This window comes from Oryctolagus cuniculus, chromosome 2 (assembly GCF_051225735.1).
Source record: "Oryctolagus cuniculus isolate XC-2025 breed Fujian yellow rabbit chromosome 2, ASM5122573v1, whole genome shotgun sequence".
In the NCBI taxonomy this organism is placed as follows: Eukaryota; Metazoa; Chordata; class Mammalia; order Lagomorpha; family Leporidae; genus Oryctolagus; species Oryctolagus cuniculus.
In genome coordinates, this window is record NC_142868.1 from 95,721,041 (window position 1) to 96,009,398 (window position 288,358).

The 288,358-nt window shown below is 41.4% G+C and overlaps 1 protein-coding gene, 3 long non-coding RNA genes and 1 pseudogene across 11 annotated transcripts; 2 read left to right on the forward strand and 3 right to left on the reverse strand.

Moving 5' to 3' along the window:
- Positions 1 to 4,236: 4,236 nt before the first annotated feature.
- LOC103352155 (uncharacterized) lies at positions 4,237 to 30,792 on the reverse strand. Of its 3 annotated transcripts, none has more exons than XR_007913965.3 (4): positions 30,654 to 30,792; positions 27,307 to 27,454; positions 16,939 to 17,124; positions 4,237 to 14,900 (listed from the first exon to the last, which is right to left on the reverse strand). It is a non-coding gene; the product is annotated as an uncharacterized LOC103352155 (long non-coding RNA). The 3 variants fall into 3 exon arrangements; XR_016229154.1 differs by having other exon boundaries at positions 27,307 to 27,634; XR_016229155.1 differs by lacking the exon at positions 27,307 to 27,454 and having other exon boundaries at positions 30,654 to 30,789.
- On the forward strand, positions 30,665 to 177,676 carry LOC100354896 (uncharacterized). Of its 6 annotated transcripts, none has more exons than XM_089325971.1 (7): positions 30,665 to 31,361; positions 37,582 to 37,652; positions 39,941 to 40,054; positions 71,360 to 71,486; positions 71,734 to 71,823; positions 99,934 to 99,994; positions 102,018 to 105,327. In XM_089325971.1, exons 1-7 carry the CDS (start codon positions 30,665 to 30,667, stop codon positions 102,094 to 102,096), a joined length of 1,239 nt encoding a protein of 412 aa, XP_089182097.1. In that variant the 3' UTR covers positions 102,097 to 105,327. The 6 variants fall into 6 exon arrangements, with proteins under 6 accessions (XP_089182097.1, XP_089182099.1, XP_089182098.1 ...); XM_089325970.1 differs by lacking the exons at positions 37,582 to 37,652; positions 99,934 to 99,994; positions 102,018 to 105,327 and adding exons at positions 46,406 to 46,463; positions 47,004 to 47,055; positions 74,282 to 81,825 and having other exon boundaries at positions 31,095 to 31,331; XM_089325973.1 differs by lacking the exons at positions 99,934 to 99,994; positions 102,018 to 105,327 and adding an exon at positions 177,559 to 177,676.
- Positions 143,270 to 145,230, reverse strand: LOC103352151 (CCR4-NOT transcription complex subunit 6 pseudogene; annotated as a pseudogene).
- Positions 177,677 to 208,128: 30,452 nt separating the features above from the next.
- LOC149127912 (uncharacterized) lies at positions 208,129 to 212,855 on the reverse strand. Its single transcript, XR_016229152.1, has 2 exons — positions 211,592 to 212,855; positions 208,129 to 209,794 (listed from the first exon to the last, which is right to left on the reverse strand). It is a non-coding gene; the product is annotated as an uncharacterized LOC149127912 (long non-coding RNA).
- On the forward strand, positions 210,344 to 211,778 carry LOC149127913 (uncharacterized). The gene is made up of 2 exons (XR_016229156.1): positions 210,344 to 210,426; positions 210,919 to 211,778. It is a non-coding gene; the product is annotated as an uncharacterized LOC149127913 (long non-coding RNA).
- Positions 212,856 to 288,358: the final 75,503 nt, after the last annotated feature.

A 288,358-nucleotide genomic window follows, 5' to 3' on the forward strand; every position in this document is an offset into this window, starting at 1 on the left:
TGACTTATGTGACATAAATAAATCTTTGCTAAATAGGTTTTTTAAAACTTGTTGCTGGCTGGTGCTGCGGCTCACTAGGATAATCCTCCGCCTGCGGCGCTGGCACCCCGGGTTCTAGTCCCGCTTGGGGCGCCGAATTCTGTCCCTGTTGCTCCTCTTCCAGTCCAGCTCTCTGCTGTGGCCCAGGAAGGCGGTGGAGGATGGCCCAAGTGCTTGGGACCTGCACCTTCATGGGAGACCAGGAGGAAGCATCTGGCTCCTGGCTTCGGATCAGCACAGTGTGCCGGCCGTGGCAGCCATTTGGGGGGTGAAGCAACGGAAGACCTTTCCCTCTGTCTCTCTCTCTCTCTCACTGTCTAACTCTGCCTGCCAAACAAAACAAAACAAAACAAAACAAAACCTTGTTGCTAAAAAGAAAAAAAACTAAAATTTTTAAAAGTCATTGGTATGTTTGTGCTTTGGTTTGAAATATCACAAGAAAGGCCGTGGAAGCCGTGGGGTTCTTGTCTTCACCAAGAAAGAATTCAGGTGTAAGAAAAAGAGCAGAGTGACAGGGCTTTTTTGGGGATAGGGCATCAGTCAGAACGGAAGGGACAGAGAGAAGGAGCGCCTAGTCACTCGGAGGTTCCATGAGTGAGGTTACACGGTTGAATGGAGAGAATACACCTGGGCAGGCCAGGCTGGCGACTCAGCTGAGAGGCAGAGGGCTGAGCATCCAGTCTGTCTGGATTCCCTAGGTTTTTAAGGGAGTCTGTTTACTCACTTCCCCTTCTCCTGCAGGAAAAAGGGTTGAGAGTCCTAGCAGAAAGGTTGGGTGAAAAGTAGCAAATTCCTCCCCAGATTTTCTGGTGCCAGCAGAGTACAAGGGCTTCCCTTAGGGCATCTGAGAAGGTTTTATTGTCTCATGTTATCAGGTCAGGTAATCCATTTGGTCCTGAGAAGGGAGAATTCTTCTGGGAGTTTTCCCTGGGGGAAGGGCTGGGACCACCTGGGAGGTTATCAGGGTCTGGGCAGGACTTTGAAGTGCAAGATGCTGGGCTTCTGCAGTAGGTGCTGGTCTTCAGGCCTGTCTCTACACACACATATAGGCTCAATTTCTGACTTCCTGCCTAACATACCCAGCTTCCAAAGTAACCACTGCTATTAAGGGGATGGCCTATGGTCTTTAACATTACAGGCAGGACTGTTAAGTTTCCTGCTAGAGATGCTTCCTGCTCTATACTAATCTCCTGTTGAGGCCAGCTTTCCTCTCAGGCCAGCCTAGAGATTCACACTCTGTCCTCACTTACACTAGGTTTCTGCTGTGCTGCTATAATCTGTGGTCAATGACCTCAGTGTAAGGTCTGATTATTGACTATTTTGTTTAAAGAAGTAAAAAGGGAGGCCCAGGTTGTAAATTTTCACACCAGTCACATCTGTTCCTAGGCTTTGGCTGTTACTTCTAAATTTCCAGGTACCTGGTTACCTGCAAACCCCCTGGAACTATGGGATTGCATCAGAGTTAGAGTTCTCGGCTCTAAAGATACAAAAGAGCTGTGTTTACTCTGATCTGACAACACTGCACAAGCTGAACATCCAGGACAAAGGAGCCATACCCCAGGAGGCCTCCCAGGGTGAGGCTTCCAAAAGAATTCCAGAGGATGACACTCCTGCTTTGACCACACTGGAGGCTGCTTGATTTATGCACTGCTGAAGCTTGGGAAACCTGCAGCCCTGCTCCAGTCACAAACCTGGGAGCCAACTGATCAATGCACGGCAGAAGCCTGGATCTCAACAAGCGACACTTGAGACCTAGGGTTATGATGCTGCCCTATCCCGTTGGGGCTATGATAATATTGACCTTGCTGCTTTCCATAGGTTTAGCTGAGGTGGCCTCAAAAAATGGGAACCGGTCACAAAGGGTTGCTCTAGCCATGTTTTATATAATAGTAATGGGTGTGTCCAGAGGAGCTTTTCTGTTTCTTATAGTAGTCTGTGTTTTATCCAGAATGCTTCTGAGTGCATTACCAATAAAGTAGGGACAAAAGCCAATAAGTGAGTTAGCAAACGGCCAGTGCAAACTTTGGCTTTTCTCATTCACCAAATATACGTTGTCCCCTGTAACCAAACTCTTCCTATACTGGTAGCCAAGCAAGTCTGAGTAAAAAAGAGCCTTCCAGGTCATACCCTTAATAGTTGGCCTGGTAAGAACAGCTAGAGTATGATACAGAACAAGTTGCTAAGTCATTAATGGTCCTCCAAGATCAATTACACGCCTTAGCAGCAGTGGTCCTGCAAAACAGGGGGAGGAGACTTGACCTACTAACTGCAGAAAGGGCGGAGTTTGCCTTTTTCTGAAACAAACAGTGCTGTTTTTATGTCAACAGATCAGGAGTGGTCAGAGATATGGTCCAACAGCTTAATGAAAAGATCACACACACACACACAAATAGCTAATTTTTAGAGCTTTGGGGGCAATATATGGAGCTGGGCATCCTGGCTCCTCTTGCTGTCCAGACCTCTCCTCATGATTTTTCTAGCACTTCTTTTTTGTCCCTGCCTCATTAACGTGTTACCCCAATTTGTCTCTGCCATAAAGTTCCAGATGCTCTTCCAAAGCTACCAACCAATTAATTAAAAATAAATAAATAAAATAAAAATCGTGCCTCCTAGAATGATTAAGAGGGCACCAAAGGGGGAAATGAAGAGGAAATTAGGCTGGGTCCAGAGACAAGGGAGAAAAATCAGACTCCTAAGGAGGGCAGATATCCTAATCTCTGTTTTCTGAAATCCCTATTCCAGTTCCCCATAGGTGTTGATGTGTCTGGGCAGATGCCACAATCTCTGTTCCTCATAGGTGTCTGTGTGTCTGGGCAGGTGTCCTGATTTCAGTTCTCTGTAAACCCCCTGTTCAAGTTCCCCATAAATGTGGTCTCAAGTTCCTCATGGGTGGTCCTGAATCAGGCAGGCTGCAACCCAACCCACCAATGCTGTGAAGGGTGAGGCTTGGTGCTGATGAACCTGTAAATATTCTAAGAACCCTAGATTGGATGCTCAGTCTTGGGAAGCAATTTTACCGAGCCCTTCGATGTTAATAAACTTCTGATCCTCCACTCAACCTCTGGTGCCCATGTGAACTAAGGGAACTTCCCCATCCAGCTTTCTGTAAGAGTTTTTTTTTTTTATTAAAATTTACCTTATTTATTTGAAAGACAGAATTACAGAGAGAGGTAGAGACAGAGAGAGAGGTCTTCTATCCACTTGTTCACTCCCTAGATGTCCACAAGGGCCAGAGCTGCGCCAATCTGAAGCCAGGAGCCAGGAGCGTCCTCCAGGTCCTCATGTGGGTACAGGGGCTCAAAGGCCTGGGCCATCTTCCACTGCCTTCCAAAGCCATAGCAGAAAGCTGGATCTGAAGAGGAACAGCCTGGACTAGAACCGGTGCCCATATGGGATGCCTGTGCTTTAGGCCAGAGCTTTAATCTGCTGTGCCACAGCGCTCACCCCAACAGTTTTAAGAAACCCACCTGTGCCAGGTCAAAGCTGCATACCAGAGGTCCTTGTCCACTGGCCAGGAGGACATCACCTCATTGCTGGGACCCAACTGGAGTCCCCGGGATGTCTGACCTGAGGTCCAGGTATTCTGTAGTCACCAGGCCAGGCCGCTGGCACTCACCTGGTCAGAAGGTCTGGGCCCTGGGGTCTGTGCCTTTTCTGGCTCCTTCCAAGTCCCCCAGGTCAGGGCTCCTAGGCTGCCTCCACAGCTGCTCTAGGAATTTGACTTGAAACTCCACAACAGTTTCCGTGGTGTGGTTGGGACCAATGTCCCAAATGGCGTGAACACTAAGGACTTAGGACTTCTAATTGCACAAGACCTGAAATAGAGACCAAGCAGGAGTCATCCAGGAATATAATAATGGACCCATGTGTACAGATCCACCCAGCTATTAGTTCTCCATTGTAAAACAATGCAAGGGGAGCACCTGTCAGGAGATGCTGGAATTAGCCTTTGCCACAGTTCATCCCCTGCTCATGACAAAGACCCCCAGTGAATGGAGAATAGGTGTGAACATACACTCATCCTAGGCAAGGGGATCTGTGAACCCACCACTGCTTCTTTGTGCTGAGACTGAACGCTTTCTCCTAAATCTGGAGTGAAAGGTGAATGTTCCCTCCCCACATTGTACTACAAGTTCCACCTAGGGAACAAGAACAGAGAAAGATAAAATGTGGACAGTTCTGAAAGGAAGAACAAAACTGTCTTTATTCACAGATGACATGATTGCAAAAATCTCAGAGTTTCCAAAAAACAAAACCTAAATTACCTTATGTAAAACTAATTTTTAAATTTTATTATTATTATTTTGTTTTTATTTTTTTGACAGGCAGAGTCAGACAGTGAGAGAGACAGAGAGAAAGGTCTTCCTTCCGTTGCTTCACCCCCCAAATGGCCACTACAGCTGGCAAACTGCACTGATCCAAAACCAGGAGCCAGGTGCCTCTCCCTGGTCTCCCATGCGGGTACGGGCCACAGCAGAGAGCTGGACTGGAAGAGGAACAACCGGGACAGAATCCAGCACCCCAACTGGGTAGAACCCGGGGTGCCGGCGCTGCAGGTGGAGGATTAGCCAAGTGAGCTGCGGCGCCGGCCCCTGTAAAACTAATTTAATTTACAAATCTAACAGTAACTCTGAATTCATAAACCTAGAAGAAAACAGATTATCTGCTTTGATTTGGTGACGAGCTTTTAGAGGAAGACCAAAAGCACAGTCCATGAGTAAAATAAACAATTGGTCAGAGGAATTTAATTGAAATCAAACACATTTACTCTATAAAAGACATTGTGAAGAGTATGAAATCAAAAGCTACAGAATGGAAGACAGTATTTGCAAAATTCACATCTAACAAAAGGATTCACATCCAGAATATACAAAGAATTCTTAAGCCTCAAGAACATCTTTGACTGTCCACCACATAACTGGACACCATATCTGAAGGGACTTCATCAAAGAACATACACTTTGGGGCTAGTGCTGTGGTGTTGTGAGTAAAGTCACCTGCAGTGCTGGCATCCCACATGGGACTGGTTTGTGTTCCTGGCTGCTCCACTTCCAATCCAGCTCCTTGTTAATGGCCTGGGAAAAGCAGCAGAAGATGGCCCAAGTCCTTGGGCCCCTACACCCCTGTGGGGGACCTGGGTGAAGCTCCTGGCTTCAGCTTGATGTAGCCTTGGAGAGTGAAACAGCAGATGGAAGATCTCTCTCTCTCTCTCATATATTTTTTTAAAAGAATAGATGCTTCATCAAATACACACTTGAAAAGTGGTAGGATCACCTTTCTGAGTGGCTAAACCCAAAACACTGACAACTCTATGGCTAACAATGAGGGGCTGTGGTAATTCTCACTCACGGCTACGCAGGAACACAGAATGGGACGGCCACTTTGCAAGACAGTGTGGCTGTTTCTTCTCCACCCACCATCTGACCCCAAACTGTGTACATAGCTATTCACCCAACCAGCTTTAACTCCACAAAAATCCTGCAGGCAAGGTTCCTGTTTTATCCATAGTCAGTACAAACTTGAAGTGACCTCAATGAGTTCAGCAGGAGAATTGAAACAGGAGTGGGTGAGAAGGAGGAAGACGCCACTGAAGTACACCGTGGAAGAAGCCAGACCCGAAAGCCGCCATGCTGGGACTTCAGTCATAGGGCATTCTGGGAAAAGCCAGACCCGAAAGCCGCCATGCTGGGACTCCAGTCATAGGGCATTCTGGGAAAAGCCAAGCCATGGGGACAGAAGAGAAAGCAATGGTTACCAGGGGCTCTGGGGGAGTGGGAGAGTGTGACTCCTGAGGGGACACAAGGAGGAAGGAGCTGCTCCTGGAGCTGCTGGGCTGGGGCTGGGAGACTCCACATGGGCCAAAGGCCTGGACTGAGCCTCCCACAGAGCACATGTCCCTGTGCGCAAACCTCAAAAACACCCACTGGACTGAAAACGGGAAGGCATGAGCTACCCCCAGGTGACCCTTGTCATCAGAGGCAGATTTGACCAGAAAACTGTAGGAACACCCAGCTGCTCCGAGACCCAACTGCTCTTGACAGAGAACTTGAGTCAGTGCTCAGTGTTGCCGGCAGGATCGGTCAGACAAAACCAAGCAGGCTCGGCGGGCAGCAAGGGAGCAGAACAGTCCTCTCTCTCCTCTTTCGCAGGCCGCAGGCACTGTTTCACATGCTCCTGGCATTCTCTGCATCTGACAACGTGAGTAATCCACGGTGCTGTTCCAGGCCCTGTTCCCAGGAGGGCCAGCTGACCAGGTCACAGAGATCCAAGTCCACGGTGAGGCCTGACTGATGTGGACGGAACCACAGAGGGGTGGGGCCCGGCACAAGGCTCTCCTTAGAGCTGACCACACATTGTGAGAACAGGAAGTGATGCCTCCCAAGTGAGGTCAGCGCTCGCAGGTGGGGTCAGCATCCCAGGGAGAGCAGCTCTGCCAGGTGATGCCCTTCCATGACGTCACTGGCTCTTGCAGGAGGTGGGCTACAGGCAGGGCATGAACTGGGTGTTGGCTAGCTCCTCACGTTCCTGAATGTGGAAGTGGTATTCTGGGCCCCGGTTCAGCTGATGACAAACCACAGGCATGTGACATGATGCTAGGTAGGTGGCCTCACACAGTCAGGCTGAGAGTGGGGCGGGTGGACACACTGCCCAGGTGAATATGCCTCCACTACCACCTCAGTGTCCAGGAGAGGGCCCATTTGGAGGATCCTACAGGAGTCAGGGCTGGCAGAGGGCACCTGCACACCAAGTCAGACCCTTTGTTTTCCCATCTGTAGCCTTCCCTGTGCTGTGTGTCCAGCCCTCAGTCCCTTCTCTGTCCAGGTGATACTTATGCCCCTGGTGGCCCTTCTGGATCTCCCATCTGTCCTCTCCAAAGCCATAGGATGGCCCATCCTGGTTCACTGAGCCTCACTCTTGAACCCAAGCAATGACTATGTTCTCTGCAGCTCCCACTGGAGTTCCCCCAGTCAGCCCCGATTAAGCTCCAAGGGCCTACTACCTCCACCCACCTTCCTCCCCTACTCCTCTGCCCTTAGCTGACCCTGCCAGAACCGCCCCTGTCCCTGAGTGCTCAGGAGCCCCCTATACCAGGTGTTTGATGGCCCCACCTCCCTACGGTCAGGCTCTGATTTGATGGGGGAAGGACTGGGGGCTTTTCAGGATTCTATAAGCCTGGTTTCCCCCAGCTGAAGTCACTGCAAAACCACAACAACAATATCACTAGCCATGCAAAGCCCAAATTAAAGGAGCACCTGGTATGTAAAAGTATCCCTCTGCGCACTCCCCATGGGCTCTGGGTCCCCTGAGTTGGGGGTGGGGGGTGGGGACCAAGCCTTTTCTGGGTTGATGAGAAACCAAGTGGCCTGGCCGGGGACTTTCTTGGGCTGTATGCTTTGCAGAAGACTCAGGGGTTTGGTTTCCTTTTCCTTCCCTGGATGAGGCCACAGGTACCAGGACACAATCTTCCAGGTGGTGTTCAGGTGTAAAGCACATGGACGCTATATCCCAGCCACTGGGCATTCTGCTATTGACGGGAGGCTCTGTAGAGGGGTCCAGAATAGGGAGGTTGGCCAACCATGAGTCTTGAGCCCCTCTGACATTCCGGTAGATGGAGAGTGTCTGCCAAGACCTTCACTCAGAAACGGTTTGACCACAGTTGCATTGACAGGGTAAGGGTACACAAGGAGACCCTGTGACCTGGGAAGCTCTTGGCCACTAGCATGTGCTCTGCTGGCTCAGTGTCACATTTCCCTCCTGAAGGGCTTGCGGGTACCCCCCACACCTAGCAGCCACACAAGGGTCCCTGCTGGGCAGACTAGCAAGGCCCTGACACAGAGGCGACATCCCCACGCCAGAGGGCAAGTCTCAGGTTCAGCATCACAGGAGGACCTGATCAAGCCCCACTCTGGGTGGAAGAAGGGACTCCACAAGCCCCTGAGGTGGCCACAGCAGCCTGGAGCTGAGCCGCTCTGCCTTGCTCCTGGATACCAGGCCACTGTCAGCCCCAGGCTGAGGACTGACCCCTGGCCATGCTGCAGCTGGTGCCTTGGTGCTTCTCGCAGAGCACAGAGCAGCCTCTGAGGCTCCCAGGCTAGTGGCTGTGCTAGGCAGGCCTCCTTGTCACCTTCTCTCTGGGCCCTAAGGGCCCCGAAACGGCCAGAGACGAGAGCCCCCTCAGAAGTGGCACCACGTGCTCACTATGGCAGCACATACTAAAACTGGAAGTGGCTCTGCATGCTGAGATGAGTCCCTTGCCACCAGGAGCTGCAGGGCCATGTCGGATGCAGCCTCACTGGGGTCTCTCCCTGTACCAGGGGCCCTGGAACTCTGGAACTCTGCTCAGGCCTGGTCCTCCCACTCTGCTCTCCTCTCCGGACCCCTTCCTTTCTGAGACTGTGGGATATGTACATCTTGGAAGGACAGCCTCTGCACAGTCACATCCTACATAGTCCTCAAAATTCACAGAAGTCCTCTGGGGCCACCCCGGGGTGGTAGGGATGGAGTGGGGTGGGGGTGGGGGGAGAAGTCACCACTTGGCCTGAAAGAGCAGGGCATGGAGGAAACAGGCAGGGGCAGGCCCAGTGTGCTGGACTGAGCAAGGCAGTGGGGGCCTCTTGGAACCCTCCCAACTTACCATCAATCTTGGACAGGAGTGGGTGGGGCCCTTTCCTGGTCCAGCCTCCCCTGGGCCATGGCTTCCTATGTAGGCCTTAACCCAAGAGTGGCCCTGGCAGCATCCAGCAGGAGAGGTAGGGTGGAGCAGGCTGTGGGTGCCACCCCTTCTGCCTGGGCCTCCCTGGCCTGAGGCTCCCCACTGTGTCTAGAGCTCCTCCTGCCGCTGCCCTGGGGACAGGCTCTCCCAATACCTACAGGAGAGGCTGCGTCAGGCCTGAGCCTCGGATGATGACACCAGTACTACGGCCATTCCAGGGATCCAAGACAGCTGCAGAAGTGCCTTCTGCCTCCTGGATGCGTCAGGGGTGGAAGTGCTCAGGCAGCAGCAGCCCTGCCCTGCCTTTTGCCTTCTTCCTCCACTTCTGCTCTAAGCTTTGGAAAACCTGGCCTGGGGGCCTCAGGACACACTGGATTCCTGGACAGCCCCCTTGAAGGTTTTCCCATCAGCGCCCTGGTCTCAGGGCTGGGAGCTGGGTTCTGGTCAGGAGGTCAGGCCTGAATCCTTGGCTCTCTTGAGCTCTGGAGGCTTGGCCCTCCCTGGAGGGCTTCACTGGGCCCAGGGTCCCGGTGCACACTTGGAGCCTCCCTGGGGTGAGGGGAGGCCACAGAGGCAGGGTGGGGCAGTGGTGAGAGCTCACTGAGCCCCTCAGCTATGCCTTCCTGTCTGTCTCCTAAAGGTCACCTGGGAAGCACAGGTGCCTGAGCGCACCTGTAGGTGGGAGAGCAGAGCGTGGCCCCGCAGGCTCAGGGGCAGAGCTCCAGAGCTGAGCTGAGCCTGGAAAGGGTACAATCCTGGCCGGGGGTTGGGTGGCCTGAAGGCAGAGGGGCCCTTGAGTTGGGGGCCCCTCCCTCACTGGACTCTGTCAGAGTCCATTCCCGAGGTGATCACAGACTATTCAACACTGTTCATAAAGAACAGAAATTGATTGCTGACAATCCTGGAGGCTGCAAATGTAGGATGAAGACAGCAGCACATTGGGTGCCTGATGAGGGTCTGAGGCCCGGGGCCTCCACATGGCAGAAGGTACAGGGGCGAAAAGGTCCCAGGGTGCTCCCTGCCCACCTCTTCATCTCTACCCCAAGATCCTACCTCTGAATTCCACCCGTGTTAAACTTCAAGTTTCACATATTGACTTGGATGTACATGGACATTCAGACCTCAGCAACCCGTGTATTAGGTTACAGTTGGATAGGAAATGGGTAGTGAAATCCTCTAGCCTCTGACATGAGAGAGAAAGACCTGGAGCCAACGCAGCCCACAAGGTGCCACCCAGGAGCAGCTCCTACTGCTGAGGATGCACACATCCCTCCCTCTGGATCACAGGCTGGGGACCAGGCACGAACCTGGAGGACCCCAGGGATCCACATCCAAGGGGCCTGCCCTGTGGGCCACATGAGATATGTGGAGAGGCAAATCAAGTCTGCTTTCCTCCCAGCGAGACCAGAGGAACTGTGCAGCAGGCTCCTAGGCCTGGAGCTCATCTCCCTGCAGCCTAGGCCTTCCCCAAACCTCAGAGGTAGCAAGATGACCTTCCGAGAGGACAGGGTGGGCCTCCCAGTTCTGACTTACAAGCGTATCCCCTGACATTAGCACCCCACCCACCAGTGACTGGAAATCCAAAAACGGCCTTCATTGAGACTCTGTGGGAGGAAGAAGAGTAGGGGGACTCATGGTCTCTGGGTCCAGCCCACTGCAGGGCTTACCCCAGTGGGCCTTCATGTCTATCCCCGTGTTGCTTCTGGAAGCTGAAGACTGTTGGCTCCCAGATGGTGAAAGCCAACAGGGGGCTCTTCTGAACCTGGCCCCGTGGTCCCACTAAAGCACTTCTCCCTCAAGTGACAGGTCCTGTGGAGCTCACTCACCACTGTGGCACCTGTCATAGAAGAGGATGAAGTAGAGTCATCAGGGGCCTCCCCCAGAGCTCCCCCACGCTGGACTCTCTGGGACCTCACCTCAGGCTTTCCCAGTCCCATCTTCCTCTCTCCCAGCGAGGACAGCTCAGGGGATGGGTGATGCTACTCAAGATGGACTTCCCACTACAATCTTGTGGTGCACCTGGTGCCTACAGACTGCTGGCTTCCAGAGGGCAAAATCCATCAGGGACTCTGTTCCCATTCCAGGTTGTCCCAGCACCCCTGGACCTGGGCCCCATGCAGTCTGCTGTAGCCCCAGTGCCCGGGCTCAAGAGCAACTCCCTGGGCTGTAATTCCTACGGTCCCTCAGGGGATAATGACCGCAGAGGCCTGCAGGAGCCAGGAAAGGGCCGAGTGACCTTTCCAGAAGCCGCCCACGTCCTCCATAGGCAACTGCATGTGGAGAGGCTGGGGAGGGAAGGCTGAACCTCCACAAGGCAGCCTCCCTGCTGGAATGGGCTCTTCTTAGGCATACAGCTCCTTGTGCCCGAGGTGCCCAAACCGGCCTCTGTGTGGGTGAGGAATGAGCACACCAAGTGATCCTGGCTTGCCCAGGGCTTAGACCTGGTCCCAGGCTCCCATCTGGAAGCACAGCCTGGCTCCCTGGGGCCTGGACATGAACCAAAAGACCAGATCAGTGGCCTGAGAATGCTTCTAGGGCTTTAGGATGCCATGACTGATCCCCCCAACCCCAACCCCAACCCCAGCAAGAGAACTGGGGGGATTTCAGCTCTTCTTGCTGGTTAAAGTCTAATAGAATATTTGGTTTAGAACACGTGTGGTTCCTGATGTCCCTCCTGCAAGATCATAGGCATTGTGGTGTCCAACCTCAGCCAGAGGCCAGGGCCAAAACTAACCAAGAAATTCCCAAGATACACCCGTGCCCTCCCCCTCTCCAGGAGCCAGGACAGGGCAGTGATATTGGGATAGCTCAGGACAGTCTGCAAAGTGTTCATGAGAGGGTTTGTGGTCCCCTCTGTCCAGTCTTGGTCAGGCTGGGTGCTATCACTCTCCCTCTGTTGCTCCTTCCCAAAGCCAGCACCTCTATGCCCTGAGCCTGGGACAGGGCACAAAGGATGTGCGAGCAGGGTTGGGAGAGCCCAGGACATCAGAGGCATCTCTATGGTCCCTCTAGGTAGCCAAGCACCCACCTCCTTTGGTGATCAGGACGGCTCACCCTTATGGCTCGGGCAATGGGCAATGTTGTGGGTGTGTTCAGCTCCCCCCAGCTGATCCTGCTCTATTTGAACCACAAGTGCTCCCTTGCCCTGGGAAAGGAGGTGCTGGCTCAGGGGAACATGGCCTGGAAGCTCCAACAGGGAAGAAGTCCAAGGACCCCTCAACCCTCGTTGAGGAGTCCCTGGCTTGGGCTCCAGCAGCATCCCAGGCCTGGGAGCTCCCAGACTCCCCCAGCTCCTTCCCCCATACCCCCAGTACCACACAGAAGAGAGTCGGGCCCCACTGCTCATCTAAAGTACCCAGGGCCAACACCCACAGGGGTGGGCTTGCTCCTCAGCAGCTCCCCTATGGGTCTGGAAGGCCCAAGACCCTTCAGAGGTTCACCCCTGGCTCAGTTTTGGACTATCCTATGCCTGGCTCCTGTCTGAGCTGCATCTCTTATCTCTGGGGCCCCAGGGTGCTCTCTGGGGGAGGAATGCTGAGGTCAGCCTTTGGTGAGTGTGAGGCAGGAGCCTCCAACGTGCCGAAAAGAGAGGTGGGGACGTGAGGCCCCACAATCACACATCTCTGAGAATGGAACTCCTTGGTAAGCCGATTCGGGAACTAAACGGTGGGAGGATCAGGCCGAGTAGGAAGGCACGGAGCAACCCCATCCACAGGGGCTCCCAGTGTCCTGGAGCCTGGGTGGGGAGAGGGCCCTGTCCCCCATGCTCCTCAGGGGGACAGTGGGGCTGCTCTGCAGGAGGTGCAGCCTCACCTCTCCTGAACCCCGGGATGGGGAGAGCCAGTTGACTCTGGGGAGCCTGGAGCCTGCTTATCCCTTCCAGCCTCCAGAGGGCGCTGCGTGGAAGGGACCAGCTCCCAGGTGATGACCCTGGTGAGATCTGAGCTGGACCCTATAGCCTCCTGGGCACTGAGGCTGCTCTACCCCTACAATGCAGAGCCAACCTCAGACAGGCCAGGAGATGGAGCTCCATCCATAAACTCCCCTGAAGCTCACAGGGCCAGACCGGAAGCTAGAGCTTGGGGAGGGGCAGAAGGGGCCAGTGGGGCCGCAGCTGCCAGCAGTCCCATCTATGGCCCCATAAAGGCCTTGGATGGTCCCCTCCTGGGCTGCCTGGGAGGTGTTTTTATGTTACTGTTATTTTTCCCTGTTAACTCACTCACAGAGAAAAACAACTGCAAACATAAGGAGCAGGAGGGAGACAGATGGCATGGGGGTGGAGCCTAGGAGGCAGAGCAGGGGACGGAGAATAACAGCAGGGGGTCACGGCCCTGGCTGCCACCCACCCCCAGGAAGGAAACGTGGCCAGCAGAAGGGAGCCCCTTTCCCAGGATGGGAGCAGGGCTGGCATGAGGGGAAGGGGAGATGCCTCTCCATCTCTGCCCTTGTTTCCTAGGCATAGGGATGGCTCTGCTTGGACCAGAGGACACAGTGGCAGTGATGGCCCTGGAGCCCCGCTTCCCTGCTCTTACACCCTGGTCCTCACAGTGGCTTGGACAGATATTGGGCACAGGAGCCACCTCCTGGGTGTCCTGGCCACAGGGCTGCACCATGCCAGCTCAGAGATGTCTTCCTGCCCTGTCTGGGGCACATAGGCTGGGATGGAGCCCTGTGGGAACTGATTCCTACCCAACAGATTCCTAGAAGTCAGCAAAGGCAACACCCTGCTGAGAAATCAGCTGAGACCCCCAGAGGAGCTCCTATTTCATGCAGCAGAGCCACAGGTCACACCTAGCTCTGGGCCAGGCTGTCCCCTGAGGCACTGGAGTCCTGAGGGGGGTGGGCAGCTCAGGACCACCATCCTATCATGGGACCCATCCCCAGCAGCTGGGCCCATAACCCACCACCCCTGGCTCCTAGAAGAGGTGGCTGAAAGTCACAGCTCAATGGCAGGGGGTCCCTAAGTCCCCTCCCAGGCTGTCCCCTGGGGCACTGGAGTCCTGAGGGGGGTGGGCAGCTCAGGACCACCATCCTATCATGGGACCCATCCCCAGCAGCTGGGCCCATAACCCACCACCCCTGGCTCCTAGAAGAGGTGGCTGAAAGTCACAGCTCAATGGCAGGGGGTCCCCAAGTCCTCTCCCAGGCTGTCCCCTGGGGCACTGGAGTCCTGAGGGGGGTGGGCAGCTCAGACCACCATCCTATCATGGGACCCATCCCCAGCAGCTGGGCCCATAACCCACCACCCCTGGCTCCTAGAAGAGGTGGCTGAAAGTCACAGCTCAATGGCAGGGGGTCCCCAAGTCCTCTCCGCAGGCTCCAGAGTCCATAGGCTGTGGAGCCTCAGTGTCCTCACCGTGAAATGGGACAACAAAGCCTCGCAGGGCCCTGGCAGGGCTATTAGGAGGACAAGTGAGCTGGCAATGGGACAGTGCTGCAGCACAGGGCAGCACTCTGTGTGCTCCCTTTGGTGGCTGCTGCTGGTACCTGCCTTCTCCAGGTGAGATGAGGGGAGGCAGCTTCCAGACCTCCCTCCCCTTGGTACCCCAGGGCCCAAGGCTAACAGATGCTTGGCGTGTCAGTTGCTTTCACATCCCCTGGTGGGAAGATCAATGGTGCCCTGGTAGGCGGGTGCAAACTTTCCTCCACACCACCAGGGAGACCCTGATTTGTGAGCTATGCCTGAAGCTGCTCTACAGAACCAAGACCCTTCAGCCAGGGGGGCTCCACAGACTTCCCTGACTGCTTTGTGCTGTGGGGCCCACCCTCAGCAGCCCAGAAGTGGGCCAGGCCCACCAGGGAGGGGGAGGAAGCCTGGAAGCCTGAGGGGCTCCGTGGCTTGAATGCAGGCGGCAGGGCAGGACCCACGGGAGCCTGGCGAGGCAGGATGAGCTTCCCACCAAACCCTGGCCACAGAGAGAGCAGAAACAAGGAAAAATGAGACAGGAGGTGCAGGGCACATCTCCCTGACCCCAGGCACGTGCTCAGTCCCTTGGCGGTGTAAGGAGAGGGAGACTCCCAGGGGGCTTGCACATCAGGTGCCCGGCTTCCTCTTCTGAGAGCAGAGAGTGCAGGTCCCTCCTCAGAGAGCGAGGTGTTGAGCAAGGTGGGGCCGAAGAGCCAGGCCCGGCAGATGGCCACTGAGGAGCTGTGGGAGGGGAGGAGCTGGGGTCAGCCTTGGACGTGCAAGGCGAGCCCCAGTGCCAGGACTGAGTGTCCTCATGCATGCGGTGGCCCAGCTAGCTATACATGTGCTGGGCAGCAACAGGCCAAATGCCTGCAACAGCGTGGCTGGACGAGGCTGAAGCCAGGAGCCAGCAAGGACAGAGGGCAGAGGGGAAGCCCCAGCTTCCTGGCCTCGGGTCCACAAGGAGGGGTGATTCAGCTCTGCCTAGGCCGGGGGCTTAGGCTCAGGGTCCCGAGCACCAGAGCAGCAGAGGGCAAACAGAGGCTGGACTGTGACTCCCCAGGCAGCCCTGCCCCTGGCCTCTCTCCATCGCGGGTGGCCAGAGTCTGCAGGAGGCTCAAGCTCCCTTTTGTGGCTCGCTTTATTTACCTCCCTCTGAGCCCCAGTTTGCCCAACTATAAACAACTCCCTCTCAGGAGGGGTGAAGACAGAAAGAGGGAGTCCAGCTGAGGTTGGAGCCCAGTGCCAGGCATACAGTGCATGCTCCGTCAGTCACAGCCCTTCCCTAGCCCAGACATCCTCCTCCCAAAGCCCAGGAGCTGGAGGAGGGGGCCTCACAGAGTGGTCGGTACTCCTGACCCCTACTCTCAGGGCCTCCCCAGGGCACCTCTGTAAATGCATGGCTCCATGGGCACACCTTCACAAGGGCAAATTTCTTATAAGAGAGTTCCCCCGGAGGTAGCTGATCAGAGCTGATTTGGATTTTGCCACTTAGAGTCCTGTGACATTGCTCGAGTCACTTTACCTCTCTGAGGTGGGAGCTGAAAGAGTGTTCCCAACCCCCACGGCTGTGAGGAATGACTCAGATGGTATTTGTCAGGCCTTGTCCTCAGCACGGGATAAGGGGCTTAGTGGGCAACAGGGGAGAAGCTGATGTCATTCATTGCTGCTGAGCAGGTGAGGGCCACCTGGATCCCCTCGGGTGTGGCCCTAAAACACAGCCCAGGGAATGGAGGGTAGAGGTCCTGCCCAGCAGGGGGCAGAGATCCCAGCCAGCATGGGCTTGTCCTGGTGAGGAGAAGCAGCTGTCGGGGTAGAAGGCAGAGGGAGATGTTCCGGGTCCTTGGACCCAGGAGGGCATGGGGGTGCAATGGTGCTGACTGAGAAGGCCGAGTGCAGGGTGGCTGAATGGCAGGGCAGTGTTCCGGGGCCTCAGGCAGTGGGCACAGGCAAGGGGTCTAAGGCCGTCCTGCAGGCAGTGAGACTCCAGGATGGGAGCACAGACTCAGAGGCTGACCGTGTGCATGGTCCCCAAACCCTTCATGTCTCAGTCCCCCCCCCCCCGCCCCCCGGGGCTCACCACTGCAACCCACAGCCCATGGAATGTGGAGGTGGGGGCAGGCCCTGCTGTCACTGCCTCCAGGAAGCTGCATGGAGAAAGCCACAGCCCTGCAGCTGGCTCTGTGGTGCGTGTGCATCAGCCCTGGCAGCTGCACTCGTTACCACCAGCAAGCTGGGATTCTGTGAGTAAGGGGCTGGCATTAGCTAATGTCACCAGGGCAGATCTTTGATTGAGGGCGCATAGGGCTTTGTGGCCTGTGCTCCGGCCTCCTCCTCATTAGAGGCCCTGGAGTCCACCTGCCTCAGAGGGAGCCCTGGGTGGCCAACCTGTACCAGTCAAGTAGCGGGGTGGGGTCTGAATGCTGAGCTTGGGATACTATGCCTGTGACACCTTGTATAAGCGAGGCAAGTACCTGAGCTTCTGAGCCCTGCTAAGGGAGAAGCAGGCATAGATGAGAACAAATGGAAAATTGCAGGACCTGAGCCCTTTCACTGTCTTGCCACTGCCTGGCCTGGGACACCTGAGGCTTCTGTCTCATGGTCACATGACCATGTTATGTCATCCAAGTTATAGTGGCATGCCTGAGGACCCAGGACCCACTCTTCCCATGAGGCTCAGCACAGTGCTGGACACAGGTGAGGCCCTTAATCAGCACCTCAAGGTCATGAGCCAGAAGTCTCTCCCTGGCTCCTGGCCAATCTCAGAACAAGGACTGACCTGTAACCAGCCTGGGCTCTGGCATACTGGGCCCCATGGCGTCTCTGTGATGTAGCAGAGCAACAGGTACTGGGCAGGAAGGGGCTGCTGTCTTGTGTCTCTCAGGGGACTTCTCTCTGGGTGCCCACGTTCTGCATCGAACCACTGGAGTTGAGACGTGGGAGGGACTTGAGCCAACTTCAAGGTCTGCAACAGAAAGGGAAGGAGTGAGTCTGTGTCTCCCTGCTCTGAAGCCTTGCTGTATGTGGAGCCCCTCAGAGTGCGCGGGACCTGAACCCCTCATGCAACTGCCACACTGGCCCGGCCCCACACTCTTCTCCCAGGCCAGCCCTGTGTGGAGATGTGCGCTCCTAGATGAGCCGTCCTCAGCTCCTGAGCCACCAGCCCCAGGGCTCGGCTGCAGGCCAGGCTCAGTGGTGCCACCCCAGGCTGGCCAAGCAGTCACACGATCAGGGTGGGGCTGGGGTTCTGGAAGTTACCTTGAGGAGCACTGGACGTGCACCCGTCCCTGCTAAGCCTCCAGGGGCTGCCACTGTGCCTTGCCCTTCTTGATTCTCAAGTCCCTCTCCACTCCTGCAGACCCAGGAATGAGGTCTTCTTATCCTGCTTGAAGGAGTCTCAAAGAATGACTTCAATCTCTACACCATCCAGCTTTCGCTGCCCTGATTCCAGTGCCTGATCCCCAGTGTACCCCCACTCCCCTGGGTGCCCCTCACTGTGGCTTAAGCCCCCTGGTGCAAGCTGGACCTTTCCTTTCAGGGCAATGTGCTGTGATGCTCCACATCTTAAAACACAGATTCCTGGCACCCCATGCCTCTGACTTATTTCTCTGCTCCCTCAACAGAAAAATGCCTGGGTAGCTTTGTCTTCATGAGCTGTTTCTCTCCTGGCCCATGTGGCTCCTGTCACACATGTCCCCAGCAGAACCCCTGGCAGGAGCCTTGTACTGACTGAATGCCCCAGGCCTTCCCTGGCACCACGTAGGCCCTGGCCTCACTGGACCTGCCTTCTCCATGGCTCTCTCCTGCCTCACCTGGGTACCTGCTCTGCTCCACTTCCCAGTGCTGAGGTGGCCCCAGGGACTCCCTGCTGCACGTTCAGCTCAGCCTCCTAGCTCCTTACCCCCTCCTGCTACTGGCTTTCCACACTCTCACAGGAACCCAGCAGTTCTTGGGTTTAAACACACCCCTTGTCTATACTCTTCCTGTCCTCAAATCCTGCTTCTCCTAACTTCTTTCCCAGCTTGGTAAAAGGTTCCATACACATTCTTTCTTAAGGACAAATACCCGGAGGCCACCCTGACTCCTTTCTCAAAAATCCCAGCCTGATCCAGGAGCACAATTTGGTGATGACACTCAAGGGAGTATGTCTAAAATATACTTGGACCTGAGGCTGGCATTGTGGCGTAGCAGGTAAAGCTGCCCTCCGTAGTGCCGGTATCCCATATGGGCGCCGGTTCGAATCCTGACTGTTCCACTTCTGATCCTGCTCTCTGCTATGGGCTACGAAAGCAGCGGAAGATGGCCCATGTCCTTGGACCCCTGCACTTGCATGGGAGACCCAGAAGAAACTCCTGGCTCCTGGCTTTGGACCAGTGCAGCTCCGGCTGTTGCGGCCAATTGGGGAGTGAACCAGTGGATGGAAGACCCCTTTCTCTCTCTCTCTCTCTCTCTCTCTCTCCCTCCCTCCCTCCCTCCCTCCCTCCTTCTCTGCATAGCACTTTCAAATAAATAAATAAATCTTTTAAAAATATGTATACACATACACACACACACACACACACTTGGACCCACACATGTTTTCAGGGAAAGGTCCACCCACATAAATGCAGTAATGAATAAAATCTCTGATCCATCTTTCAAAGGCCCAGCTTGGAAGAAAAATGCCCAAACTTCCTGGCTGATGCCATATTGAAGTCTCTTGGTTTGAGTCTTGGCTTCACATCCACCCCACAGGCTTCAGGCAAAGCTGCTCACCAGGCCCACCAGGAGTAGCCAGACAATCCACAACAAGGCTATCAGTAGAGCAACTGACACAAAACCATGAAAAATCTTGCCAAAGGTAAGCAAGCCACTCACTAACAGGATCTTTTGGATAATAAGCTGAGAAAAGAGCACGCTCCCACTTTGACAGGGCAGAAAAAGAGCTATCTTAGGACATGAGCCTGGGCTCTGCTTCTGAATTCTGTGAAATCAGCCCTGGACTCCACCGATGTATTACTTGTCCCTGAATGTCTGGGGCTTCAGAGTCTCATCTGAAACTTGGAAGCCATGCTGACTGCATACCTGCTTCGGAGGATGTTTACCCACAGTGAAACAAAGGCCACTGGAGCTTCTAAAAGCAGAAAATCTCATGAGTGTAAGACGTCATTATTACAAGAAATTTCTGCTGAGTAACACTCTATTCAAAACATCAATCAGCAGAAAAAACTATCATTAATTACCACTTATGCCCAAACAGAGCAGAAAGACAAGCTCCAACTTCTGTTTTTCTAGCTCATTGTGTCCATAACCTCTCCCATATCACTGAAGATTTAAACTGTACCACTAATGTATAATTTCATAAACCCAGTTTTCCTTATCCTTAAATATAAAACAGTAACTAGCTTATCAGTACTTTTATGTGCCAGCCCCTTTATGTCCATTACTTTATTTCATCCTCACACTAATCTAAACAAGTACATTTTACATCCATCACCTTTTAGGCAATGGAGGCTCAGAGAAGCAAAGTATCTTGCCTCAGGACACACAGCCGAGAAATAGAAGAACCAATATTTGAGAATCAGGTTTGTGAAATTTTAAAAGCTATTCTTGTACTCCTTACATGGGGGCCCATGACTTCTTACTTTGGATCCTTTAATTTTTAAATCACCAATATGAATTGCTAAAGAAAACAGTGGGGAATGGGGCAGGTGCTGTGGTGAGTAAATCCCCTGCCAGCAGTGCCGGCATCCCATACAGGCGCTAGTTCAGGCCCCCGGCCATCTCCACTTCCGATCCTGCTTCCTGCTAGTGTGCCTGAAAAGCAATGGAAGGGTCCTTGGGCCCCTGTACCTATATGGCAGACCCAGAAGCAGCTCCAGGTTCCTGGCTTTGGATTGGCGTAGCTCCAGCTGTTGTAGCCATTTGGGGGAGTGAACCAGCAGACTTTGGGACTAGTTGTGCAATTCTGTAAATACATCAAAAAACCACTGAAGTATATTCTTTGAATGGGCAAGATGGGTTTTGTGGTTTTTTTTTTTTTTTGAAAGATTTATTTATTTTATTTGAAAGGCAGAGCATAGAAAGGGAAAGACAGAGTGATCCTACATCCTCTGACTCACTGCCTAAATGGCCACAATACAAGGACCAAGGCTGGGCCACGCTGAAGTCAGGAGCTTGGAACTCCACCTGGGTCTCCCAAGTGGGTGGCAGGGCCTAGGCAGCTGGGCCATATTTGACTGCTTTCCCAGGTGCACCAGCAAGGAGCTGGATTGGAAGAGGAGCATCTGGGATTCGAACCAACGCTCATATGGGATGCTGGCACCTCAGGTGGCAGCCCAACCTGCCACACCACAATGCCAGCCCTGAATGGGAAAGTTTTATGGCATCTAAATTTTGCACCAGTAAGGCTATATAGAATGGCAATATTCCTCCTAGGAAAATCTACTGCCAGCTGTTTTCCCAGACAGAGAACAAAAGCAGAAAATATGGGTTATGCAGCCTGGGGTTACTAAGGAAAGAACCACAGAAGGGGCACTGCCATTCCCAGCAGCACAGTGCCTTCCCCGGGCACCTCTGCCTGAGGGGGCTCCTCTACCAATCCTCAGCATACCAGTTCCCAACTCTACACTCTGCAAAATAAAATCCTGGACTGTGGCGGCTGTTTTGCTGAAAACATGAGCTCTGGGGCTGGGACCAAGGTATCCAACTTGGGGTAAGTAAATCAGGAGACTATGCCTATCTTCCTTTCTGTGGTTTTCTTCCCAAAGGAAATTTCACTCAGCAAAGGAAACAGCAAATGTTTACATTGAAGCGCCCATGGTACCAATGCATGATTTAAATGGTGAGCACAGTTGCCTAGCAGCCTTGTCCATGTATGCATCGGACAGGACAGCTCCTCCACGGGCACAACAGAGGATGGGTATGGTGCCCAGGTGGTTAGGATTGGGCTCATCAACAGCACACCCTACTTGTCAGCTATAGATTGGAAGCCACCTGCATGGGGTCTGTGGCCAATGTCAGATCTTAACAAGTTCAGAATATCTCTGGGCCTCCTGGTCACAACGCAAGCACGCCCATTTTTCCTTCCCAAGAAAGAATCCTTTCGACACATCTCCTAAGTGTCCTCTCTTTGTGATCTGGCAACCAGCTGCAGGAAATCCCATGTTCTACACGAGGGGTCTACCGAAAGTTCAAGGAAAACATGTCTTACAAAAAAAAAAAACCAACCTGATTTCAAAAACATTCTCACCAAACTAAGTGTATCTTTTCATTCCATTTTCCATGAACTTTCTAAAATCAACATCGAGAAAACAGTAACGATGAAACTACATAAGCGCGGCTACAGTACAGAATAATCATTCGCCAAAACGTGTCCTGTGTGCCAAGCACTCACAGAGTTAGGCGCCAACTGCACCCTGAGCGTCTCAGCTGCCCAGAGCCGGGCTGCACCCAGGGGAGCCTCAGGGCTACAGGGACCCACGGCGGTGGACACGGGTTGCCCATGGGTCCGTCCTCTTTCAGCTGCCCGCCCGCCTGGGGCAGCTACAGCTCTGACGGCCCCGGGGCCAGCGCAATGGCGCGGAGCTACCAATGCCCTGGGTGGCCACACGCTCCCGCGAGGCGGGGCTTCCGCGGGCCTCTCAGTCCCAACCGCAGCCCGGGCAGGTGCCTCCCCCAGGACGGCAGGCGACCTGGCAGCCGCTCAGACCGAAGGCCCCTGGCCCATAACAAAGCACCCACCACCCATGCATTTCCCCGGTTCAATTGTTCTGTTGCTGGCAAGGTCTTTGTGCCCTTGTTTTGTTGAACCCAAGGGCAATTTACACAAGTGAAGTTTTGCTTGAAAACTGTGGCAATTACCTACACTAAATCACTGTTAAGTCTCTGCCTGCAATGCCAGCATCCCAGTGGATGCTGGTTCGTGTCCCTGCTGCTCCACTTCCCATCCAGCTCCCTGTTAAGGCACCTGGGAAAGCAGTGGAAGATGGCTCCAGTGCTTGGACCCTTGCACCCACGTGGGGGACCTAGAGGAGGTTCCTGGCTCCTGGCTTCAGCCGGGTCCAGCCCTGGCTCTTGGTCATTTGGGCAGTGAACCAGCAGAAGATCTCTCCCTTTCTTTTCGCTCTCTCCCCTCCTTGCTCTGTAACTCTTTCAAATAAATAAATCAAAAAAAAAAAAAAAAAAGAGTAAATCACACACCGGGGTCCCAAGCAAACAAAAGAAACCTGATAAGTAGAATGAGTAATATCACATCTGGCAAATCAACATTCAACATGTGAGGCCAAGGAAATGGCTAAGAGCCTGCAGGTCATCTGGGGCATTTTATTTTATTTATTTTTTTCTTTTCTGTCTGACTCAGGCAGGGGAGCCAAGGCTGCTGACTTTCTGAAAGTCCTTATTGCCTGGATTTCGGCCCCTGTTGTGGCACAGTAAGTTAATCCTCTACCTGTCGTGCTGGCATCCCGGAAATGTTAGGTAGGAAATAACAAATCAGCCTATTTGTGTGAAAGGGGCCTGAAGAAACCAACATTGCTTTGGAAGCCCTAGAAGCCCACCATTTTGCACTTCAAAGTCTTGTTCAGACCCTGATAGCCTTCCAGAGGTCCCAGCCCTTCCCTCAAGGAAAGCTCCCTGGAGAATTCTCTCTTCTCAGGACTAAATGGGTTACCTGATAAAACATTCACAGACATCCTAGGGGAAGCCCCTTTGCTCCAGCAAACCTGGGGACAAATTTGCTAATTTACTCTCCACAAAACCTTTTATCCTAAAGGAGAAGGGGGAGGGGGTAAAGAGACTCCCTTAAAAACCAGGAGTCTAAATAGCACACTGCACTCTCTGCTCTCTGCTGAGCCACCTGCCTGGCCTGCCCGGATATATTCTCCATTCAACCATGTAACCTTGCTTTCCCCCAGTCCAAGTGACTGGGCACTCTCTCTATGCCTTCCACACTGATGGATGCCTTCAAGCTTTCTTTTTCTTTTTTAAGGATTAATTATTTATTTGAAAGGCAGATTTACAGAGGGAGAGACAGAAAGAGGGAGATCTTCCATCTATTGTTCTACTCCTCAAATGCTGTAAGGACAGCTCTTTAGGATGGGGAGGCTTGTGTCCAGGCTCAGCTCTAGTAAGCAACTTGTTGTTGAGTAACCTCTGTTCCCTGGAACCTGGCCAGTTCCTGAGAGGAGAACAAGGCAGAGCATGGCATGTCTTTGGGCAGAAGTCTGAGGAACATCTTGAAACGTGCCTGCTGCCTCGGCCCTCTGGCCAAGGTCCAGGATGGGATGCACTGCTTGCCATGAATCTCAGCAATGAGCCACCTTTGTTCTTGGGGCTTTAAAAGGGAGCTGGAGCGAGCCTCTGCTGCTTCTGTTTCATCCCGGGAGAACATGCAGTCAAGCTGAATGTTGAACGTGCCTGTGATAATTACTGATGCTATTTGATTCTCAGTATTGATCCTCTTCCGGTGCTGTGTGAAGATTGCCTAGTGGTAAATTCCTGGGTTGAGTCCCCTACTCTTAGGGACCCCCCTCCCCGTTCTTTCTCTCTCTCTCTCTTTTGCTTATTAAAATTTGCTACTTAAATAAACTACTTGTTTCTTTATACTACAAGGCTTGCAGCGTAACCAAGTCTGTGCACAGAAGATGGCTGAAAAAAAAAATGGCTGTCACAAATCCTGCAGTGGATAAGGCTGGGTCAAGCTGAAGCCAGGAGCCAGGAGCTTCTTTTGGGTCTCCCACATGGCTGGTAGGGGCCCAAGCACTTGAGTCATCTTCTGCTGCTTTCCCAGGCCATTAGCAGGGAGCTGTATTAGAAGTGAAGCAACTGGGACTGGAACCAGTGCCCCATGGGGTACTGCCTCTGTGGGCCATAATGACCAGGGTTGGGTCAGGCTGAAATCAATGATGGAACCAGGAGCAGATGTGCCACAATTCCAACCCTTCAAGCTTTTTTTTTTTTTTTTTGGTTAAATAATTATTTTATTTATTTGAAAGACAAAGTTATAGAGAGAGGTAGAGGTAGAGCCAGAGAGAGGTCTTCCATTCCATTGGTTCACTCCCCAAATGACCACAACAGACAGAGCTGAGCTGATCTGAAGCCAGCAGCCAGGAGCCAGAAGCTTCTTCCAGGTCTCCCACATGGGTGCAGGGGCCCAAGGACTTGGGCTATCTTCTACTGCTTTCCCAGGCCATAGCAGAGAACTGGATCAGAAGTGGGGCAGCAGGGACTTGAACCAGCACCCATATGGGATGCTGGCACTGCAGTCTGGGGCTTTAATCTGCTGTGCCACAGCACTGGCTCCCCTTCAAGCGTTTTTTTGTTTGTTTGTTTTTGTTTTTTAACTTAATGCCATTGCCAAGGTTCTGGGGGATGGGAAGAGTAGATTTCTGCTGCTACTAATGAAAGCTGAAAGCATCAGAGTAAGATCCAATGGCAGTCATTTCCCTAGATTTCATGGCTGAGTGGTTCCTTTACTGGCTTTGCATATACAATTGCCATCAAAGTCCTCAGAAGGTTAGAGAGGCACATGGGGCCTGCCCACATTCAGACTAGCACACTGAGTCATGAGCAGCTAAGTCTGTTTTCCACTCTGACAAGGATATGTTCAGGAATAAGTATTCTGGGAAAACGTACAGATGGGTGCTGTCTCCGTTGTTTGCGAGGGTGGGTGGGGAAGTGGAACAAAAGTCAGTTCCAACTTTGAAAAAAGGCTGGAACTCATCACAACCTAGAAGACCTGTCAGTCACTAGTGGTTTTTCAGAGCGCCCTCTGTGGGTAGGATCTCATAGTCCTTCCTGAGCTGAAATGAAGGAAACCAATCTTTAGAAGAAATCAGGGGTTGGGAGCCAGCGCAGTGGCCTGCAGTGCTAGCATCCCACGTGGGTGTTGGTTTGAGTACCAGGTGTTCCACTTCTGATCCAGCTCCTTGCTAACATGCCTGGGAAAGCAATGGAAGATGGTCCAAGTCCCTGGGCCCTGCACCTACATGAGAGACCCAGAAGAAGCTCCTGGCTCCTGGCTCCAGATCAGTGCAATTCCGGTCACTGCAGACATTTGGGGAACGAACCAGCAGATGGAAGATTTCTCTCTTCCTCTGCCTCTCTGTAACTCTGCCTTTCAAATAAAGAAAAAAATCTTTAAAAATAAAGCATTCTGACAGGTCAGAGAACCTGTTGTTTGTGGGTTTATATCACCTTTAGTCACAGTGGCAATGAGAAATGCACAAGGAACAGCCACTTGCCTCTGATAGCCATAGGGTCACAGAAGATACCCGCCTTTGTGTCCACGGCGGCAGTCAGACACGTGCAGGGACATCTACACATACCCACACATAGCCACATACAGCCACACATCTATACACAGCCACATCCAACAATAGCTGCACCTAACCATGCCCCCCAGTTGCTCATATGGACTTACAGACAACAGTGGCCAAATGCCAAACCCTTTGGCATAGCAGGGTTGTGGGCAGCTAGCCAAGCAGGTGGGTTTGTTGCTTATCATGACACCAGTTGCCATAGGGGCACAGAGATAAAGGGACATCTTCATCTTCCCAAGTTAATCTCAACATGGAAAAATGGAAAACAGATAAGATTATTTTGGTGTAACAAAATACTGGAAATTTACGCACACTTTTTTCTTACTGTGCATTTTCACAAAAATTTGAGGGTCTTTCACATGTACAGATTACTTTTTAGGAAGATTAAGAACATACTTGGGAGGCTGGCGCTGCGGCTCAATAGGCTAATCCTACGCCTGCAGCACCGGCACACCGGGTTCTAGTCCCGGTCGGGGCGCCAGATTCTGTCCCGGTTGCCCCTCTCCAGGCCAGCTCTCTGCTGTGGCCAGGGAGTACACTGGTTCTTAGGGTTAAGTGTTAAGTCTAGGATTAGGGTCAGGGTCATTGTTTTGGTTTGTACCAGGGTTAGATTTAGGTCTAGGGATAAGGTTAGGACTAAAGTTAACTTTAGAATTAGGGCCAGAGTTCCTATTAAAATTATGGTTCAAGCTTTAGGTCTAACGTTAGAGTTTGCCTATGGTTAGGGTTAGGGGTCAGGCTAAGTAAGGTTTAGAATTATGGTTGGTGTTAATGTTAGGTCTAGGGGTAAGGTTTGGGTATATTTAGGGTTGGAATCAGGCTATTGGCTAGTGTTAGGGCCAGTGTTAGGGCTAGGTTTAGGGTTATGGTTAAGGACAGGGTCTGGGTTTGGGTTTGGGTTAGGGTTAGTGATAGGTGTAGGGTTAGAACAAGCATTAGGGTTAGGATTAAATCTATGGTTAGGGTTAGGAATAGAGTATGGGGTAGGTTTAGGGTTAGAATTTTGGTTGGTCATTCCTTTCAGCTATCTGAAGTTGCAACAACTCAATTCATTGTTGATAGAATTCTGGGCTGGCGCTGCAGCTTACTTGGCTAATCCTCTGCCTGCGGCACCAGCACCCCGGGTTCTAGTCCTGGTTGGGGCACCAGATTCTGTCCCAGTTGCTCCTCTTAAAGTCCAGCTCTCTGCTGTGGCCTGGGAAGGCAGTGGAGGATGGCCCAAGTGCTTGGGCCCCTGCATCCGCATGGGAGACCAGAAGGAAGCACCTGGCTCCTGGCTTCAGATTGGCGTAGTGCGCTGGCCATGGTGGCCAGTTAGGGGGTGAACCAATGGAACCCTAACCCTAACCCAAATCTAACCCTAACCCTAACCTCCGGATGAAGCTCCAGAGACCTTTCTCTGTCTCTCTCTCACTGCCTATAACTCTCTGTCTCTTTCTCTCACTGTCTAACTCTGCCTGTCAAAACAAAACAAAACAAAAACAAAAAAAGATATTATAATTCTGAATAAACGTTTTTTTCTATTAGATCATGTGGAAATAAAGAAATAAAATTTTGTTGTATTGCCAATTAATTGTTTTCAGACACTTTTAGGTGATCTGACATCCAAAAGTTTATTGTTCTGTCTAGATTCTTTTCTAGGTTATTTATTGCAGAAACAGTGACAGAGAATTGATTCACTGGTTCACTCCCCAAGTGAACACAACTACCAGTGAAGGCTTATGCTTAAGTTGGGAGCTAGCAATTAATCCAGGTTTCCTTTTCTTAAAGATTTACTTAATTTATTTGAAAGGCAGAGTTGAGAGAGAGAGAGAGAGACAGAGAGAGGGAGAGAATCTTCTACTTACTGGGTAGCACTCCAAATGGCTGCAATGGGTGGGGCTGGGTCAGACCAAAGCCAGTAGTCAAGAGCTTCATCCAGGTATCCCATGTGGGTGCAGGTGCCCAAACACTTGGACCATCTTCTGCTGCTTTTCCAGGTGGATTGGCAGGGAGCTGGATCAGAAGTGAAGCAGGTGGACATGAACTGGTACCCATTTGGGATGCCAGCATTGCAGGTGGTAGTTTACCCACTACTCAACAATGCCAGTACAATCCAGGTTTTCCACAGGGGTTGCTGCAATCCAATCACTTGAGACAACACCACTGCTTCCCAGCGACTGCATTATTATGAAGCTGGAGTCAGGAGGAAGAGGCCAAAATTGAACCCAGGTACTTTCATGTAGGACACAAGCTTCTTAACTACTAGGATATACACCTATATTTTAACTGTGATATGTGGATCCAAGGTTGAACACCTTTCCTGTAATTTGGCAGCAGTGTTAACAATGAATAAAACAGTTTATGGCAGATGTGTGGTGTGGTGCTGTGGGCTAAGCTACCACTTAGAATGCCCACATCCCACCTTGCTGAGCCTGAGTCAAATCCAGGCTACTCTACTCTTCCTATCTGGTTTGATGCCAATGCATCTGGGAGGCAAGAGATGATGATTCAAGTTCTTTGATACCTTCCACTCATATGGAAGACTCAGTAGAAGTTCCTGGCTTAGCCTTAGCTGTTGCATGCATTTGGGGAGTAAACCAGTGGATGGAAGATCTCTTTTTGCCTCTTCTTTGTCGCTCTGCCTTTCAGGTAAATAAATCTTAAAACCTGTATAACTAGCCTTCCATATAGGTTCAATGTTGGTTTTCCAGTAGTGGCATTTACAAGACACCAGATAACCTAACTGTAAATCTTGTGAGGGATGAGCAGAAAATTCAGTGGGAAAAACAACTTTGACTTATTAATTAAAAGACTATGTACATTTAAATAACCCTTAATAACACTGGAAAATATTAGCCCTAACTAGTTTTTTTTTTTTTTTTAAGACTTATGTATTTATTCAAAAGTCAGAGTTAGAGAGAGGGAGGAAAGACAGAGACTGAGATCTTCCATCTGCTGGTTTACTCCCCAAATGGCCACAATGGCCAAGACTGGGCCAGGCCAAAAGCCAGGAGTCAGGTGTTTCATCAGGGTCTCCCACGTGGGTACAGCAGCGCAAGGATTTGGGCCATCTTCCTCTGCTTTACCAAACACATTAGCAGGAAGTTGGATCAGAAGCGGAGCAGCTGGGACCTGAACTGGCACCCATATGAAATGCTGGGACCTGAATTGGCACCCATATGAAATGCCGGCACTGCAGACAATAGCCCAAACTACAGCATCATAGTGCCGGTCCAGTACCTAGGATTTTTTTATGCTTTATAAATGGAATTGTTTTCTTAAGTTATTTTTCAGATAGTTTAGTGTTAGTATATAGAGATGCTTCTGATATTACAACATTTTATTCATGTAATTATTATTAACATGTATTCCTTGTATTTATTATGGGGTACAGTGTAATAGTTGAACACATATATGTAACACAAGCTGATCAAGCCAGGTAACTGGCCTTTCTATTTCTTTTTCTTTGTGCTTAAAAACTGCCAACTCCCCCCTTGCTGCTTTTTATACAGTGCATCTTACTGTGAACTATAGTCACTATGCTGTTATTGGAGCACCAGGACTTGTTATTTCTACCTGTTAGCCAATCTCCCTCACCCATCTAGATCCCTCACCCATCCCAGTTTCTAGTACCCACAATTTTAAGTTCAGACCCATGGTTTTTCAAAATTCCATATATAAGAGAGAACATGTGACATTTGTCTTTTTGTTTCTGGCTTATTTCACCTAACTTACTCTTCAGTTCCATTTTGAAGTAAATACAAATATTATTTTTCTTTTCTATGACTGAATATTGTTACATTATCTATTCATCTGTTGAGGACACTTAGACTGGTTCCATATCTTGGCTACTGTGACTAGTGCTGTAGTGAACATGGAAGGGCATACATCTCTTTGATATGCTGATTTCATTTCCTTCTGATCTATACCTTGGAGTGGGATAGCTGTAACACAGAGGTTTTTTTTTTTTTGTTTTTTGTTTTTTTTTTTTTTTTAGGAATTGTCACTGGAGGAACAGCTGTGGAAGCTATGGGGTTCCTCATGGAAGAAAGAATTCAGGTGTGAGACAGAGAGCAGTGATAAGGCTTTAGTGGGGACAGGGCATCCCTCAAAACAGAAGGGACAGAGAGTGTGCCCAGTCGCTCACTTGGACTGGGGGAGAGTGAGGTTACATGGTAGAATGGAGAGAATACACGTGGACAGGTCAGCACAGAGGCAGGGGGCTGAGTGCCCAGTCTGTTTGAACTCCCTAGGTTTTTAAGGGAGTCTGTTTACCCACCTCCCCCTCTCCTCTAGGACAAAGGGTTGGGAGTCCTAGCAGAAGTGTTTGTTGGGTGAAAATTAGCAAATTCCTTCCTGAATTTGCTGGTGCCTGGCAGAGTACAAGGGCTTCCCTTAGGGGGTCTGTGAAGGTTGTATTGCCCCCTGTTATCAGATCAGGTAACTCCTTTGGTCCTGAGAAGGGAGAATTCTCCTGAGAGCTTTCCTTGGGGGAAGGGCTGGGACCACCTTGGAGGTTATCAGGGTCTGGGCAGGACTTTGAAGTGCAAAATGTTGTTTCTGGAGCTTCTGCAGTAGGTGCTGGTCTTCAGGCCTTTCTCTACACACACACATAGGCTCAATTTCTGACTACCTCCCTAACAAAATGACAATAGTGGTTTTTTCCAGAATGCCTGTACTAATTTGCTTTCTCATCACCAGTTTATAAGGACTTTCTTTTCTGCATATCCTAACCAGCATTTGCAATTTTTGTTATTTTAGCGTGAAGAGATACCTCTTTTTTTTTTTTTTTTTAAAAGTAATTCTCACATATTTCATTTAAAGTAAGCAAGGTTGCCCCCTGGCACTGTGGCATAGTGGGTTAAGTCTTCACCTGAGATGCCAGCCTCCCATATGGGCACCAGTCCCGGCTGCCCCACTTCCCATTCAGCTCCCTGATAACTTGCCTGAGAAAGTGAGGGAAGATGACCCCGGTACTTGGGACCCTGCCGCACTGACCTGAGAGACCCAGGTGAAGCTTCTGGCTCCTGGTTTGGCCTGGCCCAGCCCAGGCTGTTGCAGCCATTTGGGGAGTGAACCAATGCATATCAGACACCTCTCTCACTCACTCTCCCTCCCTCTCTGTACCTCTGCCTTTCAAATAAAATAAAATAAAAATAAAATGTTATTAGTTTTTAAAGTGAGGTGAAGAGTATCTCATAACAAAACCTACCTCCTGCCTAAATGAGCTTTTCAAGGCCCGAGGGAATTTTTGACACCGACGACCCGCTCCAGACACCCGCCGGGCAGGCTAAGCCCGCACCACGGGCGCTGCGGGGCGTCCAGACTTCCCCGGAGGCGCGGGCGGGCGGCCGGTGCCTCCCTGCCGCTGCTTCGGCGCCAGCCCTCGGTGCGCCACACGCGTATTGTGATGTGACAGCGGGCGCCGGCCTCGAAGGCGGTTTCCGCCCGAGCCTCCGTGTGGGTGAGCGCCTGAGCGCTCCTCTGGCACCCGGGGCTCCGGACACGAGACTCTGCGCTGGGGGTCTCCGCCTCAGCCAACGGCCGCCCCGCGAGCGCACCTGGCGCGGCTCCGCCCCTTTCCGAAACCGCCGCCTGCGAGCTCCGCCCCCTCCCCCTGCCGCCGCGACGCGCACGCGCACCAGGCCGGCTCGCGCGCGCCGGTGCTCGCCAGGTGTGCGCGGCCGCGGGTCGCGTGTCCAGCGCGTCCTACTCTGCCACGCTGCCCGCGCGCTTTTCCGGCGGCACTGCCCGGCCCTCTTCTCGCTGCCTGGCCTCTGTTTCCCCTTCGGACGCTGCCACCCTGTGGAAGCCTGCGCAGCCACACCGGGCCTGAGACGGCCGCGGCCGGCGGGAAGCGGAGGGCTTGTTGTCGCGGCAGCCGCGGCAGGTGAGGGGCAGGCGTCGTCGGCCGCGCCAGGTGAGGCGTGGTGAGCTTCCGGACAGGGTCCGCGGCTGAGGGAGGAGGCGGAGCGGGCTTTGAGGGGCTCCGGGTGAAGCTGTGGGTGAGCCCCCGTGGTTCCCCGCGGGCCGGAGGGACAGAGATCCCGGGCTGCACTGGGGGCGCGCTCCGCTCTCGGAGCTTAGGCAGGGCTCAGGGCCGCGTCCCGCTGGCGCCGCCCGCCTGGCGAGTTGGGGGAGGGGAGCAAGAGGTTCCCCGGGTCCCGGCCCCCCGCCATGGAGGGTCTCGCAGTCCGCGGCTTCAGCCAAGCGGCAGTCGGACGTGGCAGGGAGTCTCCTTCGAAGCCAGTGGAAGGGGACTCGGGGCTCACCCGTCAGTGTTTTTGGATTTGCGTTTCCCTGGGTAACTAGTATTGAGCGTTTTGTTGTGTGTGTCAGTCGTTTATCAGATGCATAGTTTGCAAGTCCCTGTTATTTATGGCATCTCCACTTTGGTGATTGTTTCTGCAGTTTTTGAGGACTTTTCTTAGTTGATATCAAATTTGTCTGTGCTTTCGAAATCGGGACCTCTACTCAAATTTTCCAGGGTTCTTCCCGTATATTTAGATAAGAATTCTAAATTTCGGCTGCTTATAAATGAAACAGACAACGTGATACCTTTTTTCCCCCCCAGCATTTATTTAGTGAGAAAAATACACAGGAAAGTGAGGGCTTTATTTAGGGAAGAAGTCTAGAAACTAAGTTGGGTCCATCTGGAGGCAGAGAGCAGGCCAGGAGCCACGTGGAGCAAGCATGCTGTTAGGTTCAGCCACGGACTGGTATCCTAGGGCGGGCAGGAAAGCAGAGAGGGACCAGCCCATTGTGCTCCATGGCTTTTATTCAGTTCCAAAGGGGCGGGATTATGTAGTTTGATTGGCAGGTGGGCGTCCAGGTGAGATCAAGTAGGAGCATGAGTTCCTGAAAGGGGGTAGGACAAAGGCGTGGTCTCTAGCTTATACTCTAATCAATTTGATCCTGCCTGCCTGCCTGCCTGCCTGTATCACTTTTGTTGCCTGTGGTTTTGGAAGCTGATCCAAAAGTCCTTGCCTGTGTCAATGTGCTAGTACCTAACAGTTTTGTTAGATTTATGTCTTACATTTAGATATTTGACTCACTTTGGTTTCGTTTTTGTGTAGGGTGAAGGCTGTGCGGGTGCGGGCGGGAGTGTCTAGTTTCAGGTTTGTGCATAGGAATATCCATTTCCTCAGGGCCATTTACTGAAGAGACTTTCCTGCGTTGCATTTTGGGTTCCAGCGGTGTGGGACCTCTGTTCTGTTTCAGTTGTCCGTGTCTGTTTTTATGTCAGTGATTACAATCCCTTTGTAGTGTGTCATGAATTCAGGTGCTGTCAGACTTGTTCTGTTTCAAGATTGCTTTGGCTACTTAGGGGCTTTTGGATTCCGTATTAATCTTTTTGAAAAAGGTTTATTTTATTTATTTGAAACACAGAGTTACAGAGAGAGGTCTTCTAGCCGCTGGTTCACTCCCCTAATGGCACAATGCGTGGAGCTGGGCTGATGCAAAGCCAGGAGCCTAGAGCTTCTTCTGGGTCTCCCAGTGGGTGCATTGACCCCAGGCGCTTGGGTCATCCTCTGCTTCTTTCCCAGGTGCATTAGCATGAGCTGGATGGGAAGTGGAGCAGCTGGGACTCGAACCTGTGCCCATATCGGATGCCAGTGCTGCAGGCCAGTGCTTTAAGCCCCTGTGCCACAGTGCCAGCCCCTCCATATTGATTTTATTTTTTTCTCGTCTGTAGAGAAGTTATTTGGTGTTTTGATGGCAGTTGTGTTGAATATTTAGATTACTTTGTGTGGCATGGAAGCTATGAATTCTTCCCATTTGGGACATGTGAAGTCTTTCCTTTTTTTGTTTCTAAAATTTTTTTTTTGTTTATAAAATTTTATTAATTTGAGAGAGGCACACAGACACACAGATACACAGAGAGAAAGGGAGATCGTCCATCTCCTGTTTCTCCCCCCAAATGGCCACAATGGCCAGGTCTGGGCCAGATGAAGCCAGCTTTACCTGCTAAAGGAGGTTGGCCCCTCCATCTTTCCTGTATTCAATTTATTTCACCAGTGTTTTGGATTTTTTTTTTTTTGGTAGAGGTCTTTCACATCCTGTGTTCAATTTATTCCAAGGTATTCTATTTTCATGTAGTTATTGTGAATTTAATCATTCCTATAAAAGTGCTCCTGATTCTTTTGTGTTCATTTTGCATCTTGTAACTCTACTGAATTCATTGATCAGTTCTTGATGGAGTCATTATATTTCTTTACATACAGAATTATGTCATCTGGAAAGAGAAATAATTGAATTTTTTCTTTCCCATGTGTATGTCTTCATTTGCCTTTTTTTTTTTTTTTTTTTTTTTTTTTGCCACACTTTGTAGTGCAATATTGACCAACAGTGGTGAGGCTGGACACTCTTGACTGGTTCCAGATCTTAAAATGTTTTCAGTTTCTTGTCATTCAGTAGAATATTGGCTGTGGATTTATCATAGATAGGATTTTTGTGTGTGTTGAGGTATGTTCCTTGTATAAGTGTCTTGCTCAGAATTTTGCTCATAAATCAGTGTTGCATTTTATTGAATACTTTTCTTCATTTATCGAGATGATTAGGATGATTTTTATTTTTCATCCTATTGATGTAATTTATTTGATTTATTCATTTGCATAAATTGACCCATTCCCTACATCCCCAGGATAAAACCAACTTGATTATGATGTTTGAGCTTTTTAATGTGCTGTTGGATTGGATTTCCTAGTATTACGAGGAAAAATTTTGCATCTATATTCATCAGGCATATTGATGTGTGTGTGTGTGTGTGTGTGTATTTAAAAGACATACAAATAGAGGTCTTCTATCTGCTGGTTCACTTTGGCTGTGGTACCTAGGCAATGCTGGCCTCACAGGATGAGGCCTTTCAGGTTTTTGGAATAGTTTGAGGATTGATGGTATCCATTTTGAAAAATTTGGTAGACTTTACTAGTGAAGGCATCTAATACTGCCCTTTTATTTGGAGACTTTTTAAATTCCTGATTTCATCTTGTAGCTCATTGGTCTATTTGGGGTTTCCATATCTGTCTGTTTCAACTTTGATAGGTGATACGTATCCAGAAGCTAACCATTTATTCTGTCATGTTTAACTTGTTGGTTTATTGTGGCTCCTTTTTTTTTTTTTTTTTTTAAACATTTACTTTTTTTAGTTAAGAGGTAGAGTTATAGACAGCATGAAGGAGAGACAGAGAGGTCTTCCATCTGCTGGTTCACTTCCCAAATGGCTGAAAGTACCCAGAGCTGGCCCAGATTGATGTGAGGAGCCAGGAGCTTCTTACAGATCTTTCATGTGGGTGCATGGGCCCAAGGACTGGAGCCATCTTCCACTGCTTTCCCAGATGTATCAACAGGGAGCGGTATCAGAAGTGGGGCAGCCGGGACACAAATGGGTACCCATATGGGATGCTGACACCACAGGCAGAAGCTTAACCTGCTATGCCACAGTGCCAACCTCTGAAATTGCTTGTAGTAGTCATTAAGATCCATTGTGTATTTCTGTGATTTCAGTTGCAATATTTCCTTTTTTGTTTTAGTCTACCTAAAGAATTATTAATTTTGTTTTCTTCTCAAAAAACCGATTCCATTACCTTCACCTTTAATACTGTTTAATATTATTTTTCATTTATTTTGGCTCTTGTTGCCAAACACCACCCCAAACTGGTTGAAGGCATTGCTGTAGAACCCCCAAAATGGATGCACTCACCCTTCACACAGAAAGCCAATCACTGACATTGAGGTGGTAGAAGAAAGCAAGTATTTATTGTAAAGTGCAAAGCAAGGAGCTGGGCAGCTATTGCTTAATTCCTGGGCTCCCCAAGGAGTTAAGTGTAAACATTGAAGTTGGGGTGATAGGTGTGCGGTCATCTCGGGTCCAAGTTACTAGTTGGTCAGTGGAGTTCATGATCTTTTAATTGGTCATGCTGCGCTGTTTAGGCAATTTATGCTGGCTAGGTAGGCTCCAGTTGGTCTGGGGGTTACATGCAGGTGGCAGCTACATTCTTTCTGGTCCTGGAATTCTGCTACAGAAATCACCCCAGGACAATACTGGCCATTAGGTTCTTATCTATTGGAAAAGCAGATGACTCCTTGAATTTGTTGATTAGAATGAATCTTGTAAGGCCAGCTGAATCACTCCCTTAAGTCAGTGAATTCCTTTTGATAAAAGGCAGGCAAGGACATCTTGGGCTAAGGGAGGCTGGGTTTTGCTTCTACATTATGGCGGTTCAATTTCACTCCAATCTTTATTATTTAGTTCTGTCTACTGCCCTTTTTGAATTTTGCTTATTCTTGTTTCTTGTCCTTGAGAGAACAGTAGTTTGTTCATTTATTTAAAATCTTATTTTTTAGATATTTAGCCACTTGAAGTCAGATTTTAATTTTTATTTTCTCAGATAATAGTGGGGGCAATCTAGTTTACTGCAAGAAATTTTGGTGGAGATCAAAGTATATTAGTTTGCTAGGGTTGCCACAGAATATGTGACTTAAATCACAGAAATTTATTTCTTATACTTCTAGAGGTTGACAGTTTATGATCATATATATATGATAGCAGGTTTGGTCCTCCTAGGGCCTGTTTCCTGGCTACCACACAGTACCCTACTTGGTATTTTCTCTGTGTCTCCTTATAAGGACATAGGTCAGTTTGTATTCGGGCCTCACTCTTATTATATCAGTTGACCTTAATTACCTGCTCAAATTTTTATTTATTTATTTATTTGACACGCAGAGCTTCCTCCAGGTCTCCCACTTGGTACAGGTGCCCAAGCACTTGGGCCATTTTCCACTGCTTTCCTAGGCCATGAGTAGGGAGTGGGATTGGAAGTGGAGAAGTGGGTTCTCAAACTGTTGCCCATATGGGATGCCAGCGCCCTAGGTGGAGGCTTAACCTACTGCACCACGGCGGCAGCCCTGACAATCACTTCTAATACTTAGTTTTTCAGATTTATCATCATGTGTGTTGTCACCGCCTGCACTGATACTTAGCAGTTAAGTGAACATGGGGATGGCTGTTAGAGAATTTTATTTATTTATTTTTATTTATTTATTTATTTTGACAGGCAGAGTGGACAGAGAGAGAGACAGAGAGAAAGGTCTTCCTTTTGCCGTTGGTTCACCCTCCAATGGCCGCCGCGCCGCGCTGATCCGATGGCAGGAGCCAGGTACTTATCCTGGTCTCCCGTGGGGTGCAGGGCCCAAGTACTTGGGCCATCCTCCACTGCACTCCTGGGCCACAGCAGAGAGCTGGCCTGGAAGAGGGGCAACAGGGACAGAATCCGGCATCCCGACTGGGACTAGAACCCGGTGTGCCGGCGCCGCAAGGCGGAGGATTAGCCTAGTGAGCCACGGCGTTGGCTTCTTACAGAATTTACAATAGCAATTATGTGTTACAGTGACATAGGTCATCTGCAAAGCCTCCAAGGCACTCACGTAATTAATTATGTGTGTCATTTGTAAGAGATTGGCAGTTGATTAACTCTCTTTAACTTATGTGTGTACTTTGAGGCAGTTATAAACAATAATTCACTGAGCATGCCAGCATTAACATTACATGTTTCCTAATGACAATTCTGCCTTGACAGTATGTGTGGACACTCATTACGGTAGAATTGATAAAAAATATTTTAAGACAAAGCAAGAAGTATCCTTGTAATCTCTAGAAATGGTCACAAGAAATCAAATGAAGAAATATTAACTCAAGAAAATCTAAGATTTGGAAAGAGTAGGGAGACTCAGTGCTATTTGAATCCAGACTTGATCCTTTCCTGTCCTGACTCAGTGAAATGGAAATTCCACTCCATAAAGTGCAACTGAGAACACAAGGCCCCGCTGCTGCCAGCTGCTGTTTGAAGGGAAAGAACCTCATTTCCTATGTCCCCAGTTACCAGCTGCTAGAACTATCTAGAACTATGTTCTGGGTGAATGCAGCTGGGAGGTATGATGCAGACCCCACTTGAGTGACAGAAGCTCTGTATTGGGCATGAGGACATTTGGTCCTTCTCTTCCATTACATGCATAGTAGGTAAATGTATAGAAAGCACATTTGTGATGGCTTTGGGTTGGAAATACTGGCAGTACAAAGGAGATAGCAAAAGAGTACTTTTTAAAAAAAAAAAAAACTAATGTATTTTTATTTATCTTAGAAGCAAGGACAGAGAGAAAGAAGATAGAACCACTCCTTATGCTGATTTCATTCCCCAAATGTTCACATCAGGTGAGGCTAAGGCGATTTAAAGCTGAGAGCTGATAAAGTAGGCATATTAGCACAGCCAGTTAAGCGACCCTACACCCCTGTTAGAGTGTCCATTTGGTTCCTGACTACTTTTCTTCCAGTCCAGCTGTCTGCCGATGTGCATGAGAAGCAACAGATTCTTCCTTGTTTTGTCCCTGACCCAGTGCCAGGCATTTTGGAACTGAACCAGCATGCGAAATCTCTCTCTCTGCATTTCTTTTTTTTTTTTCTTTTTTATTTATTTATTTATTTATTTATTTTGACAGGCAGAGTGGACAGTGAGAGAGAGAGACAGAGAGAAAGGTCTTCCTTTGCCGTTGGTTCACCCTCCAATGGCCGCCGCGGCCAGCGCGCTGCGGCCGGCGCACCGCGCTGATCCGATGGCAGGAGCCAGGAGCCAGGTGCTTTTCCTGGTCTCCCATGGGGTGTAGGGCCCAAGCACCTGGGCCATCCTCCACTGCACTCCCTGGCCACAGCAGAGGGCTGGCCTGGAAGAGGGGCAACCGGGACAGAATCCGGCGCCCCGACCGGGACTAGAACCCGGTGTGCCGGCGCCGCTAGGCGGAGGATTAGCCTAGTGAGCCGCGGTGCCGGCTCTCTCTCTGCATTTCAAATTACTTAATAAATATTTAAAATCTTAAAAAAAAACCTGGGAGCTGAGAATGCAGTATAGATCTTCAAGATGGCTTAACTTTTCCCAGCTGCTTAAGCGTTTGCCTTCTCAGTGATGTAGTCCCAGGTTGAGCATTACCAGGAAACTGGAATCAACTCAAGAGTGTAGCTGGAACTCAAACCCAGACATCCTTAGATGTGCTTCTTTCAAGCAGCATCTTTGCCACTAGAGTGACCCCACCTTTTTCTTTGAAGTGATAAAAAACGTTCTGTAATTGACAGTGGTGATGTTACATACAACTGAAAGAGTGAATTGTATGTGCACTCTTAATGCGTGGATTGCAAGGCAAGTGAGTTGTATTTATATCTCAATTGTGCTACTTAAGAACGTTATGATTTCTGGGGCTGGCACTGTGGTGCAGTGGGTTAAATTGCTGCCTGCCATGCCGGCATCCCATGTGGATGCTGGTTCCAGTTCCAGCTGCTCTACTTCCAGTCCAGTTCCCTGCTAATGCACCTGGAAAAGCAGTGGATGCACCCATGTGGGAGACCCAGATGAAACCCCTGACTTTGGCTTGGCTTAGTCCTTTGTGTGAACCAGAGATGTCTTTGTCTCTTCTCTCTCTCTCTCTAATGCTACTTTTCAAATAAATACATAAATCTTTAAAAAAAGAGGAAGTTATGATTTCTGATAAATTGTAAAAAGGATATATTGCATTTTTCCACATTTTTAAGTTGTACTCCATATTGTAGTCTTCAAATTCAAAGCCATATAAAATGTTACTTTCCTCCAGGTTACTGTGTGTGTGTGTGTGTAATATAGACCTAGATATGGATTTAAATACAATAACATCATCGAGCATATAAGTTAGATGAATGACAATGTTGATTCAGGATCAAGGTTTTGTGGGGGAAACATGACATTAATCTTGTCTGTGTATCTTTTTAAAGACTATAAATATGAAATAAAAGAATAGAAAAAAAAACATGGTCAGAAAAAACAGGTACCTAGTAAAAGCATTTTTACTAATGATGAATAAGAAAAGAGCAACCTTAAGGACTGGCTAGCATTGTGGCTGAGTAGTTTTAGTCACTGCTTGTGATGCGGCATCCCATATTGGAAGGCAAGTTTGAGGCCCATTTATGCTGCTTCTGATCCATATTCCTGCTAATGTACCTGGGAAGGCAGTGGAGGATGGCTCAAGTACTTGGATCCCTGACACCCAAGTAGAAGAACCTGACGGAGTTCATGGCTCCTGGCCTTGTCCTGGGTACATATCTGGCTATTAAGGCCATTTGGGGATTAAACAAGCAGAAGGAGAATATCTGTCTCTTTCTCTCTGTCTTCTCTCGTTATCTGTCTGTTGCTTTGTCTTTCAAATAAATAAGTAAACCTTAGGAAAAAGAAAAGATTAACCTCAGGTCATAATCCTTGTAGGAGTCTTAATTAGTCTCACTCTTTGGCCCGCACTTCCTTTGTCTTTATACAGAGACTGTATATTCCTCTCCCTTCAGTACAAATTGATCACTAGAAATTTTGTCATTCGCCTCAGTGCTCAAAATTATAAAGTCCAGTCATTACATGGAACAGAAAAATGAGTTGCCTAAGATTAGCCGACTGTCAGTGAGTATGGTCTTTTCACTTTTTTTCTTCTCAGGACTTGTCATGGAATCTTTATCTCCAAACTCAACAGGCACAACTTCTGCCAGCATTGTGTGATGACCAAAAGCAACAATTCCTGGGAAAGCATTTGAGGACCTACTTCTTCATGGTACTGAGCTATTTCTTTGATCCCTGAAAGTTCATCTTCCATTTTAAGTAATATGACTTTGATATTTATATTTCAGGGCAAAAATTGCTTTTTTAAATTTTAAATTAGTTTAGTAATTAGTTTTTTTTTTAACAGATTCAATGTAGTTTGTAGAGAAAAAATTGTAATAATATAATGACATTCCTTTCTTCCTTCCCTCCCTCCCCCTCTTTTCCTCCCGTACAATTGCCTCTTTGATCTGAGGTGGAGGTAGCTAGGCTTGGAACCTCAAGAATGAGGTTCCTGTATTTACAGAATGAATAGTCACTCAAGTGCAATAGCAGGGTTAGAGAAGATTTGGGAATTTGAGCAGGGAAATCATCTTAAGTATAGAGAAGGAGCCGGCGCTGTAGCATAGTGGGTAAAGCCACTGCCTGCCGTGCCGGCATCCCATATGGGTGCCGGTTTGACTCCCAGCTGCTCCACTTCCAGTCCAGCTCTCTGCTATGGCCTGGGAAAGCAGTGGAAGATGGCCCAAGTCCTTGGGCCCCTGGACCCACATGGGGGACCTGGAAAAGGCTCCTGGCTCCTGGCTTTGGATCAGTGCAGTTCCAGCCATTGTGGTCATTTGGGGACTGAACCAGAGGATAGAAGACTTATCTCTCTCTCTCTCTCTGCCTCACCTTCTCTGTGTAGCTCTTTCAGATAAATAAATAAATAAATTAAAAAAAAGTATAGCAAAAACCAGGGATGGGCAATGGGCCAAGTATTAGTATCGTCTCTGCCTCACCTTCTCTGTGTAGCTCTGACTTTCAGATAAATAAATAAATAAATCTTTAAAAAAAAAAGTATAGCAAAAACCAGGGATGGGCTATGGGCCAAGTATTAGTATCGTCTCCTACTGCCACTCGAGCTCATATCAATTCTGACAATCCTTATTTACAAAGGAGCAGCACTGGTAGTGGGAACTCCCTGAAATCCTTGTGTTGACCTCCTTGCCTAGTTGGTGGCAGCACCCAGCAAATTGACAGTTCAGGTTCAGCTCTCAGAGCAGTAAATGATATTTTGTTACATGGATGGATAGATGAGTGGACAGAAGAATTTAAGGAATTCTAGGTATTTACTTACCAGACTCTAAAAGTTTTATATTTGCACAATAAAGTTGAATTGCACACACATTAAGACTCATTATTTCAGTGTATGCACTAGAAGAGTTTTTCCAACTGAGACATATGGTCCATGGATGTATCACCAATTATTTTAGTAGATGAGAGCAAGCATTTTTTCAAAAGGGTTAGACATGAATTATCATAGCCATACTAATTTCTCATTTAAGGATTGTAAAGTAAAATAGTCAGTGTTCCTTTCCTCACTTCAAGCATGCATTTCTAGGCAGTAGATGTGTGTTCTATAACTGTCAGAACTAAAAATGAATATAAAATTAGTGACAGTTATAAACACTGTGCCCACATTTACACTGCCCCATTCATAGCTCATCTTTCAGATGCTGAGTTTGTCAAGTCAAGGCAGAGTTACAGCAAGGGAGAGGGAGAGACAGAGACAGAGGTCTTTCATCCGCTGTTTTACTCCCCAAATGGTCACATTGGCTGGAGCAGAGCTGATCAGGAGCCAGGAGCTTCTTGCAGGTCTCCCATGTGGGCACAGGGACCCAAGGACTTGGACCATCTTCCACTGCCTTCCCAGGCCATTAGCAGAGAGCTGGATTAGAAGAGGAGGAGCTGGAACACAAACTGGCTCCCATATAGGATACTGGTGCTGCAGGCAGGGTCTTAACCTACTATGCCACGGTGCTAGCCCCTGAATTAATCTTCATAATCCTGTATGGTTAATACATGGATGGAGATGGATTCAGATGCACCATGTATGACCGCAGGGCTGAATGCCCAGGAAACATACAGATTATTACTCTTATTTTGTAATGGAGGAGGGCAGACGCTTGTGGGAAATAAATCTTCCCCTGCCATGATATCACCAGCACAGAACCATTGGAAGGAGTTTTTTCAGGTTCTTTTTCTCATGAGTCATTTTTCCCACTCCTGCCTGAGTAATTTCAAGCCCTAAAACTCTGCTGCTATCTGCTGCATAGACTCTAAGTGAATTCTGAAGGATGGTTTCTGGGGAAAAGGTGGGCCCCACAGGCAACAGGGGGAATCTTGAGGAGTGAGACAAGCTCTCTTTACTTATTGGAAGTAGAAACATCCATGGTTCTTAAGTGGGTGAATGCTGACATTGAGCTGTGAGCCACAGTCTTCAGTCTTTGGGAGAGGCCACACTGGCATTGGATCCTCGGACTTGGAGCCAGGGAAGGCACCATAGCCTGCGTTTCCATTAATTCCTTTGTCAGAGAGGGATGCCTTGCTGGAAGGCCAGTGTGGTCTTCAGCTGTGAAGAAGCTGGTTCTAAAAACTTCACAGATGTGGTCAGTTGAACATTGCAAAGGTGCAAGAGAAATCTGCAGACTACAAGAGCAAGTAAAGAGGTGTGTGGTGTGAGTCTAGTTTACTGGCCTCTGTGATGTTGGTTTATCATCTATAGCATTCAATAGTACCAGGTTGATATCCCAAATTCTCAGGACTGATAAGTATGTATAAGCTTTCTTGCTGTGGAGTGGTTCTGTTTGCAGGGTTTTGTGGTGCCTCATTACAAGCAAAGATTTTGTTCTTGGGGCCGGTGCCATGGCTCCTCACTTGGTTAATCTTCCGCCTGCGGTGCCGGCATCCCATATGGGTGCCGGGTTCTGGTCCCGGTTGCTCCTCTTCCATTCCAGCTCTCTGCTGTGGCCCGGGAAGGCAGTGGAGGATGGCCCAAGTGCTTGGGCCCCTGCACCTGCATGGGAGACTGGGAGGAAGCTCCTGGCTCCTGGCTTCGGACTGGTGTAGTTCTGGCCGTAGTGGCCATTTAGGGGGTGAACCAATGGAAGGAAGACCTTTCTCTCTGTCTCTCTCACTGTGTAACTCTGTCAAATAAATAAAAACAGACAAAAAAAAAAAAAAGATTTTGTTCTCTTCCTGTGTATAGCCTGCCTCAGTTTGAGTTTGAGTTTATAAAAGTTTGTAAACAATCCAGTTTCCAAAGACAGTGAGTTCTATGAGAAAAATTACGGTATTGGATGTTGATCTGACTTCCTTTTTTATTTTTTTAAATGTTATTTAACTTATACTAGTTTCATGTATTTAATATATACAGATTTAGAAGCATAGTGAAGATCCTCTTTCCGTTCTTTTTTTTTAAGATCTATTTATTTTACTTGAAAGTCAGAGTTACACAGAGAGAGAAGGCGAGGCAGAGAGAGAGGTCTTTCGTCTGCTTGTTCACTCCCTAGTTGGCCACAACGGTTGGAGCTGCACCAATCCAAAGCGAGGAGCCAGGAGTTTCTTTATTTTTTTTTTCTTTCTTTCTTTTTTTTTTTTTGACAGGCAGAGTGGACAGTGAGAGAGAGAGACAGAGAGAAAGGTCTTCCTTTTGCCGTTGGTTCACCCTCCAGTGGCCGCTGCGGCTGGCGCGCTGCGGCCGGCACACCGCGCTGATCCAATGGCAGGAGCCAGGAGCCAGGTGCTTTTCCTGGTCTCCCATGGGGTGCAGGGCCCAAGCACCTGGGCCATCCTCCACTGCACTCCCTGGCCACAGCAGAGGGCTGGCCTGGAAGAGGGGCAACTGGGACAGAATCCGGCGTCCCGACTGGGACTAGAACTCAGTGTGCCGGCGCCGCAAGGTGGAGGATTAGCCTAGTGAGCCGCGGCGCTGGCCCCCAGGAGTTTCTTCCAGGTCTCCCATGCAGATGCAGGGGCCCAAGGACTTGGGCCATCCTCCACTGCTTTCCCAGGCCATAGCAGAGAGCTGGATAGGAAGTAGAGCAGCTAGGACTCGAACCGGCACCCATATGGGATGCTGACACTGCAGGTGGCAGTTCGCTAAAATGGCCTGAACGACTGTAGCTGGGCCCATCTGAAGCCTTAGGTGCAGGGCCCCAAGGACGTGGGCCATCTTCTACTACTTTCCCAGACCATATTATAGAGCTGGATTGGAAGTAGAGCACTCGGGACTTGCACCGGCGCTTGTGTGGGATGCTGGCACTGCAGGAGCGGGTTTCCCTTGCTACGCCACAGCGCTGGCCCCAGTTATTCATTCTTGACAATCAAATACTACATAAATTTAGTATGAGTCTATTTCCAGTTATTTAAAATTAGAGTACATTATACTTTCACTGCGGCAGGCGCACCGCACTGGTCCGATGGCAGGAGCCAGGTACTTATCCTGGTCTCCCATGGGGTGCAGGGTCCAAGTACTTGGGCCATCCTCCACTGCACTCCCTGGCCACAGCAGAGAGCTGGCCTGGAAGAGGGGCAACCGGGACAGAATCCGGCACCCCAACCGGGACTAGAACCCGGTGTGCCGGCGCCGCAAGGCGGAGGATTAGCCTAGTGAGCCGCGGCACCGGCCTGTAGTTCTAAGTCAGCATTTTGTAGTGGGCTCAGCTGAAAACATCCTATGCTGGAGTTACAGTACCACAAGTGAGGGTCTGATTATTTTGTGTCATTATTGAGACTGGTGCTTTTAGGATTATTTTACTAACATGTCTGGGGTGGTTTTTAATTATTGGTTTATTTATTTTGAAGTCAGTCTCTGTCTCACACACACACACACACACACACACACATCTTCATTCTTGTGGTTCACTTCTCAAATGCCAGCAACAGCTAAGGGATTGGCCACAGTGAATCCAGGAAGTAAGATTTCCATTTCCCATGTTATTGTGAGAGAAACCCAACTAGTGGGCGATTATCAGCTGCCTTCCAAGCACATTTATTCAGAGTTGAATTGGAAGTGTGGAATAGCTGGGATACAAACTAAGCATTCTTTATATGGGAAGTGGTGTGTCCAAATTACAGCTTAATTGTTGTATCCCAATACCTCTTGCCCCCATGTCTGGTAGTTTGTTTTGGCTCTTACCAAGGCCCTGTGTCTCTCACAAGCAAGTCCCAGATTTCTTCAAAAGGTGGCTATCCAATAAGGGGTAACTCAAGTAGGCAAATTCTTTTCAAAATTTGTTGTTGTCATCTTTACTGATGTCCCATTGGCTAAAGCAAGCAAAATGCCAAAGCCAAGGATCATTGTGGCAGGGACAATTTGAAGGCTTCAATATGGGGAGGCGTGTCACTTGGAAAAATTACTGGAAAGGTCTACAGTAACATTCATTTTTCTCTGTATAATTGTAGGCAAAATTGTGAGATACATACTTTATGTGGAATTTTAGGTATAAAAAGCATGAGATGTTCTACTGAAATTGCTAACATGAAGTTCTATGTGGTACATCTAATTAAGAGGAAAATAATACCACCAAAGTATTTTTTAGTATAGATTTTAGTGACAGCATGATGCTTCTATGATACACTACAGTTTTTTTGTTTTTTTGTTTTGTCAGGCAGAGTTAGACAGTGAGAGAGAGAGAGACAGAGAGAAAGGTCTTCCTTCCGTTGGTTCACCCCACAAAAGGCCGTCATGGCCGGTGCGCTGCGCCGATCCGAAGCCAGGAGCCAGGTGCCTCCTCCTGGTCTCCCATGCGGGTGCAGGGCCCAAGCACTTGGGCCATCCTCCAAATGACCCCCCGGGCCACAGCAGAGCGCTGGACTGGAAGAGGAGCAACTGGGACAGAATCCAGGGCCCCAACCGGGACTAGAACCCGGGGTGCCAGCACTGCAGGCAGAGGATTAGCCAAGTGAGCTGCGGCGCCGGCCATGATACACTACAGTTTATTTGAATAACAATCCTTAAAATTTTAGCAATAACAATTTTTTAAAGGATTACTTTATTTATCTGAAGGAGATACAGAGAGAGTGTGAGAGGCAGACAGAGTTCTTCCAATCACTGGTTCCCTCCCCAGGTGGCTGCAGTGGACAGGCCTAATGCAGGAGCCAAGAGTGTCTTCCAGATCTCTCATATGAGCGGCAGGGGTCCAAGCACTTGGGCCATCTTCTACTGCTTTTCCCAGGCCATTAGCAGGGAGCTTGATTGGAAGTGGAGCATCTAGAACATGAACCAGCACACATGTTGGATGCCAGCCGTGAAGGTAGTGGCTTTACCCACCACGTCATACCACCAGCCCCGACAGTTTTCATTCTCTTAAAGATAGTTTGTATTTAATCTCTACCAATTAATAAAATTGTGAATGTTCTTTCAAGGAAGTCTTTCCTGTCCCTTTTGGTAAGTGAGTACTGATCTTCCACAGGGAGGCTGGTTGTTTCTCCAGCTAATATGTCTGTTGCTCTGCATTCATCTCTATCAGGGTCTTGCTTAGCACAGGAGAATGTAGGAGCAAGTCTCTCACAGTTCTCTCTTCACCTTCTCTTCCAGATATAATTCTAGAGACCTGTAAATGTTTCCAAGGACAATGAAAGTGAATATGCCTCCTGTAAGTTGTTTGTTTATTAATTGCTCAGCTTGTTTTACATTGAATTTTAGAGGACTAATGGGGATTTAATTAAAATAGAATAGTAAAAGTAGCCATAATTCAACATCGTAGAATATACATAAACAAGGTATAACTGTCATGATTATAAGACATTAGACATATCTAAGCTGATTGCAAATTGGTCTCTGGTCTTTCTGATGTCATAACCAAAAGACACATTTGCTAAACATTCAAATTGAAACCTAGAATTTACTAAATTCTTGTGGGATACAATGTCTGAAACAAGCTTTATTGGGCTTTTATTAGGTCATATGTTGGGCAGTGTTTTAGTACCAACTTGGAAATAAACACTGAGCATTCGGCTGTGATAAAGAGTTACGCAGTGGTAAAACACAAGTCAGTTAGTAATAGGTTTTTTTTGGAATTATTGAAATAGTATGATCCTCAGTAGCTTCTGGGAAGCTGTATTGGATTAATGGGTGGGATTGGTAATGTGAAGAGGACACAGTTTGTTTGTAACTTTCCATATATTTCTCTCAGCCAGTCCATAGATGCAGATTGTGCTGCAGACCTCCCAATGGTATATCCTCAGGCAAGTTACTCCATTCTTTATTTGGACTTGCAGCTACTCAAAGTAATCTTAATTCTTCATTTACCAATAATATAAAGTGTAGTCAAAGCCAACGACTATTCTCTGGTCTTTGCCTTACTTGAATCGTTTGCCTTTTAAAATTTTATATATATATATTTTCTTAGAGATACAAATACACCAAGAAAGAAAGAGGTAGGTAGACTAAAAGAGACAAAAGGTGCAGAGCTTTTATCTACTGATTCACTCCCCAAATACCTACAGCAATCAAAGCTGGTAGCCAAGAACCCGCAGTGTAGTTTAGTGACAAAAGCACAGTTACTTGAGTCATCACTACTGACTCCCAGCATTTATATTAGCAAGGAACTGAAATCAGGAGCAGAGCTGAGAAGGAGAAGGGTATCTTAACTGACATTTTTAAGCACTGTGCTAAATGCCTTTTCATTTTTTTCTCTGCCATATTTGAAGCTACCATACATTTTCTGAAAACTCTGTTTCTCTCCTGACTTCACTAATGGCTTCTTGTCATTCTCCTTAAATTCTACTTTCTTCTTAGTATCATTCTATTCTGTGTGCTCTTCCATTCATCTCACCCTGCAATTCTTTTTAACTTTTTTTTTTTTAAGATTTATTTTGAAAGAGAGAGAGAGAGGGAGAGACACAGAGAGAGAGAGAGAGAGATCTTCCATCTGCTGGTTACTTTCCAGATGGCTGTAATGACCAGTATTGGGCCAGGCTAAAACCAGGAGCCAGGAGGTCCATCCAGGTCTCCCATGTGGGTAGCAGGGGCCTAAACGGTTAACCATCTTACACTGCTCTTTCCCAGGCCATTAGTAGGGAGCTGGATTGGAAGTAGAGCATCCAGGATGTGGACTGGCATCCATGTGGGGACACCAGCCTTGCAGGTGGTAACTATACCCCCCATGCCACAATGCCTGCCCGCATGGCTTCTTGACACATTTGGCCCTCTGTGGTCTGGCACTCCAGTGTCCCTCCAGGTTAGGCTTTTTCTATAGCTTTTGAGCATAGTTTCTACTCTCTGTTGAATACTTCTTTGTCACTATACAAATGTAATCTCAAGTGCAGAGTCTAAAATGAAACCACAGCATTAATTCTGCACTTACATGTCACCAAAGCGAGATTTCTCTTGGACTCCTCATGTCAAATTTTATTTGGTGTCAAATCTTGATATTTATTTTAAAATACTATTTATTTTAATGCCACTTGCAGTGTTTAAAAGGAGTTCTTTCTCATAAAGAAAAACTTCCTTTTTGATATTGAAAATGTCACTTTAAAAGAAATTATTTGAAAGGCAGAGTTATAGAGAGGAAGAGGCAGAGAGAGGGAGAGGTCTTCCATCTGCTGGTTTGTTCCCCAGATGGCTGTGACAGCTGGAACTGAGCCAATCCAAAGCCAGGAGCCAGGAGCTTCCTCCAGGTCACCTACATGGATGCAGGGCCCCAAGGTCTTGAGCTATCATCTTCTGCTTTCCCAGGCCACAGTAGAGAGCTGGATTTAAAGTGGAGCAGCCGGGAGTTGAACCAACGCCCATCTGGGATGCTGGCACTGTAGGTGACGGCTTTGCAGGCTACACCACAGCACTGGCCCCAATAATGTCGCTTTTAAAAATTTTGGAATAGAATATTAACTCAATGATGAGCTTCAATCCCTGTGGGATGTGGTGGCACATAGTGATCAGTTGGAGAAAGCATTCCGAAATTAAATGGATACATGTGAACTAGAATTAAAAGATACATAAAGAAAAAGACATAGAACACCACATTAATTTTTTTCCTGTGTTAAGCATTTGGCACAGTACCCAAGATATGCCTTATCAGGAATTGGACTTTGGAGCAAAATCTGAAGTTACTTGGGATGGCCACATTCTGTATCAGAGTGCCTGATTTGGGTCCCTGACACTCTGCTTATCATCCGTTTTCCTGCTAATGTGCATCCTGTGACACAGAATATAATTGGTAAAGTATTTGAGATCCTGCCACCCATATGGGAGACCCAGCTAAGTTCTAGGCTCCTGAATTTTGCCTGGCTGAGCTCTTGCAGAAGGGAGTATTTAGGGAGTGAACCAGATAGTAGAAGATGGCTGGCACTGCCGTGTAGCAGGTAAAGGTGCCGCCTGAAGTGCTGGCAGCCCATATGGGCGCCAGTTTGAGTCCTGGCTGCACCACTTCTGATCCAGCTCTGCTATGGCCTGGGAAAGCAGTAGAAGATGGCCCAAGGACTTGGGCCCCTGCACCCGCATGGGAGACCTGGAAGAAGCTCCTGGCTTCGGATCAGCACAGCTCCAGCCATTTCAGCCAACTGGGGAGTGAACCAGTGGATGGAAGACCTCCCCCCACCCACCCCTTTTCTCTCCCTCTCTCTGTAACTCTGACTTTCAAATAAGTAAATAAATCTTTAAAGAAAAAAAGATGGAAGTTTTTTTTTTTTTTTTTTTTTTTTTTTTAAATCTATCAGAGTTATAGACAATGAGAGAGAGAGGCAGAGAGAAAGCTCTTCCTTCCATTGGTTCACTCCCCAAATGGCTGCCACAGCCGGCGCTATGCCGATCCAAAGCCAGGAGCCAGGTGCCTCCTGGTCTCCCATGCGGGTACAGGGCCCGAGCACTTGGGCCATCCTCCACTGCCCTCCTGGGCCACAGCAGAGAGCTGGGCTAGAAGAGGAGCAACTGGGACTAGAACCCAGCACCCATTATGTCCATATGGGATGCTGGCACCACAGGTGAAGGATTAACCAAGTGAGCCACGGTGCTGGCCCAGATCTTTTTGTTTCTCTCTCTGCCTAAAAATTAAAATTAAAATAAATCAGTAACAACTTTGAGAAATATGACTCTTGCCTCACCTGAATATATTTGGAGTGTATGCAATTTGAGTCCTGACTTCTTCCAATTCCAACTTCCTCCTTCTGTAAACTCCAGGAGGCAGCTGGTGATTCCTCGAGTGCATGGGTCCTTGCCATCCACATGGGAGACCCAGTTGGAATTCTAGGCATCTGGCTTCAGTGTAGTCCAGCCCTGGCCAGTGTGGCTATTTGGAGAATGAATAAGCTGATAGATGTTTTGTCTATCTCTCTCTCTGACTCTGATGGCTTTCAAATAAAAGTAAATAAGTAAATAATGTTTAAAATAATTTAAACTTTTGCTTATATGTATGATTCTTTCTGTAGTGCATATTAATACAGGATTGTATGTTTCTAGCTCAAAGATGATTTGTCAAGCTTTTAATCCCTTAATTGTTATATGGTGTTATTTTATGTAGTCACTTCAAAATGAGTAATGAAAAATAGATGTACACATCAATTGTAACAATGATCATTGATGATCATTGTTTAAAAAGAGGCATTTTATTGTGACAAAATATGACATATTGTTGGACAAATAACGCATGCATTTCTGTTACATTAAGGATATTGATATTACTTTGCAACCATCAATACCATACATCTGCATAACTTTTAAATATCCCTCAGGTGGAAATTTGTATGCATTGAACACTAAATCCCTATTCCCTTCCACCACAGACACTGGCAGTCACTGTTCTACTTTCTGTCTCTGTAAATTTGTCTCTTCTAGCAACTTCATATGAGTAGACTAAAAAATATTTGGCCTCTTGTTATTGGCTTATTTCATGGAATGCTGTCTTCAACTTTCATCCATGTTTTAGCATTTGTCAATATTTTCATTTTAAAGCTCAATGTGAGGCCGGCTCTGTGGTGTAGCAGGTAAAGCTGCCACCTGCAGTGCCAGCATCCCATATGGGTGTTGGTTCAAGTCCCGGCTGCTCCACTTCCAATCCAGGTCTCTGCTAATGGCCTGGAAAATTAGTGGAAGATGGCCCAACTCCTTGGACCCCTGCACCCACATGGGAGACCCGGAGGAAGTTCCTGGCTCCTCGCTTCAGAATGGTGCTCTCCAGCCTTTGCAGCCAATTGGGGAGTGAACTAGCAGATGGAAGACCTCTCTCTCTCTCTCTCTCCTCCCCCCCCCCCGCCTCTCTTCTCTGTCTTTCAAATAAGTAAATAAATCTCTAAAGTTCAATAATACTTCATTGTGTATTACTATGATTTGAATATTATTCTTTGTTGGGGAAGGTTTTCAACTTGAGCAGTTGAGGATATCAGCACCTTTGGGAGTTGAGTAGGATAGGGTGAGGTCATCAGGGTGGATCCCTTAAGAGTGGCTGAATACTGGAGGCTTTAAAAGAAGACAGAGACCAAGGAGGCACTGGCATACTCTCTGTATCTTGCCATGTGTTGCCCTGTGCAATGGCCAATGGGTGATGGCCAATTTCAAGGCCATCACCAGATGCAGCCTCTCAATACTGTCTTCCATATGTGGCCCATCATTTTACATTGACACCAACAGTGCATTAGGGTTTTAGTTTCGCCAGCCTTGCCAATTTTTTTTTTTTTCTATAATGGACATTACAGTGGGTGTAGAGTGGTATTTCATTGTAGTTGTCATTTGCATTTATCTAAACGTAAATAATGTATGAGATATTTTCATCTGCTTATCAGCCATCTGTACATCTTTGAAGATATATCTTTAATGATTTATTTATATATTGGAAAGATGAAACAGGAGAGGGGTCAAGAGAGACAGAAATCTTCCACCTGCTGGTTCACTCCCAAAAGATCGTTTGGACTAGGCAAAAATCAGGAGCCAGAAACTCCGCCTGGTTTCCCACATGGATGGCAGGAATCCAAGTACTTGGCTACCTTCCCACACACATAAACAGGAAGCTGAATCATAAGTATAGGAACTAAGACTCAAACCATATTCCATTGACAAGTGGCAGCTTGCACTCACATACATTCTATTTTTGTATGCTAGTATTTACCACAAATCAGAGAAAACACGATATTTGCCTTTGGGCCTGGCTTACTTCACTAAGTCTAATGATTTCCAGTTGTATCCGTTTTGTTGCCAAAAAAAACCAGAATTTCTTTTTTTTTAATGGCCGAGTAGTCATTAGTGTATATATACCAGTGTTGCTGTGGATTCGTTCTGAGAGGAGGAGTGCGGTGGGAGCAAGAGGTGCAGAGTCACCACACAGACCCCAGGAGGGAGTCAGATGAAAGCGGGCCAGAGGCGAGCAGCCTGCAGACTCGTTTATTTCAGTTGGTACAGCAGCTTATATAGCTGAGGCAGCCAATCTGGTCAAGGGGCGGTTATACCCTAACCAATCACAGCCTCTTGCCAGGCAGGCTCTGTTGCCAAGTGGGTTCTGAAGCCATTCCTGAGTAACTGATGCTCGCTTGCCAGCGGCCATCTTGGCATGGCCTTCTCATTCCACCATATTTCCCCCTTTTCGTTTATTTTTGAGCAACGGGAGGCATGATTCTTGGCCATACCATTGTTGACCCCGTTTCCATGTGGTCTCCGTATGCAGCTATACCTGTCTTAGGTTGTCCTGCAGGGGATCTTTCCTGTCATTGACCAGCTCTCAAAACAGGAGACCACAGGAGTTCTTGCTCAGATAGGGGTAGGAATGAGGAACAATGGTAATCAGGAATGGCTTGACCACACATGGGCTGTGGGCCATTTGAGTGGCTGACCAGAGTTAAGTGGGGTATAAAGCAGTAGAGGATGTGGCTATGGGCAGTTTCTCAGGGTAGGATGATAGGGCAGGTGCATCCGCTAACAAGGCGGACTCTCAGTCTTGTTCAGCTGGTTCTGGTTGACTGTCAGTTACAGGCTTGATATTTCTGGCTGGTACCGAAATGGGCTGTCCTGCATTCTCTGGAAAGACACAAGCATATCCTCGGCCCTTGGTTAGCAGAGGGGTGGTCCCTTCCATTCTCCTGTCAGGGGGTCTTTCCACCTAACCGTAGGGGCTGGGGTCTGGGATGGAAAGGATCCCCAGTGTTTATAAGCTGGGCTGACCCCTTGGGAATCAAAAGTAAGCAAATTGATAGTGAAGAAGACCTCAGTCAAAGCAAGATGTGGGTCTGGGGGCATATGATTGTTTTTCTGCTTTTGTAAGAGATCTTTAATTGTCCTATGAGTTCTTTCATTGATTGCCTGTCCCTGTGGGTTGTATGGGATACCTGTGGCAGACTGTATGTCTCAGGACCTCAGGAAGGAATTAAATTCCTGTGATGTATATGCTGGCCCGTTATCTGTCTTTATGGTCCAGGGGAACCGAGGATCAGCATGGCTAACTTAACTAACTTTATCACATTACCTAGCCTTTTTCCGAATTGGGCTGTTGCAGACAGCCTTTGAATAACTATCTACCACCACATGGACAAACTTAAGTATACCAAAGGAGTTAATGTGGGTGACGTCCACTTGCTAGAGCTTATTAGGAGCAAGGCCTCCCGGGTTCACTCCTGCATGTTGCAGTGGCCCTAACAGGACGGGGCGGAGGGGGGGCACAATTCTTGCAAGAGCATACTAGGTGTTTGCATTGGCTCATTGTTAGCTCCAGGAAAAGCAATTTTATATTGCTTGCTAACATGAAATTTTTGGTGTAGAATACGGGCTTGTTCTAGGTGTCCAATGGGAGCCGCGTTGCAAAAGATAAGACGATCAACCTTTTTGTTGCCTTGGAAAATAAAGCCAGATAACCCAATATGTGATCTTATGTGTGAGATATACCATGGGTGTTTTCTATTCTTAGTTGGCTTTTTAAGTGTTGTGAACATCGGGTTAAAGACTGCAAAAGGGATCATCTTTGCTACCTATACTGAGTATTTGCTGTGTGAAAATATATTTACCAGCCCATCCTGGCTAAGGAGTAGAACCTTGAGTATTGCCCTTATTTCTCCCAATTGTACTGGTCCCCCGTGGGGTTCTACATGGATCTTATCTTTTTCTGTTGAGGATTTGATCACTATTCCAAACAGTAACTTGGCATCAGTAAACGCACACAGTGCCTTGGGTATAGGTTGATTAGCAGGGAAGGCATTTCTAAGGTTTGTAACATCTGGAGTAGCCTGTTCTGGGAAGTTTATCATTAAAGTTTGAAAGAGCGTACTATTCTGCATCAATGTGGACAGTTCTAATTGTGATGGGGTAGGACTACTATGTCTGGCTCTGTGTTAAATATCTTATTGGCATAATATCTTAATTTATGGCAAATAGAGGCACCTGAGGGTCATAGCGTAAGGTTTTTAAATTTGACAACTGGGTGTTGATCTTTTCTATAGTGGATTCAGCTGTGATGCCAATGTGATTTTTTTTTTTTTTTTTTTTTTTTTTTTTTGAGGAAGGGCTGTTCCCCTTAGTAAATTGAATAGCGGTCTAAGCTCTGCAGGTGTTAGGGGAAGGAAAGGCTTCAGCTAATTGACTTGGCCGCATAATTGCTGAAGTTCATTAAGTGAGTATTTATGCTTGACTTTTAGGTTTGAACCCATTGGAGATACATGGGAGGAGATTTGATAACCCAGGAATTAAAAGGGAGGAGGGGCTGGTGCTGTGTGGCTCACTTGGTTAATCCTCTGCTTGCGGTGCCAGCATCCCATATGGGTGCCAGGTTTTAGTCCCGGTTGCTGCTCTTCCAGTCCAGCTCTCTGCTGTGGCCTGGGAAGGCAATGAAGTATGGCTCAAGTGCTTGGGCCCCTGCACCCACATGGGAGACCAGGAGGAAGCTCCTGGCTTCGGATCGGCACAGTGCCGGCCATGGCAGCCATTTGGGGAGTGAACCAATGGAAGGAAGACCTTTCTCTTTCTCTCCCTCTCTCTCTCACTGTCTGTCAAATAAAAAAAAAGGGGGGGGTAGAAAAGGTACCTTTTCTGTGGCAATAGACAAACCCAGGAATTGTAAATTTCTTATTGTCTCACTTAGGCCTTCAGAGTTGCCACATTCTCATGAGCAAGTAAGATGTCATCCCCATAATGTTTGACCAAGCACTGATCTTTAAGTGTGCTGGTCGCATGAGAAACATATCTTTGGCAAATGGCAGGGCTATTTTTCATGCCTTGTGGGAGTACTGTCCACTGAAATCTTTTTGCGGGGAGCTGGAAATTTGGCTCCCATAATGTAAAGGCGAAGTAGGCCTTATCCTCCTCCACGATAGGAATGGAAAAGAAGCAATCTTTGATATCAATGGTAACTATGTGGTATCCATTAGGAATGGCCCCTGGATGGGGAATGCCAGCCTGGAATGTTCCCATCTTTTTTATGATTTTGTTGATGGCTCTCAAATCTTGTAGTAGCCTATATTTTTCCTGTGTCTTTGGTATCACAAAAATGGGCATGTTGTGAGGGCTAGTGGAAGGCTCTATGTGTTCCCTTTCCAATTGTTCCTGTACCAATTCTCTAAGGATGCCAAGTTTGGGTTTAACATTGGCCACTGCTCTACCCAGATGTTTCCTGTTTTTTCCCATTCAATGGGGATTGGGCCTGGTTTTTGTATGAGGTGAGCAGTGGCCCCTAAAATTGGGGGTGAATCTCACTTGTAGGCTCTCCATTAAAGCTGTTGGCTCATGGAGATTTGTAATCTGTAGTAGGGACCGCTTGCATTTTTGAAAACACATCTATCCCCCATAATGGAATGGAAACCTCAGCAATTAGTGGAAAGATGGTTCCTGTATCTCCATTGTCACCTTACCACGTTACAGGCATGATGACCTGATCAGCCGATTTTAATCCTCCAACGCCTTGGTGGTCAGGCCTGGGCGCCATCTTCCAATGTTGCATTTCCTTGTGTCCCCAGCTTTTAAGACCGTGGCATCTACCCCTGTATCAAACCCATGAAGGCAATGTCATCTAAATATAGGGTCAATTTTGGCCTCAGATTGAAGTTAGGCATCGACCAGTTAATGGTGGTAGGACTCCCTCTTACTTGCTGGACTGAGGGCCGCCCCGCTGGGAGTTTAAAGGGTTAGTCCTGCAATCTCTTGCCCAATGAAAGCCTTTTTTACATCTGGGACACAGCGTTTTGAGTTTACCCTGTCTGTTGGCGTTTGGGCAATTTCACCGTAGGTGTCCCATTTCCTGACATCCCCAACAAACCAGAGGATCATTAGATTTCCTTGTGTTCAGTTTGTTAATGGCTGCAGTTAAGGCCTGTATGGGTGTATCAGTAGGGTTTACCTCCTTTGTAGCTACTATCCATTTAGAAAGGTCTTCATTACGGACTGGGGCGATTGCAGCTTTTGCCTCTTTGGTAGCACCTTCCCAAGCGAATTGTTTGACCAGATTGTCTTGATCAGGGCCAAGCAGTAATCTTTTCTCTACTGCCTCCAAGACTCTGGCAAGGAAATCAGGGAACCATTCTAAGAGCTGACTATAATTAGGAGGATTTATATTTTTTAAGGCTCTAAGTGCCAAATCTCTTACCTGATCAAAATAGGCAACTACTCCAATGCTGTAGGCAACTACTCCAATGCCGGCCTGTTCGTGAGGTTATATGTAGGTGCCATGGCCTGTAAGCCTATCAAAGGTTACTGCAATTCCATAGGCAGTGTTACTGCAATTCCATAGGCAGTTTTATTCCTTGCCACGGTTTCAGTCTCTTCCTCATAGGAGGCTTTCCACTGTTAGAACTGTGGTCTCGACAAACATGCTTTGAGCAGTGTAACCCAATCAAAATGAGTTTGAAGGTTCGCTGCCCATAGTATGAGCACCTGTTCAAAGTAGGGAGAGTTGGGCCTGACTCTTGAGAAGCCTTTTTTTTAGCGTAGTAAGGTCATTTACAGGCTTTGGAATCCAGGGCCTGAATCTGCATCCGCTCCTACATTAATGGCAAACATACAGGTGGGATGGGGTCTAGCAGCTGCCCTGAGAGCCTGGGGTGCCCGGGGACTGCTACAAATGTGGGGATCTTCACTGGGTGCAGATGGGATGACCTCACGTGGGTTATTGCCTTGAGGTTGTCTAAGTTATTTGGGTGGTGGCTGATTAGGCATTGCTGCGTTGTCTGCTGTCATGTCATTTTCACTGTCAGAGCTCTCTCTCCCTAAGTAATCAACTGTTGCCTGTGAGGCAGAGGCCTGCTCACTTTGGGCGCCAGATGCTGCTGTGGATTTGTTCTGAGAGGAGGAGTGTGGTGGGGGCAAGAGGTGCGGAGTCACCACACAGACCCCGGGAGTCAGGTGAAGAAAGCAGGCCAGAGGCGAGCAGGCTGCAGACTCGTTTATTTCAGTTGGTACAGCAGCTTATATAGCTGAGGCAGCCAATCCAGTCATGGGGCGGTTTATGCCCTAACCAATCACAGCCTGTTGCCAGGCAGTTTCCGAAGCCATCCAATCACAGCCTGTTGCCAGGCAGGCTCTGTTGCCAAGTGGGTTCTGAAGCCATTCCTGAGTAACTGATGCTCACTTGCCAGTGGCCATCTTGGCATGGCCTTTTCATTCCACCACATACCACATTTTCTTTATCCAGTCATCAGTTGATAGACATCTGAGTAGATCCCATATCTTAGATATTGTGAATTGAGCTGAATAAACATGGTGGTATAGATAACTCTTTTATATGCTGATTTCATTTTGTTGGGATAGATTCCCAGGAGTGAGATGGCTGGGTTCTTTTTTTTTTTTTTTTTTCCCAAAGATTTATTTATTTATTTATTTGAAAGTCAGAGTTACACAGAGAGAGGACAGGCAGAGTGAGAGATCAGTTGATCAATTGTGAGACCTTCCATCTGGTGATTCACTCCCCAATTGGCTGTAACGGCTGGAGCTGCGCGGATCCGAAGCTAGAAGCCAGGAGCTTCTTCTGGGTTTCCCATGTGGGTGTAGGGGCCCAAGGACTTGGGCCATCTTCTGCTTTCCCAGGCCACAGCAGAGAGCTGGATTGGAAGTGGAGCAGCCAGGTCTTGAACCGGTGCCCATATGGGATGCTGGCACTTCAGGCCAGGGTGTTATCCTGCTGTGCCATAGTGCCAGCCCTGATGGCTGGGTTCTATGATAGATCTATTTTCAGATTTCTGAGGAATATCCATATTGTCCTCCATAATGCTTGTACTAGTTTATGTTCCCACTAACACTGGAATAGGGTACCTTTTCCCCTATATCCTTACCAGCATTTATTGTTTGTTGATTTTTGGATGCCAGCCATTCTAACTGGGATGAAGTGAAACTTCATTGTGAATTTTATTTGCATTTCCTTAATGACTAGTGATTCTGAACAGTTTTTCATGTGTCTGTTGGCCTACATGTCTATTTTTGTGCCAGTACCAAGCTGTTTTGTTATAACTATCCTGTAATATCTTGAAATCCAGTTGGTTAGGCCTCTGGGTTTGTTTTTGTTATTTAAGATTGTTTTAGCTATTCGGAGTCTCTTGTTTCCAAATGGATTTTAGCATAATTTTTTCTAGATATGTCATTGGTATTTTGATTTATATCTCATTGAATCTAAGTTGCTTTAGGTAGTATGACATTTTGATAATATTCATCCAATCCATGAACGTTGAAGATTTTTCCTTTTTGTGTGTATCTTCTATTTCTTTCTTTAATGTTTTATAATTTTCATTGTAGAGATTTTTCACTTTATTGGCTAAATTTATTCCAAGGTTTATAAAAATTTTTGTAGCTGTTGTGAATAGTACTGATCTTACCAGTTCTTTCTTGGTCATGGTATTGTCTGTATACAAAGGCTATTGATTTTTGTGTGTTGATTTATATCTTCCACTTAATCAAACTGTGTTATGAGTTACAGTCTTGGGGCTTTTCTTTGTTGGGAAGGTCTTTATTACTGATTCTATCTTCTTGTTTATTGGTCTATTTATATTTTTTGTGTCTTCATGACTCAATTTTGGTAAATTATGTGTGTCCAGGAATCTATCTATTTCTCCTAGATTTTCCAGTTTGTCGACATATAGCTGTTTGTGGTAGTTTGTGATGATTCTTTTTATTTCTGTGGTATCTGTTCTGACATCTCTTTTTTCATCTCTATTTTTAAAGATTTATTATTTTTTTAGATTTATTTTATTTATTTGAAAGAGTTACAGCGAGAGAGGTCTTCCATCTGCTGGTCCACTCCCCAGATGGCTGCAACAGCCAGAGCTGCACCAATATAAAGCCAGGAGCCACGAGCTTCTTCTGGGTCTCCCATGTGGGTGCAGTGGCCCAAGGATTTCAGCCATCCTCCACTGCTATCCCAGGCCATAGCAGAGAGCTGGATCGGAAGAGGAACAGCCAGGACTCTAACCAGCGCTCATATGGGATGCAGGCGCTTCAGGCCAGGGCTTTAACCCGCTACCCCACAGTGCCAGCCCCAAAGATTTATTTATTTGAAACACAGTTACCGAGAGGTAGAGGCAGAGAGAGAGTCTTCCATCCACTGGTTCACTCCCCAAATGGCTGCAGTGGTTGGAGCTGGGCCGATCCGGAGCCAAGAGCTTCTTCTGGGTCTCCCATGTGGGAGCAGGGATGCTCCTCTACTGCTTTCCCAGTCTGTTAGCAGAGAGAGAGAGAGAGAGAGAGAGAGGTCGGTCTTCCATGTGCTGGTTCACTCCCCAATTGGCCACAACAGTCGGAGCTGTGCCGATCTGAAGCTGGAAGCTAGGAGTTTCTTCTCAGTCTCCCAAGCAGGTGCAGGGATCCAAGGACTTGGGCCATCTTCTGCTGCTTTCCCAGGCTGTAGCAGAGAGCTGGATTGGAAGAGGGGCAGCCGAGATTAGAACCAGCACCCATGTGGGATGCCAGCACTGTAGGCGGAGGATTAACCTATGGCGCCACGGAGCTGGCCCCCATGCAAAGCATTTGTATGGGCCCTCAGTGTGAGCACAGAAACTTCTACAATGACCTACTCCAGGTACTCAGGCAACTCTGAGCCTCTGAAGTCAGGCAGTGATTGCCCAGACACCCAGCTGTTCCCCACACCATGTTGTACAGTCACAGAATTCCCACAGTCATAGCAGAGGACTTCCTGCAGTTACACAGAGCAAGTGATCCACTCATCCTGAGCCTGCTCTGCCCACCAAGAGAGCCAAGGCATCCCCAGAGCCAGCTGCCTTTGTTCCACCTTTGCAGCTGCCCATGATAGATTGTGGGGAGAGGAACACTTCATGGGCTTTCTTAGGCACCCCAACCCCTGCCCACCTTCCATGCCAGACTCAAAGTCAGTGGGGACTGAAGATTTATCCCTCCGGTAAACTCCTCTAGAACGTCTTTTTCCTGATTAGCCATCAAAGATCCCTTTTTAAAAGTTTCTTATTTAGTTTTGTTCATTTTGCTTCATATCCTTTAATGTTTTTGCTTTTAGGTATACTAACCTTTTTAATTTTTGTATCACTGTGATCTGTTTATTATGGAGAAATGTCTGTCTGTGATCGTATTTTTCTTTCTTTTTTTTTTTTAAAGATACATTTATTTGAAAGAGTTACACAGAGAGAGGAGAGGCAGAGAGAGAGAGAGCTCTTCCATCCACTGGTTTACTCCCCAATTGGCCGCAATGGCAGGAGCTGTGGATTGGAAGTGTAGAAGCTGGGATTCAAACTGGTGTCTGTATGGGGTGCTGGCACTGCCGGCATTGGCTTTACCGGCTTCGCCACAGAATCATTGAAGTTTTTTTTTGCTGCTAAATAATATCTCTTTGAGCCTTTTATGATTAGTGTTTATGTAGTATGTATTTTTTTTCCTAATTATGACCACCTTACTTTTCTTTACTGTATCCATTGGTGAGATGCTACAAGGTGTCAAAACTATTCTAGACAACAGGAATACAAGGTAGATAAACAATGTATAAACAAATTTCACTACCTGTCCTGGCTGTCCTGGCCATTTGGGAGTGAACCAGCAGGTGGAAAAGCTTGCTGTTTCTTTCTCTCCCTTTCAAATAAATGAATAAATCTTTGAAACGTGATCTTGACAAATTGGAATTAAAAGATAATGGAGGGTAAGAAGTTGCCATAGCACTAAGACACCTACATCCCACACCAGAGTGGCTACCTGCTTGCCAACACAGATCCTGGAGGGCAGCAAGTCATGATGGCTCAAGTAACTGAGGCCTTTCAACCCACATAAACGCCTGAGCTGAGTTCCTTGCTCCTGATTCAGCTCTGGCTATTATGGCTCTCTGTTTGGGGAGTGAACCAGTGGATGGGAGCTATCTGTCTAGGTCACCTCTGAGTCTTTAGAAAAAGGAAAAACAAAAATATAAAGCATATTATGCATGAAGGCGTTGAAGGCCCCTCATATAAAACTATGCTATAATTCTTTATCAGGTTCCTTTTTATTTATTTAAAGATTTATTTTTTATTTGCTTGAGAAAGAGAGAAAGAGAAAGATAGATCTTCCATCCACTGCTTCACTTCACAAATGGCTGCAATGGCAGCGCTGGGCCAGGCTGAAATGAGGAACCAGAAATTTTTTCTTGGTCCCCCATGTGGGTGGCAGGGGCCCAAGCACTTGGGCCATCCTCTGCTTCCCTCCCAGGCCCATTATGTGTAGTGTATTATTTGGGAAGTAGGGTCTTATGTAGTGATTCACTTCCCAATTAACTTCATTAGCTGAGAATGAAATGGGATGAAGCCACAAACCAGGGACTTAATTACTTGAGCCATCACTTCTGGCTCCCAGGATCTGTGGTAGCAGGAAAGTGAAGCTGGGAACCTCTGCCATCAAATAAAGATGCTTCAATATAGATGCAGGTATGTTAACCACTAGGCTGTATACCCTGTTCTTTGTAATAGATCTGTCTCTGTCCATTCACTTTCATTTGTTTGTTTGTTTTTTTTTTGGTGTTTTCATAGCTCAAGTGTGACACATATAATGCAGTAAAATTTTTTAACCAAATGTGATAGTCTCTGTGTCAATTGTTAGTCTGTTTACATTTAAACTAATTTTTAATGTGGTGGAAATTATGTCTGCCATTTAGTTACTTAATTTCTGCTGTTTCTCATTTCTAAGGTTTTTTGGGTTATGATATATTTTTAATGGTTTCTTAAAATGTTATTTATCCATAGGGCAACAGATACTGCTTTCCTCCCCAAATGCACGTAATGACTGGTACTTGGACTGATTGAAGCCAAGAGCTGGAAGTGCAATCCAGGTCATTAAATGGGTGACAGGAACCTAATTCCTTGAGCCATCAGCAGTCTACCAGGTCTACCTATGTAGGAAACTAGAGTCAGGAGTCAGAGCTGGACATCAAGACCAGGGACTCCAGTATAGTATGCAGGCATCTTAACTGACACCTGAACACTAGGATAAATGCATAGACCCATAAAATATTTTAACTGTTTCATTGTGGTACTCTTCTTGACTGCTTTACTCTTTCTCATAGAATAAATTGCATTCTCTCACAGATATATGTGTGGACACTAAATCCCAAGTGACTGTATTTGGAGATAGGACTAATCCAGTTGAACTTAGGCTTTTATAAGAAGTGCACAGAAAAGGCCACCTGAGGACTTGGTGAGAAGTTGATCGACTTCTGACTGTAAAGAAAGACTCCTGGGAAATGAAAGCTACAAGCAGCTTGTTTTTTAATTCTGCAGAACTATGAGGAAATAAATTTCTGTTTAAGTTCCCACTCTATAATGTTGTTATGGCATCTCTAGCAAGCAAATATACTGCTTTGCTGTATTATTTTTTTCAACTGGTAAAAATCTTTTTAATTGCATTAAGAAATTGTAATATGAAGAATGTATCACAATGTACACTGGAGTTGTACTCCTTCTTTTACAGTATAGAACAAAGTTACAGAGAGATCTCTGTGTTGTTTCATTTCCAAAATGCCCAAAATATCAGGGGCAGGTACAGACCATAACAAGGAGGCTAGAGATCATCTTATGTCTCCCATGTGGGTGGCAGGGACTCAAGTACTTGACTCATCTTTTGCTGCCTCTCTGGGTATGAATTAGCATGAAGCAAAATCAAAAGCAGAGGCAGGCACTCTGATATCTCTGTCTCTGTCTGTCTCTCTCTCTCTCTCTGTAGTTTTGCTTCTCAAGTCAGTAAATCATTAGAAACAAAGCATACTGTATATAAAGGTCATGGAAACTGCAGATTATGAAAAGATTATTCCTGGAGTTAATTTTATTATTATTTTTTAGCCAAATGAACATGTCTTTAAAATTCTACTTAAGGGTTTTTGAAGCACTCATGTGAGTTAGATTACTTGGGTAAATTATTCCATGTTTATGAAAAAATTGTTGATCTATTTTCTTAATCTTTTTTTGCTATAAAATCACAAAATTGGTAATTCAGGATGAAAACAAATGTTCAAGTTTTTTTATTTACTTGGTAGATCAAGATAAGAGAAGATATCTATCTATCTATCTATCTATCTATCTCAAGATCTTCCATCTGCTGTCTCATTCATCAAATGTCTACAACAGCCAAGATTGGGCAAGGCCAAAGCCAGGAACTCCATCTCCATTTTCCAAATGTGTGGCAGGGACCCAAGTGCCATTGCCTTCCAAGATGCACTAGCAGGAAGCTGCATTGGAAGTTGAACAACCAGGACTCAAACCAGCACTCTGATATTTTATGTGGCTTTCATAAGTGGTGATGTAACCTGCTGTGTCACAACACCAGCCCCAAATTGATTTCTTACATCTTAGAGGCTGTACACTCTAATGTCAAGGCTCCTGCCTGAAAAAGGGCCATCTTCCTGCTGAATAATATGACATATGACATCACATGGTGAGAGAAAGCAAGAGATAGAGCTCATAGGCTCAAGCCTTTACTGTTTATGTTAACTCATTGCAGAGGACAGAAATGGTTATCTTGGGGATGAAATTTCCAACACATGCTTTGGCAATATATTCTTATTTCAAGTTCCATTTCTCACCCCCCTTTTCTAATATGTTTTTGGCTGATAACTAAATTTTATTTTGGTAACTGTTTTACAACTATAGAATTTAAGTTTTTTTTTCTCTTGGTTACTTTTCTATTGGTAACCCAGATCTGTCATCATTCTTTGTATTCTTTTATATCATCCATTAATTACTGGAAGATATTTGGAGATTGTTTAGCCATCGTGTTTGCTACTTGAATCACGTGACTTCAGTTTCTTCTTGTGACTTCCCCTTGAGTATGGATCAGATTTTCCTTTCTTTATTTGTGTAGTGAATTTTATGGTGAGCATTGTATATGATGTATTGCAGAAGTTGTGGATATTACTGTATTTCTCAGAAGAATGAGTTCTGTTTTACAAGGCAGTTAAGTGGCTGAATTCAAATTCCAAACTCTTCTTGAAGTGATCAGTAACTGACTCTTGCAGTAGCTGCATTTTTATTGGTCTCTCTTAGGTCTTCCACAAATGTGTAGTATAGAAGGCAGCCAATAAGTTTCGTAACCTTTTAGTGCTACTTGAGGGGATTTAGTTCTTTGGCTTTCTCTCACCCAAGTATCTTCCTCTTCCTCCATATTTAGGTTGTCTTATCAGCCCTGAACTTGGCACCAAATCATCCTGACTTATTAACGCTTAAGCTATTACTTCCTTCGTCGGTGTACATAGGAGTGTGTCCTCTGGTATATTGCCCAAATTGGGTGAGTTTCTCTTTGAGAGGTTCCCTCAATCCAGTTTCTGCCTTTTGATTATCTAATCCTCAAATAGTTGTGCCACAAATATTGTTCAAATTTTATAATTTTTATTCTTTCATGGGTTCATCTTGTCAAATACTGTTGACTCTGATGCTTTTGATCTTTTTACATTATAAAACCTTGTTCTGTAGCTAGTTAAGCCATTGCTTGCTGTGCCATTAGCCTATATGGGTGCTGGTTTATCCTGCCTGCTCCATTTCTGATCCAGCTCCCTGCAAATGAGTCTTTGAAAGCAGTGGAGGATTGCCTGAGTCTTTAGGCCTCTGGATCCATGTGGGATACCCAGAAGCAGCTCCAGGCTTCAACCTGGCTCAGCTCTGTTATTTGCAGCCATTTGGGGATTGGACCAGCAGATGGAAAACCCTTCTCTTTCTCTGTAACTCTGCATTTCAAATAAATAAATATTTTATAAAGATCTGTGTTCTGTACTTATCTGTGTATGTTCATATTTTCTTTTTTTTTTTTTTACCTTGGACTATTGCTTCAGGTAGTCTTTAGTCTTTTACTCTGCAAGTCTAGTCTTTCTTGAGTAGGAATAATTCATTCAAATTAGAAATAGGCTTACATGTCAGATTTGGCTGAGCTCCTATTTTTGTATGATCTGTAGTATTCATTGTTGGCTTATGGTAACTTTTAAAATGCATGTTTTGTGGTTCTCAGTAGTCATCTTTGACTTGTAGTCCACCTTCAAGTAGTATTATACCACTTTCATGTTTAGTATCTTTTTTGTAAAGATTTATTTTATTTATTTGACAGGTAGAGTTACAGAGAGAGGTAGAGACAGAGAGAGAGGTCTTGCACCCACTGGTTCACTCCCGAGATGACCGCAGTGGCTGGAGCTGCGCTGATCTGAAGCCAGGAGCTTCCTCCAGGTCCCCCACATGGGTTCAGGGGCCCAAGCACTTGGGCCATCTTCTGCTTTCCCAGGCCATAGCAGAGAGCTGGATCGGAAGAGGAGCAGCTGGGACTAGAACCAGCGCCCATATGGAATGCCAGTGCCTCAGGTCAGGACGTTAACCCGCTGAGCCACAGTGCCGGCCCCCATGTTTAGTATCTTTATACTATTATATTTCTAGATACTTCTTAGCTTCTGTATCATGCTTGTAATATATTTTACTTCTACATGTTATAAGCCCCTTATAGATTCTTACTATTTTACTTCAAATGCTCAGTGACCTTTTAAATAGTTTAAGAGTAAAGGGGCTCTTGTTGTGGTGTAGCAGTTTAAGCTGCTGCTTGCAGTATCGGCATCCCATTTGGGCACTGGTTCAAGTCCTGGCTGCTCCACTTCAAATCCAGCTCTCTACTAAGGTGTCTGGGAAAGCAATGGACAATGGCCCAAGACCCTGGGCCCCTGCACCCACGTGGGAGGCCTGGAAGAAGCTCCTCACTCTTGGCTTCAGGCTGACCTAGCCCTAGCTGTTGTGGTCATTTGGGGAGTGAACTGGCGTATCAAAAACATTTCTCTTCTCCCTCCTTCTCTCTGTAACTGCCTTTCAAGTAAATAAAGTTTAATAAAAGTGAAAATATTTATGCTCTCATATTTTCCATTTCCTGTATCTGTTTGTACCCACAGGAGTATTTATTTTTTATTGTTTTGGGGTTTTTGAAAACTTCATCATAGTAAGCCATGGTATAATTATCTCCTCCTTTGATGTGTGAAATTAGGGTATCCCTAAAGTCATGATTATTCTCATGAAGTACATCCTCAGATCCCTAAAAATGACTGATGTGTTCAGTGATGTCTGAATTAAAGAATTTAGAAAAGTCCTCATATAGTAATGACTTTCCAGTTCATTACTATGAAAGAACCCACTCCCATGTGGGAGACTTGGATGGAATTTTATTGTAGACATTTACAAAATAATCCAGTGGACAGTCTATCCTTTCTTATTGTCTCTAACTGCCTTTCAAATGAATAAATAAATAAATCCTTAAGAAAAAGATGTGTGGGGGCTGGCGCTGTGGCTCTGTGGGTTAATCCTCCGCCTGTGGTGTGGCATCCCATATGGGCGCTGGTTCATGTCCCAGCTGCTCCTCTTCCAGTCCAGCTCTCCTCTGTGGTCTGGAAAAGCAGTAGAAGATGGCCCAAGTGCTTGGGCTGCTGCACCCACATGGGAGACTGGGAGGAAGCACCTGGCTGTTGGCTTCGGATCAGCACAGTTCCGGCTGTTGTGGCTATTTGGGGAGTGAACCAACAGAAGGAAGACCTTTCTCTCTGTCTCTCCCTCTCACAGTCTGTAACTCTACCTCTCAAATAAATAAAAAAAAAAAAAAAAAAGAAAAAGATGTGTAACAAATCTCTTATTTTCCTCAGCTTTGTAGAGTGTCCTTACTGGGACATTAGCTGTGTTTGTGGTTTGAGAAAAATGGTGCGTTCTATGTAGTGCTTTCTCAGAAGTGATGACAATTCATTTCAACTGATATTTCCTTGGCCAGAATCCTCTGGCCTTTTCTCAGTTTTTCTAGACTGTGAGGTGATATGTAATTCTCCTGTAAGAAACAGTACCGAAGATGAATGGATAGTTGTCACTGCAGACTGAATTTCTGTCCTTACACATTTCCTTCATACCATACCTACAGAGACAACTTCTGGTAGCATCTCTGAATGATGCCAGGAATTGGTATGTCCAGATAGTGGCCTCTCTTGACGCATACACCTGTGTCTGAAGCAAACAGGTGATCTGTTTTGCATGTCCTCAGGGTGCATGGGTTAAGCTAGAGCAAAATAATCACAATAGACATTGTTTTGAAAGAGGAAAAAATAGGGTGTAGGGAGAATGGGAACGTAATTTTGTAACAGTCCGATGGATCAAGTGAGAAGACATCGGAAGTAGTCTCTAATTTTTAGATGGGACACACTGCCGAGGCCTTGATTCTACTCCCTGGTACTCCATCTTTTGCTTTCCAAGGAACTACCTTTTGCCTTCTGTAATGCCCTTCGTTTCCTACTATCCATGTTGTAGTAATTAGCAAAAGCCTCAGAAATGCTGTGTTGGTATGTTTGCTGTGTGTTACCTAAGGTGGCCTCTTTACTGCTTTTTAAGTTAATTTTTATTTCTGAGAGTACAACTCTGAAAAGTGTACTCAGATTTACAGATTGATGATTCCAGCTAGGTGTCAGAATTTTGACACATAATTTTTTGTCTAGTTATGTTTTTATTTGTTATTCATAGCTTGTATTTGTAAGTTACCCCATTCTTCAATTATAGGCCATTTTGAGGAATTAAAAGAATTTATTTGTGGTCAACTTAATCCACGTACAAGGTTTAACAATAGCTATCATGATCATAACCATCATTTTAACATTACCAGGGAGTTTAGTATGCTTTTGAGTCCCAAATTATTTCTTTTACATCTTTTTTTTGGTAAGAACTACAGTAGGCAAGTTTGTCAACATTAACTGATAAAACCCAAAAGTTGAGTGCTCTCAGGTTTGTTCCTATGTGACTTTAAATTTCTCATTTTTCCCATTCCCTTTCTTGTTTGTGTAAATTGGATTTTTTCATATTTTTAATGTTTTTGTATACTCTATAAATGAACAACAACTGCCATCCTACTGTTATTCTATTTTGAATCCTCTGTTCCTTAAACTTTTAGTCCAAGAGGTAAACCTTATTAGACTTGTTCTTAGATTATACACTTATGGTTTTCATTAAGTACATGAGAGTGATCATTTAAAGTTTATGGAAAATATGCACCATGGAAAAACTGTAAATTTCCAAAATTTTTTGAAGTACCATCCTAAGTAACCATTACCTTAACTAACACTGAATGCATATGTAGCCCCTGGGATGACATAGATAGTCATTGTACTGCTATACTGCTTTTCATTATTTATTTATTTATTTTTGACAGGCAGAGTGGACAGAGAGAGAGACAGAGAGAAAGGTCTTCCTTTTGCCGTTGGTTCACCCTCCAATGGCCGCCGCGGCCGGCGCACCGCGCTGATCCGATGGCAGGAGCCAGGTACTTATCCTGGTCTGCCATGGGGTGCAGGGCCCAAGCACTTGTGCCATCCTCCACTGCACTCCCTGGCCACAGCAGAGAGCTAGCCTGGAAGAGGGGCAACTGGGACAGAATCTGGCACCCCGACCAGGATTAGAACCCGGTGTGCCGGCGCCACAAGGCGGAGGATTAGCCTAGTGAGCCACGGCGCCGGCCCTTGCTTTTCATTATTGTTAAGAGGTGATTGTTTTGTTTTGCCGATTCATTTTTATTTTATTTTGCTTTATTTTAAGATTTGCTTATTTGAAAGAATTATAGAGAAAGAGGAGAGACAGAGATCTTCCATCTACTAGTTCACTCCCCAAATGGCCACAGTGACCAGGATTAGGCCAGGCCAAAGGCAGGAGTCCCGGAGCTTCATCCAGGTCTCCCACGTGGGTGCAGCAGCCCAAAGACTTGGGTCATCCTCCGCTGCTTTTTCATGTGCATTAGCAGGGAGCTAGATCGGTACTAGAACAGCTGGGACTCAAACCATTGTCCATATGAGATGGCAGTGCTGCAAGCTGTGGCGTTAATGTACTGCACCACATCACTGGCCCCATTGTTGATTCATTTACCAGCTAAATCACCTCACTGGCCCCATTGTTGATTCATTTACCAGCTAAATCACCAGACATTTCTGACTCCTACTGTTAGTAAAATGGTGCAGTCTTACCTATGGTGTGATCTACGCCCTGGACACCATCCTAGGCTCTAGCCTCTGCCACATGGCTGGAAGCCAGGTGACCCTATGGCCTAACCACCGGTGTCAGCTCCACCCCCACCCTAATGGGATTCGCTGCTCCTACTTCCCTGCCCACCCCCAGCAAAGTTAAGAGGATCTGTTCTGAACATGGAACTCTCTCTGTTTCTTGGTGTCCCTCTCTCTGTCTCTTGATCTCTTTCTCTTATACTCTTCTTCTCCTTCTCTTCCTTCTTCGCCCCTACCCTCTGACCTGTCAGGTTTTTCTACCAGTAAATCCTTTCCCTTACTCCGATGTTTGGTGTGTTTTGTGGTGGCCTTACACACACCACCTGTTCATGAAGGATCAGATTCACTTTTTTTTCCACCTCCCTCAGAGACCCAGTGAAGCCTTTTTAAAAAAATTTATTCGAGGATGGTGCTGTGTTAAAGTGTGTGAAAGCTGTGGCCTGCAGTGCTGGCTTCCAGTATGGGCACTGCTTTGAGTCCCTGCTGCTCTGCTTCTGATATATTTATATATATGTAAAATTTATCTTGTTGAATAATACACAGAAATCTCTTTTATGAAGTCTTTTTTTTCAAATGGAATAATAAATTTTTTTCTGAAGTCTATGGATGATCATGGAATAGAGCTACAAATATGAAGTGTTATGAAGTATACATGACATGAAATTAAAACAAGTTTATTTGGGTTTGATAATTTTTGAAATCCTATATACTGATATTAATAGATTTCTTAAACCATATGCATTTAAAAAGAATAACTTATTTTAAATGCAGAGTTAAAGAAAGTTAGATGAAGGGAGAGGGAGAGAGAAATTTCTGTTTACAAGTTAAATCCTCAAATGGCCACAACTGCCAGGCCTACGCCAGAGCCTCGAACTACTACACAAGGGTGGCAGGGTCCTAACCATGGGCCATTTTCTGCTGCTTTCCCAAACACATTAGTGGGAAGCTGGATCAAAAGTGGAGCTGCTGAGATTCAAACCAGCACTCATGTGGCACAGAAATTTTTTTAAAAAGATTTATTTCATTTATTTGAAAGAGAATTACAGAGAGAATGTGTGTGTGTGTGTGTGTGTGTGTGTGTGTGTATAGAGGGAGCACTTCTATCTGCTGGTTCACACTCCAGATGGCTGCAGCAGCCAGAGCTGGCCCAATCTGAGGCCAGCAGCCAGGAGTTTCTTCTGGTCTCCCACATGGGTGCAGGGTCCCAAGGACTTGGGCCATCCTCTTCTGCTTTCCAGGCCCATTAGCAGGGAGCCACATTGGAAGTGGAACAGCTGGGAGTAGAACTGGTGCTCATATGGGATGCCGGTGCTGCAGGCCGAAACTTTAACCTGCTGTGCCACAGTGTCAGCACCAGTACAAACTTTAAAAACTCATTTTCTGTTGTTTCATTCCACTATTTCCTACCTTTCCTCTCCTAGTGAGTCAGTTTTCCTTCAGATTCTGTTCCCCTTGGTTTTCTGTCTTCTCACTTTTTTAAATCTTTCATTCATTGTGATAGCTTCAGGCATTACTGAAATAGTGCTGCTTAGCATATCTTTATCTATAGTCTGTCTCTCCCCTGAGTTGTATTTCATATGTCCAGTTGTCATGCAAACATTGCCACATAATTGACTACAGAAACCTCACACATAATGTTTCTAAATTCAGCCTCTCTTCTTTCCATCACATTTTTTGCTCTCTTTCCCTACTTCAATTTTTATTGCTAGGTGGTGAATTTTATTTATTAGAACAGAATTCTGTATTCATGCAGATTGAACAATCTTTGATATTTCAATGAAAAATCTATTTTTTTAAAAGGTCTGTCCTTCCCTGATCCATATTGAACATGCATTTCTGTAGCTCATCCAACATTAGCTCTATCACTTTTTCTTTTGTCTACAGATTACACTCTGAGCTCCTTTTAGAATCATTAGTAGAAAGATTAGTTCCAGATAAATAGTGGAAACTTTATGGTAGCGATTTTGCCATTATAAAATTAATATAGAGCAAGGTATTTTTCATTCTGATTTTACTTTCTCTTGGGATGTTGATTGCAAAATTAGTTGTATCTTATGTAAGAGGTATATGAGACACAGAAGAATATACTCCTAGTGTTTATGTTTTGGGAAGCAATGCATCAGTTGAACAAAAATGTGCTGTTACAGGTTTTGGTGTCATTTGAAGATCTGTCTGTGGACTTCACCTGGGAGGAGTGGCAGGACCTGAACACTGCCCAGAAAATCCTGTACAGGGATGTGATGCTGGAGACCTATAGCAATCTACTATCCTTGGGTGAGTGACAGTCCCCTGACGTTCCCAACTACAGCATTTTATTCCCCTTTGACAAATAAATGAACACTTTTAAACATTTAATGTTGGGTATGTATAGAATTTGATTCCATGAAGAAACTGAATATTTACCCTCTAAGAAAGGATTCATGTTGGAACTTCCGTTACACAGCTCCTTGATCAAAGTTTTGTCCTTCAAATAAACTAATTTAGTGGTTTGACAATGGGTTGTATTTTTTCCCATTAATAGGACACTGCATTAGCAAACCTGACTTGATTCTCAAGTTGGAACAAAGAGCAGAGCCATGGATGGTGGAAGAACACCCAAACCGGAGCCCAGGTGAGTCAGCACATACTAGGGAGGGACAGCGTGACAGAAAGAATAGAGCAGGTGTTTACTGTAGTTCTTCTCACTGCCTGACAACAGAAGTTTTGTGCATAAAGCACAGCCATTCTGTTGTGTCTAGAAAAGGTGCTCATGGCTATATCCCTGTACCTCTTCTGCTGTTTTCGATTTAAGGAAAAAAAAGAAAAGAAAAGAAAATCCAGTCCCTTTCTCAGCTACTTAGGCTTTTTTTCAGTGATAGATACATACCCTGAATTCTAACTTGTTTTTCTTTTCATTTTTAGTCTGTTTTCCTTTATGCCTTTTTAAATGCATGTATTAATTCCTTTGATGCTCGTTAATTGGGAAACACTTAGGTACCAGTTCCTCACAGTTGTGCACATTTGAGTTTTCAGTCCTGGCTATAGCCAAACCCAAAGCTTCCTGTTGCAAGCATTCCAAATCTGCATCAATGAATGGGGGCTCTCTCTTCTATCTCTTTCTCTGCCTCTGCCTCCCCAGTAAATAATCATAGGCTGCTGTAAACATTTGAGGAGTGAATCAGTGAAGGGAGCTTTCTGTCTCTATTTGTCCCTCATTCTCTATTTCTCTCTCAAGTAAATATGTAAATAAATAAGGAAATGACAAAACATGTTCAGGAGCGAGGGTCTATGCTGTGAAATCAGAAATCATGAAACCAAGCAGGATCCAGCGTAAGAACATGGAAGTTGATAGGAGATTCTGCATCCTGACATCAAGCAAACACAATTTGTGCTGTTGAATTCCTTAGATTTGAGAGTCAAGTTTGAAGTGTGGATTCTCTTTTTCAGCATTATTGATGAACAGATTAATGTGAAAAGAATCAGTTTTCTGGAATATTAAGACACAACTGATCCTCTAACACAGAGATCAGATGTCTTTAGAAACTCAAATTATTATGGAGGATTCTGCAGAATTGAGAAAAGCCAGGGCTGTTGATTCCAGATGAGCTAAGAAAACACTTATCAAAGAAGGTGAAAACACTTTGGGTTGCCAAAACAAATCCCCTAAACTAGTAGGGAGCACACATCCAGGGTGATGTATTAGGACTTTTCTATGCCATTATGGTCTCAGAAGCAGAAAATGTCAGGTTTCCTTTGGAATATTGGGAGAGTTGTTACCCTTGAGTGCAGATGAACGAATATTTCATATGTAAAACCTCAAAAATGCTATTTCCCTGGGAGACTGCTCATGAGACAAATGTTCAAATCCTGTTCTTTAATTGTGGTCTTGCTTAGGGTACACATGTCCTGCAATTGCAAGTAAGTGATCTGATAAAACATTCCCATCATTCAGGCTGAAAAATTAGCACAGAAACTCAAAACAGCTTTTATGAGGAAAAAAACAAAGCAAAAGGACATGGAAAACAAATACCTGCTGGAATTCCCTAAGCATTTTATTCTACACAGCACAGTGGTGAATGTCTTTCCAAAATATTTCACCATTGTTTAAAATCTTACCATTTTCATCTTTTTGATAGTCAAAGTGACATAGAGGAACACAGAAAATTTCTATTCATTAGTTTATTCAGTAAATGCCCACAATAGTTAGGGCTGGACAACTCTAAAGTCTAATCCCTGAATTCTGTTTTTCCTCTAGTTTTGTTGGGCTATAGTACTTGAACCATCATCTGCTGCCTTCCAAGATATATAAGCTGAAAGTCATATTGGAAGCTGAGTAGTGAGGTCTCAAATTGGGACTGTTAAGTAATTCAAGCATGCAAAGCAGTCGCTTAACCTAACTTACCACATAACCTCTTCTGCCATACTTAAAACACTATGGAAGTCAGAATCTGAATGAAACATTGGGAAATCTTTTTGTACAAGTCATTATATTATTTTTCCAGGAGAAAAAACATAATGGTGAAAAAGGAATATGCTAGGCCAGTGCTGTAGCTCACTTGGTTAATCCTCCGCCTGTGGATCCTGCACCCTGGGTTCTAGTCCCAGTTGGGGCCCCGGGTACTAGTCCCGGTTGCTTCTCTTCCAGTCCAGCTCTCTGCTGTGGCCCAGGAGGGCAGAGGAGGATAGCCCAAGTGCTTGAGTCCCTGCCCCCACATGGGAGACCGGGAGGAAGTACCCAGCTCCTGGCTTCGGATCGGAGCAGCGCTGGCTGTAGCGGTTATTAGGGGAGTGAACCAACGGACGGAAGACCTTTCTCTCTGTCTCTCTCTCACTGTTTCTCTCTCTCTCTCTCTTTCTCTCTCTCTCTTTCTGTCTCTGTCTCTGTCTCTCTCACTGTCTAACTCTGCCTGGCCAAAAAAAAAAAAAAAAAAAAAAAAGGAATATGCTTTACTTGTATATTAAAATCATACTAGAAGGATAAGAAATTCCTTCATTGCATATATATATATACATATATATATATATAAACATTCCAGAAGTAATATGTAGATGTGGTTCATGCATATATGTTTTTTTCCCCCTCATTTCAGTTGCCCAGAAAGGGGATGACCTGATTGGGACCAACCAGGAAAGTCAAGAAATAAATTGGAGGCAACATGTAATCACAAACAATAACACATCAACTAACAAGGGAATTGAATTGAGAAATAGACTTAATTTAACCTCACACCATATTCCCAAACTGATTATCAAAAAGGAAAACTTTTCAGGAGTAAAACCCAAAGCATGCAATATATTTCACAATGTGCATTTCCCTAGCGGTCCTGATGAGATGCAAGTATACTTTAAGAAATCTTATCTCAATAAGGAACAAGAAACCCACAGAGGAGAGAAACCCTATGAATCTGCTGAGTATGAGGGACCTCTCATTTCTAAATCAGATCTCACAATAAATCAGAGTAAACATAAAGGGAATAAAACCTATTCTTGTAAACCCTGTGGGAAATATTTTAGCTGCAAGTCATGTCATGCAGTCCATCATAGAACTCAAATTGGAGAAAATCCCCATGTGTGTATTGAATGTGAAAAAATCACTTACCAGAAGTCAGAGCTCATTAGAAATCCGAGAAGTCCCACAGGGGAGACACCTCTTGAATATAGTGAATGTGGAAAAGCCTTTAGCAAGAGGTCCATTTTCATTAGGCATCTGAGCATTCACACAGGGGAGAAACCTTATGAATGTAATGAATGTGGAAAATCCTTTGGCCGGAAGGCACATCTCATAAGACATCAGAGAATTCACACAGGGGAAAAACCTTATAAATGTAATGAGTGTGGAAAAACTTTTTGTTATAAGATATCCTTTATTATGCATCAGAGCTTCCATACAGGGATGAAACCCTATGAATGCAATGAGTGTGGAAAAGGCTTTTACCAGAAGTCGCACCTCATAGCACATAAGAGAATTCACACGGGGGAGAAACCTTATGAATGTAATCAGTGTGGAAAAGCCTTTACTCATAAGTCACTTCTCACAACACATCAGAGAATTCATACAGGGGAGAAACCTCATGAGTGTAATGAGTGTGGAAAAACCTTCTGCTTGAGGTCATACCTCGTTAGACATAAAAGAATTCACACAGGGGAGAAACCTTATCAATGTAGTGACTGTGGAAAAGCCTTTTGGTGGAAGGCAGACCTAGTTGACCATCAGAGAATTCACACAGGGGAGAAACCTTATGAATGTAATGAGTGTGGAAAAGCTTTTTGCCGGAATTCCTACCTCATTACGCATCAGAGAATTCACAAGGGTGAAAAATTATGTGAATGTAATGAATGTGGAAAAGCCTTTTGGAAGAGATCAGTATTTATTAGACATCAGAGAACACACACAAAGGAGAAACCTTATGAATGCAGTGAGTGTGGAAAAGCCTTTCGGCAGCAAGCATCCCTTATTATACATCAGAGAATTCACACAGGGGAGAAACCTTATGAATGCAGCAAGTGTGGAAAAGCCTTTCACCAGAAAGTATTCCTTATCAGACATGAGAGAATTCACACAGGGGAGAAGCCTTATGAATGTAATGAGTGTGGAAAAGCCTTTGGCCAGAAGACACACCTCATTGCACATCAGAAAACTCACAGACCATTGAAACTTCAAGAATGTAATGAGTGTGAAAAAGTCTTTTGGTGTCCGTCAGATCTTGTGAAACATCAGCGGATTCACAAAGGTGGAAAATGTTTTGAATGTAATGAATGTGGAAAGCCATTTAGCCGGAAAGAACACCTCATTAGGCATCAGGCAATTCACACAGGGGAGAAACCATATGAATGTGAAGAGTGTGGAAAAGCTTTTATCCGTAAGTCACACCTCATAAGACATCAGAGAATTCACACAGGGGAGAAACCTTATGAATGTAATGAGTGTGGGAAAGCCTTTTCCCAGAAGTCACACCTGATATCACATCAAAGAGTTCACAAAGAGAAACCTTATTAATGTATTGAATATGGAAAAATCTTTTCCTAAGGTGAACCCTGATTATGCATCATAGACATTACAAGGAGAAACATGAATCTAGTGAATGTGAAAAATGTTTTCCAGAAATTTGAGCCTCAAAAAAGCATAGAATTTACAAAGCAGGGAAACATTTTGAATACAATTAATGTGAAAAAAATTTGTCAGAATTTAGATTTGACAAGTGTGACGATAAAGCAAATAGGAGTGGAGGGAGTCTTACTGGTAGAATGAATGTAAAACATATAGTTTTCTAGCAGTGTTTATCACACATCAAGGGGCTCAGAGATAACCATGCACATGTAGAATTTTCTACCATAAGTAATTTGTTTCTGTCAGATAATTTAGAAAGATGAAAACCTGTATGAATGTAATGAAAGTAGCAAAACCTTTGTTGCAAGGCAAACATAAACAAATGTCAACACAATCACAGAAAACCCTTTGAAAATGTCATGTGTGGAAAAAGCCCTTTCCTGGAATCACCTCAGCTGGTATTAGGGAATTTATGTGACAGAATTATCCTGTGTGACAAAGACTGTTTTCTTCAAAAACATTTTGTCCTCTTTGACGTAGAATCTATTTGTGCTTTCACCTTATTTTGAATAGTAACATGTAAATGAACTGCTTCGATAAGTAAATATCCTTATCAAATATTCTGTGTCTAGCAATTATTTGAAGTGCCATCTTCAACTGCAAAGTTACTTGGTTTTTTCTGCACATGATTCTTTCCCTACCATATTCTATTTTTTATTTTATTTTACTTTTTGAAAGAGTTACAGAGAGAGGTAGAAACAGAGAGAGAGGCCTTCCACCCACTGGTTCACTCCCCAGATGGCTGCCATGGCTGGAACTGCGCTGATCCAAAGCCAGGAGATTCTTCTGAGTCGCCCATGTGGGTACAGGGGACCAAGAACTTGGGCCATCTTCTGCTATCCCAGGCCATATCAGAGAGCTAGATTGAAAGAAGAGCAGGTAAGACTAGTACCACCACCCATATGGGATGCTGGCACTTCAGGCAGGGTATGAACCCACTGCACCTCAGCACTGTACCTCCCTACCTTATTCTAGAAACCAGTGGTGTTACCCAGGCATGTCCATCTTTGGATGATGATTGTTTTATCCCCAATAGAGAATGAGTCTCTGGTCATCTCTGTGCTCATGAAATTTTGAGGCTTATTTGTGTATTGTGGCTGTTCCCACAATGCCAGAATTATATTACTCTGCAGAGTGATTTGGTGGCTGAACATCCAGTCCATCTTCCTGAGATTGATTCTCTGCCAATATTTATTACTACTCTTTTTCCTTTGTATTCTTTTTCTTTATTTTTTTTTTAAGATTTTATTTATTTGAGAGGTAGAGTTACAGTGAGAGGGATTGACAGAGAAAGTTCTTCCTTCCATTGGTTCACTCCCCAAATGGCCACAGTCACAGGAGCTGTGCTGATTCCGAGCCAGGAGCCAGTTGCTTCTTCCTGGTCTCCCACATGGGTGCAGGGACCCAAGAACTTGGGCCATCTTCTACCACTTTTCCAGGCCACAACAGAGAGCTGGATCAGGAGAGCAGCTGGTATTTGAACCAGTGCCAATATGGGATGCCCGCGCCACATGCAGAGGATTAACCTACTTTGCCACGGCGCTGGTCCCTGGATTGTACTTCCACTCTTGTGGGTTGCTCTTATGTAGTAAAATTTTGATTGATGGGACTCATTTGCCATGGTTGTGACAGTTTTCATTTTATTGAAGTTTTTGGAGGCATCTAGTAAGCTCTAGGAATTAAGGACTGCCCTCAGCACCTATTCTGCCCCCTCAAACTGCTGAAGTCCCACCCTTTTTGTATAGTTTCAGTCACTACATTCAACATGTGCACCCCAGGCATACATGGACCTGAAGCTATGATAGCTCTTAGATTTGCTTTCTTAAGGACTATGGAAGTGGGTGACACTCAAGACTTCCCTGAAACTGCCTTACTTGAATATTTGAAATAGTGTCCCACACACCAGCCCCATCCTGTGAAAGGACAATCCCAAATCTGTTACGTACCTTTTCTTCTGAATTTTTCATCACTTGTTGCTTGTCTGATTCCTCTTTTCTCTCTTCTTTGAATTCCTTCATTCTTGGACACTAGAACTTGGTGGTCCTACAATAGAGAAATGAGTACATAAATATCGCATCTTGTATAATTCTAAGCTTTTTTTAACTTCAATCCACTTGGCCTTATTATAGTTCTCACAGTGACTGGGGTTCATTTATGGCTGGTATTTGTTTCCCTTCCCTACTTAGAGAGTGCTTTCTGGGTTTTATGTCACATCTCAGCACATATCCACTCAGTATCGACTACAGATGTGATGTGTTAGCTACAGTTACCATTTCCCATCCTTAGGTTAATGCTGGAAATCAATCCTTATACCTCCATTTCTACCCATTGCCCTGAGGATCTTGTTAGTGCTAATAGTAATATGCAAATCCGATAACAAGCTAATCTTAATTTAAAAAAGAAATAAGCTTTTATGTATATTGTAAAATGTACTCTCCAAAAAGGCAAAGTAGTTATTCATTGGATCAATCCAGATTTGTCAAGCAGTCAAGAGTGCCAGGCATAAGAGTAACAGCAGTGGATAGAACAATAGGTTTACATTTGAGTGCTGCTAAACCATGCTCACAAGTAGTGACGCATGATACAGCCTCCTTCAAGGTTCCATTTCTCAAATTTCTGAAATAGTATAAACAGGATACAGGGAGTGATTAGAGGGGGAATATTGCACACTTTGCATTCATTTGGATTGTGAGGACAAAGGCCAAGTCTCATACATTCTTTCCAGATCATGAGTGGTGTATAACCCAATGTGGGCCAATTTCAGTTTCTGGCTGTGTGAGCAGACCAGCTGGTTTAGGGAATTTCAGTGAATGAGCTCTTTTTATTATTATTTTTTTTATTTTTATTTTTTCTGTTTGGTTTGTTGTGTAGCTGTTCATGAGGCTGAATCTGAATTCTGCTTTCCTTGTCCCTACATGTAGCTTCCATCTGGATCTCTTGTGTTATTAATTGGTCTTCAGTCTATAAAATGTACATTTTGCTTAGGTCAAACTTACATTCTGAATCTTTTGTTTGTCTCTGATAAAGGTCTCAGATACCCTCTCAGCACACATGACATACAATCTTACAGAAAGTACAGCCTGGTCTACACTTTGAGTGTATGCACCCAGAAATCCAAACAGGCCTTGCAAGAGAGATGTGGGCTAGAAGTTGTTGATGATAAATTTGTGCTGGCCCTTTCTTCTCTGGTTGCAAGGCGGCAGAGTTTCCAGTTATACTAGGAACAGTATGGCTTTTGCAGCAGCATCTAGGGATCCAGAGAGGGGCAGAATTCAAGAATGTGCCGTGGGATCCATGATCTTAATTAGTAGCTGTGTACAGAGCTGAGGCATAATGGGCATAGGGTTTGCTTCCCACATGCCACCATTCCAGCCTCAGATTTCCTAGCAACAAGTGTACAGCACCAGAACGTTCTTTCTCTGTCTTTTATTTTACTCTGTTTTATGCCATTTCATTTTTATTTTTTAATTATATCCTTTCTTTGAGAACCAGAGAGGGAGATTGCATTTCTGGTGGTTTGCTCCCTAAATACCCTTAAAAGCTTTGGTGGGCCTGGCAAAAGCTGTAAACTGGGAACTCAATCCAGTACCTCCCATGTTTGGCAGGGACTTGTCACCTGGTTCCTCTCAGAATTTACATTATCAGGAAGTTGAAATGGAATCAGAGCTTAAACTTGAACACAGGAAATCTGATATAGGATGTTGATATCCTAAATAGCACCTGAAACATTACATCAAACACTGCTGTTTTTCACTTGAAGTCCATTTTGTTCAAAGAAAATACCCTACTTAGTTTCCATTCTTTTTCAGTTTATTTTTTTGTAACCTAACAAATTGACCTTGAAAAATGATACACTTGAAAGAATGTGTATTCTCTTATTTATTTGTGGATATATGTTAGTTAACTTTCTTGTTTTATAATATTCAAATAAATGTCCTTTTTAGTCATACTGTTTCTGTGTGTTTTTGAAAGTGCTCTACTGGCATCTCCTAGTACTGTTGAATAATCGGCTTGTTTCACTATCCTTTTTGATACAGTGCTCAGCATTTGGTTGTTTGTAGTCAGTTAAATATGTAACCTCATTGCTCCTAAGTTTGGTCCTCTAGAAGACTAGAACCAAGTTTTTTTGTTTATACTTGTGTTTTCTCCAATTTCTTATGTCTTTGTTTTCCATTTAAGACCACTTCATGATGACTCTTTTCATATTTTTTGTATGTTTTTTTTCCTCAAAGAAACCTTCTATTTAATGAGTTTGAATTTTATTTGTAGAATTTTGGAATATAGTGATTACTCCCACAATGCCAACTTCCTACCCTGACTCCCATCACTCCTCCTCCTCCCTCTCCCATTCTGTCCCATTCTACCTTAAGATTCATGTTCAAGTAACTTTAAACACAGATGACCAAACGTATACTAAATAAGGGTTTCAGCAATTTGCATCCACCCACACACACAGAGAAAACACATTTTATATTTAATTCTCATAATACAACTCATTGATAACAGAAGTCCTGCTTGAAAAGTAAGCACACATTGACTCCTGTTGTTAAATTAACAATAACTGACACTCATGTGAAACCCAAGGCTCTTGACATTAGCTGCCAAGACTACGGAAGCCTGTTGTATCCGCAGTCATTGTCAATATTTAGGCAAGGCCATAAGCAAAGTGGAAGTTCTTCCTTCAGAGAAAAATACATCCTTCTTGATGCCACTTTCCACTGGGGTTTCTCTCCCAGAGATCCTTTGGGTAGGAATTTTTTATTTTATTTTATTTTTGCCTCAGTGTTTTGGCTTTCCATGCCTGAAATGATCTCATGGGATTCTCAGTCCAGGGTGGCTTAAGAGCCGATTCTGATGTCAGAGTGCTTGCTATTTAAAGTGATTTTAATTCTTTGGGTTGGCTTTTGGACTGCTAATCATTTTAATTCTATCTTATTATTACCAGACATGATCTTATATGATCCCCTTAACCCTTAATCCTTTGTATATGGTCACTTTTGCACTTAAGATGGCATTTTTTTCCCAGCCAGCTTAATGGCATTTGGGGCCCCATGGCAAGTTTTTATTTATTTGTCTATTTATTTATTTTAGAAAACTTATTTAATAAATGTACATTTCAAAAGTACAACTTTTGGATTGTCGTGGTTCCCTCCCACCATAACCACCCTCCCACCCACAAACCGTCCCATCCCCTACTCCCTCTCCCATCCCATTCTTCATTAAAATATACTTGTAATATCTTTATATACAGAAGATCAACTTAGTATATACTAGGGAAAGATTTCAACAATTGGCACCCGCACAGGCACACAAAGTATAAAGAACTGTTTGGGGCCGGTGCTGTGGCACAGTGCGTGAATGCCTGGCTGGAAGACATTAGCATCCCATATGGGCGCCAGTTTGAGTCCTGGCTGCTCCACTTCATGCAGCTCTCTGCTATGGCCTGGGAAGGCTGTAGAAGATGGCCCAAGTCCTTAGGCCCCTGCACCAGCATGGGAGAATCAGCAGAAGCTCCTGGCTCCTGGCTCCTGGCTTCGGATAGGCTCAACTCTGGCCATTTTGGCTAATTGGGGAGTGAACCATTGGATGGAAGACCTTTCTCCCCCCCCTCCCCCCTCCACTACTCTCCCCTACCCTCCTCTCCTCTACCCTCCTCTCCTCTCCCCTTCCCTCCCCTCCCTTCCCTTCCCCTCCCCTCTCCTCCTCAACTCTGGCCATTTTGGCTAATTGGGGAGTGAACCATTAGATGGAAGACCTTTCTCTCCCCTCCACTCCCCTCCCCTCTCCTCTCCTACCCTCTCTGTGTAACTCTTTCAAATAAATAATAAATCTTTAAAAAGAAAACTGAAGACTATTTTCACCATTAATTCTCATAGTAAAACACATGAGGACAGAGATCCTACATGGGAAGCAAGTGCACAGTGTTGATTTAATAATTGACACACTTATTTATGATGTCAGTGATCACCTGAGGCTCTTGCCATGAGCTGCCAAGGCAGTGGAAGCCTCTTGAGTTCACAAACTCTGACCTTATTTAGTCAAGGCTATGTTCAAAGTGAAAGTTCTCTCCTCCCTTCAGAGAGTGGTGCCTCCTTTGATGGCCTGTTCTTTCAACTAGGATCTCATTCAGAGATATTTCATTTGGTGTTTTGTTTTGTTTTTGCTCATTATCTTGGCTTTCCATGCCTGAGATCCTTCATGGGCTTTTTAGCCAGATCTGAATGCCTTAGGGGCTGATTCTGAGGCCATAGTGCTGTTCAATGAGTCTGCTAGCTATCCTGCTTCCCATGTTGGATGGTTCTCTCCATTTAATTCTGTCAATTGTTATTAGCAAACACTGTGATCCCTTTGAAACTTAATCCTATCATTATGATCAGTTATGAACTTACACTGTGAACTAGTAAGATGACATTGGTACCTGCTAACTTAATGGGATTTGGAGAGCTATATAGCTTTCCAGTTACAAACATGCTCCTCCCTCTCTTATTCCCTCGTTTTTTACTGACGTCTATTTTCAGTTGACTTTATACACATATGATTAACTCTTGTTAAGTAAGGAGTTTAACAAATGATAGGAAGAAGAGAAAAAAACCTTTGTCTACAGTGAATATGATGACTGTTCAAGTCATTGCTTCTTGAATTGTCAATTTCACTCCCACAGATTTAGTTTTAGGTGCTCTATTGTGACAGATCAGGAACAACTTGTGCATTTGGCACTGCCTTATTTCAGTAAGTATGATGTTTTCCACATTCATCTATTTTTGTTGCAAATGACTGGATTTTTGTTTTACCGCTTTGTAGTATTCCATAGAGCTGTGCATCAAAAGTGCCAATTTAAATTCTTTCATAGAGGTAGATGCTCATATACTTTGAGTTTAAATCTCATATCATTAAACTTTATAAAGTGTTCATTTATTATCAAATGTGAGGGAAATGTTCCACTTTGGCAACCCAACTAAGGCCAGGAGGCTACTGTAGATCTCCAGCATCACATGCCTGTATAAGCTCCTCTGAGCATTGTTAAGTTGCTGCCACTTCTGGGTGAAGTCCACAGCCATGTCTTCAGATGACACCCATAACTACAACAGCATTTATCTTCAGCATAGCAGTTCTGGGTTCACAGATTCAAAGTTCATTTTTCTGTGTGTTTCTCAGATGCTTCTTATATATTCAGAATATAAGATATAGCTTACATTGTAGTCTATATTGACAGCAGGAAAAATCTCATAAAAACATCTTGTCTCTATTTTAACTTTATAATTCAAAAATCCCAACAATAAAGATTCTCTTAGTTATTTGGAAGTTATCTTTCTCCTAATGATTTTGAGAGGAGGTGAAAATGTAATCTGTAGACATGATTATAAACACGATTGAAATAACATTTTAAATGCACTATGGAAGAAGTGTTCAATACTGACCAAAGTAATAAATACATTTTTTAAAGATTTATTTATTTTACTTGAAAGTCACAGTTACACAGAGAGAGGAGAGACACCCACAGAGAGAGAAAGGTCTTCCATCTGCTTGTTCACTCCCCAGTCAGCTACAATGGCCGGAGCTGCACTGATCCAAAGCCAGGAGCCAGGAGCTTCCTTAGAGTCTCCCATGCAGGTGCAGGGGCCCAAGGACTCGGGCCATCTTCTTCTGCTTTCCTAGGCCATAACAGAGAGCTGGATCAGAAGTGGAGCAGCCGGTTCTCAAACCGGGGCCCATATGGGATGCTGGCATCGCAGGCAGCAGCTTTACCTGCTCTGCCATAGTGCCAGCCCCAATAATAAATACATTTTTAAGAAATACATCTTTCTGTTATCAGGTTGCAGTTCCCTGAAACATCCAAGATGGTTACATGTGCATGAGTGTTCTCATGAATATGATTCAACTCAGATCAAATGGTAAAAGCACAAAGGACACAAGCCAGGTTGTGGAGCTTCACATCACCTTTCGGTGAGTGTTCTGGGCTGTGAGGAGAAATAAACGCATTAAGGCATTAAAGAAACTGATAATTGAGAATTTCTTTATATACTTGAACTAATGCAAACAGTAAAAACTTTATGTGCTGATTTTGTCAAATTATATATTCATAAGCATTCTTATGAATTCATTGGGAAAATAGCAATTTTTATATTTTTATAAATATATATTTTATAAATATATATTTTTATAAATATATATAAATATATAAATATAATTGCTATTTTCACAATAAAAGTTGTTCACTTCCTAAAATTTAAGATGTACATATTGGTGACCAATAAAATATGGTCATTACTTGAACATATTTGTATTTTAAATGTCATCCCCAGGGAGGCAAATGAGGAGAAACTGAATAAATAAAAAGAGAACAGAGACATGACTACTGACCATCAGCATACAGTTAAGAGGAAGACAAATAGGGATATTATTGTAATTTTGGAAAGGAAAAGAAGGGAAGGACAGAAATCACTACTAATTTTTTCAAAGGGCAAAACATGGAGTTTAATTCTATGCTGTGTAAATTAGCGATAGAGTTTTAACTGACACTGTAAACTAAAATTGAGAAAGGGGACAAAGGGTAGAATGGCAAGAAGGCACAGTGGGTTTGGACACATGATTTTTAAAGCTTCCGTGGTCAAATATGTGGGGATATCCAACCTGGAAAGTGAACATATGAGCAGAGAGAGGTTCCAGTTGCAGATAAAGATTTGACTGCAGAATTTCAGTGATGCCTGAGACCATCATAGTCAATAAAATGTCTTCAAATACAAACTAGGAGACAGTAGGAAAGGGGGACCATTATTGTGGCACTGTGAGTTAAACCACTTCTTGCAACACCAGCCCTTTCTGGTTCATGTCTTGGCTGCTCCATTTCCAATCCAGCTCCATGATAATATGCCTGAGAATGCAGTAGAAGATTGCTGAAATTTACCTGAGCCTCTGCAATCCATTTAGAATACTTATGTAGAGGTGTAGGCTCCTGCCTTTGAACTTATGAGTTCTAGCAACTGTGGATATCTGGATACTGAACCAGCCAGCAGATGGAAGATATCTCTGTGTCTCCCTTTCTGTCATTCTGCCTTTCAGATAATATTTTTTTTTAATAATACAAAGCAGAAAAGGAAGGAGCACAGAATCTGGAGAATAACTGTCATTCACTGATAGAGTTAAAGGAGGAAATATTAGTGGAATGGAAGAAAAGATAAGGAAGTTTTAAAGTTTCCTTCGGGGACATGGAGAAGCTCAATAGGAAATAATCTTTTAATATGAATTCAGGTTCTTTAAAAAATTATGTCAAATATTTTCATTTCATTTCTCACGTGTAGTGCGAAGTATCCTATTATATTTCATTATATCCATACCTGTATAGGGGAAAAAAAACCTACCATGATTATCCATACTGGTATTGAGAACGACTTTTCAAAAAATGTTTTTGTAAGGCTGGCGCCATGGCTCACTAGGCTAATCCTCCATCTGCGGCGCCAGCACCCCACATTCTAGTCCCAGTCAGGGTGTTGGTGGCCCAGGAAGGCAGTGGAGGATGGCCCAAGTGCTTGGGCCCTGCACCCACATGGGAGACCAGGAGGAAGCTCCTGGCTCCTGGCTTTGGATTGGCACAGCACGCTGGCCTTAGTGGCCATTTGGGGGGTGAACCAATGGAAGGAAGACCTTTATCTCTCTCTCACTATCTAACTCTGCCTGTAAAAAAAAAAAAATGTTTTGTAAGACAGATTTTAGTGCATCCTGTTTTAACGTGGTCAATCATGTATCTTAGGTAAATTAATCCCCAGAGAAAGGACAGTCTCTTTAAAAATGAAACTGGTAAAATTGGATATCCTCACAAAGAAGCATTAAGCAAGACCCCTACCATACACCTTGTACAAAAGTCAACTCAAAATGGATTAAAAATCTAAAGAAAATATTGTATATGGATGAAATGGTTACTTTTCCATTCAATTATAGGTGATGGTCCTTGTCTATAGTCCCATTAAACTAGGCTCTTTTCGTTTTTTACTTGTTTAAACAAATTATTCTGTGAGGTATTAAGGCTATTTTCTATATTGTAAATTAATATATTACAGCAAAAACTAAAAAATAAAGAAAAGTGGAAGGAGGATAGGAGTGAGGGAAAGATAGAGGGAGGAAGAAATGGAATATTATCGTGTTCTTAGACTTCTATGCACAAATTCTTTTGAATCTGTTAAAAACAATGAAAATTAAAATGAAAAATGAAAACCAATGAAATCCTGGAAAAAACATTATTGATTAAAAATATGAGCAATAACATCAGATAGGCTTGTTTTCAAATTCCAGTTTTGTCACTGATAATGTGTGTGTTTCTATGCAATATATTGTTTCTTTCTAAGCCTGAATTTCTAGACCAGGAATCATGGTTAATGGCAAATATCTCAGTGAACATTAGTGAAAATTTTATCAGGTAACAATTACCAGTAACAGTGCCTGACACAAATTCATGACTCATTTACTGAATATTTTCATGTGTACTCCACTTGAAGTTATTTCTCAGTTGAATATAACAGAATGTTTGATATTAACATCAAAAGACAGTAAGATTAAAAATTAATTCTCTATTACAAAAGTATTCACAGTCAGGAAATAAGTTGAAATATTATTCAAAGTTCTTATTCAGGTCAAAAATTTAATAAAAGATATTTTGAATTGCATATATGTGTATGTGTGTGTATTGTTGTGGAAGCAATGAAAAAGAAATTATCTTTTTTATAATGAAGAACGGATCAAAATCTCAAATGTGGTCTGTTAGGCTGCTCTTTAAAACTAAGTCAACTACGAAATAAAGAAATCATTTTGAATATATTTCTCCCTCTTTATCTCATCGCAGCATCCATAAAATAAATTAATTAATGAACACATAATAAAAGGAATGTCAGGCATTTATAGCAACAGGTAATGAATCTTCTTGAGAAGACTATATCAGATATTACAATTGTTAATTTTGGCTTTGACTGCCTGTGCCTTTGGGGTCTTTTCCAAGAATTCTTTGCTGGTGCCTATATCTTGTAGGCTTTCTCCAATGTTCTCTAATAAGTTGATGGTGTCAGGTTATAGATTTAGACCTTTAATCCATGTTGAGTGGATTTTGGTATAATGTATAAGATAGGGGTCTTGCTTCATGCTTCTGTATGTGGAAATCCAGTTTTCCCAGCATAATTTGTTGAATATACTGTACTGGCTCTAGGGAAAAAATTAGTTTTAGCTCCTTGATCAAATATAAAGTGGAGATGTTTGGATTAAATTCTTTTGTTTCTGTTCTTTTCCATTGGCCTATCCATCTATTTCTGTACCAGTACCATGCTGTTTTGTTTATAACTGCCCTGTAGTCTGTCTTGAAATCTGGTATTGTGATACTTCTGGCTCTGTTTTTGTTGTACAAGATTGCTTTAGCTATTCAAGGTCTCCTGTTCCTCCATATGAAGATCAGTATCATTTTTCTAGATCTTAGAAGATGTGTTTGGTATTTTGATTGGTATCACATTGAATGTATAAATTGCTTTTGGGAGAATGAACATTTTGATGATATTGATTCTTCCAATCCATGAGTATGGAAGATCTTTCCAATTTTGGTATCCTCTTCTATTTCTTTCTTTAAGATTTTGTAATTCTCATCACAAAGATCTTTGACATCCTTGGTTAAGTATATTCCAAGGTATTTGATTTTTTGTAGCTATGGTGAATGGGATTGATCTTGGAAGTTCTTTCTCAGACTTGACATTGCCTGTGTATACAAAGGCTGTTGATTTTTGTGCTTTGATTTTATATCCTGCTACATTGCCAAACTCTTCTATGTGTTCCAATAGTCTCTTAGTAGAGTTCTTTGGATGCCTTAAATAAAGAATCATATCATCTGCAAAGAGGGATAGTTTGACTTCTTCCTTCCCAATTTGTATCCCTTTAATTTCTTTTTCTTGCCTAATGGCTCTGGCTAAAATTTCCAGTACTATATTGAATACCAATGGTAAGAGTGGGCATCCCTGTCTGGTACCAGATCTCAGTGGAAATGCTTCCAACTTTTCTCCATTCAATATTATGCTGGCCGTGGGGTTTTCATTAATTGCCTTGATTGAGTTGAGGAATGTTCCTTCTATACCCAATTTGCTTAGAGTTTTCATCATGAAAGGGTGTTGTATTTTATCAAATGCTTTCTTGGCATCTATTGAGATAATCATATGGTTTTTCTTCTGCAGTCTGTTAATGTGGTGTATCACATTGATTGATTTGTGAACATTGAATCATCCCCACCTACCAGGGATAAATCCCACTTGTTCTGGGTGGATGATCCTTCTGCTGTGTTGTTGAATTCTATTGGCCAGAATTTTATTGAGGATTTTGGCATTTATGTTCATCAAGGAAATTGATCTGTAATTGTTCTTCTCTGTTGCAACTTTTTCAGGTTTATGAATCAAGGTGATGCTAGAAAGAATTTGGGAGGATTCCTTCTCTTTCAATTATTTCAAATACTTTGAGAAGAATTGGAATTAGTTCTTCTTTAAATGCCTGGTAGAATTAAGCAGTGACTCCATCCTGTCCTGGGCTTTTCTTTGTTCAGAGGGCCTTTATTAACTGTTTCAATTTCTGACTTGGTTTTAGGTCTGTTAGGTTTGCTATATCTTCATAATTCAATTTAAGCAGCTTGCATGTGTCCAGGAATCTGTCCATTTCTGATATATTTCCTAGATTGTTGGCATACAACTCTTTGTAGTAATTTCTGATGACTTTTTATTTCTGTGGTGTCTGTTGTTACATTCCCATTTTTATCTCTAATTTTAATGATTTGGGTCTTCTCTTTCCTTTTTTTGGTTAGTTGGGCCAATGGTGTGTCAATTTTGTTTATTTTTTCAAAAAACCAGCTCTTTGTTTTACTGATCTTTTGTAATTTTTTGAGGCTCAATTTTGTTAATTTCTTCACTAATTTTCATTATTTCTCTTTTCCTTCTAGTTTTGGGTTTTGTTTGCTGTAGTTTCTCTAGATCCTTGAGGCATAGTAACTCATTTATTTGATGCCTTTTCAACTTCTTGATGTAGGCATCTATTGCTATATACTTTACTCTTAACACTGCTTTTTCTGTTTCTCATAAGTTTTGATATGTTGTGTTGTTATCTTCATTTGCTTCCAGAAAGCTCATGATTTATCTTTTGATATCTTCCATTACCCCCTATTCATTCAGGAGCATGTTGTTTAGTCTCCATGTGTTTGCATATCCTCTAGGGATTCCTGAGTTGCTAATTTACAGCTTCATTCCATTGTGGTCTGAGAAGATGTGTGGTATGATTTTTATTCTTTTGAATTTGTTAAGACTTGCTTTATGACCTAGTATGTGGTCAATCCTATAGAAGTCTCATGAACTGCTGAAAAACATGTGTATTCTTCATCTGTGGGAAGAAAAGTTCTGTAGATATCTGTTATATACATTTGGTCTATAGTTTCAATTAAATCTGCTGTTTCCTTGTTGATCTTCCTTCTGATTGATCTGTCCAATCTGAAAGTGGAGTATTGAAGTCCCCCAATGCTGTTGTATTGGAGTCTAATCTCACTTTAAGTCCCTTAACATATGTTTTAAATAGCCTGCTGCCTTGTAATTAGGTGTATATACATTTATATAGTTACATCTTCCTGTTGAATTGATTAATTTATCATTATATAGTGCCCCTCTTTGTCTCTTTTAACAGTTTTTGTGTTAAGGTCTATTTTGTCTGATGTTAAGATAGCTATGCCAGCTCTGTTTTGGTTTCTGTTGGCAGGGAATATCTTTTTCCAACCTTTCACTTTCAGTCTGAATGCATCTTTTTGGAAAGATGTGTTTCTTGTAAGCAGCAAATAGATTGGTTTTGTTTTTTTTGTGCGGGCCAGCCGCACCAGTTGAATGGAACCTAAGGGAGGGAGAAAAACTGGAAAGAGGGACAAGAGATCGCAGAGAATGGAGCCAAGACAACAAGGCTGATCAAGGCTCCTTTATTCCAATATCTTAGTGGTATTTATACATAACCAGCACAAAGAAGCACAAAGAAGCACAAAAGATAACAACATACATAAGCACCTTATCGGGGCCTTCAGTGGCCCAGATAATTTTCACAGAGCGTTCTTGATTATCATCCTCCTTCAGGATGTCATCCTCCTTCAGGATGGGAATATGTGACTTTCTTATCTCAAGAACTCCACAAGCCAAGACTGGCCTTGATTTATCCAAAGGCTGCCTACAGTTTTTTAATCCATTCAGCCAGTCTGTGTTGTTTAATTGGAGACTTGAGGCCATTTACATTCATTGTGACTATTGATAAGTAGTGATTTTGTCCTGCCATTTTTCCAAAGATATTTCTAATATATACTTTGAACTGCCTTTTTTATTTCTTCTATTGAATTCTTAATTTCATTTTGATTTCCCTTCAATATCTCAATTTCTGTTCTGTTGAATCATTCATTTCATTTTGATTCCTCTAAGATTTCATTTTATTGAGAGAGATTTTCTTTCATGTCCTGCATGCATTTCAGTAGTTCATGCATTTGCTTTTCATTACTTCTAAGTTCTTATCATCAATTTTTTGAATTCAATTTCTTGCATTCTATCTCATCATCTTCATGTTTTTTAGGAACATCATGTTGTCTTCCTTATTCTTGTTTCTTGGATTGTTGTGTTTGTTGTTTGGCATTTGAGGAGATACTCATTGGTTTCTTTTTCTGCTGTGGCAGCTTTTATCATTGTGCTATGACTCTGTAGATAAGTGGACTGTCTGCCTTCATTGTATCTCTAGAGGCTTGTGGTGGATGTGGCCAAAGATCTCTGTTCAGTTCTTCAGGATTAAGGATATACCCAGGTATGACATGGCAAACTCTCTCTCTCTCTCTCTCTCTCTCTCTCTCTCTTTTTTTAATCAGAAGGGAAGTCATTCTGCTCAGCTGAGCTCTTCTCCTTGATGGTTATTAGTCACTGAACGCTAGCCCCAGTGGGTATAATATTCATCTGTTTTGTCCCAAGGACCACACAAAGGATCTGTGCAGTCCTCAGTGTAAGTTCAGATTCTCCTTCAATGTCTCTCACCAGGTAGTCTGGTCCTCCTAAGCTGTGGCATCTCCTAGTGAGACTTCTCAAAGTCTCAGGCAGATCATGAGTTCTCCCACACATCCTCAGCTTTTTTTTTTTTTTTCCACAGTCCCAGTTCACAAGTTCCACACAGTCACTAGGTCTTAGCCTCCTGTTGTTATTCCCCACCAGAGTCAGGTTTCTCCACTCAGCTGATTGTCTGCCACAGACATGAGCTGGTACAGCTATTACTTATGTCTAATATGGTGCCTGCTCTTTCGGCTTGTATGACTTTAAAAGGTGAGTGGAGAGAAAGAATCATGTCTGTACCATCCCCCCCCTTTTTTTTCCTCTCCTCTAGTTAGGCTGGTGTATTTTCCCCAAAGGGCTTCAAGCCTCATTCCTGATAGGCTCTTCCTGCCACTTTTCCACCAGTGTCTCAGGATACTGAGGTCTGGTCTCACCTCACTTTCCATCTGCTCGAGTCTTGAGCTGTGGGTGCCCCTGCCCCCCCATGTAGGTCCACCGTGTCCCCTAATTACAGAAGACTTTCCTCTGCTGTTTTTTCCCTAACTATTCCCTGAGACTACACACTCTCCCTTTTATTAAACTGTCTTCTCCTGGACTAGATCAGTAAGCTCCCTCCTTATCCCACCATCTTGGAACCTTGCATAGAAGATCCCTTTCTGATATAATTTTATTTTATTTTTTTTGATAGGCAGAGTGGACAGTGAGAGAGAGAGACAGAGAGAAAGGTCTTCCTTTGCCATTGGTTCACCCTCCAATGGCCGCCGCGGCTGGCGCGCTGCGGCCGGCACATCGCGCTGACCCGAAAGCAGGAGCCAGGTGCTTCTTCTGGTCTCCCATGGGGTGCAGGGCCCAAGCACTTGGGCCATCCTCCACTGCACTCCCTGGCCACAGCAGAGAGCTGGCCTGGAAGAGGGGCAACCGGGACAGAATCCGGCACCCCGGCCAGGACTAGAACCCGGTGTGGCAGCGCCACAAGGCGGAGGATTAGCCTAGTGAGCTGCGGCGCCAGCCCCCTTTCTGATATTTTAATCACCCAAATACTTTCCCACTTCCTTTGACAACCTCTGTGTCTTCCTTCTAACTACTATAGGCATAAGAATTAGTCTGATGACTTGGCTAGCAGCTGAAAGTTATGATGAAATTAGAGGTATGGGAATAGCAGTTAATATAAGGATCTTCTGTGTCTGCACCGAGTAGCTCACAGATACACACTTTGAATGTGCAGGTTCAAGTCCCCACTGGAGAAATCAACAGTAAATAAGCTAGTTTTTTTTACCTGTTGGCCTGAGTTTCCTCATTTGGAAAATAGGTGTTATTAAAGTCTTATCTCCTGGGGCTGGTGACTGTCAATTAGATGGTGCATGTGAATGGCTGTCCCAGTGCCTTGAATGAAGTCAGGTCCCAAATACCATTAATATGACCAAAAGCAAAGAGAAAACTCACGAGATGCTAACTTCTATTCATTCCATAATGTCTTTATGAACAGCTGAACATTCTCACCACAAAGTAGTAGAGAATTGATTTCACTGGTCTCTTTGACCACATCACAACCTACACCCATTCCTTTGCTCCACAAACCTATACACGCAAAGTACCCTGAGACGTAGTTATTCTCCTGGTTAGGACAATCTTGTCATAGACTGCCCTAATAAAAACTTGAAACCCTAAAAAATAGCAGCCTGAGCTATTGTAACAAATATTTTAAAGTTCCTTTTATATTAATGCAGTCCTTTATAGTTTATTAACCATTTTGACCTATATTCATTTAATGGAGATCAAGGCAGAGAAGGCTGCTGGCTGAGAAGTGATCAGTTCCAGAGGAAGTGATACCAGCAGCACTGGCACTGTGGCCATAGAAGATAGGGCTGATAAGGATCCCATTCCTCTTCCATTCCATTTGCTCCCACCTCTCCTTAGGATAGAAGCAATAGGTTTGTTTTATGAGGCTAAGGGATCAGAGACATGGAAAATGGGGGAAAAGGATTTAAAATTAACCCTATATTTTGTTTGTTTTTAAGATTTATTTATTTGAAAATCAGAATTATACAGAGAGAGGAGAGGCTGAGAGAGAGAGAGAGAGAGAGGTCTTCCACCCACTGATTCACTCCCTAATTGGATGCAACAGCAAGAGCTGTGCCAATTTGAAGCCAGGAGCCTCTTCCAGGTCTCCCATGTGGGTGCAAGGGCCCAAGGATTTGGGCCTCCTTTACTGCTTTAAGTCCATAGCAGACAGCTGGATCAGAAGTGGAGCAGCCAGTATTGAATTGCCACCCATAAGGAATGCCGACACTGCTGGCGACAGCTTTACCCACTACACCATAGCACCAGCCCCATATCTTTTGAATCTTAATATGTATGATATCTCACTTTTTATTATTTAAGGTTAATGTATTTTAAAGATCCAAATTATTTTCTACTCTGAAAAATTCATTTGTTACCACGATGATGAATACTGCAGATGTAAGTCCTAACCTTGCTCACAATTCGTTTCTTGGTGTTTCCAGGCCTTTTGGTTCTTGGCTCTCTTTGGACTTCTTATTTCTGTGCAGATGCAGATTATCAGAGACAGAGGTTGCATAGAAGTTAATGTGACACACCTATTTGCTACCTTCCATTCTCCACTAGGGGCATTTCACCTAGAGGGACCTCAGACCCATATGAATGTCAGACCATAAGGTGTCCAGAGCCTCCCCCTACAGCTGCAGACAACATTGCCATTCCTTCCTCTGCTCTTTCTGCAACAAGGGTCTGAGCAAGTCTTGCAGGGCCAATGCAGGCTAGACTTCTGTAGGTGTCAATGGATGTCCAGTATTGAATGATCAGCAGTGTTGGGCCTCTCAGGGATTTATAAAGACCAAAGCAAATTATCAGGAATACTTTCCAAGTAGATTGCCATGAGAGTTTATATGGTAGTTACCATGATTAGAAGAAAGATTGAAAGAAAATGGGACTGCTGATAAAGGACATGATATACTACAAGAGCCTCTTCTCACTGCTAAAAACTTACAGGAGATTGAAGCACTACCCCTCCAGGAAAAGCATTAATATTGATATGTGTTTATATATAGCTGGGGATGAAATAATTTAATAGACCAATTATTTTACACAACTGCTGGGAATTTAAAATGGTAATGTTGCTATGAAAAATAATATAGCTGTTCATCAAAAAACTGAAAATAATAATACCATATTTCTTCAATATATTGGATACATGGATATTTCTAAATGTTCTTGAACAATAGAATTAAAATATAAGTTCATTTTCATGAGAAAATCTTGAAATCCATGAAAATAAGAAATCAAAAGGTGCATGAAATTGTGTCATAAGAAACTGCATGGATTTGAAAATTTTTGCACCAAAATAAACATATTTTTAAACTCAGCTTCTCAGCAAGTATCTTAAAGTATCATCATATACTAAAATAGATGGAAGGGGCTGGCACTGTGGACTAGTGGGTAAGGCTGCCGCCTGCAGTACCAGCATCCCATACAGGCACCAGTTCATGACCCAGCTGCTCTGCTTCCAATCCAGCTCTCTGCTGTGGCCTGGGAAAGAAGTATAAGATGGCCCTAGTTCTTGGGCTCCTGCACCCATGTGGGAGACCTGGAAAAAGTTCCAGGACCCTGGCTTCAGATTGGCACTGCTCCAGCTATTATAGCCATTTGGGGAGTGATCCAGCATATGGAAGACCTCTCTCTCTCTTTCTCTCTCTCTGTCTCTCTTTGTCTCTTTCTCTCTCTCTACTCCCCCTCCCCTTCATTACCTTTCAAATAAAATAAATTATTTTAAAGTCATGAGAAAATGAACTAAAAGATTAGCTTATTTTGTTGCCAAAATTTAAAATCCAGGGAAACAAAGGGTTCAGAAAAAAGGTTTTGTGAAACATTATGAATTGTTATGTATAGATTTAAAGGTTTTTCAGCATAATAGACTTATACTCTATTTCTATTTTTTCATGAAACTTCAGAGTACCCTTTTGTATACAACACAAAATGATAAATCTAAAATTTAAGGAAAGTAAGCCTCATATTCAATCTGTCCCACAACGTTTGGGAGCTGCTTTCCTATCATCCTTGTGATTTCTCTGACAGCAGAGTCTCCTTGTGGTTATGAGTAAATCAAATTTAAAATTTGGATCCAGGACTTCATGAAAAATCATGGAAAAATCATGTGGTTCACTATGCTAATCCTCCACCTGCGGCGCCGGTACTCAGGGTTCTAGTCTTGGCTGGGGCACCAGATTCTGTCCCGGTTGCTCCTCTTCCAATCCAGCTCTCAGCTGTGGCCCAGGAGTGCAGTGGAGGATGGCCCAGGTCCTTGGGCCCTGCACCTGCATGGGAGACCAGGAGGAAGCACCTGGCTCCTGGCTTCAGACCGGTGCAACACACCAGCTGTAGTGGCCATTTGGGGGGTGAACCAATGGAAGGAAGACTTTTCTCTCTGTCTCTCTCTCTCACTGTCTAACTCTGCCTGTCAATTAAAAAAAAAAATAAAGAAAAGAAAAATCATGGAAGGACTCACTGCAGTCTTACATCTCCAAGCACTTGGTAAATGATTGCAATAGTATGGACTCTTCTGAGTTGCCAGATTGCTTTGAAAATATGTGAAGAAAGCCTTTGTGTTTGTTAAATTTCCAGGAGTGGCAGCAGAAAGCATCATACCCTGGATGGCTTTGCACAACACACATGCGCTGTATTCCAGTTCTGGAGTCTGCAGGCCTGATATAAGGCTCAGCAGGGCTAGCTATTTCTCAGAGCTGTAGGGGAAAATATGCTCCAGGTCTCTCTCCTAGTGCCACATGGGTTACTGGCAGTCCATGTTGTCCTTGGCTGTAGACACATTACGGTGATCTCTGACTTCACTTTCACATGGCACTCTGCATGTGCCCATGTATGCCTGTGACTCCATTTCATAAGGATATCATCCATATCAGATTGTGTCCCACCATGCTCTAATATAATCTCCCCCTAACTAATAACATAATGACACTCCTACCAAATAAAGTCAGTCTGTGTCATAATTTCAACACAGAATTTGAGTGTTAGGGGGCACAACTCATCCTTGGTGGTGACTGTCCCTTTTCTGATCTATCTTTCTTGTTTCAGAAAAGTTTGAAAAATGGAGATTGAGGAAGAGGAGCATCTCCTTACACAGTTGTAGTAGTATCCCATAGTGTACACATCCTGTAATTTCTTCATCCAGTCTTTGGTTTATGAGCATTTAGGTTGATTCTATGTCTTATGTATTGTGAATTGAGCTGCAATGAAAATGGAGGTGCAGATAGCTCTTTTGTTTACTGATTTCATTTCCCATGGGTAAACTCTGAGGAGTGGGATGACTGGATCATATGGTAGGTCTATATTTAGATTTTTGAGGTATCTCAATACTGTACCCCATAGTGCCTTTACCAGTTTACATTCCCACCTAAAATGGATTAGAGTACCTTTTACCCCATATCCTCACCAGCCTATGTTGTTTGCTGATTTCTGTGGTTGAGGTGAAACCTTTATGTAGATTTCATTTGCATTTCCCTGAAAGCTATTGATCCTGTTAATTTTTCATATGTCTTTTGGCCATTCGGATTCTCTCTTTTGAAAAATGTCTGTTTAAATCCTTTGTGCATCTCTTAACTGGTTTGTTTTGTTGTGGTGGAGTTTCTTGATCTTTTTGTTGATTCTAGTATTAATCCTTTATCAGTTGCATAGTTTGTAAATAATTTATCCCATTCTATTGTTTGCATCTTCACTTTCCTGTTTCTTTTGTAGTACAGAAACTTCTCAATTTGATGTAATCCCAGCTGTTAATTTTGGCTTTGGCTGCCTGTGCCTCTCAGGTCTTTTCTAAGAAGTCTTTGCATGTGCCAATGTCTTGCATGGTTGCCTAAAAGTTCTCAATTAATTTGATCGTGTCAGTTCATAAATTTAGATCTTTAATCCATGTTGAGTGGATTTTTGTTTAAGGTGTAAGGTAGTGGTCATGCTTCATATTTCTGCATGTGGAAATACAGTTCTCTCAACGGCTTTTGTTGAAGAGAGTGTCCTTGCTTCAAGGATTGGTTTTAGCTCCTTGGTGAAATATAAGTTGGGTGTAGATGCTTGGAATGATTTCTGAAGTTTCTCTTCTGTCCTATTGGTCTGTCCATCTATTTTTTTCCAGTACCAGGCTGTTTTGAATATAACTGCCTTGTCGTATGTCTTGAAATCTTGTATTGTGATGCCTCTGGCTTTGTTTTTGTTGTATAAGGTTGCTTTAGCTGTTTGACATCTTTTGTGCCTCTGTATAAATTTCAGCATCATTTTTTCTAGATCTGAGAAGAATGTCTTTGATATTTTGAATGGTATCACATTGAGTTTGTAAATTGCATTCAGAAGAATGGATATTTTGATGATATTTATTTTTCCAATGCATGAACAGGGAAGATTTTTCAATTTTTTATCTTCTATTTCTTTGTTTAATGTTTTAACATTCTCATTGTGAAGATCTTTGACATCCTTGGTTAAATTTATTCCAAGGTATTTTATTTTTTCTGTAGCTATTGTGAGTTGGATTGAGATAATCATATGGTCTTTTTTCTTCAATTTGTTAATGTGCTGTATCACATTGACTGATTTGTGAATGTTGAACCATCTCTGCATGCTAAGGATAAATCCCACTTGACCCTGGTGAATTATCTGTCTGAGCTGTTGTTTGATTCCATTGGCCAGAATATTGTTGAAGATTTTTGAATCCATGTTCATCAGGGAAAGTGGTCTATAGTTCTCTTTCTCTGTTATATCTTTTTTCTGAGTTTAGGAATTAAGGGGATGCTGGATTCATAAAAAAAGTTTGGGAGGATTCCATTCCTTTAAATTGTTTTCAATAATTTAAGAAGAATTGGAGTTAATTGTTCTATAAATGTCTGGTGGAATTCAGAAATTCAGCAGTGAAGCCAGGTGGTCCTGGGCTTTTCTTTGTTGGGATGGTCTTTACTACTGATTCAGTTTCTGTCTTGGTTATGGGTCTGTTTAGGTTTTCTATGTCTTCATTGCTCAGTTTAGGTAGGTTGTATGTGTCTAGAAATCTATCAATTTCTTCTATGTTTCCCTCTTTGTTCGCATACAGCTCTTTGTAAATGCCTTCTGATGATTATTTTTATTCTGTGCTGTCTTTTGTTACATTTCCTTTTTCATCTCTAATTTTATTGATTTGGGCTTTCTCTCCTATTTCTTGGTTAGTTGGGCCAAATGTGTGTTGATTTTGTTTATTTTATCAAAAAATAACTCTTCATTTTGTTGATCTTTTGTATTGTTTTCCTTTGGTTTCAATTTGTTTATTTCTTCTCTAATTTTAATTATATATTTTCTTCTAATAGTTGTGGATTTTTCCTTTTTACTGTAGTTTTTGTAGATCCTTGAGGAACAGAGAGTTCATTTACTTGGTTCCTTTACAATTTCTTGATGAGGTAACAATTGCTATAAACATTGCCCTTGGCACTGATTTTGCTGTATCCCACAAATTTTGGTATGTTGTATTGCCATCTTCATTTGTTTCCAGAAATTTTTTTTGATTTCTCCTATGACCCACTGTTCATGCAGAAACATGTTGTTCTTTCTCCATGTGTTTGCATATGTCATAGAGATTCCCGAGTTGTTGATTTTCAGTTTTATTGCATTGTGGGCTGAGAAGATGCATGGTTTGATTTCAATTGTTTTGAATTTGCTGAGACTCACTTTATGGCCTAGCACATGGTCATTCCTAGAGAAAGTTCCATGCACTGGAGAAATAAAAGGCTCTGTGGTTATCTGCTAGGTCTATTTGATATATGGTGTTGATTAACTCTGTTTTTTCCTTGGTGATTTTCTGTCTGGTTGATCTATCCATTGCTGACAGTGGGGTATTGAAGACTCCGCTACTATTGTATTTGAGTCTCTATCTTCCTTTAAATCCCTTAACAATTATTTTAAATATTCATGTGTCTTGTATTTAGGTGTATATGCATTTATAATAGTTGCATCTTTCTATTGAATTTATCCTTTAGTCATTATATAGTGTCCTTCTTTGTGTCTTTTAACAGTTTTTGTCTTAAGGTCTATTTTGTCTGATACTTGGATGGTCATACCAGCTCTTTTTTAGTTTCTGTTAGCATGGATTATCTTTTTCCATCCTTTCACTTTCAGTCTGCATGTGTCTTTGTTGGTAAGGTGTGTTTCTTGTAGGCAGCAAGTAGATGGGTTTTCTTTTTTAATCCATTTAGCCAGTCTATGTCTTTTAACTGGGGAGTTGAGATCATTTACATTCAGTGTGACTATCATTAAATATCATCTTTGCATTACCATGTTTCCTGAATTAGTCCTGTTTGTGTATTTTGGATTTCATTTGTACTTTTGCTGGATAATTTTCTGCATCTTCTTTTGTAATGATGTCCCTTTTCCTGTATTTGTGTAGCATATCATTGAGCATCTTTTGTAGGGCTGGGTGATTAGTTACAAATTATTTCAATTTCTGCTTATTGTGGAATCCTTACTTCTTGTTCATTCATAAATGAGAGCTTTGCAAGGTAAAGTATTCTGGGTTGACAGTTTTTTTTTCTCTTAGGACTTGGAACGTGTCTCGCCATTGTATCCTTGCCTGTAGGGTTTGTGATGAGAACTCTAGGGTGAGTCTAATTTTTGTTTCCTCTGAAAGTGATTTGTCATTTCTCTCGTGTAAATTTTAAGATCTGTTCTTTGTGTTTCACTGAGATGAGTTTTGCTACTATGTGTTATTGTGAAGTTCTTTTCTGGTGATGTCTATTGGGAGTTCTGTGTATTTCTTGTACATAGATGTCTCTTTCTTATTCCAGATTGTGGAAGTTCTTTGTCATTTTTTCATTAAGAGGGCATTGTAATCCCTTCTCTCTTTCCACACTTTCTATAATTCCTATGACCTGTGATTTGGTCATTTAACAGAATCTCCAACAATGACTTTTAATTTTCTATTTCCTTTTTGTATTTAGTCTGACTGTATTATCTCCAGAAGTTTCTCTTCTAGTTCTGATATTCATTCTTCTATCTCATCTATTCTATTGCTAAGACTTTCTACTGTGTTTTTCATTTGGTTTATTGAATTCTTCATTTCCAGTATTTCATTCTGGCTTCTATTTTAAATCTCAATTTCTTGGGAGTGCTTTTCAGTTAGATTATTAATTTGTTTCTGATAGCTTATAGGTAATCTGCTATTAATTTTCTGAATTTCTTTTATGACATATACTCAATTTCTTTAGCCTCCATTATTGAGAATTTGTATTTTTCCTTTAGTGAGTTCATTGAATCTTCTTTATTCTTACTCAGGATTTTTCCTTTGTTCTTTGGCACTTCTGGTTAATTTCTGATTGATTTTATTTTTAAATTGATTTCCCTCTGCTATGAGCTGCTAGGTGTCTGTGTGTTTTAAATGGAGGCACACAGCTGCCCCCCCCTCCCCCCGATCCCTTTTTGCTTCTAGATCATGATGAAAGCAGGTACCAGGGCTTTGGTGCACTAAGCCCTGCCTACTGGGGCCAGGCTCACTTCTCACTGAAACAAGCTTGGGTTTTTGCTATTTATGAGTACTCCTTGTTGTACAGCTTGTGTGTTGGGGAGGAAATCACTCTGGAATGTTGTGATCCTTGTTCCCGGGTAGGGCATAATGTGAAGTGGACCCCACAATTCATGAGTTTGTGCACAGAAGGCAAATGTGGCAGCCCCCTGGTTACACTTGAAGTTACAGTTTCTCCTGCTTCCTGCTTGGAGCTTCAAACAGTTTGCCAAGTTTCCCATCCCATTGCAGTCTTTAACGCTGGGAGCTTACAACCTCTCACCTGGTTTGCTAAGGTGGGCAGTGCCAATCTCCTCCCTCACTCCCTCTGCTGCTACTTCACTGCATGTTTGCTGCCTCTCCCTCCTCTTTGCTCCCCCAGTGTGGATCTGAGCAATCTCTGGAGGACTCCTGGGCCTCTCTACATGAACTCCTTGTGATTCTGCTGCCAGTTTGTATCCCCTCTGCTCAGTAACTACCTCTTTTTCCCTCATACAGCTCGGAATGTCCAGCTAATACACTGCCAACTTGGCATGTTCCCTGTTGCAGGTCTTTTGGCAATGAACCAGTGGATGTGAGAACCATTCCTTTTCTCTCCTCTTTAACTCTCCCTTCCTGCCTTCTCATTTCTCTCTCTCTCTCTCTCTCTCTCTCTCTCTCTCTCTCTCTCTCCCCCTTTCAGGTAGTTAAATAAAAATAATTTCAAAAATTAAAAAAAATGTTAGGGCTAAATAGAAAAAGAAATTGCCAGGGTTGGAGGTACAGCCCCAATATTAGATGAAGAAGATTAAACACCCTTGTCAGTAAGGTGTTACTTTGCTGTATATAGATTATACATGTGTTTAGCTTATATATACATAAAAAGACAGACACATTTACCTTAAAAGCATACACAAGAGCTTATACTCACACTTTTCAAAGTAAAAAAAAATCAGAAATTCTAGTTAATTTTCTAATATAATGGGTTGTCGTTTATCACTTCCAGGATACCTGCTTCTATTCTTGAGACCACTTTCTAAATGATCATTATTTAAGTAAACAAGCATGTTTCCCCATTTATATTCCTCTTTCCTGACATCACCCATAGCATAAATAACTTCCCCATCTCTCCTTTCCTCACTCAGGTTCCTACCAAGTGCCCTGTCCCAGAAGAACTTACCCAATCTAGTCCACTTCTTCAGGGCAACCGTGGTCCTCAGATAAGCATCATGGGATGCCATTTTGTCTATAAAAGTTAGAATATATGTGATTTCCCAATGTTTATTAATATTGAATCTTTCTTTTTCACTTTTTATCCTTTGGTTTTTTAAGATTTATTGTTTTTATAACAGTTCCAAAATACCTGCTGTATATAATCCATTGAAAATATTTCTTTTAAGTTATGTTTTAAAATTTAAAATGTTACAAAGATTTTAGACAACAAAACATAAGATAAAATTAAAAGCACAGTGTTCCCACAATCACTGTTTATATGATAATGTGTATTTTCCTTCTTGTCTTTTATTTATATTGCTGTAATCACCTACACTTTTATTGCCTCCTAGATGGCACTCAGCATAAACATAATACTATTTTGTCCACCATATTAATTAATTTTCAATTGATGGTCACCTCATGAAATAGTGTAGCAGAGTTAGTGTCAGTCCCTTTGGTTGGCAGATTTCCCAAACAGAAGTGGCAACACCTGGGCCAGTATTATTGAGTGGTAGCCCATGCAAATGGATATATGTTTAATAAGCCTATGATCATTTTCCATCAGTGCCACCATGATCACTTTATTTTTGTATCCACTGTGCAATAAATGTGACTGGGCAGTGGCAGAAGCCTGTTTAAATTAATGGTCCATGTCATTCTGTCTATGTGGGTGCTTACTGTCTCTGCTTTCATAGTTCCTATCTAGCCATTATTACTAAGCATTATAAAGATTGCACATTGTAGCCACTTTAATCAGCATATTTTATGCCTCCTCAAAAATCTGTTACAAATCTACCGTTTTCAGTCTTCTGATAAACCAGATAAACTATTATGTCCTGTCAGAAACTATAATTAACAATATTCTTGACTGTTTTTTTCTCCATGAAGTAGATCAGGTATAATACTCAGAACTTTGCTAATACCACGACCCTATGGGTTCTTTTTTTTTTTTTTTTTTTGACAGGCAGAGTGGACAGTGAGAGAGAGAGAGACAAAGGGAAAGGTCTTCCTTTCCCCGCTGGTTCACCCTCCAATGGCCCCCACGGCCAGCGCATCCCGCTAATCCAAAGCCAGGAGCCAGGTGCTTCTCCTGGTCTCAATGTGGGTGCAGGGCCCAAGGACTTGGGCCATCCTCCACTGTACTCCTGGGCCATAGCAGACAGCTGGCCTGGAAGAGGGGCAACTGGGACAGAATCCAGTGCCCAGACTGGGACTAGAACCCGGTGTGCCAGTGCCACAAGGTGGAGGATTGGCCTATTGAGCCGCGGCGCCGGCCCTCCCTATGGGTTCTTTAATAGGGTACTACTGTTATCCATCTACTTTCAACAGACAACCAACATTAACTTGTTCAGCCAACCATCAATGAATAAGATTCTTTTTTTCTTTCTCTGATGGTCATATTGTAGGCTCTATGCAACAACTAATACTAGTGGAAGGGGAGGCCCATTGTTTTTCAGTTTACTTATGCCTTCTGGGCCTGCTGTAGCTTGAGCTATGATACATCTTTCCATTTATTATTGCTGCTATAGCTACTCTTCTTTAGAACTTAATAGGTCTGACAGAACACACTTTTATCCTAGTGGTCCCTTTATGCAGCATAGTCAAATACTCAGTCCATACTAGCACCAGGAGAACACTAATAGCTAGTTTTCAAATAGTATATATTTAGTTGCCATGGATAATATGTTCTTTTTTGAGAACATGTATTTATTATATGTTATGATACAATCAAGGCTAGCCATGAAAACCAAAAAGAGTATTTCGTCATCAGAAATATCTCTGCTACCAAAGTATCTTCCTGGTTTTATAATACAAGTTTTGGTTTTTATAACCCAAAGCTCAGAGCTACTACAAAATTATTTCTTCTGAGCTTTAAAATGGACTCACAGAGGATCTGTTTTCTACCAAGTATAATAGTTTGAGGAATGCAAAATATGCTACCTCTTGAATCCCTACCAACTCTCAGCCTTCTTTCTTGGTAGCAACTTAATACAGCCCAATATGCAGTCTTTTTTTATAAGAATGTTTTCCAGCCTAATCCAGGTTACTGGATCCTAGCATAATTACCTATATGAAATTCATGAATCTTGGTACAGTTTTCCTCTCACATTCTGAAATAAGCTTTAATAAGTTTTGCAAAGTATTGTTTAGATCTTGCTCATTTGGTGTCCCACATGATGACAGTAAAGTTGTGGGATGATGTGTTTTGTACACCAACTGGAAATGCAGCTTTTCCTATGAGATAAAGAAGAATGACCAGTATATTCGGTCTAAGTATAGTTGGATTATTTGACATGGAAGAAGGACTGTTATTTATTTTAAGTTTGCATTTGGTTTAAAGACATGTTGTGGATTCAGTATTGATAAGCAGACTGTTGTAATCAGCAACTAAACTTAGTCAATTTAAATGCACTGTTGTGCTGAGTTTGGCAAAACATTGTTATTGATATTGCTTTGTAGATATTTTGTAGCTGTGATTAACATCTGCCATCGACTAAGTAAGGGAAAGTATACTTGTTAATGCAAATTCCTCTGTTAAGAACCCAGAGTGATACAATAAATAAATAAATAAAGACAAGAAAACATAAAATTAAATTAGTAATATGCGTATCTGCATGCTCTCTGAGAAATGGAATGTGACCATAATTAGAAAACTTATGGGTCTTTTTTTAAAGAATGAGTTTATGGAGCTGGTACTGTGGCATAGCAGGTAAAGCTGCTGCCTTTATTGCTGGCATCCTATGTGGATGCCTCTTGGCTCCACTTCTTATCTAGCACTCAATATGGTCTCATAAAGCAACAGAAGGTGACCCAAATGCCTGGGTCCCTACACACATGTTGGTAGACTTAGAAGATGCTCCTGGCTTTCGCTCCAGCCATTTTACCAGTTGGGAAGTGAATCAACAGGTAGGAGACCTCTCTCTCCCTCTCTCTCTCTCTCTCTCTCTCTCTCTTCTCTCTCTCTCTCTCTTTCTCTGCCCCTGCCCTTCTGTAACTCTGCCTTTCAAACAAACAAAATCAAAACTTTTTTAAAAAGAATGATTTTATGGAGCTACCACTGTAGCATAATGAGTAAAGCAGTAGAAGATGGCCCAAGTGCTTGGGAACCTGCATCCATGTGGGAGACCGGGAAGAAGCTCCTGGCTCCCATTTTTGGATCAGTGTGGTTCTGGCCATTTTGGCCATCTGCAGATTGAACTAGTGGATAGAATACCTCTCTCTCTCTCTCTCTCTCTCTCTCCCCCTCTATGTAACTCACTCTTTCAAATAAAAAAAATAAATCTTTTCAAATGGAAAAAAATAAATCTTTTCAAATGGAAAAAAATAAATCTTTTCAAATAATTTTACTATTCAATGATTTAAATATTTATAATCTGTATAATGTAAATACATTTTATTTTATTTTATTTTTGGCAGGCAGAGTCGACAGTGAGAGAGAGAGACAGAGAAAGGTCTTCCTTTGCCGTTGGTTCACCCTCCAATGGCCAGCGCACTGCGGCCGGTGCACCGTGCTGATCCGATGGCAGGAGCCAGGTGCTTCTCCTGGTCTCCCATGGGGTGTAGGGCCCAAGCACTTGGGCCATCCTCCACTGCACTCCCTGGCCACAGCAGAGAGCTGGCCTGGAAGAGGGGCAACCGGGACAGAATCCGGCGCCCCGACTGGGACTAGAACCCGGTGTGCCGGCACTGCAAGGCGGAGGATTAGCCTATTGAGCCGCGGCGCTGGCCTGTAAATACATTTTAATAATGAATTCTAGACCGTTGCTAGAAGAGTGCTATTTAAACCAGTAGGAAAGGATGAGCATTTCCCCCACTACATTGTGGATTGATATCTTGTAAAAGAAAGTAAAATGTAAATTAATTAGAAAAATGAAATTCTGAAAGAACAGAAAATATATAACCCTGCTTTTCAATTTAAATTAGATGCTCCTTAGAAGTTAATCTTTCCTTCTCATGATAATTACCATATTTTGTTTTAAAACATTTTCAACCTTTATGCTTTGTTGCTGTGTTTGAACATATGACAACCTATACAGATTTAGTGCAACTTTTATGGACTATTTATTAGGCAACTTCTCTTATCTCCTGTTATTAGTATTTTTTCCCAAGTACTCATTCCTTCTCACAGTAATGACGGCATTTTGCTTCTCAATTAATAATATTTGCAGCACATTTGAATTTTTTGTTTTTTAACTTTCTAACTGCCACCTATGTATATCTTTAATATCTTAGTTTCAGTAAGTATTTGCCCAGTGAAATGGAAGCCATCTTGCTTGGGTTTTACATTGTGAAGTCATCATCTTCCTTAAAGTTCTGTATGTTGTCCTGGCAACATTCAAGTGCATAGTTTCTCACAGAGACCTTAGACTGTGGTAATCATTCACCACTTCCAGGTAATATATTTTGTACATTTTATGGGTGTTTATGGGACTCTAAATTTCCCTTTAATTGTGAAAGCTAAAGAAGTTGAAGCCTATTCTGGTGTCATTGTCTTTGATTTTTTTCTTGACTATTCACCTTTTTTAATGTGTCATAGTAGTCTACCACCAATTTTCCATATGTCTTTTATAATCTATTATTTCTTCCACAAGATAATTCATTTATACTTAATCATAATATATTTTACTTCAGAAAGCATCAATTTTTATGTTTTATGTTTCAGGATACCATTACCTATGCGTGTTTTTAATATCATAGTCTGTTTATCCTTCCATTGTGAACCTGTGAACAAATTAAATTTTGACTATGACATCATAAACTCAAACAAAATAATTTAAGTTGTCCTGACAACCATTATGCACATATATTTTGAGAAATCTTGGCATTCCAAATAATTCACACTATCCATGTAATGAATTTTTACTGCCATCTTTTCTTGTTTTCTTTTTTGAAGATTTGTTTACTTATTTGAAAGTGTAGCAGAGAGAGGAGATACAGAGATTTGCCATCTTCTGGCTTACTCTACAGATTGCTGCAATGGGTGGTGGGCCAAGCTGTAGTCAGGAGTTTCTTCCCATCTTCCACATGAGTGGCAAATGGCCCAATCACTTAGTGTGTCTTTCACTGCTTTTATCAGGCCATGAACAGAGAGCTGGATCAGAAGTGAAGCACCAGGGATAGAAACCAGCACTCATCTGGGATGCTTATTTCACATTCAGTAGCTTTACCTGCTGTACCATGATGCTGGCTCCCATGCAACATATTTTTAACTTATCTGAATTCTATGGGACTCTATATTTGCTATCAGCATATGAGAGTTTCAGTAGAATAAGTATAAACACTGACTTATTTGAATTTTCACTGCTTTGGAATTCCATTTTGTAAGGTAATTGTAAACATATAGTTTCCAGCCAAATACTTATATCTACTTGTTGTTCTACTATTGTTTCTCTGAAGTTATTATTTCTTATAGTAATTTGATATTATAGCATCTCTATTTAATTATTTATGTTTATTCTTGTAATTATCACCAATGTCTATATTTAGTAATGTATTTGTGAATCCTACCCCTTTGAACCTTAGGCCATGTCTTTTAGTGTTTTCATTATGAGGTTATCAACTGCCATAGAATTCTGTAAGTTGTTCTGGGAACTTTGATGCACACAGTTTTTCAGAGCTATTTTAGTATAATCTTGTCTTACCCCATTCAAGGTATCACATTTCATTGTAATTGTGAATGCTTATGAAACTGTAATGTTACCTTTGATTATTTTTGGAAATGTCACTATGTTACTTTTAAATGCTGATATCTTACTGGTATTTTTATTCTGGTAGGTGGTGTTTTCTTTGATTTACATTTCATGAAAAATGTTCATTTATTTTTCTTTTTACCTTAGTTATAATAGTTTACTTTTTAAAATAATTTCTTTATTTGAAAGATAGAGTTACAGGATGAGAGGGAGACAAAGTGAGAATGAGAGCAAGAGAGAGAGAAATAGAAAAAGATGAATGGGAGAGATTTTCCATCCTGATTCACTCTTCAAATGCCCATAATGGCCTAGGGCCAAGCCAGATTGAATCCACAGGCCAGGAGACTTTTCCAGGTCTCCCACATGGAATCAGTAGCCAAGGAATTGGTCCAGTATGTATTGTTTTCCTAGAAAGAAAAGCTTTTTCAGAAGTGGAACAGCCAGGACTTGAACTGGTACCCACATGGGATGCCAGCATTCTAGACAGTGACTTTACGTACAGTATCACAATGCCAGCACCAATAGTCTAGTTTTCAACTATTTATCTTCTTGTCATTCTATCAATGTTACTAAAATATTCATTTTTCATAGTAATCATAATATATTTTATTTCCTAACATCCTTTTTATTTGCTTTCACATTTGAGTTCATAGCTAACACTTAAATATCTCTTTAACTTGGTGCTTTAAGCCAGTCCTAGCACTGTGAATGCCTGGTCATCCTGGTTGGCTTATTCATTATGAGATCATCAACTCAATCAAAATACTACACTTTTTGCTGGCAATCATCATGGACACATATTTTCAGAGGCATCCTAGATTCATCTGATAATTTTAATAATTCATTATTATAGATAAGTTAACATAGTTTCACATTTTATGATTTTCTGAGACTCTTCAATATTTGAAAGTTTCAATAGAGTAGTTCTAGATACATATTCCTTTTAGAATAACTGTGGTTAAAAAAAGAAAAAAACAGATTATTGTGGTAAGTTATATGATATTTGAGTTATTTTTCTTGAAATATATTTTTTGTTTTTCTTTTGTCAGTGTGCTTCTATTGGTCTACTTCAGAGTAATGTCTCATATTTTCTTTTTGTACAATTAGCATTTCAACTAAAATTGCTCATTATTTCTTAGAGTAATGGTAAATGAATTTTATTTCATTTTAAGTTTTTATTAATATAAAGAGAACAGATTTCATGTAGTTTATAGACACCATTCAAGGAATATAAGCGCACTTTTCTCCCTCTCTCTTTTTCTTCTCCTTTCTTTCTTTTTTTCTTTAGTTTTTTTTCTTCAGAATAAGAATTAAAATGTCCTTTACATTATAGACTTAGTGCAGCACTAACCATAATGTTCAACAAGTAAATAGTACAAAAACCATTATTCCACAGGAATATAGAGAAACAATATAAACAATTATTATCTCATAATGTCAATTTCATTTTTATGCATTGTGGGTTTTTGTATTCTATATTAAATAACATATAAGAGAAAATACACATGCCTTTTTGTCACTGGGTCATTTCACTATGCATAATGGTCTCCAGTTACATCCATTTTCTTTAGAAAACAGGATTACTTTTTTTTAGATTTCTTTTGTTTTATTTAATGAACATAAATTTCCAAGTACAGCTTATGGATTACAATAGCTTCCCCCCCCATAACTTCCCTCCCAACCACAACGCTCCCCTCTCCCACTCCCTCTCCCCTTCCATTCACATCAAGATTAATTTTCAATTATCTTTATATACAGAAGATCAATTTAGTGTATATTAAGTAAAGATTTCCACAGTTTGCACCCACACAGAAACACAAAGTGTAAAATACTATTTGAGTACTAGTTATAGCATTAATTAAACACCTAAGAGTAATTGTGTATTAATTACAGAGTTCAACCAATAGTTTTAAGTAGAACATAAAAAATACTAAAAGGAGGATTACATTCTTTTTATGACTGAGCAGTAATCCATTGTGTATTTATGTCATATTTTTATTTCATCATTATCCAATTCTTTAGTTTTGTGTTTCATAATGTGTTTTATATATATATATGTGTATATATATATATATAAAATATTTTTGAATGTGACAGCATCATTTACATCAAAACTTTAAATTCTTCTGAAAATCTTCATTGACACAAATCTTAGAGCCATTTTAGGTCAACCATTTATTCATCTTTTGTTGATGATTTTTTTTAATCTTTGCTTAATACTGGGGGACTTCAAATTTTCCTATGATATTTAAAATACCCACTTGAGTACTCCTGTGTACTATCCTCTTGCATTTATTATTATTCTCAAAGAAATGTGATTTTTTACCTTCCCTTTATTTTTCTTTTTATAAATGTAATTTTAATGATTGATATTTCAGCAACTACCTTTACAATTTGCAGTCCCACCATTATTACTCTTACCAGAATACTCATTTCTTCACACAACAATGATGCATAAGCTATCATGCGCACATATTTTCAAAAAAATCTTGTGGGAGGCAGGGCCCGTCTCCCACAACATGGCGCCGAGAGGCACGGCGCACTAATGAAGAACACCTGATTGGTGTGATGACTGCAGGAATGCCAGCAGGACGGATTGGTGGGAGAGGACTATAAAGGGGGGATAGAGACGGCACGGTTGGTCTGCTCCTTTTTTCTTACTGTAATAAAAACCCTACTGAAGGGGGATCAACAGCGTCTGGTGTCATTCATCCGCAGGCGGAGGAGCGACAAGTGGTTCCGTGACTTAGATTTGGACTGCTGAGAGAAAAATATAAACTAGGGAAAACCTAGGAAGTGAAGCTGGGAACTACCGGGGAGAGAAGAATATAAACTAGGGATGAACAACTTAATACATTATCCCTCTTAGTATTTTTTTTGTATGTTTTACTTAATACTAGTGGTTTAATTCTGTAATTAATACACAGTTATTCTTAAGTGTTGAAATTTAACTGAAATGTGATCCCTGTTAAACATAAGAGTGGGAATAAGAGAGGGAAGAGATGTACAATTTGGGACATGCTCAAGCTGACTTGCCCCAAATGGTAGAGTTAGAAACATACCAGGGAATTCCAATTCAATCCCATCAAGGTGGCATGTGCCAATGCCATCTCACTACTCCAAGTGATCAATTTCAGTTCACAATTGATCATAATGAAAGGACTAAGAGTCAAAGGGATTACATAAACAAGTCTAGTGCCTGCTAATACTAACCAATAGAATAAATAAAGGGGAGAGTGATCCAACATGGGAAGCGAGATACACAGCAGACTCATAGAATGGCAGATGTCCTAAACAGCACTCTGGCCCCAGAATATGCCCTAAAGGCATTCCGATCTGGCTGAAAAGCCCATGAGAGTATTTCAGGCATGGAAAGCCAAGACACTCTTGCAAAAAAATAAACAAACAAACAAACAAAAAAAACCTAAATGAAAGATCTCTGTGAGTGAGATCCCAGTGGAAAGAACAGGTCTTCAAAGAAGGAGGTACCTTTCTCTGAAGGGAGGAGAGAACTTCCACTTTGACTATGACCTTGTCTAAATAAGATAAGAGTCGGAGAACTCAAAAGGCTTCCATAGCCTTGGAAACTCATGACTGGAGCCTAGGGAGATTACTGATGCCATAGACAGGAGTGTCAATTGGTAAAGTCAACAACAGGAGTCACTGTGCACTTACTCCTCATGTAGGATCTCTGTCCTTAATGTGCTGTACATTGAGATTTAATGCTATAACGAGTACTCAAACAGTATTTTTCACTTTGTGCTTCTATGGGGGTGCAAACTGTTGAAATCTTTACTTAATGTATACTAAACTGATCTTCTGTATATATAGAAAATTGAAAATGAATTGATCTGAATGGAAGGGGAGAGAGTGGGAAAGGGGAGGGTTGCGGGTGGGAGGGAAATCATGGGGGGGGGAGCCAATGTAGTCCATAAGCTGTACTTTAGAAATCTATATTCATTAGATAAAAGAAAAAAGAAATAAAGCCTATTTGAACCTAAAAAAAAAAAAAAGACAGCAATAACTAAAAGTAAGCAATGCCACTGTGGTCTGAAGGAGTTAATGTAAGTTCCAATGGAAATAAACTTTGCCAAAGACAGTGAAAAAAAAAATATAAACTAGGGAAAACCTAGGAAGCGAAGCCGGGAACTACCGGGGAGAGAAAAATATAAACTAGGGAAAACCCAGGAAGTGAAGTGAAAACTAGGGAAAACCTAGGAAGTGAAGTGAAAACTAGGGAAATCCTAGGAAGTGAAGTGAAGTGAAGTAAAAGCATTTACCGGGAAGCCCGGGAGGCAAATTACTGGCATAAGAATTAGTTAGAACAAGGTGCAATGGGTAATGTGCCATCCACTCCCAGGCTGCGACTGCTCCTAAGCCTCTTGCTAACAACAGGGACTCCAGTAAAGGCGGCTACCATTCGTGCATTCACAAGAGTGGTCGCAAAAACGTCTCCATGGTTTATAGAGAATGGTGACTTAGAGCAACAACAGTGGAGACGACTGGGGTGACAGTTGCGCGCAGCTGGGGATCAAGCGCTCCAGGACCCCACGGAGATCAGCAAGGACACCAGGCTGCGACTGCTCCTAAGCCGCTTGCTAGCAACAACAGTGGAGACGAGTGGGGCGACAAATTGCTTAAAGAGTTACAGCAGTCAGTGCACAAAGAATAAAAAGAAGGGGGATCTGTGGGAGGCAGGCCCCGTCTCCCACAACATGGCGCCGAGAGGAAGAACAAGAATGCGGAATTGAAAGTTACAGAACATGGCTGCTAGAAGTTGCCGGAGCTGATGCAACCTCTGATTGGAAGAGAACGGCGCGCTCAGCGCGTGGACAGAGTTGTTTTAATGAAGAACACCTGATTGGTGTTGTGGGGAGCAGCCCGGACTGGACTGAGTTACTGGAATTAAGACTTATTCTATGCATCCGCTCTCCCACAATATGGCGCTGGGAGAGAAGTAAATAGCTTCCGCACAGCTGCCTCCAGTTCAACCAATAAACTGTAGGACTTGCTCCTGATTGGAGAGCAGCGTACTCGGCGTGTGGGCAGCTGAGTTGGGATTGGCGGAGGAGGACTATAAAGGAGGAGAGAGACGGCATGCACGAGGAACATCTAAGGGGAACATCTGAAGGAACACCTGTGCAGCCCCCGAGAGAGCCGGCCGGCGGTGTGCCGCTCCCCTGCGGAAGTGGGGAATGTGGCCAGGGGGAACTGCCCTTCCATGGAGGTGGAAGGGACAGTAGCCAACCCGGGAAGAACCAGCAGCAAACCCGGGGAGGGCTGAGCAGACGAAAGAACAGCGCAGGGTCCTGTGTCGTTCCTCCACGAAGAGGGGGAGCGACATAATGGTGCCGTGACTCGGATGGGAAACTTAGGACGGATAGGAAACCTAGGAGGGAAGAAGCGGGAAGAGGTGGAGGGTATCGGAGAGGGAGACTGGCGGACAGCCTGGGGAAAAGCCGGACAAAAAGGTGCCGGAAGAAGCTATTGAAAGCCTAGGCATAGACTCAGATACGGACTACGGGGGGAAGCTGGGAGAAATCTCTAAGGTCGAAAGCGAAAGTGAAAGCTAGAACAAACAAGACTCAGAGGCAGACTGTGGGGAGAGGCCAGGAGAAATGAGGGAGGAGTATTGTTGGAAGAAAGCTTGGGGAAACATACCGGGTAGAGGAAAATGTTAGGGAAATTGAAGCCGCGGGGGGCAGGCCGAGGCGGAGACGAAAGCCACTTTGGGATTCTCAAGTTAGCCCGGGAATGGGGGGCGAAAAGTTGAAACCAGAAGCGGAAACGTAAGCCAGATTGGGATCCGTCTGATTAGCCCGGGGAGCAAAGGACAGGAAGCCAAATTGTGGGGCGGAGACGTGAGCTGGGTTGAATTCGCCAGGCTAGCCCGGGGAACTTGGACTGAATGCCGGTGGTGGCGGAAACATTCGCGGAAGCCGCCGCGTGCAGAGAGAGCATGGGGCGTGAATAGATAGGGAACGCGGGGCTGGCGCGAGGCCGTGGTGCAGGCGCGAAGTGCGTGGAGACCGCGGAGCGTGCGCGCAGAGCCGGGAACCCGCCGGCGGGGCGAGGCGCCGCCGGGAAGCCACAGGGATAAGAGAAACAGAAGTTTAGAAGTAAAATGAGAGAAATAGGAATGCTGGAAGATAGAAGTAAAATGGGAGAAATAGGAATGCCCGGAGATAGAGAAATAGAGAAATAGAAAGGCCTCCCCACAACACAGCAATGAGAGAGCTTGGATTCGGTCTGCCTGATTAGTGAGGCGATGAGCACCTGCGGGCGGCTAGCAGCTTATGCGCCGCAGGTCACCGAAGACAGGCACGAATTAACATCAGTAAGGCCTCCCCACAATACAGCAATTAGGAGGCTTGGATTCGGTCCGCCTGATTAAGGCGGTAAGCACCAGCAGGCGGCTCGACCAGAGTGTGAGCCGCAGGTCACCGAACACAGGCACGCATCAGCGCCTAAAAACCTCCTCACAACATGGCGAAGAGAGGACCCGGATTCGGTTTGCCTGATTGATAGGACTTGTAAGAACCTGTGGTAACTCTAGCAAGTAGAGCAGAGTGTGTGCCGCGGGACACCGAAGACAGGCGCGTATCAACGCCAAAAAATAAAAAGAAAGGGGGATCTGTGGGGAGCAGCCCGGACTGGACTGAGTTACTGGAATTAAGACTTATTCTATACATCCGCTCTCCCACAATATGGCGCTGGGAGAGAAGTAAATAGCTTCCGCACAGCTGCCTCCAGTTCAACCAATAAACTGTAGGACTTGCTCCTGATTGGAGAGCAGCGTACTCGGCGTGTGGGCAGCCGAGTTGGGATTGGCGGAGGAGGACTATAAAGGAGGAGAGAGACGGCATGCACGAGGAACATCTAAGGGGAACATCTGAAGGAACACCTGTGCAGCCCCCGAGAGAGCCGGCCGGCGGTGTGCCGCTCCCCTGCGGAAGTGGGGAATGTGGCCAGGGGGAACTGCCCTTCCATGGAGGTGGAAGGGACAGTAGCCAACCCGGGAAGAACCAGCAGCAAACCCGGGGAGGGCCGAGCAGACGAAAGAACAGCGCAGGGTCCTGTGTCGTTCCTCCACGAAGAGGGGGAGCGACAGGTGTGATGACTGTAGGAACGCCAGCAGGGCACGGATTGGTGGGAGAGGACTATAAAGGGGGGATAGAGACGGGACGGTTCTCCGCTCCTTTTTTCTTACTGTAATAAAAACCCTACTGAAGGGGGATCAACAGCGTTCAGTGTCGTTCATCCGCGGGCGGAGGAGTGACAAATCTTAAGCCTTTGATAATTCACCATTTTGAGTAACATATTTTTGTTCTGAATTTTAATGAGAATTTGCTTTTGATTTCAAAGTGTTTCAATAGAATATTTGTGTCACATTTTCTTTATTGTACTTCAGGGAAGCCTGAGTTCCCAGAGTTTGGTTTTGGTGTTCCCTGAGGGAGGGGCACTGGTCTGCTGGCCCTTGCCTTTTCCAAACTGGTCACTATGTCATGGACTCACAGTTTGTATTCCACAGTACTGTCACACCAGTTGCAGACTGGCAGTAGGAGGCTTGGCATCCCTACATTTCCAAAAAAGGAGCTTCAAGGAATCTTTTTCAGTGATAATAGAAATACATTTTTTGTGTCACCTAGATGGCTGTTACCTTCCATATCTTTCATCTAATACCCAGCTGGACTCATTGTTGCTGCTCATCCCAGGGGCTGTTCTTGGGTGAGCAATGAATACTGTACTTAATGTAGTGGAAGGAACTGAGGTTTGCATTTCCCGGATGTCTCCATTCATGCTGATATGGTCCTGGTTGTACTTTCTGAGTCCTGCCTCTTCCTCAGGTTGCTCAAAGCCTTGGCTAACACTGAGGTCCAGATGGACCAGCTGGGATCCCTGTCAGCAAAAAAATCAAAAGGTTTAAACAGCTTGGCTCAAAGGCAACCCCTCATCACTGCTCTCTGAGGGTACTGGGGTCAGGGTCTTGCTTCTGGCATTTTTGGAGTTACTGTCCTTGAGAGAGGACAAGGCCTTAGCCAGGGTATTGGCTGCAGGTATCTCCCCTACAGTGTCTTCCTTCTCTTCACTACTCCTCTGAGTCATCCTATGACTTTGCCACCTGGGTCAAGGGACCAGCAGACCTTGGTCAGCACCTTTCTCTATGTCCTCATACTCATAGTGGTCACAGCCCTATTTGGGAAATTTTCTCTAAGCTTCCCCTGTGCCAAACTCATGGTTAGGCTAACAACTTCCATTATTTTCCTGTTTCTATCTAACTCCTAAGTACTCCCTGTAAGGAAGAGAGAAAGAGTAGGAGGCAGGAAGGGAGAGGGAGGTAGAGGAGAGAAAAGAGTGTTTCCATCCATGGGTTCACTTCCAAAATACCTGCAACAGCCAGGGATGGGCTGTGCCAAAGCTAGAAGCCAGGGATTCCATCTGTTTCTCCAGTGGCTGGACCCAAGGGTTTGCATTTGAAGAAAGTTGTTGTGGGAGGCAGGGCCCATCTACCACAACATGGCGCTGAGAGGAAGTAAACAAATTTTACACAGCTGCTTCATCAAAATGACTGCTAGAAGCTGCAGGAGCGGATCCACCCTCTGATTGGAAGAGAACGGCATGCTCAGCGCGTGGATAGCGGAGCACGGATTGGTGGGAGAGAGACGGCACAGGAGGGGAGTTCATTGGGGAGTTCGTTAGGGAGTTCGTTAGAGAGTTCATTGGTGCGTTTGTTCCTTTTTTCTTCTCTTTACTTGCTCTTGCTTTACTGTAATAAAAACCCTACTGAGGCCGGCGCCGCGGCTCACTAGGCTAATCCTCCGCCTCTCTGCGCCGGCACACCGGGTTCTAGTCCCGGTCAGGGCGCCGGATTCTGTCCCGGTTGCTCCTCTTCCAGGCCAGCTCTCTGCTGTGGCCCGGGAGTGCAGTGGAGGATGGCCCAAGTGCTTGGGCCCTGCACCCCACGGGAGACCAGGAGAAGCACCTGGCTCCTGGCTCCTGCCATCGGATCAGCGCGGTGCGCCGGCCACAGCGCGCTGGCCGTGGCGGCCATTGGAGAGTGAACCAACGGCAAAGGAAGACCTTTCTCTCTGTCTCTCTGTCTCTCTCTCACTCTCTCACTGTCCACTCTGCCTGTCAAAAAACAATTATCTGTAGTAATTCAGACTGTGACCTTATTTGGTAGAAGGGTCCTTATGTTATCCAGGTAAGCACAGGAAGCTTGAATTGAGCGTTATTACTACTGATTTCCATGTTGTATTCCAGGTTGTTTTTCAAACCACAAAGGCCCCTTCCTCTCTGGATTAAAGAATCCAGGGCTTCTATGATAATCTAGGTTTAGGAAGCTGAGGCTGCAATGTTAAAAACTGTGGCCCCTAGCAAGCATTTGGCAATCATCTTTAAAATTAAAGGTTCAAATTGGAGTGCTTCATGACTATTAAAATTGACATTTGCCTTTCAGAATGCTTTTCCCCAGGATTTCCTTAAAAAAAAAAAAAAACAAGCAGATTGAAAATAAAACTAACACCCATATTATTGCCATGGCCTCCTCCCACACAAGTGCCATCTCAGAGTAGTGTACAAACAGCAGCAAAATTCTCCATACAAAATCAGCCACAGAAATACAAGCACTGCCTCTCTGGAAGAGGGCCAATCAGGGATGGGCCAGTTCATTGTCAGGTGGTTTGATGGGTACCCTTGTGGTGACAGCCAGTGCCCTAAGGTGTCCAGGAGTACTTCTTGGGTCTGCAGTCAGAATATCTGAATGGAAATCCAGGCCTCACCTCTCAGAAATTGTGAGCCCCTACATCAATCCCTTGACAATTAGAAGATGCTGTTTCTCCATATGAAAAATGTGTTTACCACCTACTGCACAATAAGTTTATGGTGAGGATTAAGTGAGCAACTGCACATGGAGTGCATAGAATAATAGTTGTAAACCATAAAACTCCATACCTGGCAGTATTTCCACTCTTTGGGTCAGAGCCTGCCTCTTTATCACTTTCTGCTCAGTGCTAATTACTACTCTGGCTCAAAAGAGGATAGCTCTTCCTTTGGTTCTATGTACCAATTCTTAAAATGTTTAAAAATGGCAGTAAGGTTAGACTTTTTTTAACTCCTTCATATTCCTTACTACCTCCATCCCAACACAATACTCTCTGGTGCCTCATAACATGAGCTATCATAGCTTTCAGAAACAGAGCTTTTTATCTCCATCTTGATTACTACTTTCAAAATATTCTATGCTAATAGTTTTGCTATTAAATGAATTCCATTCATTCATTACAACAATTATTCAGTGACCTGTAATAGAAGCTGAGGATAGTGTGACTCCATCTTCCCATCAAGTCCCACTGAAAATTTATTCATATGTGTATCACAAAAAGTTTTTAAAATAATTTTCATGTGTTGCTGTGGATTTGTTCTGAGAGGAGGAGCACAGTGGGGGCAAGAGGCATGGAGTCACCACACAGACCCCAGGAATCCGCTTAAAGCAGGCCAGAGGCGAGCAGCCTGCAGAATCATTTATTTCAGTTGGTACAGCAGCTTATATAGCCAAGGCAGTCAATCTGGTCAAGGGGCAGTTTATACCCTAACCAATCACAGCCTGTTGCCAGGAAGGCTCTGATGCCAGGTGATTTCCCAGGGGGTTTCCAAAGCCATTCCTGAGTAACTGAAGTTTGCTTGCCAGTGGCCATCTTGGCATGGCCTTCTCATTCCACCACATTTCCCCCTATTCATTTATTTTTGAGCAACAGGAGGCATGCTTCTTGGCCATACCATTGTTGAACCAATTTCCATGTGGTCTCCATATGCATCTGTGCCTACCTTAGGTTGTCCCCAGGGGATCTTACCCATCATTGACTAACCAGTGCTCAAAACGGAGACCACAGGAGTGCTTGCTCAGATGGGGGTAGGAATGAGGAACAATGGTAATCAGGAATGGCATGACCACATGCAGGCTGTTGGCTGTTCAAATGGCTATCCAAAGCTAGTGGGGTATATAGCAGTAACAGATGTGGCTATGGGCAGTGCCTCAGGGCAGGATGATAGGGCAGCAGCTTGACAATTGGTAGCAGGTGTGTCTTCTAACAAGGCAGACTCTCAGTCTTGTTCAGCTGTTTGTGGTTGACTGTCAGTTGTAGGATTGATGTTTCGGGCTGGTACCCAAATGGGCTGTCCCGCATTCTCTGGAAAGATACAAGCATATCTTTGGCCCTCGGTTAGCAGAAGCCTTTCTATGGGCATGGAATCCAGGGCCTGAATTTTGCATCTACTCTGACATTAATGGCAAACATGCAGGTGGGATGGGGCCTAGCAGCTTCCCTGAGAGCCTGGGGTGCCCGGGGATTGCCACAAATGTGGGAATCCTCACTGGGTGCGGATGGGATGACCTCGCAATGGGTTATTGCCTCAAGGTCATCTAAGTTCATCCCACAGATATTTGGGGGGTGACTGACTAGGCATTGCTGCATTGTCTGCTGTCACGTCATTTTCACTGTCAGAGTTGTCTCTCCCCAAGTCATTAACTGTTACCTTACCTGTGAGGCAGCAGCCTGGAGTGACGGGCTTTTATCACTCACAGATTCACTATGTTTGGTAATCTTTGTGGGCTTCTGAGAGGGGAGTATCTTGCCCATGTTTGAGCGCTTAAGAGCAGCGCACCATGCCAACTCTAGCCAAAGAAAGACACCCACAGCACTGCTGCCATAACAAAACACATTCCTAGCACCTCAATGGCTGATGGCATTCTGCAGGGGGTTTCCTACATTAGATGAACAGATTGTGGTGTATCAGTTTGTACATATGTCCTGTGCTTAGTGGGGGACTTCCTTGATTCGTTAGATCATGGAGGTATGCCCATATAGTGTCTCCAGAGCATCACCTCTCTCGAGTGAGGGAAAATAACTTGGTTCCAAATTCTGGGATGATCCGTCCCTTATGTGAATTCGCTGGGTGAACTGAAAGTAAAAGGAGGAGCCGAGAAGTGGTGTTATGCTTCTGGGTGGTTTGTGCTTAACCTGGGGTCACTTCGACCGAGGACAAGGACAAGGAAAGGGGTGTAGGAGGGGGTTCTGTGCTCACCCCACAGAACTGAACAGCACACAAAATATCAAGGGGCCTGCTTGCCAAAATCAAGGGGGCCTCACCAAGTCCGACACACTTCTCTCTCTCAGTCATGTTGGGAGCCAGATTTTTATGGAAGTAAATAGTTATCTGGTGATCAAATGAAGACCTGAGTGGCTGTGTCACATGTGAGGTTGACAAGGATAGTGTCTGTGATAGAATGTCTGGAGTATGCTCACCCTGGTGCTGGGTGCTCTTGTTCTTTTATCTTCACCATTGCTCTGCTGGGTGTATGTCATCATCCTCCCTGTACTGATGAGGAAGATAAGGCTCAGAGAGGCTGTCGCTTACCCAAGGACACTGCTGGTAAGTTCAGAGCAAGGAGTGCTGCATTTTGAATCCAGAGAAGCCTGAGCTGCTCTCCACAGAAGCCTCACTACCAGCTCCTTGTTAATCAGAGTTCAGATGTACACTGGCTCCATCCAAGGCTCAGGATGAGTTGTTTGGTTGTGATAGGTGTTCTAACTGACCTACCTGGCTGTCCCATTGCTATGTTCACAGGTTACATATTAATGTTTAAATTTTTCATACAAAAATTTTTATAAGACTTATATTTATCAAACCCTCTCAAACTTTTTGTAACTTGCTCAGAGCTTTAGAACTTACTTAAACCTTTGAGTATGTTGTCCTATCTTTTCCAGTCTAGAGTCATTAAAACAGAATGTGCAAGCAATGTCCTTTGCTATTCAGAGAATTCACTTTTACTTTTAACCTTCTTCACTAAGAACACACTCTCTTCTCAAACCTGTGAATTACTCACCTTGTTATTTTTCTCTCATTTTTTATATTTTTAAATTTACATTTTAAATAAGCATTAAAACATCTCCAAATTAAGACAACATTTTTAAAGATTGAAAGGCACAGTTACAGTGACAGCAAGAGAGGAGAGAGACAGAGAATGGGAAAGAGTGATAGAGAGAACTTCTCTCCGCTGGTTCAATTCCCAAATGACTGCAATGACTAGAGCTAGGTTGATCCAAAGCCAGGAGCGAGGAACTTCTTCTGGGTCCTCTAATGAGGGTGCAGGAATCCAAGTCCTTGGGCCATCTTCTGCTGCATTCCTAGATGCATTAGCAGAGTGCTGGATCAGAAGTGGAGGACCCAGACTGGAATTGTTGCCCATATAGGATGCTGGCACTGTGGACAGCAGCTCAAACCACCATACCATGGGGCCAGTGCTATGGAATGGTGGGTAAAGTCTCCTGTGGTGCGGCATCCTCATATGGGAACTGGTTCAAGTCCTGTCTGCTCCACTTCAGATTCAGTTCCCTGCTAATCCACCTGGGAGAACAGCAGAGGATGGGCTGAGTCCTTGGACCCCTGGACCCATTTGGGAAACCTGAAGGAGGCCCCTGGCTCTTAGCTTCAGATTGGCCTAGCTGTGGCCATTGCAGCCATTTTGGGAGTGGACCAGCAGATGAAATAACTCTCTCTCTCTCTCTCTCTCTCTGCCTCTCTGTGACTCTATCATATAAATAATAAGTCTAAAAAGAAACCACTATGCCACGATGCCAGCCCCCAAAAATTTAAAAATGAAAAAACTTATCAAATTTCAACCATGAATACTTTTAAGCAGCCTTGAATTATTTGGAATATGTGGAAATTTCTGAAAACATACTTTCTAATAAACCCAAATAGTTATTTTTATGTACAATTAAAATGCTAAGAATGCTTAAGTTTATATTTAAATTTTTATCTCATTTACCACTAGTCAATTTATACCTGGTTATTACAGAGAGATGACTTAAGATATTGATATGTTAGACATGTATAGCTATGATTTTGAATAATTTTTCTGTCATAAAAACTCAATGGGCTAATAATATTTGTACTTAGTACACAAAACACAATGAATATTATACCTTTATTTGAATTATTTTTAAGGTCAACATTATAAACTAATGTTTTTAATTTTCTAAAATACATCCTAAAGATTATAAAAAATAGAACTCTGACCACCGTTGTCATTTTGACCAGAACCATTATACAGAACAATTTTGACAAGTTACAGAAAAAAATTTAAAGCTGTTTTTTTCCTTAGCTCCGTAAGGGAGAATCTCTAAATCCAATGCCTAGTTATAGGTGAACCAAATTAGTATGAAAGGCATTCAGATACTCAGTTTTTCCTCTTTCTCTTTACTACCAGGCAAAGGCATGGAACAAGCTGCAAGCCAGTTTGATAGCCAGGGAAAAAAATGTTTAAACTGTCATTCACCAAAAACTGCAATTGAGTGGGGATGGGGGGATGGAGAGAGTGGAGCTTACAGGTATAAGCTCTTAAATAAACATAACAGGTTTGGCTCCATAATCTGATAATGAATTTTTAAGTTATTCTTTGTGAATGACCTGAGATGACAATGTATTGTGACAGAAACTGGAGATAGAGACTGGAAGAAATATCTAGGTAAAGGCTAAGCTTTTTTCAAGTGTCATTTTTTCTAAAAATATTTAGGTTGCAGACTGCTCCAGTTTTTAGGGAGGCATCCCAGCAGATATGTCACTATAGTGGTTTTGGATTATATATTGGCCATTTGTAAGATGCTGGGGAGAAAAACTTACTTGGCGCACTTGGTCTAAAGTGGGACAACACATTTCTTGACCATTGCTTTCCTACCTGTTTTAGGGTGAGGAATCCATACTGTGTCCATAATGGTCATGTGGAAGTTCACACTTGACGACTACTGGTCCTGGTCATGGTGTGATACTGCTGAGCTGTTCCTGATTGACTCAATGGGCATACTCTCTTGGCACTCTTAGCTTGGCTGATGCAGCAATTCAACCTCCCCTGATCTTAAGCCAATATTAGATGCCTGAATTTGGAACTAAGCCTCAGAAAAGAGAGCCTCAACTAGAAGTTTTTTTAAAAAATTTATTTGAAAGAGTTACAGAGTTAATGTAGAGTTAATATAGTTAACAGGAAACCTCCCAGTCACGGAACCAAGATTTCACACCTGTAGGTAGAGTGGCTTGATTTCCTTGATAATGCACCACCAAGATATTACAGCTGATGGTGCTGAGGAGATTTTCTGGCTAAGACACTAAACTGTAACAGCTGATTTGAGCCCCAAATAGTACTTGTTCTATCCACTTTAAAGTATGAAGTGAATGAACAAACTGCCAAAGCAATTTGTAGCAAAAGACTCATTGGAAACAGCACAGAGTTTGAAAGAGGAGAGGGAAAGCTCCTGGGGAAGCAGGCTAGGAAGGAATTTTTAAGAAAAATGTCATTGAAGGGAAGCAATCTAGGTTTGAAGTTGCTTGAAGAGGTTGTACAAAGTCCTTAAAGAAAAGCGTTTCTTATGTGGTGAGCTCTTCCTGACTTTTTGAATCCCATTCCTTCAATTTAGTTGTGTCTTTTATAGGACAGAGAAAAAAGTTCTGTCTTGGGACTTTTTGTGCAGAGCTCTTGTGTTTACCATGCTCATGAGATTGATCAAAACAGCTAGAGCAACCTGGCCTTCTGGGTAATCTTGGATTCAGTGCCTGCTTTTCTACTGACTTAGCAAAGTAATTCTTATCACATTTGCTTTCTAGCTCAGACCTTTTTCCCAGCAAGGCTAATCAAATGCTAGCATTACAGGAGGGGCCCCTTTGTTTTCTCTACCTTTTGTTTATTTATTTTTTATTTTTTGACAGGCAGAGTGGACAGTGAGAGAGAGAGAGAGAGAGAAAGGTCTTCCTTTGCCGTTGGTTCACCCTCCAATGGCCGCCACGGCTGGCAAGCTGTGGCCGGCGCACCGCGCTGATCCGATGGCAGGAGCCAGGTGCTTCTCCTGGTCTCCCATGGGGTGCAGGGCCCAAGCACTTGGGCCATCCTCCACTGCACTCCCTGGCCACAGCAGAGAGCTGGCCTGGAAGAGGGGCAACCGGGACAGATCCGGCACCCCAACCGGGACTAGAACCTGGTGTGCCGGTGCCGCAAGGCAGAGGATTAGCCTAGTGAGCCGTGGCGCTGACTTTCTCTACCTTTTAATCATTCCCTCTCTGACTCCTTTCAAAAGGACAAGCACAAAAATCTAATATAATTAAAATTATTCTATATAAAATATGGCTAAATCTATAAAGCATGGTGTTTCCTATTACAAAGAAAAAGCATCTCATGAAGGAACTTTTAATTTAAAGATGAAAATTTCATTACAAATAAAGTATCTCATTTACTGAAATAATAAATTAATAGCAAAAGTAGCATGCCTGATTCATATAAAACTTCAAAATATTTAGGACAAGAGCATAATTAAAAGTTGATTTCATATAACCCTTGCCAAAAAGTGACTCTAAAACCATGGGTAAACCAACTATTAATTGACTAAATTAAAAGCAGTGCATCAGGGCCTTATTAGTAAAATGGGAATAGAATGTCATATTCTCACTGATTCATGGACAATGATAGGTGGCTACATGGATGACTATTTCAAAGAAAAAAATAGAAAATTCAGGGACTAAAATTATAAAAATGATGACAAGATACATGAGGCAGTGCTTAAAATACTATTATCTCAGTTTTTCATGTATATGCCTATGCTGCTATTAATTTGCCTGAACAATGCCCAAATGGACAGATGGGCTAAAATAACAAATATAGCCAACCAGAATAATATTTCCTAGAAAAATGGGCTCATTATCATTCAGGTCACCTGGGAGTCCAGGCTATGCCAAGGTGGACCTTAGCTATAGAATTGTCACTTTACCTATCTCTTTAAAAGCAAGTTAAAAAATGTAAACTATTTCAAAGTTTCTTGATTTGTAAGTATCCCATCAAAACGAAGATCCTGCAAAGGAATATCTAAAGCTGAAAATGTCACCATATGCAAGGAATTTACTCTACCAATATTAAATTAAGCTGAAAGTTTGGATAAAGGGACATGATAAATATAATCTTAAGGCCACTGAGGTAGTTAGTGAAAATAAAAATGAATTAATAAATAAAACTGTAATAGTCAATTATTCAGGTCAAAATAAAATATTGCCTACTGCTCAGTACTTTACTATGGATAAAAAATTTTTTGCAGGACTGCTCTTTTTGAGTTGGAATTTTGATTTGCAAAAATGGATGAGAGCTTTCCTCATTTCTTTTAATCATATGATGATGTGTTCAAGATGAATTGGCCCTTCCAGGACCAGACAAAAGAATTTGAATTAAAAAATTCTTAGAAAAAATAACACTTAACACTTTTTTTCTAAGGCCTGATAATGTTGACATTTTATGCTCAGGATGTGGGTACGGCTGTTATTGGACTTTTGGCACTAACCCCTCTTATCCCAGGCCTGTGGCTAACCATAACTTCACCAGGGTTCTTGTCCCTAGCAAATTGGGCTCTGACCCACTTAAATTTTTATGACAATTCTTTGCTTTAAATCCAGCAGTGATCTTCCAGTGCCATCACTGGTGTGTGTCTTCTCTGTTCTGGACATTTCCCCAAGCACCCATGCTAATTCTTCTCCTATCAAGTCTCTTCTGGCTACTATCCCAGAATCTTCATTTCTGATATTTCAAACACCCAAATACTTGCCCCCTTCCTTTAACAACCTCTGTGTCTTCCTTTCCACTCCTACTAGCATAAGACTTAGTCTGATAACTTGGCCACCAGCTGAAGTTTGTGATATTAGCCATATAGGAATACTATTTAATATAATGATCTTCTGTGTCTTCATACGGTAGATCACGGATATAGAGTTTTAAGACCCAGACTCAAGTTCTTGCTGGGGAACTCAACACCCCCCCGCCCTGGGCCTCAGTTTCATTTGGAAAATGAGTGTTATACATGTCCTTACCTCCAGGGACTGGTGACTATTAATTAGATGGTATATGTGAATGGCTGACCCAGTCCCTTGAATTCTATCAGATCCCAAATACTGAACACTCATGTAACAACATGACCAAAAACAAAGAGAAAACACATGAGATATACACCAGGGCCCTGCTAGTATGAAAGCTAACTTCTATTCATTCTATAATGTCTTCTTGAACAGCTGAACACTCTCACCATAAAGTAGTGGAGAATTGAGTTTATTGCTGTCTTTGACCACATAATATCCTACCCCCATTACTTTGTTTCATACATCCATACATAGTAAGTGACTATGATTTCTTCTCCTAGTTAGAATAGTCTTGTAATACACAGTTCCAGTCAGCAAAAGATTGTGACCTTAAATAATGGCAACTTTAGCCATTGTAGCATTGAAAACCTACCTAAAATTGTGGCCACAAAATTTAGCAGAGCCAGATCTGTGGCAATAGAGCAGTCTTGACACAAAGATAGGATAATCATAAATTTATTTAAAATTAAATATTCAAAGAAATGGTCATGATTAGGACATTACTAACTGAGGGAAAGATAACAATGTTGGAAGATTCATGGCTGTGGAATCCCAGAACATGTTCTTCAGTTGTGAGGCTCCAATCAGAATATCCTCTCCACAGGAGAGCTTGCAAAGTCTCTCCCTTTCAAGTTCCCTTAAAATTATTCTGAACAAAGGTGGCATACATCCAAAAGTCCTTGTGTGACTAGGTAGGGAGTTCATTCTCCCAGAAGCTGGCTAGGGACCTTGCTCCATATCTGATAAACATCGAAGTTTATTTTTCTCTGTAGGTGAGCCAAGCCCCCAAGGAAAACTGCACCCATAGCTCTAGGAAATGCAGACTGAAAAATAGAAGGAGAGATACAGATCTTCCATACATGGTCTGCCAAGGCTGGACCAGGACAGTCTGGAATTCAGCGCTCCACCTGGGTTTCCCATGTGGGTAGCTGGGGCCCAAGAAATTGGGCTGTCATTTCCTCTTTCCCAGGCTCATTATCAGGGAGACTGATCACAAGTAGTGCAGCCAGGATTGAAATCAATGTTCTTATGGGATGTCAACATGGCACCACAATGCTGGCCCCCATGCATCAGATCTTGGAGATGAATGCAAGCCAATTAATGCATCTGTAGCAGGAGCAAATTGAGGTTCAGAAATCCATAAGTTTCCCAAGATCTTCAGCCTGCAACAGGGGAGAAATGCTAGATGCATTGTCACTGGACCATATCCAGCCCAATATCAGAACAAGATTCTATTATAGACATATTCTGTTTTTGTTTCCCAGTAAGTAGTCTATTTTTTATAAAGAAAGATAATTAATTTTATTCATTTGAAAGTGAGAGACACAGACAGACAATGATAGATCTCCCTTTTGCTGGTTAATTCCCTAGGTGCCTGGCCTCTAAATATATGAGAGAATAAATAATATGTTAAGGCCACTTAGTTTGTGGTCTTTTGTCATTACTATCCTAGGAAATTAGGATACCTGGGAAGCCTCTGTGACTATGGAAATTCCCCCAAGGAACTTTGGTTCACAATTTATAGAAAGTATTTCAGGCCCCTACTTTCTCCCTCAGGAATAAAGATTGTGCTTTAAAAGTTTCTTTGTCAGATTTCTTAGAATTGTGAGGTGCTGCTCCTCCGCACGCGGAGGAGCCGCACCGGACCGGACGCTTGTTGTTCCCCTTTTTTACAAGTCTTTTCTATAGTAAAGTAAGAATAAGTAAACAGCAAACTCCCAAAGCAAGAATGAGTAGAGAGAAATGAGAAAGAACGAAGCAACGAACTTCCCCGCGAACTCTCCAACGCACTCTCCAACCACCCCACACCACCATGCCGTCTCTCTCCTCCTATATAGTCCTCTCCACCAATCCATGCTCTGCTACCCACATGCTGAGCACGCTGCTCTCCTCCAATCAGGAGCAGCTCCTGCAGCTTGTCAAGTTGGTGAGAGGCAGCTGGGTAGAAGCTGTTTGCTCCTCTCCCAGCGCCATATTGTGGGAGAGCAGATGTATAGAATAAGTCTTAATTCCAGTAACAGTATAGTCTGAGTTGCTCCCCACAGATCCCCCTTTCTTTTTATTTTTTTGGCGTTGATACGCGCCTGTCTTCGGTGCCCCGCGGCACACACTCTCCTCTGCTTGCTAGAGTTGCCCACAGGTGCTTACAAGCCCTACCAATCAGGCAAACTGAATCCGGGTCCTCTCTTTGCCATGTTGTGAGGAGGTTTTTTGGCGCTAATGCGTGCCTGTGTAAAGTTCAGCGTGATCTTCATGCTATTGACTGTCTTGTTTGTCATGCTACTTCAGAGTTCGTTGAAAATGTCCCATATTCCAAGGATCCCAGGGATTGGTTATTCATTGTTTTCTTCCTCAAATAGAGTTTTTTTCTTCTAGCTCTTCTGCTGGTAGGTTTACCAACCGAATTCTTCTCTCAGGGGTCCATATTGGTTGTGCCGCACTCTGCGGAAAAAAACAAATGGCGCCTCGTACTCTTCTGAGTAAGGGGAACGGGCCTTTCCATTGATTGTCCTGTAAATCCTTCCACATTACCCACTGTATTGATTCCTTATCAGCTGATTGAGCATGCATTTCTGCAGGTGTTTTACTGTTCTTTTTCTTGTTCAGAAAATTAATTGTATAAAGAGCTAAGGCCAAGGCATCCTTATTGGATGCGGCCATTTCCCCTATTCCCCCTTTTTGTTTAATTATTAAATTTTTTAAATATAAGTGAGTGCGTTCTACCACAGCTTGCCCTTGTGGATTGTATGGAATACTGGTAATATGGGAGATTCCGAATTCTTTCAAAAATGCAGCAAAACGAGCTGATGTATACGCTGGGCCGTTATCCGTTTTGATCACATGAGGAACTCCCCAGGCTGCAAAAGCCTGCAAGCAGTGTTGGATTACTTGTTGTACTCCTTCTTTATTCATGGCTGTGGCCATAACTACACCTGAATATGTATCTACAGTGACATGAACACAGCTTTGTCGCCCAAAAGAGGGGATATGTGTAACGTCCATCTGCCAGATATGTTCTGGTTTAAGGCCACGGGGATTGGCTCCCGCAGGAATCTTTGGAACTATGGCAACAACGCACTCTTCACAGGACCTAATAATACCTTCTGGTTGCTTGCGGGGAATATTAAATTTAAAACTTAAAGTGTGGGTGTTAACATGCCATTTAGAGTGATATTCTTTAGCTTGTTCCAAAGCGGTGCATGCAAGCAAGAATCTTGAATAATGATCGGCCATCATGTTTCCTCGAGTAAGTGGGCCGGGTAAATTAGAATGAGCTCTTATGTGGCCTATGTAAATAGCATGCTCTCTTTGATTTAATAACCTCTGAATTTCACTTAAATAAGAATAGACTGAGGAGGATTTAAGAATAAGGCACTGTGTAGCAAGCATCTGAACTGCATCCACCACATATGCACTATCAGACAAAATATTCATGGGTGCGCTCTCTCTGCGTAATACTGTTGCGATAATAGCTAATTCTGCATGTTGTGGAGAAGGGGATGCTCTTAAAACAAAATATCGTTGATTGTTAAGTATAGCTGCTCCTGTTCCGCCTTTAGCTCCATCCGTAAATACGGTAACTGCCCCTTGAATTGGATCCCTTCGCACCTTCTGCACCCGTTTTATTGAAACCTGTGTGCAGAAGTTAACAAATGGATGGCGAGGGTAGTGATTGTCAATCTCTATTTGTAGAATGAGAACTATGTATGCCCATTGCCAGCATTCCCTTGTAAAGGCTTCTAATGCCTCTTGAGCAAAGGGAACTACACATCGCTTTGGAGTCTTCCCCGCCATTTCTGTCGCCTTTTTTATTGCTGTTAATATCAAATCAGTCACCGCAATGCCTTGGGTGTATAGTACACGCGGTGCATGTGAATGTGGGTATACAAACAACAAGGGTCCTCCTTGCCAAATGACTGTGAAGGGATACAGCTGTTCCATAAAAATTAATATTTCTAGGGCTTGTTGTGGATCACATCTTTCCATCTGCATTGCTTTAATTTGTTTTTCGATTTTCTGTAACGCCAAGCGGGCTTCTTTTGTCAATCTACGAGGGGAATCAAGCTGGGCATCTCCTTCTAAAATATTGAATAATGGCATCATATCTTCGGTGGTTAATTTACATTAGGGCCTCAACCAATTTAAATTGCCACATAATTTTTGGAAGTCATTAAGGGTCTGCAACCCATCTATTGCAATTTCAAATTCTAATGGGGTCACCTTTTCAGAAGTTACTTTAAGCCCTAAGTACTGTACTACTTCCCCTTTTTGTATCTTCTCTGGCGCTACTTGTAACCCAACTTTTTCCAAATATAATAGCAACAGCTTATATGCTTCCATAAGGTGATTTTCACTTTCAGCCGTTATTAACAGGTCATCCATGTAGTGTAAAATTTGTACTTTTGGGCACTGTTGTCGAACCGGCTCTACTGCCTGGTCAACATATAGCTGGCATATGGCAGGACTGTTAGTCATTCCTTGGGGAAGCACTTTCCATTCATATCTTTTGTTGGGACCTTGATGATTAATGGAAGGTATGGTGAAAGCAAACCTCTGAATGTCTTGTTCATGTAGAGGTATGCTAAAAAAGCAGTACTTCAGATCGAGTACTATTAATGGCCAATGCTTTGGGATCATAGTAGGAACCGGGAGTCCGGGTTGTAATGCCCCCATGGGTTGCATCTGCTGATTAACAGCCCGTAAATCATGCAACAACCGGTATTTCCCCGATTTTTTCTTTATCACGAATATTGGCGTATTCCATGGGGAGGTTGATGGTTGCGAATGGCCTGCCTCTAATTGTTGTAACACTATATCATTTACCACAGCCAACTTTTCCTGGGTAAGGGGCCACTGTGGTATCCACTTTGGCTTGTTGTCCAGCCATGACAATGGCAGCGGCTGCGTCTCAGTGGCCCCCACGAAAAACCCGTGTCCTGTCTTTTAAAGTCGCCTTTGGGCTGGGCTAGGTCCCTTCTGCCTTCTCTGGAGCCTAATCCTCTCTCCTGATATCCCTTTTTATACATAATACGCCGTCCTGTAGAACTCTCCAATTGGTCTTCATTGGTTAATGTCAGTCCCAATTGTTCTAAAATGTCTCTTCCCCATAATGTGATGGGGAGTGCACTAACATAAGGTTGCACATTTCCCTTGTTCCCTTCTTGATCCTGCCAATGAAGCACCTGAGCACTCCTTGATGGTGTCATGGCCGCACCTAGGCCTACTAAAGTATTATCTCCTGGCTGAAGGGGCCATGACTTTGGCCAATCATTTTCCGAAATTATACTTACATCTGCATCCATATCTAGCAGGCCCTGAATCGACTTTCCTCTAATGGTTAAGGTCCACAGAGGTCGATCTGCTAAAGACAGGGACAAGGCTGCAAATTTCTCCCCTTGGGGTCCATGAACATCCTGCGCTCCAGTCATAATCAGCATTTGAGCCACAGGTTCTTCTGGCTTGATTTGTATAATACCCTTTGTAGATTGTATTAGCACCTTTAACTTATCAAAAGGTAATTGGATAACTCCGGTAATGACCATTAGGCCTCTTAAAGCATTTGTTTCTTTTCCTATGATTATTCCAAGTCCCTTATGCTCAGCTGAAATTGTTTCTGCCCTCACCTCTATGGCTTGTGCTCCCATTTGAGGTGTTAGTACCAAATACCCGGTGGCTTGTAACTCTGCGCAGTAAATATTTGGTTTTTGTATTGTTGGGACCGTGGCACCCACCGATTGTTTTGGCCCCGGGGTGCAGGGGCCCACATTCCGTTTTTTTGTTGTTGTCCATATACACCTGGTCTTTTTATGGGGCCCGGCTCATTTGGCATCCTCAGGGGATTGCCTGTGCTATACATTTTAGAGTAACATTCACTGACCCAATGATTCCCTCTTCTACAGCGTGGGCAAAGGCCTGGTCTTCTCGAGTTCTCTATGCCCTGCTGATCTCGGGCTGGAAATTTCGCCCTACATTCCCTCATTAAATGCCCTTCTCGACCACATCTAAAGCATTTTCGTCCCCTCATGTTCTGTCTAAATTGTCGGGTCACTGCTGCTGTAGCATGTGATCCAGAAGCTACATCATCCATGACATCCCTACAGATTTTCAAAAAGGTAGGGATGTCCTTATGCTGCCATGGTCTAAGAGCTTCACGACATGTTTTATTGGCCTGTTCATACACCAATCTTCTGACTAAGGGCATTGCTTCTTCCACAGTTTCAAAAATATTTCCTGCTGCTTCCATTAATCTGTTCATGAAGTCAGCGTAAGGTTCAGTAGAGCCCTGCACTATCTTAGTCAAGCTGTGTCTTATCTCTCCTTTTCTGGGTACCACCTTCCAGGCTCTTCTTGCTATCTCTCTTACTTGTAAGAGGACAGCTGTTGGTAGTCGGGCCTGCTCATTGGGATTGGCAAATCGCCCTTCTCCATTTAACATTTCCTCATCCCATGTTTGATTCCCTGCTCGATAGTTCTGCTTTGAATATTCTCGCGCGAATTCTCTATAAGCAGCTAACCATAAGAGGAAGTCACCCCCGCCCAACACCGCCTTTACTAAGTTTCTCCAATCCTCGGGAATTAGGCCTTGCTGTCCAATGTTATCAAGGATTGCCTGTGTGAAACTTGCATGGGGGCCATATAATTGCACTGATTGTTGCAATTCTTTAAGTAATTTGTGATCAAGTGGCGTCCAACCCCTGTTTCCCTGTTGATCCTGAATTACAGGAAACACCTGGCCTGGTTCCTGGTACTGCTCCCAAGCAGGTTTTCCATAAACAGCTCCCCTTTGCTTGCTTTTGGTTCTTGGCCTTTCTATCTCCTCCTGCATACCTACTCCCTCCATCACTCCTTCCTCCTCCCACTCTTCTTCAATCTCATGTGGAAAAAAAGGGCTTTTCTTTACAGGAGGAAACTTTGGTAGTACCAATGGGCGATACCGGGGTGGTGATTCATCCTTTATGGTTGAATTTGCCAGCCTTGTAGGGCCAGGATATATTCTTGGCATCTCTCTCGGGGGCGAGGTTCCCTCTTCAGCTTCCTCCTCCCCCCTGTAAGCTTCCTGGCTCTCTAAATCCTTCTTTGATTTTCTTCTCACCTGTTCGTTACAATAGCTGCTCGCCTGGCTGCCCTGCCATAATTCTTCCTGCAATTCACTCCCCTCATTAAGCAACAACTCGATCCCTTCCGTGGGGTCCTGAAGCACCTGATCAATGAGTTGCCACAGCTTCAGCACTCCTATTGATTCCCCAGCTGTGCGCAATTGCCGTCCCACCTGCCTCCACTGCTGTAGAAACCAGGGGGACGTCTCTATGACTGCTCTTACGAATGCATGAATTTTCCTCCCCCCTCGTTTCCCTCACTTAGAAGAAAAGCTGCGAGGAGGTGGGGAGTAGGAAGAGAGAGAGAGAGAAACCGCATTCAGCCCATAACGGATAATCTTTAGGGAGAAATAGAGGATGGTGCCTAGCAGGAAGAAGACAGTGGGCAAAGAGTAGCCAAAGAACTCCATTGTCTGTACCGTCCGTGACATGTTGGAGCGGTGGGCGTAGTGGAAGACTGAGTCTCCCAGGCATTCCCAGTAAATACCTCTTTCCTAGCTTCTATTTTTCTTCCCCCGTGGCTTTTTTCCTGGGTTCTAACTAGCTTCTCACCGGCACTTTTTCCGTCCGGCTTTCCCCTAGGCTCTTTGCTAGTCTCTCTCTCCGGTATTTTCCCACTTCTTCCCGCTTCTTCCCTCCTAGGTTTCCTATCCAAGTCATGGCACCATTTGCTGCTCCTCCGCACGCGGAGGAGCCGCACCGGACCGGACACTTGTTGTTCCCCTTTTTTACAAGTCTTTTCTATAGTAAAGTAAGAATAAGTAAACAGCAAACTCCCAAAGCAAGAATGAGTAGAGAGAAATGAGAAAGAACGAAGCAACGAACTTCCCCGCGAACTCTCCAACGCACTCTCCAACCACCCCACACCACCATGCCGTCTCTCTCCTCCTATATAGTCCTCTCCACCAATCCATGCTCTGCTACCCACATGCTGAGCACGCTGCTCTCCTCCAATCAGGAGCAGCTCCTGCAGCTTGTCAAGTTGGTGAGAGGCAGCTGGGTAGAAGCTGTTTGCTCCTCTCCCAGCGCCATATTGTGGGAGAGCAGATGTATAGAATAAGTCTTAATTCCAGTAACAGTATAGTCTGAGTTGCTCCCCACAGTGAGGATTAGAATTTTGCCCACTTCAGTGAATTGTTGGACCACTTCTTCATTTTCCTAGTTTTCTTAAAGTTGTTTCTCTGGCTCAACACATCAATGGAACAGAATTAGGGTGAGGAGGGCGTATTAGCCATGCAAGTTCAAGACATTACCCTTCTCACATGAGGCTTCCCAGGAAGTTTGCTCCATACTTATCCAGCAAGTATGTACCACCTACACTATTTTCCTCATTGATTTTTCCAGCCATATCCAGACAAAGTGTTGTGGAATTTTGGTGAAATGGACGCAGAAAATCACAGTCAAACTGGTTTTGGAGAAAAGTGAAATACTGCTCGTTGGCAACTGTCTTTAATTTCATGTTTACAAACAAAGAATTCATGTTGCCCATGGTTACTGTAGCATTCTGCCTAGAAAACTTGAATGTATAGTATTCTTGTATCCAGTTCCCTCCATTGCATTCAGCAGCAAGACAACTTCAAAACCGTGAAGTCCATGAATAATGTCCAGAAAACACAAACAAACACAGAGGCTGTAGCAAGATCTGAGATGGAGTTAGCAACACCTGAACCGAATATTTTTGGTTTCATCCAGCCATAAAGGACAAAGTGTTGTGGAATTCTGGGTAAATGGACCCAGAAAATCACAGTCAAACTGGTTTTGGAGAAAAGTAAAATTCTTCTCATCGCCAACTGTCTTTAATTTCATGTTTATAGAAAATAATTCATGTTGCCAACAGTGAATGTAGCATTCTGCCTAGAAAACTTGAATGTGTAGGGTTTTTGTATGCAGTTCCCTCCATGGCATTCAGTAGCAAGAAAACCAAATGTTACGTGCTAAAATTCATTCAAAACCGTGAAGTCCATGAATAATGTCCAGAAAACAAAACACACACAGAGGCTGTAGCAAGATCTGGGATTCAGTTAGCCACATGCGTACCTGATATTTCTGGTTGGATCCAGCCATAAAGGACAAAGTGTTGTGGAATTCAGGTGAAATGGACCCTTAAAATCACAGTCAAACTGGTTTTGGAGAAAAGTAAAATTCTTCTCATTGGCAACTGTCTTTAATTTCATTTTTATAAGCAGATAATTCATGCTGCTGATGGATACTCTAGCATTCTGCCTAGAGAACTCAAATGTGTAGTGTTTTTGTATCCAGTTCCCTCCATTGCATTCAGTAGCAAGAAAACAAAATGTTACATGCTAAAATTCATTCGAAACCGTGAAGTCCATGAATAATGTCCAGAAAACACAAACACAGAGGCTGTAGCAAGATCTGGGATGGAGTTATCCACACCTGAACCGTATATTTCCGGTTTCATCCAGCCATATCCAGACAAAATGTTGTGGAATTCTGGGTAAATGGACCCAGAAAATCACAGTCAAACTGGTTTTGGAGAAAAGCAAAATTCTTCTCAACGACAACTGTCTTCAGTTTCATGTTTACAAACAAATAATTCATGTTGTCCACGGTTACTGTAGCATTCTGCCTAAAAACTCGAATGTGTGGGATTTTTGTATCCAGTTCCCTCAATGCATTCAGCAGCAAGACAACAAAATGTTACATGCTAAAATTCATTCAAAACCGTGAAGTACATTAACAATGTCCAGAAAACACAAACACACACAGAGGATGTAGCAAGATCTGAGATGGAGTTATCCACACCTAACCACATATTTCTGGTTTGATCCAGCCATATCCAGACAAAGTGTTGTGGAATTCTGGGTAAATGGACCCAGAAAATCACAGTCAAACTGGTTTTGGAGAAAAGTGAAATTCTTCTCTTCGGCAACTGTCTTTAATTTCATGTTTACAAGAAAATAATTCATGTTGTCCATGGTTACAATAGCATTCTGCTCAGAAAATTCGAATGTGTTGGGTTTTTGTATCCAGTGCACTCCATTGCATTCAGCAGCAAGAAAACAAAATGTTACATGCTAAAATTCATTCAAAACTGTGAAGTCCATGAATAATGTCCAGAAAACACAAACTAACACAGAGGCTGTAACAAGATCTGGGATGGAGTTAGGCACACCTGAACCACACATTTCCAGTTTGATCAAGCAATATCCAGACAAAATGTTGTGGAATTCTGGGTAAATGGACCCAGAAAATCACAGTCAAACTGGTTTTGGAGAAAAGTGAAATTCTTCTCTTCGGCAACTGTCTTTAATTTCATGTTTACAAACAAATAATTCATGTTGCTCATGGATACTCTAGCATTCTGCCTATAAAACTCAAATGTGTAGGGTTTTTGTATCCAGTTCCCTCCATTGCATTCAGCAGCAAAACAATAAAATGTTACATGCTAAAATTCATTCAAAACCGTGAAGTCCTTGAATAATGTCCAGAGAACACAAAGAAACACAGAGGCTGTAGCAAGATCTGGGATGGAGTTAGCCCAGCCAAAATGCATATTTCTGGTTGGATCCAGCCATTTCTGGACAAAGTATTGTGGAATTCGGGTGAAAGGACTCAGAAAATCACAGTCAAACTGGTTTTGGAGAAAAGTAAAATTCCTCTCATCGGCAACTGTCTTTAATTTCATGTTTACAAACAAAGAATTCATGTTGCTCATGGATACTCTAGCATTCTGCCTATAAAACTCAAATGTGTAGTGTTTTTGTATCCAGTTCCCTCCTTTGCATTCAGCAGCAAGACAACAAAATGTTACATGCTAAAATTCATTCAAAACCGTGAAGTCCATGAATAATGTCCAGAAAACACAAACACACACAGAGGCTGTAGCAAGATCTGAGATGGAGTTAGCAACACCTGAACCGAATATTTTCAGTTTCATCCAGCCATAAAGGACAAAGTGTTGTGGAATTCTGGGTAAATGGACCCAGAAAATCACAGTCAAACTGGTTTTGGAGAAAAGTAAAATTCTTCTCATCGCCAACTGTCTTTAATTTCATGTTTATAGAAAATAATTCATGTTGCCAACAGTGAATGTAGCATTCTGCCTAGAAAACTTGAATGTGTAGGGTTTTTGTATGCAGTTCCCTCCATGGCATTCAGCAGCAAGAAAACCAAATGTTGAGTGCTAAAATTCACTCAAAACCGTGAAGTCCATGAATAATGTCCAGAAAACACAAACAAAAAAAGTGGCTACAGCAAGATTTGGGATTCAGTTAGCCACACCAAAACTGCATATTTCCGGTTTGATCCAGCCATATCTGGAAAAGTATTGTGGAATTCAGGTGAAATGGATTCAGAGAATCACAGTCAAACTGGTTTTGGAGAAAAGAAAATAATGCTCATTGGCAACTGTCTTTAATTTCATGTTTACAAACAAATAATTCATGTTGCCCATGGTGACTGTAGCATTCTGCCTAGAAAATTCGAATGTGTTGGGTTTTTGTATCCAGTTCCCTCCATTGCATTCAGCAGCAAGAAAACAAAATGTTACATGCTAAAATTCATTCAAAACCGTGAAGTCCATGAATAATGTCCAGAAAACACAAAGAAACACAGAGGCTGTAGCAAGATCTGGGATGGAGTTATCCACACCTGAACCGTATATTTCCGGTTTCATCCAGCCATATCCAGACAAAATGTTGTGGAATTCTGGGTAAATGGACCCAGAAAATCACAGTCAAACTGGTTTTGGAGAAAAGTAAAACTCTTCTCTTAAGCAACTGTCTTTAATTTCATGTTTACAAGAAAATAATTCATGTTGTCCACGGTTACTGTAGCATTCTGCCTAGAAAACTCAAATGTGTAGGGTTTTTGTATCCATTTCCCTCCATTGCTTTTAGCAGCAAGACAATAAAATGTCCAGAAAACACAAACAAAGACAGAGGCTGTAGCAAGATCTGGGATTGAATTAGCCACACCCGAACCACATATTTCCGGTTTGATCCAGCACTGCTAACAGAATCCACAGAATCACCCTGGGCATCACACCACCTCTGCTGACTCCATCCACATCTACTGCATTTTCCCAGAAATGAAAGCTCCTAATTCTTTGTTTCTATCTTTTCTTTTCTTTATTATTTTTACTTTTTTTTAACTTTTATTTAATGAATATAAATTTCCAAGTACGGCTTATGGATTACAATGGCTTCCCCCCCATATCGTCTCTCCCACCCGCATCCCTTCCCTTTCCCACTCCCTCTCCCCTTCCATTCACATCAAGATTCATTTTTGATTCTCTTTATATACAGAAGATCAGTTTAGCATACATTAAGTAAAGATTTCAACAGTTTGCTCCCACACAAACATAAAGTGAAAAATAATAGATAATTTTTTAAATGATGATGAAATCAGATCAGACCTATTGTCATGTTTAATCCCAGTGAGAGTCAAGTTGGGAATTGATAATTTTTTTTTTTTTACAGAAGATCAGTTTAGTATACATTAAGTAAAGATTTCAACAGTCTGCACCCCCATAGAAACACAAAGCGAAATATACTGTTTGAGTACTCATTATAGCATTAAATCTCAATGCACAGCACATTAAGGACAGAGATCCTACATGAGGAGTAAGTGCACAGTGACTCCTGTTGTTGACTTTTAAGAGTCGGAGAACTCAAGGGGCTTCCATAGCCTTGGAAACTCATGACTGGAGCATGGGGAGATTACTGATGCCATAAACAGGAGTGTCAATTTGTAAAGTCAACAACAGGAGTCACTGTGCACTTACTCCTCATGTAGGATCTCTGTCCTTAATGTGCTGTACATTGAGACTTAATGCTATAACGAGTACTCAAACAGTATATTTCACTTTGTGCTTCTATGGGGGTGCAAACTGTTGAAATCTTTACTTAATGTATACTAAACTGATCTTCTGTAAAAAAAAAAAAAAAGAAGAAATTATCAATTCCCAACTAGACTCTCACTGGGATTAAGCATGACAATAGGTCTGATCTGATTTCATCATCATTTAAAAAAATCATCTATTATTTTTCACTTTATGTTTCTGTGTGGGAGCAAACTGTTGAAATCTTTACTTAATGTATGCTAAACTGATCTTCTGTATATAAAGAGAATCAAAAATGAATCTTGATGTGAATGGAAGGGGAGAGGGAGTGGGAGAGGGGAGGGTTGCGAGTGGGAGGGACGTTATGGGGGGAAAGCCATTGTAATCCATAAGCTGTACTTTGGAAATTTATATTCATTAAATAAAAGTGAAAAAAAAATCCCATTCACAATAGCTACAAAACAATCAAATACCTTGGAATAAATTTAACCAAGGACGTTAAGGATCTCTATGATGAAAATTAGAAAACCTTAAAGGAAGAAATAGAAGAGGATACCAAGAAATGAAAAAATCTTCCATGCTCATGGTTTGGAAGAATCAATATCATCAAAATGTCCATTCTCCCAAAAGCAATTTATAGATTCAATGCAATACCAATCAAGATACTGAAGACCTTCTTCTCAGATCTGGAAAAAATGATGCTGAAATTCATATGGAGGCACAAGAGACCTCGAATAGCTAAAGCAATCTTGTACAACAAAAACAAAGCCGGAGGCATCTCAATACCAGATTTCAGGACATACTACAGGCAGTTGTAATCAAAACAGCATGGTACTGGTACAGAAACAGATGGATAGACCAATGGAACAGAATTGAAACACTAGAAATCAATCCAAACATCTACAGCCAACTCATATTTGATCAAGGATCCAAAACCAATCCCTGGAGTAAGGGCTGTCTATTCAATAAATAGTGCTGGGAAAACTGGATTTCCACGAGCAGAATCATGAAGCAAGACCCCTACCTTACACCTTACACAAAAATTCACTCAACAGGGATTAAAGACTTAAATCTATGACCTGACACCATCAAATTATTAGGGAGCATTGGAAAAACCCTGCAAGATATAAGTACTGGCAATGACTTCTTGGAAAACACCCCAGAAGCACAGGCAGTCAAAGCCAAAATCAACTATTGGGATTGCATCAAATTGAGAAGTTTCTGTACTGCAAAAGAAACAGTCAGGAAAGTGAAGAGGCAACCAACAGAATGGGAAAATATATTTGCAAACTATGCAACTGATAAAGGGTTGATAACCAGAATCTACAAAGAAATCAAGACTCCACAACATCAAAACAAACAACCCACTTAAGAGATGGGCCAAGGACCTCAATAGACATTTTTCAAAAGAGGAAATCCAAATGTCCAACAGACACATGAAAAAGTGTTCAAGATCACTAGCAATCAGGGAAATGCAAATCAAAACCACAATGAGGTTTCACCTCACCCCGGTTAGAATGGCTCACATTCAGAAATCTACCAACAACAGATGCTGGCGAGGATGTGGGGAAAAAGGGACACTAACCCACTGTTGGTGGGAATGCAAACTGGTCAAGCCACTATGGAAGTCAGTCTGGAGATTCCTCAGAAACCTGAAGATAACCCTAGCGTTCGACCCAGCCATCCCACTGCTTGGAATTTACCCAAAGGAATTTAAATTGGCAAACAAACAAGCTGTCTGCACCCTAATGTTTATTGCAGCTCAATTCACAATAGCTAAGACCTGGAACCAACCCAAATGCCCATCAACGGTAGACTGGATAAAGAAATAATGGGACATGTACTCTATAGAATACTATACAGCAGTCAAAAACAACGAAACCCGGTCATTTGCAACAGGATGGAAGAATTTGGAAACCATTATGCTGAGTGAAATAAGCCAGTCCCCTAGGGACAAATGTCATATGTTCTCCCTGATCGGTGACAACTAACTGCGCACCACAGGGGAAATCTGTTGAAGTGAAGTGGACACTATGAGAAACAGTGACTGGATCAGCTCTTGTCCTGACTGTTGATGTACGATGTAATACTTTATCCATTTTAGTATTTTCTCTTTGTTTTGTTCTAGTACTATTGGTTGAACTCTGTGATTAATACACAATTATTCTTGGGTGTTTAAATTTTAACGGAAAAGTGATCCCTGTTAAATATAAGAGTGGGAATAAGAGAGGGGGGAGATGTACAATTTGGGACATGCTGAATCGGACTTGCCCTAAATGGTGGAGTTAGAATCATGCCAGGGGATCCCAATACAATGCCATCAAGGTGGCATGTACCAATGCCATTTCACTAGTCCAAGTGATCAATTTCAGTTCACAATGGATCACATTGATAGGTCAAAGAGTCAAAGGGATCACACAAACAAGACTAGTGTCATTATCCAGAATGATTCATCCTTTGTATTAAAATTGCTAATAACATTCAACATTTTTTCCTTAATGCTCACATAGTGTCCTTTCACTCTCCTGCCTGCAGTTGAAACAAAAGCAGTTAGAACAAGCTCCTCTAAATTCATTTGATTTTTGAGAAAAGAATAAACAAAATGAGAACAGAAGGTATACAAGTTAACTTTGCAACATTAAAACTGGCTATAATCTCCAATCTATAGCACTAAGGGAAAATTCAGGGTACAATACAACTTTTACCTTGGTTGACATATTAAAATGACTTAGCTCAAAATTGATCTGAAGAATTCTCTTAGGGACCTGCTTTAAAAATACATCTAATTCTACTGCTTCATAAATGGGAAATTACATTTCTTAAAAAATGAATGATTAAAAATACACAGAGACTAGTGAATACATGGATAACAAAAAGAATTCACATGATAGTGGTGTTCTGGGTGAGAAACAGCACTGTGCCATGATACCAAGACGTAATGCTTGGGTCTGGTGAGCAAAGAAAGACTCAGGGACCCATTCTATGAACATGTTCCAAAACATGATGTTCATTGCTTCACAAAGAGAAAAATACAAAAGCATCTTCATAAAATTCTCACAAATGTTAAATAGTGTTTAAAAAAATAAAAGAGCATGCACAGATTTTCTTATCTTTAAAAAGTTAAAGATCTAAAAATATCAGAATGTACATATATTGACCATTGCATTCAGTCCACAAATTTCTACAAATCACACACTCTTCAGCTTGTATGTCCTGGTAGATTGCTTTCGTAAAAATTCAGGAACACATGCATTTGGTTCAAGATTTGGATTTAAAGAGTAATGTTCTTGGCCGGCGACGTGGCTCAATAGGCTAATCCTCCACCTGCGGTGCTGGCACGCCGGGTTCTAGTCCTGGTCGGGGCACTGGATTCTGTCCCGGTTGCCCCTCTTCCAGGCCAGCTCTCTGCTGTGGCCCGGGAGTGCAGGGGAGGATGGCCCAAGTGCTTGGGCCCTGCACCCACATGGGGGTCCAGGAGAAGCACCTGGCTCCCGGCTTCGGATCAGCGCAGTGTGCCGGCCGTGGCGGCCATTGGAGGGTGAACCAACGGCAAAGGAACACCTTTCTCTCTGTTTCTCTCTCTCACTGTCCACTCTGCCTGTCAAAAAAAAAAAAAAAGAGCAATGTTCTTGATTTAAAAATATAGTACAAAAGAGCTAATGAAACCATAGCAGTGCAAATCATTAGCAGAGAAAGTCTGTTGCAACCTCTTTTACAAGCTGGCATTTATAATAGCACATGAAACAGGTAAAAATAGCCTTAGGTAACAATACAATCAATTTCAAATTTTATTTTAGTACAACAATTTCAGAAATCAGGTCTTTGTGGATCATATATAGCCATAAAGGCTAAATTCAATTTTATATTTTACAAACAAGTCTGAAAAAAGAAGGTGTGAAGTATGGAAGAATGGTCTCTGGATGTTACTACTGGCCTCAGAAAAGTAGTGCTACAGATTTCTGTGCAAACAGAATATGCTGTTCAAACATTTTCCTATTTCAAGGCTTGAAAATATACTGGATAGAAGGAACAGGAAAATTACTTGTAACAAATTAAAGATAGGTGCAAACACACCAATCCCTGTCTGGCAGTATATAAAGCATATGGGGCTCAGAATTTTTTGTCTGTTGCTAGGACCTGGCTTTCATAATAGATCCATACCAAGTAATCAGATTGAAATTTCAAATCGTCATTAAGGAAAAATACCAAAACAATCCCTAGTGGCCATATCTCACTCCTCCATCAGATTTTCACGAGTTTATAAGTAAAACTGAGGTTGTCCTCTGAAGGTGCTTGACTACCTCCTGCCAGGAAGGTCAATGCCATTAACTTGGGGCAGGAAAGGCAGTAAGAGCTCCAGTTGTGCAAAAAGTGAGAAGTGGTCAGCGGGGATTAGAGGGTGTGGTCAGCTGCTGCTATTATTCTCCGTTAACCAGTGGTGGTCTAAAGGTCCCAGTGTTCAACTGAGGTTTAGAATAGAAGATTCAATATCAAAACCTTCTGAAGAAATCAAATGTATAATTTGTGTAAGGCATCACGCCACTCTCATAGGCACTCTTCAACTTGAAACCATGAGTGATCCTTCTGTTGGTTGTTCCGTTCTTCCCATTACTAATAGCTGAAGTTTGTAAGACTTTCATTCTACCTCAGTCCTTAAAGTCTTTATGATTTGTTTCTACTCAACCAGTTCTCAAATATTCCACAACAGCAGAGTCTGGCAAAGAATTAAGGTTGGCACATAACACAAGTGGAATAGTTACGAATTCTCCTAGTACCTTAGATCTGAGGCTTTGAAAGGCTTCATCGATAATGTTCTTCACTTTGGAGAGGAACATCATAGTTTGTACCAACTTCATATTGGAGTACTCTGGATCCCAGTGTATATGAGCATTTGCCATGAGAATGAGTTGTGTGCCATGATGTGCCTTTCCAGATGATACTTCAATCAATTCTATGCGAAGTACTGCAACTCCAATGTTATCTTTTTTCATGATTCTGTTCAGCATTGTTTCAGACCCTTATGAATTTGCCATTACTAGCTGATTAAATTCAACAGTGTGTTTCTGAACCAAGTTAAATTTTTTGATCTTGAAGAATATTTCACAGCATCAACATGCTTTCTTTTTTGGTCTGACATTGTCCTAGATCAAAACATAGGGCTAAAGAATCCATGATAGCCACTTTTTTTTTCAGTTATACCAGAAAAAACTGTAATACTGTTCCATTTCAATCTCCTTAAGGCTTATGATATCAGCACTGCAGCTCAAGATTTCTTGAATAAGGGCCTTTTTCCTGTAGTCCGAATTTAGTGCCCATGATGGACAGTAGCCATAGAATTCTCAGGTCGCATATTTATCACATTATAGCATACGACAGAAAGCAAGGCAGTTGGCCTTGTTCTGTCTGGTTCTTGTAACATTATCCAAGATCTCGGAGGTGGCTGTTCTGTTGAAACTGACAAATTATCAAGCACATAGCTCAGCAGCCTTCTTGGTCCATCGGGTTTCTAATAGAGGTTCAAGATAGCCTGTGTAAGTGGATTTCCTGAGTGATACCATGTTTCCAAGTTCTGCAAGTAAACTATGGATTTTATTAGAGGACAGGTCCAGATATATGAGACTGTGAAGCTTGGCAATGTCTGAGGAATGCAGGACATGAATTGTCACTCAGATGCAAAGCTGTCAAGTGAGTTAGTGACCGCAAAGATGAGCTTCAGCTTCTTACTTCACCACTTCTTTCAAGCTCTGCCCGATGTGATTTCTGTTTGCTGCTTCCTCAGAGGACATAATTGTGTACATCTCCGAGGCTCAGAGCATCCTATTTTCCTTTGGGGATGCCTCTGGGGGGTCACCGCCCTCCTCTGCCACTTCTGCTGCCTCCTCTCTGTGAGTGCAGCGGGGTCTCATCTGAGGAATTACCATACCAGTCCTGCCCACTGCTGCAGCTCTGCAGCCACCACTCTTCTACTGCCTCAGCCACCACTCTTCCTTCCCCTCCGAGTGCTGCTGCTCCAACAGCCAGCCTTAGATGCCCCATGGGCCTGGCCACCGCTACACCCTGCAGCTCTCTCAGCCCCAGGCCTCTCCCTCCACACCGTGCTGCCTTTGCTTCTGTGCCGCAGATGTCAAGGCCAGCAATGCAATAGTATCACCTCTTCCTCCCTGCCCCCTCATTTTCATTGAAAGCAAACAAGCATCATGGTCCTTGTTGACAATCTATAAGGGATGGCCGGCGCTGCAGCTCACTAGGCTAATCCGCCTAGCGGCGCCGGCACACCGGGTTCTAGTCCCGGTCGGGGCGCCGGATTCTGTCCCGGTTGCCCCTCTTCCAGGCCAGCTCTCTGCTGTGGCCAGGGAGTGCAGTGGAGGATGGCCCAGGTGCTTGGGCCCTGCACCCCATGGGAGACCAGGAAAAGCACCTGGCTCCTGGCTCCTGCCATCGGATCAGCGCGGTGCGCCGGCCGCAGCGCGCCGGCCGCGGCAGCCATTGGAGGGTGAACCAACGGCAAAGGAAGACCTTTCTCTCTGTCTCTCTCTCTCACTGTCCACTCTACCTGTCAAAAAATTTAAAAAAAATCTATAAGGGCTCCTTTTCCTATACATTTTCTTTTTTTTTTTAACTTTTATTTAATGAATATAAATTTCCAAAGTACGATTTATAGATTACAATGGCTTCCCCCCCATACCGTCCCTCCCACCCACAACCCTCCCCTTTCCCACTCCCTCTCCCCTTCCATTCACATCAAGATTCATTTTCGATTATCTTAATATACAGAAGATCAGCTTAGTATACATTAAGTAAGGATTTCAACAGTTTGCTCCCACACAGAAACATAAAGTGAAAAATAATAGATGATTTTTTTTAAATGATGATGAAATCAGATCAGACCTATTGTCATGTTTAATCCCAGTGAGAGTCAAGTTGGGAGTTGATAATTTCTTTTTTTTTTTTTTTTTACAGAGGATCAGTTTAGGATACATTAAGTAAAGATTTCAACAGTTTGCACCCCCATAGAAACACAAAGTGAAATATATTGTTTGAGTACTCGTTATAGCATTAAATCTCAATGCACAGCACATTAAGGACAGAGATCCTACATGAGGAGTAAGTGCACAGTGACTCCTGTTGTTGACTTTACCAATTGACACTCCTGTCTATGGCATCAGTAATCTCCTTATGCTCCAGTCATGAGTTTCCAAGGCTATGGAAGCCCTCTGAGTTCTCTGATTCTTATCTTGGTTAGACAAGGTCATAGTCAAAGTGGAGGTTCTCTCCTCCCTTCAGAGAAAGGTACCTCCTTCTTTGAAGACCTGTTCTTTCCACTGGGATCTCACTCACAGAGATCTTTTGCCAGAGTGTCTTGGCTTTCCATGCCTGAATTCCTATACATTTTCATCAGCACTTACTTACTGCTTGAGAATAGTCACTCTGTTGCTTTAATTTGCATAATTTGTTCCTCAAGGCATAGAACTTCTAAACAAATAACCAAGAGGAAATTTAACTGAATAATAACCTCCCAACAAAGAAAGCTCAGGAACAGATAGCTTCACTGCTGAATTCTACCAAATTTGTAAAGAGGAACTAATTCCTCAAACTATTCAAAACATTTGAAAGGGAAGTAATCCTCCCAAGCTACTTCTATGAGGTCAGCATCACCTTAGTTCCTGAAACCAGAAAGATACAGGAAAGATACTCATAAACAAATAGCCCTGATGAACAGATGTAAAGATTCCCCAACAAAGTGCTAGCTAATTGAATCCAGCAACGCTTAAGAAAGATCTTTCACCTGTACAAGTTGCATTTATACAGAAATGGATCAACGTATGAAAATCAATAAATATGATATATAACATTAACAAATAGGACAATAAAAATAATATTATTTCAACAGATGCAGAGAAATCATTTGATAAAATAGTGAGACCAAAAGACTCCACCAAGAGACTATTGCAACTCCTAACATAGTTTGGTAAAGTTGCAAAAATAAATTCTACACACAAAAATCAGTGACATTTGTATGCACAATGCTGTGGCTGAGAATGAACTTGTAAGATCCAGTATCATTCACAATATTTACTAAAAGTTTAATTACCTTGGAATAAATTTAACCCAGGATGTGAAAAATCTCTATAATGAAAATCATAAAACATTAAGGAAAGAAATAGATGAAGGCAAATATAAAATGGAAGGCGTTTTCATGTCCATGGATTGGAAGAATTAATAGCATCAAAATGTCCATAATACCCAAAGCAATTTACAAATTCAACACAATCCCAGTCAAAATATCAGCCATATTATTCTCATGTCTAGAAAAAATTGATGCTAAAATTAATATAGAAATAGAAGAGACCCCTGATAGCTAAAGCACTCTTAAACAAGTAAAACAAAACTGAGGGCATCACAATAGTGGATTCATGACACACTATACAGGGAAGTTATAATGAAAACAGCGTGATATTGGCACAACAATAGACATGGCAACCTATGGAGCAAAATAGAAGCCTCAGAAACTAATCCACACATCTACAACCAACTAATCTTTCACAATTGAGCTAAAATCAATCCCTAGTGAAAGGAGAGTCTCTTCATCAAATGAAGTCTCTTCATCAAATGCATACAGAAGCATGAAACATGACCCCTACATTACATCTTATAAAACAATCAACTCAAAATGGACCAATCCTCTAAATCTAGGCGCTGATACAATCAATAACTAAAGGAAGACTTTAGGGAAACTGCAAGACATTGGCAATGGAAATAAGTTCTTGGAAAAGATCCCAGAAATACAGGTAATAAAAGTAAATATACAAGTGGAATCAACTTAAGCTAAAGAGTTTCTGTCCTGCAAAAGAAATACTCAATAAAGTGAAGAGGCAATCAATGGAATGTGTTAAATTATTTGCAAATTATGAAATAAAGGATTATTATCCAGAATATATTAAGAGCTCAAAAAACTCAACAACATCAAAACAAACAATCCAGTTAATAAATGGGCAAAGGACATGAATGGGCATTTTTCAAAGGATGGGTTCAAATGGCCAACAAATAAAAAGTGCTCAGAATCACTAGCCATCAGGAAAGTGCAAATATATACCACCATGAGAGGTCAGCATTGCCGCTGTAGCATGTATACTACCACCTGTAGCATCCTTGTGTCAATTTGAGTTCTGGTTGCTTCACTTCTGATTCAGCTGCCTGCTAATTCACCTCAGAAAGTTGTGGAAGATGGCCTATTTCCTTGGGCCCCTGTGCCATGTGGGAGATCCAAAGCCCCTAGCTTGTGCTTTAATCTGGCCTACACCTGACCACTACAGCTGCTTGCAGAGTGATCTAGCAGATGATAAATCTCTCTCTCCCTCTGCCTCTCTTTCTCTGTAACTCTTTCAAATAAAAAAAGCATTAAAAAAGTACAGTAGATAATAGCCAGTTTGAATGGCTATTATCCATAAATAAACAAATGCATTAACTAATTAATTAAATGCTGGTGAGGGTGTGGGATAAAAGATACCTTAATAGACCTTTGGAATGATATAAACTAGCGCAACCATTGTTGGAGATAATATCCCAATATCTCTGTAATCTGACAATATATCTACCATATGACCCAGACATCCCACTCCTGGAAATTTACACATAGGATATGAAATCGGAATATGAAAGAGTGATCTGCACCCCCATGTTTATTGCAGCACAATTCACAATAGCTAGGATATGAAATCAATCCAGATGTTAATCAACTGATGAGTTGATAAAGAAAATGTGATACACATTCTCACACACACACACCACACACACCACTACACACACACCACACACAGTCTGTGGAATAGTACTCAATCTTAAATATAATGAAACCCTGTCTCTTGTAATAAAATGGATGGACCTGGAAGCCATTTTGGTAAATGAAATAAGTCAATTGCCAAAAGAGACAAATATTCTGTATTTTCTCTGATTTGTAGTAACTAACATACAGAATACAAAAAATGTATTATATATAAATGAAAATTACATTTTGAGATTTGATTATTGTTTACAGCCCTTGTTTACACTATTGAATAGTTTTTTTTTTCTACTTACTATTCTTTGAATTATTTACTTAGTGGAACGTTAATTTTGGAATTATAACATAAAAAGAATGTGGTTCAATGTAAAGATTAAAAGAAAAAATAAGGAAGCAAGGAGGGATGGAGGTTGGGCACATGGGTAGGAGAAAGGGTAGGGCAGGATATATCACAATGCTCCTAAATCTGTGCGTATAAAACATCAAATTTATTCACCTTATACAAATAATTAAAAACAGAAAATAATAAAAAGGATCTAAGGGATTTATAGTTTCAGATGATTCCTTATAATACTACAATAGTTATATTTTAGTGGAATATTTTAAAAAAGGAAATCCATATGGAATGTCAAAGGATCAAAGTATCGAATATATTCTCAAAAATGAGATTAAAGATTTAAGTCTCACAATCTCTTAATTCAAAATGAAAAGTAATAGAAAACTGTTGAAGAAGCATAAACACAAAGGTCAATGCAATGGAATAGAGATTGAAGGTGTGCATTTGGTCCCTCAGTTAAGATGCTGTTTAAGATGGCTGCATTCCATACTACAGTATTTGGGTTTAATTCTAGCTCTGGACTCAAATTTCCTGTCAATACCAAATATGAGAAGCATCATGATGTGACAAATAATCAGGTCTCTGCCACTCACATAGGAGGCCAGATTATGTTTATGGTTTCTGGTTCAGGTTCCAGTTACAACCCAGACCTGGTCATCACAGAAAACTGGGCAGTGCACCAGAAGTTAGGAACTCTCTGTCCTTCTCAATCTGCCACACAAATTAACATACTACTACTAATAATGATAAACATTTAATATCATTGGCTATGTTAATAAATGAAACTCAAGATCTGTTAACCTTATTTATCAAAAAAAAAAAAACTGATTGAATCCAGCATATCATTAAAACCTTAAACACACTATGAATGGAAGAGAATTTCCACAAGAAGGTCACCTACAGGAAATCTACAGCAGACTTCAATAAATGGGAATAAGGTACAGATACTTTTAAAACTTTTTTTTTTTTGACAGGCAGAGTGGACAGTGAGAGACAGAGAGAAAGGTCTTCCTTTGCCATTGGTTCACCCTCCAATGGCTGCCACGGCCAGTGTGCTGTGGCTGGTGCATTGTGCTGATCTGAAGCCAGGAGCCAGGTACTCTCCTGGTCTCCCATGCAGGTGCAACTTGGGCCATCCTCCACCTCACTCCCAGGCCACAGCAGAGAGGTGGCCTGGAAGAGGGGCAACTGGGACAGAATCCAGCGCACTGACCGGGACTAGAGCCCGGGGTGCTGGCACCGCAGGCGGAGGATTAGCCTATTGAGCCATGGTACCGGCCTTAACACTTCTATTCAACAGTGTAGTACAGGATTCTGCCAAAGAAACCACACAGAGAAAGAAAAAACTCCACAAGGGACTATTTATTGCCTCAGCAGTTTTTCTCCCAGGTGTGCCACTAAAATATTCAAAATCCACATGCACACAAAGGTTCACAGCAGAAATATTCATGAAAGCCAAATCTAGAAGCAACACAAATACTGATGTATAAGAAAAACAGTGTGTATTATGTTTTTTATAATGCTATGCTATTTGGCAATCAAATACATACTGTTTTTGGTTTTGACAGTCAAAACCAAAAACAGTATGTATTATGTCTTTTATAATGTCTTGCTATGCTATTTGGCAATCAAAATTAATAATGAAATGGCATACTACAAAATAATAAAACTCACAAAACAAAGAAATAAAAAATAAAATTTCACATATAGTAATTCTCTATGATTCCAATTTTAGGACATGTCAAAAGAAATCCTAAAAAATCTCTAAAGACAGATTTTAGATTAATGCCTGTCTGTCACTGATAGTGAATGAGGATCTATTGTAGATAATATTAATTATTTGGGAATTAATGAAATGTGCTTATATTAGACTGTGGTTATGATTATGTAATTTCCAAAATTTTATGAAATATGGAATATTCGGGGCTGGCGCCATGGTGCCCTAGGTTAATCCTCTGCCTGCAGCACTGGCATCCCATATGGGCGCCGGTTCTAGTCCCAGTTGCTCCTCTTTAAGTCAAGCTCTGCTGTGGCCTGGGAAGGCAGTGGAGGATGGCCCAAGTGCTTGGGCCCCTGTACCTGCACAGGAATCCAGGAAGAAGCACCTTGCTCGTGGCTTCAGAGCAGTGTAGCTCTGGCTGTTGTGGTCATTTGGGGAGTGAACCAACAGAAGGAAGACCTTTCTGTCTTTCTCACTGTCTGTAACTCTACCTGTCAAATAAATAAATAAATAAAATCTTTAAAAAATAGGGAATATTCACTTAAAACATGGAACAGTTAGGTCTGGGCATATAGGCTTCTGAGTTTGGTCTTCACAGAAGAAACTGGAGATTAATAAATATGAGGGGGTTTCAACTATTTGGTGGAACATGAAATTAAAATACACTAATACTCATTTGGTTAAAATATATAAAAGCATAAATATGAGGGACCTTACAATTCATAGACTGTTTTTCTATGAATGAAGTATGCATGTGATTCAAGAGATTCTTGCACCAAAGTTAACCTACCATTTAATTCCTTATTTGTTACTTGATATTGCTTGATGTAGCTCTAATTCAAATTAGTTCATATATACTTGAAAAATACTTCATTTTCTGTATGTGAAACAATTTAAAGTATATATTAACCACCAATGTAAGGAAAGTACTGTTTCCTAATCACTCAAAGTACCATGAAAAAATATAAATCTAGTTATTTCCAAACTGTTTGTCTTAATAAACTTCCTCCAAGGGTCATAATTTCAGCTGTGATACTAATTTAAATATTTCAACACCTCTTAAACTTATACAATAAGTGAAATGCCTTTTTGAGTGTATTTTTTGTTGCCTATAGTTACACATATCTATGTTTTACAGTGTGAAAATTTAATCCCTGAAAATGATGTTTACTGACCAAATCAGGGTAAACAACATTTTCCCTTCTCTGGTATTACACATCATGATCAAGCCTTGTAACACATTTTTTTCTGTTTGCTCATAAAATATAGTCTACTTTATGATGGACTTTAGTCACCCCACCATTCTTTGTAAGTCTAGGAACTCACATGTATAATCTAACTCATATTTTGTACCAATTATCCAAGTAGTTTTTACATACCAGATTTCAAGACATACAACAAGGGAGTTATAATCAGAACAGCCTGGTACCAGTACAAAGACAGATGGATAGACCAATAGAGCAGAGAAGAAACATCAGAAATCAATCCAAATATCTACAACCAATTTATATTCAACAAAGTAGCTAAAATCAATCCCTGGAGCAAGGACAGTCTCTTCTGGTGCTGGGAAAACTGGATTTCCTCATGCATAAGTATGATGCAAGACCCTTACCTTATACCTTACACAAAAAGCCACTCAAAATGGATTAAAAACCTAAATCTATGACCCAACACCATCAAATTATTAGAGGACATTGGAGAAACCCTGCAAGACATTGGCATAGGCAAAAACATCTTGCAAAGACCCCATAGGCACAAGCAGTCAAAACCAAAATTAACAAATGTGATTTCATCAAATTGAGGAGCTTCTGAACTGGAAAAGAAATCCCCAGCTAATTAAAGAGGCAACCTACATGGGGCCAGTGCTATAGTGCAGTGGGTTAAACCTAAGCCTGAAGAGCTGGCATCCCATATGGGTGCCGGTTCTAGTCCTGGCTGCTCCTCTTCCGATGCAGCTCTCTGCTATGGCCTAGGAAAGCAGTAGAAGATGTCCCAACTCTTTGGACCATGCACCCACGAAGGAGACCTGGAAGAAGCTCTTGGATCCCAGCTTCAGATCAGCTCAGCTCTGGCCATTGTGGTCATTCAGGGAGTGAACCAGCGGAATGGAAGATGTTTCTAACCTCTCTCTCTCTCTCTCTCTCTCTCTCTCTCTCTCTGCCTCTTGTTCCCTCTGTGTAACTCTGACTTTCAAATAAATAAAATAATTCTTAAAAAAGAGGCAACCAACAGAATAGGAGAGAGTATTTGTGAACTATGCAAACGATAAAGGATTAATACCTAGAATATATAAAGAGATCAAGAAACTCAACAACAAAACACACAACTCAGTGAAGAAATGAGCAAAGCACTTAGACATTTCTCAAAAGAGGAAATCCTAATGATTGATAGACACATTAAAAAAATGCTCAGAATCATTGGCCATCAGGGAAATATAAATCAAAACTACAATGTGGTTTCACCTCAACCCTGTTAGAATGTCTTTCATACAGAAATCAACAAACAACAAATACTTGCAAGGATATGGGGAAAAGATACCTTAATCCACTGTTGGTGGGAATGTAAACTGGTAAAGCCACTATGGAAGACAGTATGGAGATACCTCAGAGGATTGAATATAGACCTACTATATGACCCATCCATCCCACTCTGAAATTTACCTAATGGAAATGAAACCACCATATGAAAAAGATATCTGTACCCCCATGTTCATTGGAGCTCAATTCACAATAGCTGAGACATGTAATCAGTCCAAATGCCCATCAACTGAAGACTGGAAAAAGAAATATGGGATATGTACACTATGGAATACCACATAGCAGGAAAAATTAAATCCAGTCATATACAATAAAATGGAAGAATATGGAAAACATCACACTTAGTGAGATAAGCCAGTCCCAAAAGGACAAATACCACATGTTCTCCCTGATTTTTTATAATTAATAGAGCACCTAAAAGGGAAACTGTAGAAGTGAAATTAACACTTTGAGAAGCAATGACTTGAACAATCCTTGTCTTGACCGTGGGGGACTATTTTTTTAAATACTATTTGTTGAACTCTTTTGTATGAAGTGAATTGAAAATAGATTTTGGTATAACATAAGATTGGGAATAAGGAGGAGGAAGAATGGTTTTGGGAGTACGGGCATGGTGGGAAGAATCACCATATATTTAAAGTTATAATTATGATGTGTATGAAGTTTATAACTGTAAAGCTGTATGGTTCTGCATACATTCCTACCAACTTACTTCTAAGGATATAGTTTAAATACTTTCCATGGAACCCCAAATCCACTTTAGAAGTATCCACAAATCCACAAAAGAAGTATCATTTTTGGATGCTTCTGTAATGTTGATTGCGTTTCTTTAAAAAAAGGAGTGAAATTAACTTCAAGATGCAATGACTTTGAACAGCCTTTGTCTTGAATGTTGAACCTTTTTATTTTTTTGATGTACCAATTGTTGAACTCTTTACTTATATAGAGTCAGTCTTCTGTGTGTAAATTTAATCAAAAAGGGGACAATGGAGAATGGGACTGGGGATGAAAGAGGGAGGAGGAGAAAAGGTGGGATAGTGGATGAGAGGGTGGGTATATATTATATTCCTAAACATATACTTATGAAATGCAAGAAGTGTGTATTCTTAAATTAAAATATTTCTCTGTGGGAGTGTGTGTGAAATTCATCAGTTTGAAAAAAACAAAGAGACACACAGAAAGGCAGGGTAAAATACTTTCTGTCAATTGTCACTTCACAAATGCCTGAAGCAGTCATGGCTACGCCAGAACTATTTTGATATGACATCAACCACACAGATGGCAAAACTGAAAATAAAGTAGTAGGACACGTAAAAACAAATCAAAAGACTACATATTAAAGGAAAAATAAAACAAAATAGCAAAACATAGGAGAAAATACTGGCAAACTTAGTATGAGTTAGGGAATACTACAAAGAACATACAGAAACCAAAAGCAAATATAATAAAAATGGACAAATTTAACAATACTTCTTTTGTGAGCACTTAGACTTGGTTATAATACAACTCATTCTGAAAGAGGTCCTGCATAGGAAGTTAGTGCACAGTGATTCTTGTTGTTAATTTAACAATTAGCACTCTTATATGACGTCAGTGATCAGCCAAAGCTCTTGACATGAACTGACTAGGATATGTGGGGAAAAGGGAACACATAAATTGTTTTTAGGAATATAAAGTGGTACATCTGTGGGGAGCAACTCGGACTAGACTGTTACTGGAATTAAGACTTATTCTATGCATCTGCTCTCCCACAATATGGCGCTGGGAGAGGAGGAAACAGCTTCTACTCAGCTGCCTCCAGTTCAACCAATAAACAGCAGGAGCTGCTCCTGATTGGAGGAGAGCAGCGTACTCGGCGTGTGGGTAGCAGAGTTGGGATTGGTGGAAGAGGACTATAAAGGAGGAGAGAGACAACATGCACCAGGAACATCTAAGGGGAACACCTGAGGAACATCTGAGCAGCACCCGAGAGAGCCGGCCGGCGGTGTGCCGCTCCCCTGCGGAAGTGGGGAAAGTGGCAGGGGGAACCGCCCTTCCACGGAGGTGGAAGGGTCGGTAGCCAACCCGGGAAGAACCAGCAGCAAACCCGGGGAGGGCCGAGCAGACGAAAGAACAACGCAGGGTCCTGTGTTGTTCCTCCACGAAGAGGGGGAGCGACAACATCTACTATGGAAAACACGATAGAGGAGTCTCGAAATATGGAACAAATGACAAAGCAATCCAACTAATGGATGTGTATCCAAAAGAAATAAAATCACTATCTCAGAAATATACCTGCACATCAATGTTCACATAAACATTACTCACAGGAAAAAGATATGGAAGTAACTACATTGTCTGTCAACAGATGAAAAGAGAGAACATTATATACATACACAATGGAATCACATTCAACCTTAAAAAAATTCTGATGTTTTGTGCCAATATGTATACTAAGGTATGAATATGTACATTAGGCTGCTTGATGTAATACAGAGAAAAATAAATGCCACTTATGTGTGGAATCTAAGGAAGTCAGTCATAAGCACAGAATATAATGTGGGTTGCTAGTTGAATGACACATTTGCATAAGGAGACAAATTAACATTAAGATATAATATAGAGCCCAGTACTGATATGAATACAATATTATATACAATGTGTTAAAATCTGAAATATGTTTTAAAAACTATGTAAGGTGATGGGTATTAGTTGATTGTCCTAATCATTTCATAACATATATGTACAAGGGGACATCAAAAGGTTTTTGATAATGGGCTTAAAATATAATATGTATATTCCATATACTTGTAAAAGTCCCCACATACCAAACAGTCAAGTTGCAGGCCTTGAATGTATACAAATTTTGTCTGTCAATTATACTCCGATAATCTTTTAAATCTTTTAAATCACCCTATATCAAAATAAAAATTAAAATTAACTTAGGAATCCAGGCTAATATCTGTGGAGTGGGAAGGTTATCATGGAACATAAATAGTTTTTAAATCACTCATAAATGTGACCAGTTAAAATTTGTATTTTGAAAGTTCAGAGACAGGTGACAGCCTGTCCACAGAATGTGCAAGGCTAAGATGACATCCAAGTATCAACGTACAGTGTCCTCCTGCCATTCCTCCCCATAGCCTACAAAAACCTGAGCCAAATATTCTTAGAATGAGCTACGCTGAGGCCCTGCTTCTCAGAAATCAGAAAACAAGGGGAATGAAGTCAGCCCTGGAAAAAATAAGTGAGGACTCCATGAAGGACTGCTCTTCACCCGCATGAACCCCACACATACAGGGTCTGGGTTCTCCCTGGTGTCCATCACGTGCTCACTGCACAATCTGGGAAGACGGGGGATGCCACCAACACTGGTTCTCTGAAATGGCTCCCAGCCGACAATGGGCTGCAAGGAGACAGGATTCCAGGAGTCCCAGCTGCCAGCCCAGCCCGGACACCGTAGACCAGAGTGGGCCGAGGGAAGGGCCGCGCCAGCAAGGAGATTCCCAGAGAGGACCCTGGGGAGGCCCGCCTCAGACCAGCCTTCTCCACAACTTTCCCCAACTCCTCCTTCCCCATATCTGCCTGCCGGGACTCTCACACTCACATTACAGCTTCTGAGGGGAGCGGTGTCCCGACGCTGAGCTACACCGGAATTCAGTAAACACCAGAGGCCCCGCCTTGGACCTCTGTCCATTGTGACACTAGAAGACTGTTATGGCGTCAAGATCTTGTGTGATTACGTAGCATTCACGCCCCATGCCTGATTGGACAGTGTGGATATCCATTAGCATGCACACCTTACCAAAGTCGCAATCAACATCCTCCATAGTGCTGCAAATAACTTCAGATCTTGCTGGATGGGAAAAATAAGAGGTGAGTCCTGCGTTCTGTTCTGAAACTGTGTCCTGCCACCGGGGGTTTTCACCTCCCTGGTCCACCACCTGCTGGCCCACTCCTGCCTCCACGGTCTCTCCTGCGAGGATCCTTCCTGGGCTCGCAGTAACTTGCTTCAGATCAGTGACAATTTAAAGGCTGTTTATTAGATCCTGAGCATTTTTCATCATATGTGTGATGCACTTTTCAGTTTAGTATTTTTTTATATTGCTTTAAAGAACGTTTAAAGACACATAATTTAATCCTTTTGTTTCCATTTCTCTTGTGGATTTTTTCTAGTCTGCCTATTGTCCTTTAATATTATTTTTTTAAATCTTTTATTTAGTGAATATAAATTTCCAAAGTATGACTCATGTGTTACAATGGCTTCCCCCCCATACCGTCCCTCCCACCCACAACCCTTCCCTTTCCCACTCCCTCTCCCCTTCCATTCACATCAAGATTCATTTTCGATTATCTTAATATACAGAAGATCAGCTTAGTATACCTTAAGTAAGGATTTCAACAGTTTGCTCCCACACAGAAACATAAAGTGAAAAATAATAGATGATTTTTTTTAAATGATGATGAAATCAGATCAGACCTATTGTCATGTTTAATCCCAGTGAGAGTCAAGTTGGGAATTGATAACTTTCTTTCTTTTTTTTTTTTTTTTTTTACAGAAGATCAGTTTAGTGTACATTAAGCAAAGATTTCAGTCGTTTGCACCCCCATAGAAACACAAAGTGAAATATACTGTTTGAGTACTCGTTATAGCATTAAGCCTCAGTGTACAGCACGTTAAGGACAGAGATCCTACATGAGGAGTAAGTGCACAGTGACTCCTGTTGTTGACTTTACCAATTGACACTCCTGTCTATGGCATCAGTAATCTCCCTATGCACCAGTTATGAGTTTCCAAGGCTATGGAAGCCCCTTGAGTTCTCCGACTCTTATCTTGTTTAGACATGGTCATAGTCAAAGTGGAGGTTCTCTCCTCCCTTCAGAGAAAGGCACCTCCCTCTTTAAAGACCTGTTCTTTCCACTGGGATCTCACTCACAGAGATCTTTTTGCCAGAGTGTCTTGGCTTTCCATGCCTGAAATACTCTCATGGGCTTTTCAGCCAGATCCGAGTGCCTTTAGGGCTGATTCTGAGGCCAGAGTGCTATTTAGGACATCCGCCATTCTATGAGTCTGCTGAGTATCTCACTTCCCATGTTGGATCACTCTCCCCTTTATTTATTCTATCGGTTGGTGTTAGCAGATACTAGACTTGTTTATGTGCTCCCTTTGACTCTTAGTCCTTTCATTATGATCAATTGTGAACTGAAATTGATCACTTGGAGTAGTGAGATGGCATTGGCACATGCCACCTTGATGGGATTGAATTGGAATCCCCTGGTATGTTTCTAACTCTACCATTTGGGGCAAGTCAGCTTGAGCATGTCCCAAATTATACATCTCTTCCCTCTCTTATTCCCACTCTTATGTTTAACAGGGATCACATTTCAGTTAATTTTCAACACTTAAGAATAACTGTGTGATAATTACAGTATTAAACCAGTCATATTAAGTAGAACAGACAAAAAAAAATACTATGAGGGATAATGTATTAAGTTGTCCATTAGCAGTCAGGGCTATGCTGATCAAGTCACCATTTCTCATAGTGTCCATTTCACTTCAGGAGTTTCCTTTTTGGTGTTCAGTCAGTTGTCACCGATCAGGGAGAACATATGGTATTTGTCCCTTTGGGACTGGCTTACTTCACTCAGCATGATGTGTTCCAGATTCCTCCATTTTGTTGCAAATGACTGGATTTCGTTGTTTCTTACTGCGGTATAGTACTCTAAAGAATACATATCCCATAATTTCTTTATCCAGTCTACCGTTGATGGGCATTTAGGTTGGTTCCAGGTCTTGGCTATTGTGAATTGTGCTGCAATAAACATTAGGGTGCAGACCGCTTTTTTGTTTATCAATTTAAACTCCTTTGGGTAAATTCCAAGGAGTGGGATGGCTGGGTCGAACGGTAGGGTTATCTTCAGGTTTCTGAGGAATCTCCAGACTGACTTCCATAGTGGCTTGACCAGTTTGCATTCCCACCAACAGTGGGTTAGTGTCCCTTTTTCCCCACATCCTCGCCAGCATCTGTTGTTGGTAGATTTCTGCATGTGAGGCATTCTAACCGGGGTGAGGTGAAACCTCATTGTGGTTTTGATTTGCATTTCCCTGATTGCTAGTGACCTTGAACATTTTTTCATGTGCCTGTTGGCCATTTGGATTTCCTCTTTTGAAAAATGTCTATTGAGGTCCTTGGCCCATCTCTTAATTGGGTAGTTGGTTTTGTTTTTGTGGAGTTTCTTGATCTCTTTGTAGATTCTGGTTATTAACCCTTTATCTGTTGCATAGTTTGCAAATATTTTTTCCCATTCTGTCGGTTGTCTCTTCACTCTCCTGACTGTTTCTTTTGCAGTACAGAAACTTCTCAATTTGATGCAATCCCAATAGTTGATTTTGGTTTTGACTGTCTGTGCCTCCCGGGTCTTTTCCAGAAATTCTTTGCCTGTGCCAATATCTTGAAGGGTTTCTCCAATGTTCTCTAATAACTTAATGGTGTCAGGACGTAGATTTAGGTCTTTAATCCACGTTGAGTGGATTTTTGTGTAAGGTGTAAGGTAGGGGTCTTGCTTCATGCTTCTGCACGTGGAAATCCAATTTTCCCAGCACCATTTATTGAATAGACTGTCCTTGCTCCAGGAATTAGTTTTAGATCCTTGATCAAATATAAGTTGGCTGTAGATGTTTGGGTTGATTTCTGGTGTTTCAATTCTGTTCCATTGGTCTATCCATCTGTTTCTGTACCAGTACCATGCTGTTTTGATTACAACTGCCCTGTAGTATGTCCTGAAGTCTGGTATTGTGATGCCTCCGGCTTTGTTTTTGTTGTACAAGATTGCTTTAGCTATTCGAGGTCTCTTGTGCCTCCATATGAATTTCAGCATGATTTTTTCTAGATCTGCGAAGAAGGTCTTTGGTATCTTGATTGGGATTGCATTGAATCTATAAATTGCTTTTGGGAGAATGGACATTTTGATGATGTTGATTCTTCCAATCCATGAGCATGGAAGATTTTTCCATTTCTTGGTATCCTCTTCTATTTCTTTCTTTAAGGTTTTGTAGTTTTCATCGTAGAGATCCTTAACGTCCTTGGTTAAATTTATTCCAAGGTATCTGATTGTTTTTGTAGCTATTGTGAATGGGATTGATCTTAGCAGCTCTTTCTCAGTCATGGCATTGCTTGTGTATACAAAGGCTGTTGATTTTTGTGCATTGATTTTATATCCTGCCACTTTGCCAAACTCCTCTATGAGTTCCAATAGTCTCTTAGTAGAGTTCTTTGGATCCTCTAAGTACAGAATCATATCGTCTGCAAAGAGGGATAGTTTGACTTCTTCCTTCTTGATTTGTATTCCTTTGATTTCTTTTTCTTGTCTGATGGCTCTGGCTAAAACTTCCAGAACTATGTTAAATAGCAGTGGTGAGAGTGGGCATCCCTGCCTGGTGCCAGATTTCAGTGGAAATGCTTCCAACTTTTCCCCATTCAATAGGATGCTGGCTGTGGGTTTTTTATAAATTGCTTTGATTATATTGAGGAATGTTCCTTCTATACCCAATTTGCTTAGAGTTTTCATCATGAAAGGGTGTTGAATTTTATCAAATGCTTTCTCTGCATCAATTGAGATAATCATATGGCTTTAATATTATTTTTATTTGTTTCTTCCAGATTCATAATAATGAGTGAATTTTATGATCTTCCTAGTAATCTCATTATCAGTTATATTTGTTTCTAGATTTTTATCGATTATCTGCATACAAACATCATGCAATGCATTCATGTTTTGTTACATAGAAGTTTATCCTTACAACTTATGTTTGCCTCTTGCTGTATTATTTCCATGACTACTCTTGCAGTAGAAAGTTGAAGAGAGAAAGTGCAAGCATTGTCTAAGTTTACTCCTAGGAAAAAAATCTTTCAATAATTGTGTATTAGTTATGTAGCTTGTTGTAGGTTCCTTTTGCTCTTGATCATGCAATGGAGTCACTGACTTTTTTTCCTATTCTGCTAGCAGTTTTATTTTTTACTAGATGCTGAACTTTACTCAATGCATTTCAACATATAATCTACAAAATCATGTGATTTTCTTTTATTGTTTACTACCTGGATGCCTTGCATGGAAATCTTAACCACTGTTATATTTCTATTACATCTTGCTTGCTATTGATATGTTTTCTTAAGTGATTTCTTTTATTATATTGATATTTTGCTTAAGTTACTTGTAGCTGTGTTTATGAAAGGGATGCTTAAAAAAAGTAAGTTCTGGTTCATTTGCATCATCTTTAATGTAAAGATGGTTTCCCAAAAGAAATTTTTAAAAATTCTCTGCTTATTTCCACTTTGAATATGTCTGGGAAATGTAATTTATATGTTACTTTTTGAAAGTTTTGGGAATTCTCTAAGTCTGTACCTGAAATTTAGACTTGTGAGACTTTTTTCATGATTGGTTGGAGTTTTCAAAATGTGATTCAACTTATTTAGTTTATATAGGAGTTTTGCTATTTTGTACTTTTGTTTTGGAAAGTTGATTTTCAAAATACAGTGAATTTTGAACTCTGTAGTCATGTTTTTACTCCTAAGGTTTTCATACATTTCTCCTTATATCTTGGTAAAAGCTTATAATCTCTAGAAAAGGATGATTTCCTTTAACTCATGAAACATGTTGTTCCATTTTTTTCTTAAATGCTTTGCTAACATTTTTCTTAAAAAAGCACGTCCTTGTTTATTTGTGGTACTTTATATGGCACTTAATAGATATCTGCTGTAATCTTTTCCTCTTGGTTTTTTTTTTTCAATATTCTGTCACATTTTTTGATTCTTGACAAAGAAGATGTAATGATTAATTTTCAGTGTTTTATTTTTACATCATCATTTAAGGCTGTACATTATCTCCAGGCACTGATTTATCTGCATTCTCTTTATTCCCTTGTGTATTTCAAAACCCTGTATAGGCCGGCGCCGTGGCTCAATAGGCTAATCCTCCACCTTGCGGCGCCGGCACACCGGGTTCTAGTCCCGGTCGGGGCGCCGGATTCTGTCCCGGTTGCCCCTCTTCCAGGCCAGCTCTCTGCTATGGCCAGGGAGTGCAGTGGAGGATGGCCCAGGTGCTTGGGCCCTGCACCCCATGGGAGACCAGGAAAAGCACCTGGATCCTGGCTCCTGCCATCGGATCAGCGCGGTGCGCCGGCTGCAGCGGCGGCCATTGGAGGGTGAACCAACGGCAAAAGGAAGACCTTTCTCTCTCTGTCTCTCTCTCTCACTGTCCACTCTGCCTGTCAAAAATAAAAAATAAAAAAATAAAAAAAAGAAAAGAAAAGAAAAAAATTAAAAAAAAAAAAAAACCCTGTATATGCAGGCCCTGTCTGCTTCCTCATGTTTCTACCCCCATGTGCCTGCAACCATCACAGGCTTACATGTATCTCAATTTCTGCAACCCATATGTTATGATTGGTAAACTAGTGCTTCAATAATTAGACACCTTTTCTGTACTCTTGCCTAGCAATCTCAGCACATCAACTGCTACTTCCATGTCTGGAAAAGAGCTGTGGCTCCTCAAAATCTATCACATCCTCACAGAGCCATGTCTCTCCTGATTTCATCTAGAAAAGCAGGTAAAATTTTCCAGACATCCTAAGGTAGATATTCTCATTTTTACTATTGAAAACATCTGAACCATCTGGACTGCTCTGTCAGTTCTTTTTTTTCTTTATGGGGCTCTTAGTTAATTGCCAAATTGTGTTGAGGCTAATGAGATCCACATACCTGATTTTTCTATTTACTGAAGTATCCTGAATGGCAAATCTCCACTCTCACAGAGCGTATGTGAAGATGGTTTTACAAATTATATCTTTATGTAACAATATTTAAATTTTAAAATGCTCTGGAGAAAAAATAAAATAATGGATAGGCCTTAATGCAGGGGGCAAAGGTTACTTTAGTGAGAATAGTTTGAAAAACTCACGTATGGGCAATATTTGAGTTTAAAACATAATGACAGGGCTGGGAGCCAAGATGGCGGAATAGTGAGGGCGCGCACCGATAGTCCGGGAAAATTTAGTTTAATAAAAGGGGAGTTATGGTAGCCTCAGAAAAAAGAACCAAAATATTGCAGAGGAAACCCTTCTGGATTGAGTGGTCGTGAATCGGAGGACCTACTGGGAGAAAAAGGTCGCCCACCGCGCGGAAGCCGAGCCGCGGGACCGAGCTGCGCAAGCTGCAGGCTCTGCGCGCCAGTGCTCGAAGAGAGTGCGTGCCACACAGACAACAGCAGGGAGACTTGGGACGTCCAGGGCTCCGAGTCCACACATCGGCGCTGGAAGGGGAGCGGACCTGCGTGGAGAGCGTGGGAGCCCACAGTTCGGGACACCAGCGGCAGACTCAACACACCAGCGCTGGAACGCGAGGTGAGCCGAACCTCAATAGCCCGAGACACCGGCAGGCAAGCGGAGAGAGGAGACTAGAGGGAACGACCCCCGGGGGGGGAGGAGAGAGGAAAAAAAAAAAAGGTGACTGGTACGGACACGGGTTTCTCTCTCTCCGCTTACCTCTCAAGGGCGAGCAAGACAAAGAGCAGGCGCCATCTTGGACATACGTCATAAGCAGAGCGACCTCAGGTCTGCACCGGCCCTGAGCCTAGCAGAAAAACCTGACTCTGGGCGGGACAAATTAACAGGAGATTAGGACCTAGTAAATTTGTGGTGCTACTGAACTGAGACTGAAAAAAGAGATGGTGGGGGAGAGAACTCACGGAATTCACGTGAGCACTCTCCAGAGACGCTACAATTTCGTAACTTTGGCAACCCAGTGGGAGACTGAAGGAGAATTTGAGCCCACCCTGAGGGCCGAACAGATTCCCTGTGTGGTCCTTGGGAAAGAGCTTCTGATCTCTGGCTCCTGTGGGTATATCATTTGCCTGCTAACTACCTCCAACTTCGTTCAGCTGTGCAGAATAACTTCCCTTTTGAATCAAAAAAAAAAAAAAAAGAGAGAGAGAGAGAGAGAGAGGTTTACCATGCCTAACCTGGGAGTGTCACCTTTGGCACACCAAACAGAGCTCTCAGGCCACACCCATCTCAAGCCCTAAGGCTCCATCAAAAACAGATAGTCCACTTAATCTAGAGTCATAGTATAACAAGAAAAAGCACCACAGTGAAGAAACCAAATATCTCCAATATGCCAAATAACAAACACAAAAACCGAGGTAATAAAAACAAGGAAGTCACCATGACGCCCTCAAATGAAAAAGACACCCCAATTCAAGATTATGAAGATGATGAGTTAGAAGAAATGCAAGAAGCAGATCTCAAAAAATTGATAAGAACATTAAGAAGTTCTCAAAAACAAATTCTTGAACTACAGAAATCCTTAATGGACAAGATAGAAAATCTCTCTCGTGAAAATGAAATATTAAGGAGGAATCAAAATGAAACGAAACAACTAGTACAACAGGAAACTGGGATAGTGACTGAAGTGAAGAATTCAATAGATCAAATGAAAAACACAATAGAGAGCCTTACAAACAGAATGGGTGAAGCAGAAGAGAGAATATCGGACTTAGAAGACAGAGAACAGGAAAGGATACAGTCAGACCAAAGAAAAGAAGAGGAAATTAGGAATCTAAAACATATTGTTGGGAATCTTCAGGATACTATTAAAAAACCCAACATTCGGGTTCTAGGAGTTCCTGAAGGCATGGAGAGGGAGAAAGGATTAGAAGGCCTTTTTAGTGAGATATTAGCAGAAAATTTCCCAGGTTTGGAGAAGGACAGAGAAATCCTAGTACAGGAAGCCCACAGAACCCCTAATAAACACGACCAAAAGAGATCCTCACCACGACACGTTGTAATTAAACTCTCCACAGTGAAACATAAAGAAAAGATCCTAAAATGTGCAAGAGAGAAACGTCAGATTACTCTCAGAGGATCTCCAATCAGACTCACAGCTGACTTCTCATCAGAAACTCTACAAGCTAGGAGGGAATGGCGAGATATAGCCCAGGTACTAAGAGAGAACAACTGCCAGCCCAGAATATTATATCCTGCAAAGCTATCATTTGTGAATGAAGGTGAAATAAAGACTTTTCATAGCAAACAGAAATTGAAAGAATTTGTTGCCACTCGTCCAGCCCTGCAAAAGATGCTTAAAGATGTGTTACACACAGAAACACAGAAACACGGTCATCAATATGAAAGAAGGTAAAGGAAGAAAACCAAGGAAGGAAACCTCACAGCAAAAGATCACAGGGAATTCAAAGCATATATTAGAACTTATCTTTGGCAAATGGCAGGGCAAAGTTACCACTTATCATTAGTCACATTGAACGTGAATGGCCTGAACTGTCCAGTTAAAAGACACCGATTGGCTGATTGGGTTAAGGAACAAAACCCATCTATTTGCTGCTTACAAGAAACACATCTTTCCAACAAAGATCCATACAGACTGAAAGTGAAAGGCTGGAAAAAGATATACCATGCCAACAGAAATGAAAAAAGAGTGGGCGTAGCCATCTTAATTTCAGACACCATAAACTTTACCACAAAAACCGTTAAGAGAGACAAAGAGGGACACTACATAATGATTAAGGGATCAATTCAACAGGAAGATATAACAATTATCAATGTATATGCACCTAACTACAGGGCACCAGTTTATCTAAAAGATTTGTTAACGGACTTAAAGAGAGACTTAGACCCCAATACAATAGTACTGGGGACTTCAATACTCCACTCTCAGAAATAGACAGATCAATAGGACAGAAGATCAACAAGGATACAGTAGATTTAAACGACACTATAGCCCAAATGGATCTAACAGATATGTACAGAACTTTCAATCCTACAGCTAAAGACGTTACATTCCTCTCAGCAGTACATGGAACCTTCTCTAGGATTGACCACATACTAGGCCATAAAGCAAGTCTCAGCAAATTCAAAAGAATTAGAATCATACCATGCAGCTTCTCAGACCATAAAGGAATGAAGTTGGAAATTAGCAACTCAGGAATCCCTAGAGCATACGCAAACACATGGAGATTGAACAACATGCTCCTGAATGAACAATGGGTCATAGAAGAAATCAAAAGAGAAATCAAAAACTTTCTGGAAGTAAATGAGGATAACAGCACAACATACCAAAACTTATGGGACGCAGCAAAAGCAGTGTTAAGAGGAAAGTTTATATCAATAGGTGCCTACATCAAGACATTGGAAAGGCACCAAATAGATGAGCTTTCTATTCACCTCAAGGATCTAGAAAACCTACAGCAAACCAGACCCAAATCTAGTAGGAGAAGAGAAATAATTAAAATCAGAGAAGAAATCAACAGGATTGAATCAAGAAAAACATTCCAAAAAATCAGCCAAACGAGGAGCTGGTTTTTTGAAAAAATAAACAAAATTGACACCCCATTGGCCCAACTAACTAAAAAAAGAAGAGAAAAGACCCAAATCAATAAAATCAGAGATGAAAAAGGAAACGTAACAACAGACACCACAGAAATAAAAAGAATCATCAGAAATTACTACAAGGACTTGTATGCCAGCAAACAGGGAAACCTATCAGAAATGGATAGATTCCTGGACACATGCAACCTACCTAAATTGAACCAGGAAGACATCGAAAACCTAAATAGACCCATAACTGAGACAGAAATTGAAACAGTAATAAAGGCCCTCCCAACAAAGAAAAGCCCAGGAGCAGATGGATTCACTGCTGAATTCTACCAGACATTTAAAGAAGAACTAACTCCAATTCTTCTCAAACTATTCAGAACAATCGAAGAAGAGGGAATCCTCCCAAATTCTTTCTATGAAGCCAGCATCACCTTAATTCCTAAGCCGGAAAAAGATGCAGCACTGAAAGAGAATTACAGACCAATATCCCTGATGAACATAGATGCAAAAATCCTCAATAAAATTCTCGCCAATAGAATGCAACAACACATCAGAAAGATCATCCACCCAGACCAAGTGGGATTTATCCCTGGTATGCAGGGATGGTTTAATGTGCGCAAGACAATCAATGTGATACACCACATTAATAGACTGCAGAAGAAAAACCATATGATTATCTCAATAGATGCCGAGAAAGCATTTGATAAAATACAACACCCGTTCATGATGAAAACTCTAAGCAAACTGGGTTTGGAAGGAACATTCCTCAATACAATCAAAGCAATCTATGAAAAACCCACAGCCAGCATCCTATTGAATGGGGAAAAGTTGGAAGCATTTCCACTGAGATCTGGGACCAGACAGGGATGTCCACTCTCACCACTGCTATTCAATATATTTCTGGAGGTTCTAGCCAGAGCTATTAGGCAAGAAAAAGAAATTAAAGGGATACAAATTGGGAAGGAAGAACTCAAACTATCCCTCTTTGCAGATGACATGATTCTTTATTTAGGGGACCCAAAGAACTCTACTAAGAGACTATTGGAACTCATAGAAGATTTTGGCAAAGTAGCAGGGTATAAAATCAATGCACAAAAATCAACAGCCTTTGTATACACAGACAATGCCATGGCTGAGGAAGAACTTCTAAGATCAATCCCATTCACAATAGCTACAAAAACAATCAAATACCTTGGAATAAACTTAACCAAGGACGTTAAAGATCTCTACGATGAAAATTACAAAACCTTAAAGGAAGAAATAGAAGAGGATACCAAGAAATGGAAAAATCTTCCATGCTCATGGATTGGAAGAATCAATATCATCAAAATGTCCATTCTCCCAAAAGCAATTTATAAATTCAATGCAATACCAATCAAGATACCGAAGACCTTCTTCTCAGATCAGGAAAAATTGGTGCTGAAATTCATATGGAGGCACAAGAGACCTCAAATAGGTAAAGCAGTCTTGTACAACAAAAACAAAGCTGGAAGCATCTCAATACCAGATTTCAGGACATACTACAGGGCAGTTGTAATCAAAACAGCATGGTACTGGTACAGAAACAGATGGATAGACCAATGGAACAGAATTGAAACACCAGAAATCAACCCAAACATCTACAGCCAACTTATATTTGATCAAGGATCTAAAACCAATTCCTGGAGCAAGGACAGTCTATTCAATAAATGGTGCTGGGAAAACTGGATTTCCACGTGCAGAAGCATGAAGCAAGACCCCTACCTTACACCTTACACAAAAATCCACTCAACATGGATTAAAGACCTAAATCTACGACCTGACACCATCAAGTTACTAGAGAACATTGGAGAAACCCTTCAAGATATTGGCACAGGCAAAGAGTTTCTCGAAAAGACCCGGGAGGCACAGGCAGTCAAAGCCAAAATCAACTATTGGGATTGCATCAAATTGAGAAGTTTCTGTACTGCAAAAGAAACAGTCAGGAGAGTGAAGAGACAACCGACAGAATGGGAAAAAATATTTGCAAACTATGCAACAGATAAAGGGTTAATAACCAGAATCTACAAAGAGATCAAGAAACTCCACAAAAACAAAACCAACAACCCACTTAAGAGATGGGCCAAGGACCTCAATAGACATTTTTCAAAAGAGGAAATCCAAATGGCCAACAGGCACATGAAAAAATGTTCAAGGTCACTAGCAATCAGGGAAATGCAAATCAAAACCACAATGAGGTTTCACCTCACCCCGGTTAGAATGGCTCACATTCAGAAATCTACCAACAACAGATGCTGGCGAGGATGTGGGGAAAAAGGGACACTAACCCACTGTTGGTGGGAATGCAAACTGGTCAAGCCACTATGGAAGTCAGTCTGGAGATTCCTCAGAAACCTGAAGATAACCCTACCGTTCGACCCAGCCATCCCACTCCTTGGAATTTACCCAAAGGAATTTAAATTGGCAAACAAAAAAGCGGTCTGCAGCCTAATGTTTATTGCAGCTCAATTCACAATAGCTAAGACCTGGAACCGACCTAAATGCCCATCAACGGTAGACTGGATAAAGAAATTATGGGATATGTACTCTTTAGAATACTATACCGCAGTAAGAAACAACGAAATCCAGTCATTTGCAACAAAATGGAGGAATCTGGAACACATGATGCTGAGTGAAATAAGCCAATCCCAAAGGGACAAATACCATATGTTCTCCCTGATTGGTGACAACTGACTGAACACCAAAAAGGAAACCTCCTGAAGTGAAATGGACACTATGGGAAACGGTGACTTGATCAGCATAGCCCTGACTGTTAATGGACAACTTAATACATTATCCCTCTTAGTAGTTTTTTTGTCTGTTCTACTTAATACGACTGGTTTAATTCTGTAATTAATACACAGTTATTCTTAAGTGTTAAAAATTAACTGAAATGTGATCCCTGTTAAACATAAGAGTGGGAATAAGAGAGGGAAGAGATGTATAATTTGGGACATGCTCAAGCTGACTTGCCCCAAATGGTAGAGTTAGAAACATACCAGGGGATTCCAATTCAATCCCATCAAGGTGGCATGTGCGAATGCCATCTCACTACTCCAAGTGATCAATTTCAGTTCACAATTGATCATAATGAAAGGACTAAGAGTCAAAGGGAGCACATAAACAAGTCTAGTACCTGCTAACACTAACCGATGGAATAAATAAAGGGGAGAGTGATCCAACATGGGAAGTGAGATACTCAGCAGACTCATAGAATGGCGGATGTCCTAAATAGCACTCTGGCCTCAGAATCAGCCCTAAAGGCACTCGGATCTGGCTGAAAAGCCCATGAGAGTATTTCAGGCATGGAAAGCCAAGACACTCTGGCAAAAGACCTCTGTGAGTGAGATCCCAGTGGAAAGAACAGGTCTTCAAAGAAGGAGGTACCTTTCTCTGAAGGGAGGAGAGAACCTCCACTTTGACTATGACCTTGTCCAAACAAGATAAGAATCGGAGAACTCAGAGGGCTTCCATAGCCTTGGAAACTCATGACTGGAGCATAGGGAGATTACTGATGCCATAGACAGGAGTGTCAATTGGTAAAGCTAACAACAGGAGTCACTGTGCACTTACTCCTCATGTAGGATCTCTGTCCTTAATGTGCTTTGCATTGAGATTTAATGCTATAATGAGTACTCAAACAATATATTTCACTTTGTGTTTCTATGGGGGTGCAAACTGTTGAAATCTTTACTTAATGTATACTAAACTGATCCTCTGTAAAAAAAAAAAAAAAAGAAAGAAATTATCAGTTCCCAACTTGACTCTCACTGGGATTAAGCATGACAATAGGTCTGATCTGATTTCATCATCATTTAAAAAAAATCATCTATTATTTTTCACTTTATGTTTCTGTGTGGGAGCAAACTGTTGAAATCCTTACTTAATGTATACTAAGCTGATCTTCTGTATATTAAGATAATCGAAAATGAATCTTGATGTGAATGGAAGGGGAGAGGGAGTGGGAAAGGGGAGGGTTGTGGATGGGAGGGACGGTATGTGGGGGAAGCCATTGTAATCCATAAATCGTACTTTGGAAATTTATATTCATTAAATAAAAGTTAAAAAAAAATTTAACCGCACATTAATTACACTTATTGTTGTCTAGACCATATATCTATAAACCTCAGAGAATATTTGTTTTATAATGCTATCTGAACATATATATTATTGTAGTAATGTTCTGCTAAAAAGAAAACCTTCCCTTGTCATCTGGGAATATCAGTAATTCTAAACTATGGTTACTAATTGAAAGATGGAAGACAGGATTAATAAAAATTACTACTTGAGTTTTTCTCCAATTGCGACAACTCAATGACAAGGACTCCCAAGAATATGATGCCTTGTGTAATTAAAGATTGGACTAATTATGCCATTTAATCCAAGAATTTCATTTCTAGGAATATATGCTAGGGGAACAAAAGGAGTAGACCACAAGCACATCTGCACATTTTGTTTCATACAATGTTGCTTGTAATGACAATAAATCAACAAATAAATAGGGAAAAAATGGGAGGTGGACATTCAAATTTCCATCAGAAATGGATTAGGTAGTTAATTATGGTACATTTAACAAGATTGGTCTCCTAATGTGGTCTCAGCAATTACTCAGTGTCGAAGAGATAGGTAGTCCCTTAAAACACCAGAGACATAAAAAAGATCTCTATGCTTGAAATTCACCTGTAAATTCTCATTTTATTTTTATTTAATTACTTGAAAAACTAATAAAATCTAAAATATACACAGTATATATTCACATATTACATACAATGAGTATTTCAAAAAGTTTGAGGAGGAAATTCAAAGAGAAGTTTATTTTTGTGCAAGAAAATTTTCATCCATTCATATAAAGAATCTTTAAACACACATGGAAAATGTGTATTATAAATATCTATACATCTATTTCAAGTTTTTTTCTAAATCTAAATCATTAAATCCATTTCATGTGAAGTTTTTGAAGTAGCATTATACATATTGTTTTGAAATATGTAGGTATTTTGCATTGGATTAATAAAGTGAATTATTATCATACACATAAATTTGCACATTTTTAAGAAGTAGGACTTTTTAAATCTATTTTCTCAATAGTCATTGTCATTGACTATAATCACATTGATTACATTTTTCTTCATCTTCCAACCTAATCATCTTTTATCCTTTGATTATACTCCCACATTTTTCTTTCTTTTATAAAGATCATTAAATATGTTGTTTTGATTCTTCAACTTAAATGAAATCTTCCTAGCTTCCTTACTGAAAGCTACTTCCTGTCATTATGTTTTTTTTTTTTTTGCTAACACCACTCTATTGAACCTTTATTTATTTTTTTTAACATTTATATAATGAATATAAATTTCCAAGGTATGATTTATGGATTACAATGGCTTCCCCCACATACCGTCCCTCCCACCCACTACCCTCCCCTTTCCCACTCCCTCTCCCCTTCCATTCACATCAAGATTCATTTTCGATTATCTTAATATACAGAAGATCAGCTTAGTATACATTAAGTAAGGGTTTCAACAGTTTGCTCTCACACAGAAACATAAAGTGAAAAATAATAGATGATTTTTTTTAATGATGATGAAATCAGATCAGACCTATTGTCATGTTTAATCCCAGTGAGAGTCAAGTTGGGAACTGATAATTTCTTTCTTTTTTTTTTTTTTTACAGAGGATCAGTTTAGGACACATCAAGTAAACATTTCAACAGTTTGCACCCCCATAGAAACACAAAGTGAAATATATTGTTTGAGTACTCGTTATAGCATTAAATCTCAATGCACAGCACATTAAGGACAGAGATCCTACATGAGGAGTAAGTGCACAGTGACTCCTGTTGTTAGCTTTACCAATTGACACTCCTGTCTATGGCATCAGTAATCTCCCTATGCTCCAGTCATGAGTTTCCAAGGCTATGGAAGCCCTCTGAGTTCTCCGATTCTTATCTTGTTTGGACAAGGTCATAGTCAAAGTGGAGGTTCTCTCCTCCCTTCAGAGAAAGGTACCTCCTTCTTTGAAGACCTGTTCTTTCCACTGGGATCTCACTCACAGAGGTCTTTTGCCAGAGTGTCTTGGCTTTCCATGCCTGAAATACTCTCATGGGCTTTTCAGCCAGATCCGAATGCCTTTAGGGCTGATTCTGAGGCCAGAGTGCTATTTAGGACATCCGCCATTCTATGAGTCTGCTGAGTATCTCACTTCCCATGTTGGATCACTCTCCCCTTTATTTATTCCATCGGTTAGTGTTAGCAGGTACTAGACTTGTTTATGTGCTCCCTTTGACTCTTAGTCCTTTCATTATGATCAATTGTGAACTGAAATTGATCACTTGGAGTAGTGAGATGGCATTGGCACATGCCACCTTGATGGGATTGAATTGGAATCCCCTGGTATGTTTCTAACTCTACCATTTGGGGCAAGTCAGCTTGAGCATGTCCCAAATTATACATCTCTTCCCTCTCTTATTCCCACTCTTATGTTTAACAGGGATCACATTTCAGTTAATTTTTAACACTTAAGAATAACTGTGTATTAATTACAGAATTAAACCAGTCGTATTAAGTAGAACAGACAAAAAAACTACTAAGAGGGATAATGTATTAAGTTGTTCATTAACAGTCAGGGCTATGCTGATCAAGTCACCGTTTCCCATAGTGTCCATTTCACTTCAGGAGGTTTCCTTTTTGGTGTTCAGTCAGTTGTCACCAATCAGGGAGAACATATGGTATTTGTCCCTTTGGGATTGGCTTATTTCACTCAGCATCATGTGTTCCAGATTCCTCCATTTTGTTGCAAATGACTGGATTTCGTTGTTTCTTACTGCGGTATAGTATTCTAAAGAGTACATATCCCATAATTTCTTTATCCAGTCTACCGTTGATGGGCATTTAGGTTGGTTCCAGGTCTTAGCTATTGTGAATTGAGCTGCAATAAACATTAGGCTGCAGACCGCTTTTTTGTTTGCCAATTTAAATTCCTTTGGGTAAATTCCAAGGAGTGGGATGGCTGGGTCGAACGGTAGGGTTATCTTCAGGTTTCTGAGGAATCTCCAGACTGACTTCCATAGTGGCTTGACCAGTTTGCATTCCCACCAACAGTGGGTTAGTGTCCCTTTTTCCCCACATCCTCTCCAGCATCTGTTGTTGGTAGATTTCTGCATGTGAGCCATTCTAACCGGGGTGAGGTGAAACCTCATTGTGGTTTTGATTTGCATTTCCCTGATTGCTAGTGACCTTGAACATTTTTTCATGTGCCTGTTGGCCATTTGGATTTCCTCTTTTGAAAAATGTCTATTGAGGTCCTTGGCCCATCTCTTAATTGGGTTGTTGGTTTTGTTTTTGTGGAGTTTCTTGATCTCTTTGTAGATTCTGGTTATTAACCCTTTATCTGTTGCATAGTTTGCAAATATTTTTTCCCATTCTGTCGGTTGTCTCTTCACTCTCCTGACTGTTTCTTTTGCAGTACAGAAACTTCTCAATTTGATGCAATCCCAATAGTTGATTTTGGCTTTGACTGCCTGTGCCTCCCGGGTCTTTTCCAGAAACTCTTTGCCTGCAGAGTCAGGTTTTTCTGCTAGGCTCAGGGCCGGTGCAGACCTGAGGTCGCTCTGCTTATGACGTATGTCCAAGATGGCACCTGCTCTTTGTCTTGCTCGCCCTTGAGAGGTGAGCGGAGAGAGAGAAACCCATGTCCGTACCAGTCACCTTTTTTTTTCTCTCTCTCTCTCTCTTCCAGTTAGCCTGGTGAACTTTCCACCCCCCCCGGGGGTCGTTCCCTCTAGTCTCCTCTCTCCGCTTGCCTGCCGGTGTCTCGGGCTATTGAGGTTCGGCTCACCTCGCGTTCCAGCGCTGGTGTGTTGAGTCTGCCGCTGGTGTCCCGAACTGTGGGCTCCCACGCTCTCCACGCAGGTCCGCTCCCCTTCCAGCGCCGATGTGTGGACTCGGAGCCCTGGACGTCCCAAGTCTCCCTGCTGTTGTCTGTGAGGCACGCACTCCCCTTTGAGCCCTTGCGTGCAGACCCTGCGGCTTCCACGGCTCGGTCCCGCGGCTTGGTCCCGCGGCTCGGTCCCGCAGCTCGGCTTCCGCGTGGTGGGCGACCTTTTTCTCCCAGTAGGTCCTCCGATTCACGGCCACTCGATCCAGAAGAGTTTCCTCTGCAATATTTTCCTGGTTCTTTTTTCTGAGGCTACTGTAACTCCCCTTTTATTAAACTAAATTTTCCCGGACTATCGGTGCGCGCCCTCACTATTCCGCCATCTTGGCTCCCCACCTTTTTTTTTTTTATTGACAGGCAGAGTGGACAGTGAGAGAGAGAGAGAGAAAGGTCTTCCTTTTTGCTGTTGGTTCACCCTCCAATGGCTGCCGCAGCTGGCACACTGTGCCGGTCCAAAGCTGGGAGCCAGGTGCTTCTCCTGGTCTCCCAAACGGGTGCAGGGCCCAAGCACCTGGGCCATCCTCCACTGCCTTCCCGGGCCACAGCAGAGAGCTGGCCTGGAAGAGGGGCAACCGGGACAGAATCCAGCACCCCGACTGGGACTAGAACCCGGTGTGTCGGTGCTGCAAGGCAGAGGATTAGCCTATTGAGCCACAGCGCCGGCTCGGTTAAATGTTTGATGGAAGTAGAAATTTATATAGTATCAAAGTAACTTCACATCCTTGGTTACAGAAGGGGAATAACCATAATGGACAATGTGTCATCATCTCATTATTTAATTTGAGAAGTTTTATGTCTTTCAGTTAAGATGGTCATATATAAAGAAAGATGGAACTCTTAGTTAAATTTAAATTCAGTTAAACAGCATAAATTTTAGTATAACTGTGTTCCACACAGTATTAGGGTATCTTGTATTTTATCTGGCAGAACCACTCTTGTAGCAATACAATGTGTGATACACTTATTGCATATACACACACTCTTCCTGTCAAACATTTTTAACTTGAACTTAAAATGATTTGTCTTCCTATATCAAAGATATTTTGAGGATAGATTAAATATTAAAAGACATAATAAGAGAATCAATATGAAAAGAAGAGAATGGGAGAGGCTTTGAAACAGCTCGCCTTTGTTTCTAGCACATCAGTAAAATCTTAATGGAAATGTGGAACACTAAATGACAGAAAATGGGCAATGGGGCCAGCGCCACGGCTCACTAGGCTAATCCTTTGCCTGTGGCGCTGGTGCCTTGGATTCTAGTCCTGGTTCAGGCATCAGATTCTGTCCCAGTTGTTCCTCTTCCATTCTAGCTCTCTGCTGTGGCCCAGGAAGGCAGTGGAGGATGGCTCAAGTTGGTTGGGCCCTGCACCCACGTGGGAGACCAGGAGGAAGCACCTGGTCCTGGCTTCAGATCAGCACAGTGCGCAGGCCATAGTGGCCATTTGGAGGGTGAACCAAGGGAAGGAAGACCTTTCTCTGTCTCTCTCTCTCTCACTGTCTAACTCTGTCAAAAAAAAATATCACATACTGATATACAGAGAGCATATTCAAGATGGGAGGAATTTGATGGAAAGGAATCTTCAGTGGAAACACAACTAAAAACCATAATCCTTTCGATGTTGCTTATTCTACCAAGATGAAGAAAGGAAACTTGATTACTTGATTGCAAAGTACAACACACATTGACAGGCTAAAATGAGAAATTATGAACAATTTAAGAACCAGAATATTCCCTACTGAAGCACAAGTACATGATTTTCAGTTGATTGAACATTTAATATGTCTCATAGAGGTCTCCAGTGCTTCTGGAGTTTTCACTTTTTAAATTTCTTACAGCATTTGATCAAAATCTCGCATTTCCAAATCATATCTTAAAACAACTCATCCATTAAAATCTACTTCTACCTCAAATATTATGTTACTTAATCTCAGATCTGAGGCTTTAACGTCATGAATTGCCCCTTACTGATGGATCCTTCTCGAGGACTTCTGTAAGCTGTTGTGCTTGTTCTGGCTGGGTGGGTCACCCAAAGAGGACACCTGTGCTAGTGTAGATGAGGAGAGTGAGGCCACACACAAAGGACCTAGACAGTCAGAGTGAATTCACTGATACAATTAAGCTCCACTTTTAGTTCTGCCCCTTCATTTATGGTTTCTGGTCTCAAGGGTTTTGTTAATTTTTTTAAAAAAATTACATTCTATTATAGCATGCATAATTAGTATTTTGCCTTAATTTTAATTTATTTTTACTTGTTTTATAAAGGCAGAGACAGAGAGATAGAAGAGAGACAGAGATCTTCTGTCAGCTAATTAACACCCCAAATATCCTCAACAAGCAGGACAGACACAGAGTGAAGTCAGGAACAGGAAATCCTCTCAGTCTTTCACATGATTGGCAAAGATCTAGTGCTTGAGTCATCACCTGCAGCCTCCCAGGGTGTACTTTATCAGGAAGTGGGATAGAAAGCAAAGGAGCTGGGACTCAAACCAGGCACTCCAGTACAGCATGCAGTATCCAAAGTGGCATTTTAACTGCCGTCTCAATAACCTGACCAAAGTCCTTTTTAAAAAAATGTATTGTGTGGCTGGTGCTGTGGCATAGTGGGTAAAGCCACCGCCTGCACTGCCAGCATCCCATAAGGATGCCAGTTCAACTCTTGGCTGCTCCCTTTCTGATCCAGCGCGCTGCTATGGCTTAAACAAGCAGTGGAGGATGGCCCAAGTCCTTGGGCCCCTGCACCCACATGGGAGACCTGGAAGAAGCTCCTCTCCCCTGGCTCCTGGTTTTGAATCGGTGCAACTCCAGTCATTGTGACCAACTTGGGGGTGGGGGGTGAACCAGCAGATGGAAGACCTCTCTCTGCCTCTCCTCATCTCTCTGTGTAACTCTGACTTTCAAATAAATAAATAAATCTTTAAAAATATATTGTAATTGTAAGCTTACTCAGGAGAAAATTCATTATTGAAATTGCAAAGGTGGGCAAAAGAGACTATTTACTATGTTCTGAGTGATAAAAGCTATGGGTTCCAGAATATTATATTGAAAGATACTTACTGTCTGCATGTAGATTTTATTTGTTCACCATGCTTATCGTATCTTATTGAAGATTAAAGAAGAAGTATTTCCAATCATCCAGTATAGTTTCATTTAGACCAAGTAGCAGTCCTGGTAAATAGGATGCAGTCATAGATGTAATCTTCCAAATTTGATTCTTAAAAGTTTGCAATCCTTTCTTCCCTGTAGTGTAATCAAGGAAGCTACATAGAAGTACAGCTGCAGGTGCTCATGCAGCAAATGGAACCCAGATGTTGGATCAATTGCCTGGGTAGGAGCAACAGTCCTGGCTGTCCTACAATGCACAGTGAGGTAAGTGAAACATACAGGAGGGAACTTCAAAAAGTTCATGAAAAGTGGAGTTAAAAGTATGAGTTTATTTTGGTACAATTTTTTGGCAAAAAGACATTTTCATAACTATAGAAAATGCATAATAATGGAAAGCACATGAATTTAAAATTAGTATTGCATCAACATAAGCTCATATTTTAGTTCCATTTTATGAACATTTAAAATGTTTTAAGGATTTATTTATTTATTTGAATGAGTTAGAGAGAGAGAGAAAAAGAGAGAGCACTTCTATCTCCTGGTTCACTCTTAGATGGGAGTTATACATAACTTTTTTTTTTTTTTTGACAGGCAGAGTGGACAGTGAGAGAGAGAGACAGAGAGAGAAAGGTCTTCCTTTTGCCGTTGGTTCACCCTCCAATGGCCGCCGCTGCAGCCGGCGCACCGTGCTGATCCGATGGCAGGAGCCAGGATCCAGGTGCTTTTCCTGGTCTCCCATGGGGTGCAGGGCCCAAGCACCTGGGCCATCCTCCACTGCACTCCCTGGCCATAGCAGAGAGCTGGCCTGGAAGAGGGGCAACCGGGACAGAATCCGGCGCCCCAACCGGGACTAGAACCCGGTGTGCCGGCGCCGCAAGGTGGAGGATTAGCCTATTGAGCCACGGCGCCGGCCAGTTATACATAACTTTTAATTTTATTATTTTAGTCGTTCCTTTAGGGTCTAGGATATAGGGTTTAAATGACAAAAGTTTACATTCAAATAATATTATATTGCTTTACATAATAGAACTTTACAATATAATATTTTTAACTTTTCTCCTCTTCACCTTCATATTATTTTCTTGAATATCTAATTTTAATTTATTTCATAAACCACATGATGCACCATTATATTTTACATACTCAATTATGATTTTTTACAGAATAGCATGATTTAGGTATAATGAACCCATTGTTTGAGTGCAATTTAATGATTCTTAGTAAAGTTCTAGTATATACAGTTTATACAACTAACACGAAAATTCTTTTTTTTTTTAATAAGATTTACTCATTTATTTGAAAAGCAGAGTTACAGAGAACCAGAGGCAGAAATGGGGGAGGGATTTCCATCTGCTGGTTCACTCACCAAATGGACATGTGCATGGCCGGAGCTGTGTCAATCTGAAGCCAGGAGCCAGGAGCTTCTTCTGGGTCTCCCATGTGGGTGCAGTGGCCCAGGGACTTGGGCCATTTCCTCCTGCTTTTCCACACCATTGCAGAGAGCTGTATCTGAAGTGGAGCAGTCAGGACACAAACCAGAGCCCATATGGGATGCCAGCACTGTAGGCGGTGGCTTTACCCAATACGCCATTTCTACCACTCACAAATTCCTTTCATGCCCATTTGCAGTTCATCCCATTGCCAACTTCAATACTTGGGAACTATACATATGCTTTCTCTGTCTATAGAGTACATTTTTTATAATACAACATGTAGATTCTGTGTCTAGCTTCCTTTACCTAGCATAATGCTCCTGAAATCCATTTATGTTGTAAATTGTATTGTTGAGTAATAATTCAACTGAATAGATGTACCATAATTTATCTATCTGCCCACTGGAAAACATTTAGGTTGTTTCCATTTGAGCATTAATAAAGCTGTTATGTATATTCATATCCAGAATTTTTTGTGAATGTTAAATTTTCATTTCCCTAAGCTAAATAAACTAGAATACTACTTCTAAATTATACTCATATGGTGATGTGTGTTTATAAGACACAGCCATGATTTTTTTTTCAGAGATGATATTTCAGCTTACATTCCAACAAGTAATTTGTAGAGGTCTAGTCACTCCAAATCCTCGTTTCCACTTTATATTACCTGCATAAACTTTAGTCAGTACAATAGATTGTGGTAGTATCTCATTCTGTCTTTAATCTGTATTTCCATAAAGGCTAGTGAAGTTGTTTATTTTTCATGTACTTACTTTCTATGTGTATATACCTACCCCTTTGTGAAATGCATGTTCATTCTTTGTGCATTCTCTAATTGGACTTTTTGCTTTTCTACCAATGAGTTTAGAGTGTGCACACACACAAACACACACACACATACACATACTAGATACACGTACTTTCTGGGACATGCGATTTGAAAATGTTTTCACCCAGTTAGTAGGTAGTATTTCATCTTTTATTATAACAGTGTAAATGAATACTGAAACATTCAGCTATCATTTATGTACACAAATGATTCTCACTTCAGTCATCAGTTATTCCTATGTGTGCAAATTTTGAAGCTCTGTCATTTTGTATATATGTAAAATAATTATATATTCCTTGTCAATTGGTCATTTTGTCAATATGGAAACTTGTTTTTATCCCTAGCAATATGCCATGTTCTGAAATATATGTTGCTTCTTATCAATATATTCAGCCTTTCTTATTATGACTAGTGTTGGCAAGGTACTCTTTTTATTTTAACTTGTCTGTGTACTGTTATTTAATTTACTTTTCATTTCTTTTAGAAATTTAGCTTCTTTAGCAGATAGTTGGAGTGGATTTTTTAATTCAGTATGACAATTGATATAATAGGAATGTTTACAGCCTTTACAGTTAAGGTAAATCATCCATAAGGTACAATCCATATACATTGTACTGCCTATTTGTTGTTTATTTCTGTTTTTGCTTACAAGTTTTCTTTCTTGCTTTAGCTAATTGGGTTTATTTATTCATTGAGGATATATTTTGTCCTAGCTATTTGCTTATATACTTTAGCACTTTATTCTTTTAAAAATATGATTTTCTATGGATTAATATAACTGCATTTACCTTATCTCAGTCTATTTGTTAAACTTATTTGTTTACTTATGGGCATGCAAGGATAGAGATGAGGATGAGCAAGAGAATGAAAAAGTGAGAGTGAGAGAGCAAGAAAGTGAGAGAGAGAGGTCTTCCATCAGGTGGCTTTCATCTAAAATACCAAAAATTCTCATGGCTGGGCTGGGTCAAAAGTGGCAACTTTTGGAACTTGGAAACCTCCCAGTTTGAGGAATGGTTTTATCTTTGGCTTCCTAGTTTTACCTGATTCACACACAGCTTATTATCCATCAATACAGAGATCCTCATGCAAATTTCTTCAGTTCTTTCGTTGTGTAGCTTCCTTCTTCCCTCTCTATGCCTCCCAAATCACACCTGCTTCAGCCTCTGACAACACAAGGTCTACTCAGCCCAGAACCACCTTAGTTTCCCTCCCCTTGAGCTACCTTCTTCCAATATAAAGGGGTCCCATTTTATAGGGGTCTCTTTTGTTTTTCTGCTCAGGGATCATGGCCCAATGCTGCTGTTGTCCAGTATCTGTTTACATTGGTCTCATTTTTCTGTTTTCTTCATGTTTATGGTGGCAAGGTAAATTCGGTACCAATTACTTCAAGGCTCAAAATGAAGCTAGGTAATATTGTTTATTCTTTCATTAAAGTGTAGTACAGCAATACTAACTTTGAATCCAAAAATCTCCCTTTATTCTCAAATTTTTTTGTTCTTGCATTCTTTTGTGGGTGTAGATTGGTGTATTTGAAAAATTAAATAGATTTAATAATTAGAACTATCTCATTAGTGGTAAACTTTTTGTCCACCTTCTGTATAAATAGATAAAAATAGAGTCAAAATCTTTATCAATTCTTTTCCAATATAATTATTCATGACCATGAATTTTTTTCAGAATATTTTATGGTATATAATTAAATTAGTATAATTGAATGGAAGATTTTCTCAAATCTTTGGAGATGAGAATACATTTCTGTTGTTTTTCCACTTAAATGATAACTTTGATTTCACATAGCACTTCTATTTTGTACATTTAATAGAAAACAGTTGGATGTTATTTGTTGCTCAGCAGGTTAAGCTGCCTCTTGTGATGCTCACATCCCATATTGGATTGCCTGGGATGTGTTACACCTCTGCTGCCCCTCTAGATTTCTGCCTATGCACCTGAGAGGCAGCAGATTATGGCCCAAGTGTTTGGGTCCTTTTCACCCATCAAGGGAGATCTTAATGGAGTTCCTCTCTCCTGGCTTGTATTTGATCCAGCCCTGGTTGTTGTGAGCATTTGTGAAGTGAACCAACAGATGGAAGTTCATCTCGCTCTCTCTCCTTTTAAATACTAGATAAAAATAAAAAAGGCTCTAAAATATTTTAAAATCCTTACTTTTAGAATTCATTTTTTAAAATGACCAATATGAGAAGATCAATGCTATTTTAATTCCTTTGAATGTAATGATTATTTTATGTTCTGCTAGTATACATGTAGAATTCCTCCCCATTCAAAATTTGAGTGTGTTTCTAATATTTGTCCTCATGTATTCTACTCACTAAATTGATTTAGAATATAGCCAACTTTTTCAAATTACAGTATCACTTTATAGAGTGTGTATATATATATATATATATATAGACCACACCACATTTCAACATTTGGGGATAATTACTGCATGAACTTGTGATGCTAAGTTGATTTTTTTTCTGACAGGCAGAGTTAGACAGTGAGAGAGAGACAGAGAGAAAGGTCTTCCTTCCATTGGTTCACCCCTCAAATGGCTTCTAAGGCCGGTGCGCTGCGCTGATCCAAAGCCAGGAGCCAGGTACTTCCTCCTGGTCTCCCATGCAGGTGCAGGGCCCAAGGACTTGGGCCATCCTCCACTGCCTTCCCAGGTCACAGCACAGAGCTGGACTGGAAGAGGAGCAACTGGGACAGAATCTGGAGCTCCAACTGGGACTAAAACCCAGAGTGCTGGCGCCACAAGCAGAGGATTAGCCTAGTGAGCCATGGTGCCAGCCGCTAAGTTGATTTTGATACAGTCCTCTTTTCTTAAAAGATCCAGGCATTTATACTTCTAGCAAATAAATATCTGATAAAAAATAGTTAATTTTGTACAAATCTTGTCTTAATGCAAGCTATTCATGTGTGCTCATGCAAAACTAATAATAGAGATATCATGGGAGCAGCTGCTATCCAAATGACTCAATTGGCAAACTTGTCAAAACATAATAATTAAGCGATGGTACTGTGGCGTGTTTTCTAATATCATACTTTAGATAGGTTTGGTGCTTCATTTAATTTGTGATTCATTCTTTTGTGACAAACTTAATGAATTCAACTTGGCAATAGATTAACAAAATTGCCGTGAACAGAGTTACCAAAATCATATGAACATTAAAATTAAATTTAATTTAGCAGATTTTGATACCAAGATATCAAACATTTAAAATGACATTTCTAATATCTGATGATATTAATTTGATAAATATGAAGCTTTTTTATTTTTTAACAAATTGAATTTACTTAAAAGTCAGAGTCACAGAGAGAGAGAGGGAGAGAGAACGAGATCCTCCATCCGTTGGTCTACTGCCCAAATGAATTCAGTGGCCTGGTCTAAGCTAGGCCAAAGCCAAGTGCATGGAGCTTCAGCCAGGTCTCTCAAATGATTGGTAGGGATCCAAGCACATAGGTGATCTTCCATTGTTTCCACAGCCACATTTTCAGGAAGCTGGATCAGAAGTTGAACTGCTGGCCTCTGACACTCATTGGATGCCAGCATCAGATGCCTTTGCATTATCTGCTGAGCCACAGCATTGGCCCCAAACCACAAGTCATGTATTTCAAAATTAAACTCCAGAAATTATTAAGAATCTATTCATACTGTCTATCCCTCTCTATCACTCTGTCTTTCAAATAAATAAATCTAAAATTTATTTATCACAGTGGGATGAGCTACCACCCACAAATCCCAGATGCTTTACTTTTATTCCTGCTCCTTTTTAAGGTACCTTGGAAAGCAGTGGAAGATGACTCAAGTAGTTGGGACACTGCCACCCTGTGGGTGACTCATATTATCAAGTTTCTGACTCCTGGATTCTACCTAACACAACACCAGTGTTACAGCAATTTGGGAATGAACCAATAGTTGGAAGATCAGTGTCCCTCCCTCATTCACACTCCTTTCCTGCCATTCTGCTTTTCAACTAGATAGAATAAATCTTATTAAAAAGAGCATGTTAGTGGAGATGGCATTTTGTTTCAGCTAGTTAATCCACTAGCGTCCCATATCACAGTGCCAGTTTGAGTGCTCCTCTTCTGATCAGGCTTCCTGCTAATTTATCTGGGAAGGCAGAAGATGGCCCAAATATTTGAGCCCATGCCACCTGTGTGGGACACCCAGTTTGAGTTTCTGTCTCCTGGCTTCAGCCAGGCCTAGCCCTGGCTGTTGCATCCATTTAGATTGTGAACCATTAGATGAAAGGTATAGCTCTCTCTCTTCCTTCGTGTGTGTTTCTGACTTTCTGTGTCTCACTCCCTGTCATTCTGATTTTCAAATAAATAAAATGAATACATTTAAAAAGTAACCTGTTAGTGATTAACTTCCCAAAACAAAATAATAGAACACTTTATTTCAACCATGTTTCATAATTAGTTTGACTATCATAGTGATTCTGAAAGTCATTAAAAACTATTACCCTTTATGTAAATGTATTGATCAAGATTTCCTTGATTCCTTGCAAAGATGTTTGCTCATCTATACTAAATGGTATAGTCCATATGCCCATACATTATTTTTAGAACAGTTTCTAGCACCTATTAAGCCACTAAGCACAAGGAATTAGTAGTAGCATTAAAACAAAATACAAAAATAATCTAAGCAATAGATCTTAAGCTGTGATTAACACCAAGAGATCTAATCTCAAATTGCTATGTTCACCAGAATAGTCTCATTTTTCTCACTACTGACTTTATAATGAATAAGATATTTTTGAATTATGCTAACAACGAATATCAATTTTTGTGAAAAATCATGGCTGGATTGAAATCCTTCTAAGATCTAATCATAAATATCTATGACTCCTAAATCATCAGTATTGATTCAATTGTTTACTTCTATGTAAGCATCATGATGCACTCTTAAATGACTAACATGGAGCTGGCACTGTGGGTTAGCAGGTAAAGCCACCGCCTGCAGTGCTGGCTTCTCATATGGGCACTGGTTCAACTCCCCACTGCTCCACCTCTGATCCACTCTCTGCTATAGCCTGGAAAGCAGTAGAAGATATTACAAATCCCTGGGTCCCTACACCCAAATGGAGATCCAAAAGAGGCTCCTGGATGCCTTCGAATTGGTGCAGCTCTGGCCATTGTGGCCATCTGGGCAGTGAACCAGCAGATGGAAGACTTCCCTCTCTCTCTCTCTCTCTCTCTCACTCTCTCTAACTCTACCTTTCAAATAAATAAATATCTCTTTTTAAAAAGACTAACATATCTGTTGTTATAGATAAATATATGCTTTTCCAATAATCACATAATATATGCATACTACCTACAAGTAAAGCTGTCATATCCAATAAATGAGTAGTTTTAACTGTTCAGCATTATGCACAGTTGTAAATTCCAGTAGCATAACAGTAGCTTTAAGAAAGCTTTAACAAAGGAAGATAAAGTTTTTCAAAATGGTGGGAAAGACATTTGTACAGTAAACAAATACACTTATTTCTGAAGTTGTAGGTTTTGAATATTTAGAACAGGAAAGCTAAGTATCCCATTGCCAGAATAACTCATGTTGTGGCCAGTATAGAGCTCATTTTCCATACAAATACAACAATGGATTTGGTGTTATAAAAAATAATTTCACACATGCAGAAATTTTAAGCAAAACAAAATATAAAAAATGAATTAGTGTCATTTAAAATACATAAAAATGACAGTATTACACTAATCTCTGAATATTTTTATCTTTAATTGATGAATGAATTTTCTTTTCACTTACATAATGGAGAAATTATTCCATCTTCCATAAAAGTGAAAAGGAAATGTTTAAAAACTAAAGAAACTGGCCGGCACCGTGGCTCAATAGGCTAATCCTCCGCCTTGCGGTGCTGGCACACCTGGTTCTAGTTCCGGTCGGGGCACCGGATTCTGTCCCGGTTGCCCCTCTTCCATTCCAGCTCTCTGCTGTGGCCCGGGAGTGCAGTGGAGGATGGCCCAAGTGCTTGGGCCCTGCACCCCATGGGAGACCAGGAGGAGGCACCTGGCTCCTGGCTTCAGATCAGCACGGTGTGCCGGCCACAGCATGCTGGCTATGGCGGCCATTGGAGGGTGAACCAACGGCAAAAAGGAAGACCTTTCTCTCTGTCTCTGTCTCACTGTCCACTCTGCCTGTCAAAAAAAACTAAAAAACAAACAAAAAAAAAACCAAAAAACAAAAAACAACTAAAGAAACTGGCCGGCACCGTGGCTCACTAGGCTAATCCTCTGCCTGCAGTGCTGGCACCCCGGATTCTAGTCCATGTGGGGGCACAGGATTCTGTCCCAGTTGCCCCTCTTCCAGGCCAGCTCTCTGCTGTGGCCTGGGAGTGCAGTGGAGGATGGCCCAAGTGCTTGGGCCCTGCACCCACATGGGAGACCAGGAGAAGCACCTGGCTCCTGGCTTCAGATCAGCACAGTGCATCAGCTGCAGCATGCCAGCCATAGTGGCCACTTGGGGGTGAACCAACAGAAAAAGGAAGACCTTCCTCTCTATCTCTCACTCTCTCTCACTGTCTAACTCTGCCTGTCAAAAAAAAAAAAAAAAAAAAAAAAAAAAAAAACAAAAAAACCTAAAGAAACTGATGAAGTGGGACCTGCACTGTGGTGGGCAGGTTAATGCCCTGGCCTGAAGTGCTGGTATCCCATATGGACACCAGTTCTAGTCTCAGCTGCTCCTCTTCCAATCCAGCTCTCTGCTGTGGCCTGGGATAGCAGTAGAATATGGCCCAAATCCTTGGGCCCCTGCACCCACATGGGAGACCCAGAAGAAGCTCCTGGCTCCTGGCTACAGATTGGCACAGCTGGCCATTGCAGCCTTCTGGGGAGCGAACCAGTGGATGGAAGACCTCTATCTCTGTTTCTACTTCTCTGTAACTCTGTCTTTCAAATAAATAAAATACATCTTTAAGAAAATATAAACTGATGAAGCAATTTTATAATAGGTATTATTTGGACACATAGACACACAGAAACTAAGTACATTTAAATCTTATACAGGTGATGATAGTACAGAATCTGGTATACTGTGCACAAGATCCTGGATTTACTTACAACCCAATTCACTTTACAAATGAAATAATCTTACACTGTCGGAATATTTTACCTGTGTAACATATAACTTTAGATTCCTGAACTCTTCCACTTTTTTTACACTTACCCTGAGTCTTAGCAAATACAGGAAAATATCTATGGAATCGTTTGCTTTCTGGGTTTTGTAAGATCAAGGAATCAATGAGTGTAGACAGTTGTACAGACCAAGAATATCCAAGGGAAGCCAATGTAGCAAGTAAAAATATTATTAATATATATGCTGGATTATCTGTCCCTTAATATATCTTTCTTGCTTAAAAATAGATCAAGGTATCACTCTTTCTTAATATAGCTAAGGAGAGGATATTCATATTGGTGAAGAAATTTGAGTAAATTAGATATCAGAGTAACACAAAATCCCAGCAAATGCAAATTAGAAAAATTTGATATGCAATCTGTTCATACTTCCTGATGTAGCAATGAAGTAGAACAAATATAAAATTCAGAATAAAAGAAAGCCAATGTCAGTTTAAGGGAATTTAACTTTTGTTCTAATACAAATCATTAAAAAATATCCAAACTGGGGGAATACACAATTACTTTTTTAGAAAACAGAAAGGAAAAAGAACATTTAGAAGCTACTATAACACCACACAGAAAGAATGGAAAATCATGACCTCAACTAGCATAGTGACAGAATAAAAGCAGGAGAAATATTACCAAAAGGGTAAAGATAAATCAGTTTTGACAGCTGAAAGAATTTGAGTGTAAGGAACAAGCATCCCATTAACCAAAACAGTGAATAGAGAAAAGTCTGAGAAAAGAAAAAAACATGACTTGTTAATATATTAATGAAATATTTATATATAAACATAATGAAACAATACAAAATGGCTAGTTAGAACCAAGGTTATAGCTAAGATCAGGGAAAGGGTAACAAAATTGTATCTTCACATTCTGACCCTTGAAATTCCCATAAATTTGGCATTCTTATTATTCAAGGTTTGATGACTCTTCAATACAAACTAATATATTTCCAATCTAAGTTTTATATATTGTCACGTATTTTGAAATTAGGATGTGCTGAAAATGATGACATGACATAACTGAAATGTTGTACATATTTTGTATTTGAAAAATGGTATACTTTACCATAATGCCATCATAAAGTCCATAAGATCATCCTGGATCACCCTGAAAACATTAATATTTCAATTCAAAATACATTTTTCAGTTAATGCCACTTCAGACATTTCTTTCAATAAATATATAAGGAAAGTGTAAGCTACCACAATAACATGACAAATAAAATCAACTTTTTAGAGTCTAAAAAGAATGAAAACAAGCATTATCACATTACTTTACAACATTATACCTAGCAAAAATGCTCAAATTAATGATATTCTGAAGAGAAAGTTATGATTATTTTCTAAATGATGGAACAACTTTGACTTTGATAAATAGGAAATGCATCTAAATATTTCTACCTCTTAGGTAAAAAAAAAAAAAAAACTGAAAAATAATCCATTGAAATGCCTTGGTTAACTGAAACCATCAAATGGCCAACATGTGATCCTTTAAGTCTAGAAGTCTACTAAAATGTCTTATTTGTTTACAGTTTCCAATTACTAGAAAAATATATTTTCAGACTAATAAGTGGGAGGAAAAGTCAAATCTCAGCGCCTACACACATGCATACACAGAATGAGAGAGAGATTTTAGCTTAAAAATATTTATTATCTAAGAATAATTTTAAAAGCTTTAGAAGTTTCTTAGTTTTAAAGTAATCTTCTTGGTTATAAGTGTTATAAATGGCCATAAAAGATGACCCTGAGGAAAGGAAAAAATGATAAAATAAATAGAAAGAAAAGAAAAAGAACAGATGAAATGGAAGTAATGGATTAGTATGTGTATAGTTGATTCATGTTTCTGTAGTTCAGCAGTATTATTATAATGCAAATATTGCAGTTGCAATGGTGTCATGATGAACACATTGGGTCCAGTAACTCTTTAATTGCATTGTCAAACTAAAAAAATGTGTCAGGAATTATGCTTAGGCAAAAGGTCATGTGATTTTCTAGATATCTCCAGTTCTACTGTAAAAATAGATTTTTCAACCAATAGGGACTTTAAAATAATTCATAACTTGCATGGAAGTATTTTCCTGTGTCTTATTTTAAAAAGGGCATTGGAAAATACAGCATAAGCAATAAAGCAATATTTACTTACTGAAAAAAATTACTTGAATTCTTCCTAAGACTTACATGGTCATCTAGATTCAGGCAGCTAAAAGACCCAATGTAGTCCACCCCACCACACACACACACACAAAAACCCAGAACACACTTTAGTCAAACTATGAAACATAAAAGAAAAGGAGAGAATTCCAAATACAGTAACAGACAGTGTCATGTGTGTCATGTTTAATATAAAGGAAAAGAAGCAAGTTTGTCAATAGAAACCATAGAGGCCAGAAGAGATTGGGTGATATATTCAATATTTTAAAAGAAAAAAAAAAACAAAAACACTGAATATTTTATCCAGCAAAGCTATCCTTTAGAAATGGAGGCAAAATAAACTATTTCATATGCATACAATAACAGAGAATTCTACACCACTAGACCAGGCTTATAAGAAATTCTGAAGGGAGGCCTATATTAGAAGTAAGTGATAAAGACACATAACACTACCAAATTCACCAATAGTGCTGATACCATCAGCAACCAATCAGCTTAATGGCAGCTGGTAATTCTTATCAAAACATACTAAACTTGAATGTAAATGGATTAAATTTTCCATTCAAATACATTCTGTTTCGCTGAATGGATTAAAATTAAAAAAACCCAACTCTACACAGACTACATGAAACTAACTTCACAAGTAAAGAAACAGATAGACTAAAAATGAAAGCCTGGAAATTGATATACCAGGCAAATACAAACCAAAAGTGAGTGAGAATAGCAATACCCATATTAAATAAAAATAGCATATTAAATAAAAAATAACATATCAAATCAAAAACTTATATTGTCACAAACTATAGAAAGAGACTAAGAAGCACATTTTATACTGATAAAAAGGTCATTGATATCTATTCACCTAGCACAACACCACCAAGAGATATACAGTAAATATCATTAGACCTAAAAGGAGAGATGGACTCCAATACAGTAATAGTGGGCAACTTCAATGCCACACTGTTATCAATGGATAGATGAACCAGAGAGAAATTCAGTAAAGAGATATCAGAATTTAACCATACTGAGCAAATGGATCAATTACAGATGTAGTTACAGAAGTAACTGGGTATAATTTCATCCAACAGCTGCAGAATACATATTCTTTTTTTTTTTTGACAGGCAGAGTGGACAGTGAGAGAGAGAGACAGAGAGAAAGGTCTTCCTTTGCTGTTGGTTCACCCTCCAATGGCCGCTGCGGCCGGCGCGCTGCGGCTGGCACACCGCGCTGATCCGATGGCAGGAGCCAGGTGCAAAAAATTAAGTACAAAATACATTTTTAAAAAGGAATGACAACCTAAATTTTTTTAAGAATCATTTCCTCTATAAAATCAAAAGTTGTCAGTATACACTTTTCCAGGAATCTGGAAATGGCTTAAAGGCTTGCAATAACTAGGAGAATGTTTACTCAAAAAGTGTGGAAGAACTTTTGTTACAATATTGGTCTTTTGTGAGTCACGGTATTTAGACAGATTACATTAAACTGTATAAAAATATTTTATAATTTTTTTAATTACAAGGTAACAATGACATAGCATTTTAGACAGCTACTTAATTTGGTGTCATATGCTTATACAGAATCTCACAATATATATGTGTTTTATATGCATATGTTTCTGTGTGTGAACTTTGATGCTCAAAATATGGTGCCTTATATAACAATAGGATGCTTTATATGTATTTTTTCTTCTAGATAAATTAATGAAAGGTCTGCAAAGTGATTTGTAGAAGGAATTGTTATCAGAAACAGAACCTAATCTTTAAAATAGTGTTTCAAGTATTACATATGAATTTCTAAAGAAAATATTCATCTTTAGTTTATTTTTCAAGTCATAGACATTGAATTTTTCATCTCTCTTCACTCCTCTACTCCTTGTTTATTTTCCCCTAGAGGAAAAGTCTGGAGAAAGAGAAATGGAGGTGAAGTGGAATTTTTCATGATCTCAGATACATTGGTACTTACCCACATAAGACTTACAGAAAACCTCCAAAGAACATGCATTTCATTGTATGTATGTGTATTAGACAGTAAATGCAAGACAACCAACTCAAGTTCCCTCTGTCAAAATACAGAATGTCAGAGGACATTTTCCAGACTGAAATCATTCACTATTACCTTCTTTGCAGTGGCACCGCATGAGTAAACTTATCACCAAGAATTCTATAATAACCTAGAAGTGATGCACTCCCAACTGAGTAAACTCATAAACTGAAAAAATTTCAAAAAATAAGCAACCATCTTTATTGTTTGTAATTCACATTTCTATCATGTCTATTTTAGACTTTTTAATAATTGTATTGTTTATTTTCTTGAATGATTGAAACAACAGTTGAAATAAAATTTGTTGTCTTATTTTTATCAGTTGGACCATAACTTGTGGATAAGGTCCTAACTGGCTGCTCCCTAAACCTTACCTTTGGCTGAAAACCCTGATTAATGCTGCAGGCCCTAAAATCTGTTGACATGATGCATTTAGTGCCAGGTCTCCCAACACAGCTGCTTTGTTGCTTGGCTGAAAACCAAACAAGTCTCTGGCAACTGACTCCATCAGAATTAAGGAATTGGACCACTTGAACATTCTCTGCTCCCACCTCTCTGTTAATACTCATTTTTTTTTTTTTTTGCTAGAACTTTGTCTAGGGGATAAAATCAATGGGAAAAAATAGAAAGTGATAAACAAAATTTCCCTTTATCATCCTACTTTGATGGTTACTCCTCCCAAAAACCTTCAAACACATCGAACCTCCTCCTTACTGCATTTCCTAGTGCTTCTACCATTGAAATACAACCAACCATACTATATTACTCTATTTACATTCTGAAAATTGATGAGGTTTACTTTCAGGATTTTTCAAGCAAATGAATGCTGATATTATAAGATAATATGTCAGGCTCCAAGGATTAATTTCAAATATAATGTGAATCCCTTTCTCCCTGCTCTCTTGTTTACTGCAAAAATGTACTTCAATCATTCGCACAGATAAACTTTTCAACCAGTCCAAGCTTGGACTCAAGTGTCCTGTTGGCCTCTCACGTACTCACAGCATAGGGCCTCCATGGGAGAAAGCCACCTGCCAGTAACTCTCAGATGCACTCAGGGAAGCAGCATGTACTTGCACTGTAATGATGCAATGATATTCCTCAGTTATGACAACCAGAATTTGATGAAGAACATATGTGGTTCATTTTATTATTGTGTGCAGAACACACAAGGGCATTGGAATTTGTCTCACATATAATAAAACTAATGTTAAATAATTATTTGAAATATATGGCTTAGTGATTCCCCTACACTCTCATACCCCAACAGACTGAAGAAATTATTTCTCTGCAAAAAATGTGTAAAGGAATTATTCCTTTGAACTTAGTATATAATTTTTGTTTATAGTTTCCCACATCTTAACTTAGCAAATAATGAATAAAGCCTATAATATTCAAAGCAGGATTTTGACATCTTTGATATGAATCTGCTAGGACAAGAGAAATTTCTTAAGAAAGGTTTTAGTTAGCTTCTGAAAGAGTTAGAAATATTAACCAGTTTTCCATTCAATTTTTAATCATTATTCATTGAATGCTCACTATCCAGATATAAGGGTAAGTGAAAAGCATATGGTGATGAATAATAATGGTAAACAATTGATAATTATTAATACCTTCAGTCTACACCAAGTTTTTGGTGGCAGTCATAATTGAATGCAGAACCAAATATAGGAAATAGAAAAAAAAATTGTCACTGGGTTTTTGCATATTTAAAGAGTGCATGTAAAGCTTCAAGCATCATTTAAAGAGTCATATATATGAATTAGATTTTTTCTGTATTTCTATTGTGTTTTTCATTTTTGTGCTTAGTTGGAAATTGCATAGAATTAATGAATTCTGAGACAAGAAACCAAGCCATTCTTATATTTCTTGAACTTATTGTTCTGGTGAATATTTCATTTTAGTGTTTATTTTTAAAAATTAATTATTTATTTGAAGGAGTTACAGAGAGAGAGGGAGAGAGAAGAGAGAGAGAGAAAGACAGACCAAGACATTGAAAGACATCTTCTATGCATTGATTCACTCCCCAGATGGCTATTGCCAGCTATGGTCCAGGCCAAAGCTAGGAGCCAGGACCTTCTTTCAGCCATGCCACATGGAGAGCAGGGGCAAAGCACTTGAGTCATCTTCTGCTGATCTTCCCAGGCCATTAGTGGGGAGTTAGATTGGATGTTGAGTAAGCTGGTTCAAGAACTTGTTCCCATATGGAATGCTGGCATCTCAGGCAGCAGCCTTACCCATGACACCATAATGCCAGCCCTCCATTTCACCACTTTGTATTTTAAATAATTATAAATCTTATAAATCAATCTTCTGTCTATAAAGATAATTGAAAATGAATCTTCATGTGAATGGAATGGCAGCGGGAGCAGGAGATGTGAGGGGTGTGGGTGGGAAGGAAGTTATGGGGGAAAAGCCATTGTAATCCATAAACTGTACTTTGGACATTTATATTTACTAAATAAAAGTTAAAAAAACAAAAATTATAAATCTATAAGACTTCTCCTGGAAGTGTGTTTTTAAAATGTCATGATAATGCCACACTTCTCATGTATATTCTGATATACATATATATATAAAGTCAAATAACATAAAATAAACTGGCTTGCTATAAATACATCTACTTCTCTATCACAATTGTCCGATATGCTTTAAATAGGGCTTTATAAAGCTAAAATTTTTGTAATATTCTATTATGTTCTTCCTTAGAAATATTAGAAATGAGAATTTAAACTAAATGCCTTTCAACATATGTGTCTCATGACATTTACCAACAAAAATACCTCTATGGATTTCTCATGTTTCTCTCCCTGTTGAAATGAATTTGGTAAAAGAATCATTGCCTGAAAGACTTAAATTAAAAGCCAGCAAATAGCAGAAGACATACTGTTTACATTTTATATATTTATGTATATATAGATATATATTTATATAGAATGATTTAAGGTGGAACTGAAAAATTTGTGGGCACTAAGAGCAGAATTGAAGTGACATTTTGAGGTTACATTGAGGTATTATACAATTAACTAGGAACCAATTGCTTCAACTTCTCATTTAGGGAATTTGATGCTTTTGTGTCCTTAGAAGTAAACTATGAGATGATGTTTATATATTTGCTTTTTTTTTTTTTTGGCAGGCAGAGTTAGACAGTGAGGGAGAGAGACAGAGAGAAAGGTCTTCCTTCCATTGGTTCACCCCACAAATGGTTGCTATGGCCAGTGCACTGTGCCAATCTGAAGCCAGGAGCCAGGTGCTTCCCCCTGGTCACCCTTGTGGGTGTAGGGCCCAAGCACTTGGGCCATAATTCACTGCCTTCCCAGGCAACAGCAGAGAGCTGGACTGGAAGAGGAGCAACCAGGACAGAATCCGGCGCCCCCACCAGGACTAGAACCCGGGGTGCCTGCACTGCAGGCAGAGACTTAGCCTAGTGAGCTGTGGTGCCAGTCAACATATATTTGATTTTTAATTCACAAAAACATAAAATAAGTTTCAAAAATTATATCACAAAAAGCACTTACTTAAACTACTTTCAAGTTTTAAGTTTTTGCTCAAAGTATTTCCAAATCTTGATACTTTTTCAAAAGTGTATTGAATAATATTTGGATTTTCAGACTTAAATAACATTTTCAACTTACAATATTATGACTTCTCAAACATTTTCAGCTTCATAGAAATTTAATGTACAGTTTAGTGAGTTTGATTACTCTGTGTTTCGCAGCAACTAGTAAGAACTGTTGGCAGGGGCAACCACTGCACTTCAAGTAAATTGGTGGTTACTGTCTCCACCTTGTCATCAGGTAAACACCAGCTCCTCCATGCTCAACCTGCAATAGGCTTGGAGGAGAATCTATTGCAACCAAAGGGAAATGTTGCCAGTTGGGACACTTGTACACACCCAGCACAACTATGAAAGGAGTGGGGCTGTGGCTGGCAGGTATTGTACATGCATGTCACTCAAGGATTTTGCCAGAGGGAAACATTCACATTCCCCACTGACTTTCAGTCTGGCTGAGAGGCTCCATCTGCCAGGGTAGAATACATGGGCTGTGGCTCCAGGAACTCCTCAGTCATTGTGTGGACAGAACACGCTAGTGGGGCAGAGTGTACCCTCTGGCAGTCCTTGAACATGGGAACCCTGGGTGCTGAGACTGTGAAAGCACTGTGACTGCCTGGGAGGAGGCAAGGTGTAGCCTGGGTCTGGGCAAGCTCTGGATGCAGAGTCACACTCTCAGAATTCTTTGGTTGCCAGGGCAGATCTCTGTAGCAGGAATCATGCTCATAGAGAGGACTATGCAGATCATTTGTGTGGTTCATCCAGAAGTGCAGATGAGTGTTGAAGACACTGGGGACAAACACCTGGGCATTACTCAGCTTGGAGGAAAGGAGGTGAGAGGCTGATCACACCAACACATGTGACCATCTTCTGCCCTAGCAATCTTTTCTAGGATGAAAGCATAGCTGTACTCTGTGCTCAACCACTATGATGAGATGAAGAGGCTATATCAGATTTGGAAGAATTTGGAAGGTTGTGTCTCTTAGGTGAGACCATTAGCAGTTAGAGCTGGGTCAGGAGAATTGGGAAAAGGAGACATTTGGCAAGGCATTTACTTGTGTGGCAAACTTCTTTGATTATTTAATAGACCATGGATAAGCAGGTTAATTAGCAAGATTTTAATTAACAAGATCCAGGATTATTTTCCAACTTCCCGAGGGAAACCGATCTCTTCCTATTTATTCCCAGAGGTTTCCTAGCCTGCTTAAACGAACCACACAAGATGAATTGAAATTCAATCTTCTATTATAACTGGAAAAACAGCAAGAAAATGCAGAAACACAGTACTACTCCTTATGATAACAGCAAATATTCTTTGACCTCCTTCTTGATGTCAGTATTCTGGGTGCCCTGAAGGTAATTATTTATTTATTCTTTAAAACAGCTTTAGGAGTCAGATGCTATGTATCTCCATCTACAATTGAGGAAACTGAGCTACAGGGTTGTTAAGCAAAGCTCCCTTCATCTCACAAGCAAGAAGTATATATATATATATATATATTATATATATATATATAATATATATCTCCTGTGAAAACTTTATTATGTATATATCATAAAATAAATATGTATATAAGTATATCTATATATAATATATATACGCCTATACAATATTTTCCAAAAAAGTTTGCATGCTTTCTTATCATACTGTCATTTAAAAAGTCAGTGTAAATCAGTGTATTTACTTTCTTTTTCTTTTGGAACAGTAAAAACACCCAAAGATTATTTTTTTTGACAGGCAGAGTGGACAGTGAGAGAGAGAGAGAGAGACAGAGAGAAAGGTCTTCCTTTTGCCGTTTGTTCACCCTCCAATGGCCACTGTGGCCAGCGGGCTGTGGCCGGCGCATTGCGCTGTTCCGAAGGCAGGAGCCAGGTGCTTCTCCTGGTCTCCCATGTGGGTGCAGGGCCCAAGGACTTGGTCCATCCTCCACTGCACTCCCTGGCCACAGCAGAGAGCTGGCCTGGAAGAGGGGCAACCGGATCAGAACCCAGCGCCCCGACCGGGACTAGAACCCCGTGTGCCGGTGGAGCAAGGCGGAGGATTAGCCTATTGAGCCACGACGCCAGCCCCAAAGATTTTTTTTTAATTAACCTAGTACTAAGTTCTTAAACTTAGCTGAGAATTTGGAAATTCGAACTTGGCTATCACTGAGTTATTATGATTTATAGCATAACATTTCATGAAATTAGAGCCTTTGAAAGATCTTCATTATTATCATTCCATTAGTTGAATACAATTGTATAGATATCCTTTAAACTTTATTTAATAATTTTTATTTAATTAATTTGAGAGACAAAGACAGAGGGATTGTCCACCTGCTGGTTCACTTTCCAAATTCTCACAAGACCCAGGCTGAAGTCAGGAGGTTGACACTCAATCCAGGTGGCAGGGACTCAGGGGCTTGAGCCATCACAGGCTCCCTCCCTAGGTGTGCATGAGCAGGAAGATGGAATCGGGAGAGGAATTATACTTCAACACAGGTATTCTGATAAGGGATTTACACATCCCAGGTGACATTTTAACCACTTTACCAAGGGTCTCCACCTTCTTTTCTTTTTTTTAACTTCTGTTTCTTTCATAGCTACAATGATGCCTAGGAAATAGCATACACTCAATGTTACTAACTTTGAATTTTGCCTTTAGATAAATTTATCTGGACTGTATTCCCAGAGTGTATTCATGACAACAAATGAATTTTTCACATATTGATCTTTAAAAGTTCATGAGAAGGAAAAAGAAAAGAAGTGGACAGAAGAAAAAATTAAGAGGGAGTCAGCTACAATCAAATTTACAGTTATCACTGTAAAAGGCTACTTAAGTTTCTTTTGCAAGAAGAATGTTAACATGTAGAAATACAGATTTTGAAACATATACACCCACAAGGGAGTGGCAAATAGCTGCTTTTGACATTACATAGATCCACGGCCGGCGCTGTGGCTCACTAGCTAATCCTCCAGGGTACGGCAGCACTGGTACCCTGGGTTCTAGTCCTGGTTAGTGTCGCTCCCCCATTCGCAGAGGAATGACACAGGACCCTGCGCTGTTCTTTTGTCTGCTCGGCCCTTCCCGGGTTTGCTGCTGGTCCTTCCCGGGTTGGCTGCTGACCCCTCCACCTCCGTGGAGGGGCGGCTCCCCCTGCCACCTTCCCCGCTTCTGCGGAGAAGCGGCACACCGCCGGCCAGCTCTCTTGGGGGCTGCTCAGGTGTTCCTTCAGGTGTTCCCTTTAGATGTTCCCGGTGCATGTTGTCTCTCTCCTCCTTTATAGTCCTCTTTCACCAATCCCAACTCTGCTACCCACACGCCGAGCACGCTGCTCTCCTCCAATCAGGAGCAGCTCCTGCAGATTATTGGTCGAACTGGAGGCAGCTGCGTAGAAGCTGTTTCCTCCTCTCCCAGCGCCATATTGTGGGAGAGCAGATGCACAGAATAAGTCTTAATTCCAGTAACTTAGTCTAGTCTCAGTTGCTCCCCAAAGTTAGGGTGCCGGATTCTGTCCCAGTTGCTGCTCTTCCAGTCCAGCTCTCTGCTGTGTCCTGGGAGTGCAGTGGAGGATGGCCCAAGTCCTTGGGCCCTGCACCCTCATGGGAGACCAGGAGGAAGCTCCTGGCTCCTAGCTTCGGACTGGGGCAGTGCGCCAGCTGTGGCGGCCATTTGTGGGGTGAACTAATGGAAGGAAGACCTTTCTCTCTGTCTCTCTCTCTCTCTCACTGTCTAACTCTACCTGTCAAAAAAAAAAAAAAGATATTACATAGATCCTTGTCAACTTTATCAAGTCATGTAATTAAATAGCTAGCTAGTATTTATTAAACCCCAAATATGTAAACTGAGGAGGTTATATCTTCTACATTAAACAAAATGATCTCTATTAGACAAACAAGACAGCCTGCTCATGAAGGTTCCTCTGAATTTTTTAAAGATTTATTTATTTATTTGAAAGTGTTACAGAGAGGCAGAGGCAGAGGCAGAGAGAGAGAGAGAGAGGTCTTCCATCTGCTGGTTCACTGCCCAGATGGCCACAATGGCTGGAGATGTGCCAATCCTAACCCAGGAGCCAAGGCCTTCTTTCAATTCTCCCACATGGGTGCAGGGTCTCAAAGACTTGGGTCATATTCTACTGATTTTCCAGGCCATAGCAGAGAGCTAGATCAGAAGTGGAGCAGCTGGGACTTGAACCGGCACCCATGTGGGATGCTGGCACTGCAGGTGGCAACTTTACCTGCCAGGCCACAGTGCTGGTCCTGCCTTCTGATTTTTATTCAAAGTACCTCTTTTGGAGATGTCCAAAGGTCTCTCAAAATGGCCATTGCAATTTTAAGTTGTCCCTGGTGAAACTGTGCCAGAGGATAAATGCACACATTACCGTGGTGGTGGGAAACATGAAGGAAGCAGGTGTTTAGGGTGGAAAGTGTGGGGAGCAACTGGGAGCAACTTGGACTAGACTAAGTTACTGGAATTAAGACTTATTCTATGCATCTGCTCTCCCACAATATGGCGCTGGGAGAGGAGGAAACAGCTTCTACACAGCTGCCTCCAGCTCAACCAATAAACTGTAGGACCTGCTCCTGATTGGAGGAGAGCAGCGTGCTCGGCGTGTGGGCAGCAGAGTTGGGATTGGTGGAAGAGGACTATAAAGGAGGAGAGAGACAACATGCACGAGGAACATCTAAGAGGAACACCTGTGCAGCCCCCGAGAGAGCCGGCCGGCGGTGTGCCGCTCCCCTGCGGAAGTGGGGAAAGTGGCAGGGGGAACCGCCCTTCCACGGAGGTGGAAGGGACGGTAGCCAACCCGGGAAGAACCAGCAGCAAACCCGGGGAGGGCCGAGCAGAAAAAAGAACAGCGCAGGGTCCTGTGTCGTTCCTCCACGAAGACGGGGAGTGACAGGAAAGCATGTGTTGTTAGCCTGAAAAAGCCCCATGGGAACTCAAAAATCTGTAAAGATGGTGAACTTTCTATCTGCACAGTTTGACCAAAGGGCAAACATCTGACCAGGAGTAAGCCAAAACCCTCTGAGTCTGGGTAGATCAAGTGAAAGAAAGAGGTCTCAGGGACACAAGGACAGTATTCAGAAGTCAGGACATCAGTCTTAGGAGACCTTATAAACTTATCTATCCCCTGGAGGTAGCTCAAGGAGAAGGTTACTGAACCCATTCCTATCCAAGCCCAACAGAATTTTCCTCTTATAAACAAACATAAAAACATTAGATGAGCAGAAAGATCATAGGAATATGTGTTAGTGTTAGAAATCCATTTCTCCAAGAAGCAGATCAATGAAATACCTTCCTAGAAAAACCAAACCCAGACTGATGGGCTTTAGTGAAATATCAGAATTCAGTTCCAAGCTACTAGTAGGGAGCTGGATCAGATGTGGAACAATCAGGACTCAAAATGGCACCCAAATGATAGCTGGTGACAAAACCACTAAGCCACAATGATGGCCCCATTAAGGCAAATCTTCATGTCAACTAATGAAAAAAATCATTTTATTATCCAATTTCCCTTGGACAAACACAATCACTGTTAATCCCATACTACATGAGTTAGGGATGCTACAGCCATTTCACATATGAATGAACAGGCTTCAGCAGCTCACTGCTAGCACTTAAAGAGTTATAATTCAAATACCATTCTTCTAAGCCCAACTCAAATCGTTCTCCCTTCTATACAAGGATATTGTATTAGAAGATCACAAAGCAATGTGCAAAATGTGCTAAATCATGTACTATGAACATTTAGACAACAAATACATCAGAGAAGGGAGTTAGAGAAATTGTTTTTAGGTACAAGATTCCTTGGCTTGCTTCCTGAAAACCCAGGAACACCCACTCTCTCTAAATCTCTGTCTCCCAAATAGTTAAAAAAAAAAAAAAAAAGACAAAAAGTAAGGGGAAGGCAACATTTGGATATACAGTTAAAATACTGTTCTTAACCTAATCACAATAAAAATCCCAAAGCATATTCTAATTAAATTTATATAGATTAAAAAATTGCACAGGTTTACAAATTCATCTCAAATAATAATCATTATTTCCAAGAGAATCCTGAAAGGGAAAAAAAGAGGTGGGAGTTTTCTAACTGTAATGGATTTTAAAATATTGTCCATTTAAAAATTTTAATATTTTCTTTCCTTTCACGTTATTTTAATGGCAGAGAGTGACAGAGACAGAGAGACAGATCATCCTGTCACTGGTCCATTCCCAAAGTGGCAGCAACAACTGGGAATGGGTCAGGAAAAATAGGAGCCTAGACTTGATCCAAGCACCGAGGCAGTCCTATGTGGGATGTGGACATGCCACGTGGTATCCTAATCAATGTTTCAAACACTCACACCAACATCCTGCATACTTCAGAGGTGAGTGAGTTAAGGTGCACTGATAATCTGGGCTGTCACCTTTTCCTGGGGCAGGCTGAGCAGGCTGCACCACCTGAGCATGTGCTCAGGCTGTCCATGGGCCACTAGCCCTGTGCTCTGCTTTCCTGGCCAGTGGCCTCGGATACCAAGAGCCAGGTCCAAGATGAATGGATTTTTCACTAGGAGAGCTGTGCTGGCTCTTCTGCTGTCCGCCCTGATGAACCACAGCACCGCCAAAATAGCTTTCCTGAAGCCGGAGCCTACCTACACGGTGCTTGCTCTCTCAGGAGGCCGCTGTGGCCCTAGCCTCTGCCACCAGTAGTCATTGAGGGCCCAGGCTGGGCTCCTGGTGCTTGCACAAACTGCACATGAGTGAGCGCGCGACTGGCAGTACCAGGCACAACTGGCAGGGTTGCATGTCTGTGCACTGCATGCCCTGCAGCCTCTACTAGCTGTTCTCTAACAGTAACACAGAGGAACTGGGCTGGACGAGCAGCTTTTCTGACGGCTCCATCTTGTGCATCAGGTACATCTAGGGATACTCAGGCTACAGCTTGAGCCCAGGGCAATCCTCCAAGAAGAACCTTTAGAGAGAAGGATTTTAAGAGTTTACTTTAGATGAGGCCTTCGGCTTCCTGAAATTGCACTCCACTGTAGTCCTGGTCCAGTGCAGACTTCTTTCCCACAGGCACCAGTGTTACTGGTCATTATAGGAACTACAATTATACTTATATTTATAATTATATATTATAGTTTATAATTCATAATATTTTATTATAATTATAATATTTGCATTATTCATACAATATATTTATACAATATTTATATAACATTATATATTATATATAATTTATATAATAAAATAAAATTATATAAAATATTTATATATTTATATGAATTTATATATTTATAAATTTAATATATAAATTTATATTTATATATTCATAAAAATTTATATTTATATTATTTATATGATATATTTATATATTTATATAATATATGTAATTGGTATTATTACAAAATTATAATATAATTTATAAATTATTTATATAATTTATATGTTAATATATAAATTATGTATATTATATATAATATATGTATTTTATATATAAAATATTATGTATATGTATATGTATATATAAAATATTATGTATATGTAAATAATTATAATGTTATATAAATTTATAAATTTATATTTATATATTCATATTTATATTATTTATATAATGTGTTTATATGTTATATAATATTTATATAATATAATATATATAATTAATATAATTATAATATTATATGTATATTGTATATTATATAATTATATAATATATTGTATAATAATTATGTAATATGTATTATAAATATATAATATAATGTATTATATATTATATAATAATTATATGTAATTGTAATATAATATAATATATTTATATCATAATATAACTTATAGTAATTGTATATTATAGTTTATAATTTACATTTGGAAACAACATAATCCATCCTGTTTGAGAGATAGAAACTGTAAGTGCACACGGAGCACCCATTGCCTCCAAACTTCTGTGCGCACGCTCAGCCATTGACCGCTAGAGGGCGCGTGCGCACTTGTGTTCTGGAGCGTTGCTTGGTTACAGAGATTGTGCACTCAGGTGGAAAAGCCTTGTTGGGAGGTCGACTGGAAACCAGTCCTTCATCTACAGGGTTATCCTTAGGCTTGAGAGGCGGTGAGAGTGGCCAGAAGTCTCGGCTATGAAGGTTTTACTTTCCCATTTCAGAAGGGCGAGTTTCTCTTCAGCTCCTCCATCAGGTGTGAAAATGACAAATAGGATTAAATCACTGGTTACCACAAAGCTGCCAAGGCTGGTGAAGAAGACCAAGAGCCATCGCTCCTGTTGCTTATCAAAAGTGGTGTAGATGGTGGAGGCAAGAACAGGTAACAGGGAGTGCAAGTTGGGTGTGAGGGGCGGGTGGTGAAGGCTGGGGCTGATCGGACTTACTTTCTGGGACTCACAAGCTGCAGGGCCTGCTGTAACCTGGGATGCTGGGCTTCTTGCCCTCTGCAGTTCCTCAGCACCTAATTGCCTTTTCCTCAGGATCACTTTGGCTATCCGCTGGCTATGGTTCTATATGAATTTTAGCATTGTTTCCTCTAATTAGTAAAAATGTCATTGTTATTTCGATAGGGATTGCATTGAACCTGTAAAATGCTTGGGAGACTATGGACTTTTAATGACATTAATTCTTACAATTCATTCTGTGATTTTGATAGTTTCTTTCATCAAGATTTCATATTTTCCATTGTGTAACTCTTTCAATTATTTGGTTAAATTTATTCTTAAGTATATAATTTTTGTAGCTATTATGAATATGATTTCTCTATAAATAAACCACTGCTTTCATATGTTGATTTTGTGTCTTATGCCTTTATAAAAGTTTATACAAATCTTTTCCCTATGCTTAAATGCTATTAGAAAAACCATAGTGGGTAGATCCAAATATGATATCCATTTCTTTCTGATACTATTCCTTCTTAGAAGTCTTTCTAAGACTTCTTTTTATAATACTTTTTCTTGTTTTCTCAAAGTGATTTATTTGAATTGATAGAGAGAGAGAGATCATTTCTATCTGCTGGTTAACTCCCCAGGTGCCTCCAACAGCTAAGTGTGGGCCACACTGAAGCCAGAACCTCAAACTCAATCCAGGTCTCCCACATGGATGGCAGGAACTCAAGTACTTAAATCATTATCTACTTCATTCCCAGTTACATATCAAGAAGCTGGGTTGGAATCAGAATTTCTAGGACTCAAAATGGCACTCTGACATGGGATGTAGTTGTCTAGTGGTGGATTAGTCTGCTACATCATAATGCCTGCCCCAACTTGTCCTTCTTTAACTGCTTCAAACATTTGGAATTCTCTCTTGCTATTGCTTTTAGTTGTTGAATATTCATGAGTTACATGTATTTAATTCATGAATGTGTATGTATTTAACATTAATGGTACACATTTTTTCATGAATGATTAACTACATTTTATAGACATGATATCTGCATTAGGATTAGGAGAAGAGGGAGATAATCACCTGGGAATTCTGAGAACTGTCCATTGCTACTTACTTTTTTATTTTTATTTTTTAAAGATTTATTTATTTATTTGAAAACCAGAGTTACACAGAGAGAGGAGGAGAGGCAGAGAGAGAGATAGAGATAGAGAGAGAGGTCTTCCATCCAATGGTTCACTCCCCAGATGGCTGCAATGGCCGGAGCTACACTGATCCAAAGCCAGGAGCTTCTTCCAGGTCTCCCACATGGGTGCAGGGGCTCAGGGACTTGGGCCATCTTCTACTGTTTTCCCAGGCCATAGCAGAGAGCTGGATCAGAAGTGGAGCAGCCAGGTCTTGAACCAGCACCCATATGGGATGCTGGCGCTTCAGGCCAGGGCATTAATCCACTGCGCCACAGCACCAACCCTGCTAATTACATTTTTAAACATATTTTTATTGATGTTGAAACATAAAATATACTTCTTTTCTTTTCTTTCCTTTTTTAAAATATTATTTTAGATTGGTGAGATAGAGGCAGAGAGATGTCCCATCTAACAGTTCTTACCAAAAATGACTTCATTGGCCAATGCTGTCCCAGGATACAGTCAGGAGCCAGGAGACCAGTCTTGGTCTGCCATATGTGCAGCAAGGAATCAACTACTTCAGCAATCACCTGCTCACTCCCAAAGAGCACAATAACAAGAATTTGCCATCCGGAGCCCCTTGCAGGAATCAAATCCAGGTTTTCTGACTTGGGATGAAGCCATACTACTGGGATTCTTAGCTATTGGCCAGATGCCAACAAATATGATACTCAGACTTGACTTATTCAACTCCATATATGGCCATAGGACTTTTTAAAAATTTACAATTATCTATAATTAGTAATATAATTATATGCTAACTGTATTACTTATGCATAGTAAAGTTCTACGAATATGATTCATTTTATTTAAGTCAGTATAGTATAGCATAAAATATTTCCTAAAGCTTATAGTGAAATGATCATTTGGGGTTCTAAAACTAAGTGCATCTAAAACCCAAAGATTAGGGCTGGCACTGTGACCACCAATGCCAACAGCCCATGTAGGCACTGTTTCATGTCCCAGCTACTCCACTTCCAATCCAACTCCCTACCAATGGCCTGGGAAAGCAACAGAAAATGGTCTAGGTGTTTGGGCCCCATGTTTGAAACTGGAAGAAGCTCCTGACTCCTGGCTTAGCCCTGGCTATTGTGACCATCTGGAGAGTAAACCAGCTGGTGAAAGATCTTTCTATATCACTCCCTCCATCACTGTATCTCTGACTTTCAAAGAAATAAAATCTAATTTTAAAAAAAGACCCAAAGATTACTCCAATTCATCATATGGCCAAATATTATTCTATATTATATATGTATGTATATATGGATGTAAATGTCGTGATGAGGATTAAAGAAAAATAGGTTGAATTATATTTTTTACAGCTTGGAACTGAGACATAATAGTGTGATTCTATTTGGGTTATCGAATTAAGGTTCAGTTATGTGGAAGCCAGAGTAAGAGCAAGCTATCACTTTATTAGTTTTTCCTAAATAGTTGCTTATTACAGAATAATATAATAAAATATTTCTATTACTTATTTTTCTATTTTACATTTTGTATAGCTCACAAAATAGTGACTGTATAAAAATTCATACCAAGTTACCAAAAGCATACAATTTCCAAAAATGTTCTGAGTTTTTGTTACATTCAGTTTCCAAAGGATGCCCTCAACTCAATAGTTAAAATTCAGAAATTCTGTGGAATTTCATTACCTTTGGTAAAAAGTATCCTCATTATTTTGTCTCCTCACAGTATTAACCCTGGTATCTACTTTATGTACAATCTGCTAGTACTAGAATGTCAGAGAAGATTGAGGCTGGAACGACAATTGGCAGATATTGCCAAGAAGCAGTGTCAGCCTTGGGCCACACTGCCACTTTAGTGTCATCTGTCTACACAGATGGGCAAGGTGAGAGCTCTGGGGCCTCCATCTTGGTGTCTACAGATGCTCTCTCAGATGGGCAAAGTGTTTCCATTTTGGGGTAAAATGGAAACAAAGGCCATCTCTAAGGAACCCAAGTGGCTGTGCTGTGGTGTGGTTGTACCAGTGACACTTACCAATGAAAGAGCCAGTGTTGGGGCTGGTGCTGTGGTGTAGTGGGTAAGACTGCTGCCTGCAGTGCTGGCATTCCATATGGGCACCAGTTCAAGTCCTGGATGCTCATTTCTGATCCAGCTATCTGCTATGGCCTGGGAAACCAGTAGAAGATGGCCCAAGTCCTTGAATCCCTGCACCCATGTGGGAGATCCCTGGAAGAAGCTCCTGGCTCCTGGCTTTGGAACGGTGCAGCTCCAGCCATTGCAGCCAACTGGGGGGTGAACTAGCAGATGGAAGACCTTTATACCTCTCTGCCTTTCCTTCTCTCTGTGTGTAACTCTGACTTTCAAATACATAAATAAATCTTTTAAAAAATAAAAGAGCCAGTGTATCCCCACTGTCTGGTTTCTGATTGCTGCTGATGTGGTGCCCCTCCTGAAAACTTGAAAGGGAGGTTTGGGGCCAACACCTAAAAGGTAGGGGTACACTAACACTCATGAAACTAGACAGGGATTAATTCCCTGTAATGTTTGTTATGTAGACAACACATGAAATTAAGCAAGATTTGAACACTTAGTGCATTCATGACTATCTTCATACATTCTTCAAAACTTACTGGGGCTGGCACCGTGGTGCAGTAGGTTAATCCTCTGCCTGCAGCAACTGGCATCCCATGTGGGCACTGGTTCTAGTCCTGGTTGCTCCTCTTCCAATCCAGCTCTCTGATGTGGCCCAAGTGCTTGGGCCCCTGCACCTGCCTGAGAGATCAGGAAGAAGCACCTGGCACCTGGCTTCAGATCAGCATAGCTCCAGCACAGCTCCATCCATTGCAGCCATTTTGGGAGTGAACAAATGGAAGGAAGACCTTTCTCTTTGTCTCTCCCTCTCACTGTAACTCTAACTCTCAAAACTTACTAAAAGAAAAGGATTAATATTACCATAAACTATGACTTAGTGTTTTACTCAATGTCAGAATGTGTGCTACTTCTTTAATCCTCAAGATAACAAGGCAAAGACAAAAGGAAAAAAATAGTGAAAACCAAAGAACTAGATGAGTCTTTCTTGTACTCTGTAGGTGTTTACATCTGCAAATGCAGGGAGCCATGCTCCAGGATGCAAGGTACCAGTGTGTGGACATCAGACACTCTAGAACAGTGCTCAACCCTAAAAGCAACCATTGCTCAGCCTAACATCTCCTAAGTCAGGAAGTAGATGGGTTCAATGTGACTGACTTGCCCCTGTGCTGCTGCAATCCTGCTCCTGGGGCTTGCTGAGGAGAGTGGGAGTGGCTGTTCCTGGGGTTTGCCTTCTGGATCTCATGCCATACAGAGAAACGGCAGTCATGTTGTGTCCTTGTTGGGCTCCTCCTTGCCTGAACACTCTGAGCCCAAGCTCCTGCTGGGCTGTGCTCCCTTGCTGCAGTGGGGCGAGCTGTTCTCCAGTTTTCTCCTGCCAGCTGCCTCCTCCCACACAGCTGCCCACTACTGCTGGCTGCTCCTGTCAGCTGGAATACTGCAGGGCAGTCCAGGGCAGCATCTTCAGCCTCCATCTCCACCTTCATACTGTTATTGCTTAGAACTTTCACATCTTCACTGAGCTTGGTTGAGTCCATCTTCTACTCCATTGGGACGCCAAGTTCTGGGCTTTGTAGGGAGGGTGTGGGTCAGCAGTGTAGCCTGCATGCAGGATCTGGCTGGGGCCCCTGAGTATTTTCCCCTTTGGGGGTCCATGAACTGCACTAGTGCACAACGTGGTGGGACTCCAAGTGTCACTTCCCGACAAGGAAACAGGAGCTCTTCACTGCAGTACAACCACATGTCTGCTGCCCTTGGCCTAGAGGGGCATACGTGGGACTGTCGTGGGGGTGCACTGCAGGGGCCAGGGCAGACACCACCCCACAGGCCTGGTGTGGGCCTGCACCCATGAAAAGGTGGGGGCTGCAGCTGTGTATGCAGGGCCTGTGGGGTGGTGCCTTGTGCTCCCTGGAAGTCATTTCTGGAAAATATGTCTTCTCAGACTTGGGAGTGTGGCCCCAAGTGATGTAGACAGGCACATGGGTTAAAATTGATTAGATTTGTGAGCTGGAAGGCCATGCCTCACCACCCCACTGTGTGACCTCATGCCCTACCTGGCCACACCTGTGCACACAATGGCCAATCAGGTTAATTAACCATTCCCCTTTGAAAATAGATTAAAAGCCTGGGACACGGTGTGTCCACCCCTTCCTTTCCTTGGCATCTTGCCAGTACAGGGCCTTTGTGGCCTTGAGCTTCCCAGGTGCATTGTCTTTGGGCCACCCACCCCATGCTTCCTGGCCTAGGTGCTCTTCCATGTGGCTGGTTGCTGGTACTAGGTATGAGCCCAGATTTACCTCTCCTTTAGACAGGGCCCTCACTCTCCTATGCATCTTTCACACTGAATCACTGAATAAAAGCTTAAAATGTACTACGCTGCCTCATTCATTTATGCAAGTATTCAGAATTCTTCTCTAAATATTAGGCAAGAACTCACAGGGGCTTATTAATATTGAGAATTTATTAATAAGCATACAGTGATATCGTATGGCACTCCAAATTCTGGTTACACAAGGACCTCCTTTTCTTCCTCTGGTCCTCCCCCACTTCTCCCTGCCTCTGCTTTCCTCCTCCCTTTCCCCTCTCCTCCCTCCCTCCCTTCTACACCTCTGTGGGCAGCCACAGGTAATCACTCCCTTTGTTTACACTTAAACATATGGAGACTTCCCGGCACAGACAATTGGGCTAAGGAGATTCCGGCCCTCTGGAGGTATCAAAAGTCCAGAAAATTTAAAACTTTGATTTTCAGAAAGTCTGTTAAAGGTGCCAAGAGAATTTAGAGTATCTGGTCAAAATAGAATTCCTTAACATTTAGTCAGGGCAATTTTAACACTTTTAGACCACATCTGATCATAATGTTATTTAACATAACTTTCTTAACAGACAATAGAGTACACAGATTACTTTGGCAGAATATGGATTCTATGTTTCTTGTTGTTGAATAAACCAGAAATAAAAACCTTGGATGTAGGAATTAGCACACGAAATTATCACATAACTCAGAACTATTTAACAGAGTTAAAAAGAGCTTACACGACCTAACTTTAGAAATGGCAGAGTAACTGATTAAGCAGACACTGTTAAAAAGAGACGTTACAGTTTTTGCAACAACAGATTTTAAGATTTACGATTGAGACCATTTCCAGATAATTACTAACATTAGTACACATTTAAAAAAAAAAAAACCATTGTTATAACAGAAGATCAAACTTCAACTTTAGCTTAGTGTAATTTTGGCATTAACATTTAACTTATAGAAAACTCTGTAAACAATGTTTTAAAATCAAACTTTTTACAACTTTTCATGACTTGCTCATACCTTCTGAAACTTTACACCCGTAGTTACTTTTCCATAGTTTTGAATTGTCATGTATGGACAACCTATGAGAATACATGCTGACAAACTCAAACAGTCTCTCTTATCAAATTTAAGATGTAAAAAGTACACATAATACATTTTTCATGTTTTACTTAGCACTGATGCTTACATGACTTAAGACACTGAGTTATTAATGAATACCACACCATTATCTGAATTAAAAGTCAAAATTACATTTCCATGCTTTTAAGTAACATGAGGATAACACCACTTGGGCAGCAACAGTCACTAGTGCATATTTACAACTTTGGAAAGATCTTCATCCTTAAGAGAAACAAGTTTAAAGCATATCAAAGACATGTAAAACTGAGCAAGTGAACCAAAGGGTGTTTGCATTAGCCCAACTTTCTGAACCAATCTGTATTGGCTTACTTTAGTTAACAACATAAAGGCTTGTATACACAGAATTTACTCTCATTTTTATAGGACTACTCTAGCTGAAAAGCAAAAACATGAATACAACATAGATTTGACATCATTTAATTTGAATTGACTCAAACAGCTGTTACCTTAACAAATTTAGAGTCTCATCCTTTGAGAGTTCCAGGGATCCGACTGGAAGCCCCAAAGTTGAAAGACTCGGTTTAGAATTTAAACTATCAGAGAGTCAAACCATTTTAGTCAAAAATTAGTACGTTTAACCAAGGCTGTGGGCTAGATCTGATTAGTGTTAGGTAATCACTCAAACATTAAAGACAGGCAAATAACGTAAACAGCTTCGCGTTGCAGTTTTTCCAATCAAGACTCATACTGGCAATAGAAAAATGCGAAACCTTCAAGACACATGAAAACTCTCATTAGATAAGTTAGCTACAGCAGTACAGAAAAGAATTGATTATCAGTGTATGAGCCCATTGCTTAAGTTTTTATTAACTGTAAAGAGAAAAACCCATCAAGTTGGAAAGGGTTAATGGATTAAGGTTCTTGCTCCCTTAGGTAAGGCCAGCAGTAGCCAGAGGCATTTCCCCTGCCTCCCTCCTAGTGAGGAGGTTATTGAATTGGAAATGGAGACTAAAAAAGCGGCCCTGGGGAGCCCTTTCCCAAGAGATATCTGGCTAAGCCTGCTTGGGTGCGGCAGGCCACATTGGCTGGAATAGAGTGTAGAGAAAGGCTGTGGTCCCTCATTTACAGGGAAGACTGCACACACTGGGGCCTAGCAGGACTGGCCATGGGGTTGGGTAGGTGCGCCGTTTCACCAAGAGTGCTGGGAAACTCCATAGTGCCTAGTCTGATTAAAATGGCCACCAAGTTGAGATCTTCAACCAGAGCCAGATCCAATCAGGGCTACTGCAACCACTCAATTAAAACAGATAGTTAATAGCGTACAAAAGCTTTTCAAGACATACCAGAGCTACCATAAGCTGCAAAGATGGGAAAACATTTATCAGGTTGGAAAGGGTTATCGAATTAAGACTTTTCTCTAGGTCAAGATACCTGTGGAATTTTTCCTCTCTCTTTCTCCTGGCCATAGGTATAGGGAGCAGTGGGCCCATATGCATCACAAGCAGATTTTAAATCTTTTAACATTTTAAAGGGGACTGGATGGTGACTGGCATTTCTTGGCCATCTTCTGTATGTACTTTCACTGGAAAAGCATCAAAAAAGATTTTGGCTTCCTCCTGGCCTTGCTGTGCTGCTTTTCTCAGGGTTTGAGTGACACTCTTTTTAAGATATTTGGCAAACATTCCCCTTCTTGACAAAGGGATAATTTTTTATCATTATTTTTTTATAAATAATTTAAAGGAAGGGGCGGAGGGAGTAACTTTTTCCATAGAACTAGAGGATCGGCAGGATCGATTATCCTTGCCATCACAGCTTCTGGCTTCCTCAATTTTCTCATGTCCTCCCGATGCATCTCATCTACAAGGCCTTCTTCAATAAACCAAGGACATGCAATTTCTATGGTTTCTATAAATTGCTCTATTACTTTCTTTTTTAACCCTATTCCTTGCGTCTGCAATAATGCCTTCACTGCCTTTACTATTGGGGGATTTTTCCCGATGCTTGTCCCATAATGCCTGCTCAAAATAAATCTCCACAATTTTGGTGTCGGGTACTCACCACAAATTGTAAACCTCTATAGTCGCGACTCCGTGAATCCAGGTTCCTCACTGCTTCTCTAATTCTCAGGTCCCACGTTCGGGCGCCATCTGTGCCGGCCTGCGGCACGATGAACTGGGTCTTCCTGAAACAGAGAGTGGGAATGCGGGGACAAGGACGCAAAGAATGGAGCCAAGACAAGTCCTGATCAAGGCTCGTTTATTGAATAAATCCAGTAGTATTTAAACATGACCAGTTGTTTACAAGAAGGAGCACAAAAGATTTACATATCAAAAAGGCTCTTAAGGTTACAATAAAACACTTAGGTGATAAATGCAGGTTACAGGTGTGACTGATTATTTGTATCATCTCTTGTGAAAGGTTTAGGTTCCTCCTGCCACTTCCCGGAATCTCCCTAGCCCAATTGTCTGTGCCGGGAAGTCTCCATATGTTTAAGTGTAAACAAAGGGAGTGATTACCTGTGGCTGCCCACACACCTCCTCCTCTGCCTCAGTTTTTTGCCTTTGCTAGTAAACATGTTGCCTTTTTATGTTATTTTTCCATGCATAATTAAATCAATATATACATTTTATTTTGTTCCTTTATGCACTAGTGTCAAACTGTGTGAACATTATTACAGGGTCCTTTCTCATTGCTCTTCATTTTTGCAGGAATTTTTTTTTGCTATTTTTGGCTTGAGTGTTCTAAACATGCCTATAATAATTTACTGCAGAAAATAAAATATCCAGTGATTTTAAATTAATAATTTATAATTTATAAATCATAAATATATTTTATAAAAATATACCTTCCATATTTACATTTTTAAAATTAATGTGGGATAAAAACTTTTTATGATATTAAGCCATTATTCAAAAACATGATATTTTCCTCTTTTACAATGATATGTGTGTATAAGCTTCTAACACTTTATCTTATTTAAAAATTGTTTTTATTAAAAATTAGATCTTCTGTTCCATTATATCTTGTAATTGATGTATGTTGAAAAACACAAAGACTATTGTGATTTGGATGTTGATTTTATAAACTGTTCACTAAGTTATCTTGCTAATTTTAGCTTTTCCAAGATTCTTTTCATTTTTTTCTATAACCAAATAATTTAAATAAAATACTTTCTTCTTCTTCTGAAGCTATCATGATTCTAACTTGATTTTTTCATCCCTATTTCCGTGGTTAATAACCTAATAACAATGAAATGGTAGCATCTATGTCCAACTCTTAAGTGCAATACACTTTTGTTTCAAAATTCTGAGTGTATCAATGCCATTATACAGATAACTTATTTCAGAGTACTTTAAATTTATAAAACAAAAATTACAAAATAATCACATAGTTCCCACATATTCCACTCTCAGGATCCTTACTGCTAACATCTTATACTAATATGATATTTGTCACAATCAATGAGCCACTCATAGATTTCTCTATTTTTATCTCACAAGTTGTGATAGTCTGTCACAATTAGTGAACCAGACCAGTTTTGCCAATTGTTTACCCAACTCCCCCTATCCATCCCACCACTTTCAGATTCTGACACTAACAGTTATTTGTTGAGATTGAGGGGTTTTGGGGGTCCTACATATGAGGAAGATTTTGTTAACGCATAATCTGCCTCTAATTATAGGTTCCAACAAAATATATGATGTTCCTTAATTGAGATAGAGTCTGTATTCTCTTCCTCTGACTCTAAGCTACTATGTGAATGCCTTGACACGAGAGTACACTATAAGCAATGTCGTGCCAGTTTCTAGACCTGGCCTTCAATGCAATGGCAGCTCCAGGCCTTTTGAAGGCAGTAGAACTACTCTCTGTGGGCAATGCCTGGAGAAACCTAGGGAGTGAAGTGTGCCCAGCTGACTCCCAGCACCCTAGCCTCCTCCGTGACAACACACCAGTTATGTGTAAAAACTGTCTTAAACCTTCTAGATCAGCTGAGACCCAAGATAAATATCCCAGTGTGATCTGTCAATGTCATGAGAAATGGACATATTTTCCAGTGAATCAGTGCCTGTATTTTTTGACTGACATGGTCATGAGATAATAAAATATCTCCTCTTTATGTCCAATGTCTGTCATTTTTACACATAATCAGACATAACGATATTATTTCCTTTTGTCTATTCAATGTAATTGATTACATTAATAGATTTCATATTAAACCAATTTCAGTCTGGATTACTATATATAATTATTTTGCTATTTAAAATTACTTAATATTTTGTACTCATTGTAATATTTCATAATTGTTATACATCATTTTTGTTTAAGATTTCTTTTTTGATGAAATGTTAATTTTTTAGACCAAATTTTCCTTCCTTGTCTATATGTGGATAGTATGAGATCATCTATTCTTCCAAGGATTTGCAAATTTCTTCTATTTCTTTTTATTGTGAGGAAGATATTTAGTTTAAAAATGTGGGCTTTTATGGTTTATTTTATTTATTTGAGAGGCAGAGGTAGAGAGAGAGAGAGACAGAGACAGAGATATCTCCAATCTGCTGGTTCACTCCCCAAATGACCACAACAGCAAGGTTTGGAAAGGCTAAAGTCAGGAACCTGGAGCTTCATTCGGGTCACCCACATGGTGTAGGGGCCCAGTGACTTGAGCCTTCTTCTATCTTTCTCAAGTGCACTTGCAGTGAGCTGCATCCGAAGTGGGGCAGCTGGACTAGAACTGGCACCCATTTGGTATGCCAGCATTACAGGTGATGGCTTAACCAATTATGTCACAATGTTGGCCCCAAAATGTGGTTAGTTTTATGTTATAAATTATAATGTCATATATTAGCAGTTTCTCCACCTCCATTTTTAAGCTTAGGTTAGCTAAGTAATCATTTATTTTTTAAAAAGCAACTTGGGGTTGTTATTCTAATATTTAATGATTTCTGCTTTATTAAAATTTTCTTTACTGATTATTAATAACTATTTTATCTTGATTATTGTGTTTTAGACTTTTGAATTGTTTCCCTAATAAAACTACATTAAACTTTATTTATATAGCCATTCGGTGACATGGATTGTTCTCATTAACTGTTTTAGAAACAACTGAGATAATTTTTTTAAAAAAGATGTATATTATGTATTTGAAAGACAACATAAAAGCAAAGGAGAGAAAGAGGTCTTCCATTATTTGGTTCACTCCCTAAATGACCACAATGGTCATACATGACTAGGAACTCCATGTGGGTCTCCCATATGGGTGGTAGGTGTCCAAGCACTTGGAAAAGCTTCCACTGCCTTCCCAAGTGCATTAGCAAGGAGTCAGATCAAAAGTGGAACAGGTGAGACTTGAACCTGCACTCCACTATGGGATCAAGGATTGCAGCAACCTGGTATACCACAACACACCACACAACTCTTAGAGATTATTTTAAGCTATGCATTTGGTTATAATTTTAAGGTTTTTTTTATATACCATGGCATTGACTCTGCCATCTTGCTAACAACTGTACAGACTTGCTGTAAACTGATGGCTTTGTTGTGTTTTTGTTGTGATGAAAATGTCTGCTCTAAATCACAATCTAGATAAAATGTTTGATGTATATTTTTCAGGTATGGATTTTAGGAGACCAATTGTTCTCTTTTATATTCCATCAACTAGTTTACTAGTTTACCCCTAAGACATCACATTCTACAGTTTCAGTTCCAATCTTCTTCTTCTTTTTGACAGGCAAAGTTAGTGAGAGAGAGACAGAGAGAAAGGTCTTCCTTGCATTGGTTCACCCCCCCAAATGGCCACTACAGCTGGCATGCTGCACCAATCTGAAGCCAGGAGCCAGGTGCTTCCTCCTGGTCTCCCATGTGAGGGCAGGGCCCAAGCATTTGGGCCATCCTCCACTGCCTTTCTGGGCCACAGCAGAGAGCTGGAATGGAAGAGGAGCAACTGGGACAGAATCTGGTGCCCCGACCAGCACTACAACCCGGGGTGCCGGCACCGCAGGTGGAGGATTAGCCTAGTGAGCCGTGGTGCCAGCCCAATTCCAATCTTTTTAAAGATTTATTTATTTGGAAGTCAGAGTTACAGAGAGAGATCTTCCATCCATTAGTTCACTCCCTGGTTGGCTGCAATGGCTGGTGCTGGGCCAGGCCGAAGCTAAGAGCCAGGAGCTTAGTCCAGGACCACCACATGGTGGCATGGGCCTAAACACTTGGGCCATCTTCCACTGCTTTTCCTAGACTATCAGCTGGGAGCAGGATAGGAAGTGGAGCAGCCAGGACATGTGCTGGCACCCATAATGCATGGCAGCATTGCAGGAAGTGACTTTACCTGCTATGCTGCAATGCTGGCTCCAAATCCAAATCAAGGAAAGAAATCTTAGAGGAGAATGTTAAATTTAAAGAAAAGTAATCACTACAAATGGACAAATGTTTAGAGTATAAAATTTAGATAAATATTTTTATAATTTTCATGACATAAATTTTGAACATTGATAAATATGAAGCTGAATGAAAATATTTAACACTGTTCAATATTTTTCATTATTCTTATATCTACTTCCTCAGTGTTAGTGTTGCTGCATGTTTAGCCTGAGTCTTATATATTGATTTTAAAAGTTCAAAGTTCAAAAGACAAATGAATTTAAAAAGACATAAATCTCACTTAGTATTTATGTTGACACCAAGGCTCTTAATTGGTAATTCTTAGCTTTTCTTATTAACCTTTGGTTTTTCTCTTTTGCATATGTGCATGCAAAATATGTAATTCTAAGAAAGAATTATGCTGCGTGCTGTGACCCCATTCATAAGGCTTCTTTACCGATTTCGTATTTTATAGATTAAATTTTAAAATTGGCTTAACAGTGCACTTAGCACAGGTAATGTTAAACATCATTCGAAAAGGTTCATGTCACTTGTGGTTTTCTTATTATTTTGAATTAGATTCTTCCCAGGATCTTCCTCGGACTTCCGCTGTCTATAAATTGATCCACTTTTTGCTAAGCCTGGGAGGCGGGGCCAGCACGTGGGCCAGGCGGCTGCTGGGCAATGATTGGCCGGTGGCCTGGAGGCGGGGAAGCTGCGGCAGTGGGCTGTGATTTGTCTGGGCTCAAGGCTCCCTGCCGGCCTGCAGGGGAGGCAGAGCTGGGCGAGGGTTACCCGGGCGAGGGTTACCCAACCCGGGAGGGGCCAGGGCGGAGGACGAGGTGGAGCAGGTAGCGGCGGGGCCGGTCCTGAACCCTGGCAGAGATCCTGGGGAAGGAGGCCGTGGTGGGGACTGTGGCCTGCCGAGGCGCCAGTGTGGGGTTGGTAGGGGTGATGGTACAGGTGCTCGCTGGGGAGCCACAGAAAGCGGGCGGCACAGGGGCATATCTGCCTCAGGCCGGGCTGCTAGGACCCCCTGGACGCCAGGTCTGGCACCCCTGGTAACACACGAAGGTGGCCTCGGGGAACCCCATGCTCTCGACTCGGAGTCTCATGGACAAACCGGTGCTGGGGATTCAGGTCCGAATGGTTACAGATTCAACAGGGATGACCCCAAGGAGGACGTCTTTGTTCACTAGACAGTTATTAGAAGAATCAACCCCAGGAAAGCTCTGCACAGCGCTGGCTGTGGGAAGCCTGTGGAGCTTTATGTCGCGGGAGGAGAGACACGTGCTGAAGCTGCTAATGTAACTGGGCCCAGAGCAGGCAGGCACCGGTGAATGGGGCAGCCGCTGTGCCGCAGTAGGAGCAGGTTCCATGATTCATCCCAGCCTCGCCCAGCTGCCGCGCACCCATGGGGCAGAGGCGCCCTCCACTGGGAAAGAACCTGGCAGTGAAGGGGAGCGAGCTGAAGACTGCACGGGGGCCCAGAGGACATGGCCACCACTTGTACCAAGGGCACCAGGCCTCTGTGCGAGGACCCCTGGCCCCCCAGCCAGCAGCAGCCAAGAGAGGGCACTGTGGGGTGGAGCCCAAAGACAAGGCCCCAGAGCAGGGAGACCAACAATGGGGAGGTGAGGGGTCCCCAGCTCAGACTTCGGCCCAGACATCGCAGGCCCTTCCTTCCTAGGCCCCCCAGCAGCTGACAATGGAAGGTGGGGACGGGGAGACCTATTCCAGCCAAGGCCACACTGATGGCTCCTGGACTGGGCCCCAGTGCTTAGGAAACTGCCTCTACTGCTGGTCCCACAGAGACCTCAGCCCCGGAGACCTAGCCCCCATCAACACCGAGACCCCCCCCCCCCCCACCATGCTGGAGAGCGTATAAGTCAATGGACACCCAGCCACCATCTCCGTCTGCCAGTTCTGACTGACTTGTACCCTACCCAGCACCCCTCTCCGTTTTCCCATAATTCATGACATGAAAACACCGGCTTTTCCCTTTCTCTTGAGACTCAGGAGAGCCAAAGCAGCAGCCTTTTGCCTGGTTCCCCTCTCCCCTACCAAGGGTTGAAGGAAGGGATCCATCCTGATTTTCAGAGGTGTCTACTCCCCTCCCCTAAATCAGGCTGATAAGGAACCAGCCAGCTCTTACCTTCTCAGGTTTTCTCTCCCACCTCAGCTTATTTTTTGTTTCCCTCAACCTGCTAACCCAGAAGCCATTTTATGAACTGTTATGTGCCACCTGAGCCTTCAGTAAAAACAAAAGCAGGCTTGCCTATTAAAAAAAGGAAATTGATCTATTTTTAACATATGTCTTTTAGTAAATGCATAAATTGCATAGATACCGATTAGGCATTTAAACATGCCTAAGGGATCATTGAGGGCAGGTATTATTCCTTAACTCTCTTAATGCTAATCAACCTTATTTAACATAGTATTGGAAGTATCAGCAAGAGCAATTAGATGTGAAAAATAAATATAGTGATTCAACTTGGAAAGCAGGAAGTCATGACTTTGTATATGGCAAGGTCTAAATATTGCAACAAAAATTGTTAGAACTGATTAACTAAGTAAATTTACAGGATACAAAATCAGCATCCAAAAATCTAATTTTTTAATGCAACAGTAATAATTTTGCTGAAAGAGAAATCAAGATAGAAATTCTATTCACAATAGATACAAAAATTTAAATATTTAGGAATAAGAAATTTTGGAAGGTGAAAGATATTTGCAGTAAGATTATAAAACATCAGTGAAAGATATCATCAAGGCCACAAACAAAAGGAAAGATTTTTTGTTCATGAACTGGAAGAGCTAATAATGTTAGGATATCCATACAACCTAAAGCAATGTGCAGATTAATATCAATGACATTCTCTACAGAATTACAAAAAAATCCTAAATTCATGTAGAATCACAAAAGATCTAGAATAGCCAAAGTGAACCCAAGTGAAAAGATAAAACTGGAGGCATCATAGGACCAGATTTCAAAACTGCAATAGTTGGAAATAGCATCACACTGGCATAAAACCCAACACAAGGATCAGTGGAACAGATTAGATAATGCTGAAATCAATGTACATGCATCCAATTGATGTTTGCAGGTGTCAGGAACAGACACTGGAAAAAGGATAATCCATTTAATAAATGATCTGACGAATATGTGTACACATACGTAAAAAATAAAATAAAATACATCCCTCTCACCATATACACAAATCAACTCATGACGGATAACAGACCTAAGGATAAAACCTGAAGCTATAAAATTACTAGAAGATAACAATGGGAACAAACTTTAAAACATTGATGTAGACAAAGAATATTTGAATACAATGACAAAATATCACAGGCAACAAATACAAAACTAGATAAATGGGATTATATTACATTCAGAAACTACTGCATAGCAAAGGCAATGACACATCTAACAGAATGTGAGAAAATATTTTCAAGCTACTTATCAAAGAAAGAATTAAGAATCAGAATATATCTGAAACAAAAAACTCATCAACAACAATAATCCAGTGAAGAAATGGGCAAAGGACATGCACAGACAGTTCTCAAGAGAAGATACACACACCCTCAAGAAACACATGAAAAATGCTCAATATCACTGGTCAAAATAGAAATTCAAATCAAAACCTCAGTGAGATATCACCTCAACACTATTCAAATGCTATCATTAAAGAGACAGAAAGTACAAATATGGGCAAGGATGTGGTGAATTGGGAACTCTCACAAAGCATCAGTGGTAATATAAATTATTTTGCAACTCTGGAAAACTGTCAGAATTTCTTTTTGTTTTTAACTTAATAAGTATATATTTGAAATAAGATGGTTAACTTACATCATAGTCAAAGACTTCATGGCTCTACTAAATAAAAAGTTAAAAAAACAAAAATTAAAAAAATAGTCACAATATTATTAAAACTATGGTAATATATAATTCCTATGAACACATTTAACAAAGATTTAAAATAAATTTTGATAATTAATTTAATATTAGGATCCAGAAATTCCATTATTGGATATATATTTGAAAGACATGAAATCATTGTATCAAAGAGTTACAGCACTATTCACAGTAGCTAAATATGGAATCAATGGAGTTCCATTATCAAATGAATGCATAAAAAACATATGGTATATATACACACAATGGAATACTACTCAGTCATAAAGTGGATGAAGTCCTGTAATTTGCAGTAAAATATTGGAAACTGGAGTTCATTTTGTTAAATGAACTAACATGGATGGATACTTGTAATGAAACATCACATGGTATCCCATAAATATGCATACCTTTAAAAATTTGGCTGACATTTCCCCATACTGACTTCCTTCCTTTCATTTAGTGTGTCCACTATACAACTTCTGTAAGCAGTGAAATATGAGGGTTTGTTTATTAACAATTGTATGTGTATTAATAGATTGCATGTATATTAGTAGTACTAGATTTACGTTCCCAGCATTACCAGAGAAAGGGTAAGCTTTATGCCCTATCTGCATTGCATAGGCCTGAATGGAATTGCAAGATATCTTGACTACATTTATTACCAAAACAATTACATTGAGTTTCTAAATACTGTTTCCACGGGGATTCTTTTGAAAACTCTAAACATCTGTCTATATTTCAGTATACATTCTTAAAGGAAATTTTGTAAGAATGCACACAATTTAAGTGAGGCAAATTAGTTGTCTTTTCTGCTCTTTATTATTTGAGAGGCAAATGGAGAGACAGAGAGATGGAGAAAGAAGGCAGAAACATCTCCCATACACTGGTTCATTTCCTGATTGTGCACAAGAAGTGGGAATGAACCCCTTGAAACTGGAATTCAGGAACCCAATCCAGATCTCTTATATAGGTGGTATGAATCGAAATACTTGATCCATCACCTGCTGCCTCCCAGGGTGTCAGAATCTGGGGTAGAAACAGGACTCCAATTGAAGCACTATGATATTGGATGTGGGCATTCCAACTTGTGACTTAATTGCCAGGCCACATACACATTCACTTTTATTGTTTCTAAAATTTATTGACAGTCCAAGCCTCTTAAATTACAATATTTTATCATGTGTCTTGAATTGAATTTCTCTTGTAGTTTGTACTCATCTTTAATGGATTGAATGTCACATTTTATTCTTGAAGTGTAGATGTAGAGGTATCCTTATGGATTAATATTAAATTGGCAACTGTTATTAATACTTTTCATGGCAATAAACAGATCATATATCAAAATGATATAACAATTGTAAATATTAAGGTGATCAAAAGAAATTATCAAATGAAATGAAACAAAAGCCGCACAGGTGATCACTGACATCATAAATGAGAATGTCAATTGTTAAATCAACAACAGGAGTCCCTGTGCACTTCTTCCCCATGTAGGACTTCTGTTCTTAATGAGTTGTACTATGAGAATCAACTGTAAAACTTGTTTTCAAACAGTACTTTATACTTTGTGTGTGTGTGTGTGTGTGTGTGCGAATTATTGAAATCTTTACTTAGTATGGAGGTGATCTTCTTTAATAAAGTTAATTAAAAATGAATCTTAATGGGAGTAGAAGATGGGGTGGGAGTGGTGGTGGGAATGTGGGTGTGGAGGAAAGAACTGCTATATTGCTAAAGTTATACCTATGAAATTTATATTTATTAAATAAAAGCTTTCTAAAAAACTTTTAAAAAGAAATCATTAAGAAAACAGAAGCCCAGAGAATCCTCCAGTATTTAAAACTCAAATAACCTATATAATCCATGGATGAAAAAATCACTAAGAAAATTATAGTTTATGTTGGACAAAATGAAAATACAAAAATAACAATTACATTTGTGGTAGATACATGGAGGCCAGAATGTCTTTACAACTCCAACATCTGAGGTGGAAATTACTGCCCTTTGAATGTAGGCTGGCCTTTGCCTACAGGACCAACACAACTTGGCATATTTAAAGCACTGAAAAAGCCATTAGTAACAAAGACTACTACCCTAACAGGAAATTATTAAATTTAATTTGAATATTGTTCTCTAAATAAATGACAATCATTTAATAGTCTATATTATGATGTCGAATTTTAATTTTGAATTTAAAATGTTAAGAAAAAAGGAGAGAAACAATGACAATGGGGTTGGTAGTAACTTATTTTATATAATACTAGTGATTCAAAAGCAACAAAAAACCGCAGCAGGAATTGTATAAAATTAAAACTATTTATACAACAAAAAGTACTATCAGAGTGAAAAGGGAACACATTTGATGGGAAGAGACTTTACAATTCATGTTTCAGAAGAGATCATTATTGGAGATATGTTGCATATAAGAAAATCCTACAACTCAGGAATAAAAACATTTAGAGATGGGCAACGGATTAAATAATTCTGCAAAGTTATTCAAATTGCTGCTTGGCACATGAAAGAATTATCAGCATATTTGTTGCTAGCAAAATGCAAATGACAAACAATAAAATACCACTTTACACCCATTTGAATGTCCATTATGAACAAATAAATGTTAGCGATGCTGGAGAAATTGAATCTCTAATATACTACAGTTGTGAATGCAAAATGATGAAAATAATATGGAAGAAAGTACTGAAACTTCCAAAAAACTAAATGTAAAATTTTCTTATGATCCAGGAATTCCACTACTGAGTATGCAACCAAAAGAAGTGAAAGTGGGTTTCCACTGTTGAGGAACAATTTATATATATATATATATATATATATATATATATATACTATTTAACTCTTTACTTAGTGGAAGTCTAATCTTATGAGTATAAAGTTAACTGAAAATGGATATTTGTAAAAAATAAGAATAGGAATAGGCGAGGGAGGTTGAAGAAGAGTGGTAGCATGGATGGGAAGGAGGGTAAGGTGGAAAGTATCACTATGTTCTTGAATCTGTGTATATGGAATACATGAAATTTGTATACCTTAAATAAGATTTTAAAAAGAACAGATATTTGCACACACATGTTCAAAGCAACATTATTCACAATAAACAAAAGATAGAAGCAACTCAACTTTCCATGAAAAGATAAATTAAAAAAGAATGTGTGGTATATACATATTCATTAGTTTAATTTCTGTTGCTAATAATACGTTATGACAGCCTGACCAAGTTATATACAGAAAGGTTTATTTCTGCTCACAGTTCTGGTTGAAGGATAAGGAGCAGCATCTGGTGATGGCCTTTTCACTGGTGAATTCTAGAAGAACAAGGCTTCACATGGTAACAGACAGGGAACATACAAGTGTCTCTGGTCTCATCCTGCATTCTCTAAAAGCCATGTCATGAGGGTTCCACTCTGATGATCTCTAATCCTAATCCCATCCCAAAGGTCCCACCTCTAATCACCACACTCAGATTAATTTTCCTGCCTTGATGCCTCACAAGGGGAGATTAACCCCAAAGTTATGTTCAAATGAGAGCAACATGCAATGAAATGTATTTGGAATTGAAGAATTATAAGTTTTACATGTACCAGGACAAGGGATGAAACGTGAAGACATAATAGAAGTGACCGGTAGTAAGAGTACAATTATTGTATGACTCCACTGATATGAGGTTTCTAGAGTAGACAAGTTCAAGAAAGAGAGTAGAGAAGTGATCACAGGGTCTGTAATGGAGGGAAACATGGAATTAGCTTTTGATGCATTCAAAGTTTTACTTGTGGGGAATTAAAAAAATCTGAGATGGTATGTGATGGTTGCTGTATAATTCAAAAATATTTAATGCTATTAAAATATACACTTAAAATATCCCATGTTCTGTAATGTATTTTATTACAATAAAATGTTTTCTGCCAACTATGAACCATAGTCCTAGTCCATAATCATTTTAATGATTGATTCATAAGCCTATTTTTCATTACTAATTTTTAAGATTGCGAAATAGCAGAATATACCAATTAAATGAGTTTGAAACAATGGCAGGTAATTTTGGGGCTACAAACATGCAATTTAGTATTAGCACAAACTACATATAGGATCATAGAAATATATATATGCAAAATTTATTTTAAAATTATTTACTTGCGGCTGGTGTTGTGGCACAGTGGGCTAAAGCCCTGGACTGCAGCACTGGTATCCCATATGGGTGCCAGCTCGAGTCCCAGCTGCTCCACTTTTGATCCAGCTCCCTGCTAATGTGCCTGGTAAAGCATCAGGGGATGGCCAAGTCCTTGGGCCCCTGCACCTATGTGGGGGACCTGGAAAAAGCTCCTGACTCCTGGCTTCAGACCTCAGCTCTGGCAGTTGCAGCCATTTGGGGACTGAACAAGTGAATGGAAGACCTCTCTCTCTCTCTGTCCCTACCTCTCTCTGTACTTTTGTCTTTCAAATCAATAAAATAAATCTTAAAAAATTATTTATGTGTGTACTTATATTTGCCATTTTGTAGTGTTTCATGACATATTTAATCTAGTACTTTACAAATTTTTACTAAAAATTAATGACAATATTAAGAGTTTCATTTATTTACAAAATGCAATAAGTTCTATTACAATAAAATGACTGAAATAATATAAATATAATAATATAAATATAATAATATAATATAAATGTAAACCAATAGGTGTCCTTCTTACAGATAGAATTTAAGGAGATGCATAATGACCATTGCTGGGCATATGAAAAACATTGCTTAGAACAATGTTCACAGTATATGAGGATGCATTCCATGTGAAAATACCAATGTTGCTCCAAAGATAAAGCTTGTGACATTGACTAGATTCTCCTTCAATAATGACATCTATTGATCACCACTCCATGAAAGGCCAAGGCTCCATCAAGGTAAAGCTCAGAGCTTGGAGATCAGTTCCAGTCTCCCATGTTGGTGGCTGGGACCCAACTACCTGAGCCATTACCTGCTGCACCCCAGGATGTGCATTAGCAGAAAGCTGGAATTGGAAGCCAAATCAGGGTTTGATCCCAGACATGGATATGAGATGTGGGCATCCCAAGCTGTATTTTAACTCCTGTGCCAAACATGTACCCAGAATTTTCTTAAAAATCAAATAATAAATATGAGATTTCTGATACAAGTGTAATTATTAAGCTATTTTGCTACCTACTACCAAACAGATAATAATCATTTTTAAAGATATATTTCTATGAAAAGGGGGTGGGAGAAGAGGGGAGAGAGAAAGGGGAGGGAGAGAGACAGAGAGACAGAGAGAAACGAAGACACTGATTTTCCATCCACTGATGCACTCGACAAATGCCCCCAACTGCCAGGGCTAAGCCAGCCCAAAGCCAGGAGCCAAGATTCCATCTTGGTCTCCCATGTGAGTGGCAGGCACCCAACCACAGAAGGCATCATCCACTGCCTCCCAGGTACATGATCAGGGAGCTAGATAGTCAGTGTGATAGCCAGAACTTGAAGTGCATGCTGATAAGGGATGCAGGGCTTGCAAAGGGTATCTTGGGCTGCTTTCCACCACAGCAACTCCATGAACATGATAATTTAAAAACTACACTTAAGCTGTTCATTCAAGGTAAATATGGCATTTTAAAAAGAGAAAAATAATAAGTGTCCTTTGAAGGAACATGTTTTATGAAGAGAAGAAATTTTAAGAATACATGCTTCAAATATTTCTTTCATATGTGATGTGTGGATGTGACAGATACTGAGCTGAGCAGCTCAGACCAAGATAGGACTTTTTGCTCACTTATGGAGATAAAGGTCAGTGGACTGCCCCCTGCTGTCACCTCCTTCTAGGTCAATCTCTGTTGCAGTCATCTAGAGGTCTTAACCCTTCCTGAGAAACAGGGTGATGGAGTGGTGCTAAGTTGTATAAAGGTTCAGAATTGGAGAAAAAAAGCACACTTGTTTCAGACTTAATTACTGATGGGGTAAAGCATTGTAGGGCCTCTACAACAGTTCCAATTTCTCCCTTTGCCCTATGCTACTTCCTCTCCCATCTAGTTATAGGACTTGGTCCCTAAAAAAAATTTTGCCCACCAACTCAGCAACATCTGCTTTCTGGGAACCTAAACTGGAATGTGTCTCACTTAGTAAAACTCTGCATACATTGACATAACAACTGAGAAACAGAATTTTTTTAACTTTTATTTAATGAATATAAATTTCCAAAGCATGATTTATGGATTACAATGGCTTTCCCCCCCATACCGTCCCTCCCACCCACAACCCTCCCCTTTCCCACTCCCTCTCCCCTTCCATTCACATCAAGATTCATTTTCGATTATCTTAATATACAGAAGATCAGCTTAGTATACATTAAGTAAGGATTTCAACAGTTTGCTCCCACACAGAAATATAAAGTGAAAAATAATAGATGATTTTCTTTAAATGATGATGAAATCAGATCAGACCTATTGTCAAGTTTAATCCCAGTGAGAGTCAAGTTGGGAGTTGATAATTTCTTTTTTTTTTTTTTTTTTTTTTACAGAGGATCAGTTTAGGATACATTAAGTAAAGATTTCAACAGTTTGCACCCCCATAGAAACACAAAGTGAAATATATTGTTTGAGTACTCGTTATAGCATTAAATCTCAATGCACAGCACATTAAGGACAGAGATCCTACATGAGGAGTAAGTGCACAGTGACTCCTGTTGTTGACTTTACCAATTGACACTCCTGTCTATGGCATCAGTAGTCTCCCTATGCTCCAGTCATGAGTTTCCAAGGCTATGGAAGCCCTCTGAGTTCTCCGATTCTTATCTTGTTTAGACAAGGTCATAGTCAAAGTGGAGGTTCTCTCTTCCCTTCAGAGAAAGGTACCTCCTTCTTTGAAGACCTGTTCTTTCCACTGGGATCTCACTCACAGAGATCTTTTGCCAGAGTGTCTTGGCTTTCCATGCCTGAAATACTCTCATGGGCTTTTCAGCCAGATCCGAATGCCTTTAGGGCTGATTCTGAGGCCAGAGTGCTATTTAGGACATCTGCCATTCTATGAGTCTGCTGAGTATCTCACTTCCCATGTTGGATCACTCTCCCCTTTATTTATTCCATCGGTTAGTGTTAGCAGGTACTAGACTTGTTTATGTGCTCCCTTTGACTCTTAGTCCTTTCATTATGATCAATTGTGAACTGAAATTGATCACTTGGAATAGTGAGATGGCATTGGTACATGCCACCTTGATGGGATTGAATTGGAATCCCCTGGTATGTTTCTAACTCTACCATTTGGGGCAAGTCAGCTTGAGCATGTCCCAAATTATACATCTCTTCTCTCTCTTATTCCCACTCTTATGTTTAACAGGGATCACATTTCAGTTAAGTTTCAGCACTTAAGAATAACTGTGTATTAATTACAGAATTAAACCAGTCATATTAAGTAGAACAGACAAAAAAACTACTAAGAGGGATAATGTATTAAGTTGTTCATTAACAGTCAGGGCTATGCTGATCAAGTCACCGTTTCCCATAGTGTCCATTTCACTTCAGGAGGTTTCCTTTTTGGTGTTCAGTCAGTTGTCACCGATCAGGGAGAACATATGGTATTTGTCCCTTTGGGATTGGCTTATTTCACTCAGCATGATGTGTTCCAGATTCCTCCATTTTGTTGCAAATGACTGGATTTCGTTGTTTCTTACTGCGGTATAGTATTCTAAAGAGTACATATCCCATAATTTCTTTATCCAGTCTACCGTTGATGGGCATTTAGGTTGGTTCCAGGTCTTAGCTATTGTGAATTGAGCTGCAATAAACATTAGGGTGCAGACCGCTTTTTTGTTTGCCAATTTAAATTCCTTTGGGTAAATTCCAAGGAGTGGGATGGCTGGGTCGAACGCTAGGGTTATATTCAGGTTTCTGAGGAATCTCCAGACTGACTTCCATAGTGGCTTGACCAGTTTGCATTCCCACCAACAGTGGGTTAGTGTCCCTTTTTCCCCACATCCTCACCAGCATCTGTTGTTGGTAGATTTCTGCATGTGAGCCATTCTAACCGGGGTGAGGTGAAACCTCATTGTGGTTTTGATTTGCATTTCCCTGATTGCTAATGACCTTGAACATTTTTTCATGTGCCTGTTGGCCATTTGGATTTCCTCTTTTGAAAAATGTCTATTGAGGTCCTTGGCCCATCTCTTAAGTGGGGTGTTGGTTTTGTTTTTGTGGAGTTTCTTGATCTCTTTGTAGATTCTGGTTATTAACCCTTTATCTGTTGCATAGTTTGCAAATATTTTTTCCCATTCTGTTGGTTGTCTCTTCACTCTCCTGACTGTTTCTTTTGCAGTACAGAAACTTCTCAATTTGATGCAATCCCAATAGTTGATTTTGGCTTTGACTGCCTGTGCCTCCCGGGTCTTTTCCAGAAACTCTTTGCCTGTGCCAATATCTTGAAGGGTTTCTCCAATGTTCTCTAGTAACTTTATGGTGTCAGGTCGTAGATATAGGTCTTTAATCCATGTTGAGTGGATTTTTGTGTAAGGCGTAAGGTAGGGGTCTTGCTTCATGCTTCTGCACGTGGAAATCCAATTTTCCCAGCACCATTTATTGAATAGACTGTCCTTGCTCCAGGAATTAGTTTTAGATCCTTGATCAAATATAAGTTGGCTGTAGATGTTTGGGTTGATTTCTGGTGTTTCAATTCTGTTCCATTGGTCTATCCATCTGTTTCTGTACCAGTACCATGCTGTTTTGATTACAACTGCCTTGTAGTATGTCCTGAAATCTGGTATTGTGATGCCTCTGGCTTTGTTTTTGTTGTACAAGATTGCTTTAGCTATTCGAGGTCTCTTGTGCCTCCATATGAATTTCAGCACCAATTTTTCCATGTCTGAGAAGAAGGTCTTCGGTATCTTGATTGGTATTGCATTGAATTCATAAATTGCTTTTGGGAGAATGGACATTTTGATGATATTGATTCTTCCAATCCATGAGCATGGAAGATTTTTCCATTTCTTGGTATCCTCTTCTATTTCTTTCTTTAAGGTTTTGTAATTTTCATCGTAGAGATCTTTAACGTCCTTGGTTAAGTTTATTCCAAGGTATTTGATTGTTTTTGTAGCTATTGTGAATGGGATTGATCTTAGAAGTTCTTCCTCAGCCATGGCATTGTCTGTGTATACAAAGGCTGTTGATTTTTGTGCATTGATTTTATACCCTGCTACTTTGCCAAACTCTTCTATGAGTTCCAATAGTCTCTTAGTAGAGTTCTTTGGGTCCCCTAAATAAAGAATCATGTCATCTGCAAAGAGGGATAGTTTGAGTTCTTCCTTCCCAATTTGTATCCCTTTAATTTCTTTTTCTTGCCTAATAGCTCTGGCTAGAACCTCCAGAAATATATTGAATAGCAGTGGTGAGAGTGGACATCCCTGTTTGGTACCAGATCTCAGTGGAAATGCTTCCAACTTTTCCCCATTCAATAGGATGTTGGCTGTGGGTTTTTCATAGATTGCTTTGATTGTATTGAGGAATGTTCCTTCCAAACCCAGTTTGCTTAGAGTTTTCATCATGAACGGGTGTTGTATTTTATCAAATGCTTTCTCGGCATCTATTGAGATAATCATATGGTTTTTCTTCTGCAGTCTGTTAATGTGGTGTATCACATTGATTGTCTTGCGCACATTAAACCATCCCTGCATACCAGGGATAAATCCCACTTGGTCTGGGTGGATGATCTTTCTGATGTGTTGTTGCATTCTATTGGCGAGAATTTTATTGAGGATTTTTGCATCTATGTTCATCAGGGATATTGGTCTGTAAATCTCCTCAGTGCTGCATCTTTTTCCGGCTTAGGAATTAAGGTGATGCTGGCTTCATAGAAAGAATTTGGGAGGATTCCCTCTTCTTCGATTGTTCTGAATAGTTTGAGAAGAATTGGAGTTAGTTCTTCTTTAAATGTCTGGTAGAATTCAGCAGTGAATCCATCTGCTCCTGGGCTTTTCTTTGTTGGGAGGGCCTTTATTACTGTTTCAATTTCTGTCTCCGTTATGGGTCTGTTTAGGTTTTCGATGTCTTCCTGGTTCAATTTAGGTAGGTTGCATGTGTCCAGGAATCTGTCCATTTCTGATAGGTTTCCCTGTTTGCTGGCATACAAGTCCTTGTAGTAATTTCTGATGATTCTTTTTATTTCTGTGGTGTCTGTTGTTACATTTCCTTTTTCATCTCTGATTTTATTGATTTGGGTCTTTTCTCTTCTTTTTTTAGTTAGTTGGGCCAATGGGGAGTCAATTTTGTTTATTTTTTCAAAAAACCAGCTCCTCGTTTGGCTGATTTTTTGTAATGTTTTTCTTGATGCATTCCTGTTGATTTCTTCTCTGATTTTAATTATTTCTCTTCTCCTACTAGATTTGGGTCTGGTTTGCTGTAGGTTTTCTAGATCCTTGAGGTGAATTGAAAGCTCATCTATTTGGTGCCTTTCCAATGTCTTGATGTAGGCACCTATTGATATAAACTTTCCTCTTAACACTGCTTTTGCTGCGTCCCATAAGTTTTGGTATGTTGTGCTGTTATCCTCATTTACTTCCAGAAAGTTTTTGATTTCTCTTTTGATTTCTTCTATGACCCATTGTTCATTCAGGAGCATGTTGTTCAATCTCCATGTGTTTGCGTATGCTCTAGGGATTCCTGAGTTGCTAATTTCCAACTTCATTCCTTTATGGTCTGAGAAGCTGCATGGTATGATTCTAATTCTTTTGAATTTGCTGACTTGCTTTATGGCTTAGTATGTGGTCAATCCTAGAGAAGGTTCCATGTACTGCTGAGAAGAATGTAAAATCTTTAGCTGTAGGATTGAAAGTTCTGTATATATCTGTTAGATCCATTTGGGCTATAGTGTCGTTTAAATCTACTGTATCCTTGTTGATCGTCTGTCCTATTGATCTGTCTATTTCTGAGAGTGGAGTATTGAAGTCCCCCAGTACTATTGTATTGGGGTCTAAGTCTCCCTTTAAGTCCATTAATAAATCTTTTAGATAAACCGGTGCCCTGTAGTTAGGTGCATATACATTGATAATTGTTATATCTTCCTGTTGAATTGATCCCTTAATCATTATTTAGTGCCCCTCTTTGTCTCTCTTAACAGTTTTTGTGGTAAAGTTTATGTTGTCCGATATTAAGATGGCTACGCCCACTCTTTTTTCATTTCTGTTGGCATGGTATATCTTTTTCCAGCCTTTCACTTTCAGTCTTTATGGATCTTTGTTGGAAAGATGTGTTTCTTGTAAGCAGCAAATAGATGGGTTTTGTTCCTTAACCCAATCAGCCAATCGGTGTCTTTTAACTGGACAGTTCAGGCCATTCACGTTCAATGTGACTAATGATAAGTGGTAACTTTGCCCTGCCATTTGCCAAAGATAAGTTCTAATATATGCTTTGAATTCCCTGTGATCTTTTGCTGTGAGGTTTCCTTCCTTGGTTTTCTTCCTTTACCTTCTTTCATATTGATGACCGTGTTTCTGTGTTTCTGTGTGTAACACATCTTTAAGCATCTTTTGCAGGGCTGGACGAGTGGCAACAAATTCTTTCAATTTCTGTTTGCTATGAAAAGTCTTTATTTCACCTTCATTCACAAATGATAGCTTTGCAGGATATAATATTCTGGGCTGGCAGTTGTTCTCTCTTAGTACCTGGGCTATATCTCGCCATTCCCTCCTAGCTTGTAGAGTTTCTGATGAGAAGTCAGCTGTGAGTCTGATTGGAGATCCTCTGAAAGTAATCTGACGTTTCTCTCTTGCACACTTTAGGATCTTTTCTTTATGTTTCACTGTGGAGAGTTTAATTACAACGTGTCGTGGTGAGGATCTCTTTTGGTCATGTTTATTAGGGGTTCTGTGAGCTTCCTGTACTAGGATTTCTTTGTCCTTCTCCAAACCTGGGAAATTTTCTGCTAATATCTCACTAAAAAGGCCTTCTAATCCTTTCTCCCTCTCCATGCCTTCAGGAACTCCTAGAACCCGAATGTTGTTTTTTTTAATAGTATCCTGAAGATTCCCAACAATATGTTTTAGATTTCTTATTTCCTCTTCTTTTCTTTGGTCTGACTGTATCCTTTCCTGTTCTCTGTCTTCTAAGTCCGATATTCTCTCTTCTGCTTCACCCATTCTGTTTGTAAGGCTCTCTATTGTGTTTTTCATTTGATCTATTGAATTCTTCACTTCAGTCACTATCCCAGTTTCCTGTTGTACTAGTTGTTTCATTTCATTTGGATTCCTCCTTAATATTTCATTTTCACGAGAGAGATTTTCTATCTTGTCCATTAAGGATTTCTGTAGTTCAAGAATTTGTTTTTGAGAACTTCTTAATGTTCTTATCAATTTTTTGAGATCTGCTTCTTGCATTTCTTCTAACTCATCATCTTCATAATCTTGAATTGGGGTGTCTTTTTCATTTGAGGGCGTCATGGTGACTTCCTTGTTTTTATTACCTCGGTTTCTGCGTTTGTTATTTGTCATATTGGAGATATTTGGTTTCTTCACTGTGGTGCTTTTTCTTGTTATACTATGACTCTAGATTAAGTGGACTATCTGTTTTTGATGGAGCCTTGGGGCTTGAGATGGGTGTGGCCTGAGAGCTCTGTTTGGTGTGCCAAAGGTGACACTCCCAGGTTAGGCATGGTAGATCTCTCTCTCTCTTTCTTTTTTTTTTTTTTGATTCAAAAGGGAAGTAATTCTGCACAGCTGAATGAAGTTGGAGGTAGTTAGCAGGCAAATGATATACCCACAAGAGCCAGAGATCAGAAGCTCTTTCCCAAGGACCACACAGGGAATCTGTTCGGCCCTCAGAGTGGGCTCAAATTCTCCTTCAGTTTCCCACTGGGTTGCCAAAGTTACAGAATTGTAGCATCTCTGGAGAGTGCTCACATGAATTCCGTGAGTTCTCTCCCCCACCGTCTCTTTTTTCACAGTCTCAGTTCAGTAGCACCACAAATTTACTAGGTCCTAATCTCCTGTTAATTCGCCCCGCCCAGAGTCAGGTTTTTCTGCAAGGCTCAGGGCCAGTGCAGACCTGAGGTCACTCTGCTTATGACGTATGTCCAAGATGGCGCCTGCTCATAGTCTTGCTCGCCCTTGAGAGGTGAGCAGATAGAGAGAAACCCGTGTCCGTACCAGTCACCTTTTTTTTTTTCTCTCTCTCTCTGTTCCAGTTAGCCTGGTGAACTTTCCACCCCCGGGGGTCGTTCCCTCTAGTCTCCTCTCTCCGCTTGCCTGCCGGTGTCTCGGGCTACAGAGGTTCGGCTCGCCTCGCGTTCCAGCGCTGGTGTGTTGAGTCTGCCACTGGTGTCCCGAACTGTGGGCTCGCACGCTCTCCACGCAGGTCCGCTGCGAATCACGTGTTCCGGAAGAGTTTCTTCTGCTGTTTCCTCCCCTACACTTCCTTGAACCTGCAGTATCTCCACTTTTATTAAACTATCTCTCCCCGGACTATCAGTGTGCTCCCTTTCTATTCCTCCATCTTGCCTCCTCCGCCCGAGCTTTTGTGTTTTGGAAAAAGAAATGGAACGCTTTTGCAGAGGGGACCGAATATTAATTCCCCTCCAATCAAGTTTGACAGAGATTTTCAGGTGAATTCAATGAGTTTCCAAAGCCAGTCAGCTGGGAGGGGTGGATGAACCCAGAAACAGCCGGTTTCCTTGTGACTCAATCAAGCCCAATATCACAAAGGACTCTTGCATTTCTTTGGCTTTTTTCACATGTTTCTTATTTCTCATGGGTTGTAATGAATTTTCTGATGTGAGCTTTGATTTTGAGGCTGGAATATGGAGTTCAAGAAACGGAAGCAATGGTCCTTTTCAATCAGGGCACAGCTGTTGGCTTGCTCCAATGCTGGCTTTCTGTCATTGTTTTGGGTGCTTCAGCCGACTTTTGGTTTCTTGAGCGGCAATTTCCTAAATGGTTTCTGGGTCTGAGTTGGTTTTGCCTTCTTCCCTCCCAAATTTTGTATTCTGACGCAATACAAACAAGAGTTTAGACAGAGGATCCATTATGAAATAAAAAACAGAACCCATTGGTGTGTCACGAATAAAAATCTCCAGGCAGCATGACCAAGATGAGCTTTTGTGTTTTGGAAAAAGAAATGGAACCCTTTTGCAGAGGGGACCGATCAGTAATTCCCCTCCAATCAAGTTTGACAGAGATTTTCAGGTGAATTCAATGAGTTTCCAAAGCCAGTCAGCTGGGAGGGGTGGATGAATCCGGAAACAGCTGGTTTCCTTGTGACTCAATCAAGCCCAATATCACAAAGGACTCTTGCATTTCTTTGGCTTTTTTCACAGTTTTCTTATTTATCATGGTTTGTAATGAATTTTCTGATGTGAGCTTTGACTTTGAGGCCGGAATATGGACTTAAAGACATGGAAGGAATGGGCCTTTTCAATTAGGGCACAGCTGTTGGCTTGCTGCAATTCTGGTTTCTGTCATTGTTTTGGGTGCTTCAGCTGACTTTTGGTTTCTTGAGCGGCAATTTCCCAAATGGTTTCTGGGTCTGAGTTGGTTTTGCCTTCTTCCCTCCCAAATTTTGTATTCTGATGCAATAGAAACAAGAGTTTAGACAGAGGATCCATTATGAAATAAAAAACACAACACATTGGCGTGTCCGGCTTAGAAATCTCTAGGCAGCACGACCAAGATGAGCTTTTGTGTTTGGAAAAAGAAATGGAACCCTTTTGCAGAGGGGACCGATCATTAATTCCTCTCCAATCAAGTTGGACGGAGATTTTCAGGTGAATTCAATGAGTTTCCAAAGCCAGTCAGCTGGGAGGGGTGGATGAAACCGGAAACAGCCGGTTTCCTTGTGACTCAATCAAGCCCAATATCACAAAGGACTCTTGCATTTCTTTGGCTTTTTTCACAGTTTTCTTATTTATCATGGTTTGTAATGAATTTTCTGATGTGAGCTTTGACTTTGAGGCTGGAATATGGACTTAAAGACACGGAAGGAATGGGCCTTTTCAATCAGGGCACAGCTGTTGGCTTGCTCCAATTCTGGCTTTCTGTCATTGTTTTGGGTGCTTCAGCCGACTTTTGGTTTCCTGAGTGGCAATTTCCCAAATGGTTTCTGGGTCTGAGTTGGTTTTGCCTTCTTCCCTCCCAAATTTTGTATTCTGACGCAATACAAACAAGAGTTTAGGCAGAGGATCCATTAGGAAATAAAAAACACAACCAATTGGCGTTCATGCTTAGAAATCTCCAGTCAGCACGACCAAGATGAGCTTTTGTGTTTTGGAAAAAGAAATGGAACGCTTTTGCAGAGGGGACCGAATATTAATTCCCCTCCAATCAAGTTTGACAGAGATTTTCAGGTGAATTCAATGAGTTTCCAAAGCCAGTCAGCTGGGAGGGGTGGATGAAACCGGAAACAGCCGGTTTCCTTGTGACTCAATCAAGCCCAATATCACAAAGGACTCTTGCATTTCTTTGGCTTTTTTCACAGTTTTCTTATTTATCATGGTTTGTAATGAATTTTCTGATGTGAGCTTTGACTTTGAGGCTGGAATATGGACTTAAAGACACGGAAGGAATGGGCCTTTTCAATCAGGGCACAGCTGTTGGCTTGCTCCAATTCTGGCTTTCTGTCATTGTTTTGGGTGCTTCAGCCGACTTTTGGTTTCCTGAGTGGCAATTTCCCAAATGGTTTCTGGGTCTGAGTTGGTTTTGCCTTCTTCCCTCCCAAATTTTGTATTCTGACGCAATACAAACAAGAGTTTAGGCAGAGGATCCATTAGGAAATAAAAAACACAACCAATTGGCGTTCATGCTTAGAAATCTCCAGTCAGCACGACCAAGATGAGCTTTTGTGTTTTGGAAAAAGAAATGGAACGCTTTTGCAGAGGGGACCGAATATTAATTCCCCTCCAATCAAGTTTGACAGAGATTTTCAGGTGAATTCAATGAGTTTCCAAAGCCAGTCAGCTGGGAGGGGTGGATGAACCCAGAAACAGCCGGTTTCCTTGTGACTCAATCAAGCCCAATATCACAAAGGACTCTTGAATTTCTTTGGCTTTTTTCACATGTTTCTTATTTCTCATGGGTTGTAATGAATTTTCTGATGTGAGCTTTGATTTTGAGGCTGGAATATGGAGTTCAAGAAACGGAAGCAATGGTCCTTTTCAATCAGGGCACAGCTGTTGGCTTGCTCCAATGCTGGCTTTCTGTCATTGTTTTGGGTGCTTCAGCCGACTTTTGGTTTCTTGAGCGGCAATTTCCTAAATGGTTTCTGGGTCTGAGTTGGTTTTGCCTTCTTCCCTCCCAAATTTTGTATTCTGACGCAATACAAACAAGAGTTTAGGCAGAGGATCCATTATGAAATAAAAAACAGAACCCATTGGTGTGTCACGAATAAAAATCTCCAGGCAGCATGACCAAGATGAGCTTTTGTGTTTTGGAAAAAGAAATGGAACCCTTTTGCAGAGGGGACCGATCAGTAATTCCCCTCCAATCAAGTTTGACGGAGATTTTCAGGTGAATTCAATGAGTTTCCAAAGCCAGTCAGCTGGGAGGGGTGGATGAATCCGGAAACAGCTGGTTTCCTTGTGACTCAATCAAGCCCAATATCACAAAGGACTCTTGCATTTCTTTGGCTTTTTTCACAGTTTTCTTATTTATCATGGTTTGTAATGAATTTTCTGATGTGAGCTTTGACTTTGAGGCCGGAATATGGACTTAAAGACACGGAAGGAATGGTCCTTTTCAATCAGAGCACAGCTGTTGGCTTGCTGCAATTCTGGTTTCTGTCATTGTTTTGGGTGCTTCAGGCGAATTTTGGTTTCCTGAGCGGCAATTTCCTAAATGGTTCTGGGTCTGAGTTGGTTTTGCCTTCTTCCCTCCCAAATTTTGTATTCTGACGCAATACAAACAAGAGTTTAGACAGAGGATCCATTATGAAATAAAAAACACAACACATTGGCGTGTCCAGCTTAGAAATCTCCAGGCAGCACAACCAAGATGAGCTTTTGTGTTTTGGAAAAAGAAATGGAACCCTTTTGCAGAGGGGACCGATCATTAATTCCCCTCCAATCAAGTTTGACAGAGATTTTCAGGTGAATTCAATGAGTTTCCAAAGCCAGTCAGCTGGGAGGGGTGGATGAATCCGGAAACAGCTGGTTTCCTTGCGACTAAATCAAGCCCAATATCACAAAGGACTCTTGAATTTCTTTGGCTTTTTTCACATGTTTCTTATTTCTCATGGGATGTAATGAATTTTCTGATGTGAGCTTTGATTTTGAGACTGGAATATGGACTTCAAGACACGGAAGGAATGGGCCTTTTCAATCAGGGCACAGCTGTTAGCCTGCTCCAAATCTGGCTTTCTGTCATTGTTTTGGGTGCTTCAGCCGACTTTTGGTTTCCTGAGCGGCAATTTCCCAAATGGTTTCTGGGTCTGAGTTGGTTTTGCCTTCTTCCCTCCCAAATTTTGTATTCTGACGCAATACAAACAAGAGTTTAGGCAGAGGATCCATTAGGAAATAAAAAACACAACCAATTGGCGTTCATGCTTAGAAATCTCCAGGCAGCACGACCAAGATGAGCTTTTGTGTTTTGGAAAAAGAAATGGAACGCTTTTGCAGAGGGGACCGATAATTAATTCCACTCAAATCAAGTTGGACGGAGATTTTCAGGTGAATTCAATGAGTTTCCAAAGCCAGTCAGCTGGGAGGGGTGGATGAATCCGGAACTGGCCGGGTTCCTTGTGACTAAATCAAGCCCAATATCACAAAGGACTCTTGCATTTCTTTGGCTTTTTTCACAGTTTTCTTATTTATCATGGTTTGTAATGAATTTTCTGATGTGAGCTTTGACTTTGAGGCTGGAATATGGACTTCAAGACACGGAAGGAAGACATGGAAGTTTTAGCCAGAGCCATCAGACAAGAAAAAGAAATCAAAGGTATACAAATCAAGAAGGAAGAAGTCAAACTATCCCTCTTTGCAGACGATATGATTCTGTACTTAGAGGATCCAAAGAACTCTACTAAGAGACTATTGGAACTCATAGAGGAGTTTGGCAAAGTGGCAGGATATAAAATCAATGCACAAAAATCAACAGCCTTTGTATGCACAAGCAATGCCATGACTGAGAAAGAACTGCTAAGATCAATCCCATTCACAATAGCTACAAAAACAATCAAATACCTTGGAATAAACTTAACCAAGGACGTTCAAGATCTCTACGATGAAAATTACAAAATCTTAAAGAAAGAAATAGAAGAGGATACCAAGAAATGGAAAAATCTTCCATGCTCATGGATTGGAAGAATCAACATCATCAAAATGTCCATTCTCCCAAAAGCAATTTATGAATTCAATGCAATCCCAATCAAGATACCAAAGACCTTCTCAGATCTAGAAAAAATGATGCTGAAATTCATATGGAGGCACAAGAGACCTCGAATAGCTAAAGCAATCTTGTACAACAAAAACAAAGCCGGAGGCATCACAATACCAGATTTCAGGACATACTACAAGGCAGTTGTAATCAAAACAGCATGGTACTGGTACAGAAACAGATGGATAGACCAATGGAACAGAATTGAAACACCAGAAATCAATCCAAACATCTACAGCCAACTTATATTTGATCAAGGATCTAAAACTAATTCCTGGAGCAAGGACAGTCTATTCAATAAATGGTGCTGGGAAAACTGGATTTCCACGTGCAGAAGCATGAAGCAAGACCCCTACCTTACACCTTACACAAAAATCCACTCAACATGGATTAAAGACCTAAATCTACATCCTGACACCATTAAGTAATTTAGAGAACATTGGAGAAACCCTTCAAGATATTGGCACAGGCAAAGAGTTTCTGGAAAAGACCCGGGAGGCACAGGCAGTCAAAGCCAAAATCAACTATTGGGATTGCATCAAATTGAGAAGTTTCTGTACTGCAAAAGAAACAGTCAGGAGAGTGAAGAGACAACCGACAGAATGGGAAAAAATATTTGCAAACTATGCAACAGATAAAGGGTTAATAACCAGAATCTACAAGGAGATCAAGAAACTCCACAAAAACAAAACCAACAACCCACTTAAGAGATGGGCCAAGGACCTCAATAGACATTTTTCAAAAGAGGAAATCCAAATGGCCAACAGGCACATGAAAAAATGTTCAAGGTCACTAGCAATCAGGGAAATGCAAATCAAAAGCACAATGAGGTTTCACCTCACCCCGGTTAGAATGGCTCACAAACAGAAATCTACCAACAACAGATGCTGGCGAGGATGTGGGGAAAAAGGGACACTAACCCACTGTTGGTGGGAATGCAAACTGGTCAAGCCACTATGGAAATCAGTCTGGAGATTCCTCAGAAACCTGAATATAACCCTAGCGTTCGACCAAGCCATCCCACTCCTTGGAATTTACCCAAAGGAGTTTAAATTGGCAAACAAAAAAGCGGTCTGCACCCTAATGTTTATTGCAGCACAATTCACAATAGCCAAGATCTGGAACCAACCTAAATGCCCATCAACGGTAGACTGGATAAAGAAATTATGGGATATGTATTCTTTAGAATACTATACCGCAGTAAGAAACAACGAAATCCAGTCATTTGCAACAAAATGGAGGAATCTGGAACACATCATGCTGAGTGAAGTAAGCCAGTCCCAAAGGGACAAATACCATATGTTCTCCCTGATCGGTGACAACTGACTGAACACCAAAAAGGAAACCTCCTGAAGTGAAATGGACACTGAGAAATGGTGACTTGATCAGCATAGCCCTGACTGTTAATGGACAACTTAATACATTATCCCTCTTAGTATTTTTTTTGTCTGTTCTACTTAATATGACTGGTTTAATTCTGTAATTATCACACAGTTATTCTTAAGTGTTGAAAATTAACTGAAATGTGATCCCTGTTAAACATAAGAGTAGGAATAAGAGAGGGAAGAGATGTATAATTTGGGACATGCTCGGGCTGACTTGCCCCAATTGGTAGAGTTGGAAACATACCAGGGGATTCCAGTTCAATCCCATCAAGGTGGCATGTGCCAATGCCATCTCACTATTCCAAGTGATCAATTTCAGTTCACAATTGATCATAATGAAAGGACTAAGAGTCAAAGGGAGCACATAAACAAGTCTAGTACCTGCTAACACTAACCGATAGAATAAATAAAGGGGAGAGTGATCCAACATGGGAAGTGAGATACTCAGCAGACTCATAGAATGGCGGATGTCCTAAATAGCACTCTGGCCTCAGAATCAGCCCTAAAGGCACTCGGATCTGGCTGAAAAGCCCATGAGAGTATTTCAGGCATGGAAAGCCAAGACACTCTGGCAAAAAGATCTCGGTGAGTGAGATCCCAGTGGAAAGAACAGGTCTTCAAAGAGGGAGGTGCCTTTCTCTGAAGGGAGGAGAGAACCTCCACTTTGACTATGACCATGTCTAAACAAGATAAGAGTCGGAGAACTCAAGGGGCTTCCATAGCCTTGGAAACTCATGACTGGTGCATAGGGAGATTACTGATGCCATAAACAGGAGTGTCAATTGGTAAAGTCAACAACAGGAGTCACTGTGCACTTACTCCTCATGTGTAGGATCTCTGTCCTTAATGTGCTGTACATTGAGGCTTAATGCTATAACGAGTACTCAAACAGTATATTTCACTATGTGTTTCTAAGGGGGTGCAAACGATTGAAATCTTTACTTAATGTACACTAAACTGATCCTCTGTAAAAAAAAAAGAAATTATCAATTGCCAACTTGACTCTCACTGGGATTAAACATGACAATAGGTCTGATCTGATTTCATCATCATTTAAAAAAAATCATCTATTATTTTTCACTTTATGTTTCTGTGTGGGAGCAAACTGTTGAAATCCTTACTTAAGGTATACTAAGCTGATCTTCTGTATATTAAGATAATCGAAAATGAATCTTGATGTGAATGGAAGGGGAGAGGGAGTGGGAAAGGGGAGGGTTGTGGGTGGGAGGGACGGTATGGGGGGGAAAGCCATTGTAATCCATAAATCGTACTTTGGAAATTTATATTCATTAAATAAGAGATAAAAAAAAGAATCCAATGTCATGTTTACAAATACAAATATCATGTTTTCTCAGGTTTCTGAAGCTTTCTTCATAGAAAACTCGAATGTGTGGAATATTTGACTCCAGGTGGAAACAATTAGCGTTTGCCAGCTGAAAAGAAAAACTTACATGCTAAAATGTATTCAAAACCGTAAAGTCCATAGAGAATGTCCAGAAAACACAAACACACACAGAGGCTGTAGCAAGATCTGGGATTGAGATAGCCACAACACACCAGATAGTTTTGTTTTCATCCAGGAGTATCTGGAGAAATTGTTGTGGATTTCGGGTGAAATTTAACCAAAAATCACCGTGAAAGTGGTTTTGGAGAAAAGCACAATCTTCCAGTTCGGCAAATGCATCCAATGTCATGTTTCCAGAAAGAAATATCATGTTTTCTCAGGTTTCTGGAGCTTTCTTCCTAGAAAACTCGAATGTGTGGAGGATTTGACTCCAGGTAGAACAAATTAGCGTTTGCCAGCTGAAAACAAAAACTTACATGCTAAAATGCATTCAAAACCGTAAAGTCCATAGAGAATGTCCAGAAAACACAAACACACCCAGAGGCTGTAGCAAGATCTGGGATTGAGATAGCCACAACACACCAGATAGTTTTGTTTTCATCCAGGAGTATCTGGACAAATTGTTGTGGATTTCGGGTGAAATTTAACCAAAAATCACCGTGAAAGTGGTTTTGGAGAAAAGCACAATCTTCCTGTTCGGCAAATGCATCCAATGTCATGTTTACAAATACAAATATCATGTTTTCTCAGGTTTCTGAAGCTTTCTTCCTAGAAAACTCGAATGTGTGGAGGATTTGACTCCAGGTGGAACCAATTAGCGTTTGCCAGCTGAAAACAAATCTTACATGCTAAAATGCATTCAAAACCGTAAAGTCCATAGAGAATGTCCAGAAAACAAAAACAAACACAGAGGCTGTAGCAAGATCTGGGATTGAGATAGCCACAACACACCAGATAGTTTTGTTTTCATCCAGGAGTATCTGGACAAATTGTTATGGATTTCGGTTGAAATTTAACCAAAAATCACCGTGAACGTGGTTTTGGAGAAAAGCACAATCTTCCTGTTTGGCAAATGCATTCAATGTCATGTTTACAGAAAGAAATATCATGTTTTCTCAGGTTTCTGAAGCTTTCTTCCTAGAAAACTCGAACGTGTGGAGTATTTGACTCCAGGTGGAACCAATTAGCTTTTTTCAGCTAAAAACAAAAACTTACATGCTAAAATTCATTCAAAACCTTAAATTCCATAGAGAATGTCCAGAAAACACAAACACACACAGAGGCTGTAGCAAGATCTGGGATTGAGATAGCTACAAATCACCAGATAGCTTTTGGTTTTCATCCAGGAGTATTTGGACAAATTGTTGTGGATTTTGTGTGAAATTTAACCAAAAATCACCGTGAAAGTGGTTTTGGAGAAAAGCAAAATCTTCCAGTTCGGCAAATGCATCCAATGTCATGTTTACAGAAAGAAATATCATGTTTTCTCAGGTTTCTGAAGCTTTCTTCCTAGAAAACTCGAATGTGTGGATTATTTGACTCCAGGTGGAACCAATTAGCGTTTGCCAGCAGAAAACAAAAAGGGTCCTGCTAAAATGCATTCAAAACCTTAAAGTCGAAGTGCTCAAAGGGGAGTGCAACAGCGGGGAGACTTGGGACGTCCAGGGCTCCGTGTCCACACATCGGCTCTGGAAGGGGAGCAGACCTGCGTGGAGAGCGTGGGAGCCCACAGTTCGGGACACCAGCGGCAGACTCAACACACCAGCGCTGGAATGCGAGGTGAGCCGAACCTCAATAACCCGAGACACCGGCAGGCAAGCGGAGAGAGGAGACTAGAGGGAACGACCCCCGGGGGGGGACTTCACCAAGCTAACTGGAACAGAGAGAGAAGGGAAAAAAAAAAGGTGACTGGTACGGACACGGGTTTCTCTCTATCTGCTCACCTCTCAAGGGCGAGCAAGACTATGAGCAGGCGCCATCTTGGACATACGTCATAAGCAGAGTGACCTCAGGTCTGCACTGGCCCTGAGCCTTGCAGAAAAACCTGACTCTGGGCGGGGCGAATTAACAGGAGATTAGGACCTAGTAAATTTGTGGTGCTACTGAACTGAGACTGTGAAAAAAGAGACGGTGGGGGAGAGAACTCACGGAATTCATGTGAGCACTCTCCAGAGATGCTACAATTCTGTAACTTTGGCAACCCAGTGGGAAACTGAAGGAGAATTTGAGCCCACTCTGAGGGCCGAACAGATTCCCTGTGTGGTCCTTGGGAAAGAGCTTCTGATCTCTGGCTCTTGTGGGTATATCATTTGCCTGCTAACTACCTCCAACTTCATTCAGCTGTGCAGAATTACTTCCCTTTTGAATCAAAAAAAAAAAAAGAAAGAGAGAGAGAGATCTACCATGCCTAACCTGGGAGTGTCACCTTTGGCACACCAAACAGAGCTCTCAGGCCACACCCATCTCAAGCCCCAAGGCTCCATCAAAAACAGATAGTCCACTTAATCTAGAGTCATAGTATAACAAGAAAAAGCACCACAGTGAAGAAACCAAATATCTCCAATATGACAAATAACAAACGCAGAAACCGAGGTAATAAAAACAAGGAAGTCACCATGACGCCCTCAAATGAAAAAGACACCCCAATTCAAGATTATGAAGATGATGAGTTAGAAGAAATGCAAGAAGCAGATCTCAAAAAATTGATAAGAACATTAAGAAGTTCTCAAAAACAAATTCTTGAACTACAGAAATCCTTAATGGACAAGATAGAAAATCTCTCTCGTGAAAATGAAATATTAAGGAGGAATCCAAATGAAATGAAACAACTAGTACAACAGGAAACTGGGATAGTGACTGAAGTGAAGAATTCAATAGATCAAATGAAAAACACAATAGAGAGCCTTACAAACAGAATGGGTGAAGCAGAAGAGAGAATATCGGACTTAGAAGACAGAGAACAGGAAAGGATACAGTCAGACCAAAGAAAAGAAGAGGAAATAAGAAATCTAAAACATATTGTTGGGAATCTTCAGGATACTATTAAAAAAAACAACATTCGGGTTCTAGGAGTTCCTGAAGGCATGGAGAGGGAGAAAGGATTAGAAGGCCTTTTTAGTGAGATATTAGCAGAAAATTTCCCAGGTTTGGAGAAGGACAAAGAAATCCTAGTACAGGAAGCTCACAGAACCCCTAATAAACATGACCAAAAGAGATCCTCACCACGACACGTTGTAATTAAACTCTCCACAGTGAAACATAAAGAAAAGATCCTAAAGTGTGCAAGAGAGAAACGTCAGATTACTTTCAGAGGATCTCCAATCAGACTCACAGCTGACTTCTCATCAGAAACTCTACAAGCTAGGAGGGAATGGCGAGATATAGCCCAGGTACTAAGAGAGAACAACTGCCAGCCCAGAATATTATATCCTGCAAAGCTATCATTTGTGAATGAAGGTGAAATAAAGACTTTTCATAGCAAACAGAAATTGAAAGAATTTGTTGCCACTCGTCCAGCCCTGCAAAAGATGCTTAAAGATGTGTTACACACAGAAACACAGAAACACGGTCATCAATATGAAAGAAGGTAAAGGAAGGAAACCTCACAGCAAAAGATCACAGGGAATTCAAAGCATATATTAGAACTTATCTTTGGCAAATGGCAGGGCAAAGTTACCACTTATCATTAGTCACATTGAACGTGAATGGCCTGAACTGTCCAGTTAAAAGACACCGTTTGGCTGATTGGGTTAAGGAACAAAACCCATCTATTTGCTGCTTACAAGAAACACATCTTTCCAACAAAGATCCATAAAGACTGAAAGTGAAAGGCTGGAAAAAGATATACCATGCCAACAGAAATGAAAAAAGAGTGGGCGTAGCCATCTTAATATCGGACAACATAAACTTTACTACAAAAACCGTTAAGAGAGACAAAGAGGGGCACTATATAATGATTAAGGGATCAATTCAACAGGAAGATATAACAATTATCAATGTATATGCACCTAACTACAGGGCACCGGTTTATCTAAAAGATTTGTTAACGGACTTAAAGGGAGACTTAGACCCCAATACAATAGTACTGGGGGACTTCAATACTCCACTCTCAGAAATAGACAGATCAGCCAGACAGAAGATCAACAAGGATACAGTAGATTTAAATGACACTATAGCCCAAATGGATCTAACAGATATATACAGAACTTTCAATCCTACAGCTAAAGATTTTACATTCTTCTCAGCAGTACATGGAACCTTCTCTAGGATTGACCACATACTAGGCCATAAAGCAAGTCTCAGCAAATTCAAAAGAATTAGAATCATACCATGCAGCTTCTCAGACCATAAAGGAATGAAGTTGGAAATGAACAACTCAGGAATCCCTAGAGCATATGCAAACACATGGAGATTGAACAACATGCTCCTGAATGAACAATGGGTCATAGAAGAAATCAAAAGAGAAATCAAAAACTTTCTGGAAGTAAATGAGGATAACAGCACAACATACCAAAACTTATGGGACGCAGCAAAAGCAGTGTTAAGAGGAAAGTTTATATCAATAGGTGCCTACATCAAGACATTGGAAAGGCACCAAATAGATGAGCTTTCTATTCACCTCAAGGATCTAGAAAACCTACAGCAAACCAGACCCAAATCTAGTAGGAGAAGAGAAATAATTAAAATCAGAGAAGAAATCAACAGGATTGAATCAAGAAAAACATTACAAAAAATCAGCCAAACGAGGAGCTGGTTTTTTGAAAAAATAAACAAAATTGACACCCCACTGGCCCAACTAACTAAAAAAAGAAGAGAAAAGACCCAAATCAATAAAATCAGAGATGAAAAAGGAAATGTAACAACAGACACCACAGAAATAAAAAGACTCATCAGAAATTACTACAAGGACTTGTATGCCAGCAAACAGGGAAACCTATCAGAAATGGACAGATTCCTGGACACATGCAACCTACCTAAATTGAACCAGGAAGACATCGAAAACCTAAACAGACCCATAACGGAGACAGAAATTGAAACAGTTATAAAGGCCCTCCCAACAAAGAAAAGCCCAGGACCAGATGGATTCACTGCTGAATTCTACCAGACATTTAAAGAAGAACTAACTCCAATTCTTCTCAAACTATTCAGAACAATCGAAGAAGAGGGAATCCTCCCAAATTCTTTCTATGAAGCCAGCATCACCTTAATTCCTAAGCCGGAAAAAGATGCAGCACTGAAAGAGAATTACAGACCAATATCCCTGATGAACATAGATGCAAAAATCCTCAATAAAATTCTCGCCAATAGAATGCAACAACACATCAGAAAGATCATCCACCCAGACCAAGTGGGATTTATCCCTGGTATGCAGGGATGGTTTAATGTGCGCAAGACAATCAATGTGATACACCACATTAACAGACTGCAGAAGAAAAACCATATGATTATCTCAATAGATGCTGAGAAAGCATTTGATAAAATACAACACCCGTTCATGATGAAAACTCTAAGCAAACTGGGTTTGGAAGGAACATTCCTCAATACAATCAAAGCAATCTATGAAAAACCCACAGCCAACATCCTATTGAATGGGGAAAAGTTGGAAGCATTTCCACTGAGATCTGGGACCAGACAGGGATGTCCACTCTCACCACTGCTATTCAATATATTTCTGGAGGTTCTAGCCAGAGCTATTAGGCAAGAAAAAGAAATTAAAGGGATACCAATTGGGAAGGAAGAACTCAAACTATCCCTCTTTGCTGATGACATGATTCTTTATTTAGGGGACCCAAAGAACTCTACTAAGAGACTATTGGAACTCATAGAAGAGTTTGGCAAAGTAGCAGGGTATAAAATCAATGCACAAAAATCAACAGCCTTTGTATACACAGACAATGCCATGGCTGAGGAAGAACTTCTAAGATCAATCCCATTCACAATAGCTACAAAAACAATCAAATACCTTGGAATAAACTTAACCAAGGACGTTAAAGATCTCTACGATGAAAATTACAAAACCTTAAAGAAAGAAATAGAAGAGGATACCAAGAAATGGAAAAATCTTCCATGCTCATGGATTGGAAGAATCAATATCATCAAAATGTCCATTCTCCCAAAAGCAATTTATAAATTCAATGCAATACCAATCAAGATACCGAAGACCTTCTTCTCAGATCTGGAAAAATTGGTGCTGAAATTTATATGGAGGCACAAGAGACCTCGAATAGCTAAAGCAATCTTGTACAACAAAAACAAAGCCAGAGGCATCACAATACCAGATTTCAGGACATACTACAGGGCAGTTGTAATCAAAACAGCATGGTACTGGTACAGAAACAGATGGATAGACCAATGGAACAGAATTGAAATACCAGAAATCAATCCAAACATCTACAGCCAACTTATATTCGATCAAGGATCTAAAACTAATTCCTGGAGCAAGGACAGTCTATTCAATAAATGGTGCTGGGAAAATTGGATTTCCACGTGCAGAATCATGAAGCAAGACCCCTAACTTACACCTTACACAAAAATCCACTCAACATGGATTAAAGACCTAAATCTACGACCTGACACCATCAAGTTACTAGAGAACATTGGAGAAACCCTTCAAGATATTGGCACAGGCAAAGAGTTTCTGGAAAAGACCCGGGAGGCACAGGCAGTCAAAGCCAAAATCAACTATTGGGATTGCATCAAATTGAGAAGTTTCTGTACTGCAAAAGAAACAGTCAGGAGAGTGAAGAGACAACCGACAGAATGGGAAAAAATATTTGCAAACTATGCAACAGATAAAGGGTTAATAACCAGAATCTACAAGGAGATCAAGAAACTCCACAAAAACAAAACCAACAACCCACTTAAGAGATGGGCCAAGGACCTCAATAGACATTTTTCAAAAGAGGAAATCCAAATGGCCAACAGGCACATGAAAAAATGTTCAAGGTCATTAGCAATCAGGGAAATGGAAATCAAAACCACATTGAGGTTCCACCTCACCCCGGTCAGAATGGCTCACATTCAGAAATCTACCAACAACAGATGCTGGAGAGGATGTGGGGAAAAAGGGACACTAACCCACTGTTGGTGGGAATGCAAACTGGTCAAGCCACTATGGAAGTCAGTCTGGAGATTCCTCAGAAACCTGAAGAGAACCCTACCGTTCGACCCAGCCATCCCACTCCTTGGAATTTACCCAAAGGAATTTAAATTGACAAACAAAAAAGCGGTCTGCACCCTAATGTTTATTGCAGCTCAATTCACAATATCTAAGACCTGGAACCAACCTAAATGCCCATCAACGGTAGACTGGATAAAGAAATTATGGGATATGTACTCTTTAGAATACTATACCGCAGTAAGAAACAACGAAATCCAGTCATTTGCAACAAAATGGAGGAATCTGGAACACATCATGCTGAGTGAAATAAGCCAGTCCCAAAGGGACAAATACCATATGTTCTCCCTGATTTGTGACAACTGACTGAACACCAAAAAGAAAACCTGTTGAAGTGGAATGGACACTATGGGAAACGGTGACTTGATCAGCATAGCCCTGACTGTTAATGAACAACTTAATACATTATCCCTCTTAGTAGTTTTTCTGTCTGTTCTACTTAATATGACTGGTTTAATTCTGTAATTAATACACAGTTATTCTTAAGTGTTGAAATTTAACTGAAATGTGATCCCTGTTAAACATAAGAGTAGGAATAAGAGAGGGAAGAGATGTATAATTTGGGACATGCTCAAGCTGACTTGCCCCAAATGGTAGAGTTAGAAACATACCAGGGGACTCCAATTTAATCCCATCAAGGTGGCATGTACCAATGCCATCTCACTATTCCAAGTGATCAATTTCAGTTCACAATTGATCATAATGAAAGGACTAAGAGTGAAAGGGAGCACATAAGCAAGTCTAGTACCTGCTAACACTAACCGATAGAATAAATAAAGGGGAGAGTGATCCAACATGGGAAGTGAGATACTCAGCAGACTCATAGAATGGCAGATGTCCTAAATAGCACTCTGGCCTCAGAATCAGCCCTAAAGGCATTCGGATCTGGCTGAAAAGCCCATGAGAGTATTTCAGGCATGGAAAGCCAAGACACTCTGGCAAAAGATCTCTGCGAGTGAGATCTCAGTGGAAAGAACAGGTCTTCAAAGAAGGAGGTACCTTTCTCTGAAGGGAGGAGAGAACCTCCACTTTGACTATGACCTTGTCTAAACAAGATAAGAATCGGAGAACTCAGAGGGCTTCCATAGCCTTGGAAACTCATGACTGGAGCATAGGGAGATTACTGATGCCATAGACAGGAGTGTCAATTGGTAAAGTCAACAACAGGAGTCACTGTGCACTTACTCCTCATGTAGGATCTCTGTCCTTAATGTGCTGTGCATTGAGATTTAATGCTATAACGAGTACTCAAACAATATACTTCACTTTGTGTTTCTATGGGGGTGCAAACTGTTGAAATCTTTACTTAATGCATACTAAACTGATCTTCTGTAAAAAAAAAAAAAGAAACTATCAACTCCCAACTTGACTCTCACTGGGATTAAACATCACAATAGGTCTGATCTGATTTCATCATCATTAAAAAAAAATCATCTATTATTTTTCACTTTATATTTCTGTGTGGGAACAAACTGTTGAAATCCTTACTTAATGTATACTAAGCTGATCTTCTGTATATTAAGATAATCGAAAATGAATCTTGATGTGAATGGAAGGGGAGAGGGAGCGGGAAAGGGGAGGGTTGTGGGTGGGAGGGAAGGTATGGGGGGGAAGCCATTGTAATCCATTATTCGTACTTTGGAAACTTATATTCATTAAATAAAAAAAAAAAAACCTTAAAGTCCATAGAGAATGTCCAGAAAACACAAACACACAGAGGCTAAAGGAAGATCTGGGATTGAGATAGCCACAACACACCAGATAATTTTGTTTTCATCCAGGAGTATCTGGACAAATTGTTGTGGATTTTGGGTGAAATTTAACCAAAAATCACCGTGAAAGTGGTTTTGGAGAAAAGCACAATCTTCCTGTTCGGCAAATGCATCCAATGTCATGTTTACAGAAATAAATATCATGTTTTCTCAGGTTTCTGAAGCTTTCTTCCTAGAAAACTCGAATGTGTGGAGGATTTGACTCCAGGTGGAACCAATTAGCGTTTGCCAGCTGAAAAGAAAAAGGGTCTCGCTAAAATGCATTGAAAACCGTAAAGTCCATAGAGAATGTCCAGAAAACACAAACACACACAGAGGCTGTAGCAAGATCTGGGATTGAGATAGCCACAACACACCAGATAGTTTTTTGTTTTCATCCAGGAGTATCTGGACAAATGTTGTGGATTTCGGGTGAAATTTAACCAAAAATCACCGTGAAAGTGGTTTTGGAGAAAAGCACAATCTTCCTGTTCGGCAAAAGCATCCAATGTCATGTTTACAGAAATAGCATGTTTTCTCAGGTTTCTGAAGCTTTCCTCCTAGAAAACTCGAATGTGTGGAGGATTTGACTCCAGGTGGAACCAATTAGCATTTGCCAGGTAGAAAACAAAAAGGGTCCTGCTAAAATGCATTCAAAACCGGAAAGTCCATAGAGAATGTCCAGAAAACACAAACACACCCAGAGACTGCAGGAAGATCTGGGATTGAGATAGCCACAACACACCAGATAGTTTTGTTTTCATCCAGGAGTATCTGGACAAATTGTTGTGGATTTCGGGTGAAATTTAACCATAAAATCACCGTGAGAGTGGTTTTGGAGAAAATCACAATCTTTCTGTTCAGAAAATGAATCCAATGTTATGTTTACAAATACAAATATCATGTTTTCTCAGGTTTCTGAAGCTTTCTTCCTAGAAAACTCGAATGTGTGGAGGATTTGACTCCAGGTGGAACCAATTGGCATTTGCCAGGTAGAAAACAAAAAGGGTCCTGCTAAAATGCATTCAAAACCGTAAAGTCCATAGAGAATGTCCAGAAAACACAAACACACACAGAGGCTGCAGCAAGATCTGGGATTGAGATAGCCACAACACACCAGATAGTTTTCTTTTCATCCAGAGAAACTGGACAAAATGTTGTAGTATCCCGTTGAAATTTAACCAAAAATCACCGTGAAAGTGGTTTTGGAGAAAAGCACAATCTTCCTGTTCAGCAAATGAATCCAATGTCATGAATACAAATACAAATATCATGTTTTCTCAGGTTTCTGGAGCTTTCCTCCTAGAAAACTCGAATGTGTGGAGGATTTGACTCCAGGTGGAACCAATTAGCGTTTCGCAGCTAAAAACAAAAACTTACATGCTAAAATGCATTCAAAACCGTAAAGTCCATAGAGAATGTCCAGAAAACACAAACACACACAGAGGCTGTAGCAAGATCTGGGATTGAGATAGCTACAAATCAACAGATAGTTTTGTTTTCATCCAGGAGTATCTGGACAAATTTTTGTGGATTTTGGTTGAAATTTAACCAAAAATCACCGTGAAAGTGGTTTTGGATAAAAGCACAAGCTTTCTGTTCAGCAAATACATCCAATGTCATGTTTACAAATACAAATATCATGTTTTCTCAGGTTTCTGAAGGTTTCTTCCTCGTAAACTCGAATGTGTGGAGGATTTGACTCCAGGTGGAACCAATTAGCGTTTGCCAGCTGAAAACAAATCTTACATGCTAAAATGCATTCAAAACTGTAAAGCCCATAGAGAATGTCCAGAAAACACAAACACACAGAGGCTGCAGGAAGATCTGGGATTGAGATAGCCACAACACACCAAATAGTTTTGTATTCATCCAGGAGTATCTGGAGAAATTGTTGTGGATTTCGGGTGAAATTTAACCAAAAATCACCGTGAAAGTGGTTTTGGAGAAAAGCACAATCTTCCTGTTCGGCAAATGCATCCAATGTCATGTTTACAAATACAAATATCATGTTTTCTCAGGTTTCTGAAGCTTTCTTCCTAGAAAACTCGAATGTGTGGCGTATTTGACTCCAGGTGGAACCAATTAGCATTTGCCAGGTAGAAAACAAAAAGGGTCCTGCTAAAATGCATTCAAAACCGTAAAGTCCATAGAGAATATCCAGAAAACACAAACACACACAGAGGCTGTAGCAAGATCTGGGATTGAGATAGCTACAAATCAACAGATAGTTTTGTTTTCATCCAGGAGTATCTGGACAAATGTTGTGGATTTCGGGTGAAATTTAACCAAAAATCACCGTGAAAGTGGTTTTGGAGAAAAGCACAAGCTTTCTGTTCAGCAAATGCATCCAATGTCATGTTTACAAATACAAATATCATGTATTCTCAGGTTTCTGGAGCTTTCTTCCTAGAAAACTCAAATGTGTGGAGGATTTGACTCCAGGTGGAACCAATTAGCGTTTGCCAGCTGAAAACAAAAACTTACATGCTAAAATGCATTCAAAACCATAAAGTCCATAGAGAATGTCTAGAAAACACAAACACACACAGAGGCTGTAGCAAGATCTGGGATTGAGATAGCCACAACACACCAGATAGTTTTGTTTTCATCCAGGAGTATCTGGACAAATTGTTGTGGATTTCGGGTGAAATTTAACCAAAAATCACCGTGAAAGTGGTTTTGGAGAAAAGCACAATCTTCCTGTTCGGCAAATGCATCCAATGTTATGTTTACAAATACAAATATCATGTTTTCTCAGGTTTCTGAAGCTTTCTTCCTAGAAAACTCGAATGTGTGGAGTATTTGACTCCAGGTGGAACCAATTAGCGTTTGGCAGCTAAAAACAAAAACTTACATGCTAAAATGCATTCAAAACCGTAAAGTCCATAGAGAATGTCCAGAAAACACAAACACACACAGAGGCTGCAGCAAGATCTGGGATTGAGATAGCCACAACACACCAGATAGTTTTCTTTTCATCCAGAGAAACTGGACAAAATGTTGTAGTATCCCGTTGAAATTTAACCAAAAATCACCGTGAAAGTGGTTTTGGAGAAAAGCACAATCTTCCTGTTCAGCAAATGAATCCAATGTCATGAATACAAATACAAATATCATGTTTTCTCAGGTTTCTGGAGCTTTCCTCCTAGAAAACTCGAATGTGTGGAGGATTTGACTCCAGGTGGAACCAATTAGCGTTTCGCAGCTAAAAACAAAAACTTACATGCTAAAATGCATTCAAAACCGTAAAGTCCATAGAGAATGTCCAGAAAACACAAACACACACAGAGGCTGTAGCAAGATCTGGGATTGAGATAGCTACAAATCAACAGATAGTTTTGTTTTCATCCAGGAGTATCTGGACAAATTTTTGTGGATTTTGGTTGAAATTTAACCAAAAATCACCGTGAAAGTGGTTTTGGATAAAAGCACAAGCTTTCTGTTCAGCAAATGCATCCAATGTCATGTTTACAAATACAAATATCATGTTTTCTCAGGTCTCTGGAGCTTTCTTCCTCGTAAACTCGAATGTGTGGAGGATTTGACTCCAGGTGGAACCAATTAGCGTTTGCCAGCTGAAAACAAATCTTACATGCTAAAATGCATTCAAAACTGTAAAGCCCATAGAGAATGTCCAGAAAACACAAACACACAGAGGCTGCAGGAAGATCTGGGATTGAGATAGCCACAACACACCAAATAGTTTTGTATTCATCCAGGAGTATCTGGAGAAATTGTTGTGGATTTCGGGTGAAATTTAACCAAAAATCACCGTGAAAGTGGTTTTGGAGAAAATCACAATCTTCCTGTTCGGAAAATGCATCCAATGTCATGTTTACAAATACAAATATCATGTTTTCTCAGGTTTCTGAAGCTTTCTTCCTAGAAAACTCGAATGTGTGGCGTATTTGACTCCAGGTGGAACCAATTAGCATTTGCCAGGTAGAAAACAAAAAGGGTCCTGCTAAAATGCATTCAAAACCGTAAAGTCCATAGAGAATATCCAGAAAACACAAACACACACAGAGGCTGTAGCAAGATCTGGGATTGAGATAGCTACAAATCAACAGATAGTTTTGTTTTCATCCAGGAGTATCTGGACAAATGTTGTGGATTTCGGGTGAAATTTAACCAAAAATCACCGTGAAAGTGGTTTTGGAGAAAAGCACAAGCTTTCTGTTCAGCAAATGCATCCAATGTCATGTTTACAAATACAAATATCATGTATTCTCAGGTTTCTGGAGCTTTCTTCCTAGAAAACTCAAATGTGTGGAGGATTTGACTCCAGGTGGAACCAATTAGCGTTTGCCAGCTGAAAACAAAAACTTACATGCTAAAATGCATTCAAAACCGTAAAGTCCATAGAGAATGTCCAGAAAACACAAACACACACAGAGGCTGTAGCAAGATCTGGGATTGAGATAGCCACAATATACCAGATAGATTTGTTTTCATCCAGAGTATCTGGACAAATTGTTGTGGATTTCGGGTGAAATTTAACCAAAAATCACCGTGAAAGTGGTTTTGGAGAAAAGCACAATCTTCCAGTTCGGCAAATGCATCCAATGTCATGTTTACAAATACAAATATGTTTTCTCAGGTTTCTGAAGGTTTCTTCCTCGAAAACTCGAATGTGTGGAGGATTTGACTCCAGGTTGAACCAATTAGCGTTTGCCAGCTGAAAACAAAAACTTACATGCTAAAATGCATTCAAAACCATAAAGTCCATAGAGAATGTCTAGAAAACACAAACACACACAGAGGCTGTAGCAAGATCTGGGATTGAGATAGCCACAACACACCAGATAGTTTTGTTTTCATCCAGGAGTATCTGGAGAAATTGTTGTGGATTTCGGGTGAAATTTAACCAAAAATCACCGTGAAAGTGGTTTTGGAGAAAAGCACAATCTTCCTGTTCGGCAAATGCATCCAATGTTATGTTTACAAATACAAATATCATGTTTTCTCAGGTTTCTGAAGCTTTCTTCCTAGAAAACTCGAATGTGTGGAGGATTTGACTCCAGGTGGAACCAATTAGCATTTGCCAGGCAGAAAACAAAAAGGGTCCTGCTAAAATGCATTCAAAACCGTAAAGTCCATAGAGAATGTCCAGAAAACACAAACACACACAGAGTCTATAGCAAGATCTGGGATTGAGAGAAGCACAACACACCAGGTAGTTTTCTTTTCATCCAGAGAATCTGGACAAAATGTTGTAGTATCTGGGTGAAATTTAACCAAAAAATCACCGTGAAAGTGGTTTTGGAGAAAAGCACAATCTTCCTGTTCGGCAAATGCATCCAATGTCATGTTTCCAGAAAGAAATATCATGTTTTCTCAGGTTTCTGGAGCTTTCTTCCTAGAAAACTCGAATGTGTGGAGGATTTGACTCCAGGTGGAACCAATTAGCGTTTGCCAGCTAAAAACAAAAACTTACATGCTAAAATGCATTCAAAACCGTAAAGTCCATAGAGAATGTCCAGAAAACACAAACACACACAGAGGCTGTAGCAAGATCTGGGATTGAGATAGCTACAAATCACCAGATAGTTTTGTTTTCATCCAGGAGTATCTGGACTAATTGTTGTGGATTTCGGGTGAAATTTAACCAAAAATCACCGTGAAAGTGGTTTTGGAGAAAAGCACAATCTTCCTGTTCGTTAAATGCATCCAATGTCATGTTTACAGAAAGAAATATCATGTTTTCTCAGGTTTCTGAAGGTTTCTTCCTCGAAAACTCGAATGTGTGGAGTATTTGACTCCTGGTGGAACCAATTAGCGTTTGCCAGCACAACACAAAAACGTTCTGCTAAAATGCATTCTAAACCTTAAAGTCCATAGAGAATATCCAGAAAACACAAACACACACAGAGGCTGTAGCAAGATCTGGGATTGAGATAGCTACAAATCACCAGATAGTTTTGTTTTAATCATAAGTATCTGGACAAATTGGTGTGGATTTCGGGTGAAATTTAACCAAACATCACCGTGAATGTGGTTTTGGAGAAGATCACAATCTTCCTGTTTGGCAAATGCATCCAATGTCATGTTTACAGAAAGAAATATCATGTTTTCTCAGGTTTCTGAAGCTTTCTTCCTAGAAAACTCGAATGTGTGGAGTATTTGACTCAAGGTGGAATCAATTAGCTTTTGGCAGCTAAAAACAAAAACTTACATGCTAAAATGCATTCAAAACCGTAAAGTCCATAGAGAATGTCCAGAAAACACAAACAAACAAAGAGGCTGTAGCAAGATCTGGGATTGAGATAGCCACAACACACCAGATAGTTTTGTTTTCATCCAGGAGTATCTGGACAAATTGTTGTGGATTTCGGGTGAAATTTAACCAAAAATCACCGTGAAAGTGGTTTTGGAGAAAAGCACAATCTTCCTGTTCAGCAAATGCATCCAATGTCATGTTTACAGAAAGAAATATCATGTTTTCTCAGGTTTCTGAAGCTTTCTTCCTAGAAAACTCGAATGTGTGGAGTATTTGACTCAAGGTGGAATCAATTAGCTTTTGGCAGCTAAAAACAAAAACTTACATGCTAAAATGCATTCAAAACCGTAAAGTCCATAGAGAATGTCCAGAAAACACAAACAAACAAAGAGGCTGTAGCAAGATCTGGGATTGAGATAGCCACAACACACCAGATAGTTTTGTTTTCATCCAGGAGTATCTGGACAAATGTTGTGGATTTCGGGTGAAATTTAACCAAAAATCACCGTGAAAGTGGTTTTGGAGAAAAGCACAAGCTTTCTGTTCAGCAAATGCATCCAATGTCATGTTTACAAATACAAATATTATGTATTCTCAGGTTTCTGGAGCTTTCTTCCTAGAAAACTCAAATGTGTGGAGGATTTGACTCCAGGTGGAACCAATTAGCGTTTGCCAGCTGAAAACAAAAACTTACATGCTAAAATGCATTCAAAACCATAAAGTCCATAGAGAATGTCTAGAAAACACAAACACACACAGAGGCTGTAGCAAGATCTGGGATTGAGATAGCCACAACACACCAGATAGTTTTGTTTTCATCCAGGAGTATCTGGACAAATTGTTGTGGATTTCGGGTGAAATTTAACCAAAAATCACCGTGAAAGTGGTTTTGGAGAAAAGCACAATCTTCCTGTTCGGCAAATGCATCCAATGTTATGTTTACAAATACAAATATCATGTTTTCTCAGGTTTCTGAAGCTTTCTTCCTAGAAAACTCGAATGTGTGGAGTATTTGACTCCAGGTGGAACCAATTAGCGTTTGGCAGCTAAAAACAAAAACTTACATGCTAAAATGCATTCAAAACCGTAAAGTCCATAGAGAATGTCCAGAAAACACAAACACACACAGAGGCTGCAGCAAGATCTGGGATTGAGATAGCCACAACACACCAGATAGTTTTCTTTTCATCCAGAGAAACTGGACAAAATGTTGTAGTATCCCGTTGAAATTTAACCAAAAATCACCGTGAAAGTGGTTTTGGAGAAAAGCACAATCTTCCTGTTCAGCAAATGAATCCAATGTCATGAATACAAATACAAATATCATGTTTTCTCAGGTTTCTGGAGCTTTCCTCCTAGAAAACTCGAATGTGTGGAGGATTTGACTCCAGGTGGAACCAATTAGCGTTTCGCAGCTAAAAACAAAAACTTACATGCTAAAATGCATTCAAAACCGTAAAGTCCATAGAGAATGTCCAGAAAACACAAACACACACAGAGGCTGTAGCAAGATCTGGGATTGAGATAGCTACAAATCAACAGATAGTTTTGTTTTCATCCAGGAGTATCTGGACAAATTTTTGTGGATTTTGGTTGAAATTTAACCAAAAATCACCGTGAAAGTGGTTTTGGATAAAAGCACAAGCTTTCTGTTCAGCAAATGCATCCAATGTCATGTTTACAAATACAAATATCATGTTTTCTCAGGTCTCTGGAGCTTTCTTCCTCGTAAACTCGAATGTGTGGAGGATTTGACTCCAGGTGGAACCAATTAGCGTTTGCCAGCTGAAAACAAATCTTACATGCTAAAATGCATTCAAAACTGTAAAGCCCATAGAGAATGTCCAGAAAACACAAACACACAGAGGCTGCAGGAAGATCTGGGATTGAGATAGCCACAACACACCAAATAGTTTTGTATTCATCCAGGAGTATCTGGAGAAATTGTTGTGGATTTCGGGTGAAATTTAACCAAAAATCACCGTGAAAGTGGTTTTGGAGAAAATCACAATCTTCCTGTTCGGAAAATGCATCCAATGTCATGTTTACAAATACAAATATCATGTTTTCTCAGGTTTCTGAAGCTTTCTTCCTAGAAAACTCGAATGTGTGGCGTATTTGACTCCAGGTGGAACCAATTAGCATTTGCCAGGTAGAAAACAAAAAGGGTCCTGCTAAAATGCATTCAAAACCGTAAAGTCCATAGAGAATATCCAGAAAACACAAACACACACAGAGGCTGTAGCAAGATCTGGGATTGAGATAGCTACAAATCAACAGATAGTTTTGTTTTCATCCAGGAGTATCTGGACAAATGTTGTGGATTTCGGGTGAAATTTAACCAAAAATCACCGTGAAAGTGGTTTTGGAGAAAAGCACAAGCTTTCTGTTCAGCAAATGCATCCAATGTCATGTTTACAAATACAAATATCATGTATTCTCAGGTTTCTGGAGCTTTCTTCCTAGAAAACTCAAATGTGTGGAGGATTTGACTCCAGGTGGAACCAATTAGCGTTTGCCAGCTGAAAACAAAAACTTACATGCTAAAATGCATTCAAAACCGTAAAGTCCATAGAGAATGTCCAGAAAACACAAACACACACAGAGGCTGTAGCAAGATCTGGGATTGAGATAGCCACAATATACCAGATAGATTTGTTTTCATCCAGAGTATCTGGACAAATTGTTGTGGATTTCGGGTGAAATTTAACCAAAAATCACCGTGAAAGTGGTTTTGGAGAAAAGCACAATCTTCCAGTTCGGCAAATGCATCCAATGTCATGTTTACAAATACAAATATGTTTTCTCAGGTTTCTGAAGGTTTCTTCCTCGAAAACTCGAATGTGTGGAGGATTTGACTCCAGGTTGAACCAATTAGCGTTTGCCAGCTGAAAACAAAAACTTACATGCTAAAATGCATTCAAAACCATAAAGTCCATAGAGAATGTCTAGAAAACACAAACACACACAGAGGCTGTAGCAAGATCTGGGATTGAGATAGCCACAACACACCAGATAGTTTTGTTTTCATCCAGGAGTATCTGGAGAAATTGTTGTGGATTTCGGGTGAAATTTAACCAAAAATCACCGTGAAAGTGGTTTTGGAGAAAAGCACAATCTTCCTGTTCGGCAAATGCATCCAATGTTATGTTTACAAATACAAATATCATGTTTTCTCAGGTTTCTGAAGCTTTCTTCCTAGAAAACTCGAATGTGTGGAGGATTTGACTCCAGGTGGAACCAATTAGCATTTGCCAGGCAGAAAACAAAAAGGGTCCTGCTAAAATGCATTCAAAACCGTAAAGTCCATAGAGAATGTCCAGAAAACACAAACACACACAGAGTCTATAGCAAGATCTGGGATTGAGAGAAGCACAACACACCAGGTAGTTTTCTTTTCATCCAGAGAATCTGGACAAAATGTTGTAGTATCTGGGTGAAATTTAACCAAAAAATCACCGTGAAAGTGGTTTTGGAGAAAAGCACAATCTTCCTGTTCGGCAAATGCATCCAATGTCATGTTTCCAGAAAGAAATATCATGTTTTCTCAGGTTTCTGGAGCTTTCTTCCTAGAAAACTCGAATGTGTGGAGGATTTGACTCCAGGTGGAACCAATTAGCGTTTGCCAGCTAAAAACAAAAACTTACATGCTAAAATGCATTCAAAACCGTAAAGTCCATAGAGAATGTCCAGAAAACACAAACACACACAGAGGCTGTAGCAAGATCTGGGATTGAGATAGCTACAAATCACCAGATAGTTTTGTTTTCATCCAGGAGTATCTGGACTAATTGTTGTGGATTTCGGGTGAAATTTAACCAAAAATCACCGTGAAAGTGGTTTTGGAGAAAAGCACAATCTTCCTGTTCGTTAAATGCATCCAATGTCATGTTTACAGAAAGAAATATCATGTTTTCTCAGGTTTCTGAAGGTTTCTTCCTCGAAAACTCGAATGTGTGGAGTATTTGACTCCTGGTGGAACCAATTAGCGTTTGCCAGCACAACACAAAAACGTTCTGCTAAAATGCATTCAAAACCTTAAAGTCCATAGAGAATATCCAGAAAACACAAACACACACAGAGGCTGTAGCAAGATCTGGGATTGAGATAGCTACAAATCACCAGATAGTTTTGTTTTAATCATAAGTATCTGGACAAATTGGTGTGGATTTCGGGTGAAATTTAACCAAACATCACCGTGAATGTGGTTTTGGAGAAGATCACAATCTTCCTGTTTGGCAAATGCATCCAATGTCATGTTTACAGAAAGAAATATCATGTTTTCTCAGGTTTCTGAAGCTTTCTTCCTAGAAAACTCGAATGTGTGGAGTATTTGACTCAAGGTGGAATCAATTAGCTTTTGGCAGCTAAAAACAAAAACTTACATGCTAAAATGCATTCAAAACCGTAAAGTCCATAGAGAATGTCCAGAAAACACAAACAAACAAAGAGGCTGTAGCAAGATCTGGGATTGAGATAGCCACAACACACCAGATAGTTTTGTTTTCATCCAGGAGTATCTGGACAAATTGTTGTGGATTTCGGGTGAAATTTAACCAAAAATCACCGTGAAAGTGGTTTTGGAGAAAAGCACAATCTTCCTGTTCAGCAAATGCATCCAATGTCATGTTTACAGAAAGAAATATCATGTTTTCTCAGGTTTCTGAAGCTTTCTTCCTAGAAAACTCGAATGTGTGGAGTATTTGACTCAAGGTGGAATCAATTAGCTTTTGGCAGCTAAAAACAAAAACTTACATGCTAAAATGCATTCAAAACCGTAAAGTCCATAGAGAATGTCCAGAAAACACAAACAAACAAAGAGGCTGTAGCAAGATCTGGGATTGAGATAGCCACAACACACCAGATAGTTTTGTTTTCATCCAGGAGTATCTGGACAAATGTTGTGGATTTCGGGTGAAATTTAACCAAAAATCACCGTGAAAGTGGTTTTGGAGAAAAGCACAAGCTTTCTGTTCAGCAAATGCATCCAATGTCATGTTTACAAATACAAATATTATGTATTCTCAGGTTTCTGGAGCTTTCTTCCTAGAAAACTCAAATGTGTGGAGGATTTGACTCCAGGTGGAACCAATTAGCGTTTGCCAGCTGAAAACAAAAACTTACATGCTAAAATGCATTCAAAACCATAAAGTCCATAGAGAATGTCTAGAAAACACAAACACACACAGAGGCTGTAGCAAGATCTGGGATTGAGATAGCCACAACACACCAGATAGTTTTGTTTTCATCCAGGAGTATCTGGACAAATTGTTGTGGATTTCGGGTGAAATTTAACCAAAAATCACCGTGAAAGTGGTTTTGGAGAAAAGCACAATCTTCCTGTTCGGCAAATGCATCCAATGTTATGTTTACAAATACAAATATCATGTTTTCTCAGGTTTCTGAAGCTTTCTTCCTAGAAAACTCGAATGTGTGGAGTATTTGACTCCAGGTGGAACCAATTAGCGTTTGCCAGCTGAAAACAAAAACTTACATGCTAAAATGCATTCAAAACCGTAAAGTCCATAGAGAATGTCCAGAAAACACAAACACACACAGAGGCTGTAGCAAGATCTGGGATTGAGATAGCCACAATATACCAGATAGATTTGTTTTCATCCAGAGTATCTGGACAAATTGTTGTGGATTTCGGGTGAAATTTAACCAAAAATCACCGTGAAAGTGGTTTTGGAGAAAAGCACAATCTTCCAGTTCGGCAAATGCATCCAATGTCATGTTTACAAATACAAATATGTTTTCTCAGGTTTCTGAAGGTTTCTTCCTCGAAAACTCGAATGTGTGGAGGATTTGACTCCAGGTTGAACCAATTAGCGTTTGCCAGCTGAAAACAAAAACTTACATGCTAAAATGCATTCAAAACCATAAAGTCCATAGAGAATGTCTAGAAAACACAAACACACACAGAGGCTGTAGCAAGATCTGGGATTGAGATAGCCACAACACACCAGATAGTTTTGTTTTCATCCAGGAGTATCTGGAGAAATTGTTGTGGATTTCGGGTGAAATTTAACCAAAAATCACCGTGAAAGTGGTTTTGGAGAAAAGCACAATCTTCCTGTTCGGCAAATGCATCCAATGTTATGTTTACAAATACAAATATCATGTTTTCTCAGGTTTCTGAAGCTTTCTTCCTAGAAAACTCGAATGTGTGGAGGATTTGACTCCAGGTGGAACCAATTAGCATTTGCCAGGCAGAAAACAAAAAGGGTCCTGCTAAAATGCATTCAAAACCGTAAAGTCCATAGAGAATGTCCAGAAAACACAAACACACACAGAGTCTATAGCAAGATCTGGGATTGAGAGAAGCACAACACACCAGGTAGTTTTCTTTTCATCCAGAGAATCTGGACAAAATGTTGTAGTATCTGGGTGAAATTTAACCAAAAAATCACCGTGAAAGTGGTTTTGGAGAAAAGCACAATCTTCCTGTTCGGCAAATGCATCCAATGTCATGTTTCCAGAAAGAAATATCATGTTTTCTCAGGTTTCTGGAGCTTTCTTCCTAGAAAACTCGAATGTGTGGAGGATTTGACTCCAGGTGGAACCAATTAGCGTTTGCCAGCTAAAAACAAAAACTTACATGCTAAAATGCATTCAAAACCGTAAAGTCCATAGAGAATGTCCAGAAAACACAAACACACACAGAGGCTGTAGCAAGATCTGGGATTGAGATAGCTACAAATCACCAGATAGTTTTGTTTTCATCCAGGAGTATCTGGACTAATTGTTGTGGATTTCGGGTGAAATTTAACCAAAAATCACCGTGAAAGTGGTTTTGGAGAAAAGCACAATCTTCCTGTTCGTTAAATGCATCCAATGTCATGTTTACAGAAAGAAATATCATGTTTTCTCAGGTTTCTGAAGGTTTCTTCCTCGAAAACTCGAATGTGTGGAGTATTTGACTCCTGGTGGAACCAATTAGCGTTTGCCAGCACAACACAAAAACGTTCTGCTAAAATGCATTCTAAACCTTAAAGTCCATAGAGAATATCCAGAAAACACAAACACACACAGAGGCTGTAGCAAGATCTGGGATTGAGATAGCTACAAATCACCAGATAGTTTTGTTTTAATCATAAGTATCTGGACAAATTGGTGTGGATTTCGGGTGAAATTTAACCAAACATCACCGTGAATGTGGTTTTGGAGAAGATCACAATCTTCCTGTTTGGCAAATGCATCCAATGTCATGTTTACAGAAAGAAATATCATGTTTTCTCAGGTTTCTGAAGCTTTCTTCCTAGAAAACTCGAATGTGTGGAGTATTTGACTCAAGGTGGAATCAATTAGCTTTTGGCAGCTAAAAACAAAAACTTACATGCTAAAATGCATTCAAAACCGTAAAGTCCATAGAGAATGTCCAGAAAACACAAACAAACAAAGAGGCTGTAGCAAGATCTGGGATTGAGATAGCCACAACACACCAGATAGTTTTGTTTTCATCCAGGAGTATCTGGACAAATTGTTGTGGATTTCGGGTGAAATTTAACCAAAAATCACCGTGAAAGTGGTTTTGGAGAAAAGCACAATCTTCCTGTTCAGCAAATGCATCCAATGTCATGTTTACAGAAAGAAATATCATGTTTTCTCAGGTTTCTGAAGCTTTCTTCCTAGAAAACTCGAATGTGTGGAGTATTTGACTCAAGGTGGAATCAATTAGCTTTTGGCAGCTAAAAACAAAAACTTACATGCTAAAATGCATTCAAAACCGTAAAGTCCATAGAGAATGTCCAGAAAACACAAACAAACAAAGAGGCTGTAGCAAGATCTGGGATTGAGATAGCCACAACACACCAGATAGTTTTGTTTTCATCCAGGAGTATCTGGACAAATGTTGTGGATTTCGGGTGAAATTTAACCAAAAATCACCGTGAAAGTGGTTTTGGAGAAAAGCACAAGCTTTCTGTTCAGCAAATGCATCCAATGTCATGTTTACAAATACAAATATTATGTATTCTCAGGTTTCTGGAGCTTTCTTCCTAGAAAACTCAAATGTGTGGAGGATTTGACTCCAGGTGGAACCAATTAGCGTTTGCCAGCTGAAAACAAAAACTTACATGCTAAAATGCATTCAAAACCATAAAGTCCATAGAGAATGTCTAGAAAACACAAACACACACAGAGGCTGTAGCAAGATCTGGGATTGAGATAGCCACAACACACCAGATAGTTTTGTTTTCATCCAGGAGTATCTGGACAAATTGTTGTGGATTTCGGGTGAAATTTAACCAAAAATCACCGTGAAAGTGGTTTTGGAGAAAAGCACAATCTTCCTGTTCGGCAAATGCATCCAATGTTATGTTTACAAATACAAATATCATGTTTTCTCAGGTTTCTGAAGCTTTCTTCCTAGAAAACTCGAATGTGTGGAGTATTTGACTCCAGGTGGAACCAATTAGCGTTTGGCAGCTAAAAACAAAAACTTACATGCTAAAATGCATTCAAAACCGTAAAGTCCATAGAGAATGTCCAGAAAACACAAACACACACAGAGGCTGCAGCAAGATCTGGGATTGAGATAGCCACAACACACCAGATAGTTTTCTTTTCATCCAGAGAAACTGGACAAAATGTTGTAGTATCCCGTTGAAATTTAACCAAAAATCACCGTGAAAGTGGTTTTGGAGAAAAGCACAATCTTCCTGTTCAGCAAATGAATCCAATGTCATGAATACAAATACAAATATCATGTTTTCTCAGGTTTCTGGAGCTTTCCTCCTAGAAAACTCGAATGTGTGGAGGATTTGACTCCAGGTGGAACCAATTAGCGTTTCGCAGCTAAAAACAAAAACTTACATGCTAAAATGCATTCAAAACCGTAAAGTCCATAGAGAATGTCCAGAAAACACAAACACACACAGAGGCTGTAGCAAGATCTGGGATTGAGATAGCTACAAATCAACAGATAGTTTTGTTTTCATCCAGGAGTATCTGGACAAATTTTTGTGGATTTTGGTTGAAATTTAACCAAAAATCACCGTGAAAGTGGTTTTGGATAAAAGCACAAGCTTTCTGTTCAGCAAATGCATCCAATGTCATGTTTACAAATACAAATATCATGTTTTCTCAGGTCTCTGGAGCTTTCTTCCTCGTAAACTCGAATGTGTGGAGGATTTGACTCCAGGTGGAACCAATTAGCGTTTGCCAGCTGAAAACAAATCTTACATGCTAAAATGCATTCAAAACTGTAAAGCCCATAGAGAATGTCCAGAAAACACAAACACACAGAGGCTGCAGGAAGATCTGGGATTGAGATAGCCACAACACACCAAATAGTTTTGTATTCATCCAGGAGTATCTGGAGAAATTGTTGTGGATTTCGGGTGAAATTTAACCAAAAATCACCGTGAAAGTGGTTTTGGAGAAAATCACAATCTTCCTGTTCGGAAAATGCATCCAATGTCATGTTTACAAATACAAATATCATGTTTTCTCAGGTTTCTGAAGCTTTCTTCCTAGAAAACTCGAATGTGTGGCGTATTTGACTCCAGGTGGAACCAATTAGCATTTGCCAGGTAGAAAACAAAAAGGGTCCTGCTAAAATGCATTCAAAACCGTAAAGTCCATAGAGAATATCCAGAAAACACAAACACACACAGAGGCTGTAGCAAGATCTGGGATTGAGATAGCTACAAATCAACAGATAGTTTTGTTTTCATCCAGGAGTATCTGGACAAATGTTGTGGATTTCGGGTGAAATTTAACCAAAAATCACCGTGAAAGTGGTTTTGGAGAAAAGCACAAGCTTTCTGTTCAGCAAATGCATCCAATGTCATGTTTACAAATACAAATATCATGTATTCTCAGGTTTCTGGAGCTTTCTTCCTAGAAAACTCAAATGTGTGGAGGATTTGACTCCAGGTGGAACCAATTAGCGTTTGCCAGCTGAAAACAAAAACTTACATGCTAAAATGCATTCAAAACCGTAAAGTCCATAGAGAATGTCCAGAAAACACAAACACACACAGAGGCTGTAGCAAGATCTGGGATTGAGATAGCCACAATATACCAGATAGATTTGTTTTCATCCAGAGTATCTGGACAAATTGTTGTGGATTTCGGGTGAAATTTAACCAAAAATCACCGTGAAAGTGGTTTTGGAGAAAAGCACAATCTTCCAGTTCGGCAAATGCATCCAATGTCATGTTTACAAATACAAATATGTTTTCTCAGGTTTCTGAAGGTTTCTTCCTCGAAAACTCGAATGTGTGGAGGATTTGACTCCAGGTTGAACCAATTAGCGTTTGCCAGCTGAAAACAAAAACTTACATGCTAAAATGCATTCAAAACCATAAAGTCCATAGAGAATGTCTAGAAAACACAAACACACACAGAGGCTGTAGCAAGATCTGGGATTGAGATAGCCACAACACACCAGATAGTTTTGTTTTCATCCAGGAGTATCTGGAGAAATTGTTGTGGATTTCGGGTGAAATTTAACCAAAAATCACCGTGAAAGTGGTTTTGGAGAAAAGCACAATCTTCCTGTTCGGCAAATGCATCCAATGTTATGTTTACAAATACAAATATCATGTTTTCTCAGGTTTCTGAAGCTTTCTTCCTAGAAAACTCGAATGTGTGGAGGATTTGACTCCAGGTGGAACCAATTAGCATTTGCCAGGCAGAAAACAAAAAGGGTCCTGCTAAAATGCATTCAAAACCGTAAAGTCCATAGAGAATGTCCAGAAAACACAAACACACACAGAGTCTATAGCAAGATCTGGGATTGAGAGAAGCACAACACACCAGGTAGTTTTCTTTTCATCCAGAGAATCTGGACAAAATGTTGTAGTATCTGGGTGAAATTTAACCAAAAAATCACCGTGAAAGTGGTTTTGGAGAAAAGCACAATCTTCCTGTTCGGCAAATGCATCCAATGTCATGTTTCCAGAAAGAAATATCATGTTTTCTCAGGTTTCTGGAGCTTTCTTCCTAGAAAACTCGAATGTGTGGAGGATTTGACTCCAGGTGGAACCAATTAGCGTTTGCCAGCTAAAAACAAAAACTTACATGCTAAAATGCATTCAAAACCGTAAAGTCCATAGAGAATGTCCAGAAAACACAAACACACACAGAGGCTGTAGCAAGATCTGGGATTGAGATAGCTACAAATCACCAGATAGTTTTGTTTTCATCCAGGAGTATCTGGACTAATTGTTGTGGATTTCGGGTGAAATTTAACCAAAAATCACCGTGAAAGTGGTTTTGGAGAAAAGCACAATCTTCCTGTTCGTTAAATGCATCCAATGTCATGTTTACAGAAAGAAATATCATGTTTTCTCAGGTTTCTGAAGGTTTCTTCCTCGAAAACTCGAATGTGTGGAGTATTTGACTCCTGGTGGAACCAATTAGCGTTTGCCAGCACAACACAAAAACGTTCTGCTAAAATGCATTCTAAACCTTAAAGTCCATAGAGAATATCCAGAAAACACAAACACACACAGAGGCTGTAGCAAGATCTGGGATTGAGATAGCTACAAATCACCAGATAGTTTTGTTTTAATCATAAGTATCTGGACAAATTGGTGTGGATTTCGGGTGAAATTTAACCAAACATCACCGTGAATGTGGTTTTGGAGAAGATCACAATCTTCCTGTTTGGCAAATGCATCCAATGTCATGTTTACAGAAAGAAATATCATGTTTTCTCAGGTTTCTGAAGCTTTCTTCCTAGAAAACTCGAATGTGTGGAGTATTTGACTCAAGGTGGAATCAATTAGCTTTTGGCAGCTAAAAACAAAAACTTACATGCTAAAATGCATTCAAAACCGTAAAGTCCATAGAGAATGTCCAGAAAACACAAACAAACAAAGAGGCTGTAGCAAGATCTGGGATTGAGATAGCCACAACACACCAGATAGTTTTGTTTTCATCCAGGAGTATCTGGACAAATTGTTGTGGATTTCGGGTGAAATTTAACCAAAAATCACCGTGAAAGTGGTTTTGGAGAAAAGCACAATCTTCCTGTTCAGCAAATGCATCCAATGTCATGTTTACAGAAAGAAATATCATGTTTTCTCAGGTTTCTGAAGCTTTCTTCCTAGAAAACTCGAATGTGTGGAGTATTTGACTCAAGGTGGAATCAATTAGCTTTTGGCAGCTAAAAACAAAAACTTACATGCTAAAATGCATTCAAAACCGTAAAGTCCATAGAGAATGTCCAGAAAACACAAACAAACAAAGAGGCTGTAGCAAGATCTGGGATTGAGATAGCCACAACACACCAGATAGTTTTGTTTTCATCCAGGAGTATCTGGACAAATGTTGTGGATTTCGGGTGAAATTTAACCAAAAATCACCGTGAAAGTGGTTTTGGAGAAAAGCACAAGCTTTCTGTTCAGCAAATGCATCCAATGTCATGTTTACAAATACAAATATTATGTATTCTCAGGTTTCTGGAGCTTTCTTCCTAGAAAACTCAAATGTGTGGAGGATTTGACTCCAGGTGGAACCAATTAGCGTTTGCCAGCTGAAAACAAAAACTTACATGCTAAAATGCATTCAAAACCATAAAGTCCATAGAGAATGTCTAGAAAACACAAACACACACAGAGGCTGTAGCAAGATCTGGGATTGAGATAGCCACAACACACCAGATAGTTTTGTTTTCATCCAGGAGTATCTGGACAAATTGTTGTGGATTTCGGGTGAAATTTAACCAAAAATCACCGTGAAAGTGGTTTTGGAGAAAAGCACAATCTTCCTGTTCGGCAAATGCATCCAATGTTATGTTTACAAATACAAATATCATGTTTTCTCAGGTTTCTGAAGCTTTCTTCCTAGAAAACTCGAATGTGTGGAGTATTTGACTCCAGGTGGAACCAATTAGCGTTTGGCAGCTAAAAACAAAAACTTACATGCTAAAATGCATTCAAAACCGTAAAGTCCATAGAGAATGTCCAGAAAACACAAACACACACAGAGGCTGCAGCAAGATCTGGGATTGAGATAGCCACAACACACCAGATAGTTTTCTTTTCATCCAGAGAAACTGGACAAAATGTTGTAGTATCCCGTTGAAATTTAACCAAAAATCACCGTGAAAGTGGTTTTGGAGAAAAGCACAATCTTCCTGTTCAGCAAATGAATCCAATGTCATGAATACAAATACAAATATCATGTTTTCTCAGGTTTCTGGAGCTTTCCTCCTAGAAAACTCGAATGTGTGGAGGATTTGACTCCAGGTGGAACCAATTAGCGTTTCGCAGCTAAAAACAAAAACTTACATGCTAAAATGCATTCAAAACCGTAAAGTCCATAGAGAATGTCCAGAAAACACAAACACACACAGAGGCTGTAGCAAGATCTGGGATTGAGATAGCTACAAATCAACAGATAGTTTTGTTTTCATCCAGGAGTATCTGGACAAATTTTTGTGGATTTTGGTTGAAATTTAACAAAAAATCACCGTGAAAGTGGTTTTGGATAAAAGCACAAGCTTTCTGTTCAGCAAATGCATCCAATGTCATGTTTACAAATACAAATATCATGTTTTCTCAGGTCTCTGGAGCTTTCTTCCTCGTAAACTCGAATGTGTGGAGGATTTGACTCCAGGTGGAACCAATTAGCGTTTGCCAGCTGAAAACAAATCTTACATGCTAAAATGCATTCAAAACTGTAAAGCCCATAGAGAATGTCCAGAAAACACAAACACACAGAGGCTGCAGGAAGATCTGGGATTGAGATAGCCACAACACACCAAATAGTTTTGTATTCATCCAGGAGTATCTGGAGAAATTGTTGTGGATTTCGGGTGAAATTTAACCAAAAATCACCGTGAAAGTGGTTTTGGAGAAAATCACAATCTTCCTGTTCGGAAAATGCATCCAATGTCATGTTTACAAATACAAATATCATGTTTTCTCAGGTTTCTGAAGCTTTCTTCCTAGAAAACTCGAATGTGTGGCGTATTTGACTCCAGGTGGAACCAATTAGCATTTGCCAGGTAGAAAACAAAAAGGGTCCTGCTAAAATGCATTCAAAACCGTAAAGTCCATAGAGAATATCCAGAAAACACAAACACACACAGAGGCTGTAGCAAGATCTGGGATTGAGATAGCTACAAATCAACAGATAGTTTTGTTTTCATCCAGGAGTATCTGGACAAATGTTGTGGATTTCGGGTGAAATTTAACCAAAAATCACCGTGAAAGTGGTTTTGGAGAAAAGCACAAGCTTTCTGTTCAGCAAATGCATCCAATGTCATGTTTACAAAAACAAATATCATGTATTCTCAGGTCTCTGGAGCTTTCTTCCTCGTAAACTCGAATGTGTGGAGGATTTGACTCCAGGTGGAACCAATTAGCGTTTGCCAGCTGAAAACAAATCTTACATGCTAAAATGCATTCAAAACCGTAAAGTCCATAGAGAATGTCCAGAAAACACAAACACACACAGAGGCTGTAGCAAGATCTGGGATTGAGATAGCCACAATATACCAGATAGATTTGTTTTCATCCAGAGTATCTGGACAAATTGTTGTGGATTTCGGGTGAAATTTAACCAAAAATCACCGTGAAAGTGGTTTTGGAGAAAAGCACAATCTTCCAGTTCGGCAAATGCATCCAATGTCATGTTTACAAATACAAATATCATGTTTTCTCAGGTTTCTGAAGGTTTCTTCCTCGAAAACTCGAATGTGTGGAGGATTTGACTCCAGGTTGAACCAATTAGCGTTTGCCAGCTGAAAACAAAAACTTACATGCTAAAATGCATTCAAAACCATAAAGTCCATAGAGAATGTCTAGAAAACACAAACACACACAGAGGCTGTAGCAAGATCTGGGATTGAGATAGCCACAACACACCAGATAGTTTTGTTTTCATCCAGGAGTATCTGGAGAAATTGTTGTGGATTTCGGGTGAAATTTAACCAAAAATCACCGTGAAAGTGGTTTTGGAGAAAAGCACAATCTTCCTGTTCGGCAAATGCATCCAATGTTATGTTTACAAATACAAATATCATGTTTTCTCAGGTTTCTGAAGCTTTCTTCCTAGAAAACTCGAATGTGTGGAGGATTTGACTCCAGGTGGAACCAATTAGCATTTGCCAGGCAGAAAACAAAAAGGGTCCTGCTAAAATGCAATCAAAACCGTAAAGTCCATAGAGAATGTCCAGAAAACACAAACACACACAGAGTCTATAGCAAGATCTGGGATTGAGAGAAGCACAACACACCAGGTAGTTTTCTTTTCATCCAGAGAATCTGGACAAAATGTTGTAGTATCTGGGTGAAATTTAACCAAAAAATCACCGTGAAAGTGGTTTTGGAGAAAAGCACAATCTTCCTGTTCGGCAAATGCATCCAATGTCATGTTTCCAGAAAGAAATATCATGTTTTCTCAGGTTTCTGGAGCTTTCTTCCTAGAAAACTCGAATGTGTGGAGGATTTGACTCCAGGTGGAACCAATTAGCGTTTGCCAGCTAAAAACAAAAACTTACATGCTAAAATGCATTCAAAACCGTAAAGTCCATAGAGAATGTCCAGAAAACACAAACACACACAGAGGCTGTAGCAAGATCTGGGATTGAGATAGCCACAACACACCAGATAGTTTTCTTTTCATCCAGAGAAACTGGACAAAATGTTGTAGTATCCCGTTGAAATTTAACCAAAAATCACCGTGAAAGTGGTTTTGGAGAAAAGCACAATCTTCCTGTTCAGCAAATGAATCCAATGTCATGAATACAAATACAAATATCATGTTTTCTCAGGTTTCTGGAGCTTTCCTCCTAGAAAACTCGAATGTGTGGAGGATTTGACTCCAGGTGGAACCAATTAGCGTTTCGCAGCTAAAAACAAAAACTTACATGCTAAAATGCATTCAAAACCGTAAAGTCCATAGAGAATGTCCAGAAAACACAAACACACACAGAGGCTGTAGCAAGATCTGGGATTGAGATAGCTACAAATCAACAGATAGTTTTGTTTTCATCCAGGAGTATCTGGACAAATTTTTGTGGATTTTGGTTGAAATTTAACCAAAAATCACCGTGAAAGTGGTTTTGGATAAAAGCACAAGCTTTCTGTTCAGCAAATGCATCCAATGTCATGTTTACAAATACAAATATCATGTTTTCTCAGGTCTCTGGAGCTTTCTTCCTCGTAAACTCGAATGTGTGGAGGATTTGACTCCAGGTGGAACCAATTAGCGTTTGCCAGCTGAAAACAAATCTTACATGCTAAAATGCATTCAAAACTGTAAAGCCCATAGAGAATGTCCAGAAAACACAAACACACAGAGGCTGCAGGAAGATCTGGGATTGAGATAGCCACAACACACCAAATAGTTTTGTATTCATCCAGGAGTATCTGGAGAAATTGTTGTGGATTTCGGGTGAAATTTAACCAAAAATCACCGTGAAAGTGGTTTTGGAGAAAAGCACAATCTTCCTGTTCGGCAAATGCATCCAATGTCATGTTTACAAATACAAATATCATGTTTTCTCAGGTTTCTGAAGCTTTCTTCCTAGAAAACTCGAATGTGTGGCGTATTTGACTCCAGGTGGAACCAATTAGCATTTGCCAGCAGAAAACAAACAGGGTCCTGCTAAAATGCAATCAAAACCGTAAAGTCCATAGAGAATATCCAGAAAACACAAACACACACAGAGGCTGTAGCAAGATCTGGGATTGAGATAGCTACAAATCAACAGATAGTTTTGTTTTCATCCAGGAGTATCTGGACAAATGTTGTGGATTTCGGGTGAAATTTAACCAAAAATCACCGTGAAAGTGGTTTTGGAGAAAAGCACAAGCTTCCTGTTCGGGAAATGCATCCAATGTCATGTTTACAAATACAAATATCATGTATTCTCAGGTTTCTGGAGCTTTCTTCCTAGAAAACTCAAATGTGTGGAGGATTTGACTCCAGGTGGAACCAATTAGCGTTTGCCAGCTGAAAACAAAAACTTACATGCTAAAATGCATTCAAAACCGTAAAGTCCATAGAGAATGTCCAGAAAACACAAACACACACAGAGGCTGTAGCAAGATCTGGGATTGAGATAGCCACAATATACCAGATAGATTTGTTTTCATCCAGAGTATCTGGACAAATTGTTGTGGATTTCGGGTGAAATTTAACCAAAAATCACCGTGAAAGTGGTTTTGGAGAAAAGCACAATCTTCCAGTTCGGCAAATGCATCCAATGTCATGTTTACAAATACAAATATCATGTTTTCTCAGGTTTCTGAAGGTTTCTTCCTCGAAAACTCGAATGTGTGGAGGATTTGACTCCAGGTGGAACCAATTAGCATTTGCCAGGCAGAAAACAAAAAGGGTCCTGCTAAAATGCAATCAAAACCGTAAAGTCCATAGAGAATGTCCAGAAAACACAAACACACACAGAGTCTATAGCAAGATCTGGGATTGAGAGAAGCACAACACACCAGGTAGTTTTCTTTTCATCCAGAGAATCTGGACAAAATGTTGTAGTATCTGGGTGAAATTTAACCAAAAAATCACCGTGAAAGTGGTTTTGGAGAAAAGCACAATCTTCCTGTTCGGCAAATGCATCCAATGTCATGTTTCCAGAAAGAAATATCATGTTTTCTCAGGTTTCTGGAGCTTTCTTCCTAGAAAACTCGAATGTGTGGAGGATTTGACTCCAGGTGGAACCAATTAGCGTTTGCCAGCTAAAAACAAAAACTTACATGCTAAAATGCATTCAAAACCGTAAAGTCCATAGAGAATGTCCAGAAAACACAAACACACACAGAGGCTGTAGCAAGATCTGGGATTGAGATAGCCACAACACACCAGATAGTTTTCTTTTCATCCAGAGAAACTGGACAAAATGTTGTAGTATCCCGTTGAAATTTAACCAAAAATCACCGTGAAAGTGGTTTTGGAGAAAAGCACAATCTTCCTGTTCAGCAAATGAATCCAATGTCATGAATACAAATACAAATATCATGTTTTCTCAGGTTTCTGGAGCTTTCCTCCTAGAAAACTCGAATGTGTGGAGGATTTGACTCCAGGTGGAACCAATTAGCGTTTCGCAGCTAAAAACAAAAACTTACATGCTAAAATGCATTCAAAACCGTAAAGTCCATAGAGAATGTCCAGAAAACACAAACACACACAGAGGCTGTAGCAAGATCTGGGATTGAGATAGCTACAAATCAACAGATAGTTTTGTTTTCATCCAGGAGTATCTGGACAAATTTTTGTGGATTTTGGTTGAAATTTAACCAAAAATCACCGTGAAAGTGGTTTTGGATAAAAGCACAAGCTTTCTGTTCAGCAAATGCATCCAATGTCATGTTTACAAATACAAATATCATGTTTTCTCAGGTCTCTGGAGCTTTCTTCCTCGTAAACTCGAATGTGTGGAGGATTTGACTCCAGGTGGAACCAATTAGCGTTTGCCAGCTGAAAACAAATCTTACATGCTAAAATGCATTCAAAACTGTAAAGCCCATAGAGAATGTCCAGAAAACACAAACACACACAGAGGCTGCAGGAAGATCTGGGATTGAGATAGCCACAACACACCAAATAGTTTTGTATTCATCCAGGAGTATCTGGAGAAATTGTTGTGGATTTCGGGTGAAATTTAACCAAAAATCACCGTGAAAGTGGTTTTGGAGAAAAGCACAATCTTCCTGTTCGGCAAATGCATCCAATGTCATGTTTACAAATACAAATATCATGTTTTCTCAGGTTTCTGAAGCTTTCTTCCTAGAAAACTCGAATGTGTGGAGGATTTGACTCCAGGTGGAACCAATTGGCATTTGCCAGGTAGAAAACAAAAAGGGTCCTGCTAAAATGCATTCAAAACCGTAAAGTCCATAGAGAATGTCCAGAAAACACAAACACACACAGAGGCTGCAGCAAGATCTGGGATTGAGATAGCCACAACACACCAGATAGTTTTCTTTTCATCCAGAGAAACTGGACAAAATGTTGTAGTATCCCGTTGAAATTTAACCAAAAATCACCGTGAAAGTGGTTTTGGAGAAAAGCACAATCTTCCTGTTCAGCAAATGAATCCAATGTCATGTTTCCAGAAAGAAATATCATGTTTTCTCAGGTTTCTGGAGCTTTCTTCCTAGAAAACTCGAATGTGTGGAGGATTTGACTCCAGGTGGAACCAATTAGCGTTTGCCAGCTAAAAACAAAAACTTACATGCTAAAATGCATTCAAAACCGTAAAGTCCATAGAGAATGTCCAGAAAACACAAACACACACAGAGGCTGTAGCAAGATCTGGGATTGAGATAGCCACAACACACCAGATAGTTTTGTTTTCATCCAGGAGTATCTGGACTAATTGTTGTGGATTTCGGGTGAAATTTAACCAAAAATCACCGTGAAAGTGGTTTTGGAGAAAAGCACAATCTTCCTGTTCGTTAAATGCATCCAATGTCATGTTTACAGAAAGAAATATCATGTTTTCTCAGGTTTCTGAAGCTTTCTTCCTCGAAAACTCGAATGTGTGGAGGATTTGACTCCAGGTGGAACCAATTAGCATTTGCCAGGTAGAAAACAAAAAGGGTCCTGCTAAAATGCATTCAAAACCGGAAAGTCCATAGAGAATGTCCAGAAAACACAAACACACCCAGAGACTGCAGGAAGATCTGGGATTGAGATAGCCACAACACACTAGATAGTTTTCTTTTCATCCAGAGAATCTGGACAAAATGTTGCAGTACCTGGGTGAAATTTAACCATAAAATCACCGTGAGAGTGGTTTTGGAGAAAAGCACAATCTTTCTGTTCAGCAAATTTATCCCATGTCATGTTTACAAATACAAATATCATGTTTTCTCAGGTTTCTGAAGCTTTCTTCCTAAAAAACTCGAATGTGTGGAGGATTTGACTCCAGGTGGAACCAATTAGCCTTTCGCAGCTGAAAACAAAAACTTACATGCTAAAATGCATTCAAAACCGGAAAGTCCATAGAGCATGTCCAGAAAACACAAGCAAACACAGAGGCTGTAGCAAGATCTGGGATTGAGATAGCCACAACACACCAGAAAGTTTTGTTTTCATCCAGGAGTATCTGGACAAATTGTTGTGGATTTCGGGTGAAATTTAACCAAAAATCACCGTGAAAGTGGTTTTGGAGAAAATCACAATCTTTCTGTTCAGAAAATGAATCCAATGTTATGTTTACAAATACAAATATCATGTTTTCTCAGGTTTCTGAAGCTTTCTTCCTAGAAAACTCGAATGTGTGGAGGATTTGACTCCAGGTGGAACCAATTGGCATTTGCCAGGTAGAAAACAAAAAGGGTCCTGCTAAAATGCATTCAAAACCGTAAAGTCCATAGAGAATGTCCAGAAAACACAAACACACACAGAGGCTGCAGCAAGATCTGGGATTGAGATAGCCACAACACACCAGATAGTTTTCTTTTCATCCAGAGAAACTGGACAAAATGTTGTAGTATCCCGTTGAAATTTAACCAAAAATCACCGTGAAAGTGGTTTTGGAGAAAAGCACAATCTTCCTGTTCAGCAAATGAATCCAATGTCATGAATACAAATACAAATATCATGTTTTCTCAGGTTTCTGGAGCTTTCCTCCTAGAAAACTCGAATGTGTGGAGGATTTGACTCCAGGTGGAACCAATTAGCGTTTCGCAGCTAAAAACAAAAACTTACATGCTAAAATGCATTCAAAACCGTAAAGTCCATAGAGAATGTCCAGAAAACACAAACACACACAGAGGCTGTAGCAAGATCTGGGATTGAGATAGCTACAAATCAACAGATAGTTTTGTTTTCATCCAGGAGTATCTGGACAAATTTTTGTGGATTTTGGTTGAAATTTAACCAAAAATCACCGTGAAAGTGGTTTTGGATAAAAGCACAAGCTTTCTGTTCAGCAAATGCATCCAATGTCATGTTTACAAATACAAATATCATGTTTTCTCAGGTCTCTGGAGCTTTCTTCCTCGTAAACTCGAATGTGTGGAGGATTTGACTCCAGGTGGAACCAATTAGCGTTTGCCAGCTGAAAACAAATCTTACATGCTAAAATGCATTCAAAACTGTAAAGCCCATAGAGAATGTCCAGAAAACACAAACACACAGAGGCTGCAGGAAGATCTGGGATTGAGATAGCCACAACACACCAAATAGTTTTGTATTCATCCAGGAGTATCTGGAGAAATTGTTGTGGATTTCGGGTGAAATTTAACCAAAAATCACCGTGAAAGTGGTTTTGGAGAAAAGCACAATCTTCCTGTTCGGCAAATGCATCCAATGTCATGTTTACAAATACAAATATCATGTTTTCTCAGGTTTCTGAAGCTTTCTTCCTAGAAAACTCGAATGTGTGGCGTATTTGACTCCAGGTGGAACCAATTAGCATTTGCCAGGTAGAAAACAAAAAGGGTCCTGCTAAAATGCATTCAAAACCGTAAAGTCCATAGAGAATATCCAGAAAACACAAACACACACAGAGGCTGTAGCAAGATCTGGGATTGAGATAGCTACAAATCAACAGATAGTTTTGTTTTCATCCAGGAGTATCTGGACAAATGTTGTGGATTTCGGGTGAAATTTAACCAAAAATCACCGTGAAAGTGGTTTTGGAGAAAAGCACAAGCTTCCTGTTCGGGAAATGCATCCAATGTCATGTTTACAAATACAAATATCATGTATTCTCAGGTTTCTGGAGCTTTCTTCCTAGAAAACTCAAATGTGTGGAGGATTTGACTCCAGGTGGAACCAATTAGCGTTTGCCAGCTGAAAACAAAAACTTACATGCTAAAATGCATTCAAAACCGTAAAGTCCATAGAGAATGTCCAGAAAACACAAACACACACAGAGGCTGTAGCAAGATCTGGGATTGAGATAGCCACAATATACCAGATAGATTTGTTTTCATCCAGAGTATCTGGACAAATTGTTGTGGATTTCGGGTGAAATTTAACCAAAAATCACCGTGAAAGTGGTTTTGGAGAAAAGCACAATCTTCCAGTTCGGCAAATGCATCCAATGTCATGTTTACAAATACAAATATCATGTTTTCTCAGGTTTCTGAAGGTTTCTTCCTCGAAAACTCGAATGTGTGGAGGATTTGACTCCAGGTTGAACCAATTAGCGTTTGCCAGCTGAAAACAAAAACTTACATGCTAAAATGCATTCAAAACCATAAAGTCCATAGAGAATGTCTAGAAAACACAAACACACACAGAGGCTGTAGCAAGATCTGGGATTGAGATAGCCACAACACACCAGATAGTTTTGTTTTCATCCAGGAGTATCTGGACAAATTGTTGTGGATTTCGGGTGAAATTTAACCAAAAATCACCGTGAAAGTGGTTTTGGAGAAAAGCACAATCTTCCTGTTCGGCAAATGCATCCAATGTTATGTTTACAAATACAAATATCATGTTTTCTCAGGTTTCTGAAGCTTTCTTCCTAGAAAACTCGAATGTGTGGAGGATTTGACTCCAGGTGGAACCAATTAGCATTTGCCAGGCAGAAAACAAAAAGGGTCCTGCTAAAATGCAATCAAAACCGTAAAGTCCATAGAGAATGTCCAGAAAACACAAACACACACAGAGTCTATAGCAAGATCTGGGATTGAGAGAAGCACAACACACCAGGTAGTTTTCTTTTCATCCAGAGAATCTGGACAAAATGTTGTAGTATCTGGGTGAAATTTAACCAAAAAATCACCGTGAAAGTGGTTTTGGAGAAAAGCACAATCTTCCTGTTCGGCAAATGCATCCAATGTCATGTTTCCAGAAAGAAATATCATGTTTTCTCAGGTTTCTGGAGCTTTCTTCCTAGAAAACTCGAATGTGTGGAGGATTTGACTCCAGGTGGAACCAATTAGCGTTTGCCAGCTAAAAACAAAAACTTACATGCTAAAATGCATTCAAAACCGTAAAGTCCATAGAGAATGTCCAGAAAACACAAACACACACAGAGGCTGTAGCAAGATCTGGGATTGAGATAGCCACAACACACCAGATAGTTTTGTTTTCATCCAGGAGTATCTGGACTAATTGTTGTGGATTTCGGGTGAAATTTAACCAAAAATCACCGTGAAAGTGGTTTTGGAGAAAAGCACAATCTTCCTGTTCGTTAAATGCATCCAATGTCATGTTTACAGAAAGAAATATCATGTTTTCTCAGGTTTCTGAAGCTTTCTTCCTCGAAAACTCGAATGTGTGGAGGATTTGACTCCAGGTGGAACCAATTAGCATTTGCCAGGTAGAAAACAAAAAGGGTCCTGCTAAAATGCATTCAAAACCGGAAAGTCCATAGAGAATGTCCAGAAAACACAAACACACCCAGAGACTGCAGGAAGATCTGGGATTGAGATAGCCACAACACACTAGATAGTTTTCTTTTCATCCAGAGAATCTGGACAAAATGTTGCAGTACCTGGGTGAAATTTAACCATAAAATCACCGTGAGAGTGGTTTTGGAGAAAAGCACAATCTTTCTGTTCAGCAAATTTATCCCATGTCATGTTTACAAATACAAATATCATGTTTTCTCAGGTTTCTGAAGCTTTCTTCCTAAAAAACTCGAATGTGTGGAGGATTTGACTCCAGGTGGAACCAATTAGCCTTTCGCAGCTGAAAACAAAAACTTACATGCTAAAATGCATTCAAAACCGGAAAGTCCATAGAGCATGTCCAGAAAACACAAGCAAACACAGAGGCTGTAGCAAGATCTGGGATTGAGATAGCCACAACACACCAGATAGTTTTGTTTTCATCCAGGAGTATCTGGACAAATTGTTGTGGATTTCGGGTGAAATTTAACCAAAAATCACCGTGAAAGTGGTTTTGGAGAAAATCACAATCTTTCTGTTCAGAAAATGAATCCAATGTTATGTTTACAAATACAAATATCATGTTTTCTCAGGTTTCTGAAGCTTTCTTCCTAGAAAACTCGAATGTGTGGAGGATTTGACTCCAGGTGGAACCAATTGGCATTTGCCAGGTAGAAAACAAAAAGGGTCCTGCTAAAATGCATTCAAAACCGTAAAGTCCATAGAGAATGTCCAGAAAACACAAACACACACAGAGGCTGCAGCAAGATCTGGGATTGAGATAGCCACAACACACCAGATAGTTTTCTTTTCATCCAGAGAAACTGGACAAAATGTTGTAGTATCCCGTTGAAATTTAACCAAAAATCACCGTGAAAGTGGTTTTGGAGAAAAGCACAATCTTCCTGTTCAGCAAATGAATCCAATGTCATGAATACAAATACAAATATCATGTTTTCTCAGGTTTCTGGAGCTTTCCTCCTAGAAAACTCGAATGTGTGGAGGATTTGACTCCAGGTGGAACCAATTAGCGTTTCGCAGCTAAAAACAAAAACTTACATGCTAAAATGCATTCAAAACCGTAAAGTCCATAGAGAATGTCCAGAAAACACAAACACACACAGAGGCTGTAGCAAGATCTGGGATTGAGATAGCTACAAATCAACAGATAGTTTTGTTTTCATCCAGGAGTATCTGGACAAATTTTTGTGGATTTTGGTTGAAATTTAACCAAAAATCACCGTGAAAGTGGTTTTGGATAAAAGCACAAGCTTTCTGTTCAGCAAATGCATCCAATGTCATGTTTACAAATACAAATATCATGTTTTCTCAGGTCTCTGGAGCTTTCTTCCTCGTAAACTCGAATGTGTGGAGGATTTGACTCCAGGTGGAACCAATTAGCGTTTGCCAGCTGAAAACAAATCTTACATGCTAAAATGCATTCAAAACTGTAAAGCCCATAGAGAATGTCCAGAAAACACAAACACACAGAGGCTGCAGGAAGATCTGGGATTGAGATAGCCACAACACACCAAATAGTTTTGTATTCATCCAGGAGTATCTGGAGAAATTGTTGTGGATTTCGGGTGAAATTTAACCAAAAATCACCGTGAAAGTGGTTTTGGAGAAAAGCACAATCTTCCTGTTCGGCAAATGCATCCAATGTCATGTTTACAAATACAAATATCATGTTTTCTCAGGTTTCTGAAGCTTTCTTCCTAGAAAACTCGAATGTGTGGCGTATTTGACTCCAGGTGGAACCAATTAGCATTTGCCAGGTAGAAAACAAAAAGGGTCCTGCTAAAATGCATTCAAAACCGTAAAGTCCATAGAGAATATCCAGAAAACACAAACACACACAGAGGCTGTAGCAAGATCTGGGATTGAGATAGCTACAAATCAACAGATAGTTTTGTTTTCATCCAGGAGTATCTGGACAAATGTTGTGGATTTCGGGTGAAATTTAACCAAAAATCACCGTGAAAGTGGTTTTGGAGAAAAGCACAAGCTTCCTGTTCGGGAAATGCATCCAATGTCATGTTTACAAATACAAATATCATGTATTCTCAGGTTTCTGGAGCTTTCTTCCTAGAAAACTCAAATGTGTGGAGGATTTGACTCCAGGTGGAACCAATTAGCGTTTGCCAGCTGAAAACAAAAACTTACATGCTAAAATGCATTCAAAACCGTAAAGTCCATAGAGAATGTCCAGAAAACACAAACACACACAGAGGCTGTAGCAAGATCTGGGATTGAGATAGCCACAATATACCAGATAGATTTGTTTTCATCCAGAGTATCTGGACAAATTGTTGTGGATTTCGGGTGAAATTTAACCAAAAATCACCGTGAAAGTGGTTTTGGAGAAAAGCACAATCTTCCAGTTCGGCAAATGCATCCAATGTCATGTTTACAAATACAAATATCATGTTTTCTCAGGTTTCTGAAGGTTTCTTCCTCGAAAACTCGAATGTGTGGAGGATTTGACTCCAGGTTGAACCAATTAGCGTTTGCCAGCTGAAAACAAAAACTTACATGCTAAAATGCATTCAAAACCATAAAGTCCATAGAGAATGTCTAGAAAACACAAACACACACAGAGGCTGTAGCAAGATCTGGGATTGAGATAGCCACAACACACCAGATAGTTTTGTTTTCATCCAGGAGTATCTGGACAAATTGTTGTGGATTTCGGGTGAAATTTAACCAAAAATCACCGTGAAAGTGGTTTTGGAGAAAAGCACAATCTTCCTGTTCGGCAAATGCATCCAATGTTATGTTTACAAATACAAATATCATGTTTTCTCAGGTTTCTGAAGCTTTCTTCCTAGAAAACTCGAATGTGTGGAGGATTTGACTCCAGGTGGAACCAATTAGCATTTGCCAGGCAGAAAACAAAAAGGGTCCTGCTAAAATGCAATCAAAACCGTAAAGTCCATAGAGAATGTCCAGAAAACACAAACACACACAGAGTCTATAGCAAGATCTGGGATTGAGAGAAGCACAACACACCAGGTAGTTTTCTTTTCATCCAGAGAATCTGGACAAAATGTTGTAGTATCTGGGTGAAATTTAACCAAAAAATCACCGTGAAAGTGGTTTTGGAGAAAAGCACAATCTTCCTGTTCGGCAAATGCATCCAATGTCATGTTTCCAGAAAGAAATATCATGTTTTCTCAGGTTTCTGGAGCTTTCTTCCTAGAAAACTCGAATGTGTGGAGGATTTGACTCCAGGTGGAACCAATTAGCGTTTGCCAGCTAAAAACAAAAACTTACATGCTAAAATGCATTCAAAACCGTAAAGTCCATAGAGAATGTCCAGAAAACACAAACACACACAGAGGCTGTAGCAAGATCTGGGATTGAGATAGCTACAAATCACCAGATAGTTTTGTTTTCATCCAGGAGTATCTGGACTAATTGTTGTGGATTTCGGGTGAAATTTAACCAAAAATCACCGTGAAAGTGGTTTTGGAGAAAAGCACAATCTTCCTGTTCGTTAAATGCATCCAATGTCATGTTTACAGAAAGAAATATCATGTTTTCTCAGGTTTCTGAAGGTTTCTTCCTCGAAAACTCGAATGTGTGGAGGATTTGACTCCAGGTGGAACCAATTAGCATTTGCCAGGTAGAAAACAAAAAGGGTCCTGCTAAAATGCATTCAAAACCGGAAAGTCCATAGAGAATGTCCAGAAAACACAAACACACCCAGAGACTGCAGGAAGATCTGGGATTGAGATAGCCACAACACACTAGATAGTTTTCTTTTCATCCAGAGAATCTGGACAAAATGTTGCAGTACCTGGGTGAAATTTAACCATAAAATCACCGTGAGAGTGGTTTTGGAGAAAAGCACAATCTTTCTGTTCAGCAAATTTATCCCATGTCATGTTTACAAATACAAATATCATGTTTTCTCAGGTTTCTGAAGCTTTCTTCCTAAAAAACTCGAATGTGTGGAGGATTTGACTCCAGGTGGAACCAATTAGCCTTTCGCAGCTGAAAACAAAAACTTACATGCTAAAATGCATTCAAAACCGGAAAGTCCATAGAGCATGTCCAGAAAACACAAGCAAACACAGAGGCTGTAGCAAGATCTGGGATTGAGATAGCCACAACACACCAGATAGTTTTGTTTTCATCCAGGAGTATCTGGACAAATTGTTGTGGATTTCGGGTGAAATTTAACCAAAAATCACCGTGAAAGTGGTTTTGGAGAAAATCACAATCTTTCTGTTCAGAAAATGAATCCAATGTTATGTTTACAAATACAAATATCATGTTTTCTCAGGTTTCTGAAGCTTTCTTCCTAGAAAACTCGAATGTGTGGAGGATTTGACTCCAGGTGGAACCAATTGGCATTTGCCAGGTAGAAAACAAAAAGGGTCCTGCTAAAATGCATTCAAAACCGTAAAGTCCATAGAGAATGTCCAGAAAACACAAACACACACAGAGGCTGCAGCAAGATCTGGGATTGAGATAGCCACAACACACCAGATAGTTTTCTTTTCATCCAGAGAAACTGGACAAAATGTTGTAGTATCCCGTTGAAATTTAACCAAAAATCACCGTGAAAGTGGTTTTGGAGAAAAGCACAATCTTCCTGTTCAGCAAATGAATCCAATGTCATGAATACAAATACAAATATCATGTTTTCTCAGGTTTCTGGAGCTTTCCTCCTAGAAAACTCGAATGTGTGGAGGATTTGACTCCAGGTGGAACCAATTAGCGTTTCGCAGCTAAAAACAAAAACTTACATGCTAAAATGCATTCAAAACCGTAAAGTCCATAGAGAATGTCCAGAAAACACAAACACACACAGAGGCTGTAGCAAGATCTGGGATTGAGATAGCTACAAATCAACAGATAGTTTTGTTTTCATCCAGGAGTATCTGGACAAATTTTTGTGGATTTTGGTTGAAATTTAACCAAAAATCACCGTGAAAGTGGTTTTGGATAAAAGCACAAGCTTTCTGTTCAGCAAATGCATCCAATGTCATGTTTACAAATACAAATATCATGTTTTCTCAGGTCTCTGGAGCTTTCTTCCTCGTAAACTCGAATGTGTGGAGGATTTGACTCCAGGTGGAACCAATTAGCGTTTGCCAGCTGAAAACAAATCTTACATGCTAAAATGCATTCAAAACTGTAAAGCCCATAGAGAATGTCCAGAAAACACAAACACACAGAGGCTGCAGGAAGATCTGGGATTGAGATAGCCACAACACACCAAATAGTTTTGTATTCATCCAGGAGTATCTGGAGAAATTGTTGTGGATTTCGGGTGAAATTTAACCAAAAATCACCGTGAAAGTGGTTTTGGAGAAAAGCACAATCTTCCTGTTCGGCAAATGCATCCAATGTCATGTTTACAAATACAAATATCATGTTTTCTCAGGTTTCTGAAGCTTTCTTCCTAGAAAACTCGAATGTGTGGCGTATTTGACTCCAGGTGGAACCAATTAGCATTTGCCAGGTAGAAAACAAAAAGGGTCCTGCTAAAATGCATTCAAAACCGTAAAGTCCATAGAGAATATCCAGAAAACACAAACACACACAGAGGCTGTAGCAAGATCTGGGATTGAGATAGCTACAAATCAACAGATAGTTTTGTTTTCATCCAGGAGTATCTGGACAAATGTTGTGGATTTCGGGTGAAATTTAACCAAAAATCACCGTGAAAGTGGTTTTGGAGAAAAGCACAAGCTTCCTGTTCGGGAAATGCATCCAATGTCATGTTTACAAATACAAATATCATGTATTCTCAGGTTTCTGGAGCTTTCTTCCTAGAAAACTCAAATGTGTGGAGGATTTGACTCCAGGTTGAACCAATTAGCGTTTGCCAGCTGAAAACAAAAACTTACATGCTAAAATGCATTCAAAACCATAAAGTCCATAGAGAATGTCTAGAAAACACAAACACACACAGAGGCTGTAGCAAGATCTGGGATTGAGATAGCCACAACACACCAGATAGTTTTGTTTTCATCCAGGAGTATCTGGACAAATTGTTGTGGATTTCGGGTGAAATTTAACCAAAAATCACCGTGAAAGTGGTTTTGGAGAAAAGCACAATCTTCCTGTTCGGCAAATGCATCCAATGTTATGTTTACAAATACAAATATCATGTTTTCTCAGGTTTCTGAAGCTTTCTTCCTAGAAAACTCGAATGTGTGGAGGATTTGACTCCAGGTGGAACCAATTAGCATTTGCCAGGCAGAAAACAAAAAGGGTCCTGCTAAAATGCAATCAAAACCGTAAAGTCCATAGAGAATGTCCAGAAAACACAAACACACACAGAGTCTATAGCAAGATCTGGGATTGAGAGAAGCACAACACACCAGGTAGTTTTCTTTTCATCCAGAGAATCTGGACAAAATGTTGTAGTATCTGGGTGAAATTTAACCAAAAAATCACCGTGAAAGTGGTTTTGGAGAAAAGCACAATCTTCCTGTTCGGCAAATGCATCCAATGTCATGTTTCCAGAAAGAAATATCATGTTTTCTCAGGTTTCTGGAGCTTTCTTCCTAGAAAACTCGAATGTGTGGAGGATTTGACTCCAGGTGGAACCAATTAGCGTTTGCCAGCTAAAAACAAAAACTTACATGCTAAAATGCATTCAAAACCGTAAAGTCCATAGAGAATGTCCAGAAAACACAAACACACACAGAGGCTGTAGCAAGATCTGGGATTGAGATAGCTACAAATCACCAGATAGTTTTGTTTTCATCCAGGAGTATCTGGACTAATTGTTGTGGATTTCGGGTGAAATTTAACCAAAAATCACCGTGAAAGTGGTTTTGGAGAAAAGCACAATCTTCCTGTTCGTTAAATGCATCCAATGTCATGTTTACAGAAAGAAATATCATGTTTTCTCAGGTTTCTGAAGGTTTCTTCCTCGAAAACTCGAATGTGTGGAGGATTTGACTCCAGGTGGAACCAATTAGCATTTGCCAGGTAGAAAACAAAAAGGGTCCTGCTAAAATGCATTCAAAACCGGAAAGTCCATAGAGAATGTCCAGAAAACACAAACACACCCAGAGACTGCAGGAAGATCTGGGATTGAGATAGCCACAACACACTAGATAGTTTTCTTTTCATCCAGAGAATCTGGACAAAATGTTGCAGTACCTGGGTGAAATTTAACCATAAAATCACCGTGAGAGTGGTTTTGGAGAAAAGCACAATCTTTCTGTTCAGCAAATTTATCCCATGTCATGTTTACAAATACAAATATCATGTTTTCTCAGGTTTCTGAAGCTTTCTTCCTAAAAAACTCGAATGTGTGGAGGATTTGACTCCAGGTGGAACCAATTAGCCTTTCGCAGCTGAAAACAAAAACTTACATGCTAAAATGCATTCAAAACCGGAAAGTCCATAGAGCATGTCCAGAAAACACAAGCAAACACAGAGGCTGTAGCAAGATCTGGGATTGAGATAGCCACAACACACCAGATAGTTTTGTTTTCATCCAGGAGTATCTGGACAAATTGTTGTGGATTTCGGGTGAAATTTAACCAAAAATCACCGTGAAAGTGGTTTTGGAGAAAATCACAATCTTTCTGTTCAGAAAATGAATCCAATGTTATGTTTACAAATACAAATATCATGTTTTCTCAGGTTTCTGAAGGTTTCTTCCTCGAAAACTCGAATGTGTGGAGGATTTGACTCCAGGTGGAACCAATTGGCATTTGCCAGGTAGAAAACAAAAAGGGTCCTGCTAAAATGCATTCAAAACCGTAAAGTCCATAGAGAATGTCCAGAAAACACAAACACACACAGAGGCTGCAGCAAGATCTGGGATTGAGATAGCCACAACACACCAGATAGTTTTCTTTTCATCCAGAGAAACTGGACAAAATGTTGTAGTATCCCGTTGAAATTTAACCAAAAATCACCGTGAAAGTGGTTTTGGAGAAAAGCACAATCTTCCTGTTCAGCAAATGAATCCAATGTCATGAATACAAATACAAATATCATGTTTTCTCAGGTTTCTGGAGCTTTCCTCCTAGAAAACTCGAATGTGTGGAGGATTTGACTCCAGGTGGAACCAATTAGCGTTTCGCAGCTAAAAACAAAAACTTACATGCTAAAATGCATTCAAAACCGTAAAGTCCATAGAGAATGTCCAGAAAACACAAACACACACAGAGGCTGTAGCAAGATCTGGGATTGAGATAGCTACAAATCAACAGATAGTTTTGTTTTCATCCAGGAGTATCTGGACAAATTTTTGTGGATTTTGGTTGAAATTTAACCAAAAATCACCGTGAAAGTGGTTTTGGATAAAAGCACAAGCTTTCTGTTCAGCAAATGCATCCAATGTCATGTTTACAAATACAAATATCATGTTTTCTCAGGTCTCTGGAGCTTTCTTCCTCGTAAACTCGAATGTGTGGAGGATTTGACTCCAGGTGGAACCAATTAGCGTTTGCCAGCTGAAAACAAATCTTACATGCTAAAATGCATTCAAAACTGTAAAGCCCATAGAGAATGTCCAGAAAACACAAACACACAGAGGCTGCAGGAAGATCTGGGATTGAGATAGCCACAACACACCAAATAGTTTTGTATTCATCCAGGAGTATCTGGAGAAATTGTTGTGGATTTCGGGTGAAATTTAACCAAAAATCACCGTGAAAGTGGTTTTGGAGAAAAGCACAATCTTCCTGTTCGGCAAATGCATCCAATGTCATGTTTACAAATACAAATATCATGTTTTCTCAGGTTTCTGAAGCTTTCTTCCTAGAAAACTCGAATGTGTGGCGTATTTGACTCCAGGTGGAACCAATTAGCATTTGCCAGGTAGAAAACAAAAAGGGTCCTGCTAAAATGCATTCAAAACCGTAAAGTCCATAGAGAATATCCAGAAAACACAAACACACACAGAGGCTGTAGCAAGATCTGGGATTGAGATAGCTACAAATCAACAGATAGTTTTGTTTTCATCCAGGAGTATCTGGACAAATGTTGTGGATTTCGGGTGAAATTTAACCAAAAATCACCGTGAAAGTGGTTTTGGAGAAAAGCACAATCTTCCTGTTCGGGAAATGCATCCAATGTCATGTT

What these genes read in the sequence shown, in the direction of transcription:
- LOC100354896 (XM_089325969.1), top strand. Translation starts at nt 30,665, where the DNA reads ATGAGCTTTTCAAGGCCCGAGGGAATTTTTGACACCGACGACCCGCTC. An exon ending in TCCCCAAATGTTCACATCAG is followed by an intron (nt 37,653 to 39,940) that starts GTGAGGCTAAGG and finishes TTTTCTTCTCAG; the next exon opens with GACTTGTCATGGAATCTTTA. An exon ending in ACACCCAAACCGGAGCCCAG is followed by an intron (nt 71,824 to 74,281) that starts GTGAGTCAGCAC and finishes CCCTCATTTCAG; the next exon opens with TTGCCCAGAAAGGGGATGAC.